Source organism: Pangasianodon hypophthalmus, chromosome 19, assembly GCF_027358585.1.
Source record: "Pangasianodon hypophthalmus isolate fPanHyp1 chromosome 19, fPanHyp1.pri, whole genome shotgun sequence".
NCBI classification, from domain to species: Eukaryota; Metazoa; Chordata; class Actinopteri; order Siluriformes; family Pangasiidae; genus Pangasianodon; species Pangasianodon hypophthalmus.
This window is the reverse complement of record NC_069728.1, coordinates 17,055,631-17,272,922: the sequence shown is the minus strand read 5'-3', so window position 1 is coordinate 17,272,922 and position 217,292 is coordinate 17,055,631. Positions and strand designations below refer to the sequence as shown.

General features: G+C 39.3%; 6 protein-coding genes across 24 annotated transcripts in view; 4 read left to right on the top strand and 2 right to left on the bottom strand.

Annotated features, from left to right (window-relative positions):
* Nucleotides 1-1,453, bottom strand: part of snx9b (sorting nexin 9b) — a 46,333-nt gene extending 44,880 nt beyond the window's left edge. Inside the window, exon 1 of one of the 4 annotated variants that reach the window (XM_053242020.1) lies at nucleotides 1,262-1,453. In XM_053242020.1, coding sequence (XP_053097995.1) covers nucleotides 1,262-1,315 — 54 coding nt within the window. In that variant the 5' untranslated portion in view covers nucleotides 1,316-1,453. The remainder of the gene's footprint in view (nucleotides 1-1,261) is intronic. The other 3 variants (XM_053242023.1, XM_053242021.1, XM_053242024.1) reach the window with 3 other exon arrangements.
* Nucleotides 1,377-19,240, top strand: moxd1l (monooxygenase, DBH-like 1, like). Its single transcript, XM_053242025.1, has 13 exons — nucleotides 1,377-1,792; nucleotides 3,146-3,292; nucleotides 3,764-3,916; nucleotides 7,486-7,569; nucleotides 7,722-7,877; nucleotides 12,206-12,308; nucleotides 14,310-14,482; nucleotides 14,982-15,073; nucleotides 15,557-15,653; nucleotides 15,804-15,863; nucleotides 16,602-16,732; nucleotides 16,827-16,935; nucleotides 18,410-19,240. The coding sequence occupies exons 1-13, from the start codon at nucleotides 1,517-1,519 to the stop codon at nucleotides 18,548-18,550; spliced, it is 1,722 nt and encodes a 573-aa protein (XP_053098000.1). The 5' UTR covers nucleotides 1,377-1,516; the 3' UTR covers nucleotides 18,551-19,240.
* Nucleotides 19,241-24,512: 5,272 nt separating this feature from the next.
* On the top strand, nucleotides 24,513-31,459 carry LOC113532136 (dual specificity protein phosphatase 23-like). Its single transcript, XM_026923321.3, has 2 exons — nucleotides 24,513-25,653; nucleotides 26,935-31,459. Exons 1-2 carry the CDS (start codon nucleotides 25,381-25,383, stop codon nucleotides 27,133-27,135), a joined length of 474 nt encoding a protein of 157 aa, XP_026779122.3. The 5' UTR covers nucleotides 24,513-25,380; the 3' UTR covers nucleotides 27,136-31,459.
* A 222-nt stretch (nucleotides 31,460-31,681) lies between these two features.
* Nucleotides 31,682-157,941, bottom strand: afdna (afadin, adherens junction formation factor a). Of its 16 annotated transcripts, none has more exons than XM_034313668.2 (34): nucleotides 157,627-157,940; nucleotides 111,825-112,020; nucleotides 109,649-109,761; nucleotides 108,665-108,825; nucleotides 108,343-108,503; nucleotides 106,897-107,054; nucleotides 103,456-103,549; nucleotides 103,177-103,314; nucleotides 102,193-102,237; nucleotides 100,287-100,381; nucleotides 99,558-99,811; nucleotides 91,302-91,371; nucleotides 90,914-91,017; nucleotides 87,768-87,823; nucleotides 83,104-83,309; nucleotides 81,347-81,367; nucleotides 78,856-79,001; nucleotides 75,400-75,494; nucleotides 74,465-74,730; nucleotides 72,586-72,729; nucleotides 71,632-71,830; nucleotides 71,198-71,301; nucleotides 68,770-68,850; nucleotides 55,763-55,828; nucleotides 55,576-55,649; nucleotides 54,158-54,276; nucleotides 53,167-53,358; nucleotides 52,577-52,665; nucleotides 51,223-51,414; nucleotides 49,001-50,095; nucleotides 42,215-42,349; nucleotides 38,706-39,222; nucleotides 34,105-34,189; nucleotides 31,682-32,076 (listed from the first exon to the last, which is right to left on the bottom strand). In XM_034313668.2, exons 1-34 carry the CDS (start codon nucleotides 157,726-157,728, stop codon nucleotides 31,920-31,922), a joined length of 5,730 nt encoding a protein of 1,909 aa, XP_034169559.2. In that variant the 5' UTR covers nucleotides 157,729-157,940; the 3' UTR covers nucleotides 31,682-31,919. The 16 variants fall into 16 exon arrangements, with proteins under 16 accessions (XP_034169559.2, XP_053098100.1, XP_053098101.1 ...); XM_053242125.1 differs by having other exon boundaries at nucleotides 38,913-39,222; XM_053242126.1 differs by having other exon boundaries at nucleotides 39,126-39,222.
* Nucleotides 157,942-183,378: 25,437 nt separating this feature from the next.
* LOC113531917 (protein unc-93 homolog A-like) lies at nucleotides 183,379-191,077 on the top strand. The gene is made up of 5 exons (XM_053242037.1): nucleotides 183,379-183,523; nucleotides 184,242-184,423; nucleotides 188,682-188,697; nucleotides 188,740-188,914; nucleotides 190,794-191,077. Exons 1-5 carry the CDS (start codon nucleotides 183,434-183,436, stop codon nucleotides 191,075-191,077), a joined length of 747 nt encoding a protein of 248 aa, XP_053098012.1. The 5' UTR covers nucleotides 183,379-183,433.
* Nucleotides 191,078-195,471: 4,394 nt separating this feature from the next.
* LOC113531776 (protein unc-93 homolog A-like) lies at nucleotides 195,472-213,881 on the top strand. Its single transcript, XM_034313471.2, has 9 exons — nucleotides 195,472-195,568; nucleotides 198,739-198,846; nucleotides 201,474-201,655; nucleotides 203,366-203,595; nucleotides 203,689-203,814; nucleotides 203,918-204,135; nucleotides 205,079-205,214; nucleotides 206,424-206,555; nucleotides 212,281-213,881. The coding sequence occupies exons 2-9, from the start codon at nucleotides 198,757-198,759 to the stop codon at nucleotides 212,574-212,576; spliced, it is 1,410 nt and encodes a 469-aa protein (XP_034169362.1). The 5' UTR covers nucleotides 195,472-195,568; nucleotides 198,739-198,756; the 3' UTR covers nucleotides 212,577-213,881.
* The last annotated feature ends 3,411 nt before the right edge of the window (nucleotides 213,882-217,292 follow it).

Genomic DNA, 217,292 nt, shown 5'->3' with positions numbered 1-217,292 from the left:
GACACCTTAAGGAACCTTTGTTTTGCTAAAATTGTTCACTGTAGTCATCATAACATACACTCTTAGAAAAAAGTTCAATCTAGCTTTCCAAACTAGAACCCTTTCAGGAAGCTAAGAACCCTTAACTATACAAAGAACCAGTTGAAGAACCCTTTAAGTGTCTAGATTTGACCTTTTTCAAAGTGTGTATATTATGAAGACAACAGGGTGCACTGTTAGATTAAAAAAAAAAAAAAGGTTTCCTTAATGGTTCTGCTTAAAGGTTCTTAAGGGTTGATTAAGACTCCTTAAGTGGTTCCATGTGGAACCTTGTCTAAAATGGAGGCCGTCTGTTGTAGAGTTATACATACTGTATACTCATAGGAGAAGAGTTCATCAAGGGTTCTTTAGATGTTTCTTTGCATAGTTAAACCACTCTAACGTAGAGTTCTTCATATATTCAGAGAAAAGGCGTTCTTCAGTTGGTTGATTGTAAAAAAAATCTTCTCCAAGAAAATCCTACTTTTATAACAGATTTCTGTATAAGAAGGATGTTTTGTTAGAGGAAAAAAATAAGTAGTTTCTCCAGGCATTTGAATGTGTGTAAGTTTCGGTTTTCCTGCAAGGTCTTTTCTTGCATCATGGAAAACGTCATGGAAACTTTTAAAGGCTATTTAAAGAGTTCTTTCACTGAAAATGTAGGATCATGCTGATCGTCGTGTAGAAAACAAAAACATGCATCTCAGATCCTTTAACCCTTGTGTTCCATTTTTACTTAAAATAGAATGAAACTTAAAATGTCTTTCGATGAGAAACTTTATGTGCTTGGCTCCTTTTCTTCTGAACATAAAAAATAATAAACTCACTTTCTGGTGTTTATATTTACAGTATTTTATAATTATACAGGTCTGAAATATCAATTAACACTAACTGTTTAACAAATAAGTGAATTCACTGCATGTTACGTTTCCTCCATGTCTTATTCACAATTATACCTGATCACACACACCTGATAGCAGCATCACCCCAGCATGAGAAGTGGGTTTATGTGTCTTTATTGAACATAGATGTATTTAAGGTTAGTCATTTCAAATGTCTCAGCTGCTCTAAAGTGACCCATGAACAGTACAATCTTTGCCTAGTAGTGAACAGAACTGACGGTTGACTGTCTCTCACTGTCGTTACCGGTGAGAGGTGTATTGTTATGTATTCACACATACTGGTGCAATTCAGAAAACAAGCCACTCTTTCATCAAGAACACGTTCCTCTCATATTACTCACGTTATGTTTAGTGATTCCCAGCACTTCACTAAAGACCTGTTGAACTGGAAACATGATGATCTAGGACACAATGGAAAGCAAGAGAGAGATCGGGAGAAAGGGAGAGAGAGAGCAGGAGAGAGAGAGGGAGGAGAGGGACGAGAAGTGACTGAGGTTTGAGTGTAATGGAGCAGATTACGAAAGGACTTTACTAACATTTCAGAGTTCAGATCTGTTTGCTAGAGATAAAGAGATCATTATTGACTTTTGGGTGCCATGATGTCTGTTCCAGCTCTCCTCATGCTTCTGGTCTGGTTCTTGGGCCAAACATCTGGAGCCGATGTGGATCCAACACTGCCTTTCTCTGAGTATCTAGACTCAAACACAAATGTTCTTCTCAGGTGGGGTTTTGATGTGGTAAGGGACACCATCACGTTTGAGGTGACGGTGAACACCACAGGCTGGGTCGGCTTTGGGTTCAGTCCCAATGGAGGAATGGCTGGATCGGATATCGTCATCGGAGGAGTCGGCCCTGGTGGGATATATTTTACGGTAAACCTTTTTTTAAATTCGGGTTATTTTAGTGTAAACAAAGAAAGAAAGAAAGAAAATCCAGTCATTTAAAAGATCCTCTAGTTAAAGTACATTCAGTTTCTTTACTTAATTCTTTACTGAAGTTAACCCTTTCATGCATAGTGTTAAGTGTAAGTGTTAAGGTTGTTTTTGGGAAAATATTAGATGTAAATCACCTCCAAATCACTCGAGACCATTGCTGTAATTTATCATAAATCATTATCTATTTCATTACTTTAAGTAAATCATAGTAATGATAGTATGATAGTAAAAATAATGTAAAATAAGATTCTAATGTTAAAGTGAACCAAAGAATGAAATCTAACCAACAACAGCTACAACCAAATATCACCCAAATCTTAGCTAGCATGATAACGACTACAGTTGACTACAAATTAGCCGGAATCCTAATAGTTATCTGTAACAATACAAATTGTCTAAATAATCTTTAACACCAAGAGTTCATGCCTTTTTGGCGTTTTTCCCTCCTTTTTGGTTTCAGACACTGTGTTTGCATCTTTCTTATCCATTCCAGTATAGAAAATACGATCACATGCTTGAAGCTATCTGATGCAAAAATGTCTCTTAAGAAGGAAATGATTTCTAAAAATCAGTACAAATCAGTACAAATCTGTTTTTTGAAGTTGTCAGAAGAAGACTGTGTATTATATATTAAGCCACAGCACTGCTGAATGCTCTACTCTGATTGGTCAGACATTTTGATTACTTTTTACAACAGCAGCTCTGACAGTAGTTCCGGCTGTTAGGCTAATCACAGGTTTCTATTAATGCACTTGTTCTAACACTTTATCGATTCTATAGTAACAGTTCATTCACAGGGTCTCGTATGTTGGAAGTTCTACATAAACGGTTTAAAAATGGGTGTAATTGTTGACGTGGTGAAGTTTTCTCTAAGGAGATATTCATTTAGTATTTTTGGAAGGAGTCTCTAGTGTCAGCGTTGTGTAACGTTCAGAGGTGAAATTGTTCTATTAAGTTTTCCCACAGCCCATAATTTTGAAGTGAGGAAAAATCAATAAACAAATAAAAAGTATAAAAGTGAAAAAAAAAAAAAAAAATTTAAAAAAAAGATCGCATAAGTATCACAAAAGCAGAACATTACAAGGGGGTGAATACTTTTGCTCTTTACGCACAACAATGTCAGTTTCATGTGTTTGACTCAATTCTTTAAAATGTGACTTGCTTTAAATTTTACAGTGGATTTTTTAAATATATATATATATATATGTATATATTTTACGACAGAGTAACCTGTATTCATAAATAGGAAAATTCAAGCTCTGTTTGTTGAAAGATCTGTGTTTCATTTAGGACAGAAACGCGGCCGGGAACTTTATGCCAGCTCTGGACCAGAAGCAGGACTATAAAGTCCTCTCTCTGACCGAAGCGAATGGACAAACCGTGATGAAGTTCCAGCGATCCATCAAGGCCTGTGATGAAAACGACTTTTCCATCACTGTGAGTAAATGACAGGAAATCACCTTTCTGTCACGTTCACTTTAATGGCTGAGTTTCTGTTGGAAGAAAGGACACCTAATATCCTGCAGGTTTCATCTTCTTCTCATGATTTACAGAATTTGCCAGGTCTTCAGGGGCCTAGAGTAGCCAAGTATCTCTCTATTCTACAATGCTTTAGCTTTCTTTCTCCTCCCTGTACTTTATGAGCATTTTTAATTGGTAGTTTGAGTTCATTTTGAAATAAATATTTTAGATTTAGTCTATGTTTATGTTCTTCAGCACTCAGAAGCCACTTTGTCTTGAAAGGTTGAGTCAGTGATTTTGTTGGAAAACATCTAAAGCTAATCCTCCTTCCAGATGTGGCAGAAAACTAGCATGAAAAGAACAGTTTTAAGTTTTCAAGATATTACAGTATGGTTTTCTGCAGCTGGGAAAAAAAAATAACTTGTCTTTCTTCTATTATCTCCTCAGGAAATGCCAGTGAAGCTGATCTACGCTTACGGTAACACCGATGACATCGGCTATCACAAAACCCTGCGAGGCACGAAGGAAGTGAACCTTCTGAGCTACATGCCCCGAACCAGCATCCCTGACAGCAAATACTTTGACCTGACCATGACCAACGTACGGCTGAGTTATTCTTATGTCTCATTATTCATATTGTAGATGGATAAGCTGTGAGGAAAATGTTGTGAAAACAATCCACTATGGCCATTTCTACCACTGACAATAAATGTTAGACATCACTTCAATTTTCAAATTTATTTGTATAATGCTTTTAAAATAGTCACAAAGAAGGTTTACAGAAATCCAGATGTCGATTTATACTTAGATCCCAGTATGAGAAAATGCTGTGAAAGTGCCCTCTAAGGTGCCCCTAAGGTAGAAATGTGTGTCCTCTAGGGTCTTCTTACAGTTGAGAAAGGGTGATGAAGTGCCCTCTAGTGTGCCTGAAGCGTAGATAAAATTTGGCAGACGCCCTTATCCAGAGCGACTTACAATAGTGCTTTCAAGTCTATCAAAAATACATTCTGATATTGGCTCGCTAGGTCACAAACTAGGAATACCATCAGTCCAAAACTCTGTTGGTGAGATGCTTTTTTTTTTTTTTTTTTTTTGGTGAAAGTGCTAATTTAAGTATTTTATGAAGAGGTAAGTCTTTAGACGTCGTTTGAAGACTGCCAGTGACTCAGCTGTTCGGACATCTAGGTGTGCCTTCTAGGGTGTGATAACGTGCCTTCTAGGGTCTTCTTACAGTTGAGACAGTGTAATGAAGTGCCCTCTAGGGTATTCTTACAGTGGACAAAATGTGAAATGCCCTCTAGGGTGCCTCTATTGTAGATAAAATGTGATAACTTGCCTTCTAGGGTTTTCTTACAGTGGAGAAAATGGGATGAAGTGACCTCTAGTGTGCCTGAAGCGTAGATAAAATGTGATAACATGCCCTCTAGGGTATTCTTACAGTGGAGAAAATGCAATGAAGTGCCCTCTAGGGTGATCCTAAAATAGATAAAATGTGATAACATGCCCTCTAGGGTATTCTTACAGCAGAGGAAATGTGAGCGCCACCACGCTCCCTCCGATCCTCTAGCACTGCTCGACTGGTCCCTCCATCTCTCAGGGTACAAGGAAGGCATGCATCGAGACTCTTCTCTGTTCTGGCACCAAGGTGGTGGAATGAACTTCCCCTAGATGTCCGAACAGCTGAGTCACTGGCAGTCTTCAAACGACGGCTAAAGACTTACCTCTTCATAAAATACTTAAATTAGCACTTTCACAAAAACAAAAAAAAACAAAAAAAACAAACAAACAAAAAAAAACCCTCCCCAACAGAGTTTTGGACTGATGGTATTCCTAGTTTGTGACCTAGCGAGCCAATATCAGAATGTATTTTTGATAGACTTCAAAGCACTATTGTAAGTCGCTCTGGATAAGGGCGTCTGCCAAATGCCATAAATGTAAATGTAAATGTGATGAAGTGCCCTCTAGGGTGCCCCTAAAGAAGATATAATGTGATAATGTGCCCTCTAGGGTATTCTTACTGTAGAGAAAATGCAATGGAGTGCCCTCTAGGGTGATCCTAAAGAAGATATAATGTGATAACATGCCCTCTAGGGTATTCTTACAACGGAGGAAATGAGATGAAGTGCCCTCTAGGGTGATCCTAAAGTAGATAAAATGTGATAACGTGATAACATAGGGTCCCCTTCTGGTGGAGAAAAGAAGCTGCAGTGCCCTAAAGGCTTCCTATGGTGCCTCTATAGTAGAAAAAATATGAGTTAATGTCCTCCAGATGCCCCTGTTTTTTTCCTCTACTGTGTGTAAGAGCTGATCTTTTTTTTGTCCCTGCCCCCATGTCTCCTCCTGGATTGCTGCTAATATAATCCAATCTATAATCCAATTGTTACAGGCTCACAAATTTAAAGATAATATTTCTTACTGGCCTGCAAAAATTTAAAAATGCAGTTTATTATTTTTAAAGGTGATCTGAAAACCAGCTCCACCTGCTCTGTTGAAACTAGGTATGCCTTGTGAATAATGTTAAGACAAGGACGTAGCTGAGTTAGTTGTATTCTGGCTGGGGGTGGAGCTTATTTCAGGGATGGAAAAAGTGTTAAAAGATGTCTAAGAAAAACTAGCCAGACCAACTACATGCTAATATTTTAAGTCGCAGTTGTTCTAAAGCTGGGCTTACACTGTATGATGAGTCTTACTCTCGCTCACACTGTACGAATGTCTCACAGTGTAGCGGCTCATCAGAGTCAAATGCCAAATGAGACACTAATTATCTAATCTAAAAAAAAAAATGTTGACAGCTAGGCAGAGCTCGGCTCTAGGGATGCTTGTAATTTTATAGGTGAGAAGGTTGAAGAAAAGTAGACGCTGGGGGAAACATGATTAATAGAGTTTGTATTTTTTTTAAAGAGCTGGACAGTTCTGGACAGTGTTGCAAACTTTGAATCAAAACAACCTACAGCACGTGAATATCATTACATAATAATAACACCACACTGCTTATAAATACAAGCCTCAGGCATAACCATGGTGGAACACATATATCCAAGTACCCTTCACTGCAGAAACAAAGGTCCAGCTGAACACAGAGTCAAACCAAAAGTCCTGGGGGTGGAGTCAGATCTAATCCAGTTAAACGTAGAGTCGAACCAAAGGTCCAGAGGGTGGAGTCGGATCTGAACCAGCTAAATGCAGAGTCAAACCAAAAGTCGGATCTGATCCAGCTAAACGTAGAGTCGAACCAAAGGTCCAGGGGGTGGAGTCAGATCTAATCCAGCTAAATGTAGAGTCGAACCAAAAGTCCAGAGGGTGGAGTCGGATCTGATCCAGCTAAACACAGAGTGGAACAAAAAGTCCAGGGCATGGAGTCGGATCTGATCCAGCTAAATGCAGAGTCGAACCAATTTCCTGGAGGTGGAGTCGGATCTGATCCAGCTAAACGTAGAGTCAAACCAAAGGTCCAGGGGGTGGAGTCGGATCTGATCCAGCTAAACACAGAGTCAAACCAAAAGTCCTGGGGGTGGAGTCGGATCTGATCCAGCTAAACACAGAGTCGAACCAAAAGTCCAGAGGGTGGAGTCGGATCTGAACCAGCTAAATGCAGAGTCAAACCAAAAGTCGGATCTGATCCACCTAAACATAGAGTTGAACCAAAGGTCCAGGGGGTGGAGTCAGATCTGATCCAGCTAAACGTAGAGTTGAACCAAAGGTCCAGGGGGTGGAGTCGGATCTGATCCAGCTAAACACAGAGTGGAACAAAAAGTCCAGGGCATGGAGTCGGATCTGATCCAGCTAAATGCAGAGTCGAACCAATTTCCTGGAGGTGGAGTCGGATCTGATCCAGCTAAACACAGAGTCAAACCAAAAGTCCTGGAGTGGAGTCGGATCTGATCCAGCTAAACACAGAGTCAAACCAAATGTCCTGGAGTGGAGTCGGATCTGAACCAGCTAAACACAGAGTCAAACCAAAAGTCCAGAGGGATTAGGGTTGTGGTTAGGGGCTATGTTTATAGGAGGATTTGGGTCATGTCCAGCTTCGCCCCCCGGACTTTTGGTTCTGCAGTGAGGACTACCCTCAGATTGTAAGATTCACACTTGGTCAGTTTATTATTAAACTTGTTCTCATTAAATCTGTTTATTAAATAGATTCTTTTTTTTTTTTTTTAATTTCTTTGCAGTTTACGATACCTGCCCTAACCACTTACTACCACTGCAAGATTATGAGCCTTCCAGCATTTGACACGAAACACCACATCTACCGTGTAAGTAGCAGTGTTTATTCATGTGCCGTAGCTTCTTGCTAATTAGACTGACCTTGCAGTTCTGATTTATTCGAATAAGTAGTGCCAATGGAGTTTTATATTACATAAAGCTAAAGGTATCTCAGACATTTTCACTATGTTGCTGCCAACAGATAGAACCAGTGATCCAGAACAAGGACATTGTGCATCACTTGTTGCTGTACCGCTGTCCACCATCAGTGACCAAGCCCTCTGAGGAGCGATGCTACAGCAGAGAGAAAGAAACAGACTGCTTCACGGTCGTCGCTGTTTGGGGTGTTGGAGGAGGAGTGAGTGATGCCTGTCTTTCAGAGTCGGGTTCTGTTTCATAGGTCATTCGAGTTATTCCCTGAATGAGGTGTCATTTGTGTCCTACTGGTATTACATTTACAAACATGCATGTAAAGTAAAGGTAAAAAGAGTTTAAACCAGAAAAAGTGTCAGAAAAAGCTTGATCCATAACCAATAAGTGATTATGATATTTAATGCAATCTTTTAAATACTTTAAACAGAGTTGCTGCAGAGCTTTTAAAATCAAATTTGATGCTTATTAAGATGTGGCCAAATGAAAATTAATAACATGTTGAAACCAGGCCTGCGAAAACCCTTCACATTCAAATTTGTGAGATTTTCTACCTTAAATACAGGAGTCCCAAAAGTCTCCATACATTTTTAGCAAAATGTCTTCCAAAATTTTTCATACTTAGTTTATGTTATAAATTTTTTTTCATATAGCGTTTAAGAATGCCTTTGATAAAAGAAGAACGTATTGAAATCATTCTCATGGCTGGATCGGGAAGCTGTCGCAAGGCTGTGATGGACTTTAACAGGAAACATGGCGAGCACATCACACACGACACTGTCACCAAACTTATTAACAAATTCGAAAAGACTGGAAGTGTTTCACGAACATCCACTGATGAAGCCACAACCGACGTGGTGCTTGCAAACATAATCCTGTGTATGGAGACTTTTGGGATACACTGTAGTTCTTCTACATCACATATACACTATATTACCAAAAGTATTCGGTCACCTGCCTTGACTCACATATGAACTTAAGTGCCATCCCATTCCTAACCCATAGGGTTCAATATGATGTCGGTCGGAAGGCTGTCCACAAGGTTGAGGAGTGTGTTTATAGGAATTTTTGACCATTCTTCCAAAAGCGCATTGGTGAGGTCACACACTGATGTTGGTCGAGAAGGCCTGGCTCTCAGTCTCCGCTCTAATTCATCCCAAAGGTGTTCTATCGGGTTCAGGTCAGGACTCTGTGCAGGCCAGTCAAGTTCATCCACACCAGACTCTGTCATCCATGTCTTTATGGACCTTGCTTTGTGCACTGGTGCACAGTCATGTTGGAAGAGGAAGGGGCCCGCTCCAAACTGTTCCCACAAGGTTGGGAGCATGGAATTGTCCAAAATGTTTTGGTATCCTGAAGCATTCAAAGTTCCTTTCACTGGAACTAAGGGGCCAAGCCCAACTCCTGAAAAACAACCCCACACCATAATTCCTCCTCCACCAAATTTCACACTCGGCACAATGCAGTCCGAAATGTACCGTTCTCCTGGCAACCTCCAAACCCAGACTCGTCCATCAGATTGCCAGATGGAAAAGCGTGATTCATCACTCCAGAGAACGCGTCTCCACTGCTCTAGAGTCCAGTGGCGGCGTGCTTTACACCACTGCATCCGACGCTTTGCATTGCACTTGGTGATGTGTGGCTTGGATGCAGCTGCTCGGCCATGGAAACCCATTCCATGAAGCTCTCTGCGTACTGTACTTGGGCTAATCTGAAGGTCACATGAAGTTTGGAGCTCTGTAGCAGTTGACTGTGAAGAAAGTCGACGACCTCTTTGCACTATGCGCTTCAGCATCCGCTGACCCCTCTCCGTCAGTTTTCGTGGCCTACCACTTCGTGGCTGAGTTGCTGTTGTTCCCAAACTCTTCCGTTTTGTTATGATAAAGCTGACAGTTGACTGTGGAATATTTGGAGCGAGGAAATTTCACGACTGGATTTGTTGCACGGGTGGCATCCTATGACAGTTCCACGCTGGAATTCACTGAGCTCCTGTGAGCGGCCCATTCTTTCACAAATGTTTGTAAAAACAGTCTGCATGCCTAAGTGCTTGATTTTATACACCTGTGGCCAGGCCAAGTGATTAGGACACCTGATTCTGATCATTTGGATGGGTGACCGAATACTTTTGGTAATATAGTGTATCAACAAGAAGTAAAGTTCTTTGGTGGACTGAAATGCTAGAATTTTACTTCTTGTTAATATATATGATATAGAAGAACTACAGCGTGTCCCAAAAGAGGGAGAAAATTGCATTTAATGCTTAGTCTGCCTGAAATTTAAAAAAAAATGTTTGTATGTCCAAAATTTTTAACATTCAGGTCAAAATAAGTAATGTTGAAGATAAAAATATCATTTCATGAAGAAGAAAATATCATTTCTGAACATAAAAAAATTTACACAGTTTAGGATTTTTGCTTGAGGTAGAAAAAGGTAAGAATAAAATAAAATAAAATGAAATAAAATAAAATAAAATAAAATAAAATAAAATAATCAGCTTCTCAAAAACAACAATAGTTTAAAAAAAATCTACTTTTTAAAAATGATCAGTGGAGTCTGGCACAAAAACATTTCCTACTTGAATTCTTTTGTTATTTCTTTTGTTATTTGAAGAAAGTTAATAAAGATAGCGAGATAAAGAAGATTATGTTAATTTGCAGTAATACTCAAGTGATTTGGAGGTGATTTACATCTTATATTTTCCTAAAATATAAAAAAGAGCCCTAAATTGACTGTCCCTAAATGTGGACACTATGCATGATGAGGTTAAAGATATCATTCCCGTTTCACTGAAAGACACCCCGCCTACCTCTACACTTATTACGGAAAAATAACATTAGTAACAAAGTCTAAAGGATCATAAGTTTACAGTAGGATCTGCTGATTATCAGCATCATCCACATCAGTCTCTGTCTCATCACCTGAGGTAAACATCAGTCTCTTCACTCCACTGATCTCTGTTCACGCTAACATCAGTGTGGAAATAATCTCTGATTCATCCACTCACTTCGGTTCTGTTAGCTAAATGTCTTTTATTAATATAATATTTTATACATATGTTAAAACAAGCTGTTGTTTGTACAGAGTGTGTAAGTGCTCTTCTCTGTTTTGGTGATGATGTGATGGAGTATGCGCATTGTGGACATTCTGACAGCCAGAATCTGATTACAAATTCAATTGATTCCGCTTCACTACTTTCAAACTCTCCAAAACCTGAATATATTGTGAATAAATCACACTTAGATAGTGAGGCTTTAGACATTTTTAGACAAACTGACTGCATTCGTGCTCCATTTGTTAAAATGACTCTTTTACCAGTGTGATGCACAAGGTTAGAAAATAAAGTAAAAACAAAACAAAACAAATATATATATATATATATATATATATATATATATATATATATATATATATATATTTGTTATTTTCCAGAATTTGCTTCTAGAGTCTTTCTGGACCACCTCATGTGTTTCTTTTATTCACGATGTGCATGAAAATCATGACGAATGCATTTAGCACACTGCTTAACATGCTCCTTAAATTTATCTAGCTTGACTGCCAGCATAAAGCTTGTGCTTCTCAGATTTCATGTAAGAATCGAGTGCTTTAATCCCCATTGTGCCTAACTGGAATGTCGTGACAGATTTTGCATTTAATATCAAAATAATTGCTTTTTGGTGCCAATTAGTTCAGTTTTTTCCTTGAATTTGCACTTCCTCATTTTCTTCTCATCTCTGCTTCCAACAAGTGGGGAAATAGAAATGTAGAAAATGTCACTGCATATCCAAAAACAATTTCTTACATCGTGACCTCAGAATTTAATACTAATAGTTAAAAGCAACATATTTAAGACATTTTATTACCTTAAAATTCAAACTTCTGTTTTAAGACTTTTTAAGGATCCGTGGCAAGCATGTCAATAATCATCAGTTATTCATCAATCATCATTAAAGTGTGAATCCATTCAACATCTCATGCTTGGAACATCATTTTCCATGACTCATCCATTATAGCTTATGTACAAATGTACACTTTAGATAATTCACTCAAACGTGTGAAACATTTGAAATATTTGGAATAGTCACATCTGAATTTCCTGGAGATCATGGGAAGAAGAAAATGAAGTTCTCTCATTTGTTTTCTTCATTTTCAATGATATTGTGATATTGACTTACAAGTACAACCCTGTGACCCGAATTATAGATTCGACATCAGAAAATCAGTAAATGATTAGAAAGTCCTTAAAGTCCTCATGGATGCTAGTTAATCACATTTTGTGTTTATGTATGCTAAAATTTCAACCCTGTTACTCGTTCAACAGCAAATGCATCATTAAATTCATGTTTTTTAGAATAAATTTTGAAAAATTATTTTAAAAAAATAATAGTTTTCCTGTTAAAAGGGCTAAATAGCACCATATTCATAGAATCCTCCATTCTGAGCATGTTTCTGACTCTGAGACAGGGCCAGATCCTCTGCTCGCCACTAGAGACCGGTGGAGTTATTTTAACTTTTTTTTTTTTTTTTTAACATCTTCAGGCTTTTGAATTTCCTGAAGTGGCTGGACTTCCTGTGGGTGGAGATGGAAATGGGACCCTCTACAGGCTTGAAGTGCACTACAACAACCAGTACAAGACTGCAGGTACCAATATACACAGATAGATAGACCTAGCCAGCTAACACACTGATAGTGCACACTTATTGTTGTTTTGATGCATGTGTGCAGCTTTGGATTAGAAATGTCTGTAAGAGGAAGCAGCTGTCTTCCTGCCGATGCTGTCACACAAGTCAGAGGTGTTATAAGGTATCTCCAGGGGTATGTGTAGGAACTCCTGGGTCCTGCTGTGAGCTATGAGGTTTTTTTTAGTCATTTTATAATGTTTTAGTAATGATTCTGAAAAACTTTATGATTAAGGGTTGAGTGCAATAGCAATAAAAAAACAGTAAAGCAATAGGAAACTGTAAAAGGTGGAAACTGATACTTTGAGGCCTTACGCCACATTCTCGGTTTATAGCCACACCCCCAAGTACAGCTTAGGGCTGTGATTGGACAGTGATTGCATTTCAGTGCAGCATGACTGCAACACACTGATGACAGTGAAATGAAATGCAACAGAGAATTACGTTCACTTCTGACACAAGCTCAGCATTTTATTTTTAAAAAATATCCTTAAAAAATCTCCTGCTGATTGTTTTTGGTTAAAGACGTCCAGTGATGTGAAAGCAATGCAGTGAAGCCTTTGCTTTTCAGTTTGGCATGTTTTCTGCATGTCACTAATGAAATGCAAGACTATGTGTATTTTCTCTTATTTCAGTGCTGAGATTGCTTTTCTGGAATCTTCTCTGTACAATACACCCTTACAATGAATTTATGTTTCAGACACATGCATAACTAACAGATCTGCGTCTTAAACTAAACCAAGCAAGTTTGTGGGACATCAGTGAGGAGCTGGATGTAGATTCACGCAGATATTTACACAGAAGATTTTAACTGAGACAGATATCCTTTACTAATTTAAATTACTAAGTAAATTGTGTGAATTCGATATTTTTGCCGAACTAACAGTATAAAGCTTTTAACTATAATAAAGCCCTCTCTACCCAAGCAAGAATTTAAGTGCATATTACATGACTAGCCTAGTGGAGTGCAAAATTTTCAGTGCAAAAATTTGTACCCCCCATGATTTCTGGGTGAAAAAATAAACAAAGGAAGCTCTATTTTACCTAGAATGCTGAATTTACCTGAACAACAGTGAAACTTACTATAACAAAAAGGAAAATTATAAGGAAAATTTTTCCCTCTTGGTCTCAAGAATTGATATGAAGAAAGTGGTGTATGACATGCGAGTTAAAATCGATACTTCAGGAAGAATGGAAGAGTGAATATTACAACTGAAAGGATCCAAAAGCTGTTTGACAAAATTAAAATAAAAAAACTCAACTATTAATTAACTAATAATACTATTACCTGTGAATATCTTAGCATGAGAGATAACACCGATTTGCTACCCAGTATCAGTATCGGGCTGATACCAGCAAAAAACCGTGGATCAGCTATCGGAGAAAATATATCAGATATTGGATCCTGTAACAAATGGCAAAGACTGGATTTGGAAAAGAAATGTATTTTTGGAAATGAAAATGTTTACACACTGTATAAAGAGACTTTTTCTTTTGTTAGGAAAGATTTTCTTATATTTATTCTTTATATTTCATTATATTTATTATATTTATAATGTAGGTGATTTTTGTGTGAAAGAACTGTAAAGTGCTTCAGTAAAAAAAAAAAAAAGCGTAGTAGTTTTTAAAGAAAACAATAAAGCATGGGTATTGATATCGGCTGATATCACGGTTTCAGTATTGGTATCAGAATAGAAAAAGAAGTATCGTGCCATCAGGATGGGTTAAATGCAGAGCACAAATTCTGAGTATGGGTCACCAAACTTGGCTACACGACACTTCACTTCACTTCACTTCATTATTTAAAAAGAATAACACATGCAACAATTTTACATTACATTGTTAGAAAATGTCTGTTACTGTGATGAGGTTTTTTTGTATCTTACAGTGATACAAACTTTTGCTCTTGTGTGTACTCAGATCCTTTCAGATCTCCTTTTGCTGTGTGTGTGTGTGTGTGTAGGCCTTGTTGATAACTCAGGCTTGCGTTTTTACTACACGGCTCAGCTGCGGCAGTTCGATGCTGCTGTACTGCAGACGGGACTCCTGGTGACAATCGGGTTCGAATATGCAATCCCACCTAATGCTACAGCCTTCCTCACATACGGCCTGTGTGACACCAGCTACCTTCCCCAGGTACAAAATCTGCTTCATCTTTTTTTTTTTTATTTATCTAACATCACTCTCAGCCACAGAGTGATCTACTCAGATCACTAATAACAAGCATTAATTTGCGTGTGCAAGCTAAGTAATTACGTGCAGCTCGGAAAATTGTTTGAATGATGTCATGCAAAGTAGGAAGAGTGAACAATATATTTGTTTTAGTGTTTTCGTATTAGGTAAGTAAGTAAGGAATACAACAATTCAGATGTGTGCTGTTTGCCTTCGATTACCTTTTTAATGAGAAAAAAACAGTGTCATACTGTTTTTTTATCCATTTATAGTTACATTTAATGTTGTGGAACATCCATGAAACAAATTAGTTCCTGTTATCACTTACAGCAGCTATAAACAGTGGTATAAGGCCAAATTAAACAATACAGCACCACAATCTCATGCCTTACTTTTTTAAAATCACTAGAAAATGGAGGTTGAGGATGTTCTGTGGCTAAACATGTTCTTCTTTGTTCTTCAGGTCCTCTCTCAGTCACCAAAGGACTTACAGGTTTTCGCAGTTATCCTGCACACACACCTGGCAGGAAGGAAGGTGCGAGTCGGCCACTTCAGGTAAGAAAAAAAACACTCTGTAGCTGTAACAGAGAAATTTACAAGATTGTGTTTATAAGTAACTATTTATAACTAATTCATAACGAATTTGTGTTAAAATCACAGGCCTGTTTTACATTTAATTAAAAGCTGAGTAACACATTTTAAAGATGTGGCACTCCTGGAACTTTTTTAACACCACTGTGTCCATCATGTAAAACGCATATAAATCTGAAACTCTTGATCAGAAGCTAAAATTGAAACACCTCTGAGACCAGCTGAGGCAGAAAACAAGCTTTACTGACTGAATTGTCAAAATAAAAAAAAGATGTGGAAACATGAGAACGTTTGCATGTAGAGTTACCTGAAACTGGTCCATATGAATAGAAAGAATAGAAATTTTAAGAAAAGAAAGGACAGAGAGTTTGTACTTTTTCCACTAACAAAGGAAAGCCTACAGGCAGGTGGTGATTACTGTGTTCGTGTCTTTTTGTGTTCTTTAAGGGATGGAGAGCAGATCGATTTCTTAGCGCTGAATGAACACTATGATTTTGAATTCCAGCAGGTGACACACCTGGGAAAAACCAAAACAGTTAAGCTGGTAGGTGTCGAATTATTTACATTTCTCAGAAATCCAATAGGAGGAAATGTCTGAAACTTGTCCTGTATGTTCAGATGCATGCAACATTCCAAATAATGACAAAAATCTAAATAAAACTTTATTTCTCTCTCATTTATTTCCCTCTCACAGGGTGACCAGCTCTTGGTGGAATGCACGTATAACACAAACAATCGAACAGAACTCACTTGGGTTGGTCTATTCTAATTTAGTAACAGTGAACAGTGATCTCAGGTTAAACCATTCAACACAATCTATGTAGAATAATACATTGGTTAAGGAAAGAATAAAACACTTGGGGGCATGCTGTTATAGGAAAATAATGTGGCATGAGACAAAGCGGAAGTACTGCTACCAGCTGGAAGTTTATTATTTTCCAATAACCGCACACTGCAAAGTGTTTTATTCCTCATAAATCACACCAACATGCTGATGATTATCATTTGTAATTTATCAATGAACAACACACTTTATCCATTTATAGTTACATTCAGTGTTGTAGAATATCCATGGAACTTAGTTCCTGTTATCACTTTTGTTATAGCAGCTATAAACAGTTGTTCCATCACCAGACTGTCATTTTATCTCTTGAAGTTAATAAGATTAAAAAAAAAACCCGCAACTTTTACAACTGTTGCAAAGTGCTGACACTGGAGACTCCTTTCAGAACTTTTTTTTATTAGTAACTCTTTATGTTGTATATGTTTTTTAATAGTAGCTTTTATGTAGTGCATCTGTGGTACGGGTCCCTGTGTAAGCTGTTACTATAGAAACAATACTGTATTAGAACAAGTGTAGTAATATAAACTTTGTAGCTACACTACGGGCAGATGTGCTGTTATAGAAAATTAATCAACACCTTCTGACCAATCAGATTCGAGAAATAACCAGTGCTGTGGTGTAATTCTTTATTCTGCATTCTGTTAACAGGGGGGTCTGGAAACTCATAATGAGATGTGCCTGGCTTTTCTCTACTACTACCCCGCTCTAGACCTCAGCACCTGTAGCAGCCTCCCCCACAAGAAGACGCTCATGACCGAGATGGGAGCCGCTAATGCCACGTAACACAGCTAATTACTCTGACTGTGTCTCCCTGCTCGTGATTTTCAGCTTCAGCGGTTTATCTGAAACTGCTTTGCTTTCTTCACTGTACAGAGACTGGATGAACATGATGAAGACAAAGGTGTGGGATAACAACTCAGTCCTGGAGTATCAGCAAACGCTGAAGAGGATTCAACAGTACATACTTGTTGGAAGCTTAGAGGTGAGTTACATGAACCAATCTGCTTTTGGTCCACTCGGAGGCCATCTTGGCAAGATTTACTACTTTTCAGTCATACAAGATCTGTAAAATGAGGAGAGACCAGAGACCAGAAACCAGAAACGGATTGACAAGATGACGTTTCAAACACATGAGCCAGAGTTTGCATTCAAATTTCCACTTAGTTTTCCCCAAGAATCTCAATGTCAAGATGCAGCAAACTTGATAGTAACCATTTCTGGATTGCATGTTGTTTGTGTGAACCTTTGTTAATTTGTAATTGTTAATTGCTTTCCCATTCTCCAAAATAACAAGGTTAAAGAGGAAGTATAGAGCATTTATAGATCAGTTTTTGAAGTATAGTTTATGGACTCATTTTTTCCCTTTTTTTTTCTATTTTCTACACAATTTGGTCATTTCCCACCCACCAGCCAGCTCTTCCCAACCATGGAGAGTGTGGATTAGTGAAGTTAGCCACCACATCTTTTCAAACTACTACTCATGCTGTGTCACAGGCCAACTCAACACACTCAGAGGAAAGAGCTATCTGCCCTCTTCCTCATACATGTGCTCGCCAATGCCCAAAACTGGGTAGTATCTCTGTGATTGACAGGAAATACAGTATGCCCCTCCCACCCAGAGCACAGCCAGTTTTGCTCCCTAGACTCCCGGCCACGGATGCCTGGAGCCTCGTCAGGATACGAACTCATGATCTTCTGACAATACAGTGAACGCTTTTCTGTTGCATGATCAATAGCTGGTATATAATTGGTTAAACCTTATCCTAATCCTAACTTTACCCCTATATGATTGGCTGATGCATCGAGTGACTGATAGTTTCTCTGTGTACTTGTCACTCTCACTGGTTTTCCAGGCTGTAGTTTTACATGCTTGCAAATAAGACGAAAAAAAAAGATTTTTAGGTTGCAAAACACACTATTTCCGCAGGTGTCAGGGTAAGAATCTGATGAGCCTGGCCTTTTCTGCTAATCTCTTAACCAACAAGGTGATTGGTTCTTGTGACTGAAGGATAATACAGCGGCCATACTGAGTGTTACTTGCTGCTCATTGATATTTTAAGCAGTGGCCCGTCTTCACTCATACTGTTTCTGATTCAGATAACACACAGGTTCCCGGTCCTGATCCTGGAGAACTCTGCACATGAGTATTTAGGAGTTTTAATGTGTTGTAGTTATTTGTGTATCTAAAAGAAAGTGTCACTAAATGCATAGTAAAATCCAGGTTTTCTTTTTAATTGTAGTTTCCATTTCAGTATATTATCTTATTTCAGTTTACAGTTTTAGGTTTTCTTAATGACTCTTTAAAAAAATGTTCATCTAACACCCTTATGGGCTCTTTGTCAATCTGTAAGGTGAAAGCTTTAAGTAGAACTACTAAAGAAAGCTAAAATGTTTTGAGAAATGTTTTGTTTGCGAGAGCGTATAATAACTCCTGGAAAATCTTGTTTATCTCCCAGAACATCGTGCTCAACACGGGGAAGATTCCTGAGCTGAAGCTGTCTCCGTCCAGCAGCTGTTTACGAAGCAGAGCTGAGATCCAGAGCCCTGGTACAGTGATCCTGCTGCTCGGACTGATGCTCTCACTGATCCTCTTGTAGTATCTTCACCTGCCAAACAACAGTCAGACTTCGGCTGTAGAAAATAAACTGATGTAACTGTAATGAATGATTAAAAGTCACTTCATGTGATTTTTCAGTCAGATTGCACTTAGGCTTAAAGTAAAACGATTCACAGTTGTGCAATTGATCAGAGGATATTCCCTGGTTTAAATCAATGTCGATTTTTGTTCCGAATGATACACGAACCTGCTAGTGATTTACTCTAGCTTTTAACTCTAACACAGAGTCTAAACTGTGCTGCTGCAACTTTACTGTGTCTAACATTTCGACTGCCAGTTCAAACAAAATTTTTTGTTTGAATTTTTCTGACTTTTTTTTTAGAAAGTAGATTGTGGTCTAATTAAATGATCTACATTTTACATCATCTGTATATTTGTAGAAATTTGACTGTGAAAAATTTTGATTTTGTGTCTGGGATGTTAGTTTTTTATTTGTAGTTGCCAATTGGACAAGCTGCTTCAACAACACAAGAAAGAAAATAAACCCTGAAAACAAAAGTTTGTGTATTGAATCTTAATGCACTTCACAGGGATGTGATACAGTACTGGAATCTTTTACAGTCTCACCCTGTTAGTTAAATAACACTGCAACATCCAGGCCTGTAAAATATCAAGAAACTTCCACAGACTTGTGTCTGTTTTCTAATCAGTAATAAATTCATTAACGACATACCCGTGTCAGAGAAGAGAAACCAAATTCTATTTCTGAACAACTTGCTCTATACTTCCTGTGAACATGTCTTCATCTACAAAGCAGCGTTAGAAACCCAGCTGAAGCTCTGTCACTTGCGGAAACTCTCACACCTGCTTGCAGTTCCACAGCAGAAATCATCACTTTCACTTCTGCTTTACTTTCTAAGAAATGCTTTTACAAAAAGAAATGTTGTCAAAATCTGTGATGCATAAAAATGGGGTTTCAAAGTGTCGAAACAAATGAAAGATTTCATCGTCTAAATTCATGGTAATAACATTACTACTACTACTACTACTACTACTACTTTAATGTAACTATAAATGGATAAAAAGTAACCATTGACAAATTGCTGTGGTGTATAAGAGGAACAGAACACTTCAGGCGTGTGAGGAAGGGAAGCAACTTCGGGGCGGTAACAGTAACTCCGCTTCACATCAAGCTGCATCTCATCACCCTGGCACTGATTATTTTCCTACAATAGCATGTCTCAGAGTGTCTTCTTCCTTACATACCAGCTTCACGCTAGCTCGCTAGTCACCTAACATCATCTAACTGTTACTGTAAAGCCAATGTGCATGCAATCTGAACTATAAAATAACTATATATTGTTAATTAACATTAAGGCTATCGGTCTGATTGGATGGAAAGAGTCGCACAAGAAAAAAAACAAAACTTATTCAATCACAGATCCATGCACTGACAACGTACACGCTTGTAACACGTCATTTACAGCTAAAGATATTTTCCTCTACATTTAAAATGATTTATTTATACAGTGTATTTATCTTTTTTGTGGGCTTGATGGCAGATTTACATTTTTTTCTCGCACACATTTGCATTTTTGTTTTACATGTATGCAAAATCTGAAACACAACTACACATTTCTGTGCATTTGTCAAAATTACATTATAAATGCAAAATAGTTGCCATCTTTTTTGACTCCACAGAGAAGTGATGAAGGTGAAACACCACAGCTCCCTCTGGTGGTCACATTGTGATTCTTCACCTCCTCTGGCAGCTTTAATGAAAAAAATAAAAAAATAAAAAAAGCCCCTGCTCCTTATTCTACAGAGTCCCATTACCCTAGCATCATAGGGTTTATATAAATAAATAAATAAAATAAATATATATATATTTTATATATATATATATATATATATATATATATATATATATATATATATATATATGAATATAATGCTGTAGAGCAAAAGATGCTTCAAAAATAATGAAATTAAATGTTTGTACATTAAAATAAATACTATAAAGAGCAGTAAACAGTAATAAATGAAACAAAGTCAATATTTGGTGTGACGATCCTTTGCTATAATAAAAAATAAACAGTATTCTCAGGTACAATTTTTGTTTTATAAGGAAATGAGCTGGAAGTGTTACTGAGCATCTTGCAGAAGCAGCCACAGTTCTTCTGGAGACTTTGACTGTCGACTCGCTTCTTATTTCTGCAGCGAAACCCAGCAGCCTTCATTATGTTTTTATCTGAAAAGTGTCTCTTATGGAATCTGCTGCTTTCTTTACTGACATACAAACATTTTTCTGTAACATTTTAATTTTAAAATGTTTTTGTGCTGAATCAATAATGTAGAATCATAAAATAAACATCTATAACAAAGTTTGTACTAAAAAAAATAGGGTGCCTAAGACTTTTGCACAGTACTGTATATATATGTTTATATGTCTATATGTTTATATATACATATATATGATGTATATGGCTAAAGGAGAAACGAATCTAAATAATTCTACTCATAATTAGTGTATTGAGAGAAAAGGACATATTATAATAGTAACTTCATAATGCTAGGGTGTGATATTTATTCTAAAAATAAATTTAATACAAGTCTTCAAACTTTTAAGTGCTTTCTGATGTCTCGAACAGGATGAAATTTTTCAGACGTATGAACATAATCTCTGTTCCATACTGTATATTATATCTTATCAGTTTGTTTACAAAAGTGTGAGCTCTACTTCTTAAACATCTCTACCTCTTAAACACCTCTACCCCTTAAACACCTCTACCTCTTAAACACCTCTACCTCTTAAACACCTCTACCTCTTAAACGCCTCTACCTCTTAAACATCTCTACCTCTTAAACACCTCTACCTCTTAAACATCTCTACCTCTTAAACACCTCTACCTCTTAAACACCTCTACCGCTTAAACGTCTCTACCGCTTAAACGTCTCTACCTCTTAAACACCTCTACCTCTTAAACATCTCTACCTCTTAAACGCCTCTACCTCTTAAACATCTCTACCTCTTAAACACCTCTACCTCTTAAACATCTCTACCTCTTAAACATCTCTACCTCTTAAACACCTCTACCTCTTAAACATCTCTACCTCTTAAACATCTCTACCTCTTAAACACCTCTACCTCTTAAACGCCTCTACCTCTTAAACGCCTCTACCTCTTAAACATCTCTACCTCTTAAACACCTCTACCTCTTAAACATCTCTACCTCTTAAACACCTCTACCTCTTAAACATCTCTACCTCTTAAACGCCTCTACCTCTTAAACACCTCTACCTCTTAAACAACTCTACCTCTTAAACACCTCTACCTCTTAAACGTCTCTACCTCTTAAACGCCTCTACCTCTTAAACGCCTCTACCTCTTAAACACCTCTACCTCTTAAACGTCTCTACCTCTTAAACGTCTCTACCTCTTAAACACCTCTACCTCTTAAACGCCTCTACCTCTTAAACACCTCTACCTCTTAAACATCTCTACCTCTTAAACGTCTCTACCGCTTAAACGTCTCTACCTCTTCAACGTCTCTACCTCTTAAACGTCTCTACCTCTTAAACGTCTCTACCGCTTAAACGTCTCTACCGCTTAAACGTCTCTACCTCTTAAACGTCTCTACCTCTTAAACGTCTCTACCTCTTAAACGTCTCTAACTCTTAAACACCTCTACCTCTTAAACGTCTCTACCTCTTAAACACCTCTACCGCTTAAACGTCTCTACCGCTTAAACGTCTCTACCTCTTAAACGTCTCTACCTCTTAAACGTCTCTAACTCTTAAACACCTCTACCTCTTAAACGTCTCTACCTCTTAAACGTCTCTACCTCTTAAACATCTCTACCTCTTAAATGTCTCTACCTCTTAAACGTCTCTACCACTTAAACATCTCTACCTCTTAAACATCTCTACCACTTAAACATCTCTACCTCTTAAACATCTCTACCTCTTAAACGTCTCTACCTCTTAAACGTCTCTACCACTTAAACAAGCGACAGAGTTAAAGAAAGATCCTGTAAATGAATTCATCAGTTTTATTCAGCTGAATTATATCTAAAGAAATGTATCTCACTTGCTCTTTTTGTAGTTTTAATACAGAACTGACATTTCAGCTGGTTTGGGAATCCACACACACCTTTTGTGTCTCTGTGCTGAAGAACTTCATTTTATTATATAAAGAAGGTTTTTATTATTATTATTATTATTATTATTATTATTATTATTATTATTATTATTATTATTATTATTAACTAAAGGTCATGTGAAACATGATCATAAACATTGTCCTTGTTTTACTGGGGAAAGTGTATTATATGTGAATGTAGGGTTTTGAAACAAAAGCCTGTTTTTATTGTTTTCAGGCAGAATGTGAAGAACTGATCTGAACACTGCAGCAATACAAACATCCAAACCACATCACTGTTTTATTCTCTAACTAGTAACTTTAATTTAATTTTATTTTATTAAACCCACCACCATCCCTTAGAGAAAAACAGAAAGCTGTTGAGAACTGACTTGTATGTATGAGCTGTTTTCTAAATTTCTCCTTTTTCCTTTTTTTTTGGTAGATGTTGCGTTACTCCTGCAGTTAAATTAATCAAAATGCTTCCACTGAGAGCTGCACATCTAGAGCTAAACATCTGAGCTGTTGCTTGGAGTGAATAGTGAATAGTGAGTCATGAGTTTATGTGTTTGACTCACAGCTGTGTAATCAAGGGGAGGAAAGAAAAGGAAGACAGTAGTAAAAATAAGTAACTTTGGTTACCTGTATAATGAGAATGTTTTCTGTGTTCTGTATCTCTGGCACTCTTTGGAGACAAACTAACTAACTAACTTACTAACAAATAATAATAATAATAATAAACTTTCATTTTAAAGAAATAAAATACAGTATCTTACCTAATTAATAACTCACATTTATGAATATGAATTTAAGTCATTATTAAAATGTAATTGATCAAATATAGACGTGAACATACATTTCTATACTACATTAAAATGTTCATTAATATCGTCAATAATAAGAGAACAGATATTTTTGCTAGAATTTGTTTGTTTGTTTGTTTGTTTGTTTGTTTACTCAAATGAACAGTACCAAAACAAATAAACAGCAGCCTCTGGGCATGTTCTACAAAAAAAAGGTACAATTTGTATTTACGCTTTTCTGAAATTTTGTAGGATAATTTTAGCTGGTTGCTTATTATTAGTTAGAGATCGAATAACAAATACGTCACTTCCGGGTAATTCGAGAAAGAAACTTCACACGTGATCTTTCATCCCCTATATATGTGCACTATGTGGGCTGCTAATTAGTGCCTTATACATCCTACCAAGTGCACTTAGTGATCTGTACCAAGTGGTTTGGGACTCAGATTGTGTTACATGAAAGCATTCCGGGAATTCACGTGTGTGTGTGTGTGTGTGTGTGTGTGTGTGTGTTTCGTGAAGCTTAAATGTGGTGGTCAGAAACGACTAGTTTAACAGCGAAATGAGATGTTGGTGCAGAGTGTTTGGAGCCAGAAGTCCAGTAGGTTAATTTATTACTGAACGGGTTCCTCGTGATGAGTCGGCTCTGAGTCGACTCTTTTAGGGGAAACATTAAGAACCGACTCATATAAATGAACCGACTCGTTTATGAGCGACACATCAGGTGGGATCTTAGTTGTCAAACTGAAAAAAGGAATTTGTTATCAAAAATTAGTTGATTAAACGTTATTATTTACATTGGTTACGTTAAAAAACGAGCCATGGACGCGAGTCGGCTCTTTTAGGTGATCATTGAAAGTTGACTCGCACAAAAGAACCGACTCGTTCGTGAATGACTCTTCACTCGAACAGGTGGGATTTCAGGTGTCGAAATGAAAAGAAGAACCAAACTTATAATTGTTTTCAGAAACCAGTTAATTAATTAAACGCGATTCGCTACAGGGGAAAACGACTCATATATGCGAGTCGACTCTTTGAGTCTGTTCTCGATGTTCAGCCGAAAGAGCCGAATCAAAGAACCGACTCGTTTACATGAGCCATTTTTTTCTTTTTCTTTTTTTTTTGTAGCTGTTGCTTGACTCTTGTAGTGTAATTTAATCAAAAACATTCCCACTGAAACATCTTTCCAACATCTGTATTGTTCGTTAGTGTGAATACTGAGTCGTTTGTTTGACTCAGCTGTGAAAATGCGACTGATTCTAATTATTAATATATTTTAATAAATCCACTGCAAAGTTATGTAATTGTATTTATTAAAAAGTAGAGCAAGATTTCATGGAACAATTTCATCCATAAAAAGGACAGTCAGTGAAAACATCTCAAAATTTGTCCGTTTTTAAAAGGAAAACAAAGTGCCGTTTGGGAGCCGAAAGAGTCGATTCTTTTCGGTGAGCTGAGTCAAATGATCTGACTCATTGAAAAGAGCCGGAATTCCTGTGACGAGTCAGTGCTCGCGTTTAACTGGTCGCTGTACGGAATTAAAGGCCTGCCCTTTGTTCTCTGAGAGAGAGAGAGAGAGAGAGAGGAACAAGAGAGACAGACACACACACAGAGAAAGTGAGAGAGAGAGAGAGAGAGAGAGAGAGAGAGACACACACACACAGAGAGAGAGAGAAACAAGAGAGACAGACACACACAGAGAAAGTGAGAGAGAGAGAGAGAGAGAAACAAGAGAGACAGACACACACAGAGAAAGTGAGAGAGAGAGAGAGAGAGAGAGAGAGAGAGAGAGAAAAACACAAAGAAGAGAGAGAAGTGACAGAGAGAGAGAGAAACAAGGAAGAGAGACAGAGATACACACACAGAGAAGGAAGAGAGACAGAGACAGAAGTGAGAGAGAAACAAGGAAGAGAAAGAGAGAGAGAGATGGAGGACACTTCCTGCACCCCACCAAACTTCTCCTGGGTGGAGGTGAATAAGGTGGCAGGACTGGCCTGGCCCTCCAGTCCAGCTCATTACCGCTTCTTACTGGATAATGGGATTAAACACCTGGTGTGTTTGTGTGAATCCAAACCGCCGGCTTACGAGAGCTTTCCGGATCTCACACTGCACCACATCGCCATGGTGGACTTCACTCCACCCAGTCTGAGTCAAATTCAGACCTTTATCTCTGTCACTGAACAGGCCAACACAGGACAGGTGAGACTGCAACACACACACACACACACACACACACACACACACACACACACACACTTGGCCACAGCAAAATTGTACTGCAAGTATGAGTCAGTGAAGCCCTAATGTTCTTTATACAACTAACCATAATCATAATAATGCTCATATATTATATTACAGCTGTGTTTAATTCTTCATTCTGATTGGTCAGAAGGTGATTACTTTTCTAAAACAGCAGTTCTGACAGTAGTTCTGGCTGTAATTGAGCTTGTTTACTGATTCAAATCACTATTTTCAGTTAGACTGTTTATAGCTTATAAACGATAACAGGAACTAACCTACTTCTCGGATGTAACTATAATCGGAAAAGTACGACGTGTCGTTCTGTAATAAATAAGCGTGTGTGATAAAATACTGTGCTGTTACAGGAAAATAATCAGCTTTCTGATGACTGCAGGAACTCTGCTTTGAGTCGGATTGCATCACACCCCCCCAGTTGTTGATTACTTTCCTGAAACAGCATGTTAAAGTCTTTTATTGCTTCCTTATTTTAAACTGCTCGTGATTATATGGTGGGATGGAAATGAGTTCCTCAAGCAGATTCAGTATGAATATCGTTTATTCTCAGTATTAAGTCACTGTGCCGTCATATTTGAATAATTTTAATTTTGTCGTGTAACTGGAGTAATTAGTGGAGATGTCAGGAGGTCACTCGACATTTACACTTTTTTTAAATCTAGTTTTTTGCTATAGTAGATTGGCTGTAGTACATTTTTCGTGTTGTCCAAAACACAGGCAGAAAAAAGAAAGACGAAAGAAAAATGATGAATTACTGAAAGGAAAAATGTAAGAAAATGGACACAAGAAGAATGAAACAAGAAAGAAAATGGACAGATGTATTAATGTGTTCAGTGTTGATAAATATCTGTATGTGTAATTTATTGAAGTTAAAAAGTTAACAGAAAAGAGTGACAGCTGCAGTTTTCTGTATGAAAATTGTGAAATTTGTATAATCATTACAGGTCTAATGTCAAGATCAGAGTCATTTAGTCTCACAGCATAAAATACATCAAAGGTCAAGTGTTTCAGTCCTGATTTCCATAACCACACCCCTAATTTGTGTATTTATTCTCTATGTTTATTTAAAAGTATAACGTGACTAAGGAGCTGATTGTTTTTATTCAAAAAAATTCAACAACTTGTTTTATTGATTAAAAATGAAATGAGGTTTTTGTTCCTGAATCATCATTTCAGCAGTTATCATGCTAATCAGGTCTAAATCTTTTGTTGTTTGTTCCTCAGGCGGTTGCGGTGCACTGTAAACACGGCCTCGGCCGCACAGGAACCATGCTGGCCTGCTACCTGGTGAAGACGAGGAAGATCTCAGGAGCGGAGGCGATTAAAGTGATCCGATCACTTCGTCCGGGATCCATAGAGACGCGCGAGCAGGAGAGAGCCGTGCTGGAGTTTCAGCAGTACCTCAACCCAAAGACTGCTCTGTAAACCCTGGGAAACAAACACCAACCTGAATCCAGGCACAAAGCTTGTGGTTGTGTTCAGTCTTTTAGAAGACGTCTTATGATGTCTGATTGTGTTGGCTAACTCCGTTATTCAGACCTCGCATTTTCCAAAGCAGTGACGCATCTTAACATCAGAGTACACTGCTACGAGTTATCACTCAGAAATACACCCCTTTCTCCACCCCAATTAAAAAAAATGACAGATCAGTGTATGAATCAAGAACGATTGATTTCAACTCTCTGATATTAACTGACCCTGTGAAAGCCCCGCCCCCTTCCTCCATCTTACGTTCGTCTCGTTTTCTCAAAAGCTGCCTTTAAGTCTTATCGGAAATATCGTAATTACAAGGTGAGAGCACTTGAATGCGATCACGTCATAATTTCAACTCAGGAACTCGTGTTTTGCTATAAACCCCTACTTTCAGAGTTTGGGGCGTGTCAGTAACAAAAAGTCGTCGTAGCCGTCAGTACGAATTTGATGGTAAGATGTCAGTGGTAATTTTGCATGTTAACTGTTCAGTCCTTCATTTTTTTTCAGTAGGTAAAAATAAACTTCTTGCTGCTGATGAAGCAAAAAAAAAAAAAATAAAAAAAAATAAAACCCACTTGGACACACACTATGCTGTAATCAGCAGCTTCAAACTCATACGCATGAACTTCCGAGGACTTGACATAGATTTTATTTTACATTAACGAACTATGAATTTTCTGTTAAATAATTTTTTTTAATCAATAAACAATTTCTATAATTTTGATTAATTTTTTTCTACCAATAAACGTAGCTAACATTAGACAAGTATAGATTTATAACATGGGATGCACCAGAATTACGGACACCGAAGATGCCGAAAAAAACATTAAACAGTTAGACATGTGGAAACATTTCACACTTTCCACGAAGGACATTAGATGAGAGTTGTGAAACGACAATATCAAAAAAAAAAAAAAATGTACTGTATGTTTTTATTATTATTGTACTAAGTTTGTACTCCCTGTTTCCGGGACTATCTACCTCTCCGAGCTCGGCAGGTCTGATTATTCCTCACACTGTTCTGACTGAAAGCGGTTCATGTTAACAAACACAAACCAAATCCTTCTCTCTGTATTACAGGTTTTTCAGACGTGCACACCCATGCAAACACACACCATAACTCAGGGTGCGTCTATGAAACACAAGCTGTTTCTATGACAACATTGTGTCCAAATACTGTATAAGCTTAGTGTGTGTGTGTGTGTGTGTGTGTGTGTGTGTGTGTGCGCTTTCTGTCCTCACTGTATGAGAGGAGAAATATAACCTTTATACTCCACACCCTCTGTATGGTGAGGCTGAGTAAAGCAGTACGGCCAAAACACTGCCAACTCTTCCCTTAATGTCCGGTGCTTATAAAGCTGCATGACAACTGACAACGCTACACAGACATTTATTAAGGCGTGTTGCAGTACTGTCAGATGATCTAGACTTCTCATCAGAGTTTAATGTTGTGATCTGGATTTCTGACGACGTAAAATTGTGAATGAGTTTCATGACGCCATGACGTTCTAGCCTAAGTCAGCCTGGAAAGTGTCATAACACCCTTATGTCAACACAAATGTCACATACCTCAGGTGTTACGTCATCTTCTGTTGGAACAAGGCTTTAGGTTTGTCATGCAGCCTTAGGAACAGTCAGTCAGTGTCACCAAAACATCTCATATATATATATATATATATATATATATATACACACACACACACACACACACACACACACAGTACTGTGCAAAAGTCTTAGGCACATGCAAAGAAATGCTGTAGAGCAAAGATGCCTTCAAATATAATTAAACTAAATGTTTCTACATTAAAAAAAATACTATAAAGAGCAGTAAACAGTAATAAATGAAACAAAGTCAATATTTGGTGTGACAATCCTTCGCTTTTAAAAATAAATAGCAGTCTCAGGTGCAGTGTGTGCAGTTTTATAAGGAAATGAGCTGTAAGTGTTACTGAAGGTGAAGTGAAGTGACTTGTGGCCAAGTGTGGTGACCCATACTCGGAATTTGTGCTCTGCATTTAACCCATCCAAGTGCACACACACAGTAGTGAACACACACACACACCGTGAACACACACCCGGAGCAGTGGGCAGCCTTTTTTTGCTGCAGCGCCTGGGGAGCAGTTGGGGCTTTGGTGCCTTGCTCAAGGGTCTCACCTCAGTCGTGGTATTGAGGGTGGAAGAGAGCGCTGGTCATTCACCCCACCTACAATCCCTGCTGGACCCGAGACTCGAACCCACAACCTTCAGGTTCACCTTCAGGTTGCAAGTCCGACTCTCTATCCATTAGGCCATCTTGCAGAAGCAGCCACAGTTCTTCTGGAGACTTTGACTGTCGACTCGCTTCTTATTTCTGCAGCGAAACCCAGCAGCCTTCATTATGTTTTTATCTGAAAAGTGTCTCTTATGGAATCTGCTGCTTTCTTTACTGACATACAAACATTTTTCTGTAACATTTCATTTTGTGCTGGAAAACTAATGTTTGGAATCTAAAATGTTTTTGTACTGAATCAACAATGTAGAAATCATTAAAAAAATCTATAACAAAGTTTGTATTAAAAAAAAAATAAAAAATAGGGTGTCTAAGACTTTTGCACAGTACTGTGTGTGTATATATGTGTACATACACACATTATTATGTATAGATGTTTTTATTAAAATCATAATTATTATAGAAATTTATACCACAGCCCTGTTGAACTCTGGATTCTCATTGGTCAGGTGTTGATTAATTTTCTATAACAGCTGCTACAAATCACAGTTTTATATTAACTCGCTCATTCTAATAGATTATCGTTTCTATAGTAACAGCTCACACAGGGACTCGTAAAGCGGACACTCCGCATAAATGGAATAAACAACATGCAACAAAAACATGCAATCGTTGATGATGTGAAGTTTTCTGTAAGGACATGTTTATATAATATTTATGGAAGGAGTCTCCAGTGTCAGCGCTTTGTTGTTTTCTTGCTGTTTTTTTTTTTTTCCTCGTATAAACTTCAATAGAGAGGAAAAGAGAGGCTGGTGAGGGAACGACTGTTTATAGCTGTTATAACAACTTGTTTTGTGGATGTTCCACAACATTAAATGTAAGTGTAAATGGATAAAAAAAAAGATGGTTATTTAAATAGTAGTCGTTGGCAAACTGCTGTGGTAATGAGAGGAATAAAATATTTCAGGATGTAAAAAAAAAAAAGAAAGCCCTTTGTTGATAATTTTCCTATAAGGTGCATCTCCCGAGGTGTTTTATTCCTCACACATCGCCCTGTCTTACTACGCAGGTGTATAAGTCAAGATTGTGTTTCACGCGTACAAACAGTACAGCATTTTTTTTTTTTGTAAAATCTGAATTTATTTATGATTTACAAAAGCCTAACATGTAACAACCATTAAAATGAAATCAAATAAACTCTTCCTGAACCTAAAGTGATAAACGTATGAGTGTGTATACATGTCAGTTTACATTTCTGAAGCAGAAATAAAAGGTGAAGGAATATTGACACTATAGTGTTATGTATTGGTTCAATTTACAAAGTTTGTGTATTCTTGGAAAAAAAAATAATTTACACATACACCAGCAAGTCCAGAGTGTCAATGGAGATATACAACCACATGTTCAACTTTAACTCCAATACTGTGGTCAAGGGAAATGGAGCTAAATTCAGAATGACGTTATAACATCAGGGCTGGTCTGAAAATGATAGAAGAAAGGAAAAAAATAAAAGATGAAATAATCCTTTTTGCTTTTCGTTAATCAATTTCCAACTCGCGTGGCCCTGACTTCTAGTTAACCGTTACAATGTTCAAATAAATACCTGCAAAAGCAAGGCTTCTGTATTCGTCTCTTTTCCTTTCACTTCTTCACTGACATCACGTCTTTAACCTCAGCTGAACTAACACACATCCGTTCAGTTCACTTCAATTAAATCACATCCTTTTCATAATAATAAAAAACTAAAAGTGGGAAAATAGAAAACTATTATAATAGAAACTATTATAATAGAAAAATATAAAACTGAAACTTTCGCTCTCTCTGGAATTATAATATAAACACAAACCTCCTCTTCTCGATCCTGAAGCCAGAGGAAGACCGACGTTCAACGAGATTCATGAACTCTGCCTAAGTGTTAAAACGTTTACAGGGACACACCAAAAAGTCCGACCGTGTAAGTGAACAAACGGGCGAATGATCTGGAACGACCTCGCTCTCTTACATGTCTGTACTGGGAGACAGGAAACTGGTCCAAATCAGAAATGTCCAGAAATGTCCAGAAAAGGGGAAAAAAAGAAAAGAAAAAAAAAAAAAAAAAAAAAAAAGAAAAAAAAAATCAAGTGTGGAAAGTTTGCAGATAAAACACCACCATAAAACATCCCACATTACGATCAGTGATATTTAAAAAAAATAAAACATGAAGAGAGCACGTTGCTTTTTTTTTTTTTTTTTTTTTCTTCAGAATTAACATTTCACAAACCAAAAATATGCCATTTGAATTCAGCATTAATATAATTAAAACATTTGTACAGTGCTTTATTATATATTTGATACGCTGGAGGGAAAATCACGCAGTTTTGTCTCTGAATGCTAAAATTATACTTACTGGTCCAGTTATGTCATACAAATCAAAATGAATTTGAAAAAAAAGAAACAAAAAAGACAAAGGGAAGCTCCGGCTGAATCTCTCTCTTTCCAGTGCTGGGTCAGGGATTAGTGTTGAGTCCCGCTAAAAAGCTCTTAGCTACTGTTTCGTGTTCAGTTCGTTCTCCAGCTCCATGAGCTTGCGCGAGGCCTTGACTTTGTTGGAAACCTCTTTTCCCTGTGAGAAAAGTCTCTGACGCTCCTTAAACGTGAGATTCTCAGGCGCTCCGGCTATCGAGTTCTCCTGGTCTGGTCCACTGAAACAAAAAATAAAAGCATCCACAACTTCAGTCTGAAAGCGTGCAGCGAAAGATTAATAAGCAGCGCTGATATATTTCTGTACAGGTAAATATGTCCTGATTAATATTAATATTGTTCTTGCTATTATAAATAAGGTAATATGGAAGACTGATTCCTCCACATGTGAGAAAATATTACACAGATTTATCACACAGTTGCAAATTTTGATCTTGCAGTTGTGAGTTAGAGCAAGTTTGTGCTTCCGCTTATAGTCTGTCCCCCAACCCCTAACCAAACCACGACCCCTAACCCCTAACCCAACCACGACCCCTAACCCCTAACCAAACCACGACCCCTAACCCCTAACCCAACCACGACCCCTAACCCCACCACAACCCCTAACCCAACCACGACCCCTAACCCCTAACCCAACCACGACCCCTAACCAAACTACAGTCCCTAACCCCTAACCAAACTACAGTCCCTAACCCCTAACCAAACCACAGTCCCTAACCCCTAACCAAACCACGACCCCTAACCACGACCCCTAAACCCTAACCAAACCACGACCCCTAACCCCTAACCAAACTACAGTCCCTAACCCCTAACCAAACCACAGTCCCTAACCCCTAACCAAACCACGACCCCTAAACCCTAACCAAACCACGACCCCTAACCCCTAACCAAACTACAGTCCCTAAACCGTAACCAAACCACGACCCCTAACCCCTAACCACGGCCCCTAACCCGTAACCAAACCACGACCCTTAACCCAACTACGGTCCCTAACCCCTAACCAAATCACGACCCCTAACCCCTAACCAAACCACGACCCCTAACCCCTAACCAAACCACGACCCCTAACCAAACCATGACCCCTAACCCCTAACCAAATCACGGCCCCTAACCAAACCACGACCCCTAACCCCTAACCAAACCACGACCCCTAACCCCTAACCAAACCACGGCAACACGCTATACTGTTCAGCCTAAGCCATTCCCCTGGAGTGGCCAGTTCCCACTGAAAACACACTTCAGCTAGGTTATATTGCTTGTTTACACACTGCTGGGTTTTTGTTATGGTTTAATTATTATGATATTAATAAGTAACCGCAAGATAAAAAGTCAGTTGTGAAATATTAAGTTATTAATATGTAAGACAGACTGTAAGAAAAAATTTGCAGTTGTGTAAAAATAACACAATTGTGAGATATTAACTCGCAATTTCAAGATAAAACATTACTGTTGCATGAAAATAACTCCTAATTACAATACATAAAGTACATAAAGTCACTTGAGAAAAAAGTTATGTGAAAACATGCAATTAATTAAATGAGAAAGTCGCAAATGTGTGATAATTTCAAAATAAAGTCACAGCTGAACGAAAATAATTTTTGTTATTTTCATAGCAATTGACTAATATTAACTCGCAGTTTCAAGATTAAAAAACAGTTGTGTGAAAACTCAATTACGTGCTAAAGTCGCAGTTGTGTGATATTAACTCGCAACTGCAAGACAGTAAGTGGCAATTGCGAGAAAAAAAAGTTGTTGCATGAAAATAACTACGAGATAAAAAAAGTCGCAGTTGCATTAAAATAACTTGCAGTTAAGAGGTTAAAAAAACTCACAATTGTGTGACATTAACTTGCAATTGTTAGAAAAGAAGTTGTAGTTACGTGAAAACTCGCAATTACAAGATATAAAAGTCTGCGTGACTAACTCACATTTACGTAAAAACACTGCAGCTGCATGAAAATAACTTGCAATTAAGAGATTTTAAAAACGTCACAAATGTGTGATATTAACTTGCAGTTGCAAGAAAAAAATGTTAAAGATGTGTGTAAACTTGAGATAAAATATTTGAAATTGACAATAATTCACAATTTCAGGATAAGATGTTTTCACACTTCAGTGAAAATAAGTGCTGATTATGAGATAAAGTCTGAAACGGAGTGATTTCTGAAGGCCCTGCAGACACGCTGTTGAAAGTTTCACTGCTCGTAATGAAGGTGTCTGGCGTCGTTCTGTTTGTGTAAGCTACTCACCCTTTTGTCCATTTCTCTCGTGGGTCCTTGAAAACTTCCCCTGATCCTACAACTCCCGTCGTGTTTCCAGTGTACGAATTAAACCCTGTTTTCATTTTGGTAAATGATTTAAAAAAAAAAAAAAAAAAAAAAAAAAAAAGAACACACATTGAATTACAGAATATACATCACATTATATCACGCGAAATAACATATGCAGTGTTTTAACGTCTTCCAAAAGCTGCTGGGTTCTAAATCACGCTAAATTACAGGAAAACTTAACGTAAATGTGCATTACATGTAGCACATACCGTATAATCATAATAAAATGAACGTGCATATCATTAGTCATAATTGTATCCGTAACCCAGCAGCTTTTGGTAGCAGTTCATCAAGCTGCCTCTACCACAGACCGGAAGCTGAGCGGCTGGAACACGCCGGCGGGGTTAGTACTGAAGCCTTCTGAAGCACGGTCTGTGGATCACTGGTCGTCGGTGGAGGTCAACTGACAGAGTGCTACTCGTTTTAACTACATCCCTACATGAGCTTTTAACATACACGCTGACCTCGAAGTGGACTAGAAACGGGGCTGCACCAATCCCGCTTTTAAAAATCTCTAATATAATACAATCAAAAGTTTTATTTATAAGCTATCAGCCATCTGATTGGTCGACAGACATTCCAGTTGTGATGTTACACCTGATACTAGTATATCTGGAAACCAAGGAGACATTGTTTCAAATATTTATGGTTAATATCAGCCATTTCAAGTATTTACGAAGCTTTGGAGTTGATTTCTCGCAGTGTGTAAAGTTCATGAACCGAGGACACAGAGTGAAGAGAAAAAAGAAGAGATTTCCAGGTCACTGTCGTTCTCCACACTACCAACATCAACAGAAGTTTATTTTAGAGAACACAATGTGAAACGACACCTTCGTGACACGCCAGTACTAAAGTTTAGCGCGGAATGCTCAGCTACTGTTAGCTCTCCAAATGATATTGATAACTAAACTGAGAAACAACTGAGGTGTCAGCACACGATGTTAATAAATGTGTCAAAATTAGCTGTTCTTCTACCATTGAAAATAGTTTATTATGTAGTTAATAATTTCACACTGCTTTCTTGTCCTGTGGTTTTAATTTGTAGAACTGAGACGAAAAATTTTTCAGGACTCCATTAGTTTCTAATACCTGAAGTCATTATCGGAGATGACTCAAACGCTTCTGGAAATCAAACAGTCGTAATGATATCTAAGACTGCGTTATTTAACAAGGTTAGCTGAGATGTAGCTGTTTCCTTATTGCACGCGTGTGAGTAAACTTCTCTGGCATGACACTTTCGTTGATATTTGATTAAGTGTGCTGTAGTTAAAGGCGCTGACTTGCTGCTAATTCTGGAAACAAGGCAGTTGCGCTCAGGAGATTTGCTCGTGGTGTTGAGTTTAAAATACTCTCCGTAACCCTAACCGACTCTCCGCAAGCTTCTGTTCCCGTTTGGGGCGAGACGTCACTGGCGTGATGGATGTGGACAATTTGTGTCCCGTGTTCTATGTTCAAGTGCCATACACGTGTTGCCGGTCAACATCACACGTTTTCATGGCATGTATTGGAAATGTTAAAACACTGATCAGACAGAATCCGATTTAGTCTCGCAAACCAGACAAGTAGCTACTGCAAGAGCGTCTCGCCATAATGACGTTTCATCGTGGCCAAGAACCGCCCACTTCCCGTGCACTTGCACTTGAAATCAGTGTTTTGAATCATTAAACAAGTTTTTTTTGTTAGACTAAATCAGATTTTGTGCGATTGGTCTACTGACATTTCCTGTACATGCCATGAACACATTTATGGCACTTGAACATAGAACACGGGACACAATTTGTTCATTTTTGTTTTTGTGTGGACAAAGATATTTTCAAAAATACTGTTCATGTGGATGGGAATTATTTTTAAATTCTCAGTATGGGATTGGTGCGTCCCTACTAATAAACTTAACTGTGCTTCTCTACTGACTTTGTTACAGAAATCCAGGCTTTTAGTGACGGCTAGCATTTCTCTAGGCTAATAAGACTGAACACCGCCAGCCTTCACAGTGACCTCCACCTCTGACCTGCTCAAGGCATCATCTATCGGGCTCACATGTCCGTGTGTCTGTCTCTCTGTCAGGGCAAGGAACAGTGTGTCTCCATCTACAACCTTTGGATATCAATCTTACTCTGCACGGTGGTTGTGATGTCACAACCTCCATCCAAATGCATGTTGAGGTTCTTGGATGATGAAATGGACTGGGAGGGGGAGTGTGAGTGGAGCAGACACAAACACACTGACGCTTGTGACCCAACAAGTCACTCCGCTGACGGTGGAAGTCATAGAGCCAAAGAGGCTACATGGTTGCTCAGATTAAACTGGGTTAAAAAAAAAAAAAAAAAAGACCACTGCAATGAAACTCCTAAGTATTTCATACCACAGCAATTGTTGAATTTTCCATGCTGTTGGGTCAGAAGGTGTTGATTACGTTTCTCTAACAGCAGCTCTGACACTAGTTCTGGCTACAAGGCAAATCACAGGTTTATATTAATGTGCTCGTTCTAATACTTCATCGTTTCTATGGTAACAGCTCATTCACAGGTACTTGTATAGCTGACGCTTCCACGCAATCTAAGCCCGAAAGAAAAAAAAAAACGTGTCATTTAACAAATAAAAATGTTTAATCATTGATAAGGTGAAGCTTGGAGACGTTTATTTAACATTTTATGGAAGAAGTCTCCAGTGTCAGCTTTTTTCGTCATGGGAAAGTCTTCAGAACGGAGGATTTGAGCTTTGTAGTTTATTGGTAACATGACAAGCTGCAGTTTTTTTGCAATATTAATTACAAGAGTAAGAAAAAGCGAGGCTGGTGAGGAAAGACTGTTTATAGCTGCTATAATGTAAGTAATAACAGGAAGTAACCTGCTTCATGGACGTTAAACAACATTAAATGTAACCATAAACAGATAAATAGTTAAAAAAAAAAAGTTTTAAAAATTGTAACCATTGGCAAATTTGCTGTGGTATAAGAGGAATAAACACTTCAGGACGTGCTGTTACGGGAAAATAATAACAGCTCAGGGGGGTAACGGTAACTCAGCTTCGCATTGTTAACTTCCCCCTTGTGTTTTAATCCTTACTTAAACTTCTTTTCCCCAGTTTACAAAGTCCCTTAGCTCAGCGCTCTTGCCACCGCCAGCAGAGTAATGGATGGTCCTCCAGTGGAGGTGATGAGCAGAGCCGAGAGCCTCAGGTGCTGAGAGTTCACCTGAAGCTCGCTGGCTCCTGAGACGGAAGGAGGAGTGCAATATGCAGTGATGATGCAACACACACAGACACACACAGAGACGGGACAGGACAGCCAGACAGTGCAGAAACAGACAGACAGGAGGCAAGAGCAGCGCTGCAGACAGAGATTTAGGAGAGCAGAGCAGAGCAGAGCAAAGCGCAGGCAGTAACCAGCAATGGATACACGGTCAGATTAATCTTGTCAGTCTGAGCAGGGAGGGATGCTGCCACAGCGGGTTTTTTTTTTTTTTTTTAAATTGATGGATAAGCAAGGTTAGTGATTTGTCCCTTGATCAGAACAAATGGCACTCGGATCGCAGCAGGTCCCACTTGGTGGGGGGAAATACGAAGCTGATTGCAAGTTGCATGCAAGGTCAAATACACTGGGCATCTGTTAATTCGGGATGCATTATATGTGTTGTTTGTTTTTGTGCGTGGCTGTTTAAAACGTTTGTTGTTTTGTAGAACTTTGAAGAATACTTTTTTGCACAAAGGTAAAAATTGAAGGTAAAAATATCTCTTAACTTCCCCAGCAGTTTAGTGACTTAATAAATCATAATCTAAGTTTCATTACAGGGCAAAGAAAAAAAAAAACATGTAAGTTTACCCAATTGAGAATCAAATTTATCTTTAAACAGCCATGCCACAAAGTGCGTGCCTCATCTGACAGATCTTTTCCCCCTTTGCCAAGTGTGCAGAAGTAGACTGAGGAGGGCTGCATCTGTGCGCCCGCCACAGCCAGTGACAAGAAGCCAGTGTGTCATTCCCCTGAGCCGATAGCGGACGAGCAGGAGTCTGCGGAGGCCTGAGCCTTCCCCAAAGCAAACCACACACACACACACACACGCACGCACCCACACTCACATACACACACATGGGACGGCCGGCAAAACCAACAGTACTCCGGAGTGAATTTAGAGCACAGGGCGAATCACGGGCTTTATCGATTGCTTTTACACCGCCAGGATGATTGGAGGAAGAGGAGTTTGGGAGTACGAGAGGAAATTTGGATAGGTGATCAAAAAATAAACCAAATCGGATTGTCTACTGGAAAACAAAGAAGGTGGGAGAGGGAGGTGAGACAACACAAAGTGACAAGGAAACGAGAAAGACAAAATAAAGTAGGTGACTGGATAGGAGATCTACGGAGTTTATACAAAGAGGAGGAAAACCTGAGAGAATTACCTCTCATCGGGGAAAGAGAAACAGGAAAAAACGGACACTAAAAAAAACATTAACGGGAATGCACCAAGAACAGAGGAGGAGTGGGCGGACATGGGGCCCTCCTCTCTCCTTGGCGTCTCTACCTTTGGGTTTGGTGGGAGGGGGAGGGGCTTGCCCTGCCTTGGGCGCAGTACTGTTGGCATTGGCCTCTGCAGGCAGCTGGAATGAGCTGGACAGAAAGATGCCGTCCGAGAGGGGGCGGGGCTTGCGCGCAGTGGGCGGCGGCGGGGGCTTTTGGGCAGGCACAAGGTCGCCATAGGACTTCCGCGTAGCAGAGAGCTTAACCTGACCTGCTAAGCCTGCATCATCCTCCTCCTCCTCCTCCTCGTCATTGTACGAGACAAACTTGGCAGTGTATAAGGTGTCGGGGGAGACGACCTGGGTTTTGAGGTACGAGGTGTTTCTCTGAGGCGGGGTCGGAGGAGGGTTGGTGGTGGTGGTGGTGGTGTTAGTGGCAGGAGGGGGGGGCTGGTAGTCCCGGGGGAGAGGAGGTCTGTACAGACCAGGCTCCTCTGGCGTCAGCAGCTTGCGCTCGGCCTCCTCGTGCTGCCGGCGCCTCTCCGCCTCCAGGCGGGTGTAGTACTCCTCCTCCTGTCTCCTCTGAGGGGAATAGGGGAAGAGCCAGTTAGAGCCGCCTCAGCTAGCCTAACTAGCCTCTGCCTGCTCATCTACCTGATTTGCTTGATTTGCTCACGTTGCTCCTCGACTTTGCAAAATCATATTTTTTCCTTAATGTGACATTTTCTTTGAGTGAGTGAAGTGTAATATTTAGGCAGGAAATCACATATTCCTCCCCAATGGCTTCTGCAGAGATTTGACTGGATTTTGAAAAGTGGGTTTTCCATAATAAACATGGAGTCGTACTGCATTCCACCGTACAAGGAAGTCGGATAAGATTAGATTTTTCACAGCCGAAATGAATCGCTTCTGATGAGAAAATCACGCACGCTTACAGCAAAATGATGCTTTATATGGAATATCATCAAATTTGAGAAGCATGAGAAGAGGACCTGAGAAATGCCTGACCTTTTAATGTCCTCCAAGAGCATTTAGCGCTGAAAATTTAGACAGTCTCTAATGTAACACCTTCACTTGCAAATTCTCTAATACAGTTAATAAAAGAGCTATAGCAGGTGGTGGAACTGGCCCGAGGTTTTTCAGTGTTTAGAGTACAGTGGAATGCAGCATCAGACCTAGTCCAATTCTTATTGGTTGATATTATGGTGATGTCATCAAAATCAGACACTGTTCAGAGAAGTCATGCCATTGTGATGGAAAATTACAGAAAAGCAAGAGTTTTGTCTTTTGAGTGATTGATAATAATAACTCTTGTACAATATGACCAGGGTGATGAACAAACAAGGTATAACATCCTATCGCTATTAAAATTCAAATCTGGATGTTGAAATATGATTACAGATTTGCTGCGTTCCTTGGTATAAACGTAGAGACTGTTATAGACCAGCATGTCCTTTAACCGGAGTCAGATGTTGCTGATCTTTGACTAGTAAACTTGAAGTCTACATAAACTTAAGGGAATTATTAACTAGGTTTTAGAGCTGCATGATGATAAATCTTCAGTTCTACACCCTTCTTTTCCTTGTGGGTCCACTAGGAGGCGCCAGAAAGATGAGAACAACTACTGCTGCTGCTAAAGCGCTTAAACAAATGGGCCTGGTTTTAACTGATGTGGGAAGACTTGAGTGAGCGGAGTTTACGTCTCTGACGATCTGGCTGGCATTTTGAGGTTTTTCACAGGAAGGGCTGCTCTGGTCTCTGTACATGGATGACCCTGGGTTAATGTGCGGTGGGGACGTCACTGATGACAGAATGGGGGTGACTGGGACGGTTGGACCGTCCCCAACTACGTCCCCAAAGCAATGTCGGATGAAATGATGATGGTTTCCCAAGGAAATGGTGGACTCTATAATAAAAGTGACTCATGGGGTTTTTTTGGGTGGGGACACATCAGAAACACAGGACAGGGATCACTGTGACGACATGCAATTGGACATTAGAACTGGGCGCTAAATTCCCAGTGGTCTGAAGGTGACGCACAGGCATGGCCACACACTGAGATGAGCTTCTCACTGAGCACTTGTGATGAATGATGGACGTTCAGACCGCTGGTAAATTTAATGGCCCAGTGAAACATTTCATAAGCAGTTGAGACTGTGGATATGTAACACAGAGGTGCTACACAGACTGAGCTAACACCCTGTTAAACTTCTACATTCTGGCTGAAATGTTCTCTACCGATACAAGCTCATCTGTATAAAACTACACTAAACCCTAAATAAAGGTCAATGTTAATAACGACACACACTCAACTCCTTCTGGAAATTAAGAAACATAACATTTTTTTTTTGTCCACAATAAAATCAGGGTCCCTACAAAGATAATCCACTAGTATTTTGGCTTTTGCTTATAAACTAGTGTTGCAATTTCAGATCAGATATAGACAGTGTTAAAACGAATGCTTTTAGAGTTGGGTTAAAGCCGCAGTCACGTTAGAAACATGCAACATAGGCGTGAACTTTAAGACTGGCGATTAAACAAAGTCCTACTTTGTTGCAGCCTTGCTTATGAAATAAACTAAAGGTGCAATTTATAAACACAGTTTTAGAAATTTGGAGTTTGTTGTCAAGTTATTGGTTGCTAGCTATCCTGTCGACCTTAAACTGTATTTATAAAAATGAAAAAAGTAAATAAAAAAGAACAATGTAAAACACAGTTCTACCATATAATCGACTGACTGCGTACCATGGTGTTTTTTTTTTTTTAAAGAAATAATTTTTAGTCACTTCTAGAAGTTCTATCTTGCACAATGGTAAAATTATCTCCATTTTTGATGTAGTGATGTCCATATTATATTATATTACAGTGCACTATATTATTAAGACGTGTACACTGTACATTAACCGATGCACACTACTTCCACACTAAGTAGCACAAAGCATAGCGATTTCTTTCATTTCATATAAACGTGAAAAAAAAAAAAAGGGTGTTTAAGGACCATTAAAGTCAACAGGTATCTATTAGCTGTTAATACTTTTGTATTTGTATGGGCTTTGCGTTGCTAGGTAGTTTGTAATGTTTGGATTGTATAATTATGTAACAGCAGTTTACTTATGATGATGTGCACTCACCAGTCAGCGTTGTACAAATTCAGTCTGGTGCCTTGCTCACTTCTGCCCTACATAGTGTTCTATTTAGAGCAGTCGATAGTGAACGAGTGAGAGAGCGAGAGATTTAGCTTGTAAAATGTAACCGTAATGAAACAGCTGATCTGGATGAATTCAACTCGCATATATAATATATAAATGTAATTCCACTTGCACGGTTTTGCTGTGAAAAGCTAGTGTGACTGGGCTTTTAGTGATCAAGGGATACTCAAAGCCTAAAGTGTAGTAGAGATCATCATCATCATCTGTTCTTAAATGTAAAATACAGAACCTGATCCTCTCCTGAACACCTACACCACTCTATCATTAGGAAAAGGCTGAAAGTGAAATAGCGTGATTAAGGTCATGTTTGTTGAGCGTGACTCTCCCGGGTGTCGAGCGCTCTCAGGTCACTCAGCCTGGTGTACCTTCTCCTCGGCCTCTCGTCTGGCTCGCTCCTCTTCTCTCCGGCGTCTCTCCTCCTCCTGCTTGGCTCGTTCCTCTGCCTCGCGCTTACGGATCTCCTCCAGCTGCTGCTTCCGTCGCCGCTCCTCGTCCTGCAGCTGACGGGGTGCACACACACACACACACACACACACACGCATGTACACGCATAAGATGAGTATAGTGCAAGGCCTGGATTTCACTCCTAACACCATTTTTTATGGTATTTAGCAAACAAATGAACTTATCCTAATAGTGGCAAAGTGCATTTTAATTGCTCTGTATTTCAGTCCATTTCAGTTCCTACTTTTCCTACTGTCCTTTAAATGACAAACTAAAAATAATGAATATGGGAAACGGTGTGAATGCCTCGATTTATTTCACTGAAATTCAGACGCAGTCACGCCAATCCTCCGTCTGTACAGGTGATGTGCTCAGATGTGTGCTTTAACCATTTCTGCTATTCGAATATCCACACTGTTCAGCAACTTGTATTTAACGGGAAATTAAATAAACTTTAAAGAACTTTTTTTTTTTCATGCAGCCATAAAGTAACTGACCTTGACGTGGAGTGTGTATTGTAACAGTAAAACAAAAACAAACAAAAAAGATGGTATATTATTTGTGGTTTTAAGTCACACACTCAGCCTAAAACCTTTTGTTTTAAATTTCACACTCATATGTAATTTATTTTATTCCTTATTACAAACGCCTTAGGAAGTTAGCTGAAGATAGATTGAATCAAATAGAGAAAAATACGTTGGACTGACAGTAACCCAGGTGTAAATGAGGAAGATGAGTGTAACTGTGTCCTTTAATAATGTTTAATTTCTTCTTCTTATTATTTTTTGTTTAAAGTGAAGCTACTGTTTTCTCTTTACAATATACTGTTTTAACTCCTGTTCATGTTGCTAGTGATTTATACTTTTAATATAAATTTTAATTTCACTCTCTTCACACTAAATTTGATTTTCTGAAGTCTAGTTCTGCAGCGATGTATTGTTTTAAATTTTTTTTTTTAATGCAACACCCCAGTTTAAAATCAGAGCTTTTTATATTTATACTGCGCTCATAACAATTCGGAAACTTTCTGACTCTGGAGAAACTGAAACTCACTGTACACACACGCACTTGTTTGGCTTCTGTGAAAAATCCTCTCGCACAGCTTTTATAAACGGCCAGGACGACCAGTTTGGTTAGTGTTTCCTTCATTTAAAAAGTAGGCAAGCATGAAAGCGTGCAGTTTGATTAAAATGTCCTGCACAAAACACTTTTCAATTATGCAACGATCCTCCTGTAATTAGGGATCTTAAAGCCGATCATACACAAATAGAAAAACTTGAAAGCCTGCTGAAAAGGCTTTAAACATGCTATGGTTTCTTGGTCTTATTTGTACTATGGGTGCTGACGTGTTAAATAACGTCACTGGATTCTCGCTCAGAGACGTCAGAGCTATTAAGAAACAAATGACAAGCTGGAGGGCTGTTTAGATGAATTTTTTCCTACTTGGAGGTTGGAAACGTCCCAGTTTCCACTTACGCTGTGCTCACATGAACTGAAAACGAACGTCTCCCACCATTTTGTTGCATCGTGTCTCAGTTACATGACATTACATTACAACAGCAACAGGACATAGTGTAACCGTTGATGACGGGAAAGTGGGCAGGGCCAATTTATTTATTTTTTTCCCCAGATATTCGTGTCCTAGTCGAAGCTCGTGAAACAGTCAGTGAGACAGCTACAAACTTGATATGCTTGATTTACCAAAAACAGAACATCGCTGGTGTTTTTATACACTTCTATTTGTTTTATACACTTCTATCGACAAAGGTGTCAACAGAGCTAGCAAGAAAAGTGAACACTAGCATATGTTGATGAATTAGGTGGCTCATTTTTGTCCAGAAGTACATCAAGCTGCAGTAATTGGTTGCACCATTTTTCAAGGTGTCTCCCATAATGCCCCTGAGCCAAGGGGTCAAAATTCATAACGCTACAGCGAAACCATAAATATTGGCACCTCTGCATCAAACAGCAGGAACATTGTTTTAGACTCATTCAGACACTGGGATACCTTCTGTATGTAGACATTTATACACAAGTGATTTCTCCTGAACTTCTGTTTTTTTTAGCCGGAAGAAATTTGATTTACGGTCAAAATGTAAAACATCTTTTTCAAACGAATCTATGGTCAATATGTACGTTACTGATCACAGATCATGTAGGTAGCTGTGCTGTTTTTAACAACAGTAGCCTGGTGCTACCAGTGTAACCATGGCAACTTGATTGGAAGTAATTTAGAGATACAAATGTTCAGTAGTGACTAGTGTAGAGTGATTTAAGAGACGTGAGGCTGATGTGAGCACAGGTTAAGTCAACGAACGCTGCATTATACCTTGGATTCATGTCATTTGAGTTGAGATACATGGATATTCGAATAAGCACGCACATCCCATACCTTCTAATTCGCTATTTATGTTGTAAACATGTCTCTTGGGTAAATAAGTGTGCCACTACTAGGACCCTTTGGCACTGCACGCACACACACAGCACACACGCACATACACACACCAGCCACACATGCACATAAACACTGGCATGCCATTGAACTGGATATTTGTGACTCCCAACATGTGTTTCACATACATGCAAGACCCGAACATTAACACTCACTGACCACAAAAACAATCACAAAAAAATCTCACACAAGTAGACTTTGTAACGCAATACCCTGATATGTAGGAGACTGAAAGGAAAAGAGAGCACAGCACAGATGAGGAGCACAGCAGCATGGACAAAGCTGAGAACAGAGAGAGAGAGAGAGAGAGAGAGAGAGAGAGAGAGAGAGAGAGAGAGCGGTTTGACGCTGAGACCTGAGCATGCGGCCAGGCTTTCGCTGCAGGAGAGAGGGGGCCAGCAGATCATGCACCAACCAGCCCTCCCTTCTCACGTTCAACCACACTGAAACGAGAGCTTCGGAAATCCACAGAGCTTGACAAATCCAGCTCTCTGCAAATCCAGGAGCAGGTCCCTGCTCAATTTAGATCTGATTGTGTCACTCAGGGACTTGACATTAAGGTTAAATTACATCATGTCTTCTATTAACTTTAATAAACATTAAGTTTATCTAGGAAAAGGAACGACAGCGACGCACACCCCCAGGATGGATTCCCTGTGGAAGCTCCCCCTTCCCGCTAGAACCCTCGGATAGAGAGAAGAGCGAAACCAAACGACCACATGAGGGGGAGAGAATGAGCGAGAGGAGACACAGGTGGAGTCGGAAAAACAGGAAGAGAGTGTCATTAACAGCATAGAGAACGTACCAAGTCTAGAACAGAGATTGCTGGGACAGCAGTCTGCTGCAGGGAGAAGGAGGAGGAGGAGGAGAGGGGAAGAAAGAAATCATCAAGAACAGCGCAGGAAGAAGATTATAAGGCGTGAGAAAGAACAAAGCAATACGAAAAAAAAGAAGAGGAGGTAGTGTAAGGGCAAGAGAAGATAAAAGTGAAAACGCGCGCTGCTGCGCTGCCAGTGACATTCCTGGGCAGAGTGGGATTGATTAGCGCCCGCGGCCCGCTTCCTCTCCGCAAACACACACTTGCACGGAACGGGCTTTGGCAAGGAATTTGCCCATCATTCCCCATCATCCCCTGCTCAAGCATGGGCAATATTTTCTCTTCAAATACCAGGAGCTGACCTCCTCTCTCAGCGCTCGGCTGACTATAAAAGGTAAAACGTTCCTGCTGTCGGCTACCGTAGGCTCTCTGCAGGAGGCAGAGCGGGGCCGTCGGCACAGCTCTCAAACATGTCAGCAGCTGGAATAAGCCTTTGAGGATGTGTTACTCTGCAGGACTGAGAGATTAGCCTGGTGTTTGGGATATTTCACTGTTTTTCCACCTAATCCAACATGATTACCATGAACAAGAACTTACACTCTACTTTAAACTCACTTACAATGGAAGTCTAAAGGCAGCTGTCGAATTCCGAGTACTTTTATAACAGGATCTGTGACAGTGTCCCTGCTTGTAATCGAAATCATATGTTTATAATAACGCTCTGATACATTATCGTTTCTATAGTAACAGCTCATTCACAGGGACTTGTACGGCAGACGCGCTACGTAATCCAAGACTAATAAGAAAAGAATAAGATAGTGACATCATAAATGTCTAACTGTTGATAAGGAGACGTTTCATTAACGTGGATGGAAGGAGTCTCCATTGTCACCGCTTTTCGTCCACAGGAAAGTCTTCCGGACAGACGAGTGTACGGTTTCTCGTTAACACGACAAGCTGCGTTTTTGTTTTTTTTTCTTTGGTCTAATTAACTTCACGAGAGAAAAAAAACAAGAGGTTGCTGAGAGAATGACTTTTATACCTTCTATAACGTAAGTGAGAAAAAGAACGAACTTGTTTCACCGATAAACTGCTGTGGTACAAGAGGAATAAAACACTTTAGACGTGCTTTTATAGGAAAATAATGAACTTCAGGGTGGCAGCAGTGACTCCGCTTCATTCCACCACCCAGTCACTGGTTACTTTCCTATACCGGCACGTCCCCAAGTGTTTTAATCCGCACGTTTCAAACTTTTAATCCATATAATTTGTTCGTTTGGAATATTTGTGGTTGTGCATAGCTTAAAGTAAACATGGAAGTGCCTCAACTTCTGTATGACAGAGAGCCGAAACCACAAAACCTTTAAGAACGTGTAAAGTAAACAGAATGACTTTTTGCTGCTTTGCTCCAGTTGGAAGAAAAATCTCCAAGTGCAGTTTTGTAAGCTTTTCTCTCACGTTTACTGCTCGTCTCTAATACCTTTATTGTTCAATTCGAAATGGTCCAAAGAGCATAAACACCATCACACACTTAAGCTAGACTCATTCCTAAAACAGTCGCATAGGTTAAAGATATTGTTCGACTTTTTATCTTCGACAACTGCCCTTAGACTTCTTATCATCACTGAGTGTGGAGTTTTTCTGTTTTTCCTTCTCAGTACGGAGAAACGTGTTGAAATTCTTATCGGTGGTAAACGCACATACACTGCAGATACTGTAGATAGCAACTAGACTGAAAAACATTCATTTTATTTGGTTAATTGAAGGAATTGATAAACTTTAAATCAGGGCATTCCTGAAAATCCTAGAAAATCCACTAGTTTTTAGAAGAACTAGCTCTGCTGAGACTGAGTACATGCATTTCATTAATGAGGAGATTATTTATAATGATTATGCTTGGTTAGCACTCATGTGCTGGAGACTATTGGTTAAGGTAATCAGGATTAGAGTAGGCGAACTATGAGAAGTCAGACTCTGCATGATTCCGGTAATGAGACGTTTTAAGCCTTTGAGGTTTAGATGGAAGTGAATCAGAGACGTTGCGACGCTTCATGAGGGCGTAGGAGTCGTGCTGATTTGGACGTGGTAGGTTGAGATGGATCAAGCACGGGCGTCGAGGGCGGCGCTTGACATCCTGCAGCCTCTAAACCCCTCCCCCCCTCGCTAGTGCAGCGGGAATCAGCAGCTCAGCATGGCAAAGCAATGACATAAGCATGGTGCAAGTGCACATCGCAAAAAAAACATTCATCCTAACACTCAAACCCTGAACTAAAAAAAAAAAAACTCTCTGAAAAGACTTCATTTTGGTCTGGACTGCATTCAGTTCCATGTTACATGCATGAAAGTGCAAAACCTGCAAGCTAAAAATACACTCTTATGGTACGTGCACACTGCAAGCGACGCAAGTATCTCTGACGTTGGTGCATTTGATAGAGTGAGTCTACAAACAATCATGAATGCATGGAATCCAATGTTCGTTAGCTAGCTATTAGGGCTGCACGACATATCGTAATATTATTATATCATTACATACTATACGCAAATCAGAGCTCTAAACCAAACTGTTGTTTTTGGTTTTTTTAGCGCATTAATCTGCCTGCACGTGAAGGTGTTCTCTGATTGGATTTTAACGGTGTGTGGTTTAATGGACACACCTTTTATGGATGCTCAGGGTTGTTTTACTATTCATTCATCCTCATTAAGTGCTTTATGCTGGTCAGGGTGGAGGTGGATCCGAAGTCTATCCCGGGAAAACACTGGGCGTGAAGCAGGAATAATCCATCACAGAGCACCACACACACTCATTCACATCTAGGGGCAATTTAGCTTAGCCAGTCCACCTACTGGCATGTTTTTGGATGGTGGGAGGAAACCAGAGAACCTGGAGGAAACCCACGCTTGACACGACTGAGAACGCGTGTGAAATTCCACACAGAGAGTAACCTGAGCTCTGGATGGAACCCAGGACCCTGGAGGTGTAAACTCAAACTGGAAGATCTGTCAAGTTTCTTCTATGTTTATCTTTATAATTTTGCGCTATAAGCTCAGTGAACTCAGATATTGCTATGAATAACTTTTTGTGTTTTTTTTTTTTTTTTTTATTAGTTTTTCAGGAAACTTGTGGACAAGAATATCTACACTGACCTATGTTTTAGGTCCCGACTGATCAACGCAGGTTTTCTTTACTCACTATTCCATCACTGGTTATGAATATATTCCCTAATTAAAAAGAATAGGAGCGTAATTTCAGACGGTGAAATGGCTTTTAGTGTGCACGTACCCTTTCTCGTAACATTTCTCCTCCAAATCTCAATAAAACTCATCTAAAAATGGCATCCATCACTAAACTGTCCATACAAAACAGACTACACATGGTTTTTAGCGCCTGATCTCTGCCCTGACAAGTGTAATGGACGTCTCTGTGCTACAGCGCCTCACCCGTGCTCTCTTCTCCGCTTCCAGCCTCTGCATGATCAGCACTGTGTCGACGTCTTCATCATCCTCCTCCTCCTCGTCCTCCTCGCTCTGCTTGGACTCCTGCAGCCTCTTCTGGAACTGCCACTCCAGCATGAGCTTGCGCAGGCGATCGTTCTCCTCAGCCGTGCGCTCCGGCTTGGCCTGCAGGTCCTGGATCTCCTTGTCGAGCAGGTCGACGATGTGCAGCTGCTGCTGTTTCTCCAGCTTCTCCCTGGCATCCCTCTTCCACGGGTCCGGCGACAGGCTGTCGGCCGCAGACAGCTCCTCTTTGCTGATGGTGATGTACTGCAGGTCGCGCCTCTCGATGGTGCGAGGCTGCTGCTGAGGCTGCAGGTCCCGGATCACTGTGTCCTGAGGGGCGGGAGGAGGAGGAGCTCGAGGAAGAGTGGGCAGTTTCTCAGGGCGGGGAAGTTGCGTCTGGGGAGGCTGAGCTGGGGGCATGTAGGGTTGGGGGATCTGTTGAGGTGGGGGCATCTGCTGGTGCTGGCTGCTGTTGTGCAGGACGGGTGGAGGCATGGCAGGGTTGCGAATCTGCCCCAGCTTCCTCTCCTGCTCCCTCCTCTTCCTCTCGCGTTCCTCCTCCAGCCGCGCCTTCTCCTTCTCATACCAGCGCTGCTGCTCCTCCCGTTTCTTGCGGTCGGCTGCGGCCTGCTGCTGGGTGACGGAGGGAGGTGGGGGTAGGGGCATGTCAGCCTGCGGATCGTAATCATAGTGCGCAGGTGGAGGCGGAGGAGGAGGCGGAGGCAGGTCTGTACGAGAGGGTTGGGACACACCCACCGGGCCGGGATGGGGCGCTCCAGGGGTCTTCCAGCGGCCAGCGGCGCTCTTGTGGTTGCTCTGGGCTTTGCTGGAGGAGGAGTAGTTGTTGAGATGCTCCTGGCTGGAAGTGCTGGACTCCACAGAGGAGGAGACCTGGTGGTTCCAGGGATCTCCACCACGCTGGTACTCTGCCTCCCGCTGCTGCTGCTGCAGGTGGAGCAGGTCATCCTGGCGCATTCGCTCGGCTGGGTATCTAGTGGGCACGTCACACAGCTCCTCCTGAGAGCGTGCTACCCGCTGGCAGGAAACACACACACACACACACACAATCAGAATAAATCTCAGTAAAAGGCTTTTTTAATTTTCAAGATCAAACACAAAGAGGAAAACAAAAAAATATCTACTATGGGCCAAGAGACTGGAGTCATTTTTTTTTTTTTTCTTCTTCTTCAGGAACTCCTTTTCCTTGGCCCCTGTATATAAGTCATGGGCGTGTCAAGGGAAGTAGGAAAAGTATGCAGCACAACAGGCCACCAAAAAAACCTCAGTCGGGAAGAATAGACAGAAACATGAGAAAAATATAGTTTAGATTTTAATAGCAAAAATTACGTATCTTAAATAAGATAATATTTCATTTAGCATTTTTCAAACCTATCCTACTATAGTCTTATATATGGGTAGGAAATTAAATACGTGCCGATTTTATGAAAATGCAAGCCCTGTAAAGCCTAAATATTATATTTAAACAGACTAAAGGTAATCTGCTGAAGCCTGGTATGTGCATCAGTGATATCTGTATAAACTGCTGGAGATATAAAGGAGGGATGAAGGGAGATGAAGCTGAACAGACTATGTTAGATTTGTGGCCAGTTTCTTTGCAAGATCCTATCTTAATATAATTCTCTTGGTTAAATAAAGGTAAAATAAATACATTATTAACATAAATACACAGTTTACTGGGTGATGGGCTTTAGCTAGTCACCCTTCACTTCTATCTGATCCTATACTGAATATACTTGGAGTACAATGTTAGTTAATGAGAAAATATGCATTTGACATTTGATCCATTTAATAAAATTTTCTGTGTGTTTGCCGTGACTTGAAAACCAGCAACTTTCCAAATTTTTGGTTTTCCGGATGTCAACCTGTTTAGTGCTCCAACTATCTGTAACTGAATACTGAATGGGTGTGGCCTAAGCTATATCACTCAAGGTTATAATCAATCTCAACTAGAGATGCGTGCTGGAATGTCATTTTTAATCCCCCTCATGTCGTTATTTTTTTATTTGATACCCTGTGAACATTTGAGCTTTGTAAACTTTCTTTGTATCTGTTTAGAACACATTATCTGTTCACTCTGAATAATGGATTTATATTCTGTTACATCCCTAGTACATCTGCGTGCACATGTTGTCCTGGCTAACCTGCATAGCCATGTTGTTATGGTGATGCTCGTCCATGGGAGGAAGAGGCTCAGGCTCGCCGCCCTGCCAGACCTGCCCGGGTCCAGGCCCCATCCTGTCCTGAGATTTGGAGGCTGGGAAGGTGAAGTAGTCCCTGGGGTATGTCTGCGTGGGGATGGGGTATGCCTCCGGACGGGGTGGGGATGGTTCCTCCTAATAAGAACGACAGAACGGATTAATGCTGATTACAAGCTGGGCTTTGAAGATGCAGCGCCAATCCAGATGGCTCCACGGGCAGAACCGCATTTAACGAAAACGGAGCACTTCCTGTAGTGTTTCAGTTACAGATCGACTAATGACTGCTCTGCTCAGAGAAACCAGTGTGTGTGTGTGTGTGTGTGTGTGTGAGTGAGAGAGAGAGAGAGAGAGAGAGAGAGAGAGAGAGAGAGAGAGAGAACACAGCCAGAGCTAGTTAGTTAATCAGACACAGTGGCTGGAAACTTGATTCGAAGTGAACACAGAAATGAAGATTTCAATGCCTTTGTTTTGGACGGAGCCTACTGCGGCTTCCCAGACAGAGACACGTGAATTAATGAGAGGATTTTCAAACTTCTGATGCTCTGATAGAAAACAGATGAGATCACAGGACCAAGCCGTGACAGCTCCAGTGAATTTTCTTGGAGCACCCCATTTAAAGCATCACTGAACATAAAAGAGAACCATAAAAACAGCATCTATGTAGCATATTACATTATATTAAATTGTTTAACATGTTTGAAAATGACCTAGGGCAGGGGTTCTCAAACTTTTAACAGTTAGGGACCTCTTTAACTGTTTTAAAAAAAAAATGCTCTCACCATTGCACATTTATCTTACAAACAAACTTAAATGATTTAAATGTGTAGGTTAATTGTGGTTATTTATTGTAGCCAGCGTCAGTTTTTCATTTCTGAGCCACTCATCGAACATATTCTTATCAAATCTTATCATGTGATTCCAGTTGACTTTATTTATAGGGATAATTTCTTTGATAAAGAGGAGCTGTGTAACAAAAAACAGGTCAAAATATTACCATAACATCCAAAACTTAAGCCAGTTACATATCTAGCTTTGTATGTAGGCTCTGTGCTACATCATCCACTACTAATTTGCATATTGGATATGATTGGTCAGAAGCAGTTTTGTGATATCATAAATTGAGCTCGGAATAGGTTTTATTATTATAAATGAAAGTAAAATGTGACCTTGACTACAAACACCACTCGATATAATCAGAATCAGTCATTAACTATTTAAAGGTTGTGTTTCTGAGTTGATTTAAATGTAGGTGATGGTGTTTAACGGTGTTTAACGGTGTTTAACGGTGTTCACTCACATCAGGACACAGGTTGCCCGTGGAGACGGAGGTGATTTTTCCCGGCGCTCCTGGATACACAGGCTTTCCCCCTGGACTCTGGGCTTGATCTGGCAAAACAGTCACAAATAAATACAGTTGAGAGAAAATGTTTGTTTCTGCCATGGCTTTCAGAAAATAAAGACAAAGTGGAGGGCATATTAACTAGATCATTTTTTGTTTTCTATAGAGAGATATTAAAATTAAAATCTCGTAGTGCTGCCATCTAAGTCCATAATATTATACACCGTGAACTACAGTTTCTCATACGCTGTAATTTTTTTTGTTCAACATGGCTGCGTCACCTAACATACACAACCTAGTGTCAGGAAATTCAAAAGCAGTTAAATAAAATCTTCATATGGATACCTAAATGTTAAATATCTTGTCATTACATCTGCACTTTTGGGAATATGTTAACATTTTGCCTATGGACAACTTCATTTTATTGCTTTATATCGCCATGAATAAAATCTAGGTCTCGAATGTGAGTATCAGTGAAAACCCACTTTTAGAAAAGAACCCGTATTTGATAACCTTTCTAACCCTGTCTAGCGTGTTTGCACACTCACTGGCTACGTTGGGGCTGGAGCGGTGATCTGCGCGGTTCTTCAGCAGCCTCTCGTCCCTCTTCTGCTCGGGGTACGAGTCCCAGTTCCCCTGTGGGCTCTCCGGAGAGCCGTTCTGCACAGAGTTGTTGTAGAGCTCGAAGCCCTCGCTCTTCGGCCTGGCTTTGCCTTTATCCATACGGCCCCGGTCTGATGCTGAGCGGGTAAACAGGGATGCACATGAGGGAAAACTACACAGCTCTGTGTGAGGAAGATCTCAAATACACACCACCAACAAGTCATCTTTATTCCGGGGATGAACATTAGCATTAGTTTGAATGTATGGTTTCAGATAAAGCATAAATGCATTTTTAATCATGCAGTGTGTGTACACGTACACCACAAACCCGATTTTTATCTCACTTCAGCTATACTCCGATAATTTGTGTGTCATGTATATAGCATTCTGCCATATTTACTCTAAACCAGAGTAAAGCCATAATCAGCTGTCAAAAAAATAAGAATAATTTAATACATCTGAATAATCTAATTTCAGATAAAAAAAATTATGAAAAAAACGTCTTTACTTCTTTTTCCCCTCTACTTAACTTTTTTTTCGTTACTTAGTGTTATATACACTGTAAAGCCACTATGGGTCTAGAAACAAGTTTAATAATCATTTGGTTTTTTTGTAATCTTGTAATAGGAAGCACTAGATGAGTTTGTCTATATTCAGGAATTTTGAACTTGTTAAAATATAATTTTTTTGCAATGCAAATAAATAAATAAAATGTTGTACAGCACATTTAAAGACAAGTGTATAAACATGCAATTTTAAAACACATTTTTATTAAAAAAATACCAGTGAAATGTATTTGTAAACTCTGCAAAAATCTGATTATGGTAATAATTTGATCATCAGATTATTCTGTACATGTAAACACACTCAGTAGTACACCTCACACTCTCAGAGTGATGATATATGACTGAAGGGTTAAAGCTGCACTCCTCTTACCCCGCGGCATCATGGGAGACGGCTGGTTGAGCAGCGTGGCCAGGCCGTGGTAAATAGCCCCCTGTTTGGCCACCTCCAGAGTCACCACCGAGCCTGTTCGAGTCATCAGCTCCGCCGCCCTGACAAACACAAAAACGCCTCAGAACAAAAACAGCGCTCAATAAATACGCCATATCTGAGTAAGTGAGAAACCGAAGCCAACAAAGCAATCCCGATACCAGGAGAGTCGAGTCGTTTCTAAAAACCTCCCGCTTCACTTCTGGCCAAATGTCAAACTTCTCAAAGCAACCAAGAAAACCACACTGGTGTCGAGTGTCACATTCCTCAGATTTATAACTTCAAATACGATTATAAAAGCGTAAACACCATCTGCTTTTAATCGGACACGAATCCTCCATCCTTCTTCTTCTTCTTCCATTTGAAAGGTCAAGGACCTTAACTTTTTTTTTTTTTTTTCTTCATAATTACAACTGTGACAGGACAAAACGAGATTTTATTGACAGACAAATGAGTATTTTACTGAAGTGAACAGCTCGGGTTTTGAAATGTACTGGTGTTTGCAGAAATAAGGGAATAGCAGAGCTGAAGCTAAAGCACTGCCATCAGGACGAGGGAAGTTTTAATTTGGGAGTTCATTAAGAAACCTCATATGGGTATATATACATTTAGAGTCCATTTTCTACAACTAAAATATTTCTTTCTGTCTTCTTTATATTCATGTTACACCACAGTGCTGCCGAATTCTCGGTTCTGATTGGTCAGGAGGTGTTGCTTAAGTTTCTATAATCACAGCTTTATATTAATGTGCTTGTTTCTACAGTAACAGCTTACACAGAGGTTTGTATGGTGGACATGCCACATAAACCGATTCTAAATTATTGATATGGCGACGTTTTCTGTAAGGAGACATTTATTTAGCGTTTAAGAAAGGAGTCTCCAGTGTTAGTGCTTTATAACACTCAGAGGTAAAACTGTAACTTTAAGTTTTCTGTCATCTTCCGGACAGAGGAGTTTACGCTTTGTGGTTTCTCTGTAATATGAATTCTTCTGGAAATAACTTGTTTCACAGACGTCCCGCAACATTAAAAGTAACTATAAATGGATAAAAAGTACGATGTGTCGTTCTTTAATAAATAAAACACTGTAATCATTGTCAGATTGCTGTGGTATAAGAGGAAAAAACACTTCAGGACGTGCCGTAACAGGAAAATAATCTTCAAGGTGGTTTCATTACACCACCCGTTATTATGTTGATTATTTTCCTATAACAGAATGCCCTTAAGTGTTTTATTCCTTCCTTACCCACCAGAGAAACAGGATATTACATGCTAAGCTTTAACTCTCCTTCAGAAACCCAACTTTAAGAAGGAAAAAAAAAAAAGGAAAGAAAAGAAAAGCACTAAAGGTTATGAAAGTACCTCTCCTGAGAGAGTCCAACTAGACTTCTCCCATCCACGCTGAGCAACTGATCTCCAGCAGCCAGACGGCCATCCTGAAACACACACACACACACACACACACACAATCAAAGTGTTATTTTACCTACATGACATAAACCCATCATTGCCTGCACTGAGCTCATGCTTTGTATATTTATGTCCTCACCATGTCTGCAGCTCCTCCTTTGACGACAGACTTGATGTAAATCCCAAGTTTCTCCTGCCCAGCACCCTATTAACACACACACACACACACACACAGTTAAAAAGAAGAATTCCCCTACATTCCCATTTCCATAATGGATTCCAGTGTGAAACGCTATACACCCTAAACTAGGGAAAGACACCAGGATGACAAAGGGAGCCTAGATTATTGGGATTTCGGGGGGGGGCTGGCGGTGAAATAAAGTTAGAGTTGAATGAGATCAATTTACACCAGATGAAAGCGAGCTTTGTGATGCAGTCATGAAGATTAACCACTCGTTCCCCCGAAAAAAACATCCCCATAAAAGGCTGTAATTATTGAGCTCGGTTCAGAGATCACTGCTCCACCATCGCTGTGCATTCAGACATCACAGACTTACACCATTCTCCCTTTCCTTACACATCCACGTCTGACAACGAGCTCCTTGAGACGCTTAATTCGGAGCAGATGACGGCATTTCCTGCCCAGAAGAGCAACGGCACAGTAACATCACGCTCAGAGCCTTACAAGGCTGTACTTTGCTTTTTATGACTCCCTTTTGTTATGTCTGTTATCCCAAAAGCCTGGATTTGTCATTCCAAGAAGACGCCACGTGATACGCTGCCAGAGCGTCTATTTGAGTAGAAGCGTAAGAAAGTCGAGGCTTCATATCCGCTTTCTGATAATCTCCACTCTGTTGACGTTCTCGCTAGCCAGAGCGGCCTGGATAGCGGCGAGCGTGCCGGCGTAACGTCCACATCTGAACAAACACAGCTCAGAAACTGCACTGGTGTGATGGACGCAATCAGCACAGAGAGAGCAAAGAGTGTGTTTTTTTCAACCTCTGTGCATTTTAGAGATCTGAAGAAAAAGCTCATCATCTTTCAGATTGGTGTGCGTGCACCTCACAAGACCATCACACACTCTATGACACATATATATACTATATATTACAATAGTAATAGCTGTTACACACTCATTAGCTCCACGTTTCGTCTGGCATCGTACTAACTTTGTTCTCAGATTAGCAAAGCAAACTAGCTTTGTACACTCACCGGAGGAAGTATCTCCGCTACTTACTTCCAAGCTATATTTTATATTATAAGACGAAACCACGATTATGAGTTTTTCCTTCCCTTTTTGTCCGTCAAACAGTAAATAGGAACTAACTGTACGTAGGAAATAAAGTTGTGAGAGGAGAACTGAAGAAACGTCGGACCACACGTCATAGGGTTGGGTTGAGGAATCATCCGAGTCAGTCGTTTGGATTTGTCACTTTAGCCTGTTGTGTACTGTGTCAAAATTAGAAAATATCAACTGAAACATCGCTTGTTGTGCCATCGCCGACATCACAGCTCTGCGTAGAAAATAACGGCTCATCTGTGGTTTTGTTACTTGATAGTGTGAACACAGGGTTAGTCTTAAAGCTGCCTTTGGGCTAAAATAGTACATATGTCATAAACTCTTTGAATAAATGAACTTTTTCTTCCAGTTGCTTGGTGTAGAAAAAGCTCTCTGAAGAAAAGCCTGCTTTTGTGTGACTGACTGTGTGTGCATTAAATATGGAAATATATTTGGGGAAAAAAAAAAAGGTATCTATTACAGATCTATTAAAGACTATCTGACAGTAAAACCTGGCTTGATGGCATCAGTGATGTCAAATCACTAACAGATCACTAACAAACGTCATTATGTACTATAATGACTTTTTTTTCCACTGATTTTATATTCAATTTTATATGGAGATAAATAAATGAATTGTCAGTAAAGACAGTGACCTTTTGAACTAATGATGTCAAAGCAATATAGAAACATAGAGAAAAATGTCCCTTACATACTAAACAGCTCAGTTTTGAAAATAATAAATTATTAGATATAAATTCTAATATGGAAATAAATAAAAGTAAGAAATTTTGGCAAACAAAATATTTTCAATTCAACATGTCGTAAACTTCCTAATATTTGCTCACTAACAAGACGCATTGTTTGCCTGCTACTTCATCCTCCGTACTTTGGGGAAAAAGTATGTGGACACTGCGCTCCTGAAAAGTTTTTTTTTTTTTTTTTTTTTTGTGACCAAAAAAAAAAAAAAAAACCCACAGGCAGCACTTTTTAAAAGTCACTTCTCACAGGATTACATGGAAAACAGGCGCTGGCAGTTAAGAAGTATTCCATAAAATCTCTATTCCATCTCTAGCCCACATCCATGCAGCACAATGAGCAGTGCATTACAAGGCATGCGAGGTGAACCTGCCCCTTCAGAGCTCCTCCATCTTCTATAAAGCAGGAGATGGAGCTGCGTTCGCACCACTAACCCGAGAGCAAACAGGTGGAATAGCTTCCATCTGGACGTCCTCCAAACACACAGTCAGTCATGCTGCCTGGAGGCCCAGCGCTGGAACTCATTTTATAGGTGGATAGATGGCAATTGAGTGAGAAACTGCTGTTTATTGTTTCAATGAGTAATCTACTGCCCGGGATAACCGAGCGCAGCCGATAGAACGGCTGATGTTATTAGAAAGTGAAGGAAGAAGGCGAGAAGCAGACTGTGGGCTGAGATGGAAACAGAATCCGCCTGGGAATCACTCGCAATTTCTCTCAATAAAGACCACCGATACAGCTGCCCACCCACAGCACTGACCATCACAGGAATCCACACAGCCTTCAGCCTCATGTCCACAAAATCCGCACATAAAGCCACGCATGTACATGGAATACACGGAGCACACACAAAAGTGATTGATGCCTGCGGCGGTATTCAAGGCTGGATGTTCAGACGAGCGAGGTCGTTCATACAGCCTAAAAAAGTTTCCATACCACCACATGCGTTTGGGAATGACGATTAAATCAGATCAAATCTCTAGAGGATCGAAGTTTAAATTCCATAAGAGACATGGAAATAGAAAAATGAAGGCTGTTAGTGAGCAAAATAAAATAAAAGGGAGCTCATGCAGCTGAAGAGAGAAGAGTAAGTATCAGTACCTACCACTACGCTGTTCTGTGTCTGGACGCAGAATCATGAAAAGCTGTTATAAATCTACACAATCTACACAATATCACAGGCTCCGCCTCACATGAGGCATTTTTGATACAAGGGGACATTTCAGAAGTCCCGAGGGAGCATCCAATGCTCGGTGGACACAAAGACGCTAAACACAGAAAGGCCCCCTGTTCATGCATCCTGTTACTCTGAACACAACAAGACCTACAGCGCAACAGGCAGGAATCTGAGCACTGGGAACGTGCACACACACACACACACACACACACACACACACACACACACAGAGAGAAAGGCCACTAATGCCATCACATCACGGTTCCGCGTTAAACACTAAGAAGCTATTCGTTTCCTTTTGTGCCTCGAATTTGTTCGCAGGTAGACACCTGACACCTGCTCTCCAGCCGAGTTGTTCACACGCTAACGGGTAAAGAGCTGAAGGTCACATGCGAGAACAAGTTTCCCAAACGCTACAGCGAAAAGAGAAAAGCCCCAGCGTGAGAAACTCTAGAGAGCACTCACAGTAGCACAGTGGAACACGAACACAACTCAAAACTTCAGTTTACTGCACCGATTTTACACAAAATCTACTTTTTACTACATCACAACACTGTTGAATTCTCAATTCTCAATGGTCAGAAGAACATAATATAATATAATATATTATATATTATACTAATGAGCTCGTTCTAATACGTCATTGTTTCTATAGTAACAATTTACACAGGGACTTGTATCGTGGACGGTCCACGTAAACAAATTTAAAACCGTGTGTAATTGTAGAAATTGTGACTCTTTTTTGTAAGGAAGTTCTATAAGTTTTTAACACTAATGGAAGGAGTCTCCAGTGTCAGTAAAGTTTTCCAACATGGGAAAACCTTTGGGACAGATGAGTTTACGCTCTCCGTTTTCTCTGTAACATGACACGCTTTTTTTTTTTTTTTTTTTTTGGCTGTTGTTGTATTAACTTCAGGAGAGAGAGAGAGAGAAAGAGAGGCTGGTGAGGGAACAACTTTATGGTATAACACAAGTGATAACAGTCAACTCATGGATGTTCCACAGCATTAAATGTAACTATAAATGGATAAAATGTATGATGTGTCAAAGAAGATTAAAGCACTTCGCGACATGCTGTTCTAGAAAAATAAGCAAATCTGGGTTGGTAACAGTAACTTGGCTTCATCACACCACCCCAAAGTTGACTTTTTGCCTATTAATACACACCTCCAAGTGTTTAACTCCTTACTTCTGCTTGTTAAACCTGTTTTAGGTCTATGAACTGCTACATTAGTAATAGGAAAAATATAACCACACAAAAAGTCTTCCTTTGCACCAATAATAAAGGTTCATTTCCCAAAACAAAATAAGTAGGTACATAGAAGCTCGCAGTAAAAGTCAGATGCACATTTACTTCAGTTTCTCAACAGTATGAAGTGAGGCTCAAAGCAGAGGAGGTTCATGGGTGATTACCGAGAGGGTAAATAAGAGCATTTTAGCTTGACTTGGAAGCAGTTCAAGCTTGTGTTTGGCAGGTGGTTTCATAACTGAGCTAAAATCTCAGCGAGAGGGCATGAGGCTTGAATTAATTGGGAGGAAGCATTCCATCATCATGATATCTTCAAATCAATCTCAAAAACTGAAGTCTGTAAAGCTGCTAATATGGCTTTCTTCTCAGCTTGTAAAGCTTCCATGGTGGGCCAAGTCCTCGCTATGGGGTGCAACAAGCCATGCAGTTTGCGTGAGTGTGTTTATTTGAACTAATTATTAACTGAACATAATCTCGAGAAGAAGAAAAATCTAACTACATTCACAGATTTTGTCCAAATGCATGTTTCAAACTGCAGCGTCAAACTGCTGATTCTTAACATCTGCAGAGAGACAATTACAGAGCGCACGACACTAAAGCATGCTGTGGCAAGTCCCAATGTGGACGTAAACACACATGGATTGACTTAAGCTTTTATAAATACAGTCTTTTACCTAAATAGGACCTACAGGCAAAAAAAGCTGACTCTAGTGTGCTATTAAGGTCCAACACAATTTATTGGCATTTTGAACAGCCAATGAGGGCTAGCTGATGTTTTTTTTCCTAAACAAGGTGTTTGAGCAAACAGTCTATAAAGTGTTTGGTAACAAAATTATTTGGATGATGTTGAGTAGACAATAATCTTATCCCTAAGTACCATCGTCAACTTCAACTTCAGCTCATGTGGACTCTATTGATGTTGAGAATGATGGTTTACTGATGGCTTGTAGAGTGTTTAAAAAACACATAGATTCATATTTGCCATGAATATCCTCTTGCACAAAATGGGCAAAAGTATGTGCGCACCTGACCATCACACCCATGTGGTTCTTCCCCAAACTGCTGCCACAATGTTGGAGGCAGACAATTGTATAGAATGTATGCTGGAGCATTACAATTTCCCTTCACTGGAAATAAGAGGCCCAAACCTCATGTTCCAGCATGATCATGCCTCTGTGCACAAAGCGAGCTCCATGAAGACATGGTGTGTTAAGTCTGGAGTGAAAGAACTCAGGTGTCCTGCACAGAGCCCTGACCTCAACCCCAATGAACACCTGACCTCAACTCCAGTGGCCTCACCCGACATGTAGTGTTGGTGTAAATCTAGTGGCAAGCCTTCCCAGAAGAGTGGAGGCTGTTATAGCAGTAAAGAGGGACTAAATGCATCTTAATGCACACAGTTCTGGAATAAGATGTTCAACAAGCACATATAGATGAGGTAGTCAGGTGTCCACATACTTTTGGCCATACAGTGTATTATGTACAACAACTATAACCCTTGTTAAACACTATCATGGCAGCAGGGTGATGCAGTGGGAAGTGTTACGGCTTCAGTGAGCCCAGGTTACTGTCTGTGCAGAGTTTCACATGCTCTCCCTGCGTCCATCTGGGCTTCCTCAGGGTTCTTCAGGTTTCTTCCCCCATCCAAAAACATGCTGGTAGGTGGAGTGGCTACATGAAATTGCCCCAGCGTTAGGCGTCCCATCCAAGGTGTATTCCAGCCTCACGCCCAGTGTTAGACTCTGGGATAGAACTCGGATCCGCAGCCACCCTGATCAGGATACAGAGCTTCCCAAAGATGAATGACTGAATGACCATGATGGTTTATTTTGTATGCCATGCTCACATAGTTTGTTGATGATTTGCTGAGAAACAATGCATCTTGGACTGTATTATTCATCTGACAAAGATTTTCGTTTTTTAAACCAACAGCACTTGGTTAGAAAATTCCAGACATTTCGCCTGATCTTCTTTGTTGGCTTCAGGCCTTTCCTTTTGTAACCGCTTCACTATACTGATAAACATCTTGAAAAATAATGCATCTGCTTCTGTTCACACGAGCCCTCCCATTAATTACATATCATTTCAACTCTAGCTTGCGTCCACAATTACCACCTTCCTGTTTATTGGCTATTACGTCACATTGTAAGGGTAGCTTATTGGTTCCAGGGCTCTTGTTCAATAAAACACTGACTACGTGACTATTGTATCTGGGTCAGCCATTTCTCACCTGCTGGCCCTAGAAGCATTCGCAGATTGTCGTGAAGCTCATTGGTTATAAGCAACAGAAACATCTCGCAGGCACAGCACACATCACACCTACCTGCTGCCTGGTTTCAATGTGATGCAGATTAAACACTAGAGATTTTGAGGTGGGTTTGTCGCTCTTTTTCGAACAGCGCAGGCTTAACACTCAAACAGAATTCAGAGAATCGAAACCGCACCCTGATACTTCCTGTCTGAGGAAGAGCTCTGCAACCTGTCGCAGGAAATTGGAGGCTGACATTGGCTCCTGTTCTGTTCCATCTGCCTCAAGACAAATCCACTTCCTGTTTGGGATTTACGATGGTTAGAAGCATCCTGATTTATGCCTGGGCTCCTTTGGGACCTATATTGTTCAACAGAGATTCTTGTGCATATCTGTTTAAGAGCTCAACGCATTGTGTACGCTGTATGGTGAGTCCTCGCTGAACAGATGTACCCATCATATCGTTTGACATGACAAAAAAAAAAAAAAAAAAAAAGAAATACTTTGTTGACAAACTCTGAATATCTGCTGAAGGAGTCTTTCAGCTGTAGCTAGATCATGAAGCGAGGACAGATGGACTGCTGCGGTCATTTTAGTGCTCTCCTGATGCCAGGTGCAAAATGTCATCACCAGAACAAGAGGCTTTCGGTAATGAGCTGCTTGCAGCCAGACGCATTCATCACATCTGAGAGGCTTTAATGATGGAGACTGTGGGCTGCTGGCTTGGGTTAAGAGAGACCAAACAACGTCTGTCATGCATCACAGGACTCGGAGTGTGTGGTGGGGACAGGCAAGCATCCGCCTTTCCATTAAAACTACCAACAAGAGCAAGGCAGGACTTGATATTCTTTATCTGGAAGTGGAAGTTGAGACCTCTGTGTGAAAACTGTGCATCATTACTAGAGCTGTTATGATGTCACAGCTGGTCAGGGCGTACAATCGGATGGTCAACTCACTGCTGACGTTTTCAAAATACCAGTTAAAATGCTATACTGTCTATTACTGTTTACCGGCCACTCAAGGGTAATTCCCATATTTCCGGGTCTTTTGACTTTACAAAGACGAGTCAGGAAGGGACGAAGTGTGGCATTTATTAGCACTTCCTTTATTTAAAAAATAAATAAATAAATAAATAAAAAAATCCTCCTGTTCCTTACTGACTTTTGCAAAAAACAAAAGTTTTACTTTGGAAAGAAGGTCATGTTTGAAGTTAAAGTGCTTCACAGTGGTGCGATGAGTCTCGCTCCTGTAACTATAGTATGAGCTACTCATCGTGATCATGGACCGGCTAATAAAGCACTAAATTTTACAAATTATAACTTCAACTTGCAGAACATTTTGCACAAAACATTCATTTCCAAAGTAGTTAACTCTGTTCCTCCCTGCAGCACATCTTGGGCATGCAGAGTCAAACAGGGAATGAACGCTATGTCAAAAATGTGACCCTGACAGACGCGAGGTTTGAAAATGAAGGCGCTGTCGAGTTTGAGGTGCTGCGTCTACCAGCTATTGAAAGACCTTATTGTCAGCCAAGAGTGTGAGAACAGAAATCCAATCCAGAAGACAAGAGCACAGCAGGAGATACTGAGAGACTAATTACAGATGCAGGTTTAACTGGACAGGACACCCATCTGAAATAAAATTCCACTCTGGTGAATCATCGTGAAGCGATGCACATGCAGCGAGCATCTGGAGAGGGTTCGTGGTTACTCTGGTCTCGTGACTCTCCGTAAAGCCAGGAGACTAGAAAAATGTCAGTCCAGGTGCTTGTGTGGTTTCTAGGCTCTCGTCTTTCTTTTTCTCCAAGTGTTCAGGAAGTGCAGAAGTCTGCAATGAAGCCATATCCTGCTATTGTTAGCGAGGTGTACAAAAGGGGACAGGAGATGGAGAAACCTACCGAGAGGGAAGTCACGGTGCTATTGTGCTGCACTTTGTACAAACAAACAGAAACGTCCAAAGAGTGTTCACAAGAATCACAAGAGATGTGGATCGAGTGGGAAAAGATTTCCAAGCAGGAGTTCTGGAAGATGGTTGGATGAACGTGTGGACGAGATCACGGACACTTCCCGGGTTGCTGACAGGAGTGTGTTTGTGTGTGTGTGTGTGTGTGTGTGTGTCTGTGTGTGTGTGTGTGGTCGTTGGATTTTCCTTTGCTTATCCATAAAATGGTCCCATAGGGGCCATTATCTCTCTCTCACACACAGGCAGCTCAAAAACCTGACATTCCTATATAATATGTAAAAATAATGAATTATATAGAGAGTGTGTGTGTGGGTGTGTGTGCGTGTGTGTGTGTGTGTGTGTGAGCCTTCAAGACTGGCATATGCTGCGTCAGGAAAAAGAAATGACCACGTAATCATTCTTCTTGCTATTTACACAAAAACACAACTGAAAATTTTGCACCCCCCTGGGTTCTGAATGGGGAAAAATTCAACTACAGCTTTGTATTTTAAAATTTAGCTATAAATTATTTAAAAAAAAAAATAATTCAAGAAGTTAAACATGAAATGTGGAAGCACATGTGCAGCAAAACAACAAAACAAAATGATGCAAAATTAAACAAATCGTGGAGGGAGCCTTTAAAGACAGTACCCGGCATATGAAGCATCAAGAAAAAGTGACTACGTAATCTTCATATTTATAGAGGAACAGGGAGTTGAGTGCAAAAGTTTGCACCCCCTTCCAAAGGTTTCTGAATGGAGAAAATGTACCTGTATCTTACAAATGATCTTTAAATAAAATAAATAAATAAAAGATTTGCACAGCGAAACAAACTAAAAAATGTAAAATTAAACAAATGATTAAAAAATGACGCTTTCACCCTGACTCTTCCAGTCTCCAAACATTATTTGAATAGTGCAGTGGATAACATCTGAGCGAGTTACCTCAACTGTTTCTCAGAATTCTCACGTCTGATTGGTCTAATTTAATGCGCTCGTTCTAATACGTTATCGTTTCTATAGCAACAGCTCACTCACAGGGACTTGTAGAGCGAATGAGCTAAAACTGTTTAATAGTTGTTTAAAGCTGCATTTTCATTTGACTTATTAACTTTGAGAGACATAAAAAGAGGCTGGTGGGGGGGAGCAACTATTTATAGCTGCTATAACTTAAGTGATAAGATGAACTAACTTGTCTCACAGATGTTCCACAACATTAAATGTAACTATAAATGGATAAAAAGAAATCATTGGCATGGTATAGTAGGAATGAAATATTTCCCAGAAAGTAAACAACTTTGGGATTGTTGATATCAACAATGTCATGTTGGTATAAATTCAAATTTTGTTGTCTTCTTTTAATTGTTGTCGTAAGTGTATACAAACTTTTGCACTCCACTGTACAATAAATCCAAAACAAAGCCAAGCCAAAGAGCGACGACTAAAATAAAACAATCTGGTTTATTCTGGTTTATCCACCTGAAGAAGAAACTACCTCCAGTTGTTAATAAAATTCTCATCACTGTAATGAATAGGAATCTGTGCTACTGTTTCCCTCAGAGTCCACCAGCTCCAAACATCTGCTAGTGTTTCCTCACACACACACACACACACACACACACACACACACACACACACACACACACACACGCCAACTCAAGCAGCGCCTTACCGACTGGTCTTTCCTCCCGACCACAGAGAACCACATGCTGCTAACTCCGCTCGGGTTGTGAGAAGAAGCTGAGTGCGACACACAGCCGCTCCAAGAGCAACACGTTCTCAGGTGAAGCTGGATACGATCCGAGGAAGTCTTCCGAGCTCAGCCTGCCGCTACATGCTAAAGTCAAGAGCAGTTCCCACAGAAGCAAGTCCTCAGATTGCCCTGGAGCGCAAGAATCCCTCGAGTCTGGGTGAACTTTCTGTGCTGCTCCACACACACCGGGACAAACCTATCATTACTCTGCTCCGGCTGGATCCACCTCTCTTCTCCTCTCCTCTCCACTCCCTCTCCTGTTTCCTCCCTCTCCCCCTCCCTCCCGTCAGTCCGTCCTCCACCTCACTCCCTCTCTGTGCACAGTTTCAAAATAGAAGTTATAAAAACAGTTCAGGATAGCCTCCAACCTTTTGCTTGTTTTTTTTTTTTTTTTGGTCTAGAGTTCTTGCATGGCCTCTAAATCCCCTCCACAGGAGCTGCTTTTTCCCGTCACGTCTGGAGTCGAGCCTTGCCTTCACACTTACAATTTACAACTTAAAGACGATCTGAAGCAACGCAGTTACAGTTGTGTGCTTCTACGCTTAAAAAAAAAAAATCCTAAACTTTATAAAACGTGTTTAGAATCAAATTTGGTGCTCAAACTGTAAAAACTGTCACTGCCGCTACAACAGCATCCGAACAACCAGAGCGAGCATTAAGCATTTTATACCACTGACTGGTGCGGCGGACGCGCCACGTAATCTAAGACTGAAAAGAACCATTAAAATCCAATGTTTATTCATTGATATGGTGAAGGAGATGTTTATTTAACATTTATGGAAGGAGTCTCCAGTGTCAGAGGTGAAGCTGTAACTACATTTTCTGATATCTTCAGAAAGAGGAGGTTGAAAAGTTGCATTTCTTGTCTTATCTTTAAAAGTGAGAGAATGACTCTTTATAGCTGCTATAACGCAAGCGATAACAGGAGCTAACCTGCTTTGAGGACATTCCATTACATTAAATGTAAACAGAAACAGATAAAAAGTATGACCTATTATTCTTTAATTAATAAAAATTGTAATTGTTGGCAGTTTCCTGTCGTACAAAAGGGAATAAGCACATTGGGACTTGCTGCTACAGGAAAATAATCAACTTCAGGATGCTAACTGTAGCTCACCTCATCACACCAACCTGTCGTTGATTCTGTTCCCCTGACACGTGTTTTATTCCGCATATTCATCATTAAAGAGTATAGTAAACATGCACTGAATTCTCAAATCTGATTGGTCGGAAGGTGTGCATTATTTTCGTGTAGTATTTAATCGCAGGTATGTATTAACACGCTCCTATCTGAGACATTTGACCGTTTCTATAGTAACAGCTCTCTCACAGAGACTTGTCTGGCTTGTCGTGCCACGTCAGTTATTGCAGCGTTACAACAAAACAACAACAAAATTTGCTGTTCAACCAAACCCATTATGCAAAAAATGGTAATATTCTGATAAGGTGAAAGTCTGTTTAACATTTCCGAAAGGAAACTCCAGCGTTAAAGACTTTAACAGTGTGATGTAAAGTATAAATCGATAAAAATGAGGTGCTGTGTGATCATGGGCATGTTGCTGTGGTATGATCGGCATAAAACAACGCGGCGTGTGCAGTTATGGGAAAATAATCAACTCCTGGGTGGTAATGGGCGTCAGAGGCGCAGCACACCACCCCGTCATTGATTGTTGATTTTTTTTTCTCCCTATAACTGCACACTCCATAATGGATTATTCCAAACCTATCGGTTTCCACATACTGATGCAAATGTTGCTCATGCAAAGCGTGGCCTGTCCTCCGAGGGAAAGATGTGCGTGTCTGTGGGCTCAATCATTTGCATTTCATTTATGTTTTAGTGCTCTGTTCTCTTTAAAACAACTCTAAAAGTCTGTGTTAAATGCAAACGTAACTTTCAGAGCAACTTTGATCTTAATCCTCGTTTCGTACTCAGACTCATAAACCTTTCGGCACCAGCGAGTGAGATTTTCACCTCGTAAAGACAAACACACTGAGGGTCATAAAGCAGGAGCTGATGGTAGACTAAACACATGATAACACACACACACACACACACACACACACACACACACTCTCGTGCTTGGTTGAAGTGGAACAACTGCACACCGGAGCTCCGCCCCACACCACAGACGAGGAAACACTCCACCAGGTCTGACTGAAATGCTCACTCTTTCTAATGTTTGTTGTTCAAACACTTGCTGATATTTGGTATTTGATATGGGTGCTGCTGCTGAGAGCATGGAAACTCCTGTTTAAAGGAACACTCCAGCTTTTTTTTTTTTTTTTTAACCAAATCTGTAGCATATATACACGATTTCCACACAATTAGCTCACCCTCTTTATTCTAGGGATACAATGGAGGTCTACGGGCAGCTGTTGACTTCTGGAACTAGATGTTAATGTGATACAGGATTCCTGTTAGTAATACTCCTGATCTGTGTAATTAGTCACATGGGAAGTAGAAAAAACTTCAGAAAAATAAACATAACTCAATTTTTTAACATATTGCTCCATTTTTGGAAAGTCCAACAGCTTTGGAACAACTTTTTGAGACCGAATCCAACATCTGCCTTTAGACATCCATTATAAATGAGTTTACGGTACAGGAAACTCTTTCAGACGCTGAAGAGAAATGCTTTTACGAATCGTCAAAGTGAATTAAGACCAATTTATATGTAATATTTACCAGAGCTGCACCATGTAATCTCCACTGTGCCAGAACTGATGAGATGTTTCCTTACCTTGGCAGCGACGATGCTGAGGCCCATGCCATTGTGCTTCTTCAACGTCACCGTCACGATTTCAGGTTCCTTCCTCATTGGCTATGAAGAGAGCAAAGAGCAAACAGTGGAGTTAGAGCTGAAGAGACAGAAGCAGGACGTGAGCTGCCCTGGGTTTCAGGCACTGTCTCGTGGCTGGTTCTGCACCAGACTGGCTGAGCTGAGGAAGAAGAGGAGGAGGAGGAGGAGGAGGAGGAGGAGGAGGCAGGGCGAGGCGCAGAGCGGCGGTTGTTCCTCAGAGCGAGGCCTGACCACAAGGAGAAACGGCGGCTTCTGGAGCCGAGACAAGAATGAAAGCCACATGCGTCAGCGCCACAGAGCGCCGAGCTCGCTTCCACATGGGCCAGAGAGAGAGAGAGAGACAGAGAGAAAGAGAGAAGGAGAGAGAGAGGGAGAGAGGGAGAGCTTAGCTTCCCACAGCCGCTCCCTCCGAGAACCTCAGTACTCACAGAACAGCAGCAGATAGCTCAGTTCTGAGGCTCGTTTGTTGGGTCTAAAGGCTGATGTAATACAACGTAAATACAACTAGAGGAGCAGCAATGTGAAGTTAAAGTCTCTGGATGCTTTCGGGACACTGAGTGCGTTCATACACGCAAATAATCTGGACCCTGGCTCCCAAAAGCTTTTTAAGAGTTAGTGGTAGAGAGAGTGTACAATGTAATGCTCGCTCTACTATTAAACTCTGATCTTATTGCTGTGACGCTTTTGAGAAAAGTGTTGAAATCAAATTATTCAATATCTTTCAAGAATTCTGGAGAAACCCGATCAACACAAGGTCATGCAGCACGGGTACAGTTAATCTGCATTTACGGAAGGAGTCTCCAGTGTAAAAGCTGTAAATCTAGTGGTTTAAAGCTGCAACTTTAAGTCTTCAGGACAAAGGGATTTTTGCTTTGTGGTTTCTCAGTTAAATGATATGCTGCTTTTTTTTTTTTTTTTGGCTTATTATCTTTAAAAAAAAAACAGAAATGAAAAAGAGAGACTGTTGAGGGAACGAATGTTTATATAACTCTGCTATAACGTGGGCAATAACAGGAAGTACCTTGTTTCGTGGATGTTCAACAACATAGACGTAACTATAAACAGATAATTACGATGTATTGCTCTATAACAAATCAAAATTGTAAGTGATGGCAAACTGCTATTGTGTAAGAAGAATAAAATATTTGGCTACATGCTGCTACTGGAAAATAATCAACTTCAAGGTGGTAAAACTAATTCCACTTTGTGTCAGGCTGCATCACACCCTGTCGTTGATTATTTTCCTACAAAAGCACACCCTGAGTGTTGTATTCTTGACTTAACTACACATTCTTCTGTTTATTAGCTGTCTTTTGTGCATTTATATGCGCTAATCAACTACCGGTGATTTGATTTTGTGTAGTCATTAGCTTATTTTCTTTAGTACATGTAAACACAGTGTCACTGACTAATTATAGCAGAAAAAAAGGTTACGCAAGTAATAGAGTCAGTGAACCAATGAGAAGCCTGGTAATCAGTCCCGTGTGTGCATCTTCCAGTCATATTCTGCACTTCTGTACGCAAAAACAAAGCATTACCTGTACTTTGTGGGTGTATATGCCAATGTGCAGTCTCTTTCATTATTGGAAAGCATTCTATATATTGTATATATTTCAAGTGAACTTGCTTGATGCCTTATAAAATCCATGCATAGCTTGCGTACTGTGTGTGCAGGAAACAGGGAAAGCCCTACGCAGGAGCCCCTCTGGGAGCTGCTGCAGTTTTACACAGCACCGCTTCAGCTCCCCGATAAAAGGCGGAGAGCAGCGAGCGCCACCGCAGCATGAATGAGATCATTAAGAAGTCGTCTGAGACGCGGGGGTGGGTCTGTCTGGCGCGTGGCCAGGCCGTGTTAATCAGAGGCTGGATGGCGCTGGGATGCTGAAAGCTGGCTCCTGCTCGAGCGTGGTCTGGAGCCGATGAGGCCCAGCCCTCTGTGTTTGGGCACAGTGCATGCAAACCACGGCAGGAAAAAACAGGGCAATTACAGGGGAAGCGGTGCAATTCAGGGGGCTTTTGTGAGATTAGGGTGAGTAGAAAGCTATCATTTACAGTGCTCTGGTCACTAATTAGGCGCAGTGGTGGGAACGGTGTTGACTGTAATCTAACACACTGAGGTAGGTCTGTGGTGCATCCACAACACTGAGATGACTCGGATTACCCGTATCGTTCTGCAGAAGTGCAGCCGTGGTGTGTTTCTGAAGATCGGACTGACTATCTAATCATGGATGTGTGGCGAGGACGAAGAAGACTTACGGTACAGAACAAAGCCTCCAGAGCACTTAGTGTCTTTATATATCAGTTAGTTAAATGCGTGTCACATTTCTATCAGTGTGCGTGCATGTGTTAATCGTGTCATGTGACCTACCAGGTCAGAGTTATCCGCGGAGAAGTGGCTGTCGCAGTCGGCTCCTTCAAAGTAGACGGTCCAGGTTCCGGGAGCACGAGGATGAGGGGTCAGACGGCAGAAACCTGGAAAGGCAAGTCAGCACACACCCTCACAATACACATCCAAATCCTGGAGATCCTTCTCTCTCTCTCTCTCTCTCTCTCTCTCTCCCTCTTTCTCTCTCACACACTCACACACACACACACACACACAATCACGTTGCTCCCTCGCTTATCTCTGTTTGTTTTTGATCCGAGACAAACAGTCCTTTCTGCGAGACCTTAACCAAACACATTCCACTGGTCACACATCAGCGTTAAATAAACAAGTTCAACCCCGTTCCCCTGTCACCGTGTACTGACCGCGACTGGCTCCCAGGATGTTCAGAAAGCAGAAATCATTCCCTCTCTTACCTCTCTGACACAGTGGCTCCAGGAACTCTTGGAAGCCGTTGGGAATGTTGCGGACCACGTCGCAGGAGTAGCCGTCTTCCGGCAGCAGGAAGGGAAGCTGTAGGTCAGGATCCTCCTCCAGCTGAACCTCCCGGCCGTCGCTGCGAGCCAGCTCGTCCGCCGTGTTCTCCGCCACGGCCACCACGTGATCGATCAGCTCCTGCAGGCAACAGCATGATAAAGTTTCCACATAATGAAGAACCTTTGGAGAACCCTTTGCCATTTAAACTGCAAACCCGGAGCTAGAAACCAGGAGAACTGAGCTATAGCTCATTTCTAAACTACCCCAAGTTTTAAAGCACAAGTTTATATTATTAACCTAATCTAATTATTCTAGTATTAGTAATATAAAGCAAATATGTGTTTGTTTATCTTCAGTAAATGCTTTATCCTAGTCAGAGTTGCGGAGGATTTAGGGGACCTGACCTATCCTGAGAACAATGGGTGTGGTGTGAGGTTTGAACACACCCAGCATTGGAGAACAGTTTATCTCAAGACATCACACACCAAATTTCTGACATGTTCCCATAATAATATAGTAAAAAACAAAAGTCCAGAGACAGAGAGAGAGAGAGAGAGAGAGAGAGAGAGAGAGAGAGAGAGAGAGAGAGAGAGAGTCGTTGATTACCGTTAAGCAGGTGAATTAAAACTGATTTTATCTGCTCTATTCACACAGGACTAAAATTACACAAGGAACCTGTAATTATTTGCAATTTTATGAATGTGCAGTGTTCCTAATACGGGAAGCAGAAGAAATCCCGGCTCAAATTTAGCTCATGTGAATGGAAATGGCCTGCGGGGATTACTTCAGATGTGAGAGTGTTTTTTTAACAGAACAATGGTGCTACGTCTTCAGTGAATAGCGCGCGCTATATGGCTCATAAGCACGAGCGAGACGACAGGAGAGTCACTCACTGGGGGGATGTAGGGCTCGTCCGGCGCACAGTGGTAGTTACTCATGAGTGCGTTGAGCTGCAGAGAGTTGAGCTTGAAGCACGTGTTGTTGATGTTCTGGACGTCTTGCATGGCGTACTTGTCCATGGTGAGGAGAGTTGTTGCCTGGGAATATAAGATATAACGAGATAACGGATAAGAGATAACAGATAATGAGTGCCACAACAGCATGGCATTATTGTGATTTTAGACTGTGAACATGATGACTTACTATCATCAGTTAAGTACCATCATAGACACATATATTAGAGACATTAGTGTATATATATATATATATATATATATATATATATATATATATATATATATATATATATTAGTGTAATATATTAGATCATTGTACAGCGGGCCACAACATTCCTATATTCTCTCTCTTTGTAAGTGTCTATAGACAAAATGTCAAATTTTTGATATTTTGTAGTGATATAACTAAGAACTGATATTGACTTGACCTTAAGATAATACGCCATGAATCTACTCCAAACTCACAATACTGAGAGAAAAAAAAATATATTTTGTAAAATTATTTACAAATACAAATCGCCAGAAAATTGCTAAGTATTCACTCCAGTTGTTGTGAACCCCGTAAATTAGTTGTAGTGAGAATCGAGCTGTGTGCAGTCAAGGTCTGTCACATGATCTCAGTATAAATACACCTGTTCCTGTGAGAACCCAGAGAACATACCTAAACAAAACAGCAACATGAAAACCAAGGAGCTATCAAAACAAATCCGGGACAAAGTATCAGTCAGGGTTTTTTTTATTTATTTTTTTTAATTAAAAACAAGTAAAAGCCTCCACCGCTAACAATAGGCCTTGAGTTCCTAAAAACATGCACGTGTAAATAGCATCTCTGTATGAAAAACAGGAAGTAAGCTTTTGAAGAAAAACTATTTCAGACTTTTGATCTTGCTGTGACCTTGATCCTCTTTGGATCAATCCCTAAATCGAATCAGTTCATCTGCTGGTTGCAAAGATAAAGATTCCACATAAGTCCTACAAAACATTCAACCACTCGTTCTTGAGATATCGCGCTATTGAGAATCTTGGTGAGAAGAAAGCCATATGAAATATTTTGTGTTGGAGACTCAGCAAAAAAGTTTTTCTGATTTGATGAGACCAAGCTTTTTTTGGCCTTGGTACCAAGGGCTACGCTTGGTGGAAGCCCAACACTGCTCATCACCCTGACAACACCATCCCCACACTGAAGCATGGTGGTGGGAGCATTACATTGTGGGGATGATTTCCACTGGTCAGGGTTGTCTCCCAGATGCTCATTTTTTGGCTAGTGACACTGTGATTGACAGGGGAGAGAGCGTAACATCCCTCCCACCCAGAGAGCACGGCCAATTTTGCGCTCTTGGACTTCTGGCCATTGATAGCTGTGGCATCGCTGGGATTGAAACTCGCGATCTTCGGACGAAAGGGTGAACGCTTTTCTGTTAGGCCAAATCCCTTTATTTGTTGCCAGATATAATTTATAATTACAAGGTCTTGATGTATAGTAATTCCTCTCAGCACCAATCATACTGCTTTAAGTGCAAGTCTGTGGTCTGGAGATATTTTAATCAGCATAAATATGTTAATAATAGACATTATGGCTCAGTTAAAACCTCAATCCTTGAACCTGAAAACTGCTGTATACCAACAATTGTTAGCAATTTTGTCAAGAAAAATAGGCAAAAAATACCAGGATCCAGATGTGGATCATAAAACTTGATTGCCCACAAAAAACTTCCAAAAATGATCAACGCAGCTCTTGAGGGTGGGCACTTACTTTCATGAGGTGTTGCTGGAGTGCTAATATGTATATCTCCAGTCTGTGTGTGTGTGTGTGTACCTGCACTATGCGGCTGAGGTGGCAGTCTGCCGCGAGCTCCAGGCCCTGTTTCTCAGCCCAGGCCTCGATGTGGCTGAGTTGTTGGCGCAGGATGGCGCCCCAGTAGTGCGAGCACAGCCCCGAGTCCGATTCAGTCACCAGCTTGTTGAACAGCCACATGTTGATGAAGTGGAAGAGCTGAGAGAACAGCTGGATGGTGAGGGCCGCGTTCACACGGCAACGCCGCAGCAGCGACATGGCGCCTGTCAGTGTGTGCAGCACGTCCTCTGTGGGAAAGAAACAAGGAGACGCCGTCACAACACAACTGTTTTATATCTTATAGTCAAGTATTCTGGAAGAATTGTCAACAGGCTGATGAGTGGACACACACACACACACACACACACACACACACACACACACACTCTCTCACACACACACACACACACACACAGAGGGCCATAATGAGAGAAGCAACGCAATCCCAGTTGTAATAGTTTAAAACCCAAAAAAAAAAACAAAAAAAAAAAACAACTAAATCTGAAAAATAAAATTAAATCTGAAATCAAAATCTAACAAATTACAAAAAAAAAAAAAAAAAAAAATCATCTGAAAAATAAAAATATCTAAAAAAAAATATCCCACAAATATGAAAGATACTAAATTTGTCCTGCCAATTATTCTTATACTTAAATTACATAAATTTAATTCATTTTTGCTTCAACTGCTTTGCTGTATTCTAATTGGCTCAAAGTGAATTTTTATTTTCTTTGCTCCATCAACTGGATTATTAACATATTATTAAGCGTAACATGAATGTGCTTTTAATAAAAGTGACTTTAATTTAAAGCAGAATAAATTCCAGGCCTCATGCAACCTGTTGAGAGGTTAAACATTAGCTGAGTGTGTGTGTGTGTGTGTGTGTGTGTGTGTGTGTGTGTGTGTGTGTGTCTCACCGATCTTGGGTCTTTGTGGGTTTTGTTCTTCAGGATCGTCGACGAACGCCGGCATGTAGTTATTCAGATCCGACTGCAGACAGTGAACCAGGTACCTGAAGTTCAAAAAAAAAAAAAAAAAAAAAATGCAGGTTTGTGAACATGAGCATCAACCAGAATAAAAAAAAAAAAAAAAAAAAACCTCACACTTTAATATATGTACCTGCAAATTTAAATGTTAGTTATCACAAACTGGTAATGATGCGTCATGAGAAACGGATGAAAATCATATATTTTTAATGTCACATGGCAATTTCGTGGCGATAGGAGACTGAGCAAACTTTAGTGGGGTGGGCAACAAAGTGGGAGGGGTGAGTGATGCAACAGCTTTATGAAAATAAGAAGCAAAGTGAGAGATTGTGATGCGGTACTAATCACTCCTAAGTGCAGTGTGTGAGCGTAACACACCTGGAGGAAAGTGCTATCTGCCCTCTTCCTCATACCTGAGCTCACAGATACCCATGACTGACTAGCGTTGCTGTGATTGACAGGGGAGAGAGAGTATGCCCCTCCCACTTAGAGAGTAAGGCCAATTTTGCTGTTTTGGTTGTTGTTCTAAAAATAGTTTCTTTATTGGACCGATTAAAAGAAGCCAAGTTCCCAAGAATTACTCCTAGACGCCTTGATCCAGCTCTTGATAAGAGCGAAGGAGCACTGCTATATGGATTAAAAAGAAAAACAAAGCAATTCAAGAATAAAAAAAAAGAACTCCTGTTCACTGGTTTATATAAAGAGCGTTGGTGAGGAGCGTCTGGATCGTATTTAGCGCTCAGCACCCCTCTGTCCTGCAATTTTACAAATCATTTTCTAATTATCTAACCGCACTCAGCACTGACGAGTCGCTCGGCTCACAGATGTTCTGCATTAGCCAATGTACTACTCTTTCACACTTCTTCAAGGTAGTGAAGGCGACGTGTGTGTGTGTGTGTGTGTGTGTGTGTTCTCTCAAAAGTAAAAAATAAGCTATTAGAGGGAATCCGACACTAATCTGCAGTGTGTCTAGACGTGTGCTGTCAGAACAAATTTTTCTTTCAATTACTATTAGAACAGCCATAATATTTACACACTGGAAGGCCAAAACCGTGACATTTAGGATTCCATCTACTGCTTTTACTCAGTTAAAGTAACTCTGCTAAAACTTAGGCTTAAGTGCTAAATAACTCCTGCTGCTTATTGTAAGAAAATGGCTCAGAAGAAATACATGAAATAATCTTTGTGAAATAACACGTTATTACTTTATAAGTCCTGGGAATATGTACAATTTCACCTTTTATATTTTCTATACATCTATATCTATACATCTAGACATCTATATCTATCTCTCTCTCTCTATATATATATACACTATATTACCAAAAGTATTCGGTCACCCATCCAAATGATCAGAATCAGGTGTCCTTATCACTTGGCCTGGCCACAGGTGTATAAAATCAAGCACTTAGGCATGCAGACTGTTTTTACAAACATTTGTGAAAGAATGGGCCGCTCTCAGGAGCTCAGTGAATTCCAGCGTGGAACTGTCATAGGATGCCACCTGTGCAACAAATCCAGTCGTGAAATTTCCTCGCTCCTAAATATTCCACAGTCAACTGTCAGCTTTATCATAACAAAATGGAAGAGTTTGGGAACAACAGCAAGTCAGCCACGAAGTGGTAGGCCACGTAAACTGACGGAGAGGGGTCAGCGGATGCTGAAGCGCATAGTGCAAAGAGGTCGTCGACTTTCTTCACAGTCAATTGCTACAGAGCTCCAAACTTCATGTGACCTTCAGATTAGCCCAAGTACAGTACGCAGAGAGCTTCATGGAATGGGTTTCCATGGCCGAGCAGCTGCATCCAAGCCACACATCACCAAGTGCAATGCAAAGCGTCGGATGCAGTGGTGTAAAGCACGCCGCCACTGGACTCTAGAGCAGTGGAGACGCGTTCTCTGGAGTGATGAATCACGCTTTTCCATCTGGTAATCTGATGGACGAGTCTGGGTTTGGAGGTTGCCAGGAGAACGGTACATTTCGGACTGCATTGTGCCGAGTGTGAAATTTGGTGGAGGAGGAATTATGGTGTGGGGTTGTTTTTCAGGAGTTGGGCTTGGCCCCTTAGTTCCAGTGAAAGGAACTTTGAATGCTTCAGGATACCAAAACATTTTGGACAATTCCATGCTCCCAACCTTGTGGGAACAGTTTGGAGCGGGCCCCTTCCTCTTCCAACATGACTGTGCACCAGTGCACAAAGCAAGGTCCATAAAGACATGGATGGCAGAGTCTGGTGTGGATGAACTTGACTGGCCTGCACAGAGTCCTGACCTGAACCCGATAGAACACCTTTGGGATGAATTAGAGCGGAGACTGAGAGCCAGGCCTTCTCGACCAACATCAGTGTGTGACCTCACCAATGCGCTTTTGGAAGAATGGTCAAAAATTCCTATAAACACACTCCTCAACCTTGTGGACAGCCTTCCCAGAAGAGTTGAAGCTGTAATAGCTGCAAAAGGTGAACCGACATCATATTGAACCCTATGGGTTAGGAATGGGATGGCACTTAAGTTCATATGTGAGTCAAGGCAGGTGACCGAATACTTTCGGTAATATAGTATATATATATATATATATATATATATATATATATATATATATATATATATACATATATATACACACACACACACACACACACATACACAGAGAAAGAGAGAGATTGAAGCTTTGGAGTCTTCAGCACCAGTTCTTTCTAACAGCCAGCAAGTTTTCTGCCATTTCAGAACAGAGGATATTGCACTACATTAAATGTAACCATAAATGGATAAAAAGTATGACATGCCTTTCTTTCCATGCCATTCCAAAAAAGAAACACAAAACATGATTGTTGACAAATTGGTGTGGTATAAGAGGAATAAAACACTTCCGGACTTGATGCTATCAGAAAAGAATCAACTCTGGGGTGTTAACAGTAACTCTGCTTCATCACACCACCCCATCGTTGATTATTTTCCTATAACAGCACGTCACAAAGTGTATTATTCCTTACATTACATAGGTTCTACAGTGCCGTTACGTTATAGCCTAAATCCATCCACCTGTGCACTGGAGTGTGATTGATAGACAGATAGATAGATAGATAGATAGATAGACAGACAGACAAACAGATAGATACATAGATGATAACTATATACAGACAGACAGATAAATAGTCAGATAAATACATGGACAAAAAAACAGACACAGAACAATCGATAGATAGATAGATAGATAGATAGATAGATGGCCACTGTTCATGTTCACTCTACCTATGGCCATGGGATAAAAGCATAGAAAGTTCAGAAGCATTTAGTATTAAATCTGAAGTCATTAGAACTAAAATACCTTTTTAAAGGAATCTGACAGTGCTAGAGGAAACCCGTGCATTTTTCTGTGAAACTCACTTGAAGGCCATCTGGACGAGGTGTGCGAGGACGTCCTGGGCGTCCAGCGTGATGCGGCTCAGGTCTTTGTCCTGCTTGATGAAGTTGAGCAGCTCCGAGGCGTTGGCCATCCAGAAGGCCAGAGCGCCAGCGATGTTTTTCTGCTTCTGTAAGAGAGATGGAGTGTTATCCACAGCTCGGGAACAAACTCACGAGGGCCAGGAGAGGGGTTCTCACAGCCACAAGAAGCAGCAGTCCCAGGACAGACTTGAGCCCCTGTCTGACCCACCCTTGCTCCCCCACAACCAGACACCGCGGGCCGAGTGGAGCACAGATCTGTGACTAACTCAGTAGAACGTTCCCACTGTAGCCACTGTGCACCATCAGGCATCAGTACAGCAGGAAATGATTTAGTTTTAGTCTTTTCCCACTGCACAAAGTACCAGAACTTTTGGCTCTGGAAGGCTTTATCTGCTTTTTCCTTTAGTCATGTATCTGGTATCAAAGGCTCCATGTGGATGTTTCCAGTAAATAATGGTACTTGGACAGCACTCATAGGAGAAAGAGGAAAAAGAAAAAAAAACTGGAGTGCCACCTACTGTAGAAGGTCCGTAACATTAACAGGTAACATTATGAACTTCAAAGCAATTTGCTGCTGTGTTTTAAGTTTCTTCAATCAAAAAGTGTAGCAGCAAAAAAGATTTTTGCGTTTTATTTATCAGTCTTTTAATACAATTAAATGTTTCAATGTTTTCTTAGGCCAAACGAACAAAAAATTTCCACTAGATTTACAAAATTTTCGCTGATTTTCTTCATACTCGTGCATGTATGTTGATAAACACCAATTACCGGTAAATTACAGAGCATGTTCATGGTGTAGCTGATTTACATTAAGCCACGCCCTCAAAATTACAAGCTCACAGAGAGCTGAAAACAATGAGTGAACTGTGAAAGAGCACCTCCAAAGAGTGGCATATGCTAAATCTTCCAGTAACGCAGCTCAGCCACTGCAGTGCGTCAGCTACCAGAGACACACACTAACTCTTACTCCTTTTAGAGGGTGCCATTACTTTAGTCCTAATTAAATTTGTCTTATTTTATGGATTTTAAAAAATATATTGCTTTTATTTAAGTCATTAATATGAACTGACTGAATTTCATGAAATTAAATTCATTAAATGAAAAAATAAATGATTTAACTTGACAGCGTAATCCATACGGAAAATCGTAGAAACTCACGACAATTGTACGATTTGAAGCTGATTAAACAATGTCCATGTTATTGAGTCTCCTTACACGTAAACTTAGGATACGAACATTTTCCTGAACTCACCGGATTTCCATGAATACCACATTTCCTGTGTAAATGCTCCTGCGAATGTTTTACGAGTAATAATAAATTTGTTCGTATCCAGCGACGGAAATGAGACCCAATACTTTTACAGCGTAAATTTCGTGTTTTTGGATCACACAGAATGTGATTTTTTTTGGATATTTTCATTCAGCTGATAACATCCTTAAAATATTATTCTCATTTTGTCATAGCTACCATCAGCGTAGATTTTTCTAGCTAGACATTTTTCTAGGTGATATAAGCTAGTTAACCAACACTGAACACTTCTTCCATGTTGAACTTCAACTTAATTAAATTAATGCACCATGACGACGCAGTAGCTTTAACTGTTGTCACGGTAACTGCTGTTTCTAAAGTTGGTGGAAAATGACCTAGAACCTCAGGTACTGGTTCCTGTGCAGTGGAAAAAAACACTCAGAGACTGAGGCACTTAACAGAGCAGTGTCTGGTTGCTGTGGAGTTAAATGTCCCCAGTACACAGCGAGGGATACACACGGCCCAGACACACACACACTTGCTGACCTGGAACCTTGTGTATACCACATACACACGCTCGCATACACACACACGCGCACACACACACTCGTTTCCCTCTGACGGCGACGGCTGCCCCCCCTCCCTTTCTGGTTTCAGCCATAGAATGCATTCAGAAGAACAAGAACATTAACCACAGAGAACAAAATAAAAAATTATTAAAAGAAAAGAAAAAAAAAAACAGAACAAAGCAACAGAACACGGGCTTGTCTCGCATCCACACTGAAGTGCAGGAAGCAGAAGGTAACATGGAGATGCCAGAATTAAAATGCTGCCACAGTCAGAGATCGGAGTTTTACTTGGAGTTTTAGTATCACATGGTCCAGGTTGGAGCTGAATGAAGGGTTACGCTTGGGTTTAATATTATTATTGTGTTTCTGTTTTTTAGTGTCCAGCTGCTGGAGGAGGGATTATTGGCAAAGTTTCTGTTATGGGAGGGGCAAAGGCATGTAAGACTAAGCCAAGCTAACTGAGGAGGGGGGAAATGAGGAGAGAGAGAGAGAGACAGAGAGAGAGACAGAGAGAGAGAGAGAGAGAGAGAGAGAGAGAGAGAGAGAGAGAGAGAGAAAGAGAGAGAGACAGACAGAGAGATAGACAGCTCTCCCTGGCAGTACAGTCTCCTACCTGGTCACCTTCAGGAATCTCCTGCAGAGAGAGGAGGAGTGGGAAGAGGGGGAACAAACAACCGACAGGACAGAGAGAGAGACTGTCAACAACGGCTATGGCATGGACAGAGATATCACAGGCATGTAAACACACACACACACGCGCGCGCACACACACACGCACGCACACAACAATGTACACAGTCCCTTCCTAACCTGACATTATACACATGTGAAGTGATGCATGTCATGTTTTTTTTAATCTTTTAACTCTTACGCTACAACCCTTGAGTGAAATTCATAAAGATTTCTTTTTAAAAGGAAAGTTGTAATTAAAAACATCGTCAGGACAGTAAAGGAGATGTTTATTTAAAATTTATGGATGGAGTCTCCAGAATCAGTGGTATGTAACACTCAGAGATACAGCTATAACTTTAAGCTACTTAGTTTACGAATTAAGCTACCGAGTTTACGAATTAAGCTACCGAGCTTACGAATTAAGCTACCGAGTTTACGAATTAAGCTACCGAGTTTACGAATTAAGCTACCGAGTTTACGCTACTGAGCTTAAGACTTGTAACATAGTTCTGTGTGTAGCAGTTAATGCTAAATGTAAACACAGTCTACTTTTATTCTTATGGAGTCTTTTGTAGCTAGTCTAAATTACTAAATGTTCCATCCATTATTATCCATATTATCACTATTTGACAGTTGCCAAGCAACAGAGCTTTTCGCTTTCTCCATATAAACAGTGAATGTTTTGCCGAAGAAGCACAAATTCTATTCATTAGCACAACATTAGAAAAGCTAGACAGGCCACACTTCCTGGACAGGCCATGCCCACAAGATTCAACCTGGATGGACAGCAGTGACCTGTTGCTTGCTAGTGTGAATGCGGGATTAGCTTTTACGGTGAGCAATCAGTCTGAGGCTTTAGTGTGAGGCTTAAAATGTGGATTTCTATATTGTAGAAAATTAAAAAAATGTCTTTTTATTAGGATTAAAGGTTTTTAATCCATATTTTGGCCAGACGTACGAGACCTCATTGATGCCACAAGTACGCGCCTGGTGTGAGTGTGTATTCTCTCACTACACGTTCTGGCACAGGACCAGCTCAGACATATAAGATCTTGTGCACTATTTTAACTCTCTCTATTTTTATCCTTTTACTTTTGCCACACAGCAGGTCAGGCCACCTACGGCTCTGGCGGCTAAACGGCAGAGTAAATAAATCGGCAGCGGCTGTTTCATTCATCTGGCGCGTGATCACAGGCTGTGTGAGTCACCGCCCCTGAACAGTGTAAAGTTAAAACAGACGGGAAGGGAAAACACGCAGACGAACACAAACACACACAAACAAACATTGAGCAGCACTATCACGTACATAAGGGCCATGATTTGAGCTGTGATGTAGGCCATGCCTTAAATGCTACACCTACAGGAGCTGCTACAACAACTACAGCAATCTATACATCAAAATCAGCAGGGTCTAGTCACGCTACAAGGCTAATGCTGCTAACTGATACTTAGAATTACCATTTTAGCAACATCACACTCTGTCAGTGTGTCAGTTTATGACAGGGAGGCGTGGCCTAAGGTTTAAAGGAAGTACTGCATGTACAAAGTGAATCGTGTTATTCTTGAGTGTGTGATGAGTGTGTGATAATGCTAAACTGGCTTGTTAGCTACATTAGCCACGATTACATTTGAGGTAGTGTGTCAGGCTTGTTATTTTTTGATCGAGGAAACTGGATTGTAGTGAGGCTGGGAACTCACCTGGATCACTCCTTCCATCATGCTCACCATCTTGTTGACGATGGCGATGACTTTGTGCGTCCGCTCTGACGCGCTCATGTCGGGTCTGTAGTGGCTGGACAGCACGTAGCGGCAGGTCATGTACAGCACGTAGGTGGGGGACAGCTTAAAGTGCACGGTGGAGCTGTTGGTGTAGTTGATGATGGCCGACAGGAAAGCATCTTCAGCTGAGGGGGAAAAGAAAAAAAAAACAGAGAGCACGATTTAATCATTGGGATATTAAATGGAGATGTTCTTTAAAAACTAAACAGCAGCATTAAGGTCACTTTCACACCTATTAATCAGTTTTAGTTAAAATCATTTGACTGTTTTTATTTGTTTGCTATTTGGCTTGGTTTGCTGGATGAGGTGCGTGTAAAAGCGTGGAAACGTCAAAACTCTGGTCAAAGTCAAAAATACAGTGACTATTAAAGATAAAAAGAAATAACCCAAACACAGAGAGCACAGAGTCGCTGCTGAATAAATGATTCATTATATAAACAACTAGTTTAAAAACTTTTTGCAGTTCATCTAGCATTTATTTTCTCTTTATGTCCAAATCTCCAGATTCCATTCCTACAGTGCTACAGCTCTGTCTTTTGGCTCAGTTTAGCAAAAAAAATGCGATATTGCATATTTGATTCACTTCCTGTATTCGAGTCGATTCAGAATCGACTCACTTTCTCACTGCAATCGACTTCACTTGGAAGCAGACCGAGGCGGGAAACGCACTCCGTTCAACACGTTGCAACACTGCGTGTGTGAAAGCACCTTAAAGTTCTTATCACACGACAGCACATAGCGTTGTTGCTCATGCACTTCAAAGAACATCTTAAACCGAATAAGGACGGAGACTGAGATGGGTGATAACATTGTCCTGATGTTCCTGTGCCTCAGCAGGGGTCACAGACTCAGGACTGCACGCACAACTCTCCGGTGAAAATCAAACACACACTCACACCACTAACACACCACCGGTACACAGTCAGTGAGGGGCCTCTCAGAGAACGACCTAAAAAAATACACAATAATAAACAGTAAAGCAAATCAACACCAATGAGTTATTATATGAGTGGGAGCTCATCAGTACTGCCATCTTGTGGTGAGTCAGGGAAGTGGTGCGATGAAATAATCAGTCTCTCTCAAGTGCAATCGAACTGAATGGTGTTAATAAAGTAACACTAAACTTTAGTGAGTTGTCCGGCTTTCTCGCTGCTTCTCTTAACTCTTTTTACTCTCACAACTTCAGTTCCTACTTGTGTTTTTTTCAAATTCAACATTGTTTGGCGTGCAACACAGCGATATATAAACTATACAGCAGACATCATAGGTACTGAAGTGGCTTATTGCTTTTATACCACAGCACGGTTAAGTTTATATTACTACGCTCGTTCGAATACGTTATCGTTTCTATAGCAACAGCTCATTCACAAAGATTTGTACTTGCGGACGGGCCACACAGTCTACGACTGATAGTAAACAAATACAAAAGGGTGTTTTGTTAGGAGACGTTTATGGACATGTCAGCGATTTCTAATGATAGTCACGAAGCTTTGAAATGTTTTCCAGCATGGCAAAGTCTTCAGGACAGAAGAGTTTACGCTTTCTGGTTTCCTGGTAAAATGACAAGCTGTGTTTTTTCGTCTCATTAGCTTTAAGAAAGAGAAGAAGACAGGCAGGCGAGGGAATGGCTGTTGATAGCTGCTATAACGTAAGAGATAACAGGAACTAACTTGTCTCGCTGAAGTTCCACAACATTAAATCTAACTACAAACTGTTAAAAAGCACAAAAAGTTGTTCATTAATAAATAAGAAATTGTAATCGTTAGCAAATTGGTGTGATATAAATGGCGTAACACTTATAACTTAATAACTTCAGTCCGTCATGTGTCATTACTTTCTTTTAAAAAGGCGATAAAAACTATGAATAAATTCGTTGTTCAAAAACTATTTTCATTAATATTAATAATATTCACTATAAAGAATTCATCCATCCCACAATGTAGTCTGTTCATGGTAAGCTTTGGTTGCTTAGCAACATAATGGAGATTAGGGTATTCTATGGACAGAGCAAGGTATAACGTTTTATTGGTTTAAAACCAGGTGCATTAATTAACACACAACTCGATTATTGCGGATTACAGGTGTGTGTATATCGATGACTTTACAACGAGTCAATCAGGCTTTATAATGAAATTATCTGTGTAATAAATATATTTTGTCTATTATCCATTTATTTCGTAAATGGACAGGGTACACATTAGGCCATGAATTTACATCATCAGTGTTTTGCGCTTCACTCACCGCAACTGTTCACTCAGTGTGCGAATGACAAGCTAGCCCAGTTCACAGGTTTCTAAACCCAGCACGTATCTAAATCTCAAACAGGTTTTGGTCTTCTTTAGGACAAGGCGGGAGGAAAACGCGTCTTTGCTACGTTACATATGCGGTGTCATCTTACCGGTTGTGCTTTGAAAAGGTTAGAGTAAACTAGATTAGAGTTGAATCTGAGTGAACTTTGAGTGCAGCGACAAAGCATCAAGTCCAGGCGGTGCGCTCCACCCAGAGTAGCGCTGCCTGCAGGCAAAACGTCACCGCTCTCTCTGTAGGGAAACAATGGCTTCACTGGCATAAAGAGGTTTTGTCGCTGATCTTCTGTCAATGGCCTTAGGGATGAGTCCATATTTTCAAATATTCTACATTTTTAAGAAAACCTGAATAGGAAATTGGGCAGTAAGTACTCGGAAATCCGTCTCTGGACCCATGTTCTGATCTGATGGAGACTACAGTGCTGTTTCTGTAAAATGTAGTCATACTTTGCATGGACATTTGCATCATCCACCAAGATCTACCTCTGGATCGTTCCCTTCATGTCAAAATGGAAAACAGCTGATTGACACACAATCATGCAGTCATGACCTGCTACAACGAAACAGCACGTACATTTAAAATGAGCAGGAGTGTAAAACTTTTATGAAGGATGAAGACGAGGAAACAGGAGCTCTGCTTATTCACGCTGCCTCTCAGTGAATGGAGCTTTCACGGACGCAGATAATTACACTCATTATACACACAGTTTCCTGTTTATTAGCTCCTCGTACACGCCATCGTCAAGTTTACCACAATAATAATAGTTTGTACAAAGTATTGGCTCCCCTCTACTTTGTACCGCAAAGGAAAGGGAGCACCACTGCACCACTGAGCAGATGAATCTGGATGGTGGTTTATTTTCAGCGTGCATGTGGCATTAATGTGTGTGTATCAGTGTTGTTAAGGTTTTAAACACCATCTTACTAAACTTACTGATTTACAAAAAACAACGAATTTTTTTTATTATTTTATAATTTAACTAGGTTTTATTATTTGCTTTATTATTTATTTTTATTTATTTGTTTGCTTTAACATATACAGTATACACACACACACACACACACACATACATACATACATATATATATAATTTTTAGATCTAATTTTATTTATTTATATTTATATTTACATTATTGTTACGGTCACTGCTATTATTTGTTATATTTTTTTGACTACATTTTATATATTTCTGTGTTTTTACTTTCACTGTAAAGCACTTTGCTGCATTTTCAATGTATAAAAAAGCTAAATAATTGATTTGGTTTAATATTTTTTTATTATTACCATTATAGCATTATTATTATTATTATTATTATTATTATTATTATTATTATTATTATTATCATCATCATCATCGCCATTATTATTATTATTATCACCATCGCCATTATTATTATTATTATTAAAGCACACAGTTACATTTGTTGGTCACCCACTAATTTAGTAGGTGCTCAACTGGAGACTAACGCATCCCCCTTCCAACACACACACTCCACCATGTCAGTGTCAGCGCTGCAGAATAAACACTATCTACCTAATACCAGCTCAGTGGCAGTGCTATAGTGAGATCTTTATTCGATGTATGACAGGAAGTGACTCAGAGTGTCATTAAGAGATTTAATAGTGTGCACTCCCTCTAGCCTAATAAACATCCATTAATGAAGTGTATCTTTTTTATCAGGAAGCAGTGGGACCACAAGCCAACTGCTAATTTAATACAGATAACAATCTTAAGAGGCTTTTCAGGAGTTTTAATATTTAATCATGATGTTAGGCTAGAAAACTGTACCATGCCTCGTTACTGGGGTGGAACCCTCAATCGTACATCTTCTGCATCTTTAATACACATCTGTCACCTGGAAATGTGGATATAGTGTAGCTTTATGAAGATTTAAACTACTGTGATACATTTTTAGAGCACTGCTTATTGTTTTTAGAGTAAATTAGTCATGTATTGATCATGTATTGATCTGGGAATTGATTTTTCCCTTGCTGCGCTCTAAAAATGGATTCAGTTGTTGATTTTTGGCCGAAAGCCTGACGGCACGAGGCTGTGAAATGGGTCGAGTGGAAAAGCTCTTTCATGTCTAGTCCACTAGCATGACAACAGAACATTCAACACAATACATGTCTAACATCGTATCATAAAACGACCTGGAAAGACAAACACGTACAAAATAGAAAACAGCATGTGGAATTAGTTCATGTGTGTAGATGAGAGAGGGATTGTGTGTGTGTGTGTGTGTGGGTGTGTGTGTGTGTGTGTGTGTACTTACAGTTGTCCCTGAACTCGATGCTGGCCGGCAGCGTGAGCTCGGGGCTGTCATGAGGCCTGTAAGGAGAAAGCAGACGTTCAGTGAACCAGCTCACGTACTCCACATTCACTCCACTGTCCACAGACACACTGCGCTCCAGCCCTGCTGCTCCTCTCCGGCCATACAGCATGGTGCTCTGTGTGTGTGTGTGTGTGTGTGTGTGTGTGTGTGTGTGTGTGTGTGTGTGTGTGTGGGTGCAGTAATACTGTATTATAGATGAGAGAACCGGACAAGAGGATTCAGGTTTCCACAGTGTTGATGACAGAGGATCAGGTTTTATACACATTTCATTCCTAAACTAACTTCACAACACAACACACTTCCTCTCTACACTGAGTCTATACACAACACACTTCCTCTCTACACTGAGTCTAAACACAACACACTTCCTCTCTACACTGAGTCTAAACACAACACACTTCCTCTCTACACTGAGTCTATACACAACACACTTCCTCTCTACACTGAGTCTAAACACAACACACTTCCTCTCTACACTGAGTCTAAACACAACACACTTCCTCTCTACACTGAGTCTATACACAACACACTTCCTCTCTACACTGAGTCTAAACACAACACACTTCCTCTCTACACTGAGTCTAAACACAACACACTTCCTCTCTACACCGAGTCTAAACACAACACACTTCCTCTCTACACTGAGTCTAAACACAACACACTTCCTCTCTACACTGAGTCTATACACAACACACTTCCTCTCTACACTGAGTCTATACACAACACACTTCCTCTCTACACTGAGTCTAAACACAACACACTTCCTCTCTACACTGAGTCTATACACAACACACTTTCTCTCTACACTGAGTCTATACACAACACACTTTCTCTCTACACTGAGTCTATACACAACACACTTCCTCTCTACACTGAGTCTATACACAACACACTTCCTCTCTACACTGAGTCTAAACACAACACACTTCCTCTCTACACTGAGTCTATACACAACACACTTCCTCTCTACACTGAGTCTATACACAACACACTTTCTCTCTACACTGAGTCTATACACAACATACTTCCTCTACACTGAGTCTATACACAACACACTTCCTTTCTACACTGAGTCTAAACACAACACACTTCCTCTCTACACTGAGTCTATACACAACACACTTCCTCTCTACACTGAGTCTATACACAACACACTTCCTCTCTACACTGAGTCTATACACAACACACTTCCTCTCTACACTGAGTCTAAACACAACACACTTCCTCTCTACACTGAGTCTAAATACAACACACTTCCTCTCTACACTGAGTCTAAACACAACACACTTCCTCTCTACACTGAGTCTAAACACAACACACTTCCTCTCTACACTGAGTCTAAACACAACACACTTCCTCTCTACACTGAGTCTAAACACAACACACTTCCTCTCTACACTGAGTCTATACACAACACACTTCCTCTCTACACCGAGTCTAAACACAACACACTTCCTCTCTACACTGAGTCTATACACAACACACTTCCTCTCTACACTGAGTCTATACACAACACACTTCCTCTCTACACTGAGTCTAAACACAACACACTTCCTCTCTACACTGAGTCTAAACACAACACACTTCCTCTCTACACTGAGTCTAAACACAACACACTTCCTCTCTACACTGAGTCTAAACACAACACACTTCCTCTCTACACTGAGTCTAAACACAACACACTTCCTCTCTACACTGAGTCTAAACACAACACACTTCCTCTCCACACTGAGTCTAAACACAACACACTTCCTCTCTACACTGAGTCTAAACACAACACACTTCCTCTCTACACTGAGTCTAAACACAACACACTTCCTCTCCACACTGAGTCTAAACACAACACACTTCCTCTCCACACCGAGTCTATACACAACACACTTCCTCTCTACACCGAGTCTAAACACAACACACTTCCTCTCTACACTGAGTCTAAACACAACACACTTCCTCTCTACACGACACACTTCCTCTCCACACTGAGTCTACACACTCGCATAGAGTAAAGTCTACATACTTGCATGTAACGTGAGCGTGTCACTCGGGGGCGATGTCGCGTGAACCAAACCACATTTTTCAGAAAGTTGCACGATCCAATTATAAAGCAAGTCACTTCCCACTGAAAGAATTCCTGATGCGTTTTCACTCGTCTGTATTCAGCAGGATCAAGACGCTCACGTATCAAAGCACGTCAATTAAACCAGCGCTGAAACGCACTATACTTTCATTCATGAAAAGACAATGCTTTAGATTTGATTTTATTGCGTTGCTGTGGGTTACATCACCTACACCATGTCTTTACTGGGAGGCGTTATAAACACATATCCTCTTTATTCTTTAGATTCACACACACCACAAGATCACGAGTGTAGCTTTCTGGAAATAAATTCATTATAAAATAACGAGATCATATCGGCCTGTGTGAAACACACAAAAAATATCTGTCCATGTGAGAGGTTTTTCTCACAGAGGAAACATTTTAGTAAAGATAACAGGTCTGTAAAGGGAGATTTATACAAAGTGTTTTTCATCCGATTCCGTCGCTAACCGTTTAGGATTTTGAACATTTTGAGAAAGCAGTTGGAGAGCACGAGGATGAGACACTGAGTAGTGGAGGTGAGAAGGGAACATTTTTATTGTTTAGACTTTATTGTTGTAAAGTTTTATTGTTTACACGAGATGTATTTGGAACAGTGTTACTCTGAAACTCTTGATAAAACACGTGCACGAAGGGACACAACATTTCCATGCGCGCACACACACACCTCTAGCACCTCTCAACCAATCAGCATTCGTAGATACACAACACATGATGCATGGTTTGCTTGTAGAGGACTGCGCACTACAGTGTATGTGTTTCTGTGTGCTACACTCACCCATAAACCCCCCCTCTGCGTCGGGACACAAATATACATTAATGCAGAAGTATAAATGAGGTTTTACATCCTGCACCAATTCTATACACACTTTCTTTGTATAAAAACTACACACAACAGACTCTACACAACACACACACCCTCCCAAATGAGACACACTCTCCCTACCTCTTACTACACTGAGTGTATGTGCTGTAACAGAACTCTCACCTCCCATCATGCTTTGCAAAGTCGGGCTCCGTGCGGATCATGGGCTTCACCATGCCTCGCTCCCCGACGTTACCTGGGCGATCCATGTCCAGCTTCCCTGAGCTCTGAAACCACAACACACACACACACACACACACACACACACACACACACACACACACACACACACACACACACACACACACAGAGTCAGATACACTAAATAGCTCTCACCTCCACACATGATGATAGCAACACAGACACACAAACACACGCACAGAGACGCACAGAGACGCACAGAGACGCACAGAGACGCACAGAGACGCACAGAGACGCACAGAATCGCACAGAGACGCACAGAGACGCACAGAGACGCACAGAGACGCACAAACAGACAAGGTGTGTGTACCTTGCTGGTTGGGAGTGCAGCGCCGCTGTGAATGTCCCCGTGCAGGTCAAAGGCCGTCTCTGGAACACTCCTACAGAAAAACAGGAAAGAGATAGAGATAATGTGATGAGACAAAATGAAAGAATTGTTAACACACTGTACAAAATGGCTGCATGGTCATTTAAAACAAACACACATACACACACAGTACATCCTCTAACTGTTTGCCTATTTTATTACCTCTTCCACCTGATTAGACACAGACAGAAAACGAGCCGAGATGAGGACGATGAAGGACGTCCATCATCTTCAGCTTTGTCTTCTTTTCTTTTCTTTCCATTTTGCAAAATGGAAGGATAAACAATGATGTGGTAGTGTGATGAACAGCACATCCTTCAAACATTTACTCCTCTTATACCTGAGCGATTCGACAACTATTACCATTTTTATTTATCAAAGAACGACACGTTATTCTTTTATCCATTTGTAGCTACATTCAACGCTGTCTACAAAACAAGCTAGCTCCTGTTCTCACTTACGTTACAGCAGCTTATAAACAGTCGTTCTCTCACCAGCCTCTTTTTTTCTCTCTATCCAGAGGTTAATGAGAGGAGAAAAAAAAAAAAAAAAACGCAGCTCGTCATGTTACCGAGAAACCACAAAGCATAAACTCCTTCATCCTAGAGACAAAGCGCTGACACTGGAGACTCCTTCCATGAATGTTAAATAAACGTCTCCTTACTGAAAACTTCATCGCCATTCACGTCCACGTGTATGCCGTTACTATAGCAACGATAACGTATTAGAACAAGCGCATTGACACAAACCTGTGATTTAGAGCTGCACTACTGCCAGAGCTGCTGTTATAGAAAATAAAACTAAAAAAATGATGGCAGCCTGAACTACAGATAGAGCTCAGTATGGAGTGTTCCTGTTGCGTTAATAGATGCCAGGAGGCCACTTTAAATGAGATTAGTGTTATTAGATTTTTTTTTTTTTTAACAGAAGCTAACCTGAGTGAACACCTTTACGTCTAATAAAATGCAGTTAACACAGGTAATGAAATAAATCCTAACTGATTCTCCCCTTCAGGAGACTAAAGTTGGTGTGCTCCCTGTTCAAGTCAAGTCAAGTGTCATTATTGTCATTTTATTGCCATATACAAGTACATAGTGAAATGAAACAACGTTTCTCCAGGACCAAGGTGCTACATAAGACAAGCACAGAACAACACAGAACTACAAGGGACTACATAAATTATACAATAAAGTGCACAAGTGCAAACATGTGCAGACAGCACAAGACAGTACAAAACAGTAGAAGACAGCACAGTGACTACTGGGACAGACAGTGAGCGCAGTAAGTCCCAGTGCAGCGCCGACCAGTACACAGTTCTGTTTAAAGTGAACCTAGTGACAATAGTGCAAATAGTACAAGAGTACAAGACAAGTAGCTGAAATAGTGTAAACATAAGTGTAAACATAAGAGTAGCAGCCTATGAACAGTATAATATAATGAGTTATGTAGCAGTTATGTAGCATCCAGAAATAACGTACACTGCTTTAGAGACAACGTGATGAGACAAAATTAAAAGAATTATTAACACACTGTACAAAATGGCTGCATGGTCATTAAAAAGAAACACGCATACACACACACACACACACACACACACACACACACACACACACACACACAGTACATCCTCTAACTGTTTGCTTTTTTCATTCCCCCTTCCACCTGATTAGCCACAGACAGAAAACGAGGAGAGATGAGGATGATGGAAAGATAAACAATGATGAGATGGTGTGATGAACAGCGCATCCTTGAATCTCCCCTTTAGGAGACTGAAGTTGGTGTGCTCCCTGTCGTCCTGCACACTCCAGAAATAATGTACAGTGACCACAAGCTCAGTGTGCACTTTAACAGTGAAATGTACAGTATACGGTAATTTATAACAGGTTCACTAAGGTCACAGTAAAGTGTCCGGCCCTGTGCGGCTGAAAGACATCTGAAGGACGTCTATATCTCTTCAGTATGCACAAGTGTCAACAGTGCAGGAAACAAAACCTGAATTTTACCACAAACACACTCCGTCAGTGGCCGGGTTCACCCCATGCTAACTGTATAAATAATAAAACAGTTTATAGTGATATCCACCTGCAGAAATATTTGGATTTATAAGCAACCAGCTTACCTCTGACACTGGAGACTCCTTCCATAAATGCCAAATAAACATACCCTTACAGAAAACTTCACCACATCGAGTCCCCTTTTTTTATTTGTTAAATTAAAGCATGTTTGTGATTAGCCTTAGACTACACAAATCGTCCACTTCAGTGAGCCCTTACTATAGAAATTCTATATATATTATAACTTATTACAACAAAAACATGACTTGAATTAAAGGATGAAAATAAAATACTCAGTGAAAAAGAACAAAGTTTATGATGCATACTGAAAGAAAATATTAAATAGTGACACACACACATTTCATCCTGCGCTTTTATTACTGATCAACCCATTTACTGACACTAAAGTGAAGATAAAAAAAACGGCTCTTGCTCTCTGTTCATGACCTCACAGGTCGAAGTTTGCCTAGACGAAGTTGGCACAAAAAGTGAAAGCAACCGCAAATCGTTTTTTCCCCCCCACGTGTGTTTTTCCTCTTCAGAGAATTACATTATTTTTGGGTGAATTTTATTCACGAGTGCTGCCCTAGCTAAAAAGGAAGAATAGAAAGAGAAGAAGTTTTTTTAGGGATTGTTTTAGTAAGAGGTCGAGGGTCGTGGATAGCGGTGAACGTTTTGGATCAGAAGCAGATGAGCATCAGAGTGGAGAAAACTAAATGAGCCTGTCACTATATACAGACTGGAAAGTTAAATTAAAAGTTATACAAAACCACGAAGGGAGCGTGTGCGCACACACACACACACACACACACACACACACACACACACACATCACAGCAGTCAGTCAATGCCATGCTGGAAATGGATATTTCTTTATTAGGATAAATGAATGAGTAACAATCTCACCATCCAAATACACCAAAGCAGCATTTTAATGAAAGGACTGAGCTGCACTGTGTGTGTGTGTGTGTGTGTGTGTGTGTTCCTCACCAGGCAGTCCCACCGCCTGCACACACAAACACACCCAGGGGGGTCCCCACTCCAACACCACAGAGAAATCCACAAACTCACAATTTAGAAAAGTGCTGCTAAACCACTAAACTGAAACCCTTCACATTAAACACAAATCCGAAATATAACTAAACACACCCTCGTTCCCTTCTCTCGCGTTTCTCGCATTAATACACACGCACTCGCCCATCACAAGATGAAAATACAATATTATTTTCACACAGTATTATATATTTTATTTTAATGAATCGCAACGCATTAGTCCCTGTCATAAGCAAAAAAAAAAAAAAAAAAAAAAAAAAAAAAGAGAGGTCAGATTTGGTCGATATCGCAGGACCACATGTCACGTGTTCACGTCCAATACACTGCTTCTGTCCCTCAGAGAATCAGGACAGTGCACGTGACAGTGAAGCCACGTGCTTTCAGACGTGACATGAGGAAACACTCGCTTTAACACACACACACACACACACACACACACACACACACACACACACAGGGAAAAACAAGGTGTAACCTTTCTATTAGGCATGACATTGTATTTCTGTCACGAATCCCCCTTAAAGGTGCATTAGGTAAGGTTTAAAAAAAGAAAGAAAGAGAGAAAAGTCTCTAACAGTTAAATACATGGAGTTGAATAAGATTTGAATGATTTTTTTTTTTTAAACTCATTCAACCTGCCCACAAGTCACATGGTCTATCGAGACACTGATTGGTAAAGTCGTGAATGCTTTAATCTGAATGTTTCAGGCTGACGCTCCTGCTCTGATCTCTTTCAGCAGTTCTGGAGGTTTAGCGCCGTTTCCGTGTCCCGAGATGTCCTCACGTCCACGCAGGCAGGCGCCAGAATTACATTTCAACAATCCAATAAAAAATTCTCCATTCATGCAATACTGTGAGTTCGTGAAACCAAACCAAGACGTTAAAATATTTAAACACGGTAAATACACATGAATTGTGTTCCTAATATAGAAGCTAAAGGCGGTGTATCTCAGGGTGAATCTGGTGATATTGTGACAATACTGTGTGTGTTGAATATGACAATAAGAAGGATAACTGGATCATCACACGTCTAACACGTCCGTATTCAGACTCGGAAAGCAATCGGAAAGCCGACGTAATTCAGTTCTGTTTAACTGCCATTTTATCGCGTGCGGAATAAAGTCAACGTTTTCATCTCTAGAAAAAGTACAACATGATACCACTTTTTCTTTTCTGTTACTCAAACCTTGACTATCAGTCTTTAAAATATTTTTCCTTTAAAATCTCTTAAGATTTAAAATGACTTTTAAATTGAAACACACACATTATATATATATATATATATATATATATATATATATATATATATATATATATATATATATATATACACACACACACTCACATATATTATACGTAATTAGGGAAAAGAAAAGAAAAAAAGAAAAAAGAAAAAGTGTCACTTGATATGCTCCCAAACCCAATTCCAATCTTTTCCATTTGTTACAGGATCAGCTCAGATTCTTTCTTTTATTTCTCAGACATCTGATCCACCATTTCTTGCTGGTATTAGACTGATACTGATCCCGAGTATCGCATCAGTCCCAGCTCTAACTTCTTCCAAAAGAATTTTCCATCATTTTGAGCGAAACTCCACACTTTTCCAGAAACGTGTGTAACGCTAACGAAACACACAAGTCATGAGGTAGACGTGAAACCATACAACAGCCTGACAAACACACAATGCACAGAAATTTCAACACACACACACACACACACACACACACACACACACACAGTTTTACGATGGTGAAATCACTAAAATAAGACGTTTTATTCACACAAAGCTGATTTCCACTCACCAGTGCTGTGCTGTGCTCCTCTGAGCCTGCATACACTGAGACCAGTTCATCCAGGACTTTATACATAACTACACTCAACTGTGTGTGTGTGTGTGTGTGTGTGTGTGTGTGTGTGTGTGTGTGTCCTGCCTCCAGCAAACACACTGCAGTGACACACAGCCACACCCGCTCTGATCAGATTATAGACTTTCCCTGCGCCTCAAGCCTCTCATAACCTCCTCTTTTTTCCTCCCTCTCTCTCTCTCTCTCTCTCTCTTTCTCTCCCCCCATGTGTGTCCCGCCCCGTCCCGTCCCGTCCTTCTGTCCCTCACACACCCTCGCTCTCTTGCCTCTCTCACACACATTTGTGTGAAGTGCTGGTTGCCATGGCAGTAGAGTCTCCAGCGATACGCACGCCACTGATGGCAATGCAAACACTGCACACCGGCACAAACAATCAACGTCAAACCTGTGTCTCTCGCTTTCTCTCTCACTCTCACACACACACACACACACACAGACACACACACACACACAGCTGATGATAACAGAGCTATTTACTCTTTGCGTGGGCGAGGTGATGTACTCAGGTTCAAAAAAAAAAAAAAAAAAAAAAAAAGATCTAAAAATTACTTATTAAGACTTGCTTAAATTTAAATCACTCAGTCTTTTTTTTAAAAAAAAATAATTTGACGTTTTGTAAATTGTCATGGAAACTGCAGAGAAATAAACTACACGCATATTTAAAAAAGAATTTAATAAAATCACACAATCAAGAGGCGCTGCACCAAAGACGAGTCTGAAGAACAGGGCTAGAGAAATAAAACACCCTGCTGCAGAAATAAAACTTCAGCTGGAGGAAAATAATCAACGTTACCACCCTGAGGTTTATATTTCCAGTGTAATGACAGTGTTTTAGCCGAGTGTCGCTCAGATATTTCTCCTGTTAATCAGCTTCAGCTTTTCCTCCTGTTGTTGATTCACTGCGTTGTTGTTGTAACTCTTTAGCAACATCATATCTTTCTATACAAAAAACCCAAAAATATTAACCATAGTGTTTTTTTTTAAAAATCTGTTTAACGTTAAGGTACATTGACGTCCCTGCGAACGAGCTGTTGCTATAGAAACGAAAACATAACTTACAGCTGCAGTATTGTCATACTATTCCTCAACACTTTCTGACCAATCAGAGTTCAGTATTGTGCTGTAAACCCTATTTAAAGAAGAAAAAAAACATAGCAATTATTCCCTATTTCAATTTTTATAAAATATTGTTTGTCGTGTGGATTTGACAGAAATACAGCCACTCACTGCACCTGTCAGTGAGTGTGTGTACTATTTTATCAGATTATAGAACAAAATAAAAAAAACAACACACACCCCTTTTCCATCCTTAAACAGTACAGTTTTCTGAAGGGTGCCAAAACTTTATCTTACTCACAAACACTCATATCTTGTAGCTTGTAACCACAGGGCACAGGGTATTTTATAACTGTATATGTTATATAAACATATATTTATATTTACTGAACTTTAGTTTAGTTTCTTTTATATTTATTGAACTTTAACTATAATTATATATACATTTTGCTTTTTTTAATTTAAATATTATATTTACATATTTCTATATTTCTGTATGGTCATTACTACAAGGGTGTTCTGTACAGAAGTATATCAGGTATCCTGCTCATTGGTATGACAAAAGCTTTTGTAAAAGAAATAACGCCTGCGCGCGCGCACACACACACACACACACACACACACACACACACACACACACACACACACAAAAAACACCAATTTTTTCCTTCCCAAGTTTATTAAAGGTGCAGCACATCTGTTCCTCTAGCAAATATTTCACACCTACTCTTTTCCTCTCTCTCTCTCTCTCTCTCTCTCTCTCTCTCTCTCTCTCTCTCTCTCTCTCTGTGTGTGTGTTTTTTTCTTCTGCAGTCGTACAGAAATAGTTCGCTCTGTGAACTGAAGCCTGCCGTTTAAACGGCGAGTGCGCCGGAGACTAATTTGATTACAGACTACACTTGGCAGCATCACAACGCTCACAACAGTTCAGCTTTCTGAAGCCAAGAGAAAAGTTCTGATTTGAGAATCGCTGTCTGTTTTAGATAAAAATATTTTTGAGTTTTGGAGCTTTTACGACTCATCATATTTCCAGTTTAAGTGATTAAACAGCATAATGCTCTAAAACAAGTGAATCATTTAGAGCTTTATGTATTAACAGAACTGGATCTTTTGCATTATTATTATTAATTTTTGTTGATGTTTTAATTCAGGAAAGATTATAGATTGTATCGTGTCATACGAATGCATGTTTAAATTCTCAAATCTGATTGGTCAGAAGGTGTGCATTATTTTTCCCAACTTAGGAAAGTCTGCAGGACAGAGGAGTTTACACAAAAAAACAGACTGCATTACACAGAGAGAGAGAGAGAGAGAGAGAGAGATTAAATGAGAAAAATAGAGAGAAAGAAAGAGAGACTGAAAGAGAGAATGAGAGAGAGATTGAATGAGAAAGAGAAAGAAAGAGAGATTGAATGAGAGAGACAGAAAGAGAGAGAGAGAGAGACCGAGAGAGATTGATTGAGAGAGAGAGAGAGAGATTGAATGAGAAAGAGAAAGAAAGAGAGATTGAATGAGAGACAGAAAGAGAGAGAGAGAGAGAGAGACAGAGATTAAATGAGAGAGACAGAGAGAGAGAGAGAGAGAGAGAGAGAGAGAGATTAAATGAGAAAAATAGAGAGAAAGAAAGAGAGACTGAAAGAGAGAATTGGAGAGAGAGTATGAGAGAGAGGTTGAATGAGAAAGAGAAAGAAAGAGAGATTGAATGAGAGAGACTGAATGAGAGAGAGAGAGAGAGAGACTGAGAGAGATTAAATGAGAGAGAGAATAAGAGATAGATTCAATGAGACAGAGAGAGACCGAGAGAGATTGAATGAGAGAGAGAGATTGAATGAGAAAGAGAAAGAAAGAGAGATTGAATGAGAGAGACAGATTCAATGAGAGAGAGAGAGAGAGAGAGAGAGAGAGAGAGACTGAGAGAGATTGAATGAGAGAGAGAGAGAGAGAGAGAGAGAGAGACAGATGTTGGTCAGTGTTTATGGCAGCTGTTACGTAAGGGAGAACAGGAACTAACTTGCCTCCCGGACGTTAAACATCATTATATGTCTTGTGTGATTTCTCGTACTATTCCAGCTTCCTGATCTCATCCTCATTGTAATAAACCAGTGTAACGTGATGTTCAGTAAAAGTAGATGAGCACTGAGGTGCTGTTCGTGCCGTAGATATCCACTCACCCCGACTTGTGTCTGCCCTTCACCATGCCCCCCGGGTCTCTCTTGGCCAGGGCGTGGTCGTAACTGGGGTCCACGAACTTGAAGACGTGTGCGGCGCCGAACTGCAGCGTCATTCCACTGCGCAGCACCGTGGTGTCCGAGATCCTCTGTCCGTCCACGAAGGTCTCGGCGTCCAGAGTGACGGGCGTGACCGTGACCAGACCATCGGCGTGCCTCAGGTTACAGTGGTGAGGCAGGATACCCGGCCCAAACAGCTGTCACAGGGAGAAACAACACACACTCTTAATCCGGGCTCTCGTTCTAATGCGACGACAAAATGACCAGCTGTCAGTGCGTTAAAAAGACGAACAAGACAAACATTCCTGCTTTTAAAGATCGGATATTTTAAATTTATACAGGGCATCCCATATGTTCCACTCAGCCCAAACACAATCACGTCTCGTCATTTATCCCTGAAAACCTGCTGACGTTATGATACACGCATCCTTTATAAACCTTATAAATCACACTGATGACTGAAAACACGCTGCGTACGTAAAAAAAAAAACTTTTCCCTGCAAATATTTTCTTTCACATTCACAATGAACAAATCTCTTTTTCTAGATATCCTGCAATCATGAAATTTTACATAAGACAGAACGTAGGCGCACGCACACACACACACACACACACACACACACACACACACACACACACACACACACACACACGTTGGTTTAATCTGCTCACCTGGATGTTGCCGTCTTCACTCCGGTCTGAGCCGACCTCAGTCACGCTGTGCTGTAACCGGTACAGTTTAGGCTTATCCCTGGAGTCTGAACCATCTACACACACCCACACACACACACACACACACACACACACACACACACAGTGAGAAACACACAGTCTACACTATGATGTTAATATATCACATGCATCCAGATACAGAAAATTAAAAATGCCTCTGTTCACAACCACCACAACACACACAGAAAATTTTCACAGACACCAGCAACACAAAAACTGTCTCCTCTGTACAGCTCCGTCTGATCCAAAACGCCCTGAGAACAAACTTCTACACGCATCTGACGCTTTTACATCCAAAAATCTCACTCGACACTTCTCCTAAAGCTGGTTTTATAGTAAAGGACGGGAAACATGTGATCATATGAACCTAAAATGGCGTAAGAGCACATGTACATGAGTACACTGATTAGAAAAAGCCACAATCTGTGAATATACATGAGTCTGAAAACACCTCCATGTTCTCCTGCTGTTTCTGATATCACTAACATAAGCTAACTTAGCTAGCCAGTTAGCTAACTGCGAGTAAACTAGCCTGCTCTTGTTATAAATAGATATGAGATTTCAGTCTTGATTTTCAGTGGTAGATAAACCGGTAGCTCGGGTGACTGAGACGAGCAGATTTAGCCACCGAGCTATTAGATTTTAACATGTATGTAACCTCAAGTAGTTAAGAAAATTTACCCCTGCTCCCTATTAAATTTCATAAAATGTACTTTTCATTTGGAATGCAGGCTGTTTAAATGTAGGACGTTTCACAGCTCACAGACAACTTTTTGTTTTGTTTTGATTTTTTTAGTGAAAAAAAACAATGTGCTACACAATCGTACATTCTTTCATTTCTGTTAAATTCACGTAACTATCTAACAAGCTCACCATATATTATTAATTTTCTTTAGCTACCACTTTTCAGCTGAGTAAATTAGGTTTCTGGTTAACCAAAACATCGGCATGAGCAACACACTCGAGATTAACGAATTTGTAATTTGTGTAGCCGCAATTTGCATGATAAAATATCAAAAGTTATTAATAGTAGTGATAATAGTAATAATATTATTATGACTATTAATACTAATACTATTATTACTATTAATAATAGCAATTATAACAGCAATAATAGTTTTTTCATGTCATATGTTCATCAATAACTTTAGCTAAGCTATCTAGCTAGCTAGTCCCTAGCGACGAGATCATCCTCTTCTCAACTGTGATTGGCTCAAAAGTGTCCAGCTTATTTACTGAGATCATAAACTAACCTCCATATTTTTGGTGCAATCACAGCTGAGATAAAGATGATCACATACCTGGGAAGTTCTAGTAGCTTAGAATTATATAACATAATATAATAATACATAATATCATATTATCGGGTTTGAAAATGACGACGCAAATCGCTTGTGGAAAAGTCACAAATTTATTAGCTAGCGATCTACCATGCTAATTCTAAGCCATGAAAAATTTCCAGATGGCTTACTTAGCCGTGTCCCCATGAGCTTTATAAAGAAGCACTGAGAAATCGTCTATTTTAAATTAATTTAATTTTTTTCGATTCAAAAAACACATTTTTGAGTGCAGAGGTCGATTAACATTTGTAACAGGAAAACTGCTAACTAAAATAATAATCTAAAAAAACCTTCTCGTTGCGCAGGAACAAACACTTTCATACATAATGAACCTTTTTACTACACCATGTTTCATCTTCACATGCATATTTTACAGCACTCTATAGTGCAATGTTTTTTAAACCCTGGGGTTCATTCTGGTCACGTAGAGAGCGACAGGTGAGGGAGGAAATGTTAGTGAGACAGATGCAGAGGGGCGGAGCAGCAGGTGAAAAGAAGTGTGTTACCTTCGTGTTGCCGATAAGCGTAGTAGGCATAGTGATTCCCTCGCCCTAGGAGAGGACACATGCACAGGAGCCAGAAGCACAGAGGAGCCAAAGTGACCAAACAAACACAGAGAGGGGGGGAGAGAGAGAGAGAGAGAGAGAGAGAGAGAGAGGGAGAGAGAGAGAGAGAGATGTAGCAGGAGAAAGAAGATTATTAGTTTGATTATTAGCACACACAGCTAACCCTCCATCACCGTTTCATTGTTTAGAGCGTGGACATACAATGTGTGGTTATACACAGATACACGTCTGCACACAGTGTTAGTGAACTACAGGAACTGCAGCAGGAAGAGGGACAGTGTGCAAGCAGCAGATGTGGTTAACAAAAAATATCTGGCACTGAGGAGTGGTGTCACTTGACTAACCAGAGACCTGAAAATATCTCGTCTCGGATACGTCAGTAAATCTGAGTAAACACGTCATTTATAACACAACTTTTCGGGGCTGCTGTTATAGGAAAATAATCAACGAAAGGATGGTGCGATTTGTTGATCATTTTCCCAGAACAGCACGTCCTGATGTGCTTCACTTCTCTTACACCACAGCAACACGAATAGCATTGTATCAGACATATCGTGCACTATGTAGGGTGTACAACACTGTTAGGTTAAACCCTATGTAGTGAGCATGTATAGTGAATAGAAACCTATTTGGAATTCTGTCTGGTGTGTGGAAAGACTGGAAGAACATTACTGATCAATAAACAAACAAATCTGAAATATTGAGGTTTATGATTAAAATATGACGTGACAGATTTGAATGCTGAATCTTTTAAATTATTAAAATCCGAATAGAATTTTTTAAAGGAATTTGGCACTGCTAGTACAGACGTGTTTTTCTGAGCTGTGAATGTCAGTGATGAAAGCAGTGCTACTAACGCTAACTCACTGCTACCCTTGTGTGTGTGCGCGTGTGTGCGTGCGTGTGTGTGTGTGTGCGGCGCACCTGGACTCAGCTCGACCAGGTAGGGTAATTTCTCGGGAGGTAGCGCTCCATGCAGCGACCCCATCCTGTCGCCCGGCTTGAGACCTTTCTTAGGCATGAAGTCAGGAGGACGTTTCTTCAGCTGGAACACTAACGCCTCTGTAACAACATGACGACAGTTTACTTCACTCGTCTGCTGTGAGACACCACATGCTAAAAACAACTGTGTTAATTATTTTCCTATAACAGCATGACTCTGTATAAATACTTATACAGGGATATGTTGGAAGCGTGTCAGACCTTTATCACTGGTCCATTCTCTGAAGATCTGTAAAGGGCACTCTGAGTCCTCCAGTATGGTCTCTTTTACAGGTTTATCATCACAGTGGACCACCTGAGGAACACAACACATCAAATTAATCACCATAACAAGCACGCCGTATTTACAGGCATGTCAAAGCTGGATTATATTTGTCTTTGTCCTCAGATATTAAGGCTACACGTCCATGTAGTGCAATACAAATGTAAACCGTGGAGGCAATATAGCTGACTACTGACAACGGACTAGTGCTGTGACTCAAATCGCATACTTGTGTACTATTTTGGATCATTATTAAGTAATAACACTAACCGGTTTTCCTATTACAGCCTTCATACCTATCAAAAGGTCTGTTTTTTGTACCAGTCTTCTAGATTTTCTAGATATAATTATATAATTTTTAAATATTAGCTCTGAGATTTCGATTTGAGGCGCAGATCATGACAACGATCACGACGACGGCAGACAGTTTAAAGAGCCCGTCAGTGTGTTTAACATCGCAGTATATGAAATCAGTAAACAATTCCCAGTTCGACATGGAAAGCTGACAGACAGGGATGTGCCATCTAGTGGATGTCGCTTTTAATCCTCCAGGCGTACATGAAGTACGTAGACGAGTGTATGAACAACGCTACTCTCAAAGTCATGTGTACAAACTGGCCTTTACTCTGGTCACGTTGTCTAGTGAGGGAAAGAGCAGATTCTACACCATCTTACCACCCAGTTCACCTCATAAACAAAGGTGATTGATTTCTCCAGTTGCTGAAGCTTTATTAACCTTTAAAAGACTGTGATAGCGCCACTGCTGTGAAAGTTCGTGTCTTGCTTAATGATTTAGGAATTACTTGGCGAAGAGACTTACTTTAAGATCAGTAAGTCAACACATTTACTGCACATCTGTGAAGCTATAATAGTTTTTGTTATTAATTTGTTTGGATTATAAACCTGCAATTTTCTTATTGTTTTATTTTCTTTATCTAGCTATCTTTTTTTTTTTTTTTTTGTCCCTATTTTCTCTACAATTTATTCTTGGCCAATTCCCACCCACCAGTCAGACCTCCCCTATCACATGACAGCTACCAGCCGGGGAGGATAAAGGCTCTGAGACACGTGAAGCCAGCTAACCATATCACATGGAGGAAAGCGTTATCCTCCCTCTTCCGGATACATGAGCTCATAGAGAGCCAGGATTGGCTAGTGTCACTGTGATTGGCAGAGGAGACAGAGGACGCCATTCTCACACTCTGAGACCATGGCCAATTTTGCGCTCTTGGACTCCTGGGCATGAATGGCTGTGGCAACATGGGGATTCAAACTCATGACCCTCTGACGCTTCTGCTGTGCCAATAACACATCTTTCTTATTTAATCCCTACGCGAATCGTAAGTCTTGTCATTCAGCAACAGGTTTGTGAGCATCATCACCCTAACTGTGCTGAAGTGCACCAAAGGCCACATATCCACTTGATGTGGAGATGATAAATCTACCAGGGCAGTGGTAGCTCAGTGGTTAAGATCTTGGTTAGAGATAAATGGTTAAGAGATAAATGTAAGTCGCTCTGGATAAGGGCATCTACCAAATGCCATAAATGTAGTTTATGAAAATCTGGCAAAAATTTGCAGAGACCTGTGTAGGTTAATGAAGTATGTGTGTAATTAAAAGGTAAGCAGAAAGGCAGAAGTGGGTGTGGACGGGGTAGGAGATTGAGGCATGGAGGCTGAGAGTACCCCCCTGAGAGGCTCTTAAAGTGACTGTACAAATGCTGAGAGGTGCTTCAGGTAACGCTTGTGATGTCTGTCACATGAGGACAGCAGAGGAGACATCAGCATTACCACAGCTCTCTCTCCATTCAGACCAGATTTACCACTAAAATAACAAGAACTATTATTAAGGGTTATTAAAATCAAATAAAAAAATCATCTTTAGCTACACCAGGAAGAAGAAAGATGGAGTGAGAACAAAAAGCAAGCGCAATATTTCTCTCCACACATGCTGGGCTGCCATCACTGAGCCAAACAGCAATTAATCAGAGGCAAAGAGCTCCTCTTAACATTAGACTCTGGCTTTAGTCCAGCACACACCCCATGCAGACGTGCTGAGATAGTGAGGATTTGTCCAGGGAGAAGCTGGAAGCATTTCATCAGCTCAATAAGCAAGCTGAAGCCCTGGCCAACTTACTACATGCACACAAAACAGGCAGGAGAGCTTTTAAAATTAATTACTAATCATATTTTACATGCTCACTTATAAAATCTGAGAAACACACGCCTCCCTTACAGCTCCAAGTCAAAATCGAGGTGTTTTTTTTTTTTAACTGCTGATTGCTGTTAGATGAGTGATTTCGATTATTTGGACTGGTGTTTGTGTCACACAGCACAGAAACGGTGCATATTCCCATTTACAACAGACGCTTTTTGATTTCCTCAGCTAATGTTGGTGATTAAATGCATAGTTTTGAACATGATTCTACACTGTATGAAACTCCCACTCGTGTCTACATGTCACAGACGTGAGCTAGTTTACTAACAGTTAGCTAGCTAAATAAGCTAATGTTGGTGGATATTAGATATTAGTGATGTTTACAATTAGCATATTATGCATTATAAAGTTTGTAATTTAAGAAGTGGAAGGTTTAGAGATATTCCAAGGCCATTTTACTCATTTCCTCAACAACTTTTTACAGTTTAAAACCAGTACCAACATGCTTCACACTACCTTCATGGAAAAAATTCACCCTGAATAACTTGCATATTAATCTTATAATAATAATCAACATGAAATCTTGAACGGCGTCCATTTTTGTTTTGGTTTTATTTTTATCTTAAGTGACTTTTTTCAGTTTACAGTTGTTTCATTGACATTAGTCTATTTTCACTTGGTTTCGTACACTACCCACAATGCCGCTCGACTACATGCTGATAGAGGAGCATTTCTTTATCATACTGAAAGAGAGTGAGGCAGCGGTGCTTTAGACATTCAATCTGTCCGGCTCTCTCACCTCCTCATCTGTACACCCTGCTCAAACAGGTCAGCTTAAGAAGATTCAACTTTCACGCTAATACCACCGTTAATGCAACTGCGCCAACTAGACAAATTGAGTCTCTGCTGTAACTCAGCGTCGCAAAGGTGCACTGGATTCTGGGACATTGAGTCCAGTGTTTGCATCAGCTTAATGGTGAGTGACACCAGAAACTCTTGTGTGTTTTTTTTTTTTTGTGTGTTTTTAGGAGCTAACAGCAAAACCTGACTATTATACCTTATGTTTGAGATTGTTGAAATGTTTTCTTCTAATAAATGCCACTGTAAGTGAGCTAGCAATAACAATGTCCCCTGTGACTTTTCACAGAAATATCAAAACTACAACACAAAGTAACAAATTAGCACCAGAGTAGGGTTTTGTGTATGTGGTGTGTGTGCTGTACCCGAGCAATGCAGTACTCTCTGGGGTTCTCCTTCTCCAGGCCATACTTCTCCAGAGCCTCGGCCACAGCGAAGTCAGCCGTGTCAGTGGTGGAGAGCAGGATGGTCTTATAGGGGATGTTGGGCTTCAGACTGTCTGCGTAGATCCTCAGCGTCCCCCCTGAGACAAGCGGAAACAGAGAAAATACTCAGCATCAGTTTTTGCAAAGTTGTCACCCTCATGTGGAAGAACAGTTTCCTTTGTTTTCACTGACGTTACCGCAAACTAGACAGTTACCCACAATGCAAAGTGTTTGTAACTACCTGGACAATTTTTTTCCCCTAGCTGAATAACTAATAGTGTAATTTTAGCCAGAAATAGAGCTCCAAAGTCGGCTAAAATGCCTGAATTCCATGTCCTCTTTCTCGTAGATGGTGGATTGCAGAGACATGAAGCTGGTGACTTTTGAAAACTACCGAATGGCTCTTTTTAATGGTCACAGTGTGGGGTGTGCTGGTCGCTGCGATCCAGAGGTACTGGGATTCGGGTCATGGTTAGCATGATCACGACTAGCATGCTCTCTCTATATATTTTATCTCTATGCTCGAGGTTCTGAACTGTAATCTCTTTCAGGAACCTTGAAGAATAGATCTATCTATCTATCTATCTATCTATCCATACATACACACACTCACACACCACAGAGATGGCATAGTTACTACACAATGTGGCGGTCTTCTCACGGATTTGCAGCATGTGTGTTGTAAAAATGGCGGACATTTTGTGACGTCATATGAAAACTAAGGATACGGCTGTTTTTTTTTTTCTGTGGCATTTGAGGAAGTATAATGTATCTCAACCATTCAGATCTATAGACAATGAACAAAAGTACTGAGACTCTTTTGAGAAAAAAAAAAGAAGTACTGCTGTTCCAGCATTAAAGGTTCAAGTTGCACATCCAGTAAACAGAGATTAGGTTAAGAAATGTTGGAAAATTCCTGTAAAATCACAGATGGGAATTTTTTGGCAAAAATAATAAATAATAAATAAATAAATGACAAGGGTCATGGTAATCCACCCAATTACATAAGATCCAATCTGCTAGAAGATATGTTTTGCGTCAAACTATTTCCTGGAAGCTGATTTGTGGTGCCTTTCAGCCTTGGGCAGCCATTTCTAACCCACACAGAACAAAATGTCCGCCAAGGAGATGCCAGTGTCTGGCTGTACCCGAGGGCACTGACCAAAACGCAAACCAAACCTATCATTACGGAATCACGAGCTGTGGCGTCATTAGAGCTCGTTTTTTTTTTTTGTTTTTTTTTTTTAAATATTCATAGGTCTGAGATGCACAAACTGCATGGCCTATATAAGATGACCTAGTATGACTGACAGCATGTTGCTCTGACTCTGTGTGTGTGTGTGTGTGTGTGTGTGTGTGTGTGTGTGTGTGTGTGTGTGTATTAACCTGAGTCAGGCCGTCCGTCTCCGCTGCGGAACTCCTGCATCCTCTTCTCCAGCTTCTGCTGTCTCCTCCTCTTCATCACCACCTCGGGGTTGGAGATGGTGCGGGTGAAGCTGGTCTCGGGCATGTCCTTGTACACCTCTGCTGCCAGTCTCGAGTTCTCTCTAATCATTAAACGACAGAACAAACTCCAAATAAACATGAATATAAATCTGCGGAACTACTGTCAGAGCTCTTGTTATATAGAAAATTCACCATCTTCCGAGGAACAAAACATAACGAAATGCTTTTTTTGTTTGTTTGTTTTTTTGTTACAGATTCTCACCCGTCCTCTCTGTTCAGTGCGTGCTCGTCTCCGTCAGGAATCCGGGCGCAGGCCTCTTTATCTCTCTTCTTCTCTTTCTTTTTCTCTTTCTTGGACAGTGTCCTTTTGAAGTTCTGGATCACGCCTTCTTTCTCTTTCTCAGGCCCGTTGCTCTGGATTTTCTAAGAGAGAGAGTGAGTGAGAGAGAGAGAGAGAGAGAGAGGAGAAGTGAGTTAAGATTTGATGACTGAAGCATGGTCAGAAACAAAAATTTGCGAAAGTTGTCATTATATCTGGGCTGTTTGACAATTTCGGCGTCTGTCAGGACTCGCAGTTTGGCTTATACATGATCAGACTGCAGGTTAAAGGGGTCCCACGTCGTCCTAAGCTCTGATACTGAAAAAATACAGACATGCAACTAGGATTGTAGGACCTACGAGGAAAGAAAATGACTGTTCACTGCTGCTCACGTCATCAATCAGCGTTATACAGAACATTCTTCAAAACTGAGCTTGAGGTAATAAGCAGATGTTTTCTGTTTATTAGCGTGTTTAATTGGTACTTTCATGTTTGTAGGCATCCTGTGCATTTCGCATCATCCTATGACATCATCCTATAGGTGGATTCTAGACGAGCATCGAAGTATCACTCAGACTCGTTGATTTTAATCCGAAATCTATCACACTGCCGGAAACTTTGCTGTCAGCCATCTTTGGACCAAAACATTTCACAAATATAGTTACGTTTAATGTTTGCAAAACAAGTTAGTTCCTGTATTAGCTGCGATAAACAGACATCCCCTCATCAGCCTCTCTTTTTTCTCTCATCATGTAACAGAGAAATTGTGAAGCGTAAACTCTTCTGTCCTGAATATGTCTGTTTATGTGGAGTGTCCATTATACGTGTCCTAATTCAAGTCGTTACTATAGAAACAATAACATTCATAACTATAGAGATTTGTAGCTGCAGTTACAGAAAATTAATCAACGCTTTCTAATCGCTCACCTTTGGGATGATGTCGTTTTCGTTCTTGAGGACGAAGCGTCCCTCTCTGTCGTCTTTGTTCCAGTTGAGCTGCACCACCAGGGGCTTCTCGTCCAGGTCCAGCTTCCGTTCTTCTGCCAGAGAGGACGAGTTCACGGGTCATATCTTTCTTTCTTTTTTTTTTTTTTGTCATATTCTTAGTCTGATGTATGTCCTAGTTGATTCTAGTCTATGGATTTTATATATATATATATATATATATATATATATATATTTAACTTGACTCGGGATTGTATCTGTTGTATATGCTAATATTAAATGCTCATCAACGTCACTAGCTAGCAAAACATGAAAAACGGTAAATACAGGAAGTAGATCATTAAAAACAGCAGAGTGCACTCACTGAAGTCTAGTTTTTGGAAGAGTTTCCTGTTACAAGCTGTTAGCTACAACCAGATAGCTAGTACGTTCTCCCCTATTTTTAATCATTAAAATCTACAAAAATCAGCTGAATCAAGACAGATACAAATGGACTTATTTGTCAATTGTAAATCCAGTTAGTTCGGGGAGATATGAGCAGACTCACTAACGTGAACCTCGACTGATTGACTTCAAATCGTCCATCTGGCGAAGACCAACTGCAATTTTATATACAGCGTACATTTAATGTATTTATTTACGATTTGTTTCAATTGCACACCAGTGTAATGAAGATTTTGAGAAACTCATACTCAATAGCTTCATATTTACAACTCAAAAGAAAGCGATCCAAAACAAATCCATACATTAATAACAAAAGCTGTTCAATGAAGACAAAAGTAATGGCACCCTGTAAAAGGAGGGAAAAGTTAGTGGGAAGTCTAAACACAGAATTACGTCATTTCCAAGCTATAACATGGGAAAAATATGGATGTCTCCATGAAAGAGTGTGTTTTGTTAGCGATAAGCTAGTTAGCTAACTTGGTGATCATGAGTTTATGGTGTATTTACATTCTCAAAACAGCGAATTAAGCTCGGGGTTGATGAGACCTTCAGAAATTACTGAGTACGAATTCATTACTTCATAAACATTAATGTGAAATATACTTCACTTTCGCCACACGTCCGTGCACGCACTCAGCCGTTACGTGAGTTGCACTGCTCCTATACTCGCTAGCATGGATTGTGTAAATCTGGAGGATTAAGAACAGCACCCACTAGAGGGCACATCAGAGCCAGAACATCTTTGGCCATCTGGTTTCCAAGTTCAACTGTAATGATTAGCAATTCTATGCACAACAACGTTAAACAGACTGACGAGCTCCGTTTCTTTTTAAAACTTTCTTACTGTTGTCATGTCTCAAATCAAAAACCCTCTCTTAACCCCTCCTTTAGCCTCTTAAACCCTCCTTTAGTAAAAAAAAAAAATATATATATATATATATATATATATATATATATATATATATATATATATATATATATATATATATTAATCTAGTATACCCAGAAGACTCAAAACAGACTTTTCAGTAGGTTTAAGAGGCTTTTAAATTCTAACACTGACTGTAATAGGAAAACTGTTAGTGTTAATAATCGATAACGATCTAGAGCAGTACATAATCATGTGATTTGAGACGTGACGTTATTTTGTGTAGTGAGTAGCGGACACAGTGTCACATGGGGCTGTACCGTCTGCACTGTTTACGTTGGTACTGCACCTCATGCACGCATCGCGTTCATTTCTGAGGACTTGCACAAGCGACATGCCAAACAAATGCAGGATTCGAGCGGCCATCTTGTGTACACGTAATTAACAGCAAGTATAAATCAGCCTTTAGTGTTTGTCTACAGGAGCAGTCTAGGGCTGAGCTGCATTACAGCAACATTTAGGGATCTGCATTTAGGAAGCACACTCTCACTGTTTAGTCACCATTTCATCATTTTCATTTTCAGCTTTGACTTGTATGGAGTTTTGGGGGCGTGGCTAAATGTAAATCAGCTGTGCCAGGTAATACGAGTGGTACATTATGTGTGATTGGCATTTATAAACATAAATATGTGAGTATGAAGAAAACCTGGAAAACTTTTTTAAGATGCTGGGAATTTTAGTTCAGTTTGGCCTACAAAACTTTTACACACGAATTTACTAAAGAAAATTAGTAAAGCAGCACATTCAGTTTTGCAGATGATCCAGCTGTGCTGTGGCGCTACTCACCACCACTGACGTGGACCTCGTACAGCGAGTATTTGGGCGAGGAGAGCATCCTCATGTCGGGCCGGAATTTCTCGGCCAGCGTCTCGATCACGTCCTGCGTGGTGGCTGTGCTGGACACACGGATGCACTTGGTGGCAAAGTTCCCAGCCACTCTGTCCTGGAAATAAAACCGCATCACGCCGTGGAACTCCAACTCCTGCAGAGAGGGAGATGAGCACAAATCAGTCCAGCTGTTTTCACATCAGGTTCTTAAACATTGTGCTGTGGAGCTGATCATCACTCTGGGACTTTTCTTGCTGACTATACGTTTGATTGATTTCCATTTACGTGTAATCTGCAGTCTGTCCTGAGCTGGTCTTTGTGTGTACACTGTGTATTTATTCATAAGTCTCATACTCTGATATAATCTGCATTAATTTGATTAGCAAAAGTGCCTCTGAAACATAGAACAGGAAGTTAATGCGACAGTGAGAGTTATCCGACACCTAGCCCGAGGTCAGGAACTGACAGTTTTCATACACAATCTTGCTGACTTCATTTCTACCCATTTCTGATGGACCAGGGATCAGTTTTCAAAGCAAAACCTCCAAATATGACGAGCGAGAGTATGTTTCTGTATCCTCCCATCCATCAGTGTGTTAATGGCGCTGTATGCCAACCCTAATCACATGACCTGACATCCTGAAGCGGTCTCTTTTTCCGGGTCGTGAGGAGGCGAGAGTGGCCTGAGGAGATCTGCTTTTTGTCTCCACACAGCAGCATGAGAGCACCTTTTGTCTTACTACAATAGCCAAGAAGAGATTTTTCTTTTCTTTCTCAGAGCACCGGTGTGTAATTTTAGAAATTAACCGGTGGACACAATCACAAGCACAACCACAACACTTTGTCAAGGCAGTCTTTGTAGCAGCATCCCGATCCATGGCTGCTCAGATATCCTAAAGCTTTTGTCTGATTCAAACCGGCGGCCTCGAGGCTACGGCCGGCTGTCTGGACCAAATCTGTGGAGTCAGCTCTACATTACACCTGCCTCCTGCTGCTTCATTTATTTAAATACAACAGGGTTTTATTTAAGGCTCGACCTGAAATCCCTTGGTGAAAAATTTTAATGGAAAATTCCTGCGATTTTTTTTTCCACCTTAAACGTCATCTATAGTCTCTACAGAAGTTGGAACAACACAACCTCTTCACTGTTTATTTTCCTATAACGACACAACCCGAAGTGTTTTATTCCTCAGTCTGAGACACATTTTAGGTTTTAGGCTCAGTTTAAAACTTGAAACTGAGCAGGTACATATATCCAGTGGGCTCGCTAATGAAGTTATGGATCCGCTTTTTTTTTTTCCCCTTTTGAGAATTTGTAAGGGTTCAGATGAAGGATGAGCGAGATAATGAAAAATATCATATCAGAATATTCTGAGACATATGTATCATGATATGTAGGTTTCATAACAAACTGTCAGCAAAACAACAGCTTTTCATTTAAAAATAAACCTTTAAAAATGAGTTTGATGATAAATTGTTAAATAAATAAATAAAAAACTAACAGTGAAAGAGGGGAAAAAAATTAAAAATGTAAAAAATTTATTTACACTTTACAATTTTTCTATGATTCAGACAGTAAAAAAAACTTTATACAATCTGCTTTGTAATTAGAAGAGTTTGTAATTGTTATTTTAAAAATAAATAAATAAATAAAATTTCTGAAAAAGACATCACGATATCTCAGAAAAGTGTATAGTGGTGAGAATCAAGAATTATATACATTTATATCGCCCAGCCCTGGTTCAGATCCATAACCTGAAAGAGTGCAGACGTGTGTGTGTGTGTGTGTGTGCGTTATCCCAGACACTGATTTGAAAACCTTTTCAGAAGGAATGGAGACAGTGGAGAATAAAAGTTATTCCATGAGGAATAAATAAAATGAGAACTGATGAGGGATTTGAATCATCGTCACTGATGTGTGAAATGTAAGATTTTTTTGTTTTTTAGGTGGAATTCCCCTTCCAGTTCCATCAGCGCTAAAACAATGAGGGTCAGGAGTGTGTGTGTGTGAGTGTGTGTGTTTCCTCTCTGCACACGGACCTGTTTCCTGTCCGCACTGACGATGTAGTACAGCGCAGGGATACACACTCTCATCTCGACTGCACGAGATCAAGCAGTGTGACGAGGAAATCAAATCACAGGTGTGTAAACTTTATAACAGAATTATTAGCAACACACAAACACACACACACACACACACACAATAAACACAAACATGTTCAGGAATGTGTTTGAAGTGAGACTCCTAACCTTTAGACACAACTTTTACCTTTGACCATGACTCCTCTCCAAGAGGCTCTCTCCCATTAGTCATCTATCTCTCTCTCTTTCTCTATCTCTCTCTCTCTCTCTCTCTCTCTCTCACACACACACACACATTCAATGTGATCCTCTGTAAATCAGTAATGGGTAGGACGCTACCTTTCATCTCTTATCCTTCAAGTCCAAAACCCAGGAGTGAAAGCTCAGCCTCGATCCCCGCCCACACACACACACACACACGCCCACACGGTCCAGGCGTAGTACTACACATGCAGAAGTTACATGATACCGCAACTTCACATACTTTGTCTGGGCGTGGGTGCCAATACTTTTGGAACACTGACTACCTCAGGGGTTTTTGTTTAGCAGTACTCTCAGAACCTGACCTGTACTTTTCACTCTCACTGAGGTTTTGTATCTTTAGAGTGTATCTTTTACCTGAAAACATGAATATAGTATACTTTTAAAAATACATTTTATTTTATTTTCTACATTCATAAATTTTATATTTATAAAAAATAAAAAAATAAAAATGTATAAAAAAAAAATACTGAATAGGAGAAAATAACACACACAAAAAACTCAGGTACAAAAGTTTTAACATCAAATCAGCTGCTTCCAGAGAGTTTTTTTTTTTTATTATTATTTTTTTATTTTTTATTTTTTACACATTAAGTAAAAAATAAAATTTATGATACACACTATGCATCACGATATTTTTTGCTCTCAAAATGTCAGAAATTAAGGCGTTAATGTTATAAATTATAATAAACGTGTTTATTATGTTAAAAATATTTTTCTTTTTTTATAGGCAAAAATATCAGTTTTATTTTATTAAAAAAAATAAAAATAAGGAGATATATATATATATATTTTTTTTTACAATTGTATAGATTAAGCACAAAAATTTGTGGAACACAAACTGCTTTCAGTCAGTTTGCAATCATTTAACAAAAACAAAATTAAACACAAATATTGTGACAATTTATATTAATAGATAAAATATTTTTTCTATTATATTACGACAGTAATTTTTAATATGTCCCCGTGAGAAACAGTACGGACTGTAGTGCAGCCCCACCAGCAGGGGGCGACGACACGTCACCATACGCTTAATATAAACGCGTCCACATTTCAGAGTGAGCTCACTAATCATCCAGGACGTAAATTTCACACCAACTTCATCACTTTTCACCACTAACACGTAAAAGTCCAGTCTGTTACATCACTGGCTCGTCAAAAACGCTGTGCTTTTCTTCCCCACAGGTCGTGCCGAAAAATCTGACGAGCGACCGGCTAATCTAATCTCCACACATGGCCTGTATAATCAGACACTCCCCTGAGACACACCGATAACACACACACGATTCCAGGACAAAAAAAAAGCAACAAGCTGCCAGTGTGTGGGACAAAAGAACAAGGGCAGGACGTTGTATGGAGGAAAAACACACGGGGTCGGCGCTCGTCTGACCCCTAACATGATTAGCATGCTAACAGAGCAGCGCTGCAGTCGTGACTGATGAGCAAACACCACAATCAGCGATCTGACTGATGGCTGCGGAATCCGGCTCTTTCTCCCGTAAATGAAAAGAAACCAAACACTCAATCAGAAACATATTGTGCTAAACATTAACACAATATCTTCATCATCTGTAAGAGAGCCGAAGCAGGTGAAATGTAGCCGTTGGCAGAAATCGGGAAAGCTCCCAAAATTCCCACTTGTAACTCCCACCCGGAATTCCCACAAGCAACAAACTGCACATAATCCTTCCTTCTTTATTCTGAACAAAAACAAGTCTTTTCTTTTCTCCCCTCTGGTTGTTTGTTTTGGGTAGACGAGCACAACGATCCTTTGTGACAGCTTGTCAATCAAATAAGCCACGCCCACTAGTCCACAGTGAAGTCGTTGCATTACACATTAAGATAAAATTAAAAGTTTCCAGATCATGTCTGTGACTTGATCACAAAATGCGTGTTAAACGTTTATTATTTATATTATATTTTTGGTATTTAAGGCACAGAAGCCTATTGATGATATTTTTGGTTTGAGAAGGCATGCAAGTGAATCAAATATGCATTCGAAATTGAATTACAACAAATTCAAACAACATGGAATTGTTTTTATGTGGAATAAAGGTGATTAGATGTAAACTGATTGCATAAGGACACTCAGGTGAGGTTTGTGATCCCTGTGTGAAGCACACGTCTGGGTCGTTTTCACACTTTTTCCGGACTCAGAGCTGTTTGAGGTCCGAGTTCAGAACGTTGTTTTTTGAGACTGGGGGCAGTCCAGAGATCTGATCCCTGCTCCTGATGAAAACCTCGACCGAACCGCAGCATGATCCGCATCCAGTGTGGAAGCTAACCGCACTCTGCGCCACATGCCGAGTAACGTGATTGGTTCAGCTTGTCACATTACTTCCTGTATGGTTCTTACCAGACTTCCATACGGCTGGAGCGCTGTCATTAGCTCACCTTAGCGGTGTGAGCGCTTACACCTGCTTGAGTGTTGGGAAATAAAACAAAATCAACAAAAGGATGAACCTACGATTGCGTGCACAAAATGTAAATGCGAACCTGCGATTATAAGCGCCGCCCCTACACGAGCTCAGAATAGGTCCTGAGTATGCAAATGTCTCACCCAAGAAAACCAAAACCCAGACTAGTGCACCTCTTACTCGTGTCTGGATTTATCTTTATATCTGTTCAATCTGAATAAGGCATTCGTATTCCGTGTGTGGAACCACTGTCCTCCCGACATTAGCGACAATGCAGATGTATGGTTCTCTCAGACACACCCATCGTTTCCTGCTGCTAAACCTGTGACATGCACGAAGCACGAGAAACTACACAGAGCGACAGAACGGCGTCTCCTCATCGCTCTGTTCCCTCCGACACAGCAATCATCGCTCACATGACCAGTGTCTGTCAGCATGGCACACACAGAGCGACTGGAGAATGTGCTAACAGTCCATCACTCACACACACACACACACACACACACACACACACAGCTCAGCATTACGTCATTCCTAACAGCACCCTCATGCAGCAGCTTTTCACAGAGATGGGGAGAAAAAAAAAAACCCACCAGCTCCAGATCTGGCTGCGACGCTGTTCAGCATTCAGCAACCATTTCAGAGAAAGAGCAGAGCTCCAGAGAAAAAAAAAGAGTGTGTGTGTGTGTGTGTGAGTGTGTGAGAGAGAGAGAGAGAGAGAGAGAGAGAGAGAGAGAGAGAGATGGATGACTACATCGCGCCCTGATTAGGCATTTCCGAGGTGTCCTTAATCAGATACGAGCAGAGACCGAAGAGAAGAGTTGAAGCTAATTATTGCCAAGTTTATATAAAGAGGAAGTGGTGAAACCGGTGCTGTAAACAGGTCTCGAACAACATAAACACAGCGTGTGAGAGAGAGAGAGAGAGAGAGAGAGAGAGAGACTGAAAGAATATAGAGACAAACAGAGAGACAGAAAGAATAGAGAGAGATTGAAAGAATGGAGAAAGAGAGGGACAGTGAGTCAGAAAAGAGAGAGAGAGATGCAGAGAGAGAGAGAGAGAGAGAGAGAGAGAGAGAGAGAAACTCAGACTCAGCGACTTTTGCTAAGGCGACGGCTTAAGTCGTTGTTTTTTTTTTTTTTTAATCATATTCTACATAAGGTACAAGTAATGAATAAAATAACTGAATATTGCACATTTAATATCACGAGGTTTCGTTTCCTAGAAATAAAGGAATGAACAGTTATCTCACTGGACGTTTATTAATCATCTAATGCTGCCAAATGAATGAACACGATCGTAAGATTGATCAGGTTTGAGCAGGTTTGTAGACAAAACAATGTGCAGAAACTCGCTCCTCCGTACTGCCCTCACCTAGTGAAACTAATCCTGACTGAACAGGGCTAACGAGTGGGAAAACAGCTACCAATTAACACCAGTGCGAATGCTATCACGCCTCTCAGTGTGTACGGCCCAGTCGCTGCAGTTACTTAACACTGCAACTTCACAAACTCCAATAAAAATTGATTTCATGAGCAAAACTTCACGTCAATTCCAACATACAACTCAAAATTAAAGAAAAATGAAATAAGATCTTAGTAGTATACAGAGTCTGATATTGTTCGTTAGTAACCAACTCGAATACGTTAGCAAGCAAGATATATTGAAGACGTACCAACCTTTACGTATTTTATCACCACGTTATCACATAAAAATACATAAAAAGAGCAGTCTTCTTTTCCCCCTTAATAAAAACGGTAAATGAGCCAATCGTTATCTGAATCTGGAATGATCGACAGTCGTGGCGCTGTTCTGAACTCTCTGATATTAACTGAAGCCCCGCCCACTTCCCCTCACCTTACATTAGTAATCCCTCGACCGAAAGATCCACTGAGGTGACGCTCTCGCTTTCCATGACGGAGATTGGAGGATGTTCTGAGTTCAGTAATGTGAAATTAAATCCATCAGTGTGTGTTTGACTTCTCTTTGAGCTAACATTAGACAAGAATTTAGTTAATGTCCATATTTATTAAAAATAGCACTGAAAAAAAAACCTACAAAAAAAACCCAATTAGGACTAGAACAAAGCGTAAAATCTAATTTTACAAATAATTTACTGTTACTGAAAGCACTATATCAAAAATGTACTTAGATATTACACCCTTGTGGTCATGAAGACGAATTCAGATCCAAAGATCCACTTCTGAAAGGCTTAACGTCTCCCTATGCCAAAAAAAATCAAACTACACAGAAGTATACAGAATAAAAAACTATTTTGTAACCAGTCTGAGTTCTGTTGTACTGATTTCAAACGAATAATGTATAGCTTAACTGCGACATATAGTTTTCCTGCATTTGACTAGACATCGTAACTTGTAATCTGTGACATCCGATTAGGAAAAAACTAAGAAAACGCCCCTTCAAGTCGGAACTCTGAGTTCAGCAAGTGACGTCAAATCAAAATGGCTGCTCCCAGCATGAACAGGAAACACAGCAGCATTTCCTACCTTTAAATGAGTTATACTGTATCTACACGTATTCACTTTAGATTAATAACCATACAGACATATCCGCTTGTTAAATCTGTATCACAGTTAGCCAGAAAACTTGTTGCTCTCAAAAGACAAACAACGAGGCGTCCGTGTTTTTGTAGCTCGAATGCACAGAGGTCGTAAATGGCGTCACTCCGAGCTACAACTTCCCGCTTCCGAGTTGAGACGAATGCAGCATTTGAAGGTGTTGATTATTTCCTGAAAACACTAAACAAGTAAACACAATAAATATGCGGTGGATAAGTTATACGGTGTTACTGATTTGGGAAATCATTCCTTGATCAATAATAAACACACCCTGCCTTAGTCACTACACTGTCGGGGGATTTATTCATGTTTATTTTGTTCATCTTTTCTCCTTTTCTCATCAGTTGAGAAACGACGATAGTGCAACGCTGCCTCACCGATTCTGTCATTCCGTCACCCCACATGACACTACGCATTGAGGCTGTCTGAATCATCTAGTCATTAACCATACTCATTAAAATAGCTCACATTCTTCGCTGTAATGAGTCACTCACTCATACAGGACTGAATGAAATGTGTGTAACAGGTTTGGAAGACAACTGTGCTACACAAACGTGTACGCCAGGGCTCGGAGGGTAATACGCACGATGATGGAAGACTGAATATGCAGGATGATGTGTCTCTAATAACACCGAATAACACTCCTGAATATTTCTTTGTTGGCTTCAAGAACAAATATAATCATCTTTCTCAGTACTGAAATCAGTATTTTTAATAATATTCAGTCAAATAAGAACAAAATCATTTTACAGCCTTTTGTTATAATTCTAAATCTAAAAAAAAAGTTATAAATCTAAAGAAAAAAAAAATTAAAGGTAGTTTTTACAGTTGAAATGCTAAATAAACACAACTAGTCTCAAAATAATTAAAAAATTATATATTCATCAACAAAAATACAGTTAACACAAAAATGCGGCGCTTATCATTTAATGCGTCAGTAAGTAAGGAATAACACACACTGTGTCATGTTGTTATAGGAAAATAATCAACACCAGGGTGGTGTGATGAAGCGGAGTTACTGTTACCAACTCAAAGTTGATTATTTTCCTGTAACAGCATGTCCTGTGGTGTTTTATTCCTCTTACACCACAGCAATTCGAATAAATAAATACTAACTTGTTATACTTTTTCTCTGTTTGACACATCTTATACTTTTTATCCGTTTATTGTTACATTTAACATTGCGGAACGCCTGTGAGTCAAGTTAGCTCCTGTTCGAACTCTTTTTTACTCTCTTGAAGTTAATATGACCAAAAAAAAAAAAGGAAAAGGAAAAGCTTAAACTTCGCTTACAGCTTTAACGCTGACTGTTACAAAGCACTGACACTGGAGACTCCTTCCATAAACGTTAAATGAAATTCTCCATTCAGAAACCTTTGTTTTTTTTAATGATTATGTAGAGCATCTGCCGTACAAGTTCCTGTGAATGTGATAACGTATCAGAACAAGCTGCTGGGATTAGAAAATTAATCAACAACGCTGTGTTGGTGCAGAAAATAGAGGCGTGTCTAAAGGTAAGGGATTTACTTTCCCCTTGTTTTTACCTTAAACATTCGAAAACATTCGAATTTCCATATTTTCCATGAGTGTGGAATATTCACACATTACTCATACATTAAAACAGATTTAAGCACGACGTTAAGACAGACTGTAAATATGTCCGAATATTAAACTCTCGACTCTAACGATAGCCTTTAGAGATGGTTCTGTCTGATAATCTCCTTCTGAGGTGATTAGATTTCTTCCCTCAGGGCTGAGTTACTGATTAAACCAGCAAATCTTATAATCTATGAAATCAGCACTTAAATCTTTCGCCCATCCGTACACAATCTTACACGCGGCACACCACCTGTTCCTCTACTCGTGTGTATGTGTGTGTGTGTCTGAAACACACCACTGCATCTGAAACTCAGCTTGTCCAATCAAGCAACAGCTCTGAGGTCACTTCCTGCTTACAGTCCGCGCTGTGTGAATCACGCCCTCAGCACGGTCCGAGATAAATCTGATTAGCAGCTTGTTTGTGTGCCCAGATTAGCAGCTCCTGCAGTCTGAGTGAAACACGTACGTACGAGACGTGGGGGTTAGTCACGTTATTACTGTACTGATAAACATAACCGTCCCCGGCCTCTGTGTGCGCGCGCGTGTGTGTGTGTGTGTGTGTGTGTGTGTGTGTGTGTGTGTACGTGTGTGTACGTGTGTGTGTACGTGTGTGTACGTGTGTGTATGCGCGTGTGCGTGCTTAATTATCTCAGAACTGTGCATCTCAGAAATGTGTATGAATTAATATCACATATACAAAGATTGCCTGATAATTTATCAAATTTTCTTTCCCTTTTCCATAAACATTTTTATAAAGTCACAGTAAAGACAGGAAATTATTACATCTTATTTATTTCATTATTGCTATTTTGGTGTTTCAGTCAACTTATTTGCATTATTGTAAACAAATGAATTAATAAAACAAATAAATTAATACACAAAAGAGATTTAAAATAATACAAATTCTGACTAAAGAAAACAAACATAAAATAAAAACACAAAACTAAAATTTAGATAAATAAATAAAACAATTAATAAATCTCTCCTAAAATCATGCGATGAAACAAATAAAAAAAACCCAAATAAAAAAACAAATAAAAGCAAAAAGAAAAGCAAAAAGAAAATACAATTGAAATAACTAAAACAAATACTAATAAAATTTTACTAATAAAATACAAAATTAAATAAATAAATAAAACAAAACAATATTTTGGTTAATAATTAATATTTAACAAATTTTTTAAACAAAAAAATGTACAAATAGACAAAGATTTAAACAATTTAAATACATTTATAAACACAGATAAATAAATTCTAGTATTATAAATATTATTATTATCATTATTTTTTACATTATTCCTATTCATATTTAGTAGAGATCTACGCAGCTGTTTTAGGACAAAAGCAGATTATTAAATAATTATTATTATTATTATTATTATTTTTTTTTTTTTAAACAGAGTGGGAGGAAAGGATCTTCTTCCAGTAAATGTGTGACTCAGTAGAAGACATTTGGTTACTCAGTGGCCTTGAAGAGACCGCCTTTATTTAATAAATAAAAAAAAAAACAAAGAGGATATCCCTCCTCCCAAAAGTCCAGTAATGGCCATGTTCTAAATGTCTAGTTCCTGACCACACACACACACACACACACACACAAAACGGATATAAAGAAATGTGGCATTCATAAGAATCCAGTTAGTTGGGAAAGACGTTCGTATCCTACGTAAATTTGTGAAAGTCAGTCGTTTCATATTAATAGCTTTGATCCAAAATTAAGAAATAAGACATTCGATCAGGACAAAAGTAATGGCACCCTATAAAAAGAGGCTGTATTACCGGATGTTTTAGAGTACGCCATGCTTAGGAGGCAGTCTTTCACCGTTTAGTCGCCATTTTGTGGTTTTCAGCTCTCTGTGAGCTTTGCCTTTTATGGAGGTTTGTAGGCGTGGCTAAATGTATTGTAAATCAGTAGTGCTGCGAATACTCTCCGTTGACTGGTGTTTATCAACAGCATCATACACACACGTATACATGTAATTTGTAAATCTGGCGGGAAATTTTTGTTCTAAAAACAATTTTACTAAAAGATTGATAAATGAGGCAGTAAATAAATAAAACTACAGGCCATATTTTGGCCTCTGGCTAGGATATTCACACATTTCCTGAATTGTGAATCCTGAATTTCCTGAAAATCTTTAGATTTTTCAGATCCTGTTTGTTTACACATCCTTGAGCAAAAAAGTTTCAGTTTTGATTTATTTCAGGTATTTCAGCACTCAAACCTGTCAGCAGGTCCAGGCCTACATTCTTCACTACATGTCAAAACTTTTCTGACAAAAACTTTTCTATTTACAACACAATGAACAATACATTTTTAGATAAATAAACTCTGAAACCCTGGGAGGTTTAGGGGTTAAGAAGCGGGTGTTGTGGTGTCTGTTTTTAACCACCACTCCCTCAACAACCCTTTCCAGTGTAACTACATAGAAACAAACACCAAGCCCTGTACGTTTCGCCTGAACAGGGTTCACAGACAACATTCTCAAGGTCAACCACAAAAATGTGCTCTGTCAGTCTGAAACACTGTCTGTCTCTCTCTCTCTCTCACACACACACACACACACACACACACACACACACACACACTGTGTGGAATGAGCGCACTGAGAGCAGCCGCCCACAGGACAAGCCCTCTTTAGAGATCAGCAGCTGCTTTCAGCCCCGAGCCCTGCACGTCTTCCTGTGTGATACAGGAGCAGGACGGCTGCTGACCTGGAGACAGACTCACTACACACGCACACACACACACACGCACACACACACACGCACACACACACACAATAAAGCCTTTCATAAAACACTTGTCTCTCCCCACCCTCCCCCTTTTGCTGTGGATACACCATCGTGCACTTGCTCACTCTGCCTCAGAGTGCTTTCAGTAGGACTCGAATAGAAAGATAGAGAAAGACAGAACAATAAATAAAACAGAAAAGGAAAACAAGACAAATTCAGAAAGACTGACAAAGAGAGACTGAGACAGACCTAAAAATAGACCGAAAGAGAAACAGAAAGAAGGATGGACAAAAAAGCAAAAAGGAACAGAGAAAGAAAGAGAGAGAAATGCATTATGAAAAAAGAAAGACAGATTAACAGGAAAGAAGGAAAGAAGGAAGGAAGGAAGGATGACAAGCAGAGAGAGAAAGAGAGAGCGAGGGACACAGAGAGAGAAAGAGAGCAAGACAAAGAGAAAGGCTAAATTGAGAGACAGAGAGATAGAGAGGGAGCAAGTAAGTGACAGGGAAATAAAAAGAGAAACAGAAAGAGACAGAAAGGCAGAAACAGAGAGAGAGAGACAGAAAGTGTGAAGAGAGACAGAGAAAGATGAGAAAACAAGAGAAAAATATCAAGTGAGAAAAAAGTTTGAGAGAGAGAGAGAGAGAGAGAGAGAGAGAGAGAGAGAGAGAGAGAGAGAGAAGGAATGTGGGTCAGTGAAAGGCGTCTCCGTCATGCCCCCACACCAGCTCCGTCTCCTAGGAGAGAAGAAAAGCTATGCGCAGTTTGGCATAGTCATGTAGAGAGAGAGGCAGGGTGTGAGACAGACAGCTCAGTCCCGCGTGTGTGTGTGTGTGTGTGTGTGTGTGTGTGTGTGTGTGGGGTGTCAGTCAGTAGGGGCCCAATAAGTACAGGAAACAGGGAGGAAGGTTCAGAGAACGGCCACATCCTGAGCAACCCACTTCCTCACCATCAGCCGTACACCTGATGAGTGAACGGCACTGAGGACAACACGTCTCTCCCACACACACATTTACACTCATTTCCTCCTCTCCATTTCCTCCCTTTATCATGTATCGCCCCTGCTGCTGGAGCAAAGCATTTCTTTTTGCCCAAAATACTAACAAATGCCTCCTGTCACCTCATGTCTACTGTACAATGCTGCACACTAACACACCACAAAGACAACAACCGAACAACAAGCCTGGGGGCAGAAATGATTGTGACTGGTTAACCATGAAGAGAGAATCAGCTCTAGCACAGTATTTAGATGAAGAACTTCTCAATATATTTGTCCGCATAGTTTCACTGGAGCAAATGCAACTATCTTTGTAGGACCCAAGGGTGTCAGGAATATAAAAAACTGAAGGCTGAAACTGCACTAGTTAGCATTACAGACAGAATTTCTGGGACAGAAAAAGAAACCAACAAGTTGCCTTGAATTGCGTAACTCTACCAATCCCATACTGAGATTATAAAGAGTTCACTCCTGAGCTGAGAAACACATGCCTGTAAAATCAAATATAGTTCATACAAACGGCAGAAGTATGCTTCCCAGTCCTTCTGAATCATAATCAAACTTTGGCAGAAAGAGGAAGTGGCTAAACGCCAAACCAGATGGTTCCTCCTAACAATAAAGACGCATAATACATGCAGAAAGTTCATGAGTTAAGCAAGAGTATTTGATGGCTCTGGTGGTCAGAAGCTCTTCCACAGCACGGCCCAGGCCCCCTTTAACGGGTATGAGGCTTAAAGGGGGCATGACTGGTTTTTCTGGCTCTCTACATTGCTTCTTCCACAGGGAGGTGCAAGCAGAAGCAGAAGCATTTATGATTTATGCAGAAGCAGCAAAGCCCAGATCTCAGACTTGTCCTGGCTCTGGGCCCTCTGGGGCTGTGCATAAACCCTTTCCTCAAGCAGTCAACACTGCTACATCCTTCCACACTGAAGGGAGAATACAATATGATTAGGCTTGCAGCATCGTTGGTCTGTCTGAACTGTTTTGGCTCTGAAACCCCATTCCACATACTGTTGGACCTGTAAAGGAAGCCAATAGATTCCAGGTGGCTTCCATCAGTGGTCTGGAATGCAAGCACTAAAAAGGTGTGTCGAGAGGGATATGGGAGCACAAAGGAAACAGCGCTTAACCTTTTAACTATGTAAAGGAAACCTCAATTTCCTCTGTGCTTCAGGAAGACCACAAGAGGGGCTTTCCTCGTGCATCCCTCAAGGCCTGTGCTCCTCAGGTTGTGCAAATAAAGCTGCCCTTTCTCAAGAGCTGGGCATGCCTCAACAGACAAAGCTGCATCTCCGATGGCAGGAGTAAGTCTAATAAACTCAATGCTAATATCAATGGAGCTCAGACCAGGCTCTGATTGCATTCTGGGAGGTACACCAAGAAAGACTTAGAAGTTCCAAGATAAATGTACATTTTGTGGAACTAATTCTCTAACCTAGTGGAGAGAACCATCATATTTCCTGGAATAAGCCAGCAAAAACACCATGTGCAAGAGCAACTGTTTCAGAGTGTGTTTTATCAGGTCGTTCATCATGTTGAAATGTGCACCATGTAAACAGCAGTGTAACAGTACCTGGGGTAGAAGCGGATGAGGAAAGGTGTTTCTGGTTACCGCAGGAACAGGAGATAAACACTGTGTGTTGGGTCTCTGTGGCTCACGGCTGTCAGCGAGCCAAACCAGAGTTGTGCCTGCCGCCCAGCAAGACACGTAAGGGCACACCAAGGGCTGCCATTCCACAACGGTCTTATATCTGCCCCTCGATCCAACTCAGACCCAGAGTGGCTGGTCTTATGTCAGCTCTCATCTGCACGCACAGGAATCTGACAGCTTAATCTAGCTTCAGCACGAGTCTTGTTTATAGCCAGTACAGTCAGAGTGGAGAAGGGCAATAATTATGAAGGACAGCAAATTAAGTGCATCCTATAAATCAAAAAACCCAGACAAATGGCACATGGCTCTGGGTGACCCGATTAAAATAGGACAGAAGGTCATGAAGGCTGCATGAATTATATCAACAGTCACCCAAGAAGGAAACAGCAAGAATGTATTTATCAAGATGAAACATGGGCACTTCACTGATAAGGCAAGAAGGCATGTGTATACTGCAATTGTTGTTTATCTTAGGTTACATCATCTTATTACCAAAGCTAGAGACATGCATCTAGGTGCTGTAATACTAAACTAAATGTACCCAGCTAGCGTCATCACCTCACAGTCCTTTACGACTTAGTTAGGGCTGGATGATGGGACAATGTATTTGGAATCGGCAATAATCCTTCACAGACGTGATATTGTTCATTTGGGAAATGGACTGAAAAGTAGAGAGGCATAATTTTAAATGGTTTGTAAAATATTATCTACATTTACATAGCCTACAAATAATATACCCAAATGGCAGCTTACCAAAAATTCTCTAAATTATAACTCTAGTGACTGGTGTGAAAGGCTACAAATAAATTAGCAAAGGCAGCAGGGAGGCAAAATAAATTTCTCATGAAGCAAAACTAAGAAAAGATGTTGGCTATATTAATGAAGCATTTATTTAAGAGACATTAAGATATTATAGAATTTCAACTTTATTGATGACAAAATTACAACAAAACAAACATAATGAAAATAAGCTGTGTAGTTCCTGGTGCTTCTTCCCCACTGCTTTCCGCTTGAATTTCAAAACAAAAGCAAGCGATCACGGCACCCCACACGGGTATGCAGATGACGTGATCTGTGGATTTTATGGTCTTCTAGATTTTAAGTCATGATTAGACTGAAGAAACCTGTAAATAGGCTTACACAAGGGGGTGGGAGGGCAGGTCATGTGACTGGAAAGGTTGGGTGATGTTATCACAACTTTTTGTTCAACAGGATATCAATTATTTTTAAGATATCACCCAGTCTAAGTGTGAAAGTTCTCCAGTGCAACACTATCTATCCCCAGACAAGAAGCTCCATTCCTGGATTGCATTAAGATTGCATTCTATTCAGCAGCAACTAGCAGAGTGGAGTAAACTTACACCCACAGCTGAAACCAGAACACCAAGAAGCACCTGGATCTCCTTTCAAATGCAGCATCCTGTTCCTTTTAGGCTAGCGTCTTTTTGCACACCCCTTATCATGGCATATCGTTCTCCATAGACTTGGCATCTCATTTTCCAACTGGCAGCGTCTCTTGTTTGCTGAAACCATGCCAAGCTGATTGTCTAAACCCATCTTGAGTCGAGACTCAAGATAGAAAGCAGAGCAAGTCAGGATTCCCATTCAAATGACTGATCTGTCTGTCTATTTTCATTTCCCTGTTTGAGGGTCATAATGAGTGGTTGGTGTGGTCATGCTGGTTTCCTGGTTTTCTGACCTGAAGGACGTTCAAGGATCTCATTGTGGTTGGGTTAGTTAGAGAGGCAGGAGAAAAGCCACATCCATTTACTGTAGCACCAGTATGTAAGTACAGTGTACCTTTATTTGTACAGTGTACCTCTGTTATTCCCAATTTTATCTCAAGTAATAAAGGATAAATTATGCTATACCACCTCTTGACCTCCTGACCGCAAAAGCTACCCTACAGCAGGTGTAACAAAGCAACAGTCATTCAGTGAAGCCAGGACTGAGCTTCGGGAAGCAGGAGAATAAACGAAATTGGAAAATCAATATGCCCTCGGGGCAACAGCTGGGGCAGAGAGACAGAGCTTGGCTGTGAGCCCTGCGGACACCAAACCCACAAGCAAAGCCGCAAGCCACCAACAACCAATCCACAGTCCTTTATAACATGTCCAAGATAGTGGTTCACAATTTCTTCTAACAGTCCTCTAACAGTACAATGTGAAATAGTTTCTGCTCATTTCCTGGTTCAAAGTCCTCTCATACTTCGGACATCCTTTAAATAATGCACTTACCTGTTAGTCTGGTGTGGGATACCTGATAAGCTGAATGCAGCCATGCCACTGAATAATTCAGTTACTTTCAGGGTTCTAAACCTTGCTGACAAACTCTTTTCTGTCAGTATTTTCACTGTTACATCTATGTTACCACGTGTAGTAATTCCTTTGCATTTAGAACAATCGATAACACTCAATATATCAATCACTTTGTCAAGGGTTGGATCCGTGTCAACTGCCTGTCAGATGATGTAAACCCCGCAAATTAATAGAGATAAAGGCTTTCATGTGAGTCAGCAGAATGCCTGCGTCTTCCACTGCAGCATTCATTTCTTTTATCCTCATGTGGAAACCCATACATACACACACAAACAAACTGCTCTCAGCAGCTCGTTAGCATAAAGTCTCCTTTGCTGCACACAAATTTGATTGAATATTGCAGACATCTAATCATGACAATAAGTGAGGTTAATGCTTTCAGCATTTACTCACTTCATAATATATACAGTGGGAATGGACGCAAACCAAGAGAACTCATTTAAGTCCATTCATGTCATCCGGAGGAGCTCAAGGCTCGGCCATGCTTTTGCACCGAGTGCACCTGGGAACACTTAGCACCAAGCAATAAGGAACCTCCTAAGAAGTAATTTTCTTTCTTTCCACCTGCAAAACCTGACTCTTTTCAAGACTCCTGTAACAAAACCAAGTCATTTTGCTAACCACACAATTAACTGTATAATTAGCAACTGATTGTGCGGCAAGATTAAGGTTGTACAGGAAGGAAGCTGAGGCCTAGTGTATAGTCAGATTGCGAGACCATGAGAAATGGTGCTCCTTCTGGGAAGGTGAGCACATGACTCCTTGTAATGTAAATTTAACGCTAATCACAGTCAGCTCGGCAGAAAATCGTTTTGTTCTCCTCAATCAAAATAATCAGGAAATGAGTTCAGCCTGATCTGATTAAAGCAAGCTGGGTTTTCATATTCACTGATGCAAAAGTAGAAAACATGCAAGGCAAAATAATCAGATATGGCACTTGCTCCTTAAGCCGAGTGCACACTACACAATTTCCCTGTTGTTGAATAATTTTGGGGATCGGCGACAACCGATTGTGTACTCCTGTGGCTACAAGGAAATCTGGAATAAATTGCAATATCCAATGGCTCCAAAATCTTCAAGCATGTTTGATGTTCTTGGCGGTAAATCATGTAGTGGGAGTGGCTATTTCTCTACAAGAAATAGAAATAGCAAGAGCAGCACTGAGAAAACAAGCAATGAGAGCCCAAGAGAAAAATGCGCAGCAGATCCCTGAATACAGTTCATCATTCACTGATTAGTGTGGGAGGGCAAGGGCAAAAGGTAAACAAAATAATGCTTCTGTAAAAATTATTTTGCATCTCATACCCAAATGGTTGTGAGGAAGAGCAAAATAAAAAGAAACATGACATGATTCCTGGTGGCTCAGAGTATAAAAATAGCTATGTTTCTCGCTTTTGTAGTGCACACACCACTATGTCCACGAAACAACCAATCGCAAGTGACTAAAGTCCTGTTGTGTGAGTGTTTCAGTGCTTCTGAGATTTTTGTAAGTCATGTAGTGTGTGCTTTATCATTAGATTTGTTAATATTAACAGTATTCATGTCTCGCTGTGTGTGTGAAAACATGGTTGTCATTTGAGTCAGAGCTCTCCAATGTTGTGTCTTTGCCAGCTGTGTGTTGCTTGACACAGTGCTCATGCTCATCCCGGGAAAGAGAGAGACAGATAAAGGGACAGACAGAGCATGAGTGAGAGCAAGCCCAGCTGCAGCATTATCAATAGCTCCAGCACTGGGCCTGCAGCGCTGCTAATCCAAGCGGAGTTGTAGAACGGAAACACGCGACCGGGCTCAGCTGTGCTGCCGGCCAGCCCCCTGTGGGCAAGCTTTGATAGGAGCATGACGAGCAGGGGCCGACACCAGCTGTGCTCAGACATTTAATACTACAAAAAGAAAATCATAACTGAACCATCATAGTCCCTTTGCAACTGCAGGAAATTAAGGATGAAGGGTAGCCTGCAGGGTATGCGTCTTATATAGTTTACTAGCCATCTCTATTATTGCTGGCAAGAAGCTTGGCAAGGATTTTCAGCAGGATTTTTGGAATATGTTTCAGTGTAAATAGTATTAATCATTTTGACTGTGACAAGCTGAATAGAAGTTCGACATTAATGCTGTGCCTCGTTTACTAAGTCATAGGTTATCTTATTGGAAATGCAAGTAATGCACTGCAATCTAAGGATATCAAGTTGTGGAATGCAGTCGAGAACTAGTTTCCGAAACTGCAAACCTGTCATTTTTTTTTTCCCCCCATAGTAACACTTCTCTGGATTAAGCCTTGCTGATATACATGGAGATTGTTTAGTGGGTAATTTGTCGCTGGAAAAATGCAGGGATTAAAAACTAGCAGCTTTCTTTGAACGTATTCTACGCTGGATCGAATGACAAGTGTGTGACAAATTGAAGGCCTTGCTTTGGAGTGTGTGTACAACAACAAGCTCATGGAAGGAAAGACATTCTTCAGATCACTTCAGACTCTTCCATCTCCCTGAATTCTTTAGAGAAATGAACTCTGCATGTGTGTAGAGTGGGGGCATAATCCTCTCCTCGTACCAGGCGGCGAGAGGAGCAGTAGAGGAATGCAGCGAGCAGGGTCTGACGAAACCCAAATGGATAATTGCTTTGCCAGAAAGGGCCACATGCTGAGGCAGGGAGACGCTGAAAAAAATTCAAAGTGGGAGGACAGCTGGAGCAGACCGATGTCTTCATATGACCGAGCAAGGCCTTAGAGCATAAGGAATGGTCCAGAAGATCTGCCAAAAACAGCCTCTTGTGGAATCTCGGCAAGGGTGCAGGGGTGAACAATGGCTGAAGTTTTAATAATGTGAAAATAATTTCCACACATGGCCTCACCTTGTCTCTCTCTCCCTGTCATACTCCCTGTCATACTCCCTGTCATACTCCCTGTCATACTCCCTGTCATACTCCCTGTCATACTCCCTGTCATACTCCCTGTCATACTCTTTCTGCTGAGGACATGGGGTGGGATTTTGCCCTTGTGGGCGGCAACTCTCCAGTTTCACTGCATTGTGACTGTGTACTGAGAGATCCGATACCACTTGAAGGGGATTAAACAAAACAACCAGACCATAACACACAAAGCCTGCAATGTAGTGGTGCACTTTTCCCTGATATAACATGAAGTTCAGAGCTTGGAAATATAACTTCTCTTAATATGAATGTTTGACCCCCCCCATTTATGGGATCATCTTTCATCACCAAAGTAGAGAGATCAAACGTTTCCTAAAAACCTAGGGTCAGAAAAGGCCAAAGTCTTTACATCTGGGCAGAAGATCCCTCATTTTAATACTCTACGTACAAAAGGAAAATTAGGCTGAATTCCTTCCTTTAAAAGACATGTGAATTGCTGTGTGTGAAGTGATGGGTCAAGCCAGACAGAACCAGGTGGGCTTTGAAAGGACAATCTGAAAGAAGCATCATGATCTCCATGACTAAAGCCAGGCCTGCACAATTTACGAGACACAACCTTCACCCATCTACATTCCTCCTTATGAGCTGGGATAGATTACTGTGTTAAAGCTGGGATGAAAATTGGATACAAGTGGCAGTTAAGGGAGAAAACTAGGTGCATTTTCACTGCAGGAAACCGGGAACTTTGGGAGTGGTTCCACCAAAGGAAATGGGGCTAATATTAATTCCTAGGCTGTAGTTCCAGGAAACATTTTACTTCCTAGCTCAGAGTTGGTAATTTTCTGTGAAACCATGGACTACTGGGTTGCAGCAGGCCATACGTACCATTGCTGATTAGTCATACACAAGCTTTACAAAATTACTAACCCTCTGACCCTGTATTTTTATAAATCTTTTGTGAATATTTGCAACGCTTTTCCAGTAAGTACCAAGTCTAAAACATTGCAATTTTTTTTTTAAGTCCCAAGCTGTATATTCCACATTAAACCAAACTGACCAAGTCCTCTACAGAGGCTATGCCCTACACCCAATCCTACTCTTCAGTGTTGATTTCATATTTGAAAGTACAGGCAGATAACATCACTGCTTCTCTTTTGCTATATTCATCTTAGATGTTTGTGTGGATTTGTATTCTTCAAGAACAAAGGTTCTGGCAGAAATAAGTGTTCTCCCTCCTCTTAATGGAAAGTTCCTGTCTGTGTTCTTCTGAAGTCTTGCCTGAGATAAATAAATGTGATGAAATAATCCTCACCCCCAATTGTTTGTGTTCACAGGCTGACATTAACACCTTCTTGCAGCGTGGGCAGCCAGAGGTTTGCAGTGATGGTAATTTTGCTTGTCAGTGTGAATGTCCTCCGAGCCCTCATGGCTTTAATTAGACTGGTGGCAGAGTCAGACACTGCCTCTGGAGATCAGAGAACCAACAAAGAATGCCCTGGGCTCGCTCGGCCCCCACCAGTCCACTAGGTTTTCACAAACCATACACTTCTGCTGATGAAGTGGTAAATACGGGTGATATGATTTGAAATTTACAGTATGATAACCTAATCTAAAAATCAGTTATCATGGTATTAATCAGCCATTTTAAAAACACACACAAGCGGGTGGTGAAAATATTTTGTATGTACATATAAAAAAACTGAAAGGAAACAAAATAAATTGGCCTTTCTGCTGAATAAGATGGGAGAAGGGAGTGTGTTCACGATGTACGCATGTACATCACATGATTATCATATGAACACTAAATATTACATGTGTACTACATACACCTCATTTTAATACAATATTTTACCTTTATTATAAGAACTTGTGACTCCACTTGGAAATAAAAAGACAGAAATGCATTTTAAGTGGCGTTTTGAAAAAGTCAGTAGTAAAGTAACCGTCTGATCATACTCCCTGACTAATGCACTCAGAACTTGAAAAGTTGATAGCTGATTTTCCCAGGTCCTGATCTAAACACATTCCAGTGCTTCATCTCGGAAAACCATGGATGTCCAGAGCAAGGTCATATTTGTCTAATCTCTTTGCTCATACAAATTCTTTTCACAATGTTATCATCACATTAGTAAAACTGGGCTGAAATATATGGAATTAGATTACAAATCTAAATTTACAACACAAAAGCTACATATCAAGTGAAATCAACTTAAGTAGAAAATGGTGCAAATGGGAAACTTGTTTACTGTTGACTGTGCGCCACCATACTGCTGTGACGTCAGGTGTGCTTACGCCACAAAACTCGGACAAGGTGGATGCTGCCAGAGTTCCCGACTGGGAATGACCATTCCACTGCACTTTCCCATGTCGGGAGGTTGGGTTTTTCTGAGTTTTGCATACCACAGTAACACTTTAACAACTCTAGAGGTAAGGTATTGGGGAAAAAAGTGTGGGCACACACACTGCAGAGAAGAACCAGGACCAGTAAGAACTGGTTTGACTCTGAAGGTTTTCGAAAAGTAGTGGATTTGCCCTGCAGAGTCAGGCTCTCTCAGTGTATCCACAGTGGACACAATACACAATACAACAAAGTGTCTTGGTGAAAAGGAGGGAAATCAGAACACAAGCCAGATAAAGTGGCTCGGTTCATTAGTTAAGAGGAATTCGACATTGCCCCCCACCTCCCCCACAGCATTACTATGGTCTAACATTTAATTGCCCTACATGGTGTGCAGTGAGTCATTCACAGAGCAAAATACAATGGCTCCAATGTATGCTGCATGACAGATCTTCAAAGACAAAATGACTGTTTTAAAATTTGATACAAAACTAGCATGGTGCAACCTTTTACAGCTGCAGAGCTCCTTAAAAAAAAAAATTTTTAAAAAATAAAACACACACACAATTATTTTTATCCACATGAGAAATCCACATGACCCTACCAAACCTCTATTAGCTAAGCTCTTTATGAAATCGCCTCACACACATTCAGGCTCCAAATCAAACTCGCACACCAACTAGACATGCCTCAACACCATGCCAAATAAACACCCATTAACACCTGAATGCTTAAGTCAAACCCAGCCAGATAACACTGCTGTACTACTTATAGCAGGCTCTGGATTGCTTCATCTATAGATACTGCAGTACAGGTTGGGTGTAGTCAATATTTACCCACAGACTGTATCAACAGGATTGTGATAAACTCCCTGAAGGTTGACCTGAAAGAAATCAGCTCCCACTGACTGCAATCCTGTTTTACAGTAATACCAACACTACCAAAAGCACCACATGTTCACAGGACCTCCAAATGGCCACGCTGGCCCAACTACAGCACAGGCAACGCAAGTCGCTGTTTGAAGATTAACTCGTGAATGGAAGAAACATGTTTACACCAAAGCCTGGGAGAGCCAGCTGGAGTTGAAGTTTAACCTCTAGCAAGTGAGAACCTGTCACTCTACTCTAGAGTCAAACAAAACGTGTGCGCCAGGGAAAGTAAGTCTGCTTTCACAGTTGGTGGCGTTTTTTCAACCAGCAGCACACATTTTACATGTAACCCTATGGGAAGTGCTTTGAATAAAGCAGTGCCATCAGCAGTTTTTTTGGCAAGAGGAGAAAAAAGTTGAACTTTTCAGGAAAGTGCAGAGTGACGTTAAGCGTCTTTTTTTTTTTAAACCCTGTGACCAATCAGGTCACATGTTGGAGGTCAAGTGAGAAAAATAAACATAGAGGGACAGAGCGGAGGTAAAAAGATTAGCCATTTTAGAGATTTACAACACACCAAGTCAAAAAATATTTCATTACCAATATTCCTATGTTGAAATTTGACTATAAATACCAACTTGTCTACTGCATACCACCAAGTCAAACAAGCAGCTCTCTTGATTTTCTGCCTCCAAAGCTACAACAAAGGCAAACAACCTCATCATCACCAGACTTACATCAATCTTTATGTCATCTGCATTACTGATAACAAATCTAATCTAGAGAGCAAGCAAGGCCAGTTAGCTAGCCAATACTAGCTAGGACTAGTAAGAGCATTGTTATGGTTACAGTATGCATGCTGCGCTCTGTTTTTAAAAGTGTGAAGGCACGTTAAAGAGTTTTGTGGTTCTTTTTAACCCAAATCTTAACCATCCTGGTTCCTTAAAAACATGCTTTAAAGCTTTTCTAAAGGCAGGAGTTCGGGTGGACAAATCAGTAGCCTGGGGACCAGGGACACGCGGATTTTGTGTCTGGGCTATTAGTTTTTTAAATATGTAGTTTCCCGGACGACAACCATAGAAACAAAAGCTTTCATTTGGTGTGTATGTTTAAACAGAATGCACTTCTCGATGATGCGATGCAACTTCTTGTTGATTTTTTTTACAAGGCGGATTAATTTGCATGCACAAGGTGATACACAACGTGTTCAGAATCATGAATGATCATGAGTTTTGCAAAAACATTACAAAAGCCATTTCATAATTCTCCTGCTAGTGAAACACGTAGCCACCTAATTTTGAACATTTTGAGAGAAAATAAAGACATTAGTAATATTTTTACTTGAGATGCAGGGGTATGACTGCACAGCTCATAGCTAGAAGTTTCAGCAACAACATGTTGACATTTTGCAAATGCTATCAGGAGGGATGAGGACTATGGCTAAGCAGTCGTCCTCTCTTTGGGAGTTCATATACGCGAGCATTTCCTTTAGTCTCTTTCATTGCACTTAAATAGCTAAATAGCTCACTGTATTATTGTATTACATTTGCTCCCACTATGGACCACCAAAAATTTTGGGAATGGGAAGCACACTGGACTGCCTGGTGGTCGAGCGAATGATCATATCATTTGTCAACGCATGAAGGATTTTGAAATGTGGGACAAACCACAATGAAAATGTGTCAGTAACATCAACACACTGAAAGGCCCCGTACTGCTCAAATGCAGATGCAGCAAACATACAGCATATATTTTTGAATGTTCAGGAAAAAAAAAAATGGGAGCACAAACTCGACCTGAAATCTGAGGACTGAGGGGGATGAATCACCCATGCATCCCCTTACAGATTAATAAAGAAGGGCTCAGCTAAAGTTCACCAGTTTATCATCAGCCTCATCAGGTTAGCTTAAGCTTCACTGCACTGCACAGAGACAGAGAAAGGATTCTCTTGCAGACGTTAGTCCTCTTTTCACCTTTTCACCTTGGCCATTAGCTTTCAAGCGACACCTCTGTAATGCTGATCCCAGAAAAAAAAAAAAAAAAAGAAGTCACTGACACAGTATGCATATAGCTTGCATTACATGATTGTAAATTAGGATGTAGACACACCATGCAAAATAGCGTGCAACTCCCACTGGTTGTCACCACAACGCGAGAGCGTTAATTAGTGCTCCACAGAGCAATCATCAACCGAGACGAGAAGACAGGCTTCAGCTCACAGCCATGATATTAGCTGAGCTCTCGTCCCTGTCTTAGGAGATTATCATGTCCAAGGATGATGCAATGCGAAATTAACCGAGTCTTGGATAAACTCTGAAGTATTCCTTGTTAATAGAGAAGGAGCAAAGAAATAAAATAAGAAGGCAGATAATAAATAAATGGCTGCCTTTTGTTTCCTGGTTCTTGTGTCAACCAAGTGCAGCCAGGTCACCTCCCTCCCTCCTTCCCTCTCTCCCTCACAGATTTCTCATCCGTCAGAGATCAACTGAGGCAGGAAGAAGAAGGAATGTGACGCCAAACACAAACACATTGCTCACCAGTGTCAACAAACGGCTCCTCGCTCAGCATTTCCTCCCGGAGCTAGGCGAGGGCTCAGAAGATAAGAAACAACTAAAAAGAGAGAAATGTCGAGCTGTGAATTCTTTCTCAGTGTCTTTTTTGCTGAGGCTTGACACTTCTGTGACTGACATCACGGCTTCTGTTGAAAGAGACAGTGCCTAGCGTGGCATTTACAGGATGACTCAAGGACAAGTGTGTGGATATGACTCGAGAGGACAGACCACAGGACATCAACTCAGGACAGTCAACAGACAAATATAGCAATTCTGAGATAATCTAGTATAAATGCATCATGGAGTAACACCTACATGACTAAGCAAAGGTGACCGAATCAGTCGCCCAGGAGCCCTCGATGAGCAGATTTCATATCCAGGATATCAGTTTTTTTATTTTAAGGTTCAACAACCAGAGCAAGGAACTAAACCCGACTCACTACTGACTTTCACAAAACAAAAGTTTTCATTTGGTGTGTATACATTTAAACGTAACACTTCACGATGGTGTGTTGATGCTGTATCTATAACACATGCTTACGAATCCCACCACCTGCTGCACTACATACATCAGCCGAGGCACGAACTGGTTAACGATTTTTACAAGGCAGGTTAATTAGAACTTGTAGATGATCTTTTCACAATAAGGAACATATGAAAATGCTGGTAAAAACAAGCAAAATAAAGTGCATTGTACAGTCACCTTGCAGTTAAACATACTGAGAGAAAATAAAGATGCTAGCTGGACTCCAATAATAGTTACGTTTGCTAATATTTTCACTTTACAGCCCATAGCCAAATCAACTTTGTGACTTTTTGTCGAGGTCGCAAACTATTAGGGCAACATAAGGACTCGCATACTTCATATACTTCGCACTTAACTAGCTGACCAGCTTGCCGATGGTGTTGGCTACCACTTTTTAGCTGAATCATTTAGGTTTCTGGGCAACAAAAGCATGAGACTGGGCAACACACTGGAGCTTTCATTTGCCTGGTGGCCTAGCTAATAAATTTATGATTTGTTCACAACTGTTTAGCATAAAATCGTACATCCTTGCTGAAGCCACACTGACCCTGAGTAAGTCTATGCCTATTTTTGGACATTTTTGACACCTAGGTCAATGAACATGACTCCATATCAAATAGCTCTGCAGTGTTTCTAACTTGACCTCTTTCCTCACAACATTAATCTATTGGAGGCTGTCTGTGCTAAAGGAGACAATCTAGTCAACTCTGCTTATCTATGGAAGATTAGCATGACATCCAACACCTCTCTCAAAGTGCACTTCTATCATATCCCACTATCAGGCTCTCAGCAGGCTGTGACATACACAAACCAGATCCCCTCTAATCCCAACCAATAAAGAGTGACATGGACTGCGTGGTCCGGTAATACAAATATCAGCAAGTCACATAACATTTTTTTTTTTAAAGAGCTCTGCAGATTTGGGAGCAGACGTGTGTTACGCCCCAGCCAGCTGGTGTGGGCTGTGAATGGAAAAACCAAAGTGGTAGTTTTAAAAAAGACCAACATGATGTAACCCAGCCTCGGAGTGATATTTTCACACAGGCACTCCTTACCTTCAACCCACGAACATCAACCACAGACAACATGACACATGTCTGAGAGAAAGGCAGAGCACGTTAGCGCAGAGCCTGTTACTAAAAGCGGATTGAAAAGCCGTTAGGTCAGAGCGCCTAATAAATGACAACGTGTCCTAGTCTTTCGTCTAAAAAAGACGAATTCCCAGCTGTGGTATCACACCTCCAAGGCTGGATCAGGAAATTCAAAGCATGTGGGAGGAAGCTTTATATTCATTAGATTCAAAAAGGGGAAACATGTGCGCTGCATATTTCACAGCCATGGACACTTGTCTAAGTTGCGAAGCTCCAGATTTTGGTGATGCCACCAAAGCAAACAGCACAAATTCAAAGTGATCCTAAGGGTTAGTTGCCATCAGAATATTAATTTAAAATGGTTCATCTTTGCCTTTGTTATGCATTTCAAAAAGAAACTATGAAGCTTACACAAGCACAAAGAGGACTTTGATGTCCATGCTGCATATCCATTAAGCCCAAGAGCAAAGATTTTACAAGGAGTTTGGAAAAATTAATTCAATACATCAAACTCATGACATGCGGCTTTAGAAGGTTTGGGGCATGACTGACAGTGCACATAAAATAAGTAAATGTCAGGTGGTGCTCTTATTTCCCACAGACTATTGGGAAGAAAAGGGTGTCGGGGCTCGTCAGTAAGATCGTTGTATTTTCAAAATGGCCACTAATCATGTGCACTATATACACACAATACTGTTATAGTGTCATTCCATGGGTTTGCACGTCCAACAGTAATCATCATGTATCTCAAACATGCACAATGTTAAAAGATACAGCGCGTTAGAGTTTTGGTTAAAAATGAAATAAAATCAAGTCAGGGGAGAAACCACTCTATAACAACTGACAGTCTGGATACAGACTAGGCAAAGTATTTCACTGGACTGAACCATGTACTCAAAAAAAAAAAAAAAAAAAAAGTAGCAGAGCTGATAAATGTACGAACACAAAAGTGCCCGCTGTTCATTAACTATAGTTTACGAACCATTGTGGCTTCTGAACCAGATCTTGTGCTATGGTTTATCCAATCATATATAAATTATTGAGCTGAAGGCACCTCATTGGCTCAGAGGCTAGCTACAAAGCTTTGCTCATCAAGCAGAGTTTCCAGACTTTCATAGATTTTTCATATTATTTATCCTCAGCGAACTAACGACATGGCTTTACATGGTAACATGTAGCATCACTTCATTATTTATATCCATAAATTCATGGTTCAGCATTAAAAGGTAACTCTTGTTGCCATTCGGTCAGTTTAGCTGCTATATAAACAAGGTCAAATGCTCATCGGGCCTTAACTTGGCAGTCTGACTACAGTGACTGGCAGGAGCCACAGCAAATCAGGAGTCAATGTGATACTATAAGAGGAAAAAGGATTCAGGATTTTTAGCTCAACAGGTAAGGCATTTTTTTCCTCCAGTTTGGTGGGAAGCTAAGGAATTATAAATAAATGATAGCCACCCTCATGAAAATTTTTATCCTCATGAACATTGCATCGTTTAAAACTTTTCGAGCTAGAGATCTCACGATGTCAGAGTGAGTGATTCGAGCCCTCTGCTCGGCTAACCTGTCTCTCTTTATCTTCTGCGCTGAGCTTTAGCTAGCGTGCCAACACTATTCTGCATGTACATAACTATTCTGACCAGCTAGATCACAAAATACACAGAGAACACACTCTCGAAAATGACCAGGTGTTCTCGCGTACCAGCTGCAACCTTCAAGATCCTGAAGCTTGTGGCCAGAAAAGTGTACTTACTATATAAGACACTCCTGAAGCTGAAATTATAAAATCGACGACCCCAAAAATAGTGCACTATATAGTGAATAGGCCATAGTTTGGGACATGGTTTAACCAAGTAAACTAAAGGGGTACAGAAAGGGGTAACAGGAAGGTCATTCATTAGGCTTCACGATTAGGCTGAATAAAAAGCATCGAGTCGTTATTTACTGGGAACAGGGTTAACAATCAAATGTATTTTCAAGGCTCCTTGTGGTTGCTGACAGCTGATAAAGTGCAGCTCCACATCAGAATTCCAGCTGCATGTCGTCACATCCCTCTCATTCACCTGCCCTGCGTTATTAAAGGCTTTTTAAGGCGTGACTGTACAGTGGGAGTAGAGCAGACAAGGGAGAGGGTCTTGTTTCTAAGCAAATATTTACAGACGATGATCTATGAGGGACTGATGATGATGATGATGTTAAAACACTTTAAGTAAGCACAGCACGATTTCTTCGACAACGCCCTACCGAGACACAAACAAACTGTTTCACAGACATCTGTAACGATTACAACATTTTTTTTTTTAAACACATTCCTCTCCACTCCCACTCATCATTTAGATGATTTGCTGATGCAAACTGGGTGACGTGCCAAAAACTGCTGCTCGTTCTGGTTCAACAGCTACGCCGTCATTCTTTATGTGGTGTGGTAATAGAGTAAACATCTTCCGCGTTTCGAGCAGAGCAGGACAATCAAGCCAGCTAGAGCGGAAGTAAATAATTTATCCCCTCATGCTCAGCAATGTCACAAATCAACCCTGGCAATCATTTAACAGGAGGTGGCAACGTGATAAACGGGAGAACCAAGGTTAGGTGAAGCTGCAACACTGACAGCATTGTTATAGTAAGTTGCCAGTCGTGGTACACTGCGTCCTTTGGAAGAGTAATTTACTGAATCTTAAATCTCCACCCAAGGCCAGCGTGTGATTAAGTAGGAGAAGGAAATTGCAGGAGTAAGGTGTAAAATATAAGCCTTTACTTTCACAAGTTTGTGGTCAGTCATACTCATACATTCCTCCTTAAATAGTCTACATTTTGATTCCATGTTAAATATCAGTATCGCCAGATCTCGTCCTGAAGCACTAAATCAGTATCAACATGTTTTCCAATCGGACATATTGCCGTATTTTTATCGTACGCTGTTGGCTGGCATGACACAGATCAGGCAAGTGAACACAAGAAACAACTTGTCTGAAAAAAACGCTCTCATCACGCACCTGAGAATTCGAATAGCTTAGCAAAACAAGGTTGCAGAGAGTCACTTTGTTACTCTGAGGAAGGCCATATGGCAGAAAAATGATACCAAAGGCATCAGTGACGCAGTTTGGAATAAATCTCCTCTTCAAAGCGACTGTATAAAGGTGGAACTAGAAATCAATGTATTAATGCACAGGTATCCCTGTAGGTATAAACCTAAAGCTACACAGCATACCTTTTTTTTTTTTTTTTTTTTTTGGTTAAAACAAACAAAAGTAGGAATGAGCCAGCGGAGAAAAATATTGTCTTAAACACAACGTCTCTGAGCTGCCAAGAGTCGCCCTGATAATGTTGTAATAGTAATTCATAGTAATTTATAGTAATTCTGACGGGTTTGAAGGCAAGAAATTTCAAATGCACGCATCACACACCAGCTGAACTACATCCTTCGACATAAGGCCTGAAAATAGTACAGCCAGAGATCCGAACCCATTCTGCTCACCACTGCTACAGCGGGTTTATCATCTGAAACTGACCTTCCAAATTTGAGATGTCGAGATAACAATTTTGCATGATAGACCCACTACAGCGAATCTCACACCTTCTCGAAGCGGGTTGGAGGAAGTTATCATGTCGCCACAGCTCGACGGGATTTACAAGCTCCGATTAGGATAAACTGAAGAAAACGTTGTGTCGATTCCTACTAAATGACGTAATACAGAGTCTTCGCACTAACCCGAGGTAAGTCAAATGCAGCATAATACACATTCGATAAAGGAGGCTTCGATATAAAGGAACATTTTTCATTACGTAGAACTGCGTCTGAGTGTAGATTTGGAGAGTTCTGACTCAATGAATCACCACAAACTGTACAAAGAGCGATTAAAAACTCCAAAAATGAAACAGGTTCACAAGGCCAATGGACATGTTTTTGTGCATTTTCGAGCGATAACTCATAGTAGCGTACACCCATGGTAATTATTAGCAAAAACACGTCTTTCTTTTAACTGATGCATAACCAGGACATGTATGAGATTGTATTGTAGTGTTGTGGGTAATACAGGAAAAAATGACTCACTCCTACGATACAGATCAGTAAAATCACAACCTAAAAGCGGTCACAGGGAGCTTATCGTGCAAGGCAGGTGGTGGCAGAGCTAAAGGTAACAATCTCTGTTACCATGAGACATGATGAACGGTGACTGTGTGTGTGTTTATATGGGTATCTACCAGAAACGTACAGCCAGCAAACAATAAGAAACATTATAATTAGTTCATTCCCCACCACTCAAGAGTGTGTGGCAAGTAAAGTTACAGTGTGTCTGAGTGGAGCACAGTACGGATACCAGACCCAACACAAGCCCCTGATTGTTCCTCACAGGGCATCATTCAGCATTCGCTAATAGCTCGAGCGGTGACAGCTACCTCGGACAAAAACGCTTTTCACAGCACAAAAGCAGCTTTCTGAGCACCTTAACGCTAGAGAAACAACTTCCTCCTCCTTGCTGCACCGCTAATCTGTAAAGAAGGACATTCCAGCAAGCGAGATCATCCCAACTGCACCAGAAATGTGGTGGCATGATATCATCAGGTTGAGCTCGAATGTATCATCACGACAAACAATTTTCCCTAACCTAACCACAATTAGCTGGCAGGTAGCAGTGTGTTTGGTTTGGGATTTGGACATCTGCACTCCTGCTGCTGGCTACGGAAAAAAAACTCTCATGACGTTTCTACAAAACCAGTGACATTCTTTTGAGAAGCTTAAGAAGGCACAACGTGGACTGGTTCATACACATACACAGAGAGATGTACACGCATATCAGAGGTGAATAAATAATAATTAAGTTTAAAAGTAAAACAGTAAAAAAATAAGCAAAAATTTAAAAATTAAGATAAATGAAAAAGATAGATAGATAATCACAGAAAAGGTGTATTGCGCCTTAATTTATCGCGATATAGATATTACATCATATCACCCAGCTGTAACACATGTTCATATAGTGTGACTTTCATAACTGGATCGTTTTTCTCTGCCTTCGCTCCACAGTGACCATGGTAACCAAGAGGCGATTAAACTAAGAAACTCTGCCAAGGTGTGAAAATCCGCCTTCACCCTCAAACTTGCCCTCAATTTTTTTGGCCAAAAATCATCTGCTGCGAAAATAAAAGCAGCCCAAATCCCTCAAAAGTGTAACCAGACTTGTATTTTTGTCTGGATCTGTGCAATGTGGTGTGCGATGTTCATTTGTTTATCCACCTGTGAATCGAGGATGAAGTTCCCAAATAAATAAATCCATTTCAACAGACATCCACAGAGGTCATAAATTCCTCAACTCCCTCAGACCTCAGTCAGTCTTAACGAACGGAGAATGGTGTTTGGCTCGGATGTAAAACTGTTGCGACGTTTCAGAGCCGTGCCAGAAAAACTCCACTGCCTTGCTTATGCACCGGAGTCAATCTGCTCGGCGCATATGGAAGCCATTTTTTGTTTAGAGTGGGGTTTCCCTGAGGCCCGTGCCAAGCCCGAAGCCACCCACCACAGCCAGACAGCGTGCGAGACATGCGAGAGCGCCTCACAGATCAGACAGCATGAGCTCGGCGGATCAGGATGCGCATCCTCGCGCCACTGGGCATCATCCTGGGCTAAACTCGGCGGCATCAGGGACTCTCCGTACAATCTGGCAGTACAGCTGGGCAATATGACGAAATCGATAATATCGATAGCGTGATAAACTGTTTCACAACACACTTACAAATATGTTCTTATAACATTTTTTATTACAAATACAAATGATAAAATTCGGTATTGAATCTTTCACATTGTAACATATTAATAATTTACATAGTCTTCAGTGTTACCTCATTTATTTTTGGCTACATAACAAGCCCTACCTGCAAAGTACACGATATATGCCCAAAAGTATGTGCACCCCTGACCATCACACTCATATGTGTTTGTTGAACATCCCATTCCAGATTTATTCCCCCTTTGTTTGCTTTTATAATAAGCTCCACTCTTCTGGGAAGCTTTCCACTAGATTTTGGAGTGTGGCTGTGGGGATTTGTGATCATTCAGCTACAAGAGCATTAGTGAGATCAGGCACTGATGATGGGTGAGGAGGTCTGGGGATCAGTCGGCATTTCAGTTCATCCCAAAGGTGTTCAGTGGGGTTGAGGTCAGGGCTCTGTGCAGGACACTCGAGTTCTTCCACTCCAATCTTCACACTTCATGGAGCTCGCTTTGTGCACAGGAGCATTGTCATGCTGGAACAGGTTTGAGCCTCTTAGTTCCAGTGAAGGGAAATTGTAATTCTACAGCGTACAGAGACATTCTATACAATTGTGTGCTTCCAACTTTGTGGCAACAGTTTGGGGAAGAAACACACGAGTGTGATGGTCAGGTGTCCACAAACTTTAACCACATAGTGTATGTTTTACCACAGCTACGGCATAAATGTTTAGAGAAATTAAACACAACAGAGGAAGGGAAACCAGGAAGAAGCTGGTGAAATTATTGAAAAATGTGATTAGACCAAAATAAGAGAAAATAAAATAATATATTTATGTGCTGTGAAAGTCATGCTGAACAAAGGAATTCTCACAAACCACCAGCGAGAGAGAGGAAAAGCTCATCTCCATCTTTGGGTTAAAATACAGACAAGTCGCAGAAGGCCAGCTCTGTAACAGCTGTCCGGTTTAATGGAATTGAAAAAAATAATAATAATGATGGACCACTATGGATCAGAGCAGCGTTTTATGGTTGACCCACCTACTGTTACGCTACAGGACACTGGTGTTGTTCTTCACCAAGTTTCTCAAACACTTCAGTTCTCAAAATATTTCTCTCTCTCGCTCTCTCTCACACACACACACTTCTTTACTGTCCTTCTTACAATATGGATCAGAGATCGGACACAATAATGTCTCAATGACAGAGAATGGAAAGCGTCCTACAAAACCAGGGGCTGTAAAACTACACAAAGCTGTGACTGTGATAAAACTGTTCTTAAACTCTTTTAGATTAATCCAATTGCACTGAACATAAACTGGAGGAACAAACCCAACCTTCCATCTGGCTCTGACATCTGGGGTGTGGTTTTGAACACAGAAGGTACGCGGATTAAAAAAAAAACACACACACACACAGAAGAGCAGAACAGCAGGGGAGTGAAAATAAGAAACAGCACATGTTCTGAATTTCGTGTCTCAGGGTGAGGCTCCTCGAGCTGCTTTGCTTTTCTCCAGGCGGTGATTTCCACGCCAAGAATGCAGAGGAGAGTAGGAGATTATGACAGAAGGCTACGGGCAAACACGATTTCACAACATGACCACATCCTAAACACTACAGCCGTCCAGACAAATTTCATTACTCCAATATTTTTCAGATTTTCATATTATTTACATATTAATGCAACAAAGCACTGTAGAATTCTCGATTCTGATTGGTCAGATGATTCAGCTACAAACATGTTATGGTTTCTATAGTAACAGCTTTGTCAAGTTTTCTGTAAGGAGACATTTATTTAACATTCATGGAAGGAGTCTCCAGTGTCGGCACTTTGTAAAGGTCAGAGGTAAGGCTGTATCTTTAAGTTTTCCGACAGAGGAGTTCACGCGTTTCGATTTCTCAGTAACGTGACAAGTCTTTTGGAATTCACGAGAGAAAGCGAGAGGCTGGTGAGGGAACTTCCTAAAACACAAGCAATAACTTGTTTCATGGATGTTCCACAACATTAAATGTAACTAGAAATGGATAAAACGTATAATATGGCACGTATTAATACATTTTTTTAAATAATCGTTGGGAAATCACTGTGTTATAAGAGAAGGCTGTTAAAGCAAAATAATAAATAATAGTTATTGATTATATTCCTGAAAGAGCACATCCAATCATGTTTTACTCCTTAGTTTGAAAAAAATCGCAATATTAAAGTTAAGGATAAATTTATGACATTGATTCGGTCCTATTTGCTTTATAAAGCATCAGGTTTCTGTTGTTTTTTTCTTTTTGTCACACTTTCTGTGTAAAAAGGTGTAAAGACTCATTCAAATGAATATATTACATATTTCAGTTTTATTCGTACACTTCATACGTACAGGCTGACCGGTCAGAACGACACGCCCTGTACCGTCAGTGATTTGGGAAAAACATTATCGTGTTGCTTGACTTTACCCATCAGAGCACACGGCATTTCCCCAAGTGCCTGGACTCTCATTCCAGTGTTATCTTAAGGCCTGTTCTCCCTTTCTCTCTCTCTCCCACCGCCCCAAACACACACACACACACACACACACACACACACACACACACACACACACACACACACAGAGTGATGGCGTTTATCTCCTCTGGCCAACACAAACAGGGATTTGCCGGCAGGGTCGAGAAAGCCTGACCTCTTCACCTCCCCCCAGACCACTCCAGCATGGACAACTACATCGTCTCTGAGCTGCTGTAAAAATACTGAAGTGTTGTAGCGGTGTGTGTGTGTGTGTGTTTGATTTGTTACGGCGTGCCACGGTGTATGCTCAGAAAGTAACCTCAACACGGTGTTTTTCAAAATACAGTTTAAAATGCATTTCTGTTTATTACCATCTACGCGTTCATTTTATTATTTTTTTTACCCAATCAAGTTCCTTCCTCCAGTAGTCTTACGACTACCTAAAAAATTCTCAACCCCGTTCCTGTGTACTCACTCGCCCTAAATCACATTACAACAATCTCCGTTTCTCAGCACAGCGGACGTGACTGTGCTGTAGCTGTGTTCAATATGCTACTGATATAAACACATTACGCTGCGGCCGCTGCTCTTGCTCCGAGCATGTTCCGAGCTGCATCAGACACGACAGAAACACACAGAAGAACTAAACGATCTATTTTTGGCTAAGCAGCGTAGCACTAGTTTGATTTTTTTGTTTATTTTTTGTTATAAGGTCTCATGCTTTCAGCTTATAACGACTAACGGGCCTCATTTATCAAGCTGGATATGAACGGATTTATTCGTAAATCGTTCGTACAAACGTTTACACAAGAAATTTGGTTTTCGTGAAAATCCTGTAATTTCAGGGGGAAAAAAAGTTCATATCCTACTCGTGCTCCTGAGTGTGTGTAAATTTACACACACTAACTAATATAAACCTCGGCTTCATCCACTACAAATCATACAATGTGCATGGATTACTGCACTTTTCAGTCTGGAATATACTGTGGAGGTTAAAGTGATGATTTTTATTACGTTTACAGCGTTTAGCAGACGCCCTTATCCAGAGCGACTCACAGAAGAGCTTTGGAGTCTCGATCAAAAACACATCCTCATGCTAGTCACTAGGTCACAGACTAAGAGTACCATAGAGAACATTTAGTGAAAACCAATTGTTTTATATTATTGGCATTAAAAAAAGAATATAAAAAATTAAGTAATCCAACACAAACCCAGAAATTATTATTTTAAGACAAATAAAACTAGTAATTCAGTTATGACTAAAGAAATGGCGCTGTATAAACGGAGGACGGGCCGCTCTGTCTGCGCAGAGCCGTAAGCTGTAAACAAACACCTCAGCTGATGGAAGATTTAGCGCTCACTTACTAATTACGTAAATAATTTTACTGGCATAAAAGTGAGTCAAAATAACTTCCACTTCTGTCTTTCTGCCTTTACCCTGATTGTTCATTTCGTGCTCCTAGCTGTCTGTGCACCTGATCTTTTATGGAGATTTGGGGGCGTCACTACATGCAAATGAGCTGTGCGTGTGTCGGGAACATGCTTTGCACTTTACGAGTGATCAATATACGCACACAAGTATGAAAAGTGTTTCCAAAACTTTCACAAATCAGGCAAAAAATTTTAGTTCTGCTTAACAATTATTTTATAACGATGAGAATCTCTGATTAGAAACAACTGATTGTGTGTTAAATGTGTTTTTAAAATTATAAAATGTTAGAATTTTGTGTAATTTAGGTTTTGTTCTGTTCCCTTATTTTCAGGGTTAATCCTTTTTTCTAAGACATTTAATAAAACTATTATTGAAGTCAGTTTTCAGAGGTTATCTTTGTATTTCGACTGAATGTACATCATGCCTGTAACGTCTTCAAGTATCGTGATTTGATATTTTTGTCATATTGCCCCTCCCTACTATATACAAGGAAGTGCAGAGGCTTTTGTACAAAGATTTCGGAATAAGTCGATTGTCATAATAATGGTTGATTAACGTGATATTTTTACTCTCGGTTATGATACTGTACACTGTAAGAGCCCCCTCCACCCCCCAACCCCCCCATATTGTGGGAATAACGCAAAGCCCATTCTCTCTCCTGAACAAAAGCATTTAAAAGCATTTCACAGTCTGAATGGTGCTCAGTGAGGCGGGACATTACGCAGGGACACTTTGCTAATTACTCTGGAGTATTTGTGCCGTCACGCCGCTATACCATCAGCCATTCACAGCGCGGTGAGGTCACCCTGACGCAACGTCCTCACATGGCTACTACTGTAACACATCAGAAACAGGACTACACCCCTCCAAGACAGCAGTGAGAACACAAAGAGACACACACTGTGTATGTACACTGTGGTACACAGCGTGCAAGAACATTAAGATCTAATGAGCTGAATCTCACGCAGCATTAACACTCAAAACCAAGCGAGCAACAATGAAGGCATCAGTTTTTCCATCCTGCTTTTTTATCTGCGTAATCGTGAGAAAACGGAAACGCTTTACTCTCCTCTAGACTAAAAACTGCACACATGAAAGCAGACTTGAAGATTTTCATATCCAGTTAAAATGATCATGCTGTCTGGGTGGGAGGAGCATACTCCTGTCAATCGGAGCAACATTAACCAACCACAGGCGTCTGTGAGAGTCATGTATGAGGAAGAGTGCAGATAGCTCTTTCCTCATGAATGACGCTGTATAAGCAGCAGTTTGAAAAGATGTGGTAGTCTCGACCGAACCACGTGTTAGCATTCGCCTACCTCAGCTGGTAGAGGATGTGTGACAGGCAAGAAACACCTCCTCCATTTTTTTTAATCGACGAAACAGACAGTCCCGCCTTCTTATTTTCTATCGGCTCAGAAGACAAAGGCTTAGGAATTCACAGATCTTTCACGTCCCTGCTCTGTGAATTTTATTCGTGTTTGTGGAATAAAATTCACTGCTTTAGCAAAAGAAAAAAAAGGGGGGGCAAAAGTTTTGGGGCGTTTCACATTTTGCTGTAGCAATGGCTAAAAAACTGTAAATGCTACGGCTAAACTGCAGACGCTGGCATCTCTGCCACTGCAGCCGGCGTTAAGATCTGACTTTATTATCAGCACTGGTTTAAACCATAAAGGAGTGTGGAAGTATGAGCGCTTGCCCACTCTGCAACCCCAGGGGCGCTAGTTTACTAAACACTAGGGGGTCAATCCACGGTTCGCTCAGCTGCGATAGAATCAGGATTTAAATATCGTTTAAGGGAAAAAAAAACAACAACAAAAAAAAACCTCTCTACCGGTTGCCAATTAGCCTGTACATCTAGCTTTATCCCCGGGAGAAGCGAACATACCTGACCCGGGACTAAGTAACGATGGAACGAGCATCCCACCACCACACACACACACACACACACACACACACACACACACACACACACACACACACACGCCTCACACTGCAGCTCTTTCTGAATAACAAAACTACACTATGGAGACATTCCACACTCGCCTCCTGAATAAGCGCCTTGGAGAGAAGAAAGAAAAAGAAAGAGAGAGAGAGAGAGAGAGAGAGAAAGAGGGGCCCAAAACAAAACACATAAAACAAAAGACCGAAAGCCACGCCACAAATAGTTGGCAGGCTACAGGGCCATTTGAGCGAGCCTGTGAGCCTTTGCTCCACAGACGGTCAAGCTTAAGGGCTGGACGAGAAAGAGTCGTGTTTCTCAGAACAAGAACCTAATAAACAACAACTATGAGATACGGAAATTTAGCTGAATATTTAATCAAGGTGAAAAAATGGCTCTGATCTAGTAAGGTCATCTGAATGTGCGTGTGTGTTTGACCATCAGAGCTTCTGAGAAGATTAATGTTGAGTCGAGGAAACCCATTCACAAGTAAATCAACACCTTCTGACCAATCAGAATTGAGAATTCAACCTGCGCTGTGGTATAACGTGACTATTATCCTGATATGAGTCCTAACTGTACATACTTCCATAATTCAGCCACGAAATACGTTACGCGGCGATGCGGCGCAGTGAATCTCGGCCTTGTTAGCACGTCTGACCTCTGACTCAGCTTTTAATCAAGAGAAATCAATCTCTGGAAACGTGCCAAAGTGATCACACGTCAAATGATCAGGTCAACGCACAAGGCTGGGAGAATTTTAAAACAGTTTTAAATTAAAAAAATAAATAAATAAATAAAGAAACACCCACATAGCATGACAGAAAAAGCTCAAAAATAAAGCGTGTGCTGGCGAGGGTGTAAAATGCAGGTGTGTGTGTGTGTGTGTGTGTGTTGCAAAGAGAATCAAGAATGTGAGGGGAGGAGGAGGAAGAGGAGGAGGAGAGCCCAACCCTTAACGCCACATGAGCAGATTTGTTATGGTTCAAAATTTATTTGTTATGGTTCAACACGGCTCCAGGGGGAAAAAAAAAAAAACGGCAGGGTGAAATCGAAGGAGGCTGTCCGGATCCACAGTGAACAAAAATCGAAAAAAAAAAAGAAGGTCAGTACGCAAACGAGAGAGGACTAATCCTGTGCCATTCCTCTCTTCGTTCAGTACAAAATGCTGCTCGTAATCCTGCTGTCTGGTGCTGCAGAGAACCTCATCCATTTTGTGTCTCACGTAATTACAGTGCATGAGCGCTTCAGGAGCTTCAGCACAGAGGAAGTGCGGAGAAACAGGAAAACCATTACCATGGAGAAAGTTTGCCTGGGAGAGGTGTGTGCACACACATGCATTGTTTGCAGACTTGCGGTTTGGTTTTTTTTTCCCCCCCAGACTCGCTTGATATGTTCTGTGAAGTCTGAAAACTCTTTCCATGTCTGGGAGCGGTTCAGAGAACATTCTGGACTTCGCCTCGACCGGTCTAAGGCTTGCCGATATGACGATATAATAATATCAATATTGCAATAAATCATGGAAACACTTTTTTTTTTTTTTTTTTTTAAATATCTTTAGTATCAAGATACAACTTTTTAAATTTTTTTTAAATAATTACAAACTCCTTTTCAGTGTTAGAATTCGGTCTTTGTGGAATCTGAGTTTAACACTTCGTAATTTTTGTAGATTCCATGCAACAGCTTCTGCATTTTTTGCCACACTGTTAGCTAAAAATAGAAATCATGATACATATTGTGCATCGGACAAATGTTTTCAAGTGTGGTGATATGGTATTTTTTTTGTCACACTGTCCAGCCCTAGTGAGGAGTGGAAGATATCCTGTCTTAGCAATCCATGCCGAGCAACGTGATTGGTTGACATGTTTCAAGTTTGGTGATGGTGAGGAAATTGTCAGTGGAGGAAACAGCACACCGCATTGATCTAAAAATAAATAAATAAATTAAAAAAAAAAAAAAACATATTTTCATCGAACTGGAACGCTGGAACACACCTTTGTGGAACCACAACATTGCAAAAAACTCAAACACGTCTTGTGCATGGCTAAAACAACGTTTGCAGGTACTTCTGCGCGATTACGTGTTCTTTACCGTTTGAGTTTTTGTACCAGAGGAAAAACAGCAAGCGGATGAACCTAGTGCCTACCATTTTGCACAATCTGTGTGCAGAAGATTATGCACAATTATGAGCCCCGCCCACATGAGTCCCGAATGTGAACTCGAGTATTCGGACCGAGTGTGTAAAACGCCCTTATTTTATTCCTTCATCAGGAACATGGGCGCCTGGGATGAGCAGAGTTCATGTCCGGGATAGTCATCTGTTTTATTCGCAGATAAGCAGCTGTAACAACCAGACAACGAAAATAAACCTTCCTTCCTATTAACATTTCTCTCTCCTTATTCCCGACATTATAATTCAGATCATTCCCATATTAAACTAACCCTTGTTTTGTTTTAGTGCAATAAATCTAGTACTAAAAGTGTGTATTCTTTCCCCTCTCCCACCCCACTGCTCTAATGTACTGCCCTCTTCCCAACACACACCCTGGTGGTGTTTCCCAGGTGACCATTTCCCCAAATCTCATTTCCTTCAGCCCTGTAGTGGAAACACGGCCGCAGCCAAAACGGATGCAACATCAGCGAGACTCACGGCGCAGAACAATCGGGCCGGAGCGCTCCAAACAGGGTGGAGACGTGTGGACTGACCGACTTACTTTCACAACACTACCAGGCTGGGTTTCAAATCAGTAAAGACTCAAAAAGCTTCATGATTTTATTTAACGTCCATCAATACTGAAGTGGAGAGGAAAACAAAACCAAAGTAAAAACCATCGTTTACAACAAGCTGTACATTTATTACCAACACAATTCCACTAATAATTAATTTTTTCAGTAACTGAGCCGACTCTTCGCAAACATTTCTAGCTGAGTTGCGTGAAATATCAACAGCGCAACAATGACAGTTGGAGTCTTTAAGTTCATCAGACGTGTGGATCAGATCAGAAAAATGTCAAATCCGATCTAATATTTCAGTCCAACCTCATCCCTGATACTGACTGACGTTCCGTTAAATGTGATGAAACAGCATATTACAACTAAAATCAGCGTTAAAACAGGTGTTAGCTGAAAACAGTCGTTACCATAGAAACGCTAACGTATAAGTACAAGCTCATTAATATAAACCTGTGAGTTGCAGCTGCACTACTGTCAGAGCTGCTGTTATAGAAAATGAATCTGATGGTTTGTGTTTAATTTTATTATAAATTATGCATACACATTTGCTCGGAAGGTTTGTGGAAGGCAGGAGGGCTTTGCCAATTCACACACAACAATACTCGACTTATCTCTTTCCCCGTTTAAAGCACAATATTTATGTCTTCGTGGAATGTTCATTTTAATTCCTGATAATTCCTTTGTTGCGGAGCCGAAGCGGGGACCGGTGTTTATCCCAGAACAGACGTGATGATGTAAGATCCAGCCGTGACGTCGCTGATGCGCTTCTGCTGAGCTTCAGAGTTTTGTGGGATTAAAGGCAGTCGTGTGTTGTGTTGTGTTGTGGAGGATTCAGACCGTGCCACGCTCCAGCTGGATCAGAGCTCAAACCACATCAGCTTCAGATAGGAAAATCATGTGTGCGTCCACGATAAACAGGAAGCTAATCAACATTAATAAATACATGCTTATAAAACACTACAATCTATTTCCTTAATCAGAGACTGAGTACCAGTCTGAAAAGCTGATATATTTATGCCCTGAAAAAGTGAAATATGGCTTAGCAAGTAATAAAACACGTGAGCGGTGTCCTGTTTTAGGAAAACAATCGGCAAACAGGATGGTGTGATGAAGCAGAGTTACTGTTACCATCCCACAGTTGATTACTTTCCAAGTGTTTTATTCCTCTTATACTACAGCATTTCGCCAATGATCACAATTTTTCATGTATTTAAGAAAGACACGTCATACTTTTTATCCGTTAATAGTTACAACTAACAAATTAGTTCCTGTTCTCACTTACGTTATAGAAGCAATAATCACTCCCTCACCAGTCTCTCTTTTTTCTCTCTCTCCCGAAGTTAATAAGACAAAAAACATTCATCTTGTCAAGTTAGCAAGAGACCGCGAAAGCGTAAAACTCCTCTGTCCTTAAAGTTACAGCTTTACCTCTGACACTGGAGACTCCTTCCATAAATGTTACATAAGAAAACCTCACTACACATCTTTTCCTTTGTTAAATAAAAACACGTTTTTTGAAATCTGCTTATTATTATGTGGCGCATCCTCTATACAAGTTGCTATAGAAACGCTAACATATTACAGAGCGCATTAACATAAAACTCTCATTCAAGTTACAGACGGATCTATTGTCCGAGTCGTGCTTTTATATAAAACTAATCAACACCCTCTGACCAATCGGATTTGAGAATTCATCATGACGTTCTTGAGGAACAGACTTGGGACGTTCTTACCTGGGACCAGAAACTCAATAACCAAAAGTATCAGATCGATATCGAACAATACTCTGAGCGCTGATATCGATATCGTATCGAATGAAATTAGTGGGATTAGTGCGTTCCTTCTTTCAGACAAGCCGCAAGAGGTCATGAAGACGTTCCCATCGCACTCCTGGTTCATTTAAACAGATAATCAGCTGGTGCTAATATCAGAGTGCTTGTCTGCAGCTGTAGGTGTGTGAGCTCAGAACACATTAATAGAGAAACTGAAATTAATCAGAATCATGTTAAAAAATGTCACACAAACATCTCTGATGCTGCTCAGCTCGAAACGCCACATTCATGACATTTGATCAGCTCAGGATTTCTAAATCTGTTAACCAGTTAGAATCGGGACTGGGAGCTGCCGCCATTTCTGATTGGCTAAATGACAAACCAAAACTTCTCCTGAAACATTATTTGACCTCTTTGACCAACCATGCATTTATTCCTCAAACATTAGCAAGCTAATGTTAGACGCTTGGCTATGTCATCATCTCAGCACAAAGATCCACCTAACTACACACAACAGTCATGAGACCCATTGTGTGTCCAAGGCTTTACACAGACACGCATTCAGAGATGCACACAATCACAGAGAGAGAAACATTCAGAGAGACAAACGCACACAGTAACAGAGAGACACACAGTTGCGGAGACATACGCTCACACAGACACACACATAAAAAGATACAACGAGACACAAACAGTCATAGAGAGACACAGTCACAGTTACTCAGTCACAGACAGACATAGAAACATACGCTCAAACACAGACACACAAGTAAAAAAGATAGACACACATGGCCACAGAGAGAGAGAGAGAGAGAGAGAGAGAGAGAGAGAGAGAGAGAGAGAAAGAGACACACACATACACGGTCACAGAGAGAGAGAGAGAGAGAGAGAGACACACACACGACCACAGAGAGAGACACACACACACAGCCACAGAGAGAGAGAGACACACACACACAGCCACAGAGAGACAGAGACACACACACACACGGCCAGAGACAGAGACACACACGGCCACAGAGAGAGAGACGCACACACACACACACACACGGCCACAGAGAGAGAGAGACACACACACACACACACACACACGGCCACAGAGAGAGAGAGACACACACACACACACACGGCCACAGAGAGAGAGAGACACACACACACACACACACGGCCACAGAGAGAGAGAGAGAGACACACACACACGGCCACAGAGAGAGAGAGACACACACACACACACACGGCCACAGAGAGAGAGAGACACACACACACACGGCCACAGAGAGAGAGAGAGACACACACACACACGGCCACAGAGAGAGAGAGAGAGACACACACACACACACACACGGCCACAGAGAGAGAGAGAGACACACACACACGGCCACAGAGAGAGAGAGACACACACACACACGGCCACAGAGAGAGAGAGACACACACACACACGGCCACAGAGAGAGAGACACACACACACGGCCACAGAGAGAGACACACACACACGGCCAGAGAGAGAGAGACACAAACGGCCAGAGAGAGAGAGATACACACAGCTACAGAGAGAGAGACACACACAGCCACAGGGAGAGAGAGACACACACACACGGCCACAGAGAGAGACACACACACACACAGTCACAGAGAGAGACACACAGCCACAGAGAGACACACAGAGAGACATACATGGCCACAGAGAGAGACACAGAGAGAGAGCCACAGAGAGAGAGAGAGACACATACAATCTCAGAGAGACACACTGTCACACATAAAAAGACACAGACACAAGCAGAAGCACAGACACACAGAGAGACAAAAGCAGAGACACAAACACAGACATAGAGACAAACACAGACACAAAGACATGCACACGGTCTCACACACGCAAACATAGAGACCCGGAGAGAAACATGCAGAGACACACACACACACACACACACACACACACGGACAGACACAAAGAGACACATATACAGAGAGACACACACACACACTCCTCATGACGTCACTGGGATTATATGTATAGCCACTGTAGCTGCTTAGGCACTTCACAGTATCTCCTTAAACTATAACCTCATTTATCCTGCTAATACACGCATTTTGCTTTTAACTGCTTAATGCTGTTTGAATTATAGTATGGTTTGTGAAAACCCACTCAGCACCAACAACAACAACAACAACAACAACAACAACAGCATTATTAGCCTGTTCTGCTAAGTTAGCTAGCGAGCTGCTTAGCTGTGCAGCAGGTTAGCTAACATTACCGGTGTGTGATTTGCTAGCTAGCGTCTCACTGATTAGGATTATCTTCCTTAAAAATCAAATAAATTAAAAACAACACAGCAACATCAGCTAAACAGAAACACAGAGAAAATTGCGGACTAACAGAATGAAAACACAGCGGTGGTTAGTTAGCTTGGGTAACCTTTATGTGACATTTGTTAGCTAGAAAGATGGGAAAGATAACTAGCTAAAAAAATTATATATGCAAATTAAAGAGAAGTGGAGGTGTATGTATAGATGTGTAGCATTTTTTAAAATGATTTTACAGATTATACTTGTGTTTTTACGGTTGAAGTTGTGCTCAAACCGTGCACCAGGGGTAAACAAATAAACAAACAAACAAACAAATAAATAAATAAATAAAACCAGACGCTAGTGGACACAAGTGGGGAAACGGGTTCGGGATTAAACACTTATTGTGTAATTTGTGGTGATTTCTGTCCAGCCGGATGTGTGTGTGTGTGTGTGTGTGTGTGTGTGAGGCCACACCGAGGCCTGGCTGATCTACACCCCGGTGTCGGTGTCTCTCACCTCGGTCGGTTGGCTGATCTCGAACAGGTCGAGCCGGTTCGCGTTCCAGTGGTTAATGATGTCGGCCAGCTTGCGCCGCTCCTCCTCTCGGTTCCCCGACATCTTCCTTACAGACACTCACTCACTCACTCACTCCCGAATTATTCTCAACAATCCGATTTAATCCAGAAACACACACCAAAAACTGCGGGTTAAAAACGCGGTGTTGGAGCGCAGGCGGTCTCCGGTTGACGCGCCACTCTCTCTCTCTCTCTCTCTCTCTCTCCGTGTTCTCTTCTCTCCGCCTCTTTCTCCCGTTTCCGCGTTCTCTCTCTCTCTCTCTCTCTCTCTCTCCCGTGCTCTCTCTATGTATGTATGTGTGTGTGTGTGTGTGTGTGTGTGTGTGTGTGTGAGTGCGCGCGCTCCCGTATCACAATACAAGCCCTCCCCGCGGCCGCGCGCGCGCTCCCGTTGTCCGATGATGTATTCCCGTTTCCACCCCCCCGCCCACCATCACTCCACCCCCCCGCCCCCATCAAACCACCCCCGCCCCCATCACCACCATCACCACCATCACTTCCCCCTCGGACTCGCGCGCGCCCAGCGGAGTCACGCCGAAGCTCGCGCGCCGCAAGAATCCGTGTTTTAAAGGAACAGTCCTGAAATAATAATAATAATAATAATAATAAATAAATAAATAAATAAATAAACAAACTCGGGTTTTAAAATAACAGTTCTGAAATAATAATAATAATAATAATAATAATAATAATAATAATAATAATAATAATAATAATAAATAAACTCGGGTTTTAAAGGAACAGTTCTGAAATAATAATAATAATAATAATAATAATAATAATAATAATAATAATAAATAAACTCGGGTTTTAATATAACAGTTCTGAAATAATAATAATAATAATAATAATAATAATAATAATAATAATAATAATAATAATAGATAGATAGATAGATAGATAGATAGACTATGTACAGTGTGGTTCCAAAAGTCTGAGACCACACTGAAAATCTGAGATTTTTTTTTTTTTCATTTAAAATTGGAAATAAACAAAAGGTTTTAGAATTCTGAAATATTTATACAAAGAAAGTAAATGTTCAATATCTTGCATATATAATATTTAAGATTCTGCACTTGTTCTATGTCCCAGTTTAAATATAAGCAGATTTGTGATGCTGACCATGTTAAAGGTCAGACTTTCCTCATGTCTAATCTCTTCTGCTGGAGCGTGTGATCAGACGATGGATCAGATGGATTTGATCTGAATTGGATCATCAGGTTTTTCACAGGCTTGTGGAGTCCATGCCAGCTCGAGTGCACACTGTCATTAAAGCAAAAAAGGGACAAACCAAATACTAAAAACTCTGAAATTCATGTTTCAAAGATTCTACTTTTCACTCACGTTCTGGTCAATAATATAATTTGTAATGAAAATTGTTGTATTAAATAAAACAGAATGTAAAATAGAAGCATTTTCACTCGTGCTCTCAGACTTCTGGACCCCACTGTAGTTCCAGCTGATAACCAGGCGTCCACATACTTTTGACCACATAGTGTTGCTAACATTAATCAAAGCTTATGACTAGTAATTAGCATCTTGATTTATGTATTAATGTATCATATACATGTCACTATCACCTCACAAATCATCACACTTTTCTCAACATGACACTGTTTGGATAACGTCCACCCAGTGGGACAATTCGTCATGAGCTTGGACTACACTTTACACTAAACAATTAAGGAATAGACGAACACTGTTAGAGGAAAATAATCAACAACCAGGTGGTGTGATGCAGCCTGAAGCGACTTGGAGTTAATGTTATCACCCTGCAGTTGATTATTTTACTAAATACGCATGTCCCGGAGAGTGTTAATCTCATACATCTTATGCAACAGCAATTTGTCAATGATTACATTACAAAAGAATGACCTTTATTTTGTTTATAGTTATGGGACGTCCAGAAGACAAGTTACTTCTTGTTATCACTTGTTTACAGCAGCTATAAACAGTCATTCCTTCACAACCGTGTAGGACAAAAAAAAAAAAAATGCAGCTTGTCATGATACTGAGAAATCTGTCATACTTTAATAAATAAAAATTGTAACTGTTGGCAAACTGCTGTGGTATAAGAGCAGTAAAACACTTCCGGACATGTTGTTACAGGAAGTAACCCCGCTTTCCTTCAGGCTGCGTCGCAATGCCCTGTCACTGAATATTTCTGATTGTAATAACATCACAACCCTTTTAATCTGATTTGTTTCTGTTGATTATCATATCTGTTTTTACCGAAGATTGTATTATATCTATATAGTGCTCATATTAAGGGGTTGTAATAATAATCTGTCAATGAAGAGATGTAATAATCTGTGACTCTGAATGCATCCACTGCAGTTTGGTATGTTAATCTCATCCACAGAATCAAAATCAACAACATCAGTAATCTCAATAATAGACAAGATTTAACAACATTAATCCAAAGAGGATGAGAAAGTGTGTGGCAGTTTTATAATCAATGGAGATCAATTATGGCTATTTTTTTATTTATTTAAAACCAGGGTGCATTCACTTCCACTGTCGCTTTAATCAAACCCTGATCATACCATTTATGTATTTAGAACAGCATCATTAAATGGCAGACTAATTCCATAACAAGAAATATCACTATATAAATTAATATATAGGCCGTCTGGTGCTACTGTTTTCATCCATATGGTGCATTGTGATTATTTTTATCATTAGAAATGTGCCAGACAGGGTGTGGAAACACATGGTCTGTTTGAGAGACAGTGATTTGAAGATTGACAGTAATCTGAATAAGATACAATACATGACAAGTTGCAAGAAGGGAAAAATGTGTGTTGGTGTATGATAAAAGAATTAAAGCAAAATGATTATATGGTATGAATCGTGATATTGAATGTGTTCTTATGCAGCACAAACACAAATTCCTATTTAGTTCTTATTATGAGTCTTTGTTGAATGATTTGGGTTGAACTGAAGTGAAGCAGTGAGACAATCCGAGTGTCTCAGCGTGCGCTATCTGTGGCAGTGTGAAACAGGAAGTGGTATACGGCTGAGGGTAATATGGTTTCCTGCTGCGGTCTGAGCTTGAGCACTTTCAAAAGAGTTTGATGTTGTCACATCTGTGATTTAAGCAGGAAACCTGGACTTTAAAAAAAACTTCTAGGGATCTGATGACTTATGATAAGCAAATTAAAAGGGGAGCTTCTAAAAGGTTCAAACTAGAAACAGTCCTCAAATATTCACTAACAGAAATCTCTAATCTAAATAAAAAGTGTAAAAATTTGGGAGTGATTTTTTTTACAGATTGTAGGTGATTTCATACTTCCTCTATGTGGTGACTATATGATATCATAATGCAATAAACAAGGAATAAAACACTTGGGAGAGTGCTGTTATAGAAAAATAATCAACAGTGAGGTGAAGATGAAGTTACTACTACCAACACAAAGTTCCTATAATGTCCCAAAACGTTTTATTCCTCTTATACCACAGCAATTTGCTGATTACAATTTCTGCTATGTTAAGGAATGACACATCATACTTTTTAATCCATTTAGAGTTACATGTAATGTTGTGGAATGTCTGCAAAATAAGTTATCACTTACGTTATAGTAGCTATAAACAGTCTTTCCTTCACCAGCCGCTCTTTTTTTCCTCTCTCTAGAAGTTACTAAGATAAAAAAAATAAATAAATAAATAAATAAAAAACGCAGCTTGTCATGTTATGAAGAAACCGTTAAACCGTAAACTTGTCTGTCCTGAAGATGTCGGAAAACTTAAAGATACAGCTTTACTTCTGACTGTTGCAAAGCGCTGACACTGGAGACTCCTTCCATAAATGTTAAATAAAAGTCTCAGACAAATTCACCACTTCACAGATTACATGTTTTTGTGTAGTTACTATAGAAATGATGACGTATTAGTACAAGTGCAGCTGCACTACTGTCAGAGCTGCTGTTATAGAAAACTAATCAACACCTTCTGACCAATCAGAATCCAGAATTCAACAGCGCCGTATTAAAACAGCAAATGGTTTCTATCCCTTTCTCATGTTCTATCAGTCAATCGCTCACATTTCTTGTTTATTTATTAAAGAATGACATGTCAGTTTTTATCCATTTATAGTTACATGGAATGTTTTGGAATATGTGTGAAACAAGTGAGTTCCTGTTATCGCTTACATTACAACAGTGTATAAGTTAAAAACTGCTACAAACATTTTGAGTCGTGCCCTCATCAGCTTTTGATAATTAATAAGTTTTTTTAAATTTTGTTTGTTCAGTCTTACTTTTTCAATAAGAATTGTCAAACTGGTAATAATGTATAGCAGTAAAAAAATGTTTTTTTCCTGCTGCAATACGTTAATCAACAATACAGGTGATAACGTAATGAAAATTTACACTTCTTGAGAATCGTGTGTCATGAAAACAAAACAAAACAAAAAGCAAAGCAGAACGCCTCTGTTTTATCTGAAATAGCACTTAGCCATGTGTAAAGAATTCAACACAAACCCAGAGAGACTAATTAAGCTATAAGTCATCCTCTCTCTCTCTCTCTCTCTCTCTCTCTCCCCCATATTATTCTTCTCCACACCCATTTCACATTCAAGGTAACAGCGCTGGATCTCACATGTGCTATGGGAACATGAGAACCGTGTGTGAAACGTCGTCTGGAATAAAGCTCAGCGAGTGTGTGCACATGACAGGTCATTGACGCGGTCTTTAAATTGTGGTGAAGACACTCCACACACATTCCACAACTTCCACCTCTGTGATCATTCACAGAGCAAACCGAGTTTAACGTTCAGAGGTTCTGAATTTTAACCTCTGGGGATAGTTTTTGGGTTTTTTTCCTGTTTAGGGTTTGGACACCAGATGTAGTTTACATTTACAGTTACATATAACTCTTAACTAGATCGACTAACAAAAATACAAAAAACCTGAAGGTGCTGAAAGACAAAGAACATGTGAGTGCAAAATTTTGTCAAACTGAAAAAGACAAAGAAACCACATTTTATAGAAACAAGATATTTCATGTTGTTAAATAGTGTATGTTAAGATATTAATAGCGAAAATAATTAAAATGATTTAAATCCAGATGTTCGCAACCTTCTGAATGTCATATAGCGTAACCATTCTTTTATAACTTTTATTTCCAACATTTGCAGTAATGACTGCCTTCTCATTTCTCTTCATCAATAAACTCTTCTATCCATTATACAATACCATTCAAAAGTTTTAGCTAGCTAAAAAGCTAGCTAGCTAGCTAGCTAGATAGATAGATAGATTCACTGTAACAAGTCGTTTTTTCTCGATTTGCTTCTACCTATTCCTTGGTTAGATTTTAAAATATTAGAGTTTTTAAAATGAGGTGATTTAAACAAAAAGGCTAAAACTTAATGTGTTCAAAAACCTTTGACTGATTTGAAAATAGAAATTCACAGCATTTTGCTTCATGTTTTGGATTATCTAGTTACAGGATACACCCACATTTCATTCAAACTTATGTAAAAAGAAAATAGAGGTATATTTTACTTTTCTCAAACATTTGTTAAACTTTGTGCTGGACTCTGTAAGGAGAATCTGTAAGGAATTATAACCTGATAGATTAGAGATTAATTCAGTCTAGCGACAAATTCAAAATGAGTGTGTAAACAATAAATCCAAGCAAAGGGAAATACACAGTGTTTCCTGTAGATGCTTGTTTCTATCTGTATCTGAAACATTAATTAGAATTTAATTGAATTTTTTTTTCTATAGCAATCTGGAGACTCACTACGCTTGAAACATTTGCACTGACAGAAATGGAGATTTTGTATAAAAATGATCCACTTTTGTGTCGCCTACTTGCAATAAATATTTCAAAATTAAAAAAAAGTCCACTCAGCTCACCTTCATAAAAAGTGTACAGTGTGAGTGTGTGAAGTTTTTGACACTTGGATCACTCCCATCTCAAAAATGCACACGGTCTCCCAGCGGTGTAGGTGCGTCCCTTTAACACACTGACTGCTGGAAAATGATATTTGCACAGCTGCTGCATGAAGTTTGGCAAAAACATATTGGAATGATGATGAATATTTCCACTGTGGAAATTTCCCAGAATCACAGCTGACAGAGCTTAAAACTGGAGACTCCTGCTATTTCCAAGTTTCTGTTTCAACATGACAAATGACAATGACAACACGACTATGTGTAGCGCATTATAAACTACTTTGTACACAGACAAACACATAAATGAGGAGTAGTACATAGTAAGGAATAAAACACTTAGGGGTGTGCTGTTATAGGAAAATAATCAACAACAGGGTGGTGTGATGGTGTGATTTAAAGTTGCAGCTTGACCTCTGACACTGGAGACTCCTTCCATAAATATTTAAATAAAAGCCTTCTTACAGAAAACTTCACCATATCAAAGATTACACACATTTTTTTCGTCTGTTTATATGGAATGTCCATCATAAGTCCCTGTGTAAGCTGTTACTACAGAAATAGAAATGATGACGTATAAGAACGAGCGCATTAATATAAACCTGTGATTTGTAGCTGATCTATTGTCAGAGCTGCTGTTGTAGGAAATTAATCATCTTCTGACCAATCAGAATCAAGAATTCAACAGTGCTATAAAATATAATAATCGTTAATCCATTTTCCTTTCATTTGGCACATAGTTTCTTGTTGTTGTAGTCAAAATCACTCCAGCACTGAACTCCACATGATTTCCTGTACATTGCCTGCTCACGTCCTGTACACAATCTCATAAAAGAAGCTTCCGTATTTCCTAATATAAAAAAACGTTTATTGTCCGAATAAAATCCAGCTCGTAAAGACATGCCCATGCTGCTGTTTAACTTGCTGATGAAGCCGAAAACAACCTACTTGTCATAAGGTAGGAGATTGAGACAGATGCAGTTGTAGTTGAGGCTGATTTTAGGGTCAAAATGCTAGCAAAGGTCAAGAACCAGAACAGCGAACACAGTAACTCAAGGCTTGGTAAAGTCAGATAAGCACACAAACTGAGTGTTTACTTCACAGTGATAGTGAGAGTAAAAGTACAATACTGTATATAGTGCCAGTAATGATTACTAACTGGTGTGCATGGTTAGAAGTCAGGTGACTGTGAGCGTGCTAAGGTGCATGTCTTGGTGTGTGTAGTCCATAACGGCCATGTTTGCAGGCCGCAGTGTGTTCTGGGAAACTGAGTTCGCTGACTGTGATGTTCTAACACTACTGCAATGTTTTTGTTATTTTGTGAGACACTACAGGTGAACTTTGTCATTTTTAAAAATAATAATTATCATCACAAATCTTTGCCAGTTTATTGCTGATATTCTTTAAAAAATATATGTTTTTCATATGTGAACTTTAAAAAAAATTTTTTTTAATATATTTATAAAATTAGGCTTCATCTAGTTACATATGTGTAAATTTGGTGCTCTCAGGATAAAGACTTTTACTAAACAGTTTGTGAAAAAAGATAATTTCTTTATTGTTTAACTAAGAAACCATCATGGTTTGTTATAAAAATAGCTTTTTAATATCATTTTTTAGTATAAAATCTAACATGAATCCAAAAATAATCAACATTTTGAGAAGATCCTTCTGTAATATTATTCTAATTAGGCATAAGGATGAATTTCACGAATGCATGTGATCTAGAAACAGAAAATTTTGGTTCTGAAACAGAAATATATTTTTTTAAATGTAGTTTTTAAATATTTTTATAGTTTTTTAAACAATGTGTTTAAAAAAATACAGTGTAGTATCATGTGTATCCACTCCAGTGAGTGTGGTTTATAAAGGTTATAAAGGTTTATAAAGGAAAATGTCATGTATATCATAATGATGCATATAATGTACACTGACAGACCACTTTATTAGGAACACCTGTAAATCTGTTCATTCATGCAGTTATCCAGTTGGTCAGTGATGTAAAATCATACAGATAAAGGTCACAAGCCTCAATTAATGTTCACTGTGGTGAGCAGAAAAGCATCTCAGAACACACAACACGTCTAAGCTTAAGAAGACCACATCAGGGTCTGCGCCTGTCAGCCAAAGAACAGGAATCTGAGGCTAAACTGGGCACAGGATCACTAAAACTGGATAGCTGAAGATTAGAAAAAACACCACCTGAGCTGATGAATCTCCATTTCTGCTGTGGATCAGAAGTTGTGTCTGGAGTTAAGGCTGGTGGTGGTGGTGGAATGGTGTGGGGAATGTTTTCTTGGCACATACTGTGTTTGGCCCCTTAATACCAACTGAGCATTGTTTGTATTCCACAATACAATACTGTTTCTGACCACATGCATCCCTTAATGTCCACAATTTAACCACTTTATAATGGCTACTTCCAGCATAATAATGTGCCATGAACATGACAATGAGTTCAGTGTACTTCATTGTCCTCCCCAGTCACCAGATCGGAATCCAGTGGAGCACCTTTGGGATGTGGTAGAACGAGAGAGTCGCAGCATGAACGTGCAGCTAACAATTCTGCAGCAATTACATGATGCAATCATGTCAACATTGACCAGAAAGGAACGTTTCCAACATCTTGCTGGAATCCATGCCATGTTGAATTGAAGCTGGGGTCCTACCTAGTATTACTATGGCACTCCTGATAAACTAGCCAATGAGGACGTATATAATAGGATACAAGCTTTTCAGGGATATAAAGTATGACATGACACGAGTGGGCGGGACTATGAAGCTTTCATCAAAACTGATCAATTGCAGATAATGAGGTGGGCGTGTACGAACAAAACGGTTAAATAAACATTTTTTTTGGTTGAGTTGTTACTACAGTTTAAGCAACTACAAGTTATGGATGCAATTTATCCAAAACTGCACTAAAGGTTTTTACATTTGATTACATTAGTTGAATTTGTTTTTATTTATTTATTTATTTATTATTATTTTAAGTTAAATATTACTATTTTAAGCATTATTCAGAAATAGCATTATTTATTACTATTTATTAAATAAATTCTTTATTAATATTGTCATTACTTCATATCATGACACTTGTTCCACTCTGTTTAATGAACCCTGAGCTGCATCCAGCTATTATTTCTGCCTCCACTGTAATGTAAATTACAACTGAGCCTACTATTTCTGCTTAAGGTGTAATATTTGTATATTAGGTGCAATTTTTGTATATTAGTAATTGTGGTAATTGTGGTTTGTCTCTGATGTGTGTGTTGAACGTATCAAGAAGAATTCTTAATACATGTAAATATATATATGGTGAATAAAATGATTCTGATTCTGAAAAGTCTGAAAACTCATTTCTACATGTAGTGTCTTGCCTTAATGCATGATTAGCTCTGAAGTTATGAAGCTATCCTCAGTTTGGAGCCGTATTTCCTTCACCAATAAAAGCTGTGTCTGATCAGATGTGTAGTAGATATAAGCATGTCTATGTGCATATGATTTCAGAGTGAAGCAGCACCTCCACCTCTCACTGTTCATCTTGAAGGAGAAGATGTGTACGCTCCTGTCTCCTACGCTTTTCACACAGAGTGTTGCTGTAAAAGCTAGGTCACGCCCCCACCCCACCCCCACACACACACCACGCCTCCTCTCGGTCTTGGAGTGTGGTTTCCGTGGCGATGGCTTTGGCAGCTTCACCTCATTCAGCCCAAGAGCCTATCGAATGAGTGCAGCCTCCACCTTGCTCCATCAACACAAACAATGATGGCTTCTTTTATGTTTTTAAAGGCAGCTGGACTTCACTGATACGGCCTGAATGATAAGCTTTTATTCAGACAGAGAAAGACGTCTGAAGACGGGTAAACATCGAGAGGGATGATGCAACGTCCTTTATAGAAAACCAAGAGGCTCTAAGACTCTAAGAATGCACCTGTTAATTGCATTCGCCATGGCAACTGTTTCTACTGGTGCAACTTCTGTATTAGGGACAGAGATGAAGGAGACTCAACAACCCACCCACCCACCCACACACACACACACACACACACACACACACACACAAAGACTGAAAGCAATTAAACATGTCTGTACTTCTGCTCTGCACAAGTAGAACATGAATAACTGCAGTGGCAACAATTTAGCAAATCTCAACAGGCTGAAAAACATCAGCTCCCTGGAAGTGTGAATTGCTGGTGGCATCACTACTTGACAGGATTGGCGAGATGAGGCGTAGGCATGTGTTCTGAAAAGAAATGATGTGAATTTTTTATTTATTTTTTTATACCATGGACCTTATGTCTCATGAATTTTCATTCCTGACCATGCAGCATCCTATATACAGAGAAGGGAAACAAATATTCAGACTTTTTTTTTTCCAGTACATGCATCCACCTCAAATTTACACACATAAAGTCTTCTGACTTTTTTTTGTACTTATAAATATAAACAAAACCGTATGCAATCATTAGTTTAAACAGTATGTAAACATACGTTTAAAAATTTAAACTGATAATGAAAAAAGTATTCATACATTATATTATAAATAGATACAGTAAATGTAAAAACAAACCAAGTTCTAGGTTTAAATGCTGCAGAAAATATTCTTGTGTAAATTGCACCTAATGTCATTATAAAAGATGTTGCCATTTATTGGGAAGATTTTACACAACAAGGAGCAAGCATGGTGAAGGTGGAGAAGCTTCTTAAGTTCTTCAGAAACAACATTATTAAACAACAATCATATTGAAAAAGCTACAGTGCCATAGCAGCGACCTTAACTTCCCAGTCAATTGGTTCAATAATCTGCAAGTGGAAAGTTCATGGAATCATAAATAATCGTCCCTGGACAGATGCGCCATGCAAGATTTCCCAACGCGCTCCCAGAATAATGATAAGGAAGGTAAGAGAGAAGCCAGGAGTCACTTGAATAGAGTTGCAGGACGACCTGAAAGCAGCAGGAACAACAGTTACTCAGAGAACAATAAGCAATGAACTGCACTGCAATCTTCTCCGTTCCAAACCTCCTCTGCTAAAAAAGAAGCACTGAGATGCACGTCTAAAAGCTTTTAGACAAATCAGAACACTTTTGGCAATAATTCAGCTTGACATGTCTGGAGAAATAAGGGTTGTGCATATGATCCCAAGAACACTATCATACGCATAGTGAAGCACGGGGGTGGGAGCATCATGATATGGGGCTGTTTCTCTGCAAACACTACGTCATCCAAGGAAACATTAATGGAGCTAAGCACCGGAACATATTAGAGGAGAATTTAATCTCATCAGCCAAGAAACTGAATCTATGGACAAGATGGATGTTTCAACAAGACAACGAGCCCAAACATACAGCCACAATAACTCAAGAAGTTCTTGCATGGCCCTGCCAACCTCCTGACTGGAATCCAATCGAAAATGTATGAAGTATTTTGAAATGGAGCCCATCAGACAGATCCTTGTAACATTGGGGAATTGAAGATGATTTACCAAGAGGAATGGGCCAAAGTTGAACCACAATGCTGCAAAAAGCTAATTACTTCTTACCGTAGACATCTTGAAGATGTAATTGCCAATAAAAGCTTCGCAACAAAGTACTAATGTTGGTCAATTGTAGTGTCTGAATACTTTTTCTCTATAATTTATTTTTAAACATACACTATATTACCAAAAGTATTCGGTCACCCATCCAAATGATCAGAATCAGGTGTCCTAATCACTTGGCCTGGCCACAGGTGTATAAAATCAAGCACTTAGGCATGCAGACTGTTTTTACAAACATTTGTGAAAGAATGGGCCGCTCTCAGGAGCTCAGTGAATTCCAGCGTGGAACTGTCATAGGATGCCACCAAATCCAGTCGTGAAATTTCCTCACTCCTAAATGTTCCACAGTCAACTGTCAGCTTTATCATAACAAAATGGAAGAGTTTGGGAACAACAGCAACTCAGCCACGAAGTGGTAGGCCACGGAAACTGACGGAGAGGGGTCAGCGGATGCTGAAGCGCATAGTGCAAAGAGGTCGTCGACTTTCTTCACAGTCAATTGCTACAGAGCTCCAAACTTCATGTGACCTTCAGATTAGCCCAAGTACAGTACGCAGAGAGCTTCATGGAATGGGTTTCCATGGCCGAGCAGCTGCATCCAAGCCACACATCACCAAGTGCAATGCAAAGCGTCGGATGCAGTGGTGTAAAGCACGCCGCCACTGGACTCTAGAGCAGTGGAGACGCGTTCTCTGGAGTGATGAATCACGCTTTTCCATCTGGCAATCTGATGGACGAGTCTGGGTTTGGAGGTTGCCAGGAGAACGGTACATTTCGGACTGCATTGTGCCGAGTGTGAAATTTGGTGGAGGAGGAATTATGGTGTGGGGTTGTTTTTCAGGGGTTGGGCTTGGCCCCTTAGTTCCAGTGAAAGGAACTTTGAATGCTTCAGGATACCAAAACATTTTGGACAATTCCATGCTCCCAACCTTGTGGGAACAGTTTGGAGCGGGCCCCTTCCTCTTCCAACATGACTGTGCACCAGTGCACAAAGCAAGGTCCATAAAGACATGGATGACAGAGTCTGGTGTGGATGAACTTGACTGGCCTGCACAGAGTCCTGACCTGAACCCGATAGAACACCTTTGGGATGAATTAGAGCGGAGACTGAGAGCCAGGCCTTCTCGACCAACATCAGTGTGTGACCTCACCAATGCGCTTTTGGAAGAATGGTCAAAAATTCCTATAAACACACTCCTCAACCTTGTGGACAGCCTTCCCAGAAGAGTTGAAGCTGTAATAGCTGCAAAAGGTGGACCGACATCATATTGAACCCTATGGGTTAGGAATGGGATGGCACTTCAGTTCATATGTGAGTCAAGGCAGGTGACCGAATACTTTTGGTAATTAAGTGTAAGTGTATCTTTGTTTAAAGACATTATGTGTGTAAATTTGAAGTGGATATATGCACTGGAAGTATATTTAATAACAACAATGAAATCTAACAAAAAATCTTAAGTTAGCACAAGGCTTTCTGAACAGAAATTAGTGTAAAAATTCAGCTTCAGTGACAAATATGGCTACGATGGCTTAGGACTATAATTGCTTTGATAGCTTTAGGACTGCAATTCCCACGAAGTCTCCATCAGAACAGTTTATAACTTCAACAAAATAGACTTCATGTGTAAATTATAATGATCTTTCATGGTTACACAACTGTAATTTTTGACCATATAGTACACAGTTATAGAAGGGAATTATTTATAATCGCACTATCCGGTGTCACTCAGATGAAGATCTGTTCCCTTTCGAGTCTGGTTCCTCTCAATGTTTCTTCCTCACATTGTCTCAGGGAGTTTTTCCTCACCGTCACCTATGCCTTGCTCATTAGGGATAAATTCATAAATTTAAAATTTATGTCCTGAATTTATTTATTTCTATAAAGCTGCTTTGTGACAATGTCCATTGTTAAAAGCGCTATACAAATAAAATTGAATTGAATTGAAATATAATTTGCATAATCAGTGTATTGAGAGTAAACAGGACCCTACAGCTACATATTGTGCTTTGCTCTTTTTCAACGGAGCTCAAAATCACCAGATTTACTGAACAGCTTGCGAAAAAGTGGCCTCTGTAGGGGGGGACTGTTAGTAACTGGAGTGTGTTCCAGGATTTGCAGCCTCACAATATGAGCCAAGGCCTAATGACAAAGCCCTGGCTTACAGTTAGTATATTATCCAATAGCGGCATCTGACTGGAGGATGTAGCCTACCTGCTTTTCAGTCTAATATCCCACAGCCTTCACATCTCTACAAATTCGCACGCAAAGTCATCAACTTTTGCCACGATTCAATTAACAATGTTAGAAAACAGAAGCAATTGAGAAGAAGCATACTTTTCATTATTTCAATGATGGCTATAATTCTAGTGTATTATCAGCGGCTTTTTCATTTACAGCTAGAGATGATGTAGATACAAAGTGTAAGAATGTGAATCTGTTGCAGTAATTGCAAAGTCAGCTTTATAAGTATTACTTGAACCTAAAAATCCTTCACGGGAAATACCACTCCAAGCCAGATATAGAAAATGTAAATTTTTAGTGTAATTTTACCATAACAGCATGTTCTTTCTTTAATACCACAGCAAACTGCCAACAATTACATCATTAATGATTAAAGAATGATACATCAAACTTTTTATCCGCTTATGGTTACCTTTAATGTTGGGGAACATCTGTGAAACAAGTTGTAACAGCTATAAACAGTTCGTCCCTCACCAGCCGGAGACTCTGGACACTGGAGACTCCTTCCGTAAATGTTAAATAAACATCTCCTAAACATTTTTCTTTATTAAATAACAACATATTTTCTTCATCTGTTTATTATTTGCTTAGGTCATGTAGAGCATCTGACTTAAAAGTCTGTCTTCAAAGCCTGTGAATGAGTTGTTTCTATAGAAACGATACCGTATTAGGACAAGCGCATTAATATAAACCTGTGATTTGAATTACAGCTGCACTACTGCCACAGCTGCTGTTAGAAAAAAATGAATCTACACCTTCTGACCAATCAGATTCAAGAATCTAACAGTGCTATGGTAACAGCGCTATGGTAATATCATCATAGTTTAATAATCTAGTCTGATCTCATGATAGATTTCTACAAATTAGAATGAACGAGGTTGATTTTTGTTCACATGAATATAAAAAACTCGTAAGAAATTGAAAAAAAAAATCATGCTAAACCTGCTTCTAAATGTAACCTCAAGTTAGAATAATCTTACTGAGTTCATGTGAAACATCTGAAGTCATGTACATCCACCTGTATGTTAAGAGGCATCCCAACCTAGCATAACATTAAAACGTGTTTTAACATTGTTTTCCTCAATAATAGGGTCCTGTCCTCTTCAGCTGCCTGTCCTTACAGTCAGGAAATAAAAGGATGCTTGAGCATCACACATTTCCCACAGTCCCCTTTCTCCGAAAGCATGAACATGGCCTGCAATTTGCCCGCCTAATTAGAGGCCATTTTAGGATGTGTGAAGGAGAGGAAAGTGACGCTCTTTCCTCCTCAGACAGGGCTGGAATAAACCTGTCAGAGGCCTGGCCGGTGAAGAGGAGAGGGAGACAAAGGAGGAGCTGAATAATTCATGCAGGTTTTTGCATAGGAAAACGCTCTCCCTCTTCTTCTTTCTGACCTTGACATCTCTAATTCTGTCCTCCATCAGGCAAGCGATCCTATCGTTAACACGCCAGACACGATCTCCAGCAGCCTTCATGGAAGTGCCATTGTCAAAGCCCCTGCAGTTTCAATAGCAAAGACACAAGAAGTGCATAAAGCAATTAAGCAGCATTCACACCACATTTTCACCTTTTTTTCATTGGAGTTGAGCAAAATTCAGGGCGTATGGGTGGTCCGGGTGTGACGGGAGTTTGCAGGTAGCGTTCACTACCTAGCTAATTTGTTTTGTTTTTAAACTGTGACTGAGAAGCATAGATGGATAACACTTGAGTAGTTATACTTCATTACTATAATACTTAAGTATTATTTTGCTGTATTTATACTTTACTTGAGTAGTTGCTTTAAACTAAAAATCGAGTAGTTTTAATAAAGTAATAAAGTAATAAAGTTACTTTTCACTTAAAAACATGACATTAACTTAATTTACATCAGTTAAAAATAGTAACTTTTTACTTTTTAATACTCCAAAAAGTAGCAACTTGTTTACTTTTACCTGAGCACATTTTTGGTGATACTTCAGCTTTTAAGTATAAATTTTGACACAATATCTAAACTTTCACTTAAGTAAAATTTTTTCAGTACTTTATCCACCCCTGCTGACAAGTGGTTTTAAGAAAAATAAAAAAACAAACATCTGTTGCTGCAAAATGATGAAAATCGACCTCATCTCAGAGTTAAGCCAATAGCTACATATGAGCATAGCTAATAGCTAGCTAGTTTAACTAGCTACATTGTACACTATTATGTAAGTAGCATCACAAGCTTTCAAATAAAGTAGCTTGTAAACAGTAGTGAAACCAAGACAATGCAAACGGTTGAATTCTGGATTCTGATTGGTCAGAAGGTGTTGATTAATTTTCTGTAACAGCAGCTCTGACAATAGTGCATATTATATTAATAATGCAAGTTTATATTAATGTGCTTGTTCTAATATGTTATTGTTTCTATAGTAACAGCTCATTCACAGGGAACGGGCGCTGCAGACTCTCCACAAAAACACATTTTTAAGACTTTGTGTGAAATCTTTGATGTGGTGAAGTTTTCTGTGAGGAGATGTTTCTTTAACATGCAAACATATCACAAAAAAATGTCATTTTTAGAAAAATAGTGACGAGTCATTTGGGAGCCAAAAAAGTTGGCTCTTTTGAGCTGAACCAAATGACTCAGTGAAATACTCAAGCTTTACTTTAAGTCTTTAAAAAACCACAGGAGTAAACAGGCTCTTAGGCTCTACACCGTGTACTTTAAGTGAAAGTCAAAAGTGCATAACATTAGACTTTATCATCTTGATTGCTTTATGACTACAAGAAGAAACTTATCCTACAAAATGTAAGAAATGGAGATGGGCAAAGTTGAGATTGAGTGTGAGAAAGTACGCAGGTCGGTGTTTTTGCATGTGCTTATTTTGTTAAAATAGTCTTTTTCAATGCATAGTTATTAAATAACAGCTACATGGGAGGAGAATAGACTAATTGAGCTTGAATTGTCATTGCTCTTAGCTATAAATAACACACATGAACTTTAATTTGGGTTGGAGTGCTTCCTAATGTTAACTTTCTCCTGATCTCAATGTTAGAACATCAGCAGTATGTTGAATGGTGCTTAGATAATGTTAGCTTGAACATAAATTCAGTTGACAGAGTTAGATTTGTTTGTACTGGTCACCTGACTACAATCTTAAAAGAAATTTAGAAATGAAAACTCCAACTAAATTTGACCTCACCAGAAAAAACAAGTATCTTCATTTTTCGTACTACTTTATATCAAACACCTTTGTGGTTGTGATACCAAAACTTCCCCTAGAGCTGCTTTACAAAAAAGAAATAAGAATAATAATGACTCGCCAGTTCTCACTTTCAGAAGAGGTGGTGTTGTGGAGCACACTCAGTGTGGTAGTGAGCTGATTGGATTTAGCTAAATAAAGCCATTTTTGCAGGGTGTCAGCATTACTCGCTGAGCCACATTGTGCATTGTGCTGGGAAAAACAGAGCAGCAGATCTCCATGTGCATCAGCAAACAGTTAACAATAGGGAGGCAGCGAGTGACTCATGGCTGTCACCGTGAGCTATCAGCAGGAAAAACCCGTCTTGCCTGCTCCACCACACACACACACACACACACACACACACACACTCACATATAAACCATGCATACCACACACACACACACACACACACACACACACACACACACACACCTACCTACACAAACACACTCCAGGAAAGAATATATAATGCACATGCCTCTTAAAGCAGCTACGTTTCACTTGATAATGTATAGATGCAGGTTTGTGTTATATAACTCTACTGAGCTAGAAAGCTCTGGAGTGACACTTAAGTCCAAAGGTTCCAGCCATTTGAAAAGCTGCCTTCTGGATAGGAACTGACATCCATTTTCAGGGAGAAAAATGGGGAGAGATAAAAAAAAACAAAACAAATTAAACCCATATTTCTTGGAGCTTTTATGTTCTTAAATATACTTTTCATATTTTGTAGTAATTCTCATACGCATAGTTGCATCTCATAGGTTCATACGTAGTTAGTAAGATTTTGATCTTTGTTATGAAAAGCACTGTAAGATTTTTGTCTCCAAATAAAAAGTGCTTTACAAATAAAGACAGCTATTATTATTACTGAAGTTATTAATGACCAATGGGCCTTTGTGACTTGATTGCATTACACCCTATTATAGTGCTATTATAGTTTTCGAATCATGGTTACGGCTCATTCGCCTGAGAAATGAGAAACCTACACGGTTTAGCTCAGGTAGCATTTGGACTTTCCTCCAGAAGACTTGAATTACTAGGATTTTGTAAGTGATCTGGTTATTTTTGGGTAAGTTTCTGCTTAGCAGGGGTTAAGAGTATGATTGTGTGAGTGTGTGTGTGTGTGTGTGTGTGTGTGAATGTCTGGCATTTCACAGCAGATTTTTAGCATAAGCAGAAGTTTTGAGAAATACTACACCAGTTCCCATAACGACTTCATGAATATAGTGAGTATTTGTCATTTATGTTATTATAAACTTAATCACTAGTTTGAATGTGTTTATTATAAAAGAATTCTAATAATAATTTTGTGAAAGAAGTGAGCAAATCTGTAAAGAGGCAGGTATGTATAAACCTGACTGAAGTTAAAACACACACACACACACACACAAACAATATTCAACTCTACTTCACCTCAGTTGTTCCACACACAGCAGACATTCCAGTAATCATTAAACACTTCTTAACTTGTGTTCAACATTGTCCTCTGGTGGTGGAAAGGAGCAAAAGCAAAATGAATAAGTTAATATTTGCTGCATTTCCATGCACTGAGCTGTGCATCTGACCCAGGAAACGTCCTGCATCAAACTGCAGTGTAAAGAGTCTAGAAATAATTGTTGAAATAGTGAGATCAGATTTAATTGAGATCAAATTTCACTGAAAATTTTAAAAGTCATTTATTGATGTCTTTTGCTTTGGAACATAAACAGTTAGGTCTGAAATTATAGTGAGTTATATCATGGAGGCTTATTTAAAAAAAAAATTTTTCATATTCTTCTAAACATTTTCTAGATACTGCTGAAAGAAAATCTCATTTTACTCGCAACAGTAAAACATTCGGAGTTGTCGACTCGAATCACATGACTTTGACTCACTTGGACTTGAGTCACAAATTTGCTGACTTTCTACTCAACTTGACATAATCAAAGAAGACTCGACTTTGACATCAGTGACTCGTGACTTCACTTGGACTTCACCTTTGACTTGGAAAGATGTGATACATTTCCAAAACCAAAGATTAATAATGATCCATTTAATAGTGTGCAGTGAATCGACTACACTTGCAAATCCCGAGGCAAAGCCTAATTGAACTGAGATAGATGGGTACACTTAGGCTACGTTCACACACCAAGCAAAAGTGGCCCATGTCTGATTTACTGACCAAATCCAATGTTTAGGCTTTTAGGCTGTTCACACAGTGTTTTCAATGTGGCCTATATCTGACATTAGTCTAAACAGATCACACTCCTAAACAGACCTGCATGTGCAAACAGTGTGTCACATGATGCGTTGAAGCTTGCACGTTATTCAGCCACAGCCACTTCTTCGGATTTTTGCGTCCTTGGTTTCTTTAACTTTCCTTTGGCACTGCAGCCAGGTCCTCTAAAGCTACGTTCGGCCATTTTTTTTTTGAGATCTCTTCAAACATGGAGCGGTTGCGATATATGTCTTCTACTTTTGCTTGTAAAGCAACATCACCCTGTGTAAAGAAATGTATAACATTGTATAGAGTAGATGTTATTCAGTATGCTATAGGTCATTGTAAAACAAATAAAAAAAAAGTGTTTAGACAGTAAGGCTATAACACCTGGTGAAGTCTGAACAGCACCAACATAGGTTGTATAATGCAGACATACTCTAGCTTGCCGGATTTGAATAAAAAATTTAAATTATACATAAATCTAGTCAGACTTGATCACAGTGCATTTTGCAACGACATTCTTCCGAGGGTCTTAGCACTGAGACATCCTACACACTACTCTCCAGCAATTTAGCAGGTAAACAATGCACCGTGTGTATGTGTGTATATATACAGTCAGGTCCAATATTTGGTCAAAATATTGGAAATATTTGGACAGTGACACAATTTTTGTAATTTTGCCTCTGTACACCACCACAATGGATTTGAAATGAAGCAAGACTTTCAGCTTAAATTCAAGGGGTTTAACAAAAATATTGCATTAACTGTTTTAGGAATTACAGCCATTTTTTGGCTCAAAGGTAATTGGACAAACTAACAATCGAAAATATTAGGATTATTTTTAATACTTGGAGGAAAATCCTTTGGTTTTAAATTTTGCTTTTAATCTTTTAACTTTCCTTTGGCACTGCAGCCAGGTTCTCTAAGGCTGCGTTCGGCCATTTTTTTTGAGATCTCTTCAAACATGGAGCTGTTGCGATATGTGTCTTCTACTTTTGCTTGTAAAGCAACATCACCCTAAATATTTATGAGGTCTGTTACCTCACTATCCCACCACTGAAACCTTCCTTCACTGTTATCCTCCATCTTTCCTTCCTGGTAGAGTGAAATTATGAAGAATGTCAAAATGGATTGACATAAACGTCATATGAATTGTGATCTGCCTGTTCAGACAGAGGTCGCATTGCCACGTATCGGATATGTATTGGATTTCAGTACAACATATGAAAGTGGCCCAAATTGGAATTGAAGATGTCAGATTCAATGGGTTTTTTGATGTTCACACAGCCATGCAAGGAACATTTAATGAAAAAGTTCGTATCTGAGCCACTTTTGCCGGTTGTGTGAATGTAGACTTCGTGAAAACAGTCTATAACTCATCTCATGTGAAATTGAACTGAAATATTCAGTTCTTATAGTCAAAGTTACGCGCCTCTTAAATACCCATATACTAAATCCTTTACATATGTACGTATACGGATATCGGATCCCGTAATAAATGTCAAAATGTCAAACATTAGATTTTATAATTGGAAAAGAAATGTATTTTTGAAACTGGAAATGTTCCAAACTTCCAGACTTGATTGTTTTTTCCTTTTGTTAGGATTGGTTATTATACTTAAAGCTAGTAATTTTTTTAAGAAAACAAAATTGGATGGATATCAGTATCGGCTGATACTCAAAGTTTCCCAGTATTGATATCGGAAAAGAAAAAGTGGTATCGTGCTATCTCTAATTAAAACAGTGCATGTGCATGTAATGCTGTAATTTTATGCTTTTAGCTTGTTTTTAGCAGACTTACTTTAGTATGAATATTTAGCGTTAACATTTAAAACCTTGAGACTGAATGTCTAAATAATTCAAGTATTAATAGTATGTTAGAAAAATGATGACTGTGTTTTAGTAATGAGTGAGACTGAATATAAACAGACAGGAAGCAACAGGAAGTGTGTGTGTGTGTGGAGAGTCAGGTTCAGTTTCCACACACAAGCTGGACACCTTTTGCTTGTAAAGCAACATCACCCTGTGTAAAGAAATGTATAACATTGTATAGAGTAGATGTTTTTCAGTATGCTATAGGTCATTGTAATTCTAACAGAATTACGCAAAAACAAATAAAAACAGTAACAGTGTTTAGACAGTAAGGCTATAACACCTGGTGAAGTCTGAACAGCACCAACATAGGTTGTATAATGCAGACACACTCTAGCTTGCTGGATTTGAATAAAAAATTTAAATTATACATAAATCTAGTCAGACTTGATCACAGTGCATTTTGCAATGACATTCTTCCGAGGGTCTTAGCACTGAGACATCCTACACACTACTCTCCAGCAATTTAGCAGGTAAACAATGCACCGTGTGTATGTGTGTATATATACAGTCAGGTCCAATATTTGGTCAAAATATTGGAAATATTTGGACAGTGACACAATTTTTGTAATTTTGCCTCTGTACACCACCACAATGGATTTGAAATGAAGCAAGACTTTCAGCTTAAATTCAAAGGATTTAACAAAAATATTGCATTAACTGTTTTAGGAATTACAGCCATTTTTTGGCTCAAAGGTAACTGGACAAACTAACAATCGAAAATATTTTTAATATATATTTTTATATTTTTATAAATATATATAAATATATAAAAATAAATATATAAATATATTTTTAATACTTGGAGGAAAATCCTTTGCAGTCAATGGAACCCATGGACATCACCAAATGCTGAGTTTCCTCCCTTGAGTAAGTGCTTGCAGTAAGTAAAAAGCATGCTCAGCTGGGTTGAGGTCATCAGACATTTAAGAACATTTAATTTTTTTGCCTTAAGAAGCCCTTGGGTTGTTTTTGCGGTATGTTTTTGGCTCATTATTCATCTGTACTGTGAAGTGTCGTCCTATCAGGTTTGCAGCATTTGACTGAATCTGAGCAGAAGGTATAGCTCTATGTGCTTCAGAATTCATCCTGCTACTTACTTAGTTACTTAGTTAATCTTGTTCCAGAACTGGGCCGGGTTTTATAGAGTTTTTTTTTAGCAAGTTTAATCCGGTCTTTCTGCTCTTGAGTGTTACCAGAGGTTTGCATCTTGAGGTAAACTGTCTGTATTTACATTCATGAAGGCGTCTCTTGACTGTAGACTCTGACAATGATAGGCCTACCTCCTCCAGAGTGTTCCTGACTTGGCTAGATGTTGTGAAGGGGTTTTTCCTTGAACAAGGAAAGAATCCTGCAATCATCCCCTTCAGTTGTCTTCCGTGGTCTTCCAGGCCTTTTGCCTTGCCAGTGCATTCCTTCTTTTTAAGAATGTACCAAATTGTTGATTTGGCCACTCCTAAAGTTTCTGCTATCTCTCTGATAGGTTCGTTTTGTTTTGTTTGTTTTTTTCAGCATAATGATGGCCTCCTTCACTTACAACAACACCTCTTTGGTCCGCATATTGAGAGTTCCCATGAACAGCTACCAAATGCAAATTCAATTCTTGAAACTCCAGACCTTTTATCTCCTTAATTTGTCATGAAATAATGAGGAAACAGGCCACATCTGGCCATGAAACTGCTTATCAATCAAGTGTCCAAGTACTTTTGAGCCTGTGAAAATGAAGGAACTCTGTACAAAAAAAGGCTATAATTCCTAAACGGTTGATGCAATATTTTTGTTAAACCCCTTGAATTAAAGTTGAAAGTCTCCACTTCAATAACATCTTGATTGCTTCATTTCAAATCCATTGTGGTGGTGTACAGAGGCAAAATTACCAAAATTATGTCACTGTCCAAATACTTATGGACCGGACTGTATTTAGCCTTGAATGGATGTTAGAATAGTTGTACAGAAAAAGAAGTGAAGAACACTTCCACCATGCCTTATTATTCTTTAGGCCACAGCGCTGAATTCTCAAATCTGATAGGTTGGAAGGTGTTGATTAAATTTCTATAACAGCAGCACTTGCATTAGTGCAGCTACAAACTCTTCACATAATCAAAAACTACTAATGAAGTAAAATTTAAAAATATGCTGTTACTTAACAAACAAATGTTGATATGGTGAAGTTTTCTGTGAGGAGATGTTTATGTGACATTTATGGGCGGAGTCTCCAGTGTCAGTGCTTTGGTACGGACAGAGAATTTTATGTTTTTCGGTTTCTTCGTAACATGAAAAGCTCTGTTTTTTTTGTCTCATTAACTTCAAGAGAGAGAAAAAAGAAGCTGGTGAGGAAACGACTGTTTATAGCTGCTATAGTGTGAGTGGTAACTTGTTTTGTGGATGTTCCACAGCATTAAATGCACCTGCAAATGGATAAAAAGTATGATTCATTAATTAATAAATTTGAAAAAATGCAAATTTTGGCAAATTGCTGTGTAAGAAGAATAAAACACTTCAGAACCTGCTATTATTGGAAATAATCAGCTTTGGAGTGGTAACATTAACTCTACTTCATTGCATCACCTTTTTGTTGATTATTTCTCTATAACATCATGATCCCAAGTGCTTTATTTCTTCCACTGCTATGTGTATCTAATCTAAACCACAGTGTTAAGAGACACAAGTTTCACACGAAGAGTTTGATGACTGCTTTTGAGTGAGGAACGTGGTTGCCCAGTTGTTATCAGCAACGTCCCATCAGTTACACATTCAGAGCAATAAAACAGACTGCTGTGTTTAAGGAGAATAATCAGGAATCACTGCAGAGTGGATTCTTGGCAGCAATGCGTCTCTTGGGCTCAGAGCAAAGTTCATTCTTTATGTGTTATGAACATTCTTTTGACAACGAGGAAGTCAATCAGAACAAAATGATGGAGCTCATCTGAAAACAACTCATAAATGCACATTGTCATGTATATATGAGCCCTTTATTGATGGGTGGAGATGCACAGTTTATTCTACAGTCGCCAAATGCAAGCAGTAAAACACTTATAATCAATTGCCTTATATAATATATGTTATCATGTGGGTTAAAATGACTGGACCTTGCTACTCGGGTGCCTAACCTGCTGTACTGCAATCATAAGGCATTATATACATTATTATAATTATTTATGAAAAAGCATTACAGTTTATAGCAGTTATTTAAAAATGTTAACAGAATGCATTATAGGCAGTGTTCGTAACACATTATATGAAAATATATCTTTAACAAGTAACTGAATGTACATAGCTGTACTTGCCATACTGTACAGTATATGTGAGTCACATATGGCTCTATAACCTATTTATAATGCTTTATATGTTGTATTTGTGAGCTGTTAATTAATGTGAGACACATAGTAAACAAACAAATGATATTGCAGGTTAGGGTGTCTTAGATGTGCCTATGATTAAGCATAATGCACTATACAAAGTGGAATTGAGTTGATTTTAATGAGTTACGAACACTACTTATAATGATATACACTATATGGCCAAAAGTATGTGGACACCTGACCGTCACACCCGTATGTGGTTCTTCCCCAAAATGTTGCCACAAAGTTGCTCCAAAATCTAGCGGAAATCCTTCCCAGAAGAGTGGAGGTTACTATAACAGTAAAAGGGGAATAAATCTGGATTGAGATGTTCATAAAGCACATATGGGTGTGATGGTCAGGTGTCCACAAACTTTTGGCCATATGGTGTAAGTTAAGAATTCAAAATGCATAAAAAAGGTTCCTATTAATTGTAGTGTATATTCAGACACTTATGATTTATAAGGCATTATAATGATTATGTACTTATGACTATTATGAATCATGGCTTAGGACAATAATTGCTTTTATAGCTTTAGGACAGCAATTTCCACAAACAGTTTTGCACTCAAGTCTCCATCAGTGAACAGTTGATAACCTCAACAAAGTAGACTTCACGTGAAAACTATAATGAATTTCCATGGTTACATAATTGCACTTTTTGACCATATACAGTTATAGAAGGGAATTATTTATAATCGCACTATTTGTTGTCACCCAGATGAGGATCTGTTCCCTTTTGAGTCTGGTTCCTCTCAAGGTTTCTTCCTCGTATCGTCTCAGGGAGTTTTTCCTCACCACCGTCACCTATGCCTTGCTCATTAGGGATAAATTCATAAATTTAAAATTTATATCCTGAGTTTATATATTTCCGTAAAGCTGTTGTGTGACAATGTCCATTGTTAAAAGCACTATACAAATAAAACTGAATTGAATTGATTCAAACTTATAAAGCATTATAGCATGTTATGAATGTTTTCATATTTTATTATACAGTAGACATGACCTTCACAGGAAGTGTTACCACAACATGTATATATGAATATAATACACCTATGAATACATTTATAACCTGTTATAATGCAGTCATAAGGCATTACATACTACATTACAGATTTATTCACTATAGTTACATGATCCAATCAAATCCATATCAGTTTGTGTGGATAACACAATTAAACTTAATTACAGACACACACACAAAAAAAAAACTAATAAAAACACTCAAGGGGGACCTCTAGTGGTCAGGACAAAGCCATAACACTGACACCCTAACTCATAAAAGACGAGTCTGTCTGGAAGAAAGGCAGACCTTTATGTTGAGGTGTTAATCAGTATATGAAGTGTATGAAAATCTGACATACAGCAGCCATCTTGTCATGAGCTGCTGTTCTGACATTTTGTGGCTTTTCTCTCGTTTTTTTCCACTTACAGGATTTTTAATCTGCCAAAATGATAAGCCGAAATACCAAAAATGTGCTTGTGGTGTCTTTTGGGTTTTTGCTCTTGTTTATGGCCTATGGAGAACTGCAGAGTCTACAGGTAATCATGTCTTAATTTTCTATAACAGCAGCTCTGACAGTAGTGCAGCTGCAAATGAAAGATTTATATAATTGTGCTCTTTCTAACATTGTATACTATTGCTTTTATAGTAACAGCCCATACGCAGATACTCACATAATCTATAGTGATCTCACATAATCTAAGACTCTATAGGAACAAAACACTTTGGGACATGCTGTTAATGGAAATCAAATTTCAGGGTGGTAACTTCCACTTCACGTTGCATTACACCACTGAGTCGTTGATTATTTTCCTAAAACAGCATGCCCCCGAATGTTTATATCCTTACATATAAAGAAGTCAGAAGTGCCATGATTTGGTTATAGTCATATAAATATGAATTCGTGTAATATTAATTATATATTTAAAAGACTGACATCTTAGTAATTAAGTCAAGTTTACACAGTACCACGAGGGAAATCCTGTCATCTGGCTACACACTAAAAAAATCTAAAAGCATTTTTATTACTGGTCTTAGACTTTTGGACCCCACTGCATGTGAATTCAAATAAACATCTTGTGACATCATGTGAAAAATTAAAAAACAAACGCACTACAATTTCTCAGAAGAATTCTTTTACTACTTTTAGTGCACAAATGTAAACTACATTAGGTTAACACCGGAATGTTGTTATCTTATACTTATATCTTATATTAGGTTTTGAGAGTATGTTGTGTATTATGCTGTGTATCACAGAGCAGTCTAAACGCAGAGCAAGGAATGGGAGTTATCTCGGTGAGCGTCATCTACGGAACCATCATTCTGTCCTCCATGTTTCTGCCTCCCATCATGATCAAAAACCTGGGCTGTAAATGGACCATCTTCATCTGCATGGCCTGCTACATCAGCTATTCTTTTGGAAATCTCTTCCCTGGATGGTGAGCCTGTTCGTCTACAAACATTCATGAATGAACAATTTGGAAGCTTATGGTTTGTGTAATCATCACCGCCTCGTACTGTTGTTTATATAATTTATACCTGAGTGCAAATGTTTGCATATCTTTAGGATAAAATAAAGAAGACAAAGAAATATATGTACTTATGTATACCAACAACACATTTGTAATAACGACCCTAACCTAATTTTACTGAGGTTAACATTATTACAAATCTATAAAAAGTGTATGTTAAGATATAAATACAAAAAAAAGTTTTATATATATATATATATATATATATATATATATATATATATATATATATATATATATATATATATAAACATCCTATAAAATTAATAGGCATTATACAGTATATAGTTTGTAAAAATAATTAATGATATAAAAATTCTACGAACTCACTATATAAAAATTCTCTAATTAATATTTTACAATGTTTGCCAATCCATTGGGTCTTTCTTAAACTATTTTGTTGGTTTACTAATATATGTTTTTTGTCTTTTTATAAGACATACTCACGTTTAATTTTTTTTACTTCTTGGATTAATATATGTTTGTAGTTAAATTGTACAATAGAGGTTATTTTATTCAGACTTTTGCACTCAAGTGTACTTTACAGTAAAAACAGGACTAAACAATAACTATTACCTATAAAGGCCAACAGTAGTGTCAAATTCATTTACAGATTAAATATAAATTGCAATTCTAAATACACTGTCAAAAAAAAAAGTTTAAATACTGTACATTCTTAAATTAGATTTTTTTTTCTTACTAGAAAAAAATAGTGTGGAAAAATATGTAGAACATGATTTTAAAAAAAATTATGGTTTAAGCCATGGCCTCAGCATAAGTGATTTACATGGCTGAGGAAACATGTTTGGAAAACTGCCTTCTAGTCCAGAAGAAGGTTTGTTTGTATTTTGATGAGTCTCCATCAAGCATTTTATAGACAGTCCCCCAAACCCCTTCATTCCACCCTTATTTCAGTCTGACATCGCTAAGCACCCAGCGCAGCCGGATAATTCTCCTGTAAGCAAAAAAAATCATTCTATGCTAAACTTAGTAAAATCAGAATAAACACCAACAGCATTTTACATGGCGGAGTCATTTATTACTGGTGAAAGAGATGAAGCTGGATGAAGAATTAGCGATGTTCCTCCTTGAAAGGTGGAATTAATACCTTCCAAGTACCCAAAGATCATATCAAAAATCTTTTTAATTGGCTTGGATACCAACACACCAATCACTAAAACCTAAAACGTTAAACATATACAATTCATATAAATACTACAACTAATCATATTTCCACAAGGACTGCACACAAATACTGTATTACACTGCATACAAACCATTAGACCTACACAAAGTTCATTTTAAAAAATGAAAATATTTGTTTGAATTCAAATGAGTGAAGGCAATGTGGTTGCATTTTGTTGATTTCATGTGACTTAAGCACTATTTGGACCGGATATGATTTGCAGACATGTGTCTGATAAATAATGTTGTCAGAGAATGTATGTAGTAATTATAACTGATTCGCTCAGGACAGGTGATCTTTGTATAAATAAAAGAGATGGGAGTGTGTTCATGATGTACGCATGGTCATTACACCAAAAGTTCCATGCAAACTATGTATACCTTCAATATTTTTAGGACAAACTGATTGTTTGAACCTTTTTACAAGCGTTTGCTGTAGGCCACATGCCTGTGCAAACTGTGCTTGATCATAAGTAGGTCACATGACCATAACGTATACACTTTACCTGTGCTAGGGAAAATGTCGCTTTTTTTGACAGGTCATTTTAAATGTCGTCTGTATTTTATTGTTCAACATTTTTTTAACTTACTGGGTTTTGATTTAGTTTTGGCTACAGATGATAGAAAAGGAGTGAGTGCCTCTTTATATTAACCGCGAGTCTTTATATTAAACGAAAGGTGTGAAATCTCTTTTCCCACAGGATATCATTTTTCAGAGTTTTTCCAACAATTCAATTCAGAGTAAATATAGTAAATATACAAATAGAACCCAGGGTTTTTCTATCGGTTGTTTTATAGAAGAGAAAACACGGCGTAATCTTTACAGACTCAGGAATGAGCAGTCTATAAATTAATAAAGAAATCTAACATTACAGATTCAGATGAGACTCACGTCCCAGAGATACTACAAATGGTATGAACACTTGTAACAAAAGGTACTCAGGGACAGAATATGGATCCATATTCTGGAGACTTATTGCAGTAAAAAAAAAAAATAGTGTCAATACTTAGTCCAGGGTTGTTACCAAAATACACAAATACAAAGGATGAGATTAAGAGAGGGGTCAAAAAACAGTTCCACAAAAACATCAGATCAGAAAAAACATCAGAACCAGAGAGACAAGGCAGAAAGGCAAAAACAAGGCTGGGTAAAAGGTCATACAGAGAAGAACTGAAATGAATCGCTACTCAGAACTTACAGTTGAGGTCAAAAGTTTACATCCCCCTTTCAGAATCTGCAAACTGTTAATTATTTTACCAAAATAAGAGGGATCATACAAAATGCATGTTATTGTTTATTTAGTGCTGACCTGAATAAGATATTTCACATAAAAGTTGTTTACATATAGTCCACAAGAGAAAATAATAGTTGAATTTATAAAAATGACCCCGTTCAAAAGTTTACATCCACTTGATTCTTAATACTGTGTTGTTACCTGAATGATCCACAGCTGTGTTTTTTTGTTTACTGATAGTAGTTCATGAGTCCCTTGTTTGTCCTGAACAGTTAAACTGCCTGTTGTTCTTCAGAAAAATCCTTCAGGTCCCACAAATTCTTTGGTTTTCCAGCATTTTTTGTGTATTTGAACCCTTTCCAACAATGACTGTATGATTTTGAGATCCATCTTTTCACACTGAGGACAACTGAGGGACTCGTATGCAACTATTACAGAAGGTTCAAACGCTCACTGATGCTCCAGAAGGAAAAACATGCATTAAGAGCCGGGGGGTGAAAACTTTTTGCATTTGAAGATCAGGATAAATTTAACTTATTTTGTCTTCTGGGAAACATGTAACTATCTTCTGTAGCCTCTGAAGGGCAGTACTAAATGAAAAAATATGATATTTAGGCAAAATAAGAAAAATGTACACATCTCCATTCTGTTCAAAAGTTTTCACCCCCCCCCGGCTCTCTTGACCTCAACTGTACTAGAATGCGGGCAAACTGTAAGGCTTTACAACTATGTGCTTTTTAAAGGATACAAACAGGAAATGTAGTATAATTTAGGTGTAATTCTAACTTCCTAAATACACTTTTAATTGACTGAAATTCTTGCACAATACCCTCTTTCACTCACATATCATTTTTATTTTTATTTGCTCCATGCAATATGCTTGATTTTTATGCATTCGATGCATTTAATGTCTTTAAACTCCTGGATAAAAAAAAAAATTCCCTCGTGTTTAGCATTAAATAAACTTATTTACACAAATGAACATAAAAGTTATAGATCTGGGGATTGTTTCTAATGCTACCTAATGTTTGGTTTGATTTATTATATATATTTATGCCTCAGCACATTTGAATTCTCGAATCTGACTGATCGATAGGTGTGCATTATTTTGTATACCAGCATGGCTCGGACAGTAGCTCCGGCTGTAACGTGAACGACAGGTTTATATTAAAGCGCTCACTGTAATATGTTATTGTTTCTATAGTAACAGCTCATACACAGGGACTTGTACGACAGACCTTCCACATAATCCAAGGCTAATAATAAACAGATTCTAAAAAATGTGCTGGTAAGCCTTCAGCACAGAGGAGTTTATGCTTTCTATGTAAAATGACAGGCCATGTGGGATTTTTTGTTTTTGAGAGAGGGAGAGAGAGAGAGAAAGAGAGAGAGAGAGAGGGAGAGAGAGATGGTGTATTGTGTGTTCCTCATTAACAACTGCATTAACAATTGGAATTATACTGTACAAAATTGAGTTTATTTGATTTTAAAGTCTATCTCCATTCCCTCTTTTTAAAATTAAGTTTTCATAATTAATACTGAGATATTCAATAATAATTTCATAATCAATAATGAGAAAGCTACACATGCTGGACTGTGGATTTCTAAAATATTTGTTTTTCAGAGCTTGCACCTTTCCATACATAGTATGTCACACAAAATCAACAATAAAGATATTTGCGAAAAAACACACACACACTTGAGTACCCGTGTGAGTACCTGTAAATTAGCCGACACTGTCCCAGGTGTGTAAAAGCCCAGGTGAGGTAGGACAGAGTGGGTTATGGAAGTTGGTACTGAATTCTTACATATTCTTATTGGTATTTACGCCACTTTCTCCTCATAGCCGCTGTGATAAACCTGAGCTCTGCGATAGCTCTGCTGTACTGGAGGCCTCATCCGGACCAGCTGCCTGTCTTCTTCGTGTTTTCTGCTCTCTGGGGTATGGCAGATGCTGTGTGGCAAACACAAGCCAATGGTGAGACTCTTAACAACTCAATCATCTTTCTTACATAAGAATCAATCTGATAATGCTGGTGTCATATACATGAGGCATCCGCTATTATAAAAACTAGTAGTCAAGTTGACATAACACCTGACTTAGGCATAGCATAGATGTTTGTTAGCATACTGTACATATGGGCTGTGACACATTTTTACATTTGAGCATCATTTTGAAGGTCTGTGCATTTCTGATGCACTGTGATGATGTGATATAACATATCAATCTACCAAGTGAGATTAACTGAAAAATTAAACAAAGATAATAATTTCCAAAATTATTTCTCACTCTCAAGATCACATAAAAACATGTCAATTCTCTATAGTGAGAAAAAAAAAGTATAAACCTGTCATTATAGCATCATGACATTTAGTATAGTAGTCATAGATAGTCATAAAAATTACTAAAAAAAAAAAAAAAAAACCCAAAAAAAACCAAAACAAAAATGAACATCAAGATTGGCAAAAGCATAAAATTAGCTAATTCAATTAAATTCTTGAATTTTATTTATATAGTGCTTTTAACAATGGACATTGTCACCAAACAGCTTTACTTTATCCCTAATGAGCAAGCCAGAGGCAACAGCGGCAAAGGGAAAACTCCCTGAGACGACATGAGGAAGAAACCTTGAGAGGAACCAGACTCAAAAGGGAACCCATCCTCATCTGGGTGACATCTGGATAATGTCATTATAAATCATTTCTCTTCTATAACTGTATACTATAGAGTCAAAAAGTGCAATAGTTAAAAGGAACTTGAGTATGAGCATTATTAGCATTTTCACTTTAAGTCTATCTTATCAAAAACAAACAAAAAAAAACAAAACAAAAAAAACGCCTTTACATAAAGTGTCATAAGGGGGCCAAGGAGAGTCCAGGGTGGCAGATGCAGATGCAGAATCTCTTCAATGAAAAAGCAACTAATAAACAAACAAGGACTGGGACATAACCAAAAAACTAGAACAACAAAGGGCTAGGCTAATGCTAGGCTAGGCAAGGCAAGGCCAGGAAAACTTGAAAAGAATTTTTGATGAAACTTGAGAACAAAAGCTATTCACAGAGCAAACAGTAACCGAAATCTAACCACACAGACAAAACACAGACACAGACATAAGCAGAATGCTCCAACAACCAAAGAGGGAAAACATGGATGACTAGGGTGACTAATAGGGACTAACTACATGAAGGTTAATAAAATATACATAACTCTTTCATGACTGTTTTAGTCTTATAAAAAGCCATTTTTAAAGTACTTTAATTAAAGGCCATAAATATAAATAGACCATATATAAATAATTAATCAGAATAATTTCACTGATGACGTCTGTATGATAATTACTTTTGCACATGAGATTTTCTATTTTTCCCTAAAATGTTTCTGATTGTTTTTCACTTAATTTTTATACGTTGTAATTTCACACTGAGGGAGAAAAAAGTTCTGATATGATTTATCTTGGTTTCATTTTTTACATCACAAAAAAACTGCTATTTTAACAGGGGTGTGTAGACTTTTTATATCCATTGTACATATACAGCTCATTATGTCATTATGGTGTCATGGCAAGAATGTAAGCAATTATACAAATCTTATAAATAGCAAAATGAAACACTTTAGTCAATAAAATATGCATAACTCTTTCATGACAGTTATAAATATTCATAAAATCCTTATAAAAAGCAATGATTGTTAAATTTGTTAAATTTTCCAAATATCCCTGACTTAGCAAGCTGTGTCACATTATAACCAAGAGAGACGACTTTATTAATGAAGGGTTTATGTAGGTGTTATGTAGCTCTGTGTAAGTATACCTCACAGAAGAGGTTCCAATAACTTTCCATGTGTTTTTCCATTCCAGCACTATACGGCACTCTGTTCCCTCACCACAAGGAGGCAGCATTCGCTAATTATCGCATGTGGGAGTCTTTGGGTTTCGTGATAGCCTTCGCGTACAGCACGTTCATCTGTCTGTCCACCAAACTCTACATCCTCATCGCAGTTCTTTTGCTGGCCATGGTGACGTACCTCTGGGTGGAGTACAATGAGTACAAGCATCCTACTCCAGCAGTGAAACGTGACACTGACAAGCTGGACGAGATGCAGCTTAAAGACCAGAAAATTATTAGTCAGACAAGATTATAGGCAAGGATACAGAGAGTCTGTTTTTTTTTTTTTTTTTTTTTTTTTTTTTGAGGGGGTCAGCAGCTAAGTCATGAGTGGTGGCTTCTTTAGTCATAGCTAACATCTTTGCATTTAAACAAAGAAACAAACAGTCATTATTATTTGGGGTCAAGCATCGCAGGTGCGTAGGCACCTCTTTTAATCGTTAGTCTTCTTCTTCTTATTATTATTCTTCCTTCTTCTTCCGCTCTTGAAATCTATGGCAGCCCATAGAACCGCTAGCGGGAAAGTTACGAAATTTTGCATACTTGTTGGGAACAGTTTGAATATACCTTTTAGCAAATTTAGAGTCTCCATCTCAAACCCTACTGCGCCACAGGTCAAAGTTGCACTCATGTTTATGCTAATAACTTTTGGACCGTAAGGGCTAGAAACAAAATTCCGCCCGACTAGATTTTCCACCATTTTCTGAAAATAAAAAAACAACTACCTATTTTCGAAGTCGTCCTAGAAGGTTCATTGGCTCTTCGCCAAATTTGACTCAGATCATCGTTAGACCATGCTGGCAAAAAGTTATTAAAAGTTTTTTGATGGACCAAACCATTCTCGAATAACGTGCAAATGAATTTGATGGCGAGCACGCTGAAATGGACGTGAGGCGATATCTCCATAATGCTTTATCGTATTTAGACCAAACATAGTGTATGTCATAGCCATCATGACTTAAGGGCACCTGTACAGTTTCGGAACAGTGCCAACTAGTGCTCATGAGATATGAAAAAAACATATTTTTGCTTATAACTTCTGAACGATTTGTCCTAAAATCCTGAAACTGGTCTCTTTAGATTCTGTGGGGCATACCGAATCAAATTTTCCTCTGTCAGCCGTACTTGGTGTCAGCCATTTTGAATTTAGACGTAAAATGCTGTATTTTACGAACATATTGGTGTGTTGTTACGAAACTCAGTATGTGTCATCAGCACAAAATTATAACAAAAGTTATAAAAAATGCTGATAGCTTTTGATTACATTTGCTTATAGCCATGAGACTCGTCTTAATAGATTCCTTGGGTCATGCTGAGAACAATGATACAAATTATGCCATTGTCGGCTGAACTTGCTGTCCGCCATTTTGAAATGCTTTGAAAACCTACTTTTTCGAACTCCTCCTAGATGGTTCAAGTCAAGTCAAGTCAAGTGGAGTTTATTGTCATTTCAGCCATTTACAAGTACACAGTGAAACGAAACAACGTTTCTCCAGGACCAAGGTGCCACATAAGACAACACAGAACAACACAGAACTACGGGGACTACATAAATTACATAAATTAAACGTAAAGTGCACAAGTGCAAACATGTGCAGACAGCACAAGACAGAACAGACAGTACATAACTATAACTATATAACATCGTCTGATTTTCACAAAAATCGAATCTGAAATGGAGGTGAGGCTATATTTCCGTAATGCTTTAGTGTATTCAGGCCAAACTTATATATACCTCATCGTGACTTGAGAGTACCTGCATGATTTCAGAACAGCGCCACCTAGTGCTCACGAGATGAAAAGCATGGTTCTTCAGTCCATGCCAGCAATAAGTTATGGATTTTGTGTTCATAAAGCAAACTGACCTGTCGGTCATGATCTGATGCTTGCTTAGCTCCTTACTTTGCCTCTGTTGTGTTTGGCTCCAAAATTTCAGCTTGCACCTATATCTATTATTATTATTATTATTATTATTATTATTATTATTATAACTATTATTATTATTATTATTCTGCCCTAAAACTGATCGTGCAGACCAAACTGTAAGGCCTAGAGACTTGAAACTTTAAGGGATGGTAGTACTCCAGTGTTCTACAATGGTGCAAAATCTCGCCTTGATCAGCCACACAGTGGCACTACAGTGATCAAAACATGTTGAATTGTGTGTTAAGATGCTGTGTTTTACAAACGCATTGGAGTATCATTATGAAACTGGATACGTGTCATCATCCCCTTGCCCTGAAGGTACTCAAAAAGTTTGGGGGCAGGGCTTACCTTGTGGTCAAAAAAATCTAAGAAAAATAATAAAAACCCTAATAACTTTTCATTTCTTTTGTCTATTGTTATGAATCCAGTCTGGTTAGATTCCTTGGATCATGCCAAAAATAATGATACCAAATGTGCCTTGGTCGGTGAAAAACTTTCCGCCATTGTGAATTTTTTGAAAAACTTACTTTTACAAACTCCTTCTAGACCGTCCGTCAGAGCTTCACTGAATTTTGCTCCGATCATCATCAGACAATGAAGACCAAAAGTTATTCAAAGATTTTTGATAGATGCGGATTTATCGACAACGAAAAGGTACGTATATTAATAAATGCGGAAAAAAATATATATTGCATATTGTTAGTTCATGTAAGCTAATGCATTAACTAATGTTAAGTGTTTCCTATGAAATTTACATGCCATGTTTCTAGGTTATAGCTAAAAAAACACACATTTGACCTGGTTCATTTTGGATGTATATCTTTTATTTACTTTAATGTTTGTTAATATATATTAATATTAATATATTTATTTCATTTAAAGAAGTACCTCAGTAAGTGACCTCTATTTTATGCAGAATATGTGGGAAAATACACACAGGCACTTAGAACAGGTGGCTCAGAAAAACAAAGAATTTGGTGACCGACATCAAGGAGAAACCCCACAGTTTCAACCTGTCGACCGAGTATGGTTATCGACTAAAAACATTAGAAACATTCAAGGTTGCAAGAAGTGCATTGCCAGGTACATTGTCACATACAAGATCCTCCGCTGCATCAATGACGTCACGTACAAGCTGGATCTGCCACACCATAGTAGACTAGCACTCTCCTTCCACACATCATGCCTCAAGCCTGTCACACCTGGACCACTAGCATCCAACGTTCCCCTCACCACACCACCTGCACCACCAGACATGTTTTTGGGAGGAATTTAAACTAAGACAATATGTTAGTGTGTGAAAAACATTCGTTCAGCAATATTTTCTGTTGCCTCTTAAAGTCTGCTTAATGCTCACTTTTATGTATTCTTGTTAGAATAGTTGTACATTATATGAGAAATGTCCTTTTTCATAAAGAAAAGAAGAGAAGAATCCTTCCACCATTCGTTTTTATTCTTGAGATCACAGCACTGAGTTCTTGAATCTGATTGGTCAGAAGATGTTGAATAATTTTCTATAACAGCAGCTCTGACAATAGTGCAGCTACAAATCACAGGATTATGTAAATGCGCTCGTTTCCGGTACCTTAGTGTTCACATTACGCAGGACCTGTCATGGTCGTGTCACATTAACACCCTAAAAACACTCTAAAAACTTTTACACCTGCGCCATCGAGAGCAACCTGATGGAAAGCATCACAGCCTCCTGGTTTGGGAACAGCACCAGTTTAAAATTCTAGGTTCATACAAGGTTAAATCTTTTGATTCACTGATCTTTTAAACTTCAAGTCAAAATATGCTAACTTTCTAAAATTAATACATTTATATAGTACATTACTGTGACCTGACATAAGTGGGTTTGATCGTGAGTCAGGAATTTGAAATGACAACAGATTAATAAGTGCCTCCTGGATCAATTATACTGACAGATCCAGTGGTTTTGAATTGCAAGTACTTTAAAATTCTACAGTAAAATGAATTCATCTTTGAATTCAAATTGGGCATAGAGTAGTTCACTGTGAACTGATATTAATGGGTTTGATCATCTACCCATTTGAAACATCCATTGTGTAATGAAACAAAATTCCCTCCTGGCTCAATAATATTGACAGATCCAGTCACTTTGAATTGCAATTACTTAAAAATTCTACAGTAAAATGAATTCATTTCTATTGTGAGCATAGAGTAGTTCACTGTGAACTGATCAGAGTGGGTTTGAGATTTGAAATGTCCATTTTTATTTCAGCAGTATAGTTGAAGAAAATATTATTTTGGGGTCAGAGACTTCCTCTGTGAAATGATCCATCTGTACTTTATAAAAATGTATTTATGGTTAGATTTATAATAATAATAATAATAATAATAATAACAACAACAATAACAATTTTTCAAGAAAATTATACAAAAATAATATTTTTTTAACAATAATTTTTCAACAAAAATATTTCTTTATTATTATTTATTTTATTTGGCTTAATGATTTATAGAGTTTCTCTAAACTTGATGAATTTTGCCCATATTTTAAATGTAAAAGCATATATAGACAAACATTTAGCCTGTATACTCATAGATACTGTGAAATGTTGTGTGTTCGTTGTGTTATTTATTTTAAATGATTGTTTTGTAGAAAGTTAAGTTGCTTTGGTTGTGTAAGAGCTCGCGGACGCTCGAGTTCCACTTTCGGTGCTATTTACCGTTAAGTGCCTAAAAGCCCCGCCCTTAACACTGAGCGTGGTTTCAGGAAGAACAGCTGGATTAACTGCTTCCTGCCTTGTGCGCCTGATAACTCTGATGTTTTTTTCACTCATTTTTTCAACATCTGGTGAGGATTTGATTATATGTAGTGTATAATCACCTAGCTCTAGTGCTACAGCAAATATGCTGTTACTTAACAAACAAATGTTGATATGGTGAAGTTTTCTGTGAGGAGATGTTTATGTGACATTTATGGGCGGAGTCTCCAGTGTCAGTACTTTGAGGATTTTATGTTTTTCGGTTTCTTTGTAACATGACAAGCTCTGGGTGTTTTTTTGTCTCATTAACTTCAAGAGAGAGAGAAAAAAAAGAGAAGCTGGTGAGGGAACGACTGTTTATAGCTGCTATAGTGTGAGTGGTAACTTGTTTTACAGAAATTCCACAGCATTAAATGAACCTGCAAATGGATAAAAAGTACCATATGTGTTTCATTAATTACTACACTTTGAAAAATGCTAGTGTTAGCAAATTGCTGTGGTGTAAGAGGAATAAAACACTTTAGAACCTGCTATTATTGGAAATAATCAGCTTTGGAGTGGTAACATTAACTCTGTTTCATTGTATCACCTTGTTGTTGATTATTTCTCTATAACATCATGATCCCAAGTGCTTTATTTCTTCCACTGCCATGTGTATCTAATCTAAACCACAGTGTTAAGAGACACAAGTTTCACACGAAGAGTTTGATGACTGCTTTTGAGTGAGGAACGTGGTTGCCCAGTTGTTATAAGCAACGTCCCATCAGTTACACATTCAGAGCAATAAAACAGACTGCTGTGTTTAAGGAGAATAATCAGGAATCACTGCAGAGTGGATTCTTGGCAGCAATGCGTCTCTTGGGCTCAGAGCAAAGTTCATTCTTTATGTGTTAGGAACATTCTTTTGACAACGAGGAAGTCAATCAGAACAAAATGATGGAGCTCATCTGAAAACAACTCATAAATGCACATTGTCATGTATATATGAGCCCTTTATTGATGGGTGGAGATGCACAGTTTATTCTGCAGTCACCAAATGCAAGCAGTAAAACACTAATAGTCCACGGCATTATATAATATATCTTATCATTATATGGGGGGTTTAAATGACTGGACCTTGCTACTCGGGTGGTTCATGGTTGAGGAGCTGAGTAGAGTTACATTAAATGGTGCATCTTGAAGAGAGATTAAAACCAACACACTTTATCTCATCACAGATCTGTTTAAGTGTGTAGACGTCTTATCAGTTCCAAGCACACCTGGATGGTACAGATTTATTTATGCAAAGCGCATGGACTCTTGACAAGTATCAGTTATGCCAACAGAGCATTTCGGTCATCACTGGGATGCTCAGATTTCAGTGGCTATTAGTAATAGATGGGGCATATAGGTTTTGTCATACTATACAGAGGTAAACCTGTACACCTGCCCATGTATCCAATTATCTAATCAGACAATCATGTGGCAGCAGTGAAATGCTTAAAATCATGCAGATACAGAGTTTCAGTTAAAGTTCAAGCATCAGAGTGAGGGAAAATGTGATCTCAGTGACTTTGACCATGACATGGTTGTTTGTGCCAGATGGGTTGGTTTGAGAATCAGTAAATCTGATCTCCTGGGAAATGTTATGCACAACAAAATGGAAAAAATGCAAAAAAGAAAAAGAAAAAAACAATGACAACAATGAAACATCCCATGAGCGGCAGTTCTGCAGGCAGAAACATCTTGTTGATGAGTCAGGTCGGGGGACAGTGGTCAGAATGGTTTGAGCTGACAGGAAGGCTACAGTAACTGAAATAAGCACTCTTTACATCCGTCGTGAGCAGAAAAGCATCTCAGAACGCACAGAATGTCACCCAAGAACAGGAATCTGAGGTTCACACTTTCTATGAAGGCCATATGTATAATAATCTATGAGTACATTCATAACCTGCTGTAATGCATTCATAAGGAATTACATACAATACAATATTATAATTATTTATGAAAAAGTATTACAGTTTATAGCAGTTATTTAAAAATGTTAACAGAATGCATTATAGGCAGTGTTCGTAACACATTATATGAAAATATATCTTTAACAAGTAACTGAATGTACATAGCTGTACTTGCCATACTGTACAGTATATGTGAGTCACATATGGCTCTATAACCTATTTATAATGCTTTATATGTTGTATTTGTGAGCTGTTAATTAATGTGAGACACATAGTAAACAAACAAATGATATTGCAGGTTAGGGTGTCTTAGATGTGCCTATGATTAAGCATAATGCACTATACAAAGTGGAATTGAGTTGATTTTAATGAGTTACGAACACTACTTATAATGATATACACTATATGGCCAAAAGTATGTGGACACCTGACCATCACACCCGTATGTGGTTCTTCCCCAAAATGTTGCCACAAAGTTGCTCCAAAATCTAGCGGAAATCCTTCCCAGAAGAGTGGAGGTTACTATAACAGTAAAAGGGGAATAAATCTGGATTGGGATGTTCATAAAGCATATATGGGTGTCCACCAACTTTTGGCCATTTGGTGTACGTTACGAATTCAAAATGCTTAAAAATGGTTCCTATTAAATGTAGTGTATATTCATACATAATTATGAAAATGTGTGCAATGCTTTATGACTTATAAGGCATTATAGCATGTTATGAATGTGTTTATAGTTTATTATACAGTAGACATGACCTTCACAGGAAGTGTTCCCACAACATGTATATATAATGGCCTATGAATATATTTATAACCTGTTATAATGCATTCATAAGGCATTGAAGATTTATTCACTATATTTGCATGATCCAATCAAATCCATATCAGTTTGTGTGGATAACACAACCAATAACTATTTTTACATGAGCTAAGTTTACACAAGTTAACTTTCAGCCGCTCTTGCAATGATACATTATATTGTAGTGATAAAAAGGTAATGAAATGATCAAAACTACAACTTGGCATATTCAACCGTTACACACAGTTGTGGTACACTAAACACAGATGTGCTGTAAACACATTATATCCTGTTTCCGTGATACTCTAAAGTAATTACTTTGCTTTTGCTTAAAGGCAGACTTTCCTGCTCACACCTTTATGATTCCCATGTTCTGAACTTTGTCCTCCAGCACAGCGGGCTGCCATTCATCAGTATATGAAGTGTGTGGAAATCTGACATACGGCAGTCAGAAACTATCTTCGTGTGAGCTGCTGTTCTGACATTTTGTGGCTTTTCTCTCTTTTTTTTCCACTTACAGGATTTTTAATCTGCCAAAATGATAAGCCGAAATACCAAAAATGTGCTTGTGGTGTCTTTTGGATTTTTGTTCTTGTTTACGGCCTACGGAGGACTGCAGAGTCTACAGGTAATCATGTCTTAATTTTCTATAACAGCAGCTCTGATAGTAGTGCAGCTGCAAATGACAGGTTTATAACTGCACTCGTTCCAACACGTTATTGTTTTTATAGTAACAGCTCGTAAACAGAGACTTGAATAGCAGACACTTACACAATCTAAGACTGATACTGATTAGAAAACCATGTTATTTAACAAAGAAAAATGTAACTGTTAATATGGTGAAGTTTTATGTAAAGAGATATTTATTTATCATTTATGGAAGGAGTCTCAAGTGTCCGCTCTTTGTAACAGTCCTGTGTTTTCAGGACAGAGATATTTTCAGGAGTTATGATTCCTGGGCAACGTGACAAACTACACTTCTTAGCCTATTAACTTCATTTATAGCTGCTATAACTGAAGTGGTAACAGGAACGTACTTGTTTCATGAATGTTACACAAGATTAAATGTAGCTATAAACTGATAAAAACTAAGTTGTGTCATTCTTTAATGAAATGAAATTGTAATTGTTGGCAAGTTGCTGTAGTACATGAGGAACAGAACACTTTGGGATATACTGTTAATGGAAAACAAATTTCCGGGTGGTAACGGTTGTAAATTCCTTCATGCCAACTTTGGTTTGAGTCATTGATTATTTTCCTAAAACAGCATGTGTTTATATCCTTACATATAAAAAGATAGAAGTGCCATGATTTGATTATAGTCATATAAATATGAATCGGTTTAATATTAATTATATTTTCAAAAGACTGACATCTTTAGTAATTAAGCCAAGTTTACACAGTACCATGATGCAAATTCTGTCATCTGGCTACACGCATTAAAAAAAAAATCTAAAATCATTAAGGGTTCTTAAAGGAACACTTAAAGGATATATGTAGATTCCTACGACAAAGCGTTTTCCAACAGACAGGGTTCCAGGTACACTTGTTTGTAAGCTAAGAACCTGAAAGTATCCAATAAACCCTTAAAGAACCCTTAAAGAACCTTTTTTTCTAAGGAAATGTATTTGTGGAGTGTGTGGTACAAATTCCAAATTATTGCTAATTATTTTCTTCTGAATACCTAGAACCTGTGAGGTGTTTAAATTTAGCCAAAATGTTTGCCTTCGTCTGTATTTGGTTCTTTAAGATGTTCTTTGAATAGATAAGCGTTCTTAGACTCATAAAAGATTTATCCTGGGAGCCCTTTATGATAGAGAAGCTCTGTTGTAGTGTTCTGCAGAGCTTGATCAGAGGAACTACAATTAAAGAACCTTTAATGGGTCTAGATTTTGTAAGAGTGCACTGCTCACACTGAAAATAGATCACAAAGGTGCTCACACTTCAGAACCAGTGAAAGTCGATGTCACCTCAGTCTGAAAATATGGACACACACATACACACACAAACAGAGCACTCAGTTTGCACAGCTTTATTCTCTACTTGCTGAAACTGAGGTGGAAGAATACGGAGGACACATCGGACGCTGATTAATTACTTCCATCTCCTGGGCATTTTGATCATCTTTTTATTTCTCTCGGCGACAACATACTACACAGTGATAACAGTTTGCCCTCTGACTCAAGTCTCGTAACACAAGCCTGTCACTTATCAGGTGTGGTGTATATAATGAACATGGTTGCCAAGCAACTGCACTATATATGATGATAGCAGAAGTAACAGATACAATCTAAGCCAATCTGTATATTGATATGTATACTGGATTGTGGCTCTCTTCACACTACGGACATCGGATTTAATTTAAAATTTGCTGCGATCCCCAACACCACAGTGGAACACGTATATCAAGGAATACCCTGTTACCCTGTTACAATGTTTGATTCACACATGATTTAACCAACCATTATGGAAAAATTCACAATAATATGTGACGTGAAAACAACCTGAAATTGCATATACTGTGGTCCAAAAGTCTGAAACTAAACTGAAAATCTGGGATTTTTTCTCTGTTTAAACTTGGTAATAAAAAGAATGCTTTAGAATTCTGAAAACTGTTAAACAAAGAAAGGAAATGTTCAAACATCTTGAAGATTCATTATATTTACAATTCTGCACTATTTCTAGGACTATTTAATGGCCATGTTAACTCCTAGGTGCAAAAGATCATATTTTCCTCGAGTCTTATCCTTTCTGTTGAAGCACGTATACAGATGACTATTTAGATAGATAGATAGATAGATAGAGACTTTATTGATCATGATGGAATTTGCAAGACTTTGCAAGAAAGTCTTCACTAAAGATTCATTTCTTTGTGCTTATAATATGATTTATACTGAAAAGGTTTGCATTAAATTAAAAAATGAATGCATAATAAAAGCATTTTCACTACTGATCTTAGACTTTTGGACCCCACTGCATGTGAATTCAAAAAAATGTCCTGTGACATCGTGTGAAAAATTAAAGACAAACGCACTACAATTTCTCAGACGTATTCTTTCTAATCACTAGTGCACAAATGTAAACTACATTAGGTTAACACTGGCATGTTGCTATACCCACCTAAATAATTATTGAATAAAATCTAGCAAAAAAATAAATTTAAATGAATTGCTAAATGGTTTTCTGGACTTATAAGAGGAAATGATGCTGAATGAGGTTTTGAGAATATGTTGTGTATTATGCTGTGTATCACAGAGCAGTCTAAACGCAGAGGAAGGAATGGGCGTTATCTCGCTGAGCGTCATCTACGGAACCATCATTCTGTCCTCCATGTTTCTGCCTCCCATCATGATCAAAAACCTGGGCTGTAAATGGACCATCTTCATCTGCATGGCCTGCTACATCAGCTATTCTTTTGGAAATCTCTTCCCTGGATGGTGAGCCTGTTCGTCTACAAACATTCATGAATGAACAATTTGGAAGCTTATGGTTTGTGTAATCATCACTGCCTCGTACTGTTGTTTATATAATTTATACCTGAGTGCAAATGTTTGCATATCCTTAGGATAAAATAAAGAAGACAAAGAAATATATGTACTTATGTATACCAACAACACATTTGTAATAACGACCCTAACCTAATTTTACTGAGGTTCATTATTACAAATCTATAAAAAGTGTTATGATATAAATATATGTTGAGATATAAATACTAAAAATATGTTATATATAAATATTCTATAAAATTAATAGACATAGATAATCTGTAACATTCATTAATCATAAAAAATTCTATAAAATCAATATAAAAATTCTTTCATATACATTCTACAACACGTTTGCCCATCCATTGGTTCTTTATTAAACTATTTTGTTGAGTTTGTTGAGTTGACATACCCACGTTTAATTTTTTTTTTTACTTCCTGGATTAATATATGTTTGTAGTTGAATTGTAAAATAGAGGTAATTTTATTTTTTTCCACATAGAAATCATGGGGGATGCAGACTTTTGCACTCAAGTGTATTTTAAAGTAAAAACAAAAATAAACAATAACTATTACCTACAAAGGCCAACAGTAGTGTCAAATTCATTAACGGATTAAATATAAATTGCAATTCTAAATACACTGTCAGAAAAAAAGGTGAAATACTATACATCCTTAGAGGTGCAACAGTAGATTTTTTTTTTCTTTGTAGTAAAAATAGTGTGGAATAACATGTAGAACATGATTTTAAAAAAAATAATGGTTTAAGCCATGGCCTCAGCACAAGTGCATTACATGGCTGAGGAAACATGTTTGGAAAACTGGTCCAGAAGAAAGTTTGTTTGTGTTTGGATGAGCCTTTTGTCAATCAATTTATAGACACTCCCCCAAAACCCTTCACTCCACCCTCATTACAGTCTGACATCGCTAAGCACCCAGCGCAGCCAGATAATTCTCCTGTAAGCAAAAAAAATCATTCTATGCTAAACTTAGTAAAATCAGAATAAATACCGGCAGCAGAAGGAGATGAAGCTGGATGAAGAATTAGCGATGTTCCTCCTGGACAGGTAAACAGCAATACTAACATGCTAACATTAGACTGTTAACAGCAATACTAACATGCTAACATTAGAGCTTAGGGCTCATATTGCAAAGAAAAATGGACAGCGAAGGCACTCATGAACATCTTCATGAATCAGTATGAGATGAATTGTTAGTGTTTATAGTATTATAACTTAGCTTTCAAGCAGCTGATTGTCCGAGTGCGCTTGAAAGTGATGTCCTGACAGTTCTTGCTAATGGTAACTCTAATCAGCGTGCAAACACTAGTTGAACCAACATAGATTCTGAGGCGGAGCTTTGTGTGCACGGGGGAAACTTTAAGGATTCTTCAGTTTGTAGACCTCTAAAGGTTTCTTTGTCAGAGAGGGTTCTCAGTAGTCACTTTATAGATAGAACCCATGAGGAACCCTTTTTCTAACAATGCAGCCCTTTGGATGTACTTTTTTTTTTTTTTTTTTTTAGATTTCTCTATTTTCAATGGTTTATAATGATCTAGTACAGGTTCAATGACATTTATGAGATTTGAATAAATAAACATATATTTTCCTTAACATTAAAAGGTTAGGAGTGAATCTTTAACGAAATGTGTTACATCCGCAGGCCGAGTCTGATCGCTACATCTGCTATTCTGGGTTTGGGAGGCTCCCCGCTTTGGTCTGCTAAATGCACGTACCTCACCATCAGTGGGAATGTACAGGCAGACAAAGAAAACAAGAAAGGCCAGGATGTCATAAACCAATACTTTGGCATGTTCTTTCTCATCTTGCAGTCTTCCGCCGTATGGGGAAACCTCATGTCATCACTTATATTTCAACAAGACAGTAACATAGGTACAGCTGAAACCAAACACAGCACATGTCTCTGAGTGTGATGATTAGACTTACAGTACACTGTATATAATAATGTTGCCTCTGCTCTCTAAGCTGAAATCCCTGAGGAGAGACTGCAGTTCTGTGGTGCTGCCCTGTGCAACGAGAACTTCACCACCACGGGGAACTTCACACGGCCAGAGCAGAAGCTCGTCAACATACTGATGGGCTGCTATATCGGTAACCAGTTAGGACTACCAAACAGTTATTAGCTTTTCTGCACAGCACTGTTGAATTGTCCATAAAGTATTGTATATAACTCAGCTGAGCGATACCTCTGTAGGTGTGGGGGTTCTGGCGATGGTCCTTGTGGCAGTTTTCCTGGACAACATTGATGGAAAAGAAGCAAAGGAGTTTCGGAAGAACAAAAGCAACCAAAAGTTCTGCAGTACCTTCCTGGCTACGTTCAGGCTTTTAGGAGATAAGAGGCTGTTAATGCTCATTCCCTTGACTATGTACAGTGGATTTGAGCAAAGCTTCCTCGCTGGTGAATACACCAAGGTGAACAGATCTTCTTTATCATACACAGTGGCCCCAAAACGTATTAAGCCAAACTTACAAATGTATGATTTTCACTGCATTAGAAAGCAACATGTACACATCAAGCAAAACATTTCCCAAAAAAATATTATGTTTAAAAATATAAAAATAATAGATAAACTAGTGATGATTAAACAAAACAAGTGTTTGGACACTCAATCCTGGCTGCATTAAAGATCACAATTACAGTGTTTTTATATTTAGTTTGCCATCCTTTGTTTCTCAGAACGTCTTGACAACATCTTGGCATGGAATTAACTAGTGTTTGTAACACTTGTGGTGGAAATTTCCCCCAAGTTTGAAATTCAAGTGAAATTCATACTGAGTTCCAGGTCAACTGAGAGAGAGAGACATCTGTTAACCTATACTGTATAAAAAATAAAACAAGCAACTATGGAATAATTTACTGTACAGAATTCATCAAAGCATTAAAAACAAAAAGTCAAATGCAACCAAACCAGCTCATGCTTGTCAGGAATGGTAGAGGAGGTGAATGCAAGTGCAGGTAAACGTTTATTTAGAGTGAAATAGATGGAACACAAAGACTAGGAAACATGGACGAGAAATAATGAGGCTAGACATCAACATGAACATGACACAAGAGAATTGTGACAAAGACTAAAGACTGACAAGCAGTGCTATACAACGCGTGACTTAAATACCTGTGACTGTTAGACAACAGTGTGATTCAGGTGCACATGGTCATGTGACACGGTGTGTGCAGTGCTCATGTGACGTGCAATGGCTTATGGATGTTATAGTCCACTGTGACAATGCTTACTGAAAAGAAAAATTCCCTAATGTAAATAAATGTATTTCCTGTTCCCTGGTTGTAAAACATTAGAATGAAATGCATTTGTGAATGCTTTTCAGAGAACAAAAACGTTTGTGATTATCTTTGCAGAATTATGTGACCTGTGCATTGGGAATCCATTATGTTGGATTTGTCATGATCTGCTTCGGTGCTGTGAATTCGCTGAGCTCTTACACATTCGGGAAGCTTGCGCAATACACTGGGAGGATCGCCCTCTTCTGCTTTGGTAAGTCAGTTTAATCAGAACAGCGGTGGGAAGTATTTTAGTGAGAGAACATTCTTGCTATACCTGAGTATTATTTTAGAGGATGAATATTTATAGGTTACTAAATAGGTTATTATTTTAATTGACAACTTCTACATACCCAAAGATCATATCTCAAATATATATTTTTCCATTGGCTTGGATACCAACACAATCACTAAAACTTAAAACTTTGAACATATACAATTTGTATAAATACTACAACCAATCGTATTGTCAGGCGGCAGAGACAGCGTCTGTTGCGGTGAATGCTTTTATTAAAACTAAGGACTGGCACACACAAACAAATCCAAAACACTGTCTCAAGGTCATACAAACAAGTATTCAGAGAACGAGACTATGATCATGAAACAAGAAAACAAAGGTATTTGGGATGTTCTGTTCTTGAGGGAGTAAATATTTACAGATACTCACCGAAGGTGGGTGTTGATCAAGAGGAGCCCACTCCTTCATGGCTGGTGAATGACTAGGAACTGGACATACTGGACATTGAGCGACTCTGTGTTGGTTGCTGCCACAGTAGAAGCACATGGCCAGCTTTCCTGTGTCGTTCACGTTCAGGGACTATCAGGGACATTTTGATGATTTCATGCAACTTAAGCACTATTTGAACCAGATAAGATTGCCAGACATATGTCTGTTAAGTAATGTTGCCATATGTAGATCATATGTAGTGTAGGACAGGTGATCTTTGTATAAATAAAATAAATCGGAGTGTGTTCCTGATGTATGCATGGTCATTACACCAAAAGTTCCATGCATACTACGTACACTTTATATATTTTTAGGACAAACATCAACATTTCAATTCAGTGGAGTAAATATATCCCAGGGTTTTTTTATTCGTTGGTTTATAGGAAATACGGTGTAATCTTTACAGACTCAGGATTATGCAGTCTAAGTGGCTTAGTGGTTAGTATGCTTGCCTTGCACCTCCAGGGTTGGAGGTTTGGTTCATGCCTTCGCCCTGTGCTTTGGGGGTTTCCTCCGGGTACTCCACTTTCTAATAATGATATTTGTTTAAAAAAAAAATACTTGGGTACCTGTAAATTAGCCGACACTGTCCCAGGTGTGTAAAAGCCCAGGTGAGGTAGGACAGAGTGGGTTATGGAAGTTGGTACTCAATTCTTATATATTCTTATTGGTATTTACGCCACTTTCTCCTCATAGCCGCTGTGATAAACCTGAGCTCTGCGATAGCTCTGCTGTACTGGAGGCCTCATCCGGACCAGCTGCCTGTCTTCTTCGTGTTTCCTGCTCTCTGGGGTATGGCAGATGCTGTGTGGCAAACACAAACCAATGGTGAGACTCTTAAAAACTCTTAAAAAATCTTTTTTTACAGAAAAATCAATCTAATAAAGCCAGTGTTTATAACACTACATGACAAATATGGCATTGATATAAATCTAAAAGATTTTTGAAAAATAAAAATAAATACATAATTTCATGAGGCATCAGTTGTTATTAAAAACTGGTTGTCAAGTTGACATAACACCTGACTTACACATCTACACATACTGTACATATGGGCTGTGACACATTTTTACATTTGAACATCATGACAGATGATTTTGTAGCTCTGTGCATTTCTGATGCACTGTGATGATGTGATATAGCATATTAGCCTACCAAGTGAGATTAATTGAAAAATTGAACAAAGATAATCATTTCCAAAAGTCTCAAGATCACATAAAAAATGGCTAGTCTCTCTAGTGAGAAAATAGTAAAAAAAAAAAATCTCAATCTGTTATTATAGCATCATGGCATTTCCATAAATAGTGTCAGTGCAGGTATACCAGACTTTGTAAATAGTCATAAAAATTAAAAAAGTGCTAACTGCATTAAAAGGACCTTGACTATGAGCATCAATAGAGTTTTAAATTTAAGTATATCATACTGTTATATCCACAAAGACAACTCATACTCGAGCTTATGTTTCTTTTATTCGACCTTCGCACCAACTGAACAGACAGCATCAAAAAAAAAAAAAAATTCTTGTGTCAACATCACTTCCTGTTATCTGAAACCTTTAAAGGAACAGTCATTCATCCGATCTTTTATCAATGTAATGTACACACTGCCTTAACTAGAACATTAGATTATAAGTGTTTCTAGGTATGCAACATTTCCCCTCTCCTTGGCAGGCCCCTGCAAGTGCAAAGAGCAATTCCAAAACGTCAATGATGGAACTGGATGAAACAGAGCCCACAGGTGCAACTTCTGGCCACTTTGAGCGTAGATCATAAACTACTACAAGGAAATGCAAATGATGGGGTACTTCATGGAGTTCACCACAGATATCCAGTTGAACATGGTCCCGAGGTTGAGTAGGCCAAGGCACAGACTGCAGTGGTGGTGGGGGCAATGGGCCAGTTTTGCGGCTTACAAGACATGGAGTACAGTCCTGAACAAGCTGTTCAATGTCTTTGTCCAGCCCTGGCCACCATACGAGATCCCTACAACACTGCTTTAGTTTAACTATGCTGAGATGGCCCTCGTGTGCCATGGCCAACACTCATCCTCTGAACTTAACAGGAATAATCACACAGTGTCCACGGGCCAAACACGTATCATTCCAGCATGACGGTTCATGTTCCATTCGGGTGTATGGCTGGACATCCAGTGGGACTTGAACTGGCCAGTCATTGAGGACATACTCGTGGACAGCAGAGAGAGTGGTATCAGCAGCTGACTCTTCTATGATCCCCTCCAAGGACATGGAGGCCATAAGGGGTGCGTGCATGAAATGGATGAGGTCCTCGTCCTCAACCACAGGAGACAATGGGTGATGACATGGAATGGGACAACAAATCAACTACTACATTATCTCTCCCTGATGTGAATTGTATTGTAAAGTTATACTGCTGGAGGCAGTCGGTCCAGTGATACATGAGAAGGGGTTTGTGGCCAGACCCAGTGTGAGGCAGTCAAGACTAAAGTTGGCCAAGAAAGGGGTACTAGTCAACAGCTCCTTGAATGTGCACACAGCTTCAGAACACGCTGAAGACCAGGTCCAGGAGGCATCCTTTTTTAGTAGCTGGCGGAGAGGGTACATAATACTAGAATACTGTGGAAGGAAATGCATGCAGTATGTTGTCATCCCCAGAAACGAGGCAATTTGTGCTGCAGATGACCGCTCTGGCACCTAATGGATAGCCTCAATATTGGAATGCAAGGGCGAAAGGCCCTTGGCTGACACCTGAAAGCCAACAAAATCAACCTCTGGCACTGCAAATAAGCATTTCTCTACAACTGTCAGATTATGTTGACTCAGAGCAGCAATGACCAGTGCTCTCTTCCACCCTCAATACCACGACTGAGGTGAGACCCTTGAGCAAGGCACCGAACCCCCAACTTCTCCCTGGGCGCCGCAGCAAAAAAGGCTGCCCACTGCTCCGGGTGGGTGTTCACTACTGTGTGTGTGCACTTGGATGGGTTAAATGCAGAGCACAAATTCCGAGTATGGGTCACCATACTTGGCCACAAGTCACTTCACTTCACTTCAAAAGTGGCCCTTAAGTGCTGTTCATGAGTCACTGCATTCGGTACATGATTTTTTGGAAACAGCTAGGGGCAAAGCTGAGACAGAAGGGCATCCTGGTATAACGGAACACACCAACATGCATGACGAATGCAGTAAATTTTCTGCTCTCTGAATGGAGGGGAGCCTGGAGATAACCTTGGCGTAGGTCAAGTTTAGAAAAAATGGTTGAGCCATGAATGTGTGTGGTCAGCTCTTCGATTGCTGGCAGAAAGTTCATGAGTCATTGCATTCAGTGCATGGACAATGACATCATCAAGGTAGACGGCAATGCCAAAGACTCCAGCCAGGATGGTGGACATGATTTTTTGGAAACAGCTAGGGGCAAAGCTGAGTCTGAAGGGCATCCTGGTGTAATGGAACACACCAACATGCGTGACGAATGCAGTAAATTTTATGCCGTCTGGATGGAGGGGAACCTGGAGATAACTTTGGCGTAGGTCAAGCTTAGAAAAAACGGTTGAGCCATGAATGTGTGTGGTCAGCTCTTCGATTGCTGGCAGAGGATAGCAATCAGGAATTACTGCTTTGTTGACAGCCTGTAAGTGCACACAGACTCTCAGGCCAGCAGATTTTATTCTTGGCTACAGTCAAATTAGTAACCCACAGGGAGGCATTCACAGGTTCAATGATGCCCTCTGCCTGCAGTTTGCCAAGTTCTGCCATGATTTCCTCATGCAATGCCAGCGGAATGTGACAAAGTGAGTGAATTATTGGTTTCACTGTTGGGTCCAAGAGAGTTTGGTGCGTGAATGCAACTAAGCACCCAAGGCCATCAAACAGTGTCGGCCATTCTCGTCACCAGAAGGAATCAACAGTCAGAATTTGAGCCCCTTTGCTGTCTAGCAAAGAAGTCGAGGCTTGAAAACAGGTTGAGTCCTAGGATGTTGCTGCCGTGGGGCATAACATGAAATGGGAACTGGGGAAAAGCCTTGTTGCCATACTGGACAGGTGCATGTATGAGACCAATAACGTCAATTGCCGAACTTCCTTATCCAAACAAATTCAGAGTGGGTGGCTGGAAGGGCAAATGTGGCAGGAATCCTTCATAAGTGGCCATGTTGAGTAGTGAGACTTTAGCCTCTGTGTCCAAGAGGGGAATAAAAGAGTCCACTATGTTAACAGCACACATAGAATTGAATGAATGATAGCAGAGGTTGCAGCATTAGCATGTGGGTTTCATTGTGTAGGAGCTTGAACTTGAGCAAAATGACACCATTTTGCAAAGTCGTTAAGCTTTTGACAATGTCGACAGGTTTGCCCCTCTCCCGGACAGTCAGGGGCACGTGAGGAGTGTCTAGTGGAGCCCCAACTTGAGGGTGTGAACTTGAGGGTGTGTATGTCTGCACTTGAAGATATGCCTGCCTCATCCCTGTGAATGTGTGTGCATTCTTGTATCATGTCTCCACTGTTTACACTTGGTTCATGTGCTGTGGCTAAATTAGCAGCACACTGGGTAGCAGACCTGATTTGTGAGGCAATAATTACAGCTTTATCTAAGGTGAAATCATTGTCTTCCAATAACAGCCGCTCCCGAATGAGCGTATTATTTGTCTTTTCAATTAACTGGTCTCGTATCATTTCATCTGATATAGTACCAAGAACATGCCTCTCAAGTCAGCCACATATTGAGCAGTTGACTCACCAGCACACTGTTTACACTGTTGGAACTGCAGCCATTTCAGCAGCACACTGAAAACACACATTTTTTTTGCAAAGTGTCCATCTAAAAGCGTAATTGCAGCTGCGTAACCGTCCGCATCTCCGAGCGTGCGAAAAATGAGCTGTCCTTCGGTACTGAGACAGTGAAGGATTATGGCCATGTTCCTCTTCTTTAGGACAGCATCGAGGCCCAATGCTAGCAGGTACGTTTCAAAGGATGTTTCCCGTTGCTCCCATGGGATCGCAGGTTCACCGGGATGGCCCAAAAAAGGGCTCAGAGGGGGTAACAACATCCTCATCCTCGTCGCCATATAAAAGAATTTACAAAACATTAGATGTACCATGGAACACCATAAAGACCATCATCAACAAGTGGACTGCCACAATGACATTACCAAGAGGATGCCCTTCCAAAATTTATAAAAGAACAAGACAAAAATGATCAGGCTGCCAGTAGATTAATTGCAACATTAAAGGAGCTGCAGTATATCTGATAAGTACTGACTACTCTCTGCATGTGACATCAATCTCTCATATTCTAAACATATCTGGGCTATGGGGTAAGGTGGCTAGACAGAAGCTCTTTCTCACAAAAAACATCCAAGCTCAAGTAAATCACCCAAACCATGTGGCAAAATGTGATATGATCTGATGAGACCAATTCCAAAAGGTATAATAATTCCATAATTCCAAAATGTATGGTTGGTGCAAAAAGTGCACATCAAAAAAACTACACCATACCCACAGTGAAACATGGTGGTGGCAGCATCATGCTTTAGGACTGTTTTTCTTCAGCTAGAACTCACACTTTTATCAAGGTGGAGAGGATCATGTATAGCTACAAACACCAGTCGATTTTAGTGCAAAACCTTCAGGTGTCTGCTAGTAAGCTGAAGATGAAATGGAACTTCTCAGCACGACAATGACCCAAAGCATACAACTAAATCAACAAGGAATGGCTTAACCAAAAGAAGATCAATGTTTTTGAATGGCCTAGTCAGAGCCCAGACCCGAATCCAACTAAAAACCTGTGGGGTGACCTGAAGCAGGCTGTGCACAGGAGACACCCTTACAATTTGATGGATCTAGAATGTTTTTGCAAGAAAGAGTGAGAAAATATTGCCAAGTCAAGATGTGCCATGCTGATAGACTCTTACCCAAAAAGAATGATTGGTGTAATATAATCAAAAGGTACTTCAACAAAGTATTAGTTTAGGGGTGTGCACACTTACCAGGTTATTCTAACCTTTTTATTTTTCCTATTTTTCCCTACAATGTTTTGATTGTTTTTCACTTAATTTTTATAGATTGTGATTTCACATTGAGGGAGAAAAAGGTTCTGACATGATTTATCTTGCTTTCATTTTTTTACATCACAAAAACTGCTATTTTAATGGGGCTGCATATACTTTCTATATCCATTGTACATATACAGCTCATTATGTCATTATGGTGTCATGGCATGAATGGAAGTAAGTATACAAATCTTATAAATAGCAAAATGATTCAAAATAGCAAAATTCAATAAAATATACATAACTCTTTCATGATATTGTTATAAATATTCATAAAAGTCTTATAGAGAACAATGATTGTGACAGCTTGTTCAGTTTTCCATATATCCCTGACTTAGCAAGCTATGTCACATTATAACTATTATATTGCACTGACATAAAGTGCACTGGACTACAAAGTCAGCTGTCATGATGTAAGACTTTATAAATGAAGGGCTTATGTAGGTGTTATGTAGCTCTGTGAAGTCCACCCTTAAGTATACCTCACAGAAGAGGTTCTAATAACTTTCCATGTGTTTTTCCATTCCAGCACTATACGGCATTCTGTTCCCTCGGCACAAGGAGGCAGCATTCGCTAATTATCGCATGTGGGAGTCTTTGGGCTTCGTGATAGCCTTCGCGTACAGCACGTTCATCTGTCTGTCCACCAAACTCTACATCCTCATCGCAGTTCTTTTGCTGGCCATGGTGACGTACCTCTGGGTGGAGTACAATGAGTACAAGCATCCTACTCCAGCAGTGAAACGTGACACTGACAAGCTGGATGAGACGTACCTTGAAGACACTGAGAAAAAACAGAAGATTATTAGTCAGACAAGATTATAGGCAAGGATACAGAGAGTGTAATCTGTTTTGTTTTGTTTTTGGTGTTTTTTGGAGGGTGGGGGTGGGGGGTAATTGGTCTAAGTCATGAATGGATGCTTTTTTAGTCATAGCTAACACCTTTGCATTTAAACTAACAAACACACAAACAAATAGCCATTATTATTATTATTATTATTATTATTATTATTATTATTATCATCATCCATCCATTTTCTTCCACTTATCCGGGTCTGGGTCAAGGGGGCAGCAGTATAAGCAGAGACGCCCAGACCTCCCTTTCCCTGGCACCTCCCCTAGGTCTTCCATGGGAATATCCAGGCGCGCCCAGGCCAGACGAGAGATATGCTCTCTCCATCTAGTCATGGGTCTGACTAGCTTACCGAAACACCTCCCCGGGGGTTATTATTATTATTATTATTATTATTATTATTGTTATTATTATTATTATTATATAAGAAAAGAATAAAAGAAGATTTGGTTTATTGTTTTTTTAAAGCACATTTCCAAAGCCAAATGATTGGAGATGATTTTCACATGAATTTTCACATATTTCAAGTTATGCGCTTTCATATTAAAGTATCTAAACACAAGGAAAAAAAATCATGAAGTATAATGAAATCATGAAAATACATCATAAAAATACATGATAAAAAACATCATCAAACATTTCATATCTGAAATCTGCATTATTTTATTTAGGGTCAGAAAACATATAGGACTAATTATGTCACATAAGGCATTGTTTATTACCTAAATTAGTGGTCACTGGCTAATTGGTGGTCAAAAGTGTCCAGTATTTGTTTGGTACATAAGCATAAGCATTGTTTAAAACAAAACTGCAGACGTCAAATTTGGATTACATTTTTACAGTATTATGTAACATTAAGCATTTTTTCTCTTTAATGTATTAGAAGGGGTGCTGTACGGGTATAGATATTTATAAAGCACCAATACATTTATAGTTTGTGCTCATAATTACACAAATTAAACACCCAGAGATTGTTTAGAATAGTTTAGAATTAGGATAATTAATCTGTTATGATCAGTTCATGGAGTTTAATGACATGTTGAAATGTTTCTGGTGGAATTTTTAATTTTTTTTAAATCATATAATAGTACGTATCACTGGTACAGCACCCTGAAATGTCATGTTCCTTGTAATGTAGCTGAATCGTAAAGTATTTTGAGGATGATTGCACTGTGGGGGATGATTGCACTAAGGTTTGGGTATGATGATACATCAACAGGAGTAGTCATTTCAACTGGAGCAAAACCTTGTAGCTCAGAAATAAAATCTTTTTTTTTTAAGATAATGCTTTTGATTTAACCGTCCATTTGTTCTGACAGACCCAAGTAATATATAGTATTTTAAGGTGCATAAGTGTTTTAATTATCAGAATTTAGTGTATTACAGTTACAGTCTGTATTGCTACAGGACACTGCTATACACCTACACTCTACACTTCATGTTTATATTCATTATTAGCATAAACTATCATACATATCACCATATATCATACATAAACTATCATACATATCACCAACTTAATTACAGAATTAGTTAGTTAATTCTAGCTAATTAGCTAATTCGAGCTCATTTCTGCCTGGTAGGCACAAAATATTTAACTACACAGAAAAAACCTCAAGAAGAACTAGTTAGATAGTTAGCTAACTAGTCTACTGATTTAGTGTATGTTTGTTGGATTGACATAAAAAAAACTGAAGGCAACTCAAATATGAATAAAATTAGAATATTTTAAATAAATGTGGAATAGAACGGAACAGAAACAATGATAGCTAACTTAGAATAGAACAGAATAGAATTAGATAACAAACAGTGAATAGAAAAGAGTAGAATTAGAATATTGAATGGAATGGAATATTTAATAGAATTAGAGTATTGATAAACCTTGAATAGATAAGAATTAGAATATGACATAAGTACAGTTAGAACTAGAACAGTGAATAGAATATGAAATAGAGTACATGTAGAATTAAAATAGTGAATTGAATAGAATATAAAATATACAACTAGAATTAGAATGTTCTATTTGTATATTATATGTTCTATTTGTCTATTATAGAACATTAAACCTGAATAGAAAATATTCACATTGATTAGAATTTAAATATTAAATAGAATAAAATAGAACTAGAATTATAACTTAGAATGGAATTGGAATTAAAATATTAAATAGGATAGAATAGAATTAAAGTATTAAATAGAATAGAATATTGAATACAGTAGAAAATAATCAGTAGAAACACAGAGTAGAATTATGATTAAAATAGTGAAAGAATAGAATATCAAAAAAATTGCACAGTAAAATAATACGGAATAGAATAAAATATTTATATTAAATGTGGAAGTATAATATTTATATTAAAAGAAGTACAATATGTAATAGAGTACAGTTAGAACATTGAATAGAGTTAGAATATTGAATAGAATAAGAAATGAAATATTGAATAGAATACTGAAAATTGTAGAATAGAATTAGAATATTCCTCATAAAAATTACATAAAAATAATTACATAAAAATGACATAAAGACTAGAATAGAAGAGAATTAGAACACAAAAAATTCAACAGAATTAGAATTAAAATATTGAATAGAATAGAATAGAATAGAATATTGAACACAGCGGAACAGAATTAGAATATTGATAAAAATTGGATAGTAAAATAATACTGAATAGATTATAATTAAAATATTGGATATAATAGAACAGGATACAGTTAGAATATTGAATAGAATAAAATATGTAATACAATAGAAATAGAACATACTATGGAATAGAATTAGAATTACAATATCAAATAGAACATAATATTAAACACAGTAGAATAGAATTAGAATATTGATAATAAAAAAATTAATAGAAAATTTACATTTAATAGAATAGGCTCAGAATATGGAGAAGAAACAGAATTAGATCATACTATGGAATAGAATTAGAATTTTGAATAGAATATTGAATACAGTAGCACAGAATTAGAACACTGAATAAAATAGAATTAAAATACTGAATAGAACAGAATACAGTAGAATAGAATTAGATACAAATAGAAAGTAAAATAATATTTTGAAAAGATGAGAATATTTATATTAAACCTGGAAGTATAATATTTATAATTATACTAATAATAGAAGTATAATATTTAATAGATCATAATTAGAATATTGAATAGAATATAATTAGAATATTGAAAAGAACAGTATTAGAATATTGAATAGAGTTAGAATAATGAACAGAATTAGAATATTGAATAGAGTTAGAATATTTGATAGAATATAATTAGATTATTGAATAAAATTAGAATATAGAACAGAATTAGAATATTGAACAGAATTAGAATATTGAATAAAGTTAGAATATTTAATAGAATATAATTAGAATATTGAATATAATTAGAATATAGAACAGAGTTAGAATATTGAACAGAATTAGAATATTGAATAGAATTAGAATTAGAATATTGAACAGAATTAGAATTAGAATACAGAACAGAATTAGAATATTGAATATAATTAGAATTATAATATTGAACAGAATTAGAATATAGAATAGAACAGTATTATAATATAGAACAGAATTAGAATACAGAACAGAATTAGAGTTAGAATACTGAACAGAGTTAGAATTAGAATACTGAACAGAATTAGAATACAGAACAGAATTAGAATTAGAATACAGAACAGAGTTAGAATTAGAATACTGAACAGAATTAGAATACAGAACAGAATTAGAATTAGAATACAGAACAGAATTAGAATTAGAATACAGAACAGAGTTAGAATTAGAATACAGAACAGAGTTAGAATACAGAACAGAATTAGAATTAGAATACAGAACAGAGTTAGAATTAGAATACAGAACAGAGTTAGAATTAGAATACAGAACAGAGTTAGAATACAGAACAGAGTTAGAATTAGAATACAGAACAGAATTAGAATACAGAACAGAGTTAGAATACAGAACAGAGTTAGAATTAGAATACAGAACAGAATTAGAATACTGAACAGAATTAGAATTAGAATACAGAACAGAGTTAGAATACAGATAATAAGCGATATGATGTGAGAGAGAGAGGTAAGAAGGATGCAGAGGAAGATGGCGTCTCTTTACTCTGAAAGGCGTGTGAATGTGTTTATGTCTGTAATTAGAGCAAAGGGGCCGCTGGAAGGCGCTGAACCTTAAATACACACCTTCATTTAAAAACAAACAAAAACACGTGACTTTTTTTTTTTTTTTTTTAAAGAACGGCTCTGCCAGAAAACTGAAGCGATAAACTCAGAGCGCGTTACTGGGTTAAAAACAGAAACCCGAACCTCCAGTAGCAGCCTTGTCCCAAACCGCCTCACACTTCCGGTCCACACGGTACAGAAACAGTACAGCACGCCTCTTATTGGCCACGGGAACTATGGTAACTGTGGTAACTATGGTAACCTTTGCTTCCAAAAGCTTGCTTGTTATTATAGAGTCGCGTGCCGTCTGGAACGCTGTAAATGTGCAGGTGGTGCGCCTCCACTGGCACGCGATTGGTTACCTAGCAACCAGAGATGACCGGAAGAGATGATCCTAAAGCAGAGCTGAGCTCAGGTAAACAAAAGCCCTGACATCTCAGCGCGGCTTTCCTCACAAGGTAAGACACTACACACTGCTGAATCAGGTGTATGCATCCGAGCTCGTATAAATATTAATATAAGCACT

Bases quoted from the DNA above. Each gene is read 5' to 3' on its own strand.
- moxd1l (XM_053242025.1), top strand. From the start codon at position 1,517: ATGATGTCTGTTCCAGCTCTCCTCATGCTTCTGGTCTGGTTCTTGGGC. The intron at 3,293-3,763 runs GTGAGTAAATGA...TTATCTCCTCAG, and splicing joins AAAACGACTTTTCCATCACT to GAAATGCCAGTGAAGCTGAT. The intron at 12,309-14,309 runs GTACCAATATAC...GTGTGTGTGTAG, and splicing joins CAACCAGTACAAGACTGCAG to GCCTTGTTGATAACTCAGGC.
- LOC113532136 (XM_026923321.3), top strand. From the start codon at position 25,381: ATGGAGGACACTTCCTGCACCCCACCAAACTTCTCCTGGGTGGAGGTG. The intron at 25,654-26,934 runs GTGAGACTGCAA...TTTGTTCCTCAG, and splicing joins AACAGGCCAACACAGGACAG to GCGGTTGCGGTGCACTGTAA.
- afdna (XM_034313668.2), bottom strand. From the start codon at position 157,728: ATGTCGGGGAACCGAGAGGAGGAGCGGCGCAAGCTGGCCGACATCATT. The intron at 103,550-106,896 runs GTACAGCACACA...TGTGTTCCTCAG, and splicing joins GAGAGTACTGCATTGCTCGG to GTGGTCCACTGTGATGATAA. The intron at 54,277-55,575 runs GTACTTTCATAA...TGTGTTTGTCAG, and splicing joins GTTGGACTCTCTCAGGAGAG to GGCGGCGGAGCTGATGACTC.
- LOC113531917 (XM_053242037.1), top strand. From the start codon at position 183,434: ATGATAAGCCGAAATACCAAAAATGTGCTTGTGGTGTCTTTTGGGTTT. The intron at 183,524-184,241 runs GTAATCATGTCT...TGTGTATCACAG, and splicing joins GAGAACTGCAGAGTCTACAG to AGCAGTCTAAACGCAGAGCA. The intron at 188,915-190,793 runs GTGAGACTCTTA...TTTCCATTCCAG, and splicing joins GTGGCAAACACAAGCCAATG to CACTATACGGCACTCTGTTC.
- LOC113531776 (XM_034313471.2), top strand. From the start codon at position 198,757: ATGATAAGCCGAAATACCAAAAATGTGCTTGTGGTGTCTTTTGGATTT. The intron at 203,815-203,917 runs GTAACCAGTTAG...ATACCTCTGTAG, and splicing joins ACTGATGGGCTGCTATATCG to GTGTGGGGGTTCTGGCGATG. The intron at 205,215-206,423 runs GTAAGTCAGTTT...TTCTCCTCATAG, and splicing joins GATCGCCCTCTTCTGCTTTG to CCGCTGTGATAAACCTGAGC.